The sequence below is a fragment of the Gossypium arboreum genome, chromosome 3 (assembly GCF_025698485.1).
Source record: "Gossypium arboreum isolate Shixiya-1 chromosome 3, ASM2569848v2, whole genome shotgun sequence".
Taxonomy (NCBI): domain Eukaryota; kingdom Viridiplantae; phylum Streptophyta; class Magnoliopsida; order Malvales; family Malvaceae; genus Gossypium; species Gossypium arboreum.
The window spans coordinates 134,531,827-134,820,184 of record NC_069072.1 but is presented as its reverse complement, the minus strand read 5'-3'; the positions used below and the strand labels follow the sequence as shown (position 1 = coordinate 134,820,184).

Sequence of the window (288,358 nt, the reverse complement as noted above, 5' to 3'; positions counted from 1 at the left end):
TTCTCCATGTTCTGTAATGTGACTCTATCAGGGGCCATGTCTGTCACGTGACTGTACTGCTTCATGAAAGCCTGTGCTAAATCCCTCCATGAACTGATATGGTTACGACTCAGTTGGTTGTACCACCTAGAAGCGGCCCCAACTAGACTTTCCTGGAAACAGTGGATCAATAGTTGGTCATTATTGACATAGCCTGCCATGCGTCTGCAGAACATAGTGATGTGAGCTTCGGGACAGCTAGTCCCGTTGTATTTCTCAAATTCTGGAGTTTTGAACTTGGGAGGGAGTACCAGGTCTGGAACCAAACTTAATTCCTTAGCGTCGATCCCACCACGATAGTCGGTGCTTTCCATTTCTTTAAATTTTTCTTCCAACCATTTACATCTTTCTTCAAGCTCTCTCGGGAATTCTACCCTTGTCTTTTCTGTTTCTATTACTTTATCGAGATTGAGGACCACAGGGTTGGTCGGATTATCCCCCGGATTAGAGCCCGAACCGGTCGATAATTCATACGTGCGAGAGACCGGCTTGAAATGGTTGAGGCGATTGTGATGATGGCCTTCTTGGGTACACATCAAAGTTGTTTCGAACGTCCATTGGGACAAACCCCGGAGGGTAGACGGGATCTTCGTTGTCATCTCCATTATTGGTTATGGGGCTTTTCATTTTTTCTAATCCACCAGCCAATAGACGCGTTAATTGATCCATCATACTTCTTTGGGACTCCAACATCGGTCCCTTACATCTTCTTTGGATTTTGGCCACCGTTCTTGCATACATGTTTGTAGTTGATCCTGCATCTCTTTTGCATTTGTTCCAATCTCTAACCTTTGATCCATTGCTTTTGTTTTCCTCTTGTACCGTAACGATGTTCCAGGTAAGCGCCATAATTTTAGGGTTTCTTGTGAGTTTTAGTGCGTATGATGCAATCTGATGCATGAATGCAATGAATGCGATGAATGCAAAAGACGTTGATTCAATTTGATTTCATTAGAGTAACTTTTCTAGAAAACAAGTTTCTTTACATAAAATAGATTACATATAAGGTTTGGCCACGATACTTAAGGCCTTGACTGTCTAAAGCCAAGCTAGCTTTTGGCCTCGGTCCGACTTTGACTCGTATTTTAAACTCAAAGACATCGGCTTGTATCGCTAACGTTTGCAAGTGGTCACCACTTCGTACTTAAGTCAAAGCCTCGCCCATGATGTAGTCCCTACTCGACTTGGTCTTGGGATTGATGAAGTTGCTCCTTCCATCGCTCGTTATTTACTTGAGGAGTTCTATCAAGTTCACGATTTTGTGTATTGTTTGAGTTCTTCTATATTCTTTTTTAATTTTTTGATTCTGTTCTGACTAGCTTTCAACTCGATTGCAGAGTTACGCGAGCGATACTGGTACAATAACCTCTCTAACTGTGATATCCGGATCTTTAACCCTTCTTTCTCATTCTGACTTTCTACCAAACTTCTTTTCAGAGCACCTTCTCGAGCTTGAGCATCGCGAAATTTTTCCTCCCACTGGTTGGCTTTGCTTTGTTCTTCTTTAACTTCACGTCGCCATTGTTCGGATGTTTTTCCTAACCCAGCGGTTCTCATTGATCTGCGCAGCTTCTTATAGTCCATTTTCAAACTGTCTAAGTCCTCTTCGGCCTTGTTTTTTCCTTTTCTGAGTCTTTCAGCTTCTAGTTTCTGGGCATCGACGTCTAACCCTAACTGCATCTTTTCTTCTTCCAAATGCTCGATCCTTTTTTCTAGCTCCAGACTCTTTTTCTCAAAATCTTGCCTGATAATTTCCAGCTCAAATGGGATTACTTTCAAGTGCTCTTCTATCGACTGAGGATTCCCTTGATCTGATGTAGGGATGTTGTCGTTAATCCTCTGATTCCACCATCGGTCGTACTCAGGAGTAGTCATGGGATTGGCAGCAAACTTCTTTATTTTACGAGTTTGGTTCCAGGCATTTAATATCTCGCGAACTTTCTTTTTGTAATTATTCCCTGTGAACGTGAACTCGCACTGGGCTAACCCGTATGTTGGTGGTGTAAACTGTCTGGATCTGTATTGTCGCAATGCAAGCAGAGGAGCGTATCCGACGGCTCCCCATACTCCTAACAAGGGAACCCAATCAAAATCTCCGCATCGATATAATATTTCATCAGGGACCATCCACGGGGCTCTCCATTCAACATCTTCTTCTTGCAGATTTTGGAGAACCGTCATCCAATTTTCTTCTGTTACATCATCTCGCCTCGGTGTAGCCACTAACTCTTTCAGCGGAGAGTAATTTCTAGAGAAGATACGATATGAGACCTTTTCCACTTTCTAAAAATGGCTGTGGAACCAGGATAGCAAGAGCTGTGCACATCCAATAAATCTCCCTTCACCTGCTCTTCTACAAGCATTTAATGATCTGAAAGTTTCCGCCAAGATTGCGGGTACAGGTGTGGTTCCTTTACCAAGCCTATCAAAAAGGTCAACAACAGCCTCGTCTACATGGCCCAGAGCCTTCGGGAAGATGACCAGTCCATAGATGTTCAAGGCGAAGACATCTACCCTTTTCTTCACATCGGGGTGCTATAAGATTAGATCCCTCAGGTTCCTCCATGGGATGCATTTACAATCTCCTTTTGTTTGATCCGGTTGTCACCCATTGCTCGCTCATCCCGTGATGTTCATCGCTTTTTTGAAAATCTTTGGGACATTGGCAGGTCTGGTATAAATTCTGTCTATCTGAATCTTTGGGCAACAGAGCAAGGTCGTGTATTCTTCTATAGTAGGTACCAAATCTACCTTCCGAAAGTGAAGCAGCGTAAGCGAATTCCAATATTGGGCAAGAGCTCAAACAGTGCTCGTCTACCTTGACATCAAGCGAGATAAGGTAAATCACCGTAATGACAATAGAATAACCGCTTGACCTCGTCGTCCCTTTGGTTCCATATTTCTTTCAACTCTTGGAGATTATTCGGGTTCTGTTGATCCGAGTGAAATTCCATAGCTCGACACATACCCTTGGTAAGATCATCACCTTTCTCTTGTTGTGTTGTCTCACCATATCCGGACAAAGCGTTGTCTTCTACTTTATCAAAAACCCTTTTCCATGATAAGCTATCTATTTAGGAACCGAACACGAATCAACACCTTTTATGATGAAAATGCCATGCAAATACAAATGAAAGTAAAACAAAGCAAGTCAGTAGTTTATGCACAGTTCAAAGCAAACGAAGAATAATAAATATAGCACTTGCTCAGGTAACCACTAGGGTTTTGGAGTGGCTCTACCTAGGGTGGGTTCTTAAGGCTCGCTACATGGGGTTTGATTCTAGAATAAGGGTACCTGAACCAGCAGATTCCTCAATCTTCACCCATTATAGGCTCATATGAGATCGAGTTCGATTCAGGGAATACATTTCCCTATGGTGCACGGAGATGAAAATCTCACGAAGACATAGGTACGGATGTATCCCGAAAGCAATCCACTATCCTGCACGGAGGTGAAAACCTCACGAAGGAATAGTTTCGCGCTCCTACTTAAGAGGGTGTGACCGCAACGGTCATACAATGTAATATGCAACACTATTTAAAGAATCGGACCAACGTAGCAGGTATTATTTAGACCACAAAAATAGCTGATGAAATGCAATGAAAGGATCGTATTTCAAAACTAAATTTTCAATTTTCGATAAGAAGACAAGAGTTAATCAACTTGTGGCTTGACTCTCTCATTCGTGTCCCCAGTGGAGTCGCCAAGCTGTCGTAACCATTTTTTTGGAAAACGGGAATCGACTTGGATTTTGAAAATGAACACAAAAAACGGGAGTCGCCACCAATCCTTTTGACTAGGTGTGATCGGGTCACCTCGTTAAAGTGGTTATTTTCAATAAATAACTTGATTTATTTAAACAACAATTTTGGTCTACGAAAATTAGAAAATGAGTTCGGGAGTCGGTTACGCATGAGGAAGGATTAGCAGCCTCGATACGCCCAAAATTGGCACCTAGTTGATTAATTAGTGTCTTAGTGTCGAAAATTTGAAAACTTGAAAGAATTTAAAATACGATCCCTCTTTGTAAAGAAAATGCTCAAATGTTAAGGACCTTCTCGTCTCACAATATAAAATGTCACATCCAATAAGTTAGGACACGACATCTTAAATTTTCGAGAGCGAGCTTGCCTTTTATATAAAAATTCGTGTATTTCAACCTCTTTAAAAGGATATTCGGTTAGTTAGGCGGACGAGGAAAATTGAAACCCAGTGAAGTTAGGCACGTTTCCTCAATTTCCGAACCTCGAACATTGCCTTTATTTGCAAAAGATCTTATTTCGAGATATCAAAATGTCATACCCGTAAGTTAGGGCACCACACCTCGAAGCTCCGAAAATGAGCATTTTTAGACTCGTATAGCAATTTAAAAGAGTATTCCGTTATTTAAAGTAAATGAGAAGAATCAAAACCCAGTAAGTTAGGGCACGATTATCTCGAATCACCAAATACGGAATATCACTTTTATGAAAGAATTATTTTAAAGTATTGAATAAAAACATAATGTGATTCATAGTGATATATAAAAAATAGATCATGATATTAATAATAACGTGTAATAATGAATGACAATAACAAGCAATTATAAAAAGATGACATAAAAGCCAGGTTAGTAATACGTAAATATAGACTAATGCGTGAGGGAAGTGAAATGGTCGAATACGCGAGCAAATAGATAAATAAATAAATAATGGCAAAATAAAATGACAATTATGGCGATGATAACGATATGAAAATATATACATATGTGTATTAGGGTGCATACATAATAATAGAAGTAATAAGAAACATATGAGAAAAGTATATATGTACATAAATATAATACAATATTAAAAATGCATATGCATGGCGTACATATAAAAACGATATCGTGATATAATAAAATATATAGTATATATATATACATGTTAGTAATAATAATAATGATGAAAGCAATAATGCAATAGTGACGACAATAAAAGATATAATAACGATAGTAACAATACAAAGATAATGATAATACTGAAAAAACATTACATAAACATATATTGAAAATAGATATACATATGACTAATAATACGAGCGATATATGCATACTATATATAAAGGGTATATGTACATGTATAAAATATAATAGGGGTGAGAATAGATATAACAATAATATGATATAAAGCATATATATTTATGTTATGATATTAAAAGACGATATATATATTAGGAATAATAATAATGATAATAATACTATATAGATATGGTAATGTATAACACAATTATTAAAAATATATACGTAATTATAGAAGAACGTAATATTAAAAGGATATATATATGATACACATATTAAATAATAATAATGTTAGAAAACAATTATTAAAGGTATTACCTAAAAATACATACGTATGTTAAAATAAAATAAATATATGGTAATATTAAAAGATATGTGCGAATATATATTTGGATATTATCGTAATATATAAAAGAATATATATATCTATATATATATATATATGGTATTAAAAGGAGAAATATGCATAATATATATATACAGATGTATAAAAATATAGACACAGTATAGTATTAACACATATATACATAACATGGAGCATAATACCTATATATTAAAAGAATACCTAGGTTATATACAAACATATTAGTAAGAATTATAGTATTAAAACTATTAATAATATCTTTATAACACATATTTATAAGTATCAAATAAAACGATAATAATGATCCATTAATAAATATACAACCATAATAAAATGCAATAAATAATATCACAATTAAATTAGCATAATGAGGAAAAAAGAAAGGACGAAATCGAACTAAAAAATGGAATCTTGAGGCTGATTTAAAATAAATGAAGAAAAAGGGGATTAATTTGGATACGCGAGCAAACAGGAGGGACCAAAGGGGAAAATATCCCTTCCCCCTAAAACACGACGTTTTATACAGGACTAAAATGAAATAGAAGTAAAGTTATAGGGGCAAAATTAAAGAAAAGGAAATAGCGAGACCCTATTGAACTAAGCCTCGAGGCGGAAGGACCGAGGCGCAAATAACCCTCACCCAAAAACACGCGGATCCCGGCATAGGTGGGTGGTGTTGGTCTTGGTCGAAACGACTCGTTTTGGCGCTCAAATCAAGGCCCAAAACGACGTCGTATTGTCCCTTTATAAATACCAAAATCTTGGCAAAAAAAATCATTTCTCCAGCCTCTTTTAAAAAAAATCTCTTCTCTCCCTCTGGGCTAAACCCAGAAACCGGCCAAGGAGGCCACCAACGGCCGGCCGTCGCGCCACCGTAGCTCCGCCGCTCCGGCCACCGTACACGGTGGCCGAAAATCGCCTTTGGGGTAATTTTTTCTCTTTTTCTTATTATTTTTTCTTATGTTTTTTATTTATATGTATAAATGAGGGAATGAGTCTAAGAACAAAATGAAAATGAAGCTAAATCACCTTGGATTCGCTACTTTCGTTCTCCGATCTCTGATATTGGGCTCTTTTCCTGCTTTTGATATTGCTAGTGTCTATATTCTGTTTTTTGTATATTTGAAAACTAATATTGCTTTTTATTTCACAAGTGCCGATCCCTTTACAAAGGTTTTGATTTTGCTCTTTTATAGCCATTTACATGCTTATCATCTACATATTTACCATTTTTTTCTTCTTTGTATGGCAGACAAACGGCGGTGGTAGTGCCACTAACATGAGGCAGTGGTTGGAGCCAGGAGACCCTAGGTGCGGCGCATCTAGGGTTTGAAACTTTTGTTATTTTGCTTTAAAGGTTTGGGCTGAGTTTGGGTCAAACGGGTTAGAGGGTTTTGGGCCCAAAAATTGGGCTTGTACACTAATATTTTCTTCAATCTGAATTAATTTGAATGTAAAAAAGTTGGAAATGCTGCAAACCGGTCCTCAAACAACTGAGCTTAATTAGATAATGCCTTTCGTTTAATGACTCCCGGTGTCATAAATCTTTCTTAGTCTTTGAGTGCTAATTACGTATCTTGTCTGCCCATATAAAAGAACTTATCTTATAGGTAAGAAAATATACAAAGGGAAGGCAAATCCTTTTCCTGCAACTTAAGTTCTAAGGGGAAGTAATATAAACAATCAATTAAAAAAAAAAAAAGACTGCATGTTGTTCCATAGTTATAGAAAAAATGTTGGTATATTACTTTGACCTGTCTGGTGTAGCTGCCAATCTTAGTCTCTCACCCCTGAGCTACTAGTCCTTTGCATCTGCAATTCCTCCTGGTGTTATCTGAAAGACGTACTTTTGTCAAGGTGATAACTGAAACAAAAGCGACAAAAGCTGTTGTACTCTGACACGAGGATTTAAATCGCGATCCTAAATGCATTTTTTTATTGTAATGGAGGACATAACGAATGCTAATATGAAAACTGAAACAACCCAAATTGTAAAATAATGGCTGCAACATCAAATTGCTGCCACTATTTAAATCCCTGCTATCATGATCTGACGACCGGGGATTAAGTGATTTGAGGCAATCAAAAAATTCTAAAATAAAAATAAAAATAGTGACAATGAAAGGATATTGCTTCAGCTTCTGGCAAATTTGGAGCATCAAACACCTTGCACACGCGCTGTTCACCTTTGCCTTTTCTGAACATCAACCTTATCGTGGCTGCATGTGCTAGCACATGCCCTCCGGCTGGTTTCTTTGGGTCTGATATAAACACTCCACCCCCAGGGTCGGCAATAACTGCAAGAAATTCGCTGTCTTAAAGATCCCTTGTTCCGCAGTTGTAATTCTGCCAATGGAAAATATAAGTAAATAGGTTAACGAGAGTGATTCGAGTACGTACCTTGGTTGGTCATGTAAACCGCAACATTGAATTCTTCAGCTATTTTTGTCAATCGGGAAAGCATCTGAGCCAATTTTTGCTGCGAATGAAAAAGGTTCATTTGATTAAAGAGGGTGTAATCTCAAACATACATATTTAAGTTGTAATAAGGTTTTTTCAAGATAATACCTGGCGCTCGGCAAGTTCTCCTCTCCCGGTGAAATCTACTCGAAAAAGAGCAATAACAGAATCCACAATCTGAAAATACGAGCGTAAAAGAACATCATTAAACAGATTCCATGGAATCAAGTATTATTGAATGATGTCGACAAAGCTCACCAGAAGTCTGAATGGTTCTTCAGACATTTTTGCTGCCAAACCCAGAAGCAGATTGTACTGATGCTCATATGTGTAGGCTCGAGCATAAACGATCTTTGACATAAATAGAAAACAAGGAATATGCTTAAAAATCTATTTATAAATTCAATTGATTATATATGGATATTGAAGCCTACATTGTCAAGAACAGCTCCTGGATCCATCCCAAATCTTTCTGCTATTGGTATAACTCGATCCGGCCGGCTACAAGTGTACGCAGTTAAAAGAGAACAAATAAAGTGAATTTAGTTGGATACTAAAAAAAATAGAGTAAACTACTTAATGATCACTCTAAAATAGGATTTGTCCTATTTTGGTGACTCTAAAATATTTTTTTAATTTAATCACTCTAAATAAAATAATTGTGCGAAGTAGTCACTATGTTAAATTTTTTGTTTTCTTTTAACGGATTACTAATACAATGCATTAGCACATTAAGTGACTGGCACGTGTTATTTTTTTGTTAATTTTTGACTAAAGTTTAGGGACCTCCCTATAATTAATCCAAAACTTTTTCCCCACAAACTTTTTAGAAAGTCCTAAACTTTAGTTAAAAATCAACAAAACAAAAATGCCACATGTCAATCACTCAACGGGCTAATGTGCCACATCAATAATCTATTTAAAAAACATAAAAATTTTAACAGAAGTGACTAATTCGAACCAAAATAGAACAAAGACTATTTTATAGTGACAATAGCTATAATTTATCTAAAATCTAGTTGGAAATACTTTGATAATATCCTATTCTTAGCCACTTCTCAAAGAAGAGAAACTAAAATGGGAAAAAAATATATAAAAGAAATCATCTTATTCCTTGATTTTTCAAAAATGTCGCCGCGGAACAAAACAATTATTCGTATATATGCGCATTTAGCATTGTCCTAAATAAGAACAAAAAGGATACAAAGTTCCTTCAGTATCAATGTAAGCAACTTTTCCACTCCCTCCACGCATGTTTGTAGGAAGCTGTAAAGGCAATAATATTCCAAGAGCCAATTTGAACAAATTAAAACCCCTTCAAATCAAACCCATTAATAAAAGACGCTTCGAGTATATTAAAAGCAGGTTAGCTCTATTACCTATTTTCTTTCTTTTATCCCCAGTTTCTAAGAATTAATAAAGGCTCACATTAAATCATGGATCACAAAGGTGAGATTAAAAACCTGTGTGGAAACGCATAGAGTATGTGCTAGCTGAGTTTTGCCGGACCTAAATCAACATTGTAGATTAGCATACAAGTTAATCATGCTTAGGGTAGGGATGAACCAGCAGGTAAATGATATCTATAAAGAAGAAAATGACAAACTATATGCTATTGTTCTTACCTAAATTCTCCAAAAGCTTCTGTAATAGCCGAAGTTTCTATCCCTCCTTTAAAAGTTAGTTATTAAAATCATTTAAAGAGAACTTTAATCAAAATATATGTACATGTATTAATATATAACTTGTCTCCCGTAAGAATAAAAGCACTTACCGCCTAACAGTTCATCAAGGGCTTGGCTTCCAGTTGTGATGCGAATCACAGATTTTCTCTACAAAACCAAAAACAAGAATGCCCAAAAAGCGTTGAGTTTTAACATAAACATGAACTAAAAACTTGAAATGAGAAAATAAAATTAAAACATGAAATTTGAACTTACTTTTAGTAGAGCATCGCTTCCAGTGATATAACCAAAGTTCTGAGTAAATAAAACATGAACAATAAAAGGAAATCAGAAAATTAACGAAAGGAAAAAAGGACCAAATCAATGAGATGAATTCAACTAACCACTATCTTCTCTGCTGCTTCACAGATCTTATCGACCTTAGCTTCAGATAAACCTTTGATTCCAGTCAAGTTCTGGAAAAAGAAAATGAATACAACAATTAAAAAAAACAGTTCCCGCCATAATACTAAAAAGTCCAAATGTGTTAATTAAATTTGAATTTACCTTCTTAGTATGCATCATCAATCCGTTACAAGTGTAGATCCCTGCATCTTGAAGCTTTTTCACGTCTCCGGCATTGATTCCTGCAGTTATCACTGCACCAAAAAAATTTATTGCAATTCAAATCTAATATACATAAAATTACTAAAAAACTATTTTCCCCGTTAGAAAATGAAATATCTGATGACGGAACAAAGAGAAATGTTCTAATTCATATATTTCCAGCGAACGATTTGCAAACGATATCAACGAACAAATGCTTATATATTGCAATTTACAACCGAGTTGAAACAGAGAATACCGCAGATCTGAATCTCAAAACAATGAAAATAAAACTTCTAGAATAGCATACTAGATCAAGCTAGTTCACTTAAAATCTAAAAATCTAGACATTGACAACTTAAAAATCTCGAAAAAGAGCAACAAGCGATCTACGTAGTCGTTCAAATCGCAAGCATAAGACTATAATGAAGATTTAAGAAAGCGTACAAGCTGATACGAGAAGATCGAGAAAGCATAAACAGCAGAAATTATTCAAAAATTTTCACAACAAATTAAATGCTAATTTCAAATAGGAATAGCAGATCAAGATGGAATCACAAACTTAAAACAGAAACAAAGAGACAATCTGGAGATTCAAAAATAGTTTACATTTGTCAATGGCTTCAAACAAATCCTCTTCATCGTCGATATCTTCTCGCTCCACCAGCTGCAGCTGACTCGCTTCTTCGGCTCTGCTTTACGTGCAAATTTCAACATACGATTTAAAAGAAAGGAAAATGTAAGAACTAGAATTTGGAAAAGGAAATGTTGAAATTGAACTTACTTTAGAGTACCGATCATCTTCGTTGCGGTAGAGAATATCTGTTCGTTTTTTCTTTTTTGGCGTGAGATTTGAAATGGGGATGTGAATTATCGAAGAACCTGAGAATTTTATAATAGGGCGGGAAGAGGGAGCGAGAAGAGTAAGACGGTTAAATTCCGTTAAACGACGCTTGAGATCCGCGTTTGGACGTGTAGGAGAGGGCTCAAGAGAGTAGGGAAGTTTAATCAATACGGTAGATAAATGAAGCGGGTATAATGTTGCCAGATCAGCATAGTAAATGGGGTCCACTTGAGAGGAAGAGAGTTCATTTTGTTTAATATGATTAATATTTACTATAATTAGAACTAAAATTTTAAATCTATTTTTTAGGCTCGAGCTTGGTCTAAAAAATAGTCTAAAATTTTATTCAAGTCCAACTCAAATAAAAAATGTTTAGAAAATATCTAAACAATAATAACAAAATAATAGTAATATAATAGTAAAATGCCAACAAAACAGTATCAGAGAAATTTAGGTAGATTCGGGCTAAGTCAAAAAACTCTTATCCAAGGTCTGATCCATTTAGAAAATATGTTTTTTTTTTTTTTGCCTAAGTTTATTTTTGGGCTTATATTTTATTCCAAACTCTTTCACTTTTTGGACGGGCCTTTAGGCTTGGACAGGTAGCTCGACTCATGACTAGATCTAACTATAATTACAATATTTACAATTATTTCTAAATGTAATTTTCTATAATATTAAAAATATTAATATTAAAAAATAATTTAACTACAATGAAATTACAATGTTTAAATACTTCATATAATAAGACATTCAAGTAATGTTGTAAAAATAATAGTGAATATTTAGTACTTTGGTAATGTATTTTTTTTATAAAGCTGCGTATTTTGTTTTTATAAACCGCTTTAAAATATTGACATGTAATCATTTATTATATCCTTATAAATACTTGTTAATCCCTAATCATGCTTGTGGAGTTCAAAACTCCAATAACAATGCACTAAATATTTTCTTTAAAATAAATTTTTTTCTTAATTTACTTTAATTTTATTAATATCATGTTAGCTTAAAAGTAATGATAAATATATAGTTTAAAAATATTTAAGATAATTTTATATATAAAATAAGTGTACATTTAAATTACTTTAAGTAAACCTTATTAAAAATTGTTGTTTTATTAATATTTAATAAATTAACATTGCTTTATACCATTATTATAAGTATAAGTTTTCTGAATTATATTTATATGTTAAGTTTTTAAATATTTATTAGTTTATTTTAAATTTTCAAATTTATGATACAAAATTCTAAAAATTCATACTAAAGTCAATAACAATACTTTAAATTTGATATATTTTAATCAATACGTCCAATAACTTAGAGATGCTCATAGATCGGTAGGGTCAGGGCCTAAGTATGATATTAACATATTTTATATTTACTCAAACCTGGTCCGACACGAAATATGAGCATAAAATTTTACCCAAACCCGCCCGACCATATTATATTTTAAATATTTTTAAATTTATATTTATATTACTTTATTTTAATATTAATAATTTTATTTTTTATTTATTGAAAATTTTATATAGTCATCTTAACATTATTTTAATGTTTACATTAGAGTAGTATTATATATTTAGTATATGTTTATTTTTTAATGCGTTATAAAGTATATAATATATAAAAATAATATAATATAAAGTATTATAAACTTAAACCGGGTTGAGTAGAGTCGTTCGGGTTTTGAATATTTAAGTTAAACCCGAACTATATTTTAAACGAGTTTAATTTTTGATTCAAAATCATTTTTCGAGATTATCTTTAAAAATAATTTACTTAATGATAAATAGTTTAGCTTAAAAGTGAAAGAAAAAATATAATAGTAAAAATTTAATAATTAAACTTTTTGGAGTTTGGTCGTTTGAAGAAACATTTTTTTGGTACACATAAAATGGAAATAAATATTTTTTATGAAATCTAAAAGTATACGACACTTTTTATTATGTGATTTATTTATTTATTTTACAAATTTTGTAATAATAATGAATTAGTATCACTATCACAAGATTCGGAAAATCAAATTTTATTAATATAATATATAATAGAAAACGACAATTATGGTTTTTTTTCGAAGCTTGACCAAAAAGAATTATTAATTACAAAAATGACCTAAATACAAAATATTGTACCAAAATGACCCGTTTCCTATAGTACATAATGGTTCTGCGATTCCCATTGGCTGCACCACCCCGTCATCATTGAGAAATCATTAGTTTTTCAAAAAAAAATTATGAGCTGTCAAATAAATTGACGACACTGAACTGAAGTGTGATTATTTAATATGTTTAGGGACCTGATGAAATAATTACCCCTTTTAGATTGTTTGAAAAAAAGGATGCAGCACCAAATTTAAAGGTGCTCATGGGTCGGGCCGGACCCAAAAAACGGGCTTAAAATTTTGCTCAAGCCCGACCCAAATAAAAATACTAAACTCGAGCTGGCCCAAATTTCAAATTTTACCAGATTTATTTTATATTATTTTATATAATTTATATATATAATACATCAAAAATACTAAAAATCAAAATAAGTATTCTCCAACAAATTAAAAATAAATTTTAAAAATATATAGACTTAAATGGCACAAGATAGATGCAACTTAACAAGCAAATACCTCTAAAATAATAACAAAATTAACAAATGCCTTTAAAATAATAACAAAATTATTAATAAAATAAGTTTTATACAATATCCAAACAATAACAACAAAACAGTAGTAACTAATAGTAATATGGTAGCAAAATAGAGAGAAAACAACAAGAAAATAACATTAAAAAACAACAAAAAAATAGGTTTTTTTGTCATTTAGTGAATTTGGGCCGAGTCTATTCGGGCCAAAAATACCTTACCCGACACCCGGCCCATTTTTTAAACGGGCCTTATTTTTTTGTCCAAGCCCATTTTTCGGGCTATATTTTTTCCCAAATCCTCCCTCATTTTAAGGCGGGCCTTGGGTGGCAAGGCAGTAACCAACCAGTGAGCGTGTCTAACCAAATTAAATGTTTTCTATTTTTTTATTTATTTGTATGTTAAGTTTGTCCCCTTTTGAAATTAAATTTAGATAGCTGTTAAAAACATAAAAATAACAAAAATAAACCCTCCTCATTTTTTTTATTTTTTTTAAAGTAAGCTTAAAAAACTATATAAAATTCTTATTTAATTATGAAAATAATCAAGATGCAAAATCTTGTACAAAAATAACTTGTTTCTTATAGTGCATGCTAGTGCTGCCATTCCCTATGGTGGCACCACCCCGTCATCATTGAGCAATCATTTAATTTTTTTAAAAAATAATTTTAGTGGTGTCGCTAGATAAATTGGCAGCACCAGACTGAAGTCTAATTATTTAAAACATCCAGGGACCTAATGAGGCAATTATCCTTTTTAGATTATCTGGAAAAAGGGCTGCCCCTTTTAAAATTAAAATTAAATAGCTTTTAAAAAGCTAAAATAAACCATTCTCGTTTTTTTTTTAATTTTAAAAGCAAGCTTAAAATTTATAAAATTCTTATTTAAATTACCCAAATATATTCCTAAATTTTTTTACTCAACTTTATCTAAATTCAGATATGCTAGGGAATGAATTGAAAATGTTTAAATTTAGATAAAATTCTAAAGTGTAATTGCTTCATCAAGTCCCTAAATATTTTATATAATCACATTTTAATTTGGCGCCTCCAATTTATCTAGCGACACCTTTAAAAATTATTTTTTTAAAAGAACTGATGATTGCTTAATGATGATTGAGTGGTGTCGCCAATGGAAATGGTGATATTGGCGTGCACTATGGGAAACATGTCATTTTCTTACAAAATTTTACACTTGGGTTATTTTCATAATTAATCAATTCTTTTGGGTTAATTTTGTAATTACAATAATATAATAGAAAACGACAATAATAGAAAAGAAGAAAAAATGGTATCGAACAAATATTCTGAATGTGGCAGAAAAAGAGGGAAAGTTCAATGCGGACAAAAGGTTCCATTAACACTTGCAATATAAAAACAATATTTTGAAAAAAGTGTTGTTTGCTGCATCTTTGAATTCAAATAAGGAAGATTCCCGGAAATTAGAAATGCAAAGCCTGCAGTCTAAAATTATTTAAATAATAAAAATATATTTTAAAAAAAGTTTTTTTGGTGAATAAATAAAATTAAAAATTTACAAGTATTTTTTAAAAATGTAATGTATTAAAAATATTAGTCTCACTAAATTATTAGTAAATTTACATTTTGGTCACTCGATTTTCAAAAGTTACAAAATAGTCATTGAATTATTTGAAAGTCTTTATTTAAGTCATTGAGTTGTTATTTAAAAACAAAAAGTCTGACTAGCAAGCTCCAAGCTACGGTTCGACAATCAGTATAATGAATCAGTATTCATCGACAAATAAAAGAATATAACTTAGATCCAAGTCGATCTGATGTTAATATCGAAGATTGGAGAATAAAGTTGTTAGGGTTAACAAATTCGTAATGTTCAAAGTTGTTTCATGAAAAAACTAATTTGTAGAAGAGAAGGGAATGAGAGCTTTTGATTGGTGTAGGCGGTGTGAATAGAGAATGCCATACAACATCAATTTTAACAATTTAATGACTTAAATGAAATCTTTCGAATAGTTCGATAACTATTTTGTAACGTTTTGAAATTGAGTGACTAAAACGTATACTTACTAATAATTTAATGACCTTAGGTGTAATTTACCCTTTAATATATATTGATTCGTTTTTTTATATTCACAAGCCAGATTATAAAACAATCACATATTTTTTATTTAGTTTAATTTCTTTTAGACTATAACAATAGTTACCCAATTATGCTTTAGTCATCTAGCTATTAATATTTTCGATTTAGTCCCATCCGTTTCTGTTAGATGGGTGATGGAAAGTTGACCTGGGTTTTTTTTTGGCTTAATAATAAGCTTGACCCTCTAATGTTTACACATTCTATCAATTTGATCCTAAATCTAAACAGTCAACAAATTTAACCCTTAATATTTACAAAATTTTTCATTTTAGTTCTAATTCTAAAAATTCAATAAATTTATCTCTCAAAATCTACAAAATTGTCAATTTAGTTCAAACTCTAAAAGTTTTAAAAAGTGAAATATTAAAAATAATAATTTTAGATAAAATATTATAAAATTTATTTAAAAATCTAAGAAGTATAAATAAGTTATAAATAGAAAACCAAAACATATGTATTAAATAATAAAAAATACAAAAAATGAAAAATATACCAAATGATTCAAAAGAAATGAACACAAAATAAATTTGATGAGTATTAAAGGAAGATGAAGTTCGACATCTCCATGAGACATGAAATCAACAAAGTTACCTTGATTCATTTTAACTCTTATTTTCAATTCCCAGACTACTAGGTTTCGTGGGATTTTGATTGTTTAACCGACGTACTTGGACCACTCAGTTTTGGAAGTTACTGATAACATGTCTAAATCGGGAAAAAAAAAACAAGGCAAAAAAAATGTTTTCAATGTTTTTCATTTCATAGAAAGATTTCACATTGCATTATTTTCACTATTCGAAGATTAAGTCTATGTATATTTTTAAAAAAGGAAAAAAACTCAAAATAATTGTTTTATACTAGTTTAAAAAGTTAACTTTTTTAGAGGAATTTAATTAAATAATAGGGTTAATATGTAGTTTGCCCTTGAGCTTATCCAAAAGTTTCTAGTTGGTATCTTAGCTTTTTTTTTTTTTGTACCTAGTTGGTACTTGAACTTATATTCCATCATCCAAGTTGGTGCATCCGCACTAACACTGTTAGTTTATGTTGATGTGGCAATGATAACCAATCATATAGTGACACGTGAACACCTCTTAGTATGACACGTGGCGAACATAAATAAAAAAAACTTAAAAAATATAAATTAATTTTAAGAAGTATAATTTTTTTTGACATTTGGACAAGTTCAAGTACCAACTAGGTACTTTTGAGGAAATGTGTGCGATAAAATACAAGTTTTGATATCAACTAGGTGCAAAAGAGCTCAAGTACCAACTACGTATTTTTCGATAAGTTGATCTGTCGTAATTTGGTATGTCAAACTAGACTCTCCATTACATTTAATGAACTTGTTTTCAATCAATTTTGAGGTATTTGTTGTGTTTTTGGTTAGTTTTAGTTCTTTGCATTAATAAGTGATTAGTGTGCGTTTTGTGCTATTTTGAGACCTGAGATTCCCAATTGGCATCTGGGGAATGTAACGAGGTTGGTGAGTGATATAGGGAGTCCACGGTAGCTCAAACGACACGAAAACATCACCTAGAAAGGGGTATTGCGATATTGAAGTATGGAAGTCGTGATTGTAATGGCCTAAATTCAAGGTTATCGGAACAATGGTTTCATAACCATAGATCCGATTTAAAGAGAAATTTATTTCAATATTTTTGCTTGAAAATTGATATAATAGGAAAATCGTATGAAAATATTGATAGAAAAATTTTACCAATTTAGTGATTAGATAGAAAAAGAAATTATTGAAGAAATTGGGTAAAAACAAAGTATCGAGACCTCTATCTCATAAAACCGAGTCAAAAATAATTTTATAAATATTTATGAAATGTTATTAATGTGGTATTAAAATTTCGTTAGGAAATTTTAATGTTTGGGTAGTCAATTAAATGAAAAGGACTAAATTGTAATAGGTGTAAAAGTTGCTAAAGTGATTAAATAGCTTAAGAGTCTAATGAGAAAGGATTTAAAAGGAAATTAGACCCAAAATTTATTTGGGCTGGACGGTAAGGTATGAAATCAGCAGAAAAATTGATAAATTAAGGGTAAAATTAGAATATTGCAAAATTAACTAAACAAAGCTAGGACTAAATAGGAAATATCTAGATTTCTCTTCATTTCTCTTCAATTCCAGCAGCTAAAAACGCCATAGGAGGGTTCTCTAAGCTGATATTTCATAATTTTTGCACCAAGTGAGTTAATCCTTGCCTTTTTCTTGTAATTTTTGTGTTTCTAAGACTTTTACAACTAGGTCCTACAATTAAATTCATTAGTTTTTGATTTCATGGATGAAATTGAAAGTCGCCATGGTTGAGTGCTGTAAGTTTATGATGAAATAGAATTAAATTAAAGCTTTAATTTGTTTATGAGATGATTTTATTAGGTAATTTCAATAGAAATTGATTTTTGGGACCTAATTGTGAAAATGCTTGGAATTAAAGTCTATTGTTGAAATTATGATTCCTAAAGGTTGTAAACTAGTTTAAGGTGACAGAATAAAATGTTAATTGAGAAAAATCAGCTCAATTGAGAGGCTAATTGAGTAGGGACGAAACTATCATTTATTAAAAGCTTAGGGGAAAAATGGTGATAAACAGTTTGCACAAAAACAGTTTGGACAGCAGCAGTAGGCTAACTTTGAAAAATCACCATAAATTGTAGAAATCGAATTAGAAGATGAAAAAAATATGTAATTAAAGCTTATTGAGTCTAGTTTCTTATAAAAGAAATAGTGTAAGCAATGGATTTGTAAATTTTGAGATATAATGAATTTTGTGAGACAAGGTTAGAATGAATTCGGGTTCCCCTATTCTGACTTTGAAAAAATCATAAAAAATTTAAGAAAAACAATTATGGGCTTAAATGTATATGTCTAGAATCCTTAATGAGTCTATTTTTAAGAGAAACAAACGAGAACATTATTTGAATTCTGTATCAAGAGATAATTAATTTTTAGTGAAGAAGGGTCAGAACTGTCGACAGCAGAACAGGGGTGATTTTAAAGAATAAACTGTACTTATTGGCTAAACAAAAAATTCTGAAAATTTTATGGTAAAAAGATATATGAGTCTAGTTTCAGGGAAAATTAATGGATCTTAATTTGGAGTTCCGTACTCAAGTTATAAATAATTTAGTGACTATGACTCAAGTAGACAGCTTTGAATGAACTATAAATAATAGTTGAATTATAGAGAATGTTGCATATGAACATGAAATGTATTAAATTGATAATTAAATTTATTTATTTAGATCCGAAAGATTCAAATCTGAAGCTAGATCGAGGAAAGGAAAAGTTCGGGATTAGTAGATTTTACTGTTTACAAACAATTATCAAGGTAAGTTCGTAACTTGAATTATATTCTTAAATGCTTGAAATGCATGTTTTGATATGAATATGATTTGAATGTTCATTATATGAAAATTTATGAAATATTGATAAATTTGATAAAAGGGAAGAAATCCGGTTGAATGAAAGGAAAATTCGATGGATCTCGAAAATGAATTGACGGTAAAAGGATCTAGCCGGACGGGTGATCCTATCTGATATAGCCCTCCGAAGAATATGTGTAAAATGGATTTAGCCTCGACGGGTAATCCGAATTAGGGTCTGAATGTAGCTCGGACTGGTAATTCGATCCAAGCTCATTAGAGTAATTATCGTTTGAGGATTTAGCTTTGACTGGTAATCCCGACAATACTCTATGAGTTTATATTGCAGGATTTAGCTCGACCTGGTAATCCCGCCGCAAGGTTGAGGTTTGCGGGAGTGTGCTCTCTGAAATGGAAATGTGCGCACATGAATATGAATTGACGGACCCGGAATTGTACATTAAAAGTGTACCTCTGAAAATCCATCGAAATTTCGATAAATTCAACAGGATAAATATGGAAAAATAACAAGGAAATGGAAATCATGGTATTGACGAGCTCATCAATCATGGTATATATATATTATTGATACATGGAAATTATTGTACTAACTTGAATGTTGAGTTTGTGCATGTTAAGGTAATAATGCATTGAATGGATATATGAATGTTTATTATATTGTATTGAAAATATTAGGTAAGTATAATTCTTGTTACATGAGCTTACTAAGCACAAAGTGCTTACCCCGTTTCCTTTTTCCCTGTTTTGTAGTGTTAAGAGCTTGGAGGTCGGATTTGGTGAGACACATCACATCGTTAACCTCGTGATTTCGGTATATAAAGAAACTTTATTTTGGAAATCAATGGCATGTATAAGCTAACAAAGTAAATGTTAACGTGAAATGAATGTAAAGTTAGCCATTAGTATGGTTAACAAACCTGGTTTTAGATATGTGATGACGTTATCTTATAAATATGCATGAATTTATCTTGAAAATATGTTGAATTGATTTGGTTGATGTGGATTGGTCTCGATTTAATATTGCAGGGAAGATTAGATATTTATAAAGGGGCTATATTGAATATAAAAAAAAAAATTAATTCGTAAACTTCGGTAATGCCTCGTACCCTATTCCGGCAATGAATACGGGTAGGGGTATTACAGTGATACCCTTAATAATGTTGAAAATAAAGAGGATTGAGCCATCAATAGTGGTATTGTGATATTTGCTATAGGGTATCACGAGACCCAAAACTCTCAAAGGGCACCCATTTTAAGACTATCAAGGATATCACAATACCAGACCATGTGTATCGCAATATCACTATTAAAGCGAGACAAAAAATGACCACATAGATAGACCTTGTCCACCATGTTCCGCAACTAAAATTAGACGATCAAGGGCAATTTGGTCACTATTTTTTGGGTCTGTAATTTGCTAAAAAAGGCCAAAAATTGATTGAACAAATATACACTAGACACTTGACTATTTTTCATGTTTTAGAATTTTTCTCTTCATTTTTTAAGGTTTTAGTTTTCTTCTCCATAACTTTAAGATTTAAGTTCATGTTTATTTTTTGTTTTACTTCGTTTTCATAGCTATTAGTTAAGTTAATTATTACTGTAGTTAGTGTTTATTTACTTGTTTAGTACTTAAAACTCTTTATATGTTTCAATTTGATCCTAGTTTCAATGCAACTCAGTTTCCTTTTAGTTTCAGTATTAAAAATATAATTTTTAAGTGTTCTTACATTTCCTTTGCTGCCATTGTTATTGTTTTCAAGCTTCTTTGAGAAAAACCTAAGTTTTTCTCATTTTTCTTGTGTTTTCTATTTATGCCTATTGTGTGTGATTATCTTGTTTTTGTTTGCTTAAGCATGAATATGGGTAACTAAATCTTAGGTGGTTGGTTAATGGAAAGGTTTAGGGACCAAATCACAAAATTTGGACCAAATCGAATATAATACAAAACTTAGGATTAATGCCTTTAAGGGAAAATTAAGATAAATGAGACCGAGAGGAGATATTATCGGACACCAATTTAATAATCTTGAGAGATAAGTCGAATTTCATGTCTTTGAAGAGCTTCTTCTAAAACTGATATTACAGAGACTTGTAAAATTGACTCTGATACCATTTTTAACCAAAATATCAAAGATACCATAAATTTTATTTTTTAAACTCAATTCTAAATTTCAATTCATTTAAATTACTTTTCAAAACTCAAATTGTGAAAACAAATTATATTTCAAGCCTTTTAATTATAATAAAAATAAATTTTCCTCATTTTCTTGCACTTTGCCTATTTTATTTAATTTTTGAATTTCTCTATGTATTTTTGGAACTTTTAGATTTTTAAAAAATCAACATTTTATTATTTTATATAAAATTAGGGTTAAATTGATAAAAATACAAAATTTAAGAACTAAATTATTATTATACAAACTAAAAAATATCATCATTAGCCACTTAATAGTTGGTTGATAAAAAACAATTTTGAAAAATGTTAGTCACTAAAATATAATTTTTTTAATTAAGAGATCAAAATAAAAATTTATGTATAATTGAGTGATTAGTTGTGTAAATTTACCCTAAATATTAAAGCATAGATAAGATGTAGATTCGTAATGGCTGATTGCACAAATGAGTGGCCAAATTTGACGCCCAAAACCTACAAAAGTAAAATTAAAATTCTAATTTAATGAAACAAACGAAGAAACCAAGCAAAAAAAACTGTCCAGGTTCATCCTCTCAAAAATAGCTTATAAATTCCAACATCGATGCCACATGTTTTCATATTCATAAAGAACACGACGCCTTTGTCTTGTCTCTCTCACGGTTCCTCGACCAAATCAAGCTACCGAAGGCCAGGCTATAAACAGTACACCCCGACGTTGAGTGTTTTATTTTTTGATTCACCGATCAAAGCTCTTAACAATGGCTTCCACCATCTTCATTCAAACTCCGTTTCAATCCAAATCTTTGAACAAATCCTTGAATACCCATTTTGTTCCTTCCTTTAAACTCCCTGTTTCCCTCTCTTTCAAACCCCGGACCGCTGCCTTCTCCAAACGCGTCCATATCCGAGCTGGTTTGATCGAACCGGACGGTGGGAAACTTGTCGACCTCCACGTGTCGAAACCGGAGCGGGAGTTGAATAAGCGGGAAGCGGCTTCGTTGCCCAAGGTGAAGCTTACTCCGATCGACGTGCAATGGGTTCACGTTTTGAGTGAAGGCTGGGCTAGCCCGTTAACCGGGTTTATGAGGGAATCTGAGTTCCTCCAAACTCTTCATTTTAACTCGCTCCGGCTCGACGATGGTTCCTTCGTCAATATGTCGGTCCCGATTGTATTGGCTATCGACGATTTGCAAAAAGCGAGTATCGGTGAGTCCAACAGAGTCGCTCTCCTTGACTCGGATGATAAACTCATCGCCATCCTCACCGAGTAAGTTGTTAAAAAAAACAGGGGCCAGAAAAAAATTAGACCAAAATGTAATTTCATAGATTCTATAGGGACTAATCCAGTAATTTTACCATTTTGTTGAACTTCCATTTATAACGTGATAAAATCCTTTGTGAATCCGCCATTTTGCATTATTGAGAAGCTTGTTTGAATGTGGGTCAATTTATGATCTTTGGTTGTTGCTTATGCTTTGGTTAAATTGATTGTTTTCAGCATTGAGATTTACAAGCACCCTAAGGAAGAAAGGATAGCAAGGACTTGGGGGACTACAGCCCCTGGTTTACCATACGTTGAAGAAACAATAACAAATGCTGGAAATTGGTTGATTGGAGGTGACTTGGAGGTTATAGCTCCGATCAAGTACAACGACGGTCTCGATCGGTTTCGGTTGTCTCCGGTGGAACTCCGTAAAGAGTTTGAAAGGCGCAATGCCGATGCCGTGTTTGCTTTCCAGCTTCGGAATCCTGTTCATAATGGTCACGCTTTGTTGATGACCGATACTCGTCGGCGGCTTCTCGAGATGGGTTATAAGAATCCCATTCTTTTGCTTCATCCATTGGGAGGTTACACTAAGGCAGATGATGTTCCTCTTAGTTGGCGAATGAAACAGCACGAGAAGGTAACTAATTCATCCTCTTGTTTGCCTTGTTTGGAGATGTCTTGAAACCCAAGCAACCTAAATTTTGAATGCAAATGCTTGATTGATGATAAATATTTTAATTTAGGTGCTTGAGGATGGTGTTCTTGATCCTGAAACAACTGTAGTATCTATATTCCCATCTCCAATGCACTATGCTGGTCCAACTGAAGTGCAGTGGCATGCTAAGGCTCGGATTAATGCGGGAGCCAATTTTTACATTGTCGGTAGAGATCCGGCTGGAATGGGTCATCCGGTTGAGAAGAGAGATTTATATGATGCTGATCATGGGAAGAAGGTCTTGAGCATGGCTCCTGGACTTGAGCGGCTGAACATCCTTCCTTTCAGGGTATAACAACAAGCATTCAATCTCATTGCTATTTTCTCATAAAATGTAATTACTTGTGGCTTAAGATTTGAGAACCCATTGCAGGTTGCTGCATATGATAATACCCAAGGTAAAATGGCGTTCTTCGATCCCTCGAGGGCTCAAGACTTCCTCTTCATATCAGGCACCAAGGTAAACTTTCTCACCATATGATTATTACCATAGACTCGGTTTCAACATCTGAACTTAATTCGAAAACGGGGTGCTTCCGGTTTTACAGATGCGGACATTAGCAAAGAACAAAGAGAACCCTCCTGCAGGATTTATGTGCCCTGGCGGCTGGGAAGTGTTGGTCGAGTATTATGCCAGCTTAACACCATCGGACAACGACAGAATACCGCAACCCGTTGCTGCTTAGATGAATTGAATTTGGAAGCAAACCTCGAAACACTATTTATCTCCATCGCGTAATCTGGACCTGGTGAAGTCTCTTGTGTCCAGATTTTTGTTCAATAAAAACCATGTGGAGATCCTGTTTCATAGTCATGAAACTTGCCTCCTTGTTACTAGGATGCCCATTAAGGCATCCACCATTTATTCCATTAAGCCATTTAAGCATAAGGCTAAATTGTACTATATATATAAATATATTACGTTATTGTCTTCTAATGAGTAACATGGATTGTTATTCTCGTATTTACTGCCAAAAAATCCAAGGTTGTTTTTTAAGCCATGCAAGAAAATTCTACTGCTAATATACTAAATGTGAACCAGAACAATTGTCTTGTCTGTAACAAAGCTGAGTTAGACTTCCACTAGTTGTTTTGGACTCTTTAAACTGCAAGGATCAGGGTTTAAACTAGACATAGTCCAGGACTTTGAAGCCTTGCATGATGTGAGCATTTCCCCTTAATTAGATTTCAAACCCAATTAATTTAAGTAATTCTGTTGGATCAAAAGAGTCTTAAGATCCCTAATAGTTTAGGACTTTTATTAAATTAGTCCATTTCTTGTCGGAACGGTACGTATCAGTCCTAAATCGGTACCAAATAATGTATGTTCCGTTCCGGTCTGTTTCAATCAATATCGACTTGTATCAATGGATACTAACCTATACTAGTTGGTATAAAATTTTGATATTTTAAACTAATTTTAAAATTTTTGTATCTTAACCATTTTAATTTTTTATAATTATATTTAAAATTAAAATTTATTAAATTAAATTGTTGAACCTAATTAATAATTTTAAAACTTATATTTATAAATAAATATATTTATATGGATGTAATTGAGATATATTGGTATGTATATACAATATGTAATTTATTTATTTTATCAAAATAATATATAATTTATTAAGAAACTAAAAATTAGACTATAAAAATATATATATGAAAAATATTTACATGTATATATAATTTATCAAGAAATTAAAATGGGACTACAAACATATGTGTGTATGAAAAATAATTAAAGACATCGATAAACCTAAAACAATACATCGAAACATGCCCGTATTAATATCTATCAATACGAAAAAAAATAATACACCCACCGATACGATACTAACTACCTTGATTTACAAATATAATTTATGTTAGATAAATTAAAATTAAAATCAAGTTAATAGAAAGCATTTAACAAAGAATCCACATGCGGAGATTGTATTTGGTCTACAAGCTAAGGCATCATTGGATAGTGGAGTTTAAAGACTCCATAAGTACGGGTAAGTGAGTGACACATACCTTTTAAGATATAGGAAAATCTTAATTGTGAAATTAAGATAAACTTAGCCTTAAACTTAATTACTTTCTCTGTCAACAAAATTTCTTAGTATAATTTTTTTCAAAATTAATAAAAGAAATTTTATTGAGGATAATTATTTGTTACAGAAGTGGTGAAAAGTTTTTATTCCACAAGCATATTGAGATTTTACATGTCTTTTTAAAAAAAAATTTAAATACAACTAAAGAACACATGACAAAATCTCGACCCATCGCTAGTGTATCAAATAATTATCCTATTATTAATGCAATAAAAGAGATTAAAATATAGTATAAAGTTTTATGTAATAAGGTTTATCGAACAAAAATGGTAGGGAACTTGATGTTTCTTACATAAGGTCAAGTCCAAGTCTTGTAAAAGAGAAAAAAAATGCTAAGAGAGTTTGCATTCTGGGTCAACTTTGTATTTAATTAGGGACCAATATAATTACCGGATATTGGAGGTTCTCGAAGGAAATTTTTTACTACTATATGCCTTTAGCATCAAGGTTTAAATTTCATCTTATGAAAATTATACGTGAGCTAGTTAATTAATTCGACTTAATTTAGTGCTTATAATAATTTGTTTTAATTAAATCTATTATACAAATAATTAATTCTAGCTTAAAAAATATTAAATTAAATGTGGAATAATTTTTACATAAAAAGGTTTCATGGAAGAAGATAAGCCTCTAGGATTGAATGGTTAATTGCATATAAACAATGTATTTTGCATCCAAGCCATTGTTGCAGTGCCAACTTAACTCACATTTTGATCCAATGATTACTTCACATTTCAATTCATTATGAACTTAAAATACCAATTTCAATATTTCCTCACAAAAAAACTAAACATTGGGTACCTATAATCAAAGCTTAAAAAGTTTCTTTAACATGATTTATTGATTCATTTGCCACCTCAAAAGCCCTTAATTTTTGTGCACAAAAAGCTTTTAACTAATTTAGTTTCATTAAAGGCAAATGGCAATGGCACCCCCTCAAATGGTGCAATCATTTTCAAAGTCTAAAGAAATGATTATGGTGGATATCCCCCACCCACCACCATTCCTACCATTTTTCTCTTCAATTAGAGAGAAAAAAGGGGTCCAATTAACTTAGCTTTTGAGCTTGTTCAAAGGAGAAAGATTTATAAAGCAATATATATATATATATAACACCGTTAAATTACATGTCTTTAGCCACCCCTTCATTAACAACAACAAACTTTAATACCAAGATATGTTTGAATTAGCAGTCCCACCTCTTCATGGCCTTATCACTACAATTATTCCATACCCATTACAGTGTTTAAAGAATTGTTAGATACCCAAAGCTGGCCAGTCCCAGTTATATATATATATATATGTTCATATGGACCATATAAAAGGGTTCCAAAGTTTGCTAGGATTTTTTTAGTTGTCTTCGGATTCTAATAATGTCCCTTTAGCCATCTTCTTTGATCATAAAGTTCAACTCTGTACAGCCATGTAGGTCCTTTCTCTTATGCTTTTATCAATGTTGAGACTAAAATCAGGCTTTTCTTATTACATTTTTTTCTTATCTGTCTAAGATCAGCCGACCTACAATCCAACTCATTTGCGTTTCCAACATGTTCCTGCTTGGCAAAAAAACATAAATTTTCCTTTTCCTAGTATCAAACTTAACTCGGTTATGGTCCAATACGCCATCTACACACCTCTAGTGTATATCTGCAGAACGTAAAGAAATGAGTGCCTAGACTAACCTATTTGTTTCTCTGAGAGTGCCTAGAGTTTGGAATAACCTAAAAACAACATAAATTTTATGTAAATTTAGAGTTTGCCGACAATGAACATTATTTAGGTACTATAAAGTCACTGAATGTCCATGTCTCACAAAAAGGAAAAAAAAGGATAATATATAAGGCTAAATGGTGAGCAACTTTAGTTAGATTTATATCAATTAGGCTGACAGGGGACCCTTTTTTTTTTTCTTAGGCTTATGCTTTAAGCAATGCCTCTGAAGTGTCACCATTTCCATCAACTGCTGTAAACACCCTGGCAGGTCTCAATGAAATCAGGCTTTTTACTGAAATGTTTATAGTTGTTTGCATGTGAATATCATCATCATCATCACAATGGTAAGGTTTTCCTTGGAGGTGTATATTTTTGGATTAGGCTCCCTTTAGTTTTTCAAATCCTGCAATTGGAAAGTGTTTTTTTTCTGGCTATCATAGTGGACTACCACAGGCATTTTGATCTTTCAGCTCCAATATATTCAGGGTTTGGTGAATTGAAACATGGGAAATGAAATGGGGAACAACAACACTTCTGGGTTTCAAGGTAAGTGTCTAGTGAGGTGTTTCGGAATTCGTGTTTAAGTTAATGCTTTTTCTAAAATGTACTACATGTTAAGCTACTTATGATGCTGATGTGCTGTTTCAGAAGAAAATAACACAGTTGACGATAAATCTGTACAAGAATTTGATCATGAAGATGGTTTGAAAGGACAAAATCAAGTAGTTCAAGCAATTCTAGATACTGATTCTCAAACAGCAAATAAAGGTGAGTGAGTTCAACATTTGATATGCTTAAAATATGTTAATTGTCATATATAAAGTTCAGATGGAATGATGCAGAAGAAGGCGAGAAAACTCAGGAAGATGCTGCTCGAACAGATTACGAAAAGGAACAAAATCATGAAGTTGTTGTATCTGAAGATGTATATGTAAATGGAAAAGATGAAAAAGGTTAGTCATATAGTATTTTCTTGCCATTATTGATTGTCTATTTACCAGGCACTTGCTAAAGCTTGTTTCTCCATATATGGTGATGATGATGATGATGATGACTGGTGTAGAAGAAGATAATAACATGATTCCAGTAGATAAGGAACATTCAATGATAGAATCTGGTTATGAAGAAGAGGCAAAAGGACAAGGTCATTTAGTACCTGCAGCTGAGGATAAAGATACTCGAAATGAGACGGAATCTGCTACTCTTCAACATGATGGCCTAGCATCTCCTTGTATAAAGGACGGGGAGCATGATGAGAAAGGTTAGTGTATATCTTGGTTGCTATTCATACTTGCTAAAAGACATTTTTCAACTTGTAACAATGATGGATCGATGCAGAACAAGATAGGAGCACAATTCTTGATGTTGAGGAAATACCCTTGAAAGAAGCTGCTAGTACAGAAGAAACAAAAGCAGAAGCTTGCCTAGTTCCTGCAGGTGGAGATGAAAGTACTTGTGGAACCAAGACAGGCCAGGTTTCCGGTGATCGTGGTGGAAAGGAATATCCAAGTGTTGACAAGCAGAAACCTGATGAGAAAGGTTAATAAATATAATATTTTGTTGCATATATGTGCAATTCCAATGAACAATTGCAGAAAACATGATGTTTTAGCATCAGCATTTCTAAATTATGTTTATATATACTACTGCATTGAATCGGTGCAGAAGAAGATATTACTGTAAATGATGAAACTGAGGAACAATCCTCACAAGAAGCTGCTAATACAGATGAAACAAATGCAGAAGCTTGCCTAGTTCCGGCAGGTGGAGATGAAAGTAATCGTGGAACTGAGACAGGCCAGGTTTCTGGTGATCGTGGTGGAATGGAATATCCAAGTATTGACAAGCAGACCCCTGATGAGAAAGGTTAATAAAATATGTTGCAATTCCAATGAACTAATGCAGAAACAACATATTTCAGCATCAGTATTTCTAAATTATGTTCATATATGCTACTGTATTGAACTCGTGCAGAAGAAGATATTACTGTAAATGATGAAACTGAGGAACAATCCTCACAAGAAGCTGCTAGCACAGATGTATTAGAGAGACAAGTTCAACTACATCCTGTAGTTGAAGATAAAGCTACTCATGGGAATCAAATAGGCTTTGTTACTATTGATCCCGAGAGAACCACAGATCTTAATGGTGACAATCCGAAAAAGCATGAGAAAGGTTAGTAAATGCAGTGTTTTATTAACCAATATTTGATTGTCTATTTACCAGGCACTTGCTAAATGAATTTGTTTCTCTGTATATGATGATGATGATTGGTGTAGAAGAAGATACTAACATGATTCAAGTAGATAAGGAAAATTCCATGAAAGAAGCTGGTTATGCAGATGATGCAGAAGGACAAGATCATTTAGTTCCAGCAGCTGAGGATAAAAATACTCGGGGAAATGAGACGGAATCAGTTTCTCTTGAACATGATGGCCTAGCATCTCCCCATATTGAGGACTCGGAGCACGAAGAGAAAGGTTAGTATATATCTTGATTGCTGATATCTAGTTGGATATTCAGGCTTACTAAGAGATATTTTTTCGACTTACAACGATGATGGATCCATGCAGAACAAGATACTAGCACAATTCTTGAAGTAGAGGAAATACCCCTGAAAGAAGCTGCTATTACAAATGAAACAAATGCAGAAGCTCGCCTAGCTCCTGCAGGTGGAGATGAGAGTACTCATGGAACTGAGACAGGGCTGGTTTTCGATGATCGTGATGGAACGGAATATCCATATATTAACAAGCAGAAACATGATGAGAAAGGTTAATAAATATAACGTTTCTGTGCCTATATGTCACAATTCCAATGAACTAATGCAGAAAACCATGTTTCAGCATCAGTGTTTCTAAATTATGTTTACATATCCGTACCATATTGAATTGGTGCAGAAGATATTACCATAAATGATGAAGCTGCAGAACGATCCTCAAAAGAAGCTGCTAACACAGATGTATTAGCTACAGTTGAAGATAAAGCTACTCATGGAAATGAAATAGGCTTGGATTCTAGTGATCCCGAGGGAACCGCGGATCTTCAGAGTGACAATCTGGAAGAGCATGAGACAGGTTAGTAAATGAAGTGTTTTGTTTGCAAATATATGGTTGTCTAATTACAATCCTGGTAAATGCAGAAATGAACACCACAAATGCTGAACCTCAAGAGAAACCTCTAGCAAAAGATGATATTGAAGAAAAAAATCCAACAATTCGTGCAGCTGAAGGTGAAGCTTATAATAAAACAGAGGCCGTATCGGCTTCTGGTGACCCTGTGGTAGTAGGAGATACTCTTGATAACAAGATATTGGAAGGGCAAGGTTAGTAAGTTCTCATTCTAACATACAGAAGTTGAACTTGAAAATGTCTTAATCAAGTTTCGGTATTCATCTTTTTGTCAAGCGATCTGTTTAAAACATCTTTGGTCCTTCGTTGTTTACAGAACAAGGAAAAACTGGACTTGATCCTCCAGCTGAATCTACAGAAGTTGATGCAAAACCAGGTGAAGTAGTTGAAGGCAGTGAAACCGAACCAACTTCTTCAACTAAGAACTTGGAAGATCAAGAGATGGAAAAAGAGTCAAATTTCGAGGAGAATCTGTCTGGAAGAAATCATGATGTTGAGAACCAGAATCCCATGAAGAAAGGTTAGTACACTTCAGTGATGAGTACTAAAAGATACTAATACATCATAAATATCAATTGACATTAAAAATTTTTTCATTTACATATGCAATGCACACAAGACATCCATCTTAGTCGTTTGGTGCTTATTTTGCAACAGAAGATGAGGAGGCAAGCAACTCACTATCTGGTGCAGCATCTTCACTCGAGCCTGATGAGCATGAGTTGGCTGAAATCTGCACTGAACAACTGGTACTAGAGTGTAATGGGCCAGTGAAGAGTGAGGATATGATCATACGATCTTTGACGTGCCAAGATCAGGAAAATGGTTTCATTTTAGATGATAGCGTATCAACTGATCCGGTCGAGACTGTTTCTCCTGATCTAAGTCCGGAGGCAGGAAAAGGAAGGGATGAGTTCTTGGTGGAAGAAATGGCAATTAAAGAAGTGAGCAGGGATGAGAAACTTGAACTTAAAGATGAGGATGATGAGGCTGGGAATGGATTAGGAACTATAACCACAGTAATGACAGATTTGCCAACAGGATTTGGAGCCAAATGCAATGGAGAGTTGCCAACCGACATGAACTCAGCTAAAAATGATTCCCTTGAATCAGAGGACATCCTGGTTAAAGCTTCCGATACCGAGCTCGAAGACAAAGGCATGGTTCTTAGCCAAAAAGGTGCACCGGTAGAGGAAGAATCTGAAAATGGAAATGCCAAGCAGTCTCATTGCCAGGTTCAATCTGCACAGGAGGCAACTGAAAAACCAAATGGCCAGGGGTCTGAAGAAGGATCAAAAGCTGATGATCAAAGCGCCTTGTTACCTCAGTTTATGATGAATGGCCGTCAGAATGAGAAAATAACATGTCTGCTCAATGCTGATTGTGATTCAAACAAGGACTGTCAATTTCTGCAGGCAAAGATTCTTGAGTATGGTCACATGGTTGATGCATCTATTAACCACCAGAAACAACAAAAGGACTCACAACAAGAAGTTCAGTTGGTCACTGATTCTTCAGACACCTTTTTCATGGATCAAATGAACAACGAAGAATCAGAAGAGAAGAAAATTATAGAAGAAAAGAAAGATTCAAATCCCATTGAAAATGGAAAGCAGTGTATATCTCAATCATATGATCCTATAGAACAGATGCAGGGAAGTGACATGGCAGAAGTAAAGCACGAACCTATATGGGATCTTTCAGAATATCCAAAACCAATTCCATTGGCAATGATTGACACTACACCTTCACCAAAACAGTGTAGTAAACAATGTGCAAATGGTGAAACACCTCAAGTTGTTGCCATTGTCAATGATGATTATAATAACCAAAAAGAAAGTGTGGGAAGGTTCAGCCTGGAATCCAATCCTGATACCATTAATTCTCAAATGAGAAAATCCCCAAGCTTTGATCTTGATCTCAGAATTCATGCAAGAGCTGAAGACTCAGATCAAACACCTTTGCTGTTTCAAGATAAGACCACCATTGAGAGCTTCTCGACCCAAGCTGAGGAGAAAGCCAACACTGAAAACGGTGAAAACCCATCACAGTACGAATCAATGGCTACTGAGGAGAAAGCTGTAACATTAGAAAGAAGTGATTCCGAGAAGTCAAGAACCCCATTCCTGGGATTCTTGAAAGAAGATGAAGAAGAAGCTGATGAACATAACATGTTAATGGAGAAGAACCCAAAGAAACAAGGCAACCAATCTGCAACAAACAAGACAACCACAAAGGTTTCAACATCTGTTACAACAAAAGGTAAAGTGAAACGCAAGCCTATAACTGCTTTCTTTGGCACCTGCATGTGTTGTGCAACTGTGACAAATTAATCAAATAAACACCATTGAAGACCCTTTTTTTTTTTTCCTTTTGTTTTTGCTTGGGTTAAGTTGGGTTGGTTTTATTATTATTATTATTATTATTATTATTATTATTATTTAATTGAAGCTTTGAAAAATGGAGTTTTGTGAGAGATGTTAATTGTAACTATGGCTGTATTTTTTTTTCTCCCTTTTTTTGGGTTTCTTATTGAATTTGTATAAAAGATGGAGGTTTGATGATGTAAAAGTAAAACTTGGGCAATATTTATTTTTGCTGCCTTTGATTGTAATATTTGCTAATTTTATATGAAAAAAGTTGAAGGGTTCTATTTATTTATTAATTAATTGATGAATTTAATTTTTTAATTAATTTTTGTGTAAATATTTATTTCATCCTATATGTAATGTTACATATGAACTTTGATTTTATGTAATTTTAAACTTTAAATTTTGATTTGATTCAAATTTTACAAACCAATAATAATGTTATCGAATTAGCATCGATCTACGTTGATATATTGCATACTAAAACAATTATATTGATCCAATATGAAAATAAATGTCTGTACTTATTTCTTTAAATATGCACAATTGAATCAAAATTTCATATATACATATGAACCACAATTTAAGTTTCATGTATATAATTCCACCAAGTCAAAGTTTATGTATCAAATTGCACTTGATTCGTTATTAATTAATAATGAATTTTATGGATGATATTAATCTCTCATATATCAAGGCTTTGTTGTTGGCTTACTTTGCTTTCGGTAATAGGTTATTGTAATGGTAGATACATTCGCGGTCAGGTTTGGTTCGAGCTAGGTTTCTGCATAATATTAATGTACTTTATATTTGAAATATTAGTTTAAAATTTTACTTAAAATCGTTTATATTTGATGGCTAACCTAAATCCATTTTAGATCTACTTATTATTTGTTTTTTAAATATTTTATAATTTGATACTTAATTTTTAAAAATTTCCATTTTATTTAAAATTTAAATTTAGACAACTTAACATATTTTTTTTTAATGTTTTCTTAGTATTATATCACTATATATTTAATTTTATTTGATATAAATGACATAATATATACAAATATATATTACAAAAGTATAAAACGAGCGGGATCAAACTTGGTTCAAGCCTTAAAAATTAAATTAGCTTAATTTTTTGTCTATACCTAATTTTTATGTCTCGTGCTTTTACTTAAACCTTCCCGTATTTCGAGCATGTATTCAAACTACTTCAACGTATTAGTGTGGTACAATTTGTATTAAACAATGATTTTTAATACTTTATTATTAATAACTATGGTGTTTCATTTTCCAAAATTCACAATTTTTTTACTTAAAAAATTAAAATTTCAACTAAAATACAAGAAAAAAAATGGGGAAATATATTGAACTTTAAGTTAAAAAAAAGGTCTAATTTAACTTTAGGCCCTTAATGGACATCAGAGTACAACAAATTAGAGCAATTACTTCTTTGGTAGATAGAAACAAAATGAATTTTGAATACAAATTAAAATTAAAATTAAAATTAATAAACTATAATAAGTTGATGAATCAAATGGTTGATGAAGCCCTAATAGTTGTTTTTTTAATCATCATCCAATGGTTGTCATCATTTTGACAAATTCATCATAGTTGACCTGACCATCACCGTCCAAATCAGCTTCTTTGATCATCTGCTCAACTTCCTCATCCGTTAATTTCTCACCAAGATTGATCATCACATGCCTCAGCTACACATAATCAAATCAACATTAATTAATTTTAAATTAATCAAATTAATTAAATTTAGATCCAAAACCCCAAATTCAATGTCCTGTAAAAATCATGGCTAACATTCATTGCATGCAAAAACAGACATTACAGCCTATCATATAAATGGGTGTCCACCAGAAGCTCAGTTGAACTATGGTGAAAACATGTGAATCACCCCATATAAATAATTTGATTTCCTTTATGTGCAAATCCCAATGTAAATCAATGTTGAAATAGGTTAAAATATTATAGGTTCGGATTATATTTATTTTTTTTGACACACTGTCTAAAATTATCTATAGCTCCAAAACCCATAAATAAGAAGATAATAAACTAAAGCGCACTCAAACTTACGTCCTTCAATAATGTCCATACCAATTGAATTAAAACTCAATTCCTAAATGGGTCAAAATCTTAAATAGAGTATGTAGTATGTAACTTAATGGTACTATCTAGTTAGGGGTTTTGGAAAATTTTTCCCTTTAGTCCCTCTAAAAATAAAAAATTTGTAATTTAAGCTTTTTTTAATATAATTTTTAGCTTTGATATTTCTAAAATAAATAATAAAATTGTGTATGATATTATTATTGGTATTTGGTCAAAATTTTCCAACTTTCTTCCCCTCTTTCTTCACTTTATTCCCTTGCATGTATAAAAGGTACTAGACAACTTTTATGGGTGGTCAAAATAGCCTAGTTGTGTATTTTTCATACTTTTGAATGTGAAAGGCAAGCTAAAAAGATGTAAGAATTTTTGTAATCCCAAAAAGGTTTTGGATTTGAATCTTTAAAGCAACAATTCTTTCATTGAATAAGGTTAGGAAAGGAAAAAAGAATTAATTGCATTAGAAGTCCTCAAACAATGATGAAAATTTTAAATTGATCATCAAACTTTAAAATATTCTAGTTATGAATATTTAAAACACGCTGGTCTTACTTAAGTTGCTCATGCACTAGGTTCACATGTGTTTAAAATTTGATCTATATGTTTTAAATATGCTCTCGTTAGATTCAAACCATCATTTAATGTCCAAGTTGATGGTTAGACTATAAAAAAAACTCAAATAGAATGCTTTGAAATTTGGGACCAATTTAAAATCTAGGTCACTGTTCAAGGACTTCTAGTAAAAATAACATAATTCTATTTTAGTATCTAAACTTTTTTTTCCACACTTTAGTACTTGAACTATTATGTTCATCTCAATTTACCCAAAAAATGAAAGTTTCCAATTAAACCATGACATGCGACACATTCTTATTTGATGTCGATACTTTTTTGGAATAAAATGGGATGAAATAAGACAAAATTTTACGTACTAAAGTGAAAAATATGTATAATTTAAGGGCTAAATTATAAATAAAACCTTTTTAAAAAAACACAATTTGACCAAAAATACAAGAAATAATGCATGAAAAATCAAACTTACCTCATTAGCTGATATATACCCATTTTGATCCTTGTCAAAAACCTTGAAAGCCTCTTTAAGTTCCTCCTCTGCATCAGTTTCCTGGTTTTTTTTTTTTTTGACACAGCAACAACTTCAATCAATCAATCATTCATACATACATACATACATACATAATTTGGGTTTGTTTTTGTACCTTCATTTTCTTGGCCATCAAGTTCAAGAACTCTGCAAATTCAATGGTTCCATTGCCATCAGCATCAACTTCAGTTATCATATCTTGAAGCTCTTCTTCAGTGGGATTTTGATCTAAGGATCTAATCACAGTTGCCAGTTCTTCCACAGTAATGCAACCTATAATGAAACAAAAATACCATTATATAATTTTGTGCTATACATTAAATTTAGCCACAAAAGGTATGAAGGAAATGAAAAATATGAACCATCTCCATCTTTGTCAAACAGACAAAAAGCTTCTTTGAACTCAACAATCTGTTCTTCACTCAGTATATCACCCATTCTTATTTGTTTGGTTGCCTAGAAAAAGAAGGAAAAAATATTCTCAAGAAAGTTGTTCTAGAGAGACAAAGAGATGATATAAGAGAAAGAGAAGAGAGGGGTATATGTTGTTTTTGAGTAAAGCTCAAGCTTAGCTGGGTTTATGTAGTATTCCAATGCAAGGAAGTGTAGCTATTTTTTTTTCTATTTAAAATTTTTAAAATTAGAAATAATATTTTTAATAAAAGGAAAATAGAAATAATTAAGTAAACCAACTTAATAATAAAAAGTCAAATCAAGGTTATGACTTAAGACTTAAGATTGCAATTAGGGATGTGGATTTTGGATGTAAGGAATGTAATCATAATAAATTTTTATGATCAATATTGATCATGAAAAAAAATCTAATGGATTTAGAAAAAAAATCAATTAGTGGTTAATTGAGTAATAAAATATTGATATTATATCAATCAAGTCCTTCTATCAGCATAATTATCAATTTAGGCATTAATAGCTAGTTCAAATAAAAATTGAAGCATATTATAAAATGCATGGACCAAATTGTAATTAAACCTAAAGCATTGGTCCTCAAACTTCAAAGCATTCTAATTGAATCTAAAGTATCGATATTATATCAATCAAGTCTTTCTATCATCCTAATTATCAATTTAGGCATTAATATAGCTAGTTTAGAAAAAAAGTGAAGCATATTATAGAATATATGGATCAAATAGTAATCGTGTGTGTACTTACAATACGAAAAACTCGGACTTGATGAGCTTTAAAAAATAGCATCAACAAGATTTAGGAGGATTATTTCTTTTACCATTGTAAGTCTAAGGTATCTATATATTAGGTGCACACGTGTTTACAAAATTGATTTATGTAATTTAAAGATGCTTTACATCACATTTTAGTTGTCATTTAACACTTAAGCTAATGGTAAAGCTAACGAAAAAGATCTAATTGATACGATACTGATACTTAAAAGACTCGATTAAAATGTATTGAAAATTGGAAACCAATTTTAAATTCAATCTGTAGTTTGAAGATGTCTGGTGAAATTAACCCTAATTAAAATGTTAACTTGCCTTATGTTTGTGTAAGGTCAAGTTATGGTTTGGGCCCCTCTACTATGCTCAAATTTGGGATTGAATCCTTATATTTTAATTTGAAATAATTTAATCCCTCTACTTTTATAATGTCATTAGTTCATCCAAATAGTTAACATTAATAGTTATTCCAATTAAAATGCTAACGTGATTTTTATTTAAAAAAAAAAAACCTTCCAAACATCAAAGTGATGCATTCATGTCAAAATTTTAGCCTAAACTATTTTTGGGTGGCCCGGAATCGAGTTATGTATTTTTACGAGAGTTCAAATGCAATCCCATCATTGTATTAGCTTATATCTTTATACTTTTTAAATGATTAAATTAACACTTTATCATTTTTGAAGGGTCAATGTGTAATTTAACTATTTATTAATTTATAATTTTACAAAATATAAAGGCTACCAACCCCATTAATGCCACTCTTGTGTTAACTATCTAGACTAGCTAATAACATTATAAAAATAGAAATTTGGAATTACATCGAAGTGAAATATAAGGACTAAATTATAAACTTAAGCATAATAAGAGGGACTAAAACCTTTTGGTGAAATGTGAAAAAGATATGGGGGAAATAAAATTTTGAAGACAGCTGTGAGGGTTAGAAGAAGAGGAGACAAAACTAAAAAAGCATTCAAAGCAAAAGAGTGATTAATATATAAGATTGGGGGACTGACTGACTACGGGGAGATGTGAACACTGCATATTCCATCCTTTGTGTTTTTTTATTTTATTTTATTTATTTTTCAAACCCCATAAAGCACGCTGCTTTGCTTGCACCACCCCATCCAATACTTTGTTAAATTTCACAATGATAATTAAAAGAAATATATAAAATATATATTTTTAAAAAAATTCGATAACAAAATTCGAACCATATGGTGGATTTCGAATCGTTTTGTTTTAAATAGAGTGACGCCCTTTTTTTAACGATAAAAATAGAATGTAAAAGCTTGTATGAAGTGATTCTGTTAATTATTTACTTCGATTCTTTACACCTCAATATATAAAATTGTTATTTTACATGCAAGAGGACGTAGATTGTTAAGCGTGTATTATCTTTCGATTTAAGGGTTTAGAGATTAAAAATAATAATAAGATGTTGTATGATAAAAAAAAATTTTAAATTGGGGTCTAATATTTATAGAGGTGGTAATGACTTTCAATATTACACATTCATAATGGCTAGGGCGAAACTAAAGAAGGTGAGCGGGATATTAATTCCCCTAAAATGGAAAGAAATTATACTTTGATCTTTTTAAAATTTTAAAAATTACAGGCTAACATATAATAAACTGTATTTCAATGATAAAATTATAAAGTTACAAGCTCGTAATGAAAAAATTGTAATTTACCTCTCATAAAAAGTTATAATTTAGTTTCAGTCTCTCTAAAAATAATTTCTAACTTCAACTTTTACGTAGTAGGATGAAGCGGGTAGCAAGGTAAATCATATAAACCTTAAAACGATGGTGGGTTTAACAATATTTATTCTTGCGCGTTCCATTGCCATCTTTAATAAAAATATTATTAAAAAATCCGAAAATAAATTTTTTTCTCTTAAAGCTATGGAATTATTTTTTCTGGTAATAAGATAAGTAAACCATTACATCAAACTAATGTAAAAAAAAAATATTCCTATCTGTATTGAACTCTAAAAGATATAAGAGCTCTCTAGGAACCTTCTCAAAAACTTGATAACTATCCTTCTTGTTTTAGAGGCCATTTTACTAGAGTGAATTCGTAATTTTATTTTCTTCTCTAAAATATATCGTATTTTTAAAATCTCAAATAATATATCATATTTATTAAATTTCGATAATTTGATTGAAAGGAAAATTTATAAATAATGGGATTTTGTCATCTTATAATTTAATTTAAATATTTAAAAAGAAAATGGGTACCTAAGTTAATAAATAAAGGAAAGAAAAAGAAAGCCATAAATGTGCATGGCTGTCCACGCGGTTTTATAACATTTTATAGGGATAGAGTACGGTTGTACTCTTTGAAAAATGGGGGCAAAGTTCAGTAATAAAATTAGGAAAATAAATAAATAAATCTTGGGATGTTTATAATAATAAAAATGGTAAATAAAAATAGTTGACTTAGCCACTCAAAGCAGTATTAACACGTAAGGGGGACACAAGAAAAGGAAAGCAGAGACCAAGTGAGGGAGACAAAGTCATATGGTCGACAGTTTAGACTTTGATTTGATTTCAACCTTCGAAAACCCCCCACAGGCTAGAAAATTTCACAAACATCCTGGAAAATGTCTGAAAATGGAAGATATCTTTTGACTCAGTCTTGGGCTACTTTTACTACAAGTAAGTCGGTTGGTAGGTTGGTGGGGATTGAATTGTGTGGTTGATTTTATGGTCTTCCCAAAGGTTTCATTCTAAACCCATTTCTTTTGGGGTTTAATTTTGAGAGTAACTATTATCGACTCATTCATCTGTTAGTTTGCTAGGTCTTGATTCGTACTTTCTATAAGTTTGTATATGTGTAGTGTTCATCTGCGTGATATAAGTTTGTCTATACATAGTATTTATTTTGTGAATGTAAACCCATTCTAAGTGTATACGTGTTAACCTTAAGATAAGGTATGTATCATCATGCATGAAAACTTATTTAATATGTCACATCTATGAATAATAATCCTATCGTATAAATATATAGAAGATACACAGAAAAACACTCAACAGATCTATAAAAGTTTAATTTTTTTAAAAATCAGAAAAATAGAAAATAGTAAGAAGATGTTGATTTGATGGTAAAGATTTGAGTTTAATTTTATTTTGATTTAAATTTAAATATATTTCAATTGTTAGTTTGATGTAGACTTGATCATGGGCTTAAAATGGATTTAAAATTCTGATCAAGCCTGACTCGGATTAAAAATATTAAACTTGAATTTGATTTGACCCGCCTTTTTAGAGTTTTTTATATAAAAATAAATTTTAAAAATATAATAAATTAAATACACTAAAAACAATTAAATAAATGTTTCCTAACAAATCGAAAGTATAGTAAAAAATCGTTATACCTAAATAACACTAATATAGTTACAATTTTGCAAACAAATACCTCGAAATTAGTAGTAACATTAACAATTGTACAAGAGTTATACAATATCCAATCAATAATAGCAAAATAGTTGCAATATAATAGCGAAATGACAACGAAACAAGAACAAAACATTAGCAAAAAAAAAAAGTTTAGGTTGATTCGAGCTAGACCTGAGCCAAAAAAATCTTATCCAAGGCTTGACCCTTTTAAAAAGCGAGTCTTATTTTTTGTTCAAACTTATTTTTGGGCCTATATTTTTATCCTAACTCTCCCATTTTTTGAATGGGTCTTTGTGTCTGATGAGTGGCTCGACTCATAATTACGTCTAATTTAATGTAGTGTTTTGTAATAATTAATTATGATAATTGTTATGTATGAATTATTTTATTTAAAGGTTGTTTATAAAACCCAAAAGTTTGATTTTTTTTTATTCAGTTTACACACCTATTCATGGGTTAGACTTACTATTTTTGGATTTTTCATTGAAATTAAAAATTTTAATTTTTTATGATTAAGATGTGTTGGATCAAATTATGGTTAATTGACTCATATTTTTATTTGTGCTATGGATTAGGAAATCATCTCTCTCGTGAAATGGACACCGTGCATCATAGCCAAGTCCTGTTTAGCATCTTGTTCATCTAAAATATTGACTGTTTTTCTCAATTCCTTCATCAATAAAAATCTTTAAGAATTTTTTATGAAAAAATTTTATTTAATGAAATCTAATATTTTAATTTTGTGATCAGAATCAACATCACACATTGATTCTTTATAGATGATAGATTTTAAATCTATAGATGATTTGTTCTTTTCTAAAATGAGCCTATAATAATCTATTGTGTTCTACTCAATCTTTAGAGGAGTCGTGTCTCTTAAATCTCTCTTTGTGCATCACATACCTTAAGTTTAAGTTCCAATACGAAGTAATTTTTTGTTTTTCATTTAGTCTAGACCCTTCCTTACTCCTCTCTCTCTTCTCTCTTATCACTCCCATTAGCCCTCAAGTTCATAAGAGGATTTACTATAGGTTATTGTTGATGTAAGGATCGAACAAGGATTAAATTAATTGACTTGATATGAAAATTTTAAATAAAATTAAGGGTAATGATTAGATAAGTTGTTAATCATCTCAATTGGGACTGATATTCAACAATTGGTATCATATATGGTGAATAGGTTGGACTCTTGTGTAACTTAGGTATGAGGAGGTTCAATGAGAGGAGTTTTGCTTGAGGAGTTTGTTGAGGAGCCTTCGCGATGAGCATTACTTTGTTCAGAATCCTAAGGAGCAATTCCCAATAGATCTTTTCCACGTGTGAGTTCTAATTTTCAAGGATTGTGTTCGAAAGGTCTTCTTAAAATGTGAACCTTAATTTCGGAGGAGTGGTGTATGAAAGGTTGAGAATATAACAATTACTAATAAAATGGCCAAAAAAAAAAGTTAAAGCAAAAATGAAGGAAGAAATTGGGGCAGAAGGTGCGCAACAAAAAAGAGAACAAGCCAAAACCATTAAGAAATAAACAAAAGAAGAGGGCTGCTGCAAAACAAAATAAATAGGTTCAAACCCTAAAAGAGACAAGGTTTGATCTGGAAAAGCGTGCTTTAAATATTTTTAATTGTTTATTTTATATAAATCATCCCAATAATTTTAGTCCAAAACCATTTTTAATTATTATTAATAAATTAAAATTAATTAAAAGTAATAATAATAAATTGTTTTGATAAATAAAATATTTTAAAATAAATTTATAAGGTAAAATATTTTAAAATAATATAATTTATATATTTTATATTCTTTTAAAATATGGATAAATCAAAAATATCTCAATACAGTACGTCACTTCAAGAAAACTCTTCCAACAAAAACTGCAGCTGACAGTAAAATAATTCTAGGGATAAGAATGCTACACTCAAACAATGAACTTGCTAATTTCCAATACCTCTAGATAATCCCCGAAAGGATATAGTACAATCTCACATACATATATGTGTATATATATCAAAATGTATATGATACAAACTACTAACTAACATAGTTTACATAAACATTAATTAAACACACTTATGGCATTAAAGAGGAGCAAAAACATGGCTAATTACAAAACCTTGTAAAGAGGAGCAGAAACATAGAACCAGTAATTCATTGTTCTGTAGTTGACTCATCTCATATAGGCTGGCCCTTTGGAACAATTTGATCTTTGAGCCACATGTAAATGGGAACCAATACAAAGTAAGTTGCTGCTATTGCCCCAATTATGAACCGAAAAAGGAAGACAAATGGATTAACAGGTTTCTTCACATCCTCCGCTTTAGGACCAAGCTGCAACAAAGGTTTATACCCCATTAGTACTAAAGAAAGAACTAGAAACCCAAGAACTATGTTACTTGGAGTCGGGTGCAAGTGTATGACACGAGTACTATATGATGTTAACTTCCACAAGAAACTCATTTATGCTACCTTCAATGGAGAGTCTCCTGACAAGGGCTTCACTCCAGTCACAGAACAACCCATGATCAAGCCATGTCTTCGAACACCACGATACCATTTTGGTCCGATCCTTTTGAGTTTCACATCTTTGAAACCAGCCTTTTCGAACCATTCTATGTACTCTTCCTCTTTCGGAAAAAGCATCCACATATCCGCGAAAAATCGAGACAACCAGAATGTTGGATATACAGGACCTATAACACAGGCTTTCCCTCCTATTTTCAGTACCCTGTAAGCCTCCTTGATCCCGCGCTGCGGGTCTGGCCAGTACTCGATACTGAAGAACACAACATGTAAATACCCCACTGTCAACCAAAGAACTTATGAACATACAACAAACAATATAAAATTGAACATCTAGAAAGCTTAACATATGAAAAGAATGGCACACGTCAATATATAATTATTATACAGATATATTACCTTCCCGCAGACACGTATCTGTCCGCGTAATCAGTAGGAAATGGGAGATCCTCAGCATCACCCTCAATTATTTTGCATTCCTTCAAAGGTTCTTTTTGCTTGGCCTTGGCAAGTTGGTGAGGTGACTGATCAAGAATTGTGACATTCTTAGCATCAACATGCTTCACTATACCAAGAGTCGTGAACCCGGTTCCGCCACCGACATCGACTACCGTCATATTCCTACTATAAAGATCGGCAGGCTCGAGCGCTTCATCTCGCATATCCTCGGTCCAATGACCAGGGTTTATGATATGATCATACACTATTGATAAAAACCTATAAAACCAAAATGCTTCTTTCTTGTGTTGTATGAACCTAGGCTGAGAAGCAGGCCTTGAGGATGATATACTGCATCTAGGTGCTAAGATTCTAGTCTTCTGATTCTTGGTATAACAAAGTAAACCCTTTTGTGACAAACCCTTAAAATGAAAATTTGACCCCAAAAAGCCTAACCCTGATGGGGTTACTCCATTAATGAGCTTCACATATTCAGTTCCATTAAGCATTGAAGAAGCCATGAAATGATGCATACGTGAAACACAGAAACACCAAAGCTAAAACACACTGCTATTTATCAGAAGTAAAGAGAATCAAAATGGTTTACAAATGGCAGTAACAGAGGCGTGGAGTTGGTGACTTCGAGAAAGATCTAAAAGCTACCAATGTGGGGATCGAATTGGAACAGCATGTTATGGTGGTTTGTCATATACTGATTTGCTGATAGTAAACGACACACTTGTTTGGCCTTTTTTGTTGTCATTTTCCTTCTTGACCTCAAAAAGGAAAATCCAATCCATTTCAAGGTTTAATCTAATTTTGCCCCTCCCCCCTTTTCCGGTGGCCCTCATTATGCCCAAGTATTTGTTCTTTTCCTTAGCCATCGGTCATTTTAGGAAGTGGATGATTATGTTCTGAGTGTATCATTTCAATTCATGCATCATGCTCAATTTCAATGTTGTGATGCAGTGACATAGCTGTCATTGCTAAGATAAGAGAGTATTGACTCGTTTCACTGTGATCTGCAGCTAACAATTTAGAAGTGGCTGCCTGGTTTTTTCTACACAAAGACGGGCCAACATGGCATCTCTCCGGTCATGTTGGCAACCAGATGGCCCCTTCTACCTCTTTCCAGAGGTGTCTGAACCTACAATGGGATCTGATCCCTTCCGTTTGAACTTCTCCAACAATATGGAAAGCAACCTTAACAAATGGAAAACGAAGAGCAATCCTGAGTCTGATCTTGCTCTCGACTACTGCCCATGTCGTCCTTGACATAAATGCCGGAATACACATAATGGTACATCTCACATTTTTTCCAGTTTAGGTGTATTACATGTTTGAGATGGGACATGCCAGCAAAATTCACAGTCCATCTACCAAAACCAGTATTTCCATGGTTAAATTATCGGTAAAGTTCAGTGAAGACAGTAAACAAACAAATCTTAAACCAACATGTTACCAATGAAAGAACATAAATTTCCATGCTAAGCAAGCAAAGCAACAGGTTTAGCTATAAAATTTTAATCAGTAATGGGGTACAAGCCAGACATAGTGTTTCCTTTAACAGAAACACGATACTTATTACAGCAATTTTACATAATGCAGTTTTCGTAGAGTAGTAATAGGTCAACTAATAGGTACGACCGGAAAAGCTACATAGATCACTTACAGCCCTAAAGAGCCTCAATGATTATTTTTCTTCCGAGCGAGCTCCCGGGCCATCTCTCTCAACTCCTCAGGTGATGGAGGTCTTGGTCCCTCCGGAGGATACACTACGTAGGATCGCTTCACAACAAAGGAAAAAGTAGGAATGATTTAGACTCTAATACATATATATATAGATATACATAAACATATATTACGACTTATATATACAGTTAATATTTTTCCATGAAATTAACTTACATAACATGGCCCCCCAACACTATGATTTTAAACTCATCATTTCAGTTATCTACAAATTCATGAATTAACTTCTATGTAATTCAAAGTCCGGTCTGAATGTCGGATATAGGCATTCATCTAACATGGATATATTCAATTCTTTCTAAGATTTTTCAGGGGCAATACTCATAGCTAGACATGAATCGCATATAGAGGCTGAACATGGGGAACATAAAGAAAAATGAAGAGTCGAAACAGCATACACGAATTTCATCCATGAGCTTAAATAACATAACTCCAAAACTATGCTGTTAATTTAATTCCATCATCTCACAAATCCATTGAAGAGTTTCACCCTTTTTTGTTTTTCAAATACCTAATTCAGAACCCAGATTACTAACATAAAAATAAAGATCATCAATCCCAAAGAAACAAAGGCCAATAACCAAACCACCAATAAAAGGAAGTTGCATAATTTAACAATACCTCATGTTCAAGAGCAATAAATAAATACCCAGATTTCAGGAAACTCAAACAAATATCAAACTTTGATCTAATTTCAAGCATATCTCTAATTCATAAGAATATCAAACTATATGCAAAGAAGAGAAGAGATAAAAGAGAGTATACATTTCCCATAAATTTCTGGAGATTCTTAGTGTTGTTGGCGAAAGTGTACATAAGAACGATGGGGATCGTAACATAAAGGCCAAATTTGGCGATTTCAAGAACACCCTTTGAAGTGCCTAATGAAGACATTTTGATTTTCCTGGGAAATTTGACGGAGAATTTGGAAGAAAGTTTGTAGTTAAAACCATGGAAGCGGCTGGACAAACCTTTGGATACGTCATATCCTTATCCAGTAAGAGATATGCTAATGGGCTCATCAAATGATGGCCTGGAAACATGGATCAGGCCCATTTTCCTTTTATAAGAGACAGAGAGGTGATTCAAGATTTTCATTTGGGTTATTCTTTCGATAATATTATCTTCGAAGTTTGAATTTATATTTTATTTTTTTCTCAAAGCATTTATTAAAATAATTATATTTTAGTGTAGAAATTCGCGTGATAATTCATGTAAATTTTATGCTACATGGCACTATTTATTTTATATATAAGTTTCTTTACGGGCTACAATGTTTAAAAATTTAACGTTTTAGTCAGTATTTTCATTTAAAAGAACAATTTAACTCTTTCTGAAATGTTGATAATCAAATTTAACTTTAAAAACTGACAAAAATGTAAATATTGACAATTAAATTTGACATTATGCCTTTTAACTAGAATTTTATTTTCTTTATATATATTTTTAATAAATATATTTATTACCTAATTTTTATGAATTTTTATATAATTTTCATATATAACAACCTCAACTTTTTATAAAAATAATATAAAAATTAAATTAATTACGTTAGTAGTATGGATCGAAGATTATTTATGAAAATAATATGTTTGCTACAGTAACTCACAGTGTCACGTTACTATGCCGACCAAGTTATTACAACAAAAGAAAATATTTGATATGGTGTTGCACCAAGCTAAAGTAACACCAAAATTTTATCGTATTTTCTCGTATTTTTTAAAACCATATATGGTAAAAACAAAGTGGTGTCGTTGGATAATACCACGACAATTTAGCATGTCGAGAATTGGGGAGAAACAATGGTTTATGAGAGAAGAAAAATAAGAAACAAAAAATTCAAGAAAAAATTATTAAAGTGACCCATGTGTGAGTGGTTACATCAGATGGTTGCCGATACTGGTTCCCAATGCCACCCCAACCATTGATGTGACTAATCACTAAGGGGTCATTTTAATTTTTTTTTCAAAATTTTCACTTTTTTTTTTTTTTCTTTCTCTCGTTAACCCTTGTTTCTCTCCAATTCTTCACAATTTCTCCTTCAATTTTAGACATTTTGTGGAAAATGGTGTCGCGTTACTGTGCAGCGACACTTCTTTATCATTTTGACCATATACGATTGAAAAATATTAGAAAATACAATATAATTCTTGTGTTACTTTAACTTAGTGCAACACTATATAAAATATGTTTATCTGTTAGCATAATTTAATCATGATTGCAGAGTTTTTCAAAGAGGTATCACAACACAATAACGCGACACCGTGAGTTATTATAACAAACATACCACTTTCACAAATAATCTTCGACTCATACTATTTACGTAATTAAATTATTTTTTATATCATTTAAAAAAAAAAACCAACAATCTCTAAAAACTTTATAATTCAAACTTAATATATATAAAGTTCAACTTTGGTCCTAAAAAATTCGGATTCAACATTGGTTGATAGTTATTCACCAAAACTATTTATGGTCTTAGAGTTATAGATTCCCCCGTTCTCGCCCAAATTAGTGGTTTGGTCTCAAGAATTTTGGAAAATTCTTCTGTATAATGCACTTGCATTTGCCAAACATGTGACCTTGCAATTTGCCCACTAATATATATTTTTATATGGGTAAAAGTATTATAAAAGAATTTATATTGTCAATAAAATAATAAAGTTGTATTTTAGTTTTGATAAAAAATATATATAATAATCTTATTTTACTTTGGTAAGAAATTTAACATTATTCAGATAAAATTTTATCGTCAATATAATAATAAAGGTTCAATTCTCGTCTTAAATATGGAGAATTTTAAAACTCGTGGCAATACCTACTCTTCATGAGCCTACAGAATACATATGATTCAATTAATGATGATTACTGCTGAAGATTTTACCAACAGATTTGAACCACAAGCTCAAAAGAAGAAAGTAGGATTCGGAGGGGACAGTCCTTGCTATAATAATGGCTCAGAAATGGCACATCAAAGGCACTGCTTATCGACAGGCTTGACCTCCATGTTCATGAATGTCAGTAAAATGGTGTACTGGCCGTCAATTTAGTTTGGCCTTTCGTACAAGCAAGAGACTATATTTCATACATTGAATACATTTTATCAACTTTGAATTTTATCCTTTCTATTTAGTAAAAACTGACAATTTAATTCATCATAAATTTGTGTAAAATTGAAAATTTATTTTTTCAATAGAAAAGAAACAACCCTTACACGAATATAATAGAAATTATACTTTAAACCGACATAGAAATATTATAATCTAACAACAGTAAATGTTGCATCGACTTAGGAGGATGTTCACATATTTGTAATTTTTGAGATATGCACCTTCCACCTCCTACATAGAAGGCCATAAATTAACCACAGTTCCACCATTCTGCTATTTGGCGCTTTGCTAGTCAAGAGTGTTTCAACTAGCAGTGCACTATCACACTCGAGTTCTACTTATCTAAAACTTGTTAAAAAAATAAAATACAATAGTAAAATAAGGAGATATGTGTAGGGCTTAAAGTCAAGGCTTTTTAACTTTTAAATAAATATAGTTAAAACTTCTCTTGTATCATTCGTTTTTCAACATTAGTGAATTTCTTCTCCTTTACCCGTGGTTTTTTCTTGAAAGGGTTTTCACATAAAATTTGTGTGTTCTTATTTTTCTTATTTTGCGATCATTCTATTGCCATTATCGACGTCTATTATAAAACTAGCCTTGATCTTAAAGATTATGACATTACCTAACAGTAGAGAATAACCACAACCATACAACACCCGAATCTCTGACTACCCCTCCAATAAAAGCACTGCTACTATTGGATGACATTGCTCCATCCGTATTAAGTTTAATCCAACCCCTCTCAGGTGGGGACCATTGGTCAACCGTTGTTTTTGCTAATTTATTGCATATAAAATGTTTAACCATTGATTTTTGTTAATTTCATGCATATAAATTGTTGAACTGTTGATTTTTTAAGTCAATAATTTAACAACAAAGTTTAGCAATGTTATCCTATTGAACCGACATCTCAATTTTTATAAGATACGATGACTAAATTTTAACAAATTAAAATAGATTGATTAACTTCATAAGTTTTAAACAAAAAAAATCTCAATTTTTGTAAAGTAGAAGCATCAAACTAATAATTAAACCGTCAACAATTTATATCATATAATTTTATGAGATTCATTTTTTTATTTATTTCGTATCCATATTACTTTTTCTTCTCTAATTCATGTCCAATTTTGTCAGTTGCTACCAATAAGAAAAAAGATTTATTTGTAATTCAAATTATTTATTTTATTGTTGATGTATTAAGGCAATGCTTGATAAGATTAAATTGTAAAAGTCAAAAAGTGAAAAGATTGAAAAAGTAAAACTTTTTTCTAATTCAAATAAAATAATAATTTTTTTAATTTTAATCTCGTTATAGGTTATTATTATATCTGCTATTATTGATACAATGTTTAGAATTGCTTATAGCCTTTCTCCAACTATTAAATAGGAGGATAATGCGCTTCAGCATACTTAAACCCACGTCCTCCTGCATCGGCAACAATGCCGATGCCAATCGAGTTAAGACTCAATCGGTGAAAAACAATTTTTTTAAAATCAATTACGCATTAGAGTTGAAAAATAAAATAAAAAATTTTCCAAAAAAACTTGATAATTTTTGCAATACTGAATTTCACTTGTATATTTCTCACTTTCTTCTTATCATTATAACCAATTACATGGTTAGAAAGGATAAGTAGAGATCTTGGCTCCCTTTAATTAAACGATGTAATATATATTTTAACTCCTCTTAAAATTAATATCAATTTAATCCCATTCAACCCCTTAAATAAGTGAAAAATTATACTTTTGGTTCATTTCAAAAATTAATAATTCAATTTAAGTCATTTAAACACAAATTTTAGCTTCCCCCCTCAAAAGATTTTTTTTAAGTGATAAGATAAATTAACTATCACATCAAACTAATATAAAACAAAAGCATTCCTATCTGTATCGAACTTCAAGAGATGTAAGAGCTCCTTAGGAATTTCCTCGAAAACCTAAACGCCATCCTTCTTGTTAGAGACCATTTTTGCTAGCGAATCTGTAACTCTATTCTCCTCCCTAGGAAAATGTCATATTCTCCAAAATCCAACAAGCTGTAACAGTTGAAAAATTCTTCTTACCAACGCTAAATTCGAATTTACTTTCTGTCTTTCTTGAATGATTTTAGCCACCTCTAAATTATCAGTTTGGATCATCGCTCTATCAAGACCCTGCCTTTGTAAGAGAGCAAAATCATCCAAAATCTCCCATAACTCAGTTTCAAACACTGAGCATATCCCCAAATAATGATTATATCAAAGAACTCACTCTTCATTTGATTTTCGCAACAACCCTAGTAGAAGTTATATTTGGATTCAATTTAACCGCCCCATCAATATTCAAGAGGCAACAATTACTTACTCGATATATACCTTAAAAAAAGAGAAAAGATTAAAAAGAAAATGTGAAAGTAATTATTCAATAGAGTAGGTTAAACTTAAATCTAGAGCATCAATTCCTTTTTGTTGATGGCATCAATACTCATTTCTTCCAATGCCCACAATTGTTTATCCTTTTCCTTCAAGGTTAAACTTGATAAAAGCTAATTAATTAATTGTTTATTAAATATTAAAACTATAAAATAGTAAATTTGTGGTGATAATGATATATTCGCCTCAAATACTCTCTATATAGAGGTCGAAGAGTTGATTGCCATCTAATTATGTATCTTTATTGGTCCACATGGATAATCCATCAAATCATGACAATTTAGGGTGTCAAACACTATGGTTTATTAGAGTATCAATGCTATAATTATAAAATTACGCACCCATCGTTTTAAACTAAAGCTACTTTGTTTCAGATATTCTCATGGTTGAAACATTGCTGTCAGCAAGTAAACTAATACATCCAACAGCATAAGTGCTATTAGTTTAATATCAATTATGGGATGCCATCTATAGCTACCTAATTGGCCACTAGCAAGTAAGGTATCAAATCACCCTTTTTTTTCTTTCTGTTTTTATGTCGACAGGTCAAGTTGAATCTTTAAATTGGAAGTAAACTTTTCCAATTCTATTTTTTATTTATAAGACTCGAAGCTCAATTCAATAATTTTCTTTTTCTATATATGTATTTTTATTTAAATTGATGTAATCTAAATACAACAAGAATAGTATTTAAATGTGTAAAGCCCTAAAAATTTAAGAGTTTAATTCTGAGAATCTACAGTAATTAAATTTTGTATCTTTAGTTATGTGCTCTGCTTTTGTGTTTAAGGTCTGAAGTTCAAACTGCGTTGCTAAAGTTTTGTTAGTTTAAAACAACCTTTATCCATGTGTTAGGTGATTAAGTATAATTCTGGGTAAATTAGTGTTAAGAATGAGCTTGCTGGTTCACTGGTTAAAAATTTGTTTGTATTTTGTCTAGTTCGAAGTTTGAATCCCATTGTACGCGTTATGAAATATATTTTTTGTAAATGCTGGAAGGGGTGGTGGTTAACTTAAAACATTCTATCGTTCTTTTCATTTTTCTTCTAAAACCTTGGTTCTTTGTTTCTCCTTTCTTCCCTTTTTTTTATTTTTCTTTTTGCGGCAATTGATTGTTATGTGAATTGTGAAGTCTGGTTGCCTGTGAGGTCGATTTTGCGTAAGTTTTATTGCGACTTTCTTTCATTTGTGATTTTCGTTCTATTAACATTTCTTTATCTAAACGTGTCTTTACTCGTTTACTTAAATTATGTTAAACCTTCAGTTGGTTACTTTGTTAAGTGAGGAGATTGCAAAAGACGTTAATTCGTCGTATTAGTTTGATTTCTTTTGTTTCATACGAGGTGAGTGTGCGAATTGCAATAGAATGGCGTTGAATCTTTCGACATGTTTTTAACGATAGGTTGATTTCGCTAAATGTTGAAATTGATTGTGTAATTGGTTGTGAAATGATTAATTAGGTTCCAAGTAGTCTCCGTATTTTTTCTCCGTCAAAATGAAATCAGGTGTGTACTGGAAACTCTAATTTTGCAAGTTTGGATCATCAAAAATAGAGTTTGTCAACTCCGCACGGCCAGGCACACGGGCATGTGTCTAGGCTATGTGAGCCACACGGGCATGTGGCAGGCCATGTGATCGGCCATGTAACTCACTGTTCATCAAATTAGGGCCACATTGGCTGGCACACGGGCGTATGTCCAAGCCACGTGTGGCCAAAATAGTGCAGGGTTCACACTGGTGTGTGTCTAGGCCGTGTAACTCACTATTTGTGACTTAGGACCACACGGGTAAGCATAGGGGCGTGTGCTCAGGTTGTGTGAGTCACATCGTCAAGGACACGGCGTATGTCCAAGCCGTGCAACTCTCTGTTTACAGGTTAGAATCATACGGGCAGAGGGCATGGGCGTGTGCCCAGTTCGTGTGAGCCATATGGGCAAGGACATGACCTTGTGTCCAGGCCGTGTGGCAGTATAAAAGAGGCCCAAAACCCATTTTTGAGGCCGTAAATGTGTTCTATGACTGATAATGATTTCTCTATTGTATGAATGGTCTGAACTTGATTGATTGAGAACTCTCTGATGCTCTATAACTGAAACCTAAATGTTATAATTGTAAGTGCGTTGTGAATATCTGTATACTGCATATGCATGAGTTGGGATGTTGTGAAGAAAGAAGTAACCTACTCTAAATTAGTGGTTAAGCCACAACGTGAATAATTCTGATTTTGGCACTTGACGCATTATGATCCAGCAGTTAAGCTACGTGACTGTAAACGTGTCAAATAGACATTTCGGGTGTGTAGGGATGGATGGGCATTGAATGTCCTTAATGGTGTATTGAGATGGTCGAAGAATGTGTGTAGCAGGTGGGGTTTAGGAATATCTGCATCTGAATCTGATCTGCGATATATATATGAAATTGCATATATATAAATATCTATCTGTGTACGACTGATTTGTCCTGAATCTGAATTGTAAATAGTCTTGTACCAAACCAAATCTTTGAATATAACTACTTTATAAATGAATACGAATTGAATAACTTAGGTTACGCACTGAGTTCACAACTCATTCTGTTTTTGGTTGGATTTCAGGTGATCCTTAGTCTTGATCTGGTTGGTGTCGTGGGAGCTCGGTCAACTTTTTATCTTTTCTTTTAAGCATTACCACTAGGGATTTACATTTTATGGAATTTATGAAGACTATATGTTTTAAATTGTTGTTATCATGAATGATACGTATGAATGGTTTCGTTCGATTGTGTTATGATAGTATGAATTTTAGAACGGGTGACGTAACTCTCCAAACTTGGTCTGGACGTCTAGAACAGGTCTAGGGTTGTTACAAAATGAACAACTTACAAAATACCACAATGAAACATTTCCTATAATTGAAAAACAAATTTTCTATATCAAAACTAAAATTCACCACCAAGCTTTAAACATGTCACCATGATTACTACTGTTACCGCCAACGTTGAAGCCATTTCATTACTTTTCTGATTTGCCATCAAGAATACTACACTACTCACTTGCTCAATTTTCCTTTTAATATCTGAAAACGTTGTTTATAACAACCACAGTTTCATATCCTTATTTAGACACAAATTGTACACTATTTTTGAACCAATTTCTCCTGCTGTATCAACCTTAAATTGTAATATTTCTATTATATATTTATACGAAAAAAATTGTAACATGGGTAAAAGCTGTGGGGTTGGATTTAATTATAAAAAAATTGAAACTCTACTTATTTTTAAAATTAAGAAAAATTATGTTTGGTTAATAATGAAGATGTGAAAACAAGTTTGGTACTTATTTTCCCATAATAGAATAATAAAAAGTTCCTACATTTTTTTAAAATAAATATTTTTATTTGTATATAAATTTAAATAAATGTCAATTCATCGATTAAAATTAAGATAGTCATATGTTACTATTTTTAAATTAATTTTAAATACTTTACAAATATAACTTATTCTACGTGTAAAATCTAAAATCTCCCATCTCCAGTGTGTATATTATTAATTTCAATTGCATGTCATAAATGCAACGTCAGTTACAAGTCAATTTGTAATTAGATTATTGTGCAATTTGCCATAGCGTATTTTTCTTACCATAAATATTAGACTTATTCTTCCACAACTTTTGAGTAAGTAACAATTAATTGGAATAGATGATATTGAATATTGATCAAATAAGAATTCCTTTAAAAACTTATGATGGTGTGATTGAATTTCCTTAATTAAAGAGATTTTGTTTCTAAAAGAAATTTATTCCTAGAATATCTCCGCATGTCATATTAATTGGAGTTTTACAAGCTATTAATGTTTATTTAAAGAAGGCGAAGGCTCGTTAATGTGATTTTATATAAGAGTAAGTGAGTGATTTTAGCTAATATATGAAAATGAGGTTGTAAATAATTAACGAGTGAATTGAACTTAAATAACATTTTGTTATGTAAATTGACTGTAGATTACTTTCTAAGTAAAATTCTGTGAACATAAAAAAGTCTTGAGAACTAAAAATATCCATAAGCCGGGCCAAATTGAAATTTGATTTAAAAAAATTTTAGATTTAGACTCAAGCCTGACCCAACCTGCACAAAAAGCCAATACTACTATTTAAAATAATAAAATATATAATTATATTAATATAATTTTTTATAATTAAATTTAAATAAAATATTTAATCTAGATTGAGGGGAGCCGAATTTAGTGAGTCTAAATGTGCCAATCAAGCCAGCGGCTCATCGACAAGTCTATCTACAATTGAGCGTAGAGCTTACACAAAAATTCAACGAATTCTCATATTTAAAATATTTTAATTCCTACATTCCTTATTATTAGTTTCTTTGACATTTTCATGAAGCTTGATTAAAAAATAACATCAAATAAGACGTAGTATTAATAATAAAATAAATTTAATAATTTTTTAAAGGAAAATTCATTAATTCATTCAATGAATAAGACTATATAATTCGGGGAATAACAAACACTCGTTGTAGATGGTGAAGGACAAGTTCCATCAATACAAAAAAGGTTTTAGGCTCAGCATCAATAGAACATTATGACGCATTGACAATTGGTTCTGTCACAACTCAAGTACAACATATTTGAAGTGATTGCAAACATTGAATACAATAAGTAAATTAGCCTCGGATGGTCCAAAGCGGTAGACATAAATTGATAAAAGAACCGAACATCTATCAAACTAGAGAGGACAAAGATAATACTAGACTTAAAATCACTAGCAAAAGCAAGACTGCATGCATAAGTAAGACTAAAAGGCATACTACAAGAATAGACAAAAACTTCTAAAAGTGAAGACTAATTAAACAATGGAAAAACAAACAAAAAACGTATAAAACTTAAGACAACACTGGTCCAAACCGACTCATGAAATCATTTATTATTCTGAAATACTCTCAAAACAGAAACATATTAAGAAGTCAATAAAGAGCCACCCACTTTCTAAAAGAAACTGTGGGTGGTATTTCAACGATAATAGGCATCGTCATTTGTCCATCACAACTTGTGAAGACAACAAAAATATTCACAAATTAGATCTGCAAACTGAAAAAAGAGAAGGCACATGAATGAAAAAAAGAAAGAAAGAAAAATTGATAGTAGGAGAAAAAGACGAGCAATAACTAACTCGAAAGATAACACCATCACCGGTCAAAACAAAAAATAAGAAAATAAGCAATAAATTGAATAATATTAAAATTTTGGCAAACAATTTTTAGAAAAAAAATTAGATTTGATAGTGACTCGATTCAATCCTAAACAAATCGGGACAAAAACTATGTTTCACTATCAAAGACAAAAACCAACAATTTATTACCAAATTATTAAGTTGCCATTAACAAAGAATTTGACCCAACCTAACATTTTGTGATTACAATTGTAAACTATTTAGTTTTTTCTATAAACGACAATCTATTTTCTTTAATATAAAAGACTAGACAAGCTTAAATGACTTGTTTATTGGTTCAATCCAAGTTATGATTGTTAAACTAGTTTTGATAGGGTAAACCATTGGTGAGTCAATTTTTGGCTAGTCACTTACATAAAAATAATTGTAATTTGATCATCGCCATTATAGAAAATTTTCATTTTAGGCACTTAAAAGTTAAATTCCTAACTGTGGTTAACTTTGCATGCCATATAGTGGTAGAGCTAAGGGATTGGTAGGGCACTGGCCCCTTTAAAATGAAAAATTTTCATTTCAGCCCTTTTATAATTTATAAAATTTTAAATTAGTAATAGTAAAATTGTACTTTGATCTCTCAAAAATGATAAAAATTTAATTTAATCCTTTAAAAATTATAAAGATACAGGCTATTAAAATGGTGAAATTATATTTTACTATTGTAGAAATTATATAGAATTTAATTCTATCGCTCCCTCTAAAATTTTCTAACTTCACCCTTGATGCCATATCATCATTTTTACCATTTTTTTAATTATGGTGACTAGAAGCAGGGAGCAAAGGAAAAAGAAGAATTGTGGAAGTGGGGGTGGCATGGAGGGGTAGAAGATGATGAACAATAGTGGGGGTGCGTGCATAGTCGGCCACCGTTAGGAATTTAACGTTTAGATAATTAAAATGAAAAATTTCTCTAACAACAGTGACCAAAATTGCAAATATTTTTATTTGGATGATCAAAATAAAAACATTCAAAAATTTAGACTATTAACTAAATATTTTACTTGTTAAAAGAGTAAATAATTATATTACTATAGACCAATAAATAAGTTTTAATTAATTAAATGATTTACCAACAAATTTGTTGTAAATAAAATTTTAATCAAACATATATAATTTAAATGAGGATTGAGATTTAACTTAGTTGACATTTTATTATTATGACAACTGGAAGAACATAATTATAATTTAAGTATGAATTAAAATTCATTTAATTTATATTAAGGATAAATCTCAAAATATACATGCATTATGGTTTAATGTGCAATTATATACATGAATTTTGATTTTGTGAAATTCTATAAATGAAATTTTGATTTGATCAAATTCTTATAATTTTATTAACATAATTATGGATATAATATCATTTTATGTTTATATATTGCATACATAAATAATTATATTTATCCAATATAAAAATAAATTAATGTATTTATTTCTTTAAATGTACATGATTAGATCAAAATTAAAGTTTTAAGTATACATTTGAACCACAAATAAAGCTTCACGTCTATAATTGCACCAAATTAAAGTTCATGTATACAATTACACGTTAAATCAAAGTTCATGTATAATTTTAAGGTTTATCCCTTTATCGAATTTACAACATATTTGGAAAAAGAAAACAAAATTAAGGATAAGAAGGTGGCATAAATGTTTGTAAAGACAAAAACAGGTTAATTGAGCAAATGGTAGAGTTTATCTTCTTTATGAAAGATCTCCATGATTTCTTGCTATAAAAAGAAGGGAATGCTTTTCTTTATTTTCTTAACAGTTAGCTAAAATAGGAAAAAATTAAAAAGGTCAATAAGCAAATAAAAATTGTGAATTTTCTTTGTACTAATCCATACTAATTAAGTTTTATCCATCCACAAATTGAACGGACCACACGAGAAAGGAGCGATTAAAAAGAAAATATTAAAATATATCATAAATCTTTATACTCTTTGAGAGTTTTAAATTCAAAATTTTAGTCTCTCAACTTTTAGATTCAATATTTTTTATTAAATTTAAATTAATTATAAAATTATTTTTAATTACATGATTACCAAATAAATTTTACATAAATTAAATTTTAAATTTTAAAAATAAAAATACAAAAACTAAATTTTAAATTTTCAAAATTACATAAACTTATCCATAATTTAACGTAAAGAAAAGGTAATTCCACGTCAATGAAACATATCGGGATGAGATCATAATGGAAGGCCGACATCATATCGCCAAAAACTTTTTAACTCATTAGTTCACATTTTTATGAAATTTTAGTCTGCATTCTAACATCCATTGAAGATTTATTTTTGAAATAATATAATTATATGTTCAGATTATATATGTTCTTTTTGACATAATATTTAGAATTATTCATAATTCCTCTCCAATTCATAAATAACAAGATAATATACTTCAGCACATTCAAGCTCACATCTTTTTGCATTGACGATAATGTACATATCAATCAAATTAAAATTCAAATTAGTGAAAAATGTTCTTAAAACTTTTAGAAAACGATTTCATGCAATTATTTAAAAACACTTAATTTTCTTTTAAAAAAGGACAAAAATATTATTAGTGTAACTCTAAATAAAGTTGATAGAGACTAGATATTGGATAATCACTTATCCAAGATTGCAAATTAAGTAGTGAATTTGATATTGGTGAATAGTCCCCACCTTAAGTTGAGCTTTAGAAAAAAAATTTCGGTTAGTCCAAATCTATTCGAATTGAATCGAAATTAAATAATTTTAAAATATTTTATTTAAATTTAATTGTAAAATTTTTTAATAGTAAATAAGTCATTCAAGGTAATTAAATTCAACTAGATCCTAATTATTTTTAGGATGAACTACATCCAAGATCATTAAACTATTAGTACGTTTATGTTTTGGTCACTCAACTGCAAAAAGTTACAAGATAGTCAGTAAACTATTTGAAAGATTTCATTTAAATCATTGAACTGTTATGTTTTTTATTTTTTTTATAATCTAGCTAATGAGCTTCAAGCAACAACTCGATAATGAGTGCTGTAGATCAATACCCATCAGCGAATATAAAAATATACTTTAATTCTAAGTTGATCTAACTATTAGTAACAAAAATTTATTAAGTCCAACAAGGCAATTTTTTAACATCAAATTGTATTATAGTTACTACTAAAAATTTGTATTATAGTGACCGAGTATTTTATTAATTACCTATGGTAAAGAAATTATTTATTATAAAAGATGGGGGATAAACATGGACTTACATTTTGTTGTTTTATATAAAATAAAATGAAAGTGACAAAGCACGTTTCTATATTTGCTGTAAAAATAATTGTAATAATTGCATGTTGGACTTCTTTTATATGAAAAAGTAGGTTTCACTTATCTCAAAAGTAAAGTCAAAATTCATTATTTTGGGAAATTAACTCATTGCCTTAAATTGTATGCAGCCGTTGATGTATATTTCATAAATAGTTGGATTTTGGGGTATTTTTAATATAAATTAAAATAAAATTTAATTTATTCAATTTATTTATATTAGTTTACATGGAATCTTAAATTATGGTTTATTGATAAGGTGTTTATATTCTCTCGGATCGTTGTGGTTTAAGATGGTTAATAAATTATTTATAAAATATTGTAATACAAGTAGTTTTGCATTTACCCATATCTTTTTGTGCAATTAATGTTTTATAAAAAATTAATGTTTTAATGATTCAACAATTAAATTTCATATTTTATTCATATAAAATATGCATGTCAAGTTGATGTACGCATTTGTTTTATGTAAAAATATTCAATTGTTGAATATATGTAGAGAGAGTATTTTAGAACGATATAATAGACATATTAGATATATTCGAAAATTTATATGCAACATAAATACAATTATCTCAATAAATTTAACGACTAAATCATCAAAATATTAATAAAAATACGAAAAAGGAATATAAAATTACTTTAATTTTATATAGATTTCATCCTAGTATCATAAAAAGCTAAAGGCTAAGTAGAATTAATTACTTTTAACTTTTCTTTATAATAAAGTAAAAGGAGGAAAATTAAAGTAAAAATGGGAAATGGAGAAGAATGCTAAAATAAGTGAAGCAAGAATTCATGGCTACTGAGATATTTTCTAAGTGCATGCTTTATACCCAAAAAAAAAATAAAAATAAAAATCGATTCAACTTTAAGTTATTAATGTCTAAATTTTAAATAACAAAGCTTCAAAATCAAATCGATAGTGAATCTAATTAGATTATTGATTTTCGATTTCATCAGTTTAAATAGTTTGTTTGACTTAATTAAATAAATTATTAAAAGTACAGATTAAAAGAAATAGAGAAAATTAGTTCAACTAGTCTGGTCGTGTAATGACTCAAAATTCACGGGCATTGGAAAAGTATATTATCGGACCTCTGTCTTAGCGAAATGGGTTCGTAAATGATTATTAGAAATATTTATGAGTCTAGTGATGTATTCAATTAAGTTTTGATTAGGTGAATTTAACTTAATTAAAAGTAATTAGTAAAAAGGACTAAAGTGAATAAAGGGTTAAAGTCTAATTATAGGTGAGGTGGCATATGTTTAAAAGATCTAAGATTTTTACATGATATTTATTAGATTAATTATATTATTATTAAATAAATTAAAATAAAGACAAATGTATGATGATAAAATTGTACATGTGTAATATATGTATTTGTACACTTTTAATATAATTGTATATTTTCTTAAATTTTAAGTAAAAGATATTTTATATATTAAATTATTATATTAATAAAATATTATATTAATTAGATAAAAGTATATCATAAATTATATTATATTATTATATTATATTATAAAATAAATTGAATTGTAACAAATTTATGGTAATAAAATATACATATGTAAAATTATATTTGTACAATTGTAATTTAAATACATAACTTACTTATAATATAAGTATAAAGATATTTTATAATTGTTAATTATTAATTAAATTAAATATAACATAAAGTAAATAAGATAAAAGAAAGGAAACAAATAAAGAAAAGAAGAAACAGAAAAGCCATTTCGAAACAGACCAGGGAATGGAGAAAAGAAAAGAAAGAAAAATAAAGGGAAAAACTAGGGTTCTAAGGTTTGAAGCTTTATTAGGTAAGTCAATTAAGCCCTTTTCTTTTAATTTTGATGTTTTAAAAGTTTTAGAATAAAGTTTTGTTGAATTTAAGTTGAAATTTTAGAAGTTCTTAGATTTTTGAACATGATTCATGTTGAACAAATTGTTGAATTAGGGTTTAATTGAATGAATTTTTAGTTAGAATTGATTAAAGGATTAAATTGTAAAAGAAGCTATTAGTTTTACATAGTAGGGACTAAATTGCAAGAATTTTGAAATTAGGATTTTATGATGAAATTTATATAGTTATGTCTAAGTTTGGTTGAAATTTTAATAGAAATAAAGTATGAATTGAGATAGAAAAGTAAGTGAATTTAGTTAAGACTAAATTGAAATTAAAGTAGAAAATTGAATAGAAATTCAATTAATTAGATATAAATTAATAGTGTATTAATGATTATGAAATTATCTTAATTTTTCGTAGCTAATATCGCACCTGAGGCATCCACGAAGAAAGGAAAAGAAAAAGTGGACGAGGAGTAGTAGACACGAGAATCACGGTTTGTACTACTATAATTTAAACTACTATTTATTAAATGTTATATTTAAATTTATTTGTATGGTAAGTAAAATTTTAAGGTAAGTATCAATATTGAAATGAATGAAATTGAGATAAAGTATGATTATGTATACATATTTGATAGTATATTGATTGGAAAGTGGAAAATTGTATTGAATTGAATTGTGATTATGAGAATGATTTGAATTGAAAATATGAAAAAGTGATTGAATTGAAATATGAAAATTGAATACCCTATTAACTAGTCGGGCTGAGTCGGATATAGTTGGCATGCCATAGGATTGAAATGATTTGGGGATTTTTCGGCTTGGCTGAGGAGACACTGATGTTACTATATTTCTTCGGGCTATCTGAAGAGGCACTTAGTGTTGTTCTGGTGTGTTTGGGTGGATTATTCTGGTGTGTTTGGGTGGATCATTCTGGTGTGTTTGGTTGGATTATTCTGGTGTGTTTGGTTGGATCCATGTATCCGCCAAGGTCCGAGTCTTGTTAATAGGGAAAATAAATGAAATGAGAAAATTGAATGAGTTTGATCGATTGATCTGCTGAACGTATGAGAAAGCGGAATTATGAATTGAAATGTGAATTGAAATTGAGATATGAGATTTGCAAGCAAGAACCTAAGGTTCATGAATTGATTGAAGATTCGAATTGTTGATATATGATATCAGTTGATGAATTATTATAAATGAAGTATGAATTTGAATGTAAATTAATTCTTATGATTTACATTGTTACATATTTGATGCTTATAGAACATTAATGTTATTTAGTTTGAATTATGGTAATACCACTGAGTATAGGCATACCCAGCATATGGTTGTTTCCGTGCGCAGGTTAGTAGAAGTCAAAGGTCCCGGTTCAGTATCCAGATCAATCCCGACTTCGGAGACAATTTGGTGATGTAATCTCTCTTTTGGTAAAAGTGGCATGTACTTAGGTATTGTATAAATTATATACTTAAGTCTTGAGACTTTGGTTGTAAAATGATGTCTAATATGGGCTATAAGTATGAAATGAATTAGTATGGCATATTTGGTAAAATGTGGCATGAAACTAAAATGAGAAATATGTATGAAATTATTAGTTCAATTAAAAAGTTATTTATGAGTGATCAAGTAGATAAATTGTTAAATTAATGTTGTTGGCATAATTAGGTATGTTTGAGTGTGGAAATGTATGGTTTGTTATATTGATTGCAAATTGGTTGCGGTTAGAAAATTTTAGGGAAGGTTAGATGTTTATAAAGGGGTTATATTGAGTTCAAAAAAAAAAATTTACCAAAAATTTTCGAAGTACTTGAACTAGTCCCGTTCCAGTTTTAATATGTGTTTTGGACCTCGAGGGTCCATTATAGGAATTTAATAATTAAATTATACTATGTATGTTATTGATTTGTGAATTATTAGTAAATTGTCCGGTATGTTTGGTAATGCTCTGTAACCCTGTTCTGGCGATAGTTTAGGGTTAGGGGGTGTTACAGGTCAGCTAACTCAATTAGTTCGCGTCAATTGATCCAACCTCTTATTTCAGACATGTATCTTGGCCTATTCTTGGACCAAGCGATTTGACCGGCTTGTCCAATCTGGTTTTGAAAACAATGCTAAATAAGGGTGAATCTAAGAGGCAAGCAAGGAAAGCTGTTCATGGGTTGAGTCAGGTCGCGTTGGGCTAAGGTTCGATTCCAAAAAATTCAAGTCTAAGCCTGTTTTCAGGTTGGTCCAACTTTAAAAATTAATAGAATATTAACAAATATATTTTTAATTAATGTTTTATAATTAAATTTAAATAATAAAATATTTTTATTATTTAAATTGAATTTGAGCTTGGTCAGACTGCCCGGCTCGACCTAATGTACAAAAATCATTATCCAAGTCCTGCTCAAGTCAGGTCAAGTGGGCTATCCGACCCTTGGACAAGTCTAGGTAGAAGCTTTGGTCCCTCCCTCAAAATGAAAAGAAAAATTGAAATTCAACCCCACTCATAAATGATTAAATTACGAGTTAATGCATAATAAAAATACACTTAAATCCCCTGAATGAAAAACAAATTGTTTAGTCCCTTAAAAAATATGATGAATCCTTAAATCAATACATAATAATATTATATTTAAATTTTTTTAAAAAATTATAATTCAATTCCAACTCCCCCTCAAATATTTTCAAGATTCACTCATCTCTCTTTATGAAAAAAAAAAAATAAGTATGAGTTTAGATGGACTGTGCGTTTACTTACGATTAATATAAAAATAACGGTGACTGTAAAATTAGATATTATAGTGATATTATAATATGAGACAAAAAATAAATTAAACGCACCGTACTATACCGTCCATCCAAACCCATACTAAAATACCGAACTAAATTAAAAAAAAAAAAACTAAATATCCACTGAAATAAAATGAATGAAAAGGAAATTGATCTAACCCACTGGCCTATGATAATGACATTGAGCATTTGTAAATTATAAGCTTCGTCGTCTTAACTAATAAGATACTTGCATAAGTTCTATTTATTTTAGTTAAAAACAAGGCCGATAACAAGAATGCTCGATACATGTTTGGTTATAATTATTTATTATTATTACATGACGTATGAAAATGTTCCTCAACATAGACAAAGTCAGAAAATTGTTTTAAGTGGATTAAAATAAATTATAAATTATTAGGAAAATAAAATACAATTTTATTATTAAACTAAAATATAACAAAAGTTTAAGCATTTAAATGATAAATCTGTTAATTTTTTTAAGAGGCCAAAGCAATCTTCGTCAATGGTCCTCAAAACCATAAGTCACCAGCATGTTTGATATATAATATTTAGTCATTTTATTATAAATGAATAAATAATATTTAATACATCAACATAATTATTATTACCCTTGAACATCGTTGCACTTATAAAATGTACTATCCTACCAATAAATATTAGGTGTAATGTTTAGGTGTCTTGTATTTTTATTCTTAAGGGAACTAAGTGTGGTTTTGGAAATTGTTTGAGAGTACAACTAGTGGCGAAGCTAGAATAATTTTTTAGGGGCCAATGAAATTTTAATTTTTTATAGTCTATATCTTTATAATTTTTAAAAGATTAAATCGAATTTTTATAATTTTAGGGGGCCAAAATATAATTTTACCTTTATTAATTTAAAATTTTTAAAAAAATTTGGAGGGCCTAAATAACAATTTTTCATTTTAGGGGGAGGAGCCCATGCCAGCCCCCTTCTAGATTCGCCTCTGAGTACAGCCGCCTAGGACTCAAAGCTAAAAGGGGTTAAAAATTTTGTTTCTAACTTTTATTGTGAGAAACTTTTTTTTAGACTAAAATAATTTAATTAAATGTATAGAGCTGCCAATTTTTCACCATGAATGCTTCATCTCCCAGGGCCCTAAAAACTTTCAACTTTTATTATATTAAAGGGGTCCCGATTTATTATTTCACTTAAGGCCCCCAAAAATGTCAAGAACAGGCCTGAAGAGAACACATGTTAAAACTTTGAAAACGACATTATTAAAAGAAGTAACCATGAATTTTGAATATAAACTGTAAAATGAATATGAAAATATAAAAAAAGAAGAAGAAGAAGAAGAAGAAATACACTATCCTAACCAAGTTACCAAATTATTTATTACCCAACGATTTAAAATTTTAGTTTATAATTTTAATATAAAATAATAAAGAATACAAACTATAAACAATACATAATTATATTTATGATAACATATATTCAAATTAAAAGTTTCAAAAATATTTATTTCTCCTTATATTTTTATATAATATTTACTTCTACTCATAATCCCGTTATAATCTTTAAAATAGAGGAAAAAACACTTAAAACGCATTTAAATCTATATCATTTTGATTATTACAATAGCAATGATGCCTACTTAGTTAAGGCTCAATCAACTAATTATCCTTGTATACTTTTTAATCTCGATTGATTTTAGGTTTAATTTTAAATAATACACAAGTTAGTTTATTAATATATGTTTTCCAAGTTTTCGCGTAAATATATATATATATATTTTAATTAAAAACTTATTTATTCTTGAAAATAATTGCAATATAAAATCTAAAAATAGTGAAAAGAAAATATTAAATTTTATAAGTTTGTTTTCTAAATAACGTAAACCATGCAAAAGCAAAGGCAAAGCATGCATGGCGGGCTAAGTTGTCGGTAGCCGTGTCACGGTGTACCTCTCGTGAGGCAATGATTCTTATAAATAACGTAATAAATATTAAACTATGACCTATTCACATGCCATTAAATAAAATATGTAAAAGATATATTTATAAGATATTTATTTAAAAATTAAGTGAAATTTTTATTAAAATGATGAAGTTTTTAAAAGTATAATATTAAAATATAAAAGAGACAAACATATTCGTAATAATATAATTTATTTTGTAAAAATAGTTTCGATTATTATCTAATTGAGTTAATGTCAAGTTGATTTGTAACATCAATCCAATAAAAGGTTTGATATATAGTATAAATTAAAAAATGAGCTAAAATAAGGACTCAATTTAATGGTAAGGTTTAGATTTTGTGAACTTTGTAATCTAGTTTTGAGTATCTCACCCATTGTGAATCATATGTGTGTGTTCATCCAGCTTTATTCTGATGTAAAATTGATTGTGTATTATAATGACTGGTCTTGATTAGGAGTGTCGCACTCTTTGTAAACCATATGTAAGTTTTATCTCGATTTATTCTGATCTAGGCTTAATTATGTATTGTAATGATTAATTCTGATTAAGAACAAATTCAATAATTTTGTTTAGAGAAACATGATAAAACTATAAAATTTGGAGAATCTAAAACTAAAAAAATTGTGTTAAAAAATATTAAAATGAATCCGTGTATTAAATCAGAAGAAATTTGTGTATAAACACGTTCGAATTTTTTTTCACTTAATTAAATTAGTCCTAACAGCAACACGATTAATGCAACTTAAACCTAAATTGCATTAGGAATGATAAATACATTAATCATAAAACCAATACACAAGGTTGAAATCACAAATAATTTTTAAAATAGTAGATAGGGACATAATTAATTAATTAAAAATGTGTATGGTAGTGACATTAAGGTCTTTAATTGTTAGTGGAAGTACTTTTCATTGGCATATCTTTCAATAATATCAATTGGCTTTGTTCACATATATTGTTTTGGAAGCACCAAAATAAAAGATGGTGTCTTTTTAATGAATTTGCGATTTGAAATTAAAGTAATCACTGTTAACTTTATTGATTCAACATCTTAATCTTTTCCATTGGTTGCTCTTTTTTACTTTTAATTTTCAATTTTTTTTGTCACTAAACATTCCATCCATTAAATCAAAGAAATATCTCTTTACATAATTAAGATATATATATTCTCCCAACTTTAAAGCACATCTAATTTGAACTACTTAAATTCATTTCTTCACATGTGATGTTTTCCACAATAATTCAATATTATGTAAAATTATATTTCTTTTCAAAATCAATCATGCATAATTATAACATGCATAAATTAATAAAAAAACAACCAGCTAGTAAAAGTGAAAAGAATGAATACAAATATTTTACATGGAAAATTCATTCAAAGAAAATAACAATCACGAGTAAAGGAGGCTTCGATTTTTCACTAAATGAGTAAACAAATGAGAGTACAATATGGAGAAAATAAACCTAAAAGTATATTTTCTCGATCCAAAGAAAAAGTCCTTATTGATTGACATATCAAAACAGAGATACAATAACCCCTTTAAATAGGTTAAGATTAAAGTTCTAATCATACTAAAATATTCATAAAATAATCAGGGTTCGACTGGAAAAAAAAGTTCTACGTAAAGAATACGTCGCATTGTCATGACGTCCTATATATGTTCGTCACACCACAGCTGCTGCCTTAAGTTGGGAGTTCATCGCGTCGTGACCTCCTATTCATCATAATACGAATAATTATATTACCAATTTTTAAATAATGTTGTGACTAAATAATTAATTGAGTAGAACCAAAAAAGTTATTTCTTAAAGAGCAAAATGATTATATTACCAATTTTTTATAATCATATGAATAGATAATTAATTGAGTAGAAAACATAAAGGTTCTCCCTCAGAAAACAAAAGGAATTTAAAAATAGAAGAAAAAGAGAGTCAAAAAGTATAAAGAAACGTACAATTTTATTATTCCACTTCATACGCTACCGTTGGACCTTTTAAAATCGGTAATTTTAAATTTTCAATTTAAACATCATAGTTCAAAAATTAGTACTTTTTAATCAAAATTTGTAATCAATACTTAAATTGTAAAATTATATAACAAATATATTTATTATAAAATTATATAAAAATCAATTGATGCTTTGGTTACAATAGTGTTGCTACCTTAAATTGTCTTTTTATTGGAAATGAACATTACAATGGAAGTGTTAGATTGCGGTGATTATTATGACTTGACATTGTGAAAAACTGTGCAAACAAAATAGAAATAACATAATGGTTTGTTTATGCATTGTAGTTTATCTACGTTTGTGGAGCTTAACTCAGTGAGTAATTCCACTATCTTTAAACCACAATACAACAAGCGATTCACACATTATCATTTTCCAAGTATAGAGATCTCAGCTTTATACCTAAAGATTAGAACGCTCACCTCCAAATCCTCCTCTTGAGAACTTGGGCAGTGAACACTTAACAATGTTTACAATTCAGTTTGCAATCTATCATAAAATTGTTCCTCAGTGAACATAATAGAATGCACTCAATAAGCTCTAATACAAAACCTATACAAGCCTCAAAACATATATTAATATCAACTTGCTAAGATAGAACCTAAGTGAATATAAAGTAACTCTTTGAAAATAGTTGTTACAATCTTCATAATCCAAGTACAATCAATCAAATATATGATTTCCAAAACAGCTACAAGGTCTTCATCGTCCTTCATGTTTCAAAGGTTGATTTGATTCACTCAAGTTCAATCCAATCTCTCAATACCAAGGATTGATTTTCCATAGATGGACCAAATATTTTCAATAATACAACATATAAATTATCCAAAGGTTTTCTTTATTAAATTGTCGAATCAAATAAGACAAATTTTTAATCACCTTAGTGGTAGTCTGCAATTGGCACTGTCGAGTGCCACTCAACCACTCTCAGCTCAATTTGCCTCAACAAATAGTAAAGTTATTTGTTTATCATATATAGTGTTTTGAGTTTATATCTTATTATGATCAAAATTTTATTGAATTATTATATAAAAAAGACAAAAATACCTTCAAATATATAACTTAAATTGTATAAGAGAGGATATTTTAGTAATTTCATAAATTAGTTGATGCTCAGTTGATTCTTGATCAATGACAAAATTAAAACTTTATTTTAGGAGGCTAGAAATAAATTATAAAATTTTAAAGGGATTAAAATACACTTTTTATCATTGTATATGCTTATTGTTTTAGAACTTTTTAAAGAGATTAAATTGAAAAATATTTTTGGTGAAAAATTAAATTGAAATTTAATCATCTTTAAACTCCAACAATCTCGTGGCCCAGTAGCCAGAATATTTGTATTATGGCACAAGAGCTTGAACTTAATCCTCAACAATTCCATACTTACCTCGAATTATCAGAAAAAAGATAAATGATATTTTGCTATTTGGGGCAGTTCCCTAGCTAACCTCTTTGACATCGTTTCTACTTTCTTTTATATTATTTCTACTCATAATACCGACTCAATTTTTACTTTTTTTTTTAATATCATTTTTACTGGTAATTCTAACTTAATAAGATATAAGGATGAAATCTCACTAAAATACAAACAGCTGTTAGATATTTTGAGTTTATTTTTCTAATTTAAGCATTATATAAACTAATATACCTTCAAAATAGTCCTTGTTGTGGCACTCTTCTTTTTCCTGCTTCTACCTTCTTTTATTCACTTTCCGTGTCGTTTCCACCACCATAAACAATGCCATCAGGGGCTCAACCACCACTGTCACCGCCAGCATCACCACCGTCTCTGCCGTCCCAACAAACTCCACCGGAACCACCACTGAAAATCACCCGTACCAAAACACCGACCGGCATACTTTTAGGCAAGTACCAATTGGGTCGCCTATTGGGTCGTGGGAGCTTTGCAAAAGTTCACGAAGCAACTTCACTCGACGATGACAACACCGTTGTGGCGGTCAAGATCATAGACAAGACAAAAACAGTCGATGCCGCCATGGAACCGAGGATAATCCGGGAAGTTTCAGCCATGCGCCGCCTACAACACCACCCAAACATCCTCAAAATCCACGAAGTCATGGCCACAAAGACCAAAATCTACCTTGTCATGGAACTAGCCTCAGGTGGTGAGCTTTTCACCAAGGTTTTACGCCGTGGCCGCTTGGATGAACCCGTCGCCCGTAGGTACTTTTCCCAACTTGTCTCCGCCCTCCATTTCTGCCACCAAAACGGTGTCGCTCACCGTGATGTAAAGCCGCAAAACCTCTTATTAGACCGAAATGGAAACCTAAAAGTTTCAGACTTTGGTCTCTCAGCTCTGCCCGAACAACTAAACGACGGGCTTTTACATACAGCTTGTGGAACGCCGGCTTATACAGCTCCCGAGGTTGTCCGGAGGAAAGGGTACGATGGTTCCAAGGCGGATGCTTGGTCTTGTGGGGTTATTTTATTTGTCTTGTTGGCTGGTTATTTACCCTTTGATGATAGTAACTTGGCGGCTATGTATAAAAAGATTCATCGTAGGGAATTTCTGTTTCCAGCTTGGGTATCAAAGCAAGCTAAAGGTATAATATGGCAGCTTTTAGACCCGAATCCGGAAACCCGAATGAGCATGGTGAAGCTAATGGAAACTTCATGGTTTAAGAGAACTGTAACGACATTAAGACCATCATTATCAGACAACCATTTGGAAAGCTTGATGCAAGACAAGAAGTTAAAACATGACATGAGCTGCAATGGGGTTAATGCTTTTGACATAATATCTATGTCGTCAGGGTTGGATCTGTCGGGGCTATTTGAAGGAGGGGTTAATAAGAGGAAGGAAAAAAGGTATACCACAACATCAATGGAGTTGGATGGGGTGATGGAGAGGGTTAGGGAAGTTGGGGAAAGATTGGGGTATAGGGTAGAGAAAGGGAAAAGAGGAGTTGTGGGGTTGGGGAAAGGGATGGTGGTGGTGGTGGTGGAAGTGATGGAGGTGGCAGAGTTGTTTGTTTTGGTGGAGGCGAAGGTGGTGGAAAGTGGTGGGGTTGAGTTTGAGGAAGGACAGTGGCTTGATTTGGAAGCTGGACTTGGAAAGATTTTTATTTCTTGGGACAATACAGCTCTAGGTTGATGATAGTTTTGTTTTGTAACATACATGAAAGTCTTTCTTGTTTTTGTTTTCCATGTTGTATTCATGTAAATGAATAAAATTTATATTGAGTGATTAAACTCAATAAAAACTCCTTTTGCCCAAAATTTGATTCAAAAAATAGATGTTGATGTTCACAAATAAGTGAAAATTTGATGCAATACAAAAGAATAAAACGAGCTAGATTTTTACTGCAGATTTGGTGGTAACCTCTGTATACAACTGGGTTGTTGAGTTCAATTTTCGTTCATAGAAAGAACGAAGTAATCTGAGTTCCGTATAACATAAAGCCCCAAAAGATGAGCGAGTTTCTCATCATTGCTTGAATCAGGTCTTCTCCCTGAATGGAAGCAAAGAAGAAGACCTAGGCACAGACGCAGCACACTTAGCCATCAGAGAAATGGATCATGATGAGGTGAGTTTATGAGCAATCCTTACCTCCGGCAGTAGATGCAAGCCTTGACCTAAAACCATTGCTGCATTGAGATCCTAGAAAACCAAGTTTCCGAGAGGATTCCGTAGATCAAAGTCACAACGACCTAGAGACTCGAGTGTCACAGCCAAAAACCAACATCAAAACACAGCACAAACCATGGGCCAAAAAGTTTTATTATTCCGACCTGAAGAGCTGGAATCTGGCATCAGGACAAAGCCATCGATGGAACGGGAGCGGTGGCCCGCTATTCCATGGCCAAAGAATCAATCACCGTTACAGCACCTAACCTAAAGAAGCGGTCAGGGCGAAGAAGCGGCAGGTTACAAAATTGAATGTTGTAATAGTAGGAGCGCCAAATAGAATCAAACGTAACACAAGAAAAGTAATACAAACACAATAAACTGTCAAAATATTGAAGTGTTATATTAGATGATGTTTGGAAGCTCAATGTTGATGGTGCATATAGTACAGGGACTTCGAGAGCTGCTGCAGGTGGTGTTATTCGAGAGCTATGATCTAGGTGCTGCAACACACCGTATAGCTGGCTCGTGACCGCGATAAACGCGAAGTGACCGAACCGTTGCTCTGCTTATCGCTCTTCCCTGTTGCTTGCAGCCTGTTTCACACATTTCATAAGAATTGATCCAAGTGACCTGAATGTGTACCTATCAACAAGTTAAATGCAAGCACTCAATCACTTGCTTAAAAATCCATACTGCTTTCACGGCATACAATATTTCTATTATACATCATTATAGTTTTTTCAAATTTGAATTCGAGTTAGAGATCGAGACCTGTAAGAATGGCAGTTCGTGCACCACTGCCTAAGACCAAACATCTCTATATTTCAAGCTGAGTTGAAAACAATTGGTGTAGAAGCATGCAGCAGGTTACAAAGTTGAATGTTGTAGGAACAGGACATAAAATCAAACGTAACACAGACCCACACACACAATACAATCACACTGTAAACTGTCAAGAAATATTAAAGTGTTATAATTTATATAAGTAATATATAACCAGTATATTAGGTTCTACTAACATACAAGAGTTCTTAGTCTTTGTTAAATTGAATAATGAGTTTAATGTGTTTTAAGTAAAATCTCAAATTTAAATCTTGTAGATAATGAAATTAGATGAAATTTCACGTTGCGCTTCAAAATTTTGGTATTCGTCATGATCCATAACCGTGTTGATCAAGTTGATAACTATATCTCTTATCGAAGTAACGCATTTCCTAACTCAGCTCAAGGGCGGCGCCAAAAATGCAGGTAGGCGCATTGGCCCCTCTTGACTTTGGTAAATTTTTTTTTTTTAATCCTTCAAATTTGTGAATTTCAATAAAAATATACTTTACTTTCAAAAGAAAAAAAAGTTATAATTCGATCCTGGCTCCACTAAAAAGTTTCTATCACTGTCCCTGTCTAACCTGTGAAATAGTACACAGAAGCAAACTGCTTTTGGCAACTCTTGGGCTATATTTTCAATTTTACCCATAGCCCCTGCTCAACCCATAAATAGGAGGATAATGAACTTCAGTACACTCGAACCCAATCTTCTTGCATTGACTATAATATTTGTGCCAATCGAATTAAAAATCAATCGGCATATATTTACTTTCTAATATTAGGTAATTAGAGTGATCATGGGTTTGCGGCCGGCCCTACCAAGGCCTTAGAAAAATGGGAGGGTTTGGGTAAAATATAGGCCGAAAAATGGGCTTGGGCAAAAACGAGGCCCGTTTAAAAACGGGCCGGGCCTCGGTAAGAGTTTTTGGCCCGAGCCCTGCCTGCCCGGCCCAATTATATATTAATATATAATTTTTTATTTTATTTTTAATTATTTTAAATTTTAATATAACTATTTTTATTATATTGTTAATTTGTGTATTGTTTTAAGAATTGTTTTAGTATTATTTTATTTATTTTAATATTTATTTTAATATTTTTAAATATATTTGATTTATTATATTTTTAAATTTTTTATTTAATAAAATAAGAAAAAAAATTAATATGGGCGGGCGGGCCGGGCTCGGGCTTAGTAATTTTATTCGGGCCGGGCTTGGGCAAAATTTTAGGCCCATATTTCGGGCCGAGCAGGGCCCGGGCCTAGTAGACGGGCCTAAAATTTTATTTGAGCCCGGCCCGGCCCGGCCCATGATCACCTTTATAGGTAATTAATAGATTTTTTTTTTTGTGAAAAGAAATGATAAATTACATCAAATCAATTTCATAAAAGCACCATTCTCTTGTCTTTTTGTAAAAGCTCTAATATTTCCTTGGGTGCCTCATCAAGGACCTATAGACTTGATTTTCACTTCAGATTAAGTTTAACAAGTTGATCCACAACTAAATTCTGTTCTCTAGACATGTATTTGATATTCCACTGCCCTTCAGTTCTCATAACACATTGGGTCCTTCTGAGTACAGTAATATTTAGATCCTCCAATCTCAAAATATTCAAGGCTTGAATTACATTAAGATTATCGGTAAGAATTGTTGATGACCATCCCCCCTCCAACTACTTAAAATGCTTTAATTTTCCAGTCTGAAAAATATTTAAATGGAACAATGATGTCATATCAGCAAATCAAGACACGTAAGAATAATTTTAAGATAATTAATTAATGATTTAGTTGATTTTAACTTAATTACGTGTTATGATTTTAATGAAATTGATATACATTAATTCTTGTGACTGTTTCGTACAATCATTTTTTTATCTATCACTCCACTTATGATAATCATCAATTTCAGTTGAGAAACTAATTACAACATGATTGGGAGGATGAGGGTTTAAGGTTCTCTAAAAATCTAACTCGAGTGATCTCAACGGAAGACTTGAAAGTTAAATTAAAAATTTATGGGGTTTTATTGAAGAGAAGAGTTGATCTAAGGGCAAAGTCAAAAAAAGAATTTGGGAGGGTGGAATTTAGTTCTATATTTTACAATAGTAAAAATATAATTTCACCATTTTAATAGTTTATATCTTTATAATTTGTAAAGGATTACATAATTTTTTTTTATTTTTAAATGCCAAAGTATAATTTTACAATTATTAATTTAAAAGTTTATAAATTATAAATGACTAAAAAGGATTTTTTTTTCACTTTAGGAGGGCCGAGACCTTGCCAACTCCAGACAAAGCTACAACTTAATATATCGGAGAAGATTCAAATCTAAAATATGCTCAAACTTAAAATAATCCGACCCTAAACTGAATTTAAAACAATCTAAATCTAAAAAGAAATGAATAAAAAAAAAAACCTAAACTCATCTAAATTAAACTCACAAAGAATAAATAGAGACAATATCATGAAGAGATGAAATAATGGATCCAAAGACATAAAAGAAAGAACGTATAAAGGTCGATTGAGTATTAGCTTGATTAGCATAGGCATTGTTACTAATGTAAGAATATGTGAGTTCGAGTGCGCTGATGCGCATTATCATCTTATTTATGGGTTGAGGAGAGATTTTAGATAATTTTAAACATTGTGTCAAAAAGAACAGATATGATGAGAATTTACAATGAAATTATTAAAAGAAAAATGTAAGCCGCATTTGAAAAACAAATCCCGTTCAAGAAAAACCTTTTTAACTGAAACTGCTTTGGTGTCCAAATCTCTCCCATATATTAGAGTGCATCACCTAATCAACCCATTGCTTGCCTGCCATATCCCTACCTATGGACTGTAAAATTCATCATCCATGGTGTGGTTGGGGTAATACCAACCAGGTCTTCTAAGAACATACAGATGAACAATTACCAAACATGCCATGTGCTCTGTTTTACACTTTGTCTTCCACCAGAAGAAAACAAATAATTGCCTGAAAGTTTTAGTCTGTTAACTGTCTAAGATACCCTTATTAATTAGCTGAAATTTTTGTATGCAGATTCCTGGGAAGAATCTGTTTCCTACTAAACAGATAAGAACAACCAAATATATCTAATATCAAGTGACTATAGTTTTACATATTTGTATTTCGAAAACAACTCTAAAAATAAAACTTTGGGGATCACTTGATTCAAATCATGGAATCTTGCCAGATCTTGTTTCTTTGATACCTTCTGCCATTATTGCTGTAACAAGGAGACTGATAGACAATGTTTATATTATAATACGAGTGAAACTGTCTGCGAACTAGAATCAAATTAATTATTTTACTATTAAATAGAGTTAACATTTTCCGATTAAAAAATGATATGAAAATAATTTTTTTTTCTATTTACAATTCAACTTCAAACAAAATATTTTGTGTTGCAAAATCATGAAAAACTTTTAAAATATAATTTTATTAAACAGTTATTTGACATTATTTTATCCTTTTAATAGTACAAGGATTAAATTAATTCATTTAATAGCAGATAGATTAATTTGATTTATCCCTATAAGTCCCTATAATAGAGGAAAATGAATTTATTTTAAGGTAAATTATAAAAATAGTCATTCTTGTTTGTTTTAGATTGCATTTTAGTCACTTGTGCTTGAAATGTTACGTTTTAGTCATTTATGTTATCGTCTTGTTACAAAGTGGTCGCTCTGCCGTTAAGCTCTGTTACCTCTTTAACGGCAATCTTATGTGGTAGTCCAAATGGGTTTTAAATGCCAAATTAGATGTCCAATTGACGAGAATAGGTTTTTAAGTAGATAATTTTAATTAATTGAAAATTTTAAATTAATTAGACCTTGAATTGGAAAAGAAAAATCATTCGTCTCCTTTTTCTTTTAGTTTTCTTTTCCATTTGACTGAAGAAACTATTCTCATCCCAGTTGGACATCCAAGTTGGCACTTAAAATCTATTTGAACTGCCACGTTGGATTGTCGTTAGGAAGGTAACGAAGTTTAACGGTAAAGTGACCACTTTGTGACAAAATGATAATGTAAGTGACTAAAACGTAACATTTAAAACATAAATGACTAAAATATAATATGAGACAAACAAAAGTGACTACTTTTATAGTTTACCCTTCATTTTATATTGTGTTATATAATATTGGTATAATTTGTTTTAATCCTCTATAATTATGACATTTGAAATTTAATCTTTTACTTTAAATTATTATAATTTAGTAATACTATTAGTTGCTTTTTAATGAAGCGATGACTTGAATCCATTGCCATAACTAATAATATTATCAATTTGAACTTACTAATAATCTGCGATCTCTTTCGTATTCCCAAACTTGAAAAAATTAGAAAGTATGAAAAAAGCATTAACTTTATTATATTAATCTTAGAGCAAATTAAACCAAGATTAAAAAAGTCAGCAATGGCGTGGGGCTCCCAACAAAAGTATACCCTTTTTGCTTAAAAGATAAAAAAACATTTGGTGCAAGAACAAATGTTTCACAAAGTCCCAAAAATTTTCTCATTGCTCGATAATATTTTCTTACCAAAAGGTATTATTAGTTTAATTATCTCACTAACCAATCAGCTCCTGGAAAATCTGGGTATAAATCCATTATTCTTGAGAAAAAGGACAAAACCAAGTGGATTTATTCCTTCCCATTTGTATAGATTATGTTAATGAATCCCCATCTATTTTATTATTATATATATTTTTCATATGTTGGTATAAGATAAAGTTTTTACATATTCTTTTTAGACCCTAAAGAGATTATATTAAATTAAATGCTTGCATATGAAGTTCACTGTCTTATAGAGAGGGAGATTAAAGTAATGGAAAGCAATAAAAAGATTCTGAGTATAAAATATTGCATTTATTATTTTTTTCTTCTCTGTGGGCATGTTCATTTCCTGGAATTCTCACTGTTCCCTATACAACTTTCAAGTTTCAACTATGGGTGGAGGGAAATATTTAGGTTTTTTTTTAATTTGAACAAAAGGAAAAAAAAAAAGTTACATGAATTTTTTTAGAGAAGATTACGAAATGTCATCCGTTTGGAGTTGAAATTCTTAATTTATTCCAGATTATTTGTTATGAAAAATTGTCTCTTGATATTGCCGCACATGAAGAAGTTATAGGTTTGTATTGTGAGAGCCTTTCATCATATGTTTGAATAGATAAATCATTGAAGAAATTGAAGAGTTTGCAATAAGTGGCAGCACACTTGTACTCATACCTTATTTAAGGCATTGTTCGCCTATTAGGCTTTTGATAAGAAGTTTTCATTCTACAAACTTTTCACCTCTTCAGGCGTCATAAAATGAAGAGACAAAACCCCTTACCAAAAATAATATTGCATGTGTTAAGAGATTTGTTGACTCATGACCAATGATGCTTCTTTGATTTCTTTTGAAAGAGTCGGAAATCCTAATTGCGGAATTAAACTAAGGTTATTATTTTATGTTTTCCTTTAGATAAATGTAGTCTTTTACTTGTGTTACTTTGCACTCAACGATGATCTGCCTTGGACATCAAGTAAAATAAAGTATGTGTTGAGTGAATTTATTGCAATTTATTTTATATGGGAAAGAATGTAATTTACAACAAAACCCCTTTTTTTATGACAAAATACATTTCATATATATGTAAATTAATTCCTACTACTTCACAAGTCAAAACACAAAGGGTTCCTTTCTCTTTGTAAATGCTTGAAGACTACATGATTAAAGCTTCACCGAGCCTTTAAACCATAGTGGACTTATTAACCCTAATCAAACCCCATTTTTATTCAATGGTTTTGAAAATATCCATTAATTTATTAAGACTCGAGTTTAAATTTATTGAACATCATCTTTTAAGGTTATTGTGTAACTTAAATTAAGTTTCACTTATTTGAATACGAAAACAAATTAATAATTGATGATATGAAAATGGAAAAAAAACACATCATTTTATTACCCATATAAGTTTTAATTGTACATACATAGATAAACAGCTGATATACAGTACAAATTTTGTTTCTTTGTTTTAACATTACGATAATCAAAACTTTGGGATAATCCACATCTATTTGCTGAATTTCTTCAATCAATTCTTTGCTTACAAATTTGCACTTTGAACCCTTCATATTATCTGGATTTCTTTAATAAGTCCTTCAAGAACTTTCCCAGTCCATTGAATCTCTGAGATGACTATCTATTGAAGCCAAAAAAATATCCTTCGAGAACCCAAGCTGATGATGATACCTCTCCGTGAAGGAGACATCAATGGAGATCTTCAGTGTTTTTCATGTTCTTAGGCAAAGTGTTTTTTTTCTCATACACCACAACCTAATCCTCTAGCTTCTGATCCTTTCATGATCCTTAATCTCTTACATGATGTGATGAACATTCTGTAACAAAAAAAAAAAACGTAAGACAACCTTGTAAGTTACATGCAATAGACGGCATAACCAGGAGAAATGTTGGCAAATATAGAGAGTGACTGTGACTTACTCCCATGGAACATCACCGACTAGCATCCAATCTCCATCTTTGTCTTCATAAGTAGGTGCATAATCTGATCCTTTATAGCCTTCTCTTTCAGAGTACTCACCTGAGACAAAAAAAAAAAAATTTGAATCCCCAAGGTCATTTTCACCAATCTTAACACCAAATAAAACCACATCATGTTATGTCATGTTCTTACCTATGGTGAACTTGAACATGTTCTCAATAGCCTGTAATAATTCAGGGTACCCAGAGTAAATTTTAAGGTCAATTTTTCTTAGATATGGTGCTCCATCCATGCTTACTTTCACATAAATCCCACCACCCTCCGACTCATTTTTCTTTGTCTGAATATTGTTCTTTCTATAAGAGCGGATCGGTGGCCAACCCACGATTTGTGCTCTGTAATACATAAAATGAATCCATTAGTGGAATGTCACAGTAAATAAAAAAAAAAAAGAAAAATAACCCTTTTTTTTTTTAAAGGACTTACTTTGGAGGAGGAGGAGCAGTTTCATTTTGATCATCAGATTTGCAGCCATTTACTCCACAATCATCATCAGCTACTTGTTGCAATGATCTCTTGTTGCTTCTAACAATGGAAACTGGTTCTGTTCCAGGCAACCCTAATCTAAGTTCAGTTGCCCTGAGATTCAGATCATTGTCATAACCCACACTGCCTTCCATTTTTTTTTCTTCAAATGCTATACCCAAAGTTGTAAGTTGCTGTAAGTTACAATATGGAATGGGGGGATGAAGCTAAGGGAGGTATTTTTATAGGGTGGTGATGAGGGTTGTTCTAATTATGATGATTTAATAAAGGGGTGATCCAAGGGGGTGGATTAAGGGGGGTAATGAAGGGGAAGGGCATTGTGATTCTTTATCTGAAAGCATGAATTATGGACAAAGGCAAGGTAAGTTGTCGGTAGCAATAGCAGCAACTTTGAGGCAAGATGGTCCCTGTCATTGGGGGACAAACTTGAGACAAGCTCAGCCGCCCATATGGAAAAGGATTTCAACCTTGAGCGCCATGGTCAAGCTTCCACTTTCATTTTACATTTATACACTGATAGTAAATTATGTGACGTTAACAAAGTTACTGTTGAATTTTGGACTCAATCTTATGGAAGGTCACATCGGTTTAGTTTTAAATTTTTAAATTTATTTCATAAATATTTCTAAAAAATAATATTTTTAAAAAAATTTAAATTACTTTCACTAATTTAAATATATATTATTTTCAGTCTACAGCAATTGTAATTTTTAAACTTGAATTCTATATAATGTTCAAACACATTGGGGTTGGTTTTCAGTTTTTCATACTCAATCCTAGCCTTTGCCTAAATACCACTCTAACTTAACTTAACTGTAAAATAGATGAAGACACTTGTAATTATACAAAATAAAAAGAGTTTAATTGTTTTTATCACTTTTAATGAGGTGTTAACGTATGATTCATTTATAAATATTTTAGTGAAATCAAAGTGTTTTTCATGTTCGTTTTATAATATTAATTATTTTTGGTTCGTGATTGCCCATTTATCTCCAAAACTCGTCAAATTTGAGTTCTCTCTTTAAAAATACAAGTAGGTGATACATTGATAACATACTTTTTAGGATGTTATATAGCATACTTTAGTTGAAATGATAAAGTTAAAATAATAATAAAAATATAGTATTTTGAGTTAAAATTTCATGATTTTCATTATATGTACGTATTTTTTTTTGATATATCAAAATATAAAAAGACATAACCTCAAAATAATATTGTAAAAGGCATGGGCTTGTGCAATTTCATAGCGAAGTTAGATCTAGTTGACGGGTGACATGAACTCAGTCAAACTTTTAATAATAGTATACATAAATACTTTCAAAATAACATTTATTGTTTTGTGAAGTGAATAAATTTTTAGTAATTTCATAATCGAGTTGGGATTTAATTGATAGATAACAACAACTCAATCAATCTCTTAATAATTATATAAATTTAGATATAAAACATGTATTTGATTTTAAATTTTATGTAGTATATTTAAATTTTTATTAAAAATACTCATATAATTTTTTTAGCAATGTTTTTTATTCTGGATGATTGGTCGAATCAGTTAAGTTATCAGTTTATTAATTCAATCATAACTGATTCATAACTACTTTTTAAAATGATTATTTGATTGATTCTCGATTCAATGTGTCCGACTAATAAATTTAGTCCAATTCAATCCGTACTACTTTTTTGAAATGATCACTTCCTTAAAAGAAAAAATAACACATTATTTATTATTTTTAATATTTCTAAAATTCTTTTCACCTACATAATTTTAATTTATATAAATTTTATATATTTATTTACATTATTTAAATATCTATATTATTTTTATATTTTATTTTAGGCATAACATGAGCATGTGAGGCTAGAATTTATAGGGCTTACTGAATTTGCTTAATAAATTGTGGGGTTCATTTCATGTGTAGGTGTCATATATATGTTTGCAGGTCACACTTAAATTATTCCAATTTTATGTTAAAATTTAAAGAAAGAAAGGAGTTTTATTTAAAAGCTTGATATTTTTAAAAATAATAATTATATTAAACTGTCATTTTATTTGATATTTAGTTAGTTTTAAAGTGTTCATTGGTAGGATCCGATTTTAAAAATTTTAAATAAAATTAAATATTAAAATTTATAATAATATTTATGTATTTTTAAAATTATATTTAAAATCAAGCTAAACCAAATTTACTCAAAGTAAAAAAAATTATCTAAATCAATAAGTGTTGGCACAATGGTAAGTCACGTAACATTATTAAAGGGAGACATAAGTTTGAACTATAGAAACAATATTGTTGGAAGGACTAGCTACAAACCACGAAACCCAAACATAAACCGTAAAGTGCTTGACTTTGATACACACTTTCTAAAAAATAGAAATTTCACAAGCATTCTTATAATGATGATAAGTGTCTTTTAAGTAGATTTTAGAATCTAAAAATTAAAAAAATTGGATGCTTGTCACTAATGTTTTAAAAAACTGGATTAGTGAATAAACTAGTTAAAATACTGATTTTTGGTTTACCATTTAACTATCCGTCCAACAATAATTAAATAAACAATTAAAGATTGAAAAAGTTTTTTTAAAAAGATTTCATTTTTTTATACTGAGAGATCGATTTAATCTTTTTATTTGAATCAGTATATTAATCAATTTTTGATCTAATCAATTCGATCTGATTTTAACGGCACTGCTTATCACCGTTATAACCCTTGTGAAAATTTCATGTTTTTCATCTTAATTTTTTTTCTACTACCAATTAATTTAACAAGACCATATTAGGGTTGAAGGATGAGAGTCCCTACATTGTCCTCTCCAATGAATAATGCTAAAATTGAAACTAAGATGAAAGGCATTCAAAACGATGAAATTAAGTGTCCATTTCACCCTCACCCGTGCACATTAAAAAGCTGTTTCCTCATTATTATCCTTGTCCTCCCATTCTCATACACATCCCATCCCATCCCATCCCATCCCATCCCATCCACAGCTAACCAATCTACATTTACATTCACAATAAACACAATGCCATCATAAAAAATAAGTTCACCATCGCAGTTTGAATGCATAGAAAGCAACAGGAGACTTAGTTGAAACGTGTGGCATCTGAGACGGGACCATGCATATATATGGCTTTTGCATTTTAATTGGTGGTGCTTGAGAAACACTTCAATTTTTTTGGTTGAGAGAGATAGTGATGCATAACAAATATTAGATCAAAGTTTAGAGCTCTATAATTATTTAAGTTTGGCAGAATTTGATCCAGGTTGGGATATGCATTGAAACATCACTCATCAAAGCTTGACTGTGTGTGTTTAATTTGTAATATGATATGGACCACTGGGCATTGCTATTACATGAAGGTTCTGATGCGTGTTTGGTTCTAACATTGGATACGTGTACCATTGTTGAACAGAATTTATTGTACAAAAGCATTGACATGGGTTTTATTGTAGATAGGTATCTAATTTGTGAGATATTATCTTTTATGGTCCTAAAATCTTATATATATATTTTTATAAAAGGTTTTTAGTTGGTATGGACTTAAATTTCTCAATTTTTTAATAAATAAAACTAATTTCATTTAAACCGGAAAATAAAGTGATATGACAAGGAGTATATACTAAATCCAAGCCAATAATCTTACCCAATATACCTTTTTCTAAGTCTCCTCGTTGTCACCTAGTTGTAGTGGAGACCCAGGGGGCATGACCCCCTAAAATAGTAATTTTTTAATTTAGACTTTTTATAATTTATAAAATTTTAAATTAATAATAGTAAAATTATACTTTAACCCCTCAAAAATAATAAAAATTTGATTTAATTCCTTAAAAATTATAAAGATATAGACTATTAAAATGATGAAATTATATTTTTACTATCGTAATAATAACCTCCCCCAAAAAAAATTCAGGCTCCACCACTGCCTGGTTGAACGAATTTATCAACATTAACAATATTAATGATAAAAGGACACTTTCAATAAAATTGTCCTAGTTAAAGCATGAACTGCTTTTATTAGCATCCCTACATGTCCAATGGACGAATAAAGATTGAAACCTAGAGATAATGTGTAAACAATCCACTAATAATTTTCTAGAGTAAAATACATCCAACGTATCAAAGAGAGATTTTGTTACAACCGTTGATTATTGATTTCAAAAATGATATCATCCATGCGAAGAAACTAAATATTGACTCAATTGAAATATATAAAAATAGAAAGATTAAACTCTAATTTCTAAATATATAGAAATACATAAACTTATATGTATATATATAATTTTAAAAGAGAATGAATTTCTTCCGTTATTGATGAAATTAAAAATTTTTAACATAAGATCTTAATAATCATATTAAATTTTAATTAAATTTAAAGTGAATTCAGATTGAATTTCTTACTCGGAGAACAAAAGTTCATGCATTGAAGTTTGTGATAAATTCCAGCTAAAGAAAAAACGCGTAATGGAAACTCAAGCCAAGACAAGAACACATTCTTTTGCCTGTACAATCAACAAACATGCAAAGCAATGTTACAAAAAAAAACAAAAAAGAGGCTTGGAATGACAATATTCTATCTTCCTACTTGCAAAGAAACTTCAAATAAAGTTGGAATATTTCAATTTGGACACCCAAAAATTAACAAAAAATAAAAATAAAATCATACATAAATATAATACAAAAACGTGTGAAAAATTATATTAGCTCGTTTAATCATATTATAACATTTTTGATTACTAGGTATCTATTCTTGTTGTCACCAACACAAACACTTTGGCCCCTCCTCACTTTTATTACAGCTTTATCAACTTTGTTTCTTTTTGACAGTCGGTGCTGAAATGTTCTTTGATGCCGCCATTTATTTTTCTCAAATTCGTTTTTCTTTTTTCACTTTATAGCTGAAGAACAAAAGGAAAACAAAAGGCAGTGATTTTTTAATTAAAAAGATTGCCGACATTGGAACAGGGCAGGACTAATTTGATGCAATAAAACTGAGGTTTCCCAAGCTGTATAAATGAAGAAATACAAGTTGGATGAGAATAAGTATCACCAAATAGGGTATGCTGTGCGAAGTTCGAAATTATGTAGTTGGAGGATCAAGGTAGAACTAATAAAAATGAATTTAGAGATAAATTTAAGGGTGATATCAATTCTGTTTAGACAATTTTTAAAATTTTTTTTTATTATAATATTTATAATTTTTATATTATTTTTAATTTAATTTAATTTAAAATTTAATTGAAATCTAGTATAATTGCGGGTGTGGACAGCCAACAGCTAGCTAGCCTTTGTGAAGACATAAATAGTTAGGGTGGGGGTTGCCAGAATTGGCTGGCCCCTTCCATTTGCATTTATTGGATGGCTTTCGAAAGGCAATTAGAGGGTCCACTATCTCTCTTCACGTTTTTCAATTATGCATGACATTTATATTTTGACCAAACCCTGTGTTTTCACAACCTATACTCTGTTCTATTGGAAATTTTGAATTTTGACCGGTCCAACTTCACTCAACTTATAATTTTGATGGTAAAATTAAATGTTTTTATTTAATTTCAATTTTATAAATATATATTCATTTTATTATTTTTAGTATAATAAATTATTTGAATTCTTTTTGAGTTTTAGCCAAATGAATTTAATTAAATAAAATTAGATCATAATTCGTCTCAATTCATAAATACTTGATTTCATTTACTTTTTATTTGAATTAAACACATTTATAAGAAATTGACATTTAATATATTTAAAATTTTAATCTCAATTAACAATCATATGTAATCTCTTTCTCCAAGTTCTTGTTTTGGTTAGGATGAAAGTAGGTATTTCTAATAATGTATCTATTGATTAGCTAATCGACTAAGGCGGAGAGGATGGTGAAGATAAATGATTTAATTAATTTTTTGGTTTAATTAATTAATCTTGTTTAAATCTTGCCAAATCTTTGACAGTCTTGCCAAATCTTTGTTACCAAATATTAATTTATATGTAATTGTCATTTAAGGACCAGATTTAGGTGAATCGGACCAAATCCGATCACAAGGAGCGCCAATCAAACCTGTGGTGAAAAGTGTGTGTCTTTTCCAAGTTAATCGGTGTCAAACCGTGTGTAGTGCGGGGTCACACGGTCTCCCACATTGGCATGTAAGCCACACGAGTGGACTACACAATCATATGCGATTGTTAATTTAGGGTACATTCATGAACCACACGACCATAACCCATTCACACGGCCGTGTCCTTAACGTAGGGAATTTTCTCGTTTCTCACATTGACACAGTAGTGTGACCCCTATTTTACAATTTTACCCAAAATTTTGTGATATGTTCAATTTAGTCCTTGTATAGTCCCTAAATTGTTTTTAGAGTTTTTATTCACTCAATTGAGTCTCTGATATTATGTATATTCTAGAGTTTGCGGTCTAATTGATTGAATTGTACTGTTATATTGTATGATATGTTAATGATACATGCCTATTGTCACTGTATATTCGATGATCTGTTTATGTTGCTACTACTTCTGTATTATTGATTACATGTTTAGCATGCCTACCGCTACTATTAAAATGATTGCATGATAAGCATGACTACTGTATCTATACTGTATTGCTACTAGCGTGCCATATTGCATAGCTTGGGGATTGGGACAATATGAAATGAGGAAGTACTCACAGTTCTAAATTTGCAAACATTGATTGTTTATCCACAATTTACTAGCAGTTTAACTGCAATCTTTTTATCTGAAATTTTATTGTGGTCTATCCATTATTTTTTGCTAGCGGTTTATCTACAATTATTGACGGTTTATCCACAATGCGGTGTATAGGGATGGATGAGTTTTGAGGAACTCTTATTGTGGTGCGTAGCAGAGTGTGGTTAGGAATTTTTTTTGTTAAACATGAATTGCATTGAAATGCATAAGCATGCTCAAATAAACTATCAGACTCTATATTGCTATACCGTTATGATTTTTCCGAGAACTGTTATTTTTTATGTCATGTCTAATGTTTTGTACTGATTTTTTTGTGTATAAACTCACACTGAGCTTCTTAAGCTCACCCCCTTAATTTCCTTCTTTACAAATAACCCACAAGGTTACGACATGGGCTTGGCATTTAGAGGGCTTGCCTTGGATAGTTTTTCCAATAAAAGTATTTTAGATGTAATATTTATAATTTATGTTATTTAAGAATTGTGCATGAGACTTAAATTTTGGGTTAATTTTGGCATGCATTGCATTTAAGTGGTTAGGTTATAGAATTTTGATATTGAATTAAAGACACATGAAATTTGGTTTTTAAATCAAAACTCTGTCGAATATCACTTTTCCACTACAATATTATGAATGAGTTTTTGAGTAATAAATAAATTAGAAAATAATTTTTGTGAAATTAACATTAAAATCAAACCATTTTTCTAAAAATTTGTATCATTTAATGAAAAAGAAATAACACGCTAAGTCTTTTATTCTTCAAAGGTAAGCAAATGTTTTAAAAGGACCTTTTTAAAATTCTGAATAATTGGACTGACCATTTTGGTGGCCAATGTAGTCTTTAGAATCCGTCCGTAGTGTCTAGGTTGACTTAAGGAGATTACGAGGAGTTGGTTCGAAGAGAATTCCCTATTGCCTAGTTGGTTTGGGCCTTATATACCGTTAATCCCATATTCTTAGGTATCAAGTCTTTCTGAAGAATTTATCTATATTGTTAGTAGATTTATTGTTCGATTCAAACAGTTAAAGTATAACAATACTAAAATTTTATAAATATAATTAAAAAATTAATTAATGAAATCTCAGACTTAAACGATTTGGATATCTAAAACGATGTACAATAAAACAAAAGTGATGAATGGCAAAACATATTCTCACTTTTATTATCTATTGAATCACTTAGTTGACTAAAAAAGTTATATTTTTAAAATAAATAGTATAAATTAATTGCTTCATGAACACTTAAAATGGGAACACAATGCAATTGGGATTTTATTACTACACGTGCATTAAAATTGTTTGAAATTTTAATAAACAATATATATATATATATATATATATATATATATAAAAGCAGCTATAGTGTTGATAAAGTTAAATGAATTGTCACTGTTTGGAGATTGTGCCAAATTAAAATCAATAGATGTAGTTATGGCAGCAGAGACAGTTGAGGATAAAATTTTCTAAAGTTTTGATCTAATCTTTGGTGAACTGAATTTGCACCACCATCTAACTGAAGAAACAATTGTGAAAAAAAATGGGTCTAGCTTCATTGTACCATCATCTAACTTGACAAACAACTAATATTTATTGTTATATATTATTTGCCTTAATCAAAGTTGATACATGAATTTAATCCAATGTTTAAGGTTTTTTTTTAATTACATGTAAAATTTGAATAATAAATGTGATTAACGTAATTCAAACTTAGGCTACATTTGAGACGGTGAATACCTTTAACTATTATGTCATCACATAGGGTTCTCTAATATTTAAGGTTTTATCATGTTGTCTTCCAACTTTCAAAATTTGGATTTTTGCTTTTGATTTGTGAGATTTAATTTCTGATTTATAAATTAAAGTTTAAATGATAACATAGTTAATCAACTTTCATTAAATTTAAATATGTGTTATTAATTACAATTTAACTTTTAAAATATTAAACTATCACATGTGTAAATTTAATGAAAATTCATTAATAGTATTATCAATTGAACTTTAATTTTAAAATATAAAATAGAAAGATTAATTTTTGAAATTAAAAGCAAATGGACTAAATTTCAAAAGTTTAAAGAGTATAAGGACAGTGGCCTAATTAAACCCAATCTTTAACATGGTATTGCATCTGCTGAGCAAAATCATACAATAGGCAACTAGTGTTGTTGGAAAGACTTATAGCTTCAAAAGAAGGTATTCGAAATGACCAAAGGACTAAGATTATGAACTTGTGACCTTATCTACCCCATTTTAAGCCATTTTCAATAAATTTAGCAATAATTTTATCCATTTCCCCATCTCCCACAAATACATGTCTTTCTTTACACATGTTGACAGATTTAGAAGCTGGGGCGAAGTTATAAATTGTTTATGGGTTGAAATTAAGTTATATATTTTTATAAGAGCTAAAATATAATTTCATCATTATATTAGCTTCTATTAGAGTCGTGTGACCCGAATCCTATTTGATCTAGTTTGAAAAGTTTGAGGTACAACTCACTTGTTAAAGAAATAAAATAAAAAGGTAAAATTGGGGAGCTTGCCTCACAAGTTAAATCAGTATAGGACTATACTTCTTCTATTAGACAGATTGTTTAACCCTTTAAAAACTGTGAATAGCCGCAAGCCTCTTGTATTGTTATTTTTTAGCATTAGTGAATTTTTCCTTCTCTATCTGTGGTTTTTTGTTCAATAAGAGTTTTCTATGTAAAATTTGTGTGTTCTTATTTTTCTTTTTTATTATTTTGCGATCATTTCTACTGCCATTATCGACTCATAGTATAACAACTTCTTTATCTTTATAGTTTTTAGAATGACTAAATCATTTTTTTTCATTTTCTAGAGGGACAAACTTCAATCTAATTATGTTTTAATATATAATTTTATAAATTTACAAAAAAATCTAAAGAAAAAAATTTTATTTTAGAGGAGTCAGTACCTCCTATCTAAATACACCCATCAAATTACCTATAAACTCGTATGCTAAAAACTAATCAATTTAACATTCCACTGAATCACACATAAAAGTGATATCAAAATTGAAATTGATTTTGTATAACTCCATAGGAACCATGAGAAAGAAACAACAATTGGGTCAAGTTGGGGTAGGTGATGATACAAGTGGACCCAATTGGTCGGACATTGTAACCACCACCACCACAACACAGCTTTGAAAACAAGAACCAGCCAGGATTTTTGATATGCCAATGCTGATTGAACCCACAAATAATACTAGCAACCAAGCAAGCTCCAGGAACCAGGAACTATCATCATCACCATCAACATATACACGTGTGGTGATCTGGTGCACCCTGATTAGTTCAAGTAGGGTCCCAACCCCCAAGGGGTCGGTCACATATTCTGATTCAGGGAATCAGAAAGAAAGCTGATCCTTTGTTTGTTTGTTTGGACTGTCAGGTTTTGACTGACATTGTTATTGAATAATTAGGGTTTTACAAAGACAAGAAAGAATGCAGTTGTTAGGGTTTGAATGATAAAAATGATTTAAATCAACTAGTTATATTTAGGTTAGTATATTATTTTCATTTAAGTTATTACATTGTTATATTGTTGATTGATTGAAGGTAAAATTATATTTTAATTTTTTAAAATAATAATAATTTAATTTAATTTTTAAATATTATAAAGATATAGAATTTTTTTTTCTCGAAATGTATCTTTTTAGCTTTGAGATCATTTGCTTTCGGAAAATAAAAATAATTATTATAATGGAAAAACTAAATGTATCCAAAAATACATAATACAAATATCTTTTTTGTAGAATTCAAAAGTTGAAAAAGTCTAAAAGAGAGATAGGTAGTGGTGAAGCCACGTCGATGCATAAGTGACCATTCATGGTTCAATCAAGGCGGCAAGGCGGCCCAGGAATACTGGGACCTGGTGAGTATGGGACATGATCTATAGTTATGGGACCCTTTTGTGCAATCATCTTCATCAGTCTTTGTCTTAGGTTTGAATTTCTTAGTCTTCTCTAATTTTCGATACGTTGAGATTTCGAGGAAAGAAAATAAATTATTAAACTTTGAATCTTTAACATCGAACATTTAAATTTGAACGAAACTTTAATAATGTTTGTAAAAGTTAAGGTTCCAAAATTTTAAGTGCCAAAGTTTAAGTTTTATCATATGTATTTATATATGTATAGATTCTTAATTCAATTTTTATTTTAGTTTAAGTCCCATCTGTTTGTGTATTATAATTGTTTGATTCTAGTGCAATTATAGGTATGTATTTATTGGAATTATAATTGTAATTGCAGGAAATTTTTGAACAATTAAGAAATTTTTTTGGTAATTAACATAGCAAACTCCCATTGAAAATGGGCTATCCTAAACCTCTTTCCCTTTCCCAAACTAAAAATTTCAGGGCACTCCTTGGAATTGGAAACAATCAATTAAAGGGTCCTCTGTGGCCCATTACAGTCTTGCAGCCCTATCCAACCAAATGGGCTATTGAAATTGATTATTTATGTTATGTTCAAAATTGTTGATTCCAATTTCCAAATCAGTCCTTTCAGTCCTTTATTATTTATTAAATTTTAACTATAAATGCCTATTTTATCATTTATAATTAATTAATAAAAGATAAAAAGGTGTTAATTGAGTCTTAACTTGGTTGATATTAATGTTGTTGCCAATTTAATAGAATATGAATTCAAGTGCGCTAAAGCGCATATTATGGAAGAATTATGGGTAAAAGAACGAAAGAAATGATACATTTTAATTGGGATAGTTTAGATTTAAAATTATTTCTAAATTATTTTTTCAAGTTATTTCATGTACTTAGAGTAAATCCAGGTTTCTCCTAATAAAATTTAACTTGAGATTAATCTTTACCTAAGCAACGAGTGCTTAAAGGTAATGCGCTTCGAATAAGTACGGTTTTCAATATTTGAAGGCGAGGCCACTAAAATCTCAATCAATAGCTTACTGGTATATCAACCATGTACTTTATGGAATATATTTTCAGACCTATGTCTCGAAATGCATCAAACATTCATACTTAAGCAACGAACGCTAAAGATAAAGCTCTTTGAATAAGTACGGTTTTCAATATTTCAAGGCGAGGCCACTAATATCTCAACCATGTACTTTATGGAATATATTTTCATACCCATGTCTCGATATGCATCAAACATTCATACTTGGACAAAAACAAAGAGTCGGACCAATAATTACGTCTCTTTTAAGAGACGGAAGAGCAATGTTCACCTGTATTCATATACGAAAAAATAGTTTGGTAATGAAAACTTAATGCTAATGAGTGTATGAAAACTACTTCCATTCAAGAATTCATATCAACCCTGCAGTGTGCCAGCCAGCAGGTAGCTAAGCTCAAATATATACATATAAATGTGAGACAGTGACAGCAATTAAACGGAGGAAGGGAGAGGACAATGTTGAGTGCCCCAACCAGCAGCATGCAGATGAGGCGCCTTCGGATGAGGCTTTTAAATGCTAACTGAGTCTAAATACTGATGGACCCCTTGATTATGCCTTTGCAACAATTCATCACCATTACTTTACAATAATCTTTTATTTCAGGGATTTTTAATGCCATTTTCATCATGCCAGGACTCGAATTTTAAATCTATACGTCATCGCAAGAATTGACCGAATTAAATTTCAAATCATAAATATATATATCTAATCTCGAGCATGTAATATTTGAACCCCATAAGTATCATAACTAAACAACTCATCTATGATATTCATTGAATAGTTTTTTTATGGGACATATAAATATAAAGTTGATGGGATTTTAGGGATATGTTTGATTCTTTCTTTTTCTTTCACCAAAGTGGAAAACAAAGAACCTATTTTAGAATTGAAGTCAAGGAGACAAGCAAGGTGCAGGTCAAAAAACACCCTCATTGACAGCCTAATTAATAAAATAGTTAATCCTCTCCACTACATAAACTAATTATATCATAGCTAGCTAGGGTTACCAAATCAACAATTGTTTAATGAACTAAACTTGGATCTTTTCTGATATAAGTAAGAAAGAACTCGATTCACGTAATCTCCTTTTAAAAAGAGAAGAGCTTTGATTATCCTTGTGTCACCCACTTAACTGATTCGATATCCTCTTTGGTTTCAATGAATTATTTAATTTACAATTAGAGCGGCGCATTTATATAGTACAACATTTTGATATATCATTAGTGTGCCATCTTTAATTTTGGATTTGGATTCTTCTCAATAATGTCATTTTTAATATTTAAACTTATATCTTCCTTTAAAAATATAATATATTTTATCATTACATTCGATACTTATTGATATGTTGCATCAAATATTATTCAATGTACATATATGAATATAATAATAACTCATTATCAACCTTAAAATGGAATCAATGACATGAATATCCTTTTTTATTGATCATAATTGATTGCAATATCATCCAAATGATATAACTTCAATAGCAATTCAAATGGGGAATTAATGCAGATTTAGAAAAGGGTAAAATCATGGATTAGTGCAAAACCGCGTTAGGCAAAGAAATAATGAAAGGAAAGGGGAAGAGTGGTGAGGGCATAATATAATTTAAGCTTTAGAGATGAAATATTCAAATGGAAATTAGTGTGTGGGTTAGGGCGGCAGCCCCTACCATGGCGAGTCCTGTCCCTGGCTCCACCAACATTTGGAATATTATTATTGTGAGGAGATTCTCCATATTGCATTTGTAGGACCAAATTTAATAAACTACATTAGTCATCATAATTAATATATTTTTTATACTTATCAACATGCTTTGGTCAGTAGGAACCTTTAAAAAATATGAAATTTTGGTTAATTTAATGATTAAAGTCTTTTTTTTGAACTTAACCATTAGAATAATGAGAGTTTCACCATTATCTTTTTTTATTATTTTAATATTACGAGAGTAAATAAAATATTGATGTTCATGCCGATTGAGTTTTAATTCAATTGGCATGGTATTATTGTCAATGCAGAAGGACTTGGATTCGAGTGCACTGAATTGCATTATCCTCCTATTTATGGGTTGGAGAGGGACTATGGGTAGTTCTAGACATTATGGCAAAAAGAACAGATATGACCAAAACCTATAATGAGAATGTTCAAATAAAATATTTGTGCCCACAAGTTATTTAGATTTGATTCAAAAAATTCAAATCCGACTCGACTATTGTTAAGTCTAATAGCTTGTGAGCACATTTTTAATTATTTTTGAAAATTTTCAATTGGAGTTCAAATTCTAGTATAAATTTAAAATCGGCCAACCATGATAATCATTACAAGTATTAAACTGAATAACTAATGTACCAAAATAAATCTAGATCAAAACTTACGCATGGTAGGGTTTAAAACTAGGATCTCGAATCTCCCAAGGCCTTTTCATTGTCAAGGGATGGAAAAATTAATAACCTAAATCTGACGGATTCTAACCTAATTCCATCTTATTGGTGTGCAATTTTTTTGAAAATCGAGTTTAGGATGTGTTCGGGGTTTTAATTGAAACTTTACATGCGCTTCATGCTGATGTATAAAGATCAATTTTTAACATTAAAATAAATATTTTTTTTAACAGAAGCTCTCGTTTACTCTTTGATTTAACATTCAATGACTAATTTACTCATTTTTTAAATAGAGGAAAAAAAACGCAATCCAACTCTTAATATAAATATCTCCATGATACGTTTATATATTTTATTTTTAATATACTGAAGCTTCTCGAAATGATTTATAAACCATTGAATAACCTCCAACGTTAATAGGAATAAATTGAGTAATGTTGCAAATAAGCAATGTTGTTATCTATTTAATTAATACCAAAAAGATACCAAACATAATACGCATACATTAATTGGATAATTGGGTATAGAGATAATAGAGGTAGGTTAGGGGGAAAAAATGAAAAATGGGGTATGAGGATGTTGACAAGGCAAGGGCACAACTTGGGTTAAGGGTTGTTTCCTTCTCTTAGGGGATGTGACTTGTCTCTAAGCCACCACCATTGCCTTCAAATTAAAAAGGCCTTTATAATGAGTGATGTTGATGTCAATTTGCTAGGAGATTTTGGTTACACAATATCATGCATTTGCCACCCCTTTTTCTTGTTTCTTTTAGTTTGACCTTAAAAATAGTCTAGCAGAAAAAAAAAAAGGTTAAATCACATTTTTGGTATTTTAACATGGTAATTTTTTCTATATTAGAATTTGAATTATTTTTGTTTAAATTAAACGTTGAACTTAACAATTGTTTCCACATAGGGTTTTAAACTTTTTTTACCCAAGTTAGGCCTAGAACTTGACAAATGTTCTTACATTGGGACTTCAAGTTTTTTTATTCAAGTTAGTCTTTTGAAAACCCTAAAGTTCAAGCCTTAATGTGGGAGCAATTGCTAAGCCTAGGCCCCAATATGAGAAAAGTTGTCAAGTCCAGGTCTCAATGTGGGAACAATTGCCAAATTTAGGACCAAACTTGGGTACAAAAAAAAATTCAAACCCCTAAATGATCGTTTTTTAATTGAAATCTCACCCCTAAATGATCGTTTGTTTTTTTCAAAATTTGTCAAGCTCACCTTCCTCTTTACTAGAGATGGTAATGGGGTTAGGCGGGCGGTTTGTTGCCTTCCTCAATCTCGACTTGGTATATCACAAGATTATTTGATCTCAATCCGATTCAAAGAACTTTAAGTTATAGTTTTTCCTTGAATTGATATATCGCAATTTTTAATTTTTATAATTTTATCAAGATAGAATAGTATTTTTTAATAATATTCTTAATCTCTATGTATAATTATGTTAGAGAAAATATTAGCATAAATTTTATTATCATTTATGTTAAACTAATATCATATATAAAGGTGTTTCGGTAATTATATTAGGATGAGGTGGATTATTCCTAAATTTGACTCGATTTAACTAATTGAAAAATTAAACCTACCTTAACTCATCTCGAAACTCGATTTCAAAAAATAATACGATCATATTAAATTGAATCAAATCTAAATTCATCTAATCAAGATTTTTTATTATCTCTAGAATTTACTATACAATATACGACCATAATGAATTGAATTAGTTTATTAAGTTAATTATTTTGTTTAGTATTTGTACTGGTTGATTCAATGATATTGTTGATATAGTTGTAATAAATTATTTAAAATATTTTATATTAATATTTAATAATTTTTATAATTAATTTTAAATAAAAATATAGAATTTATATAAAATTTTAGTTTAACTAAAAATTCAACTATGTGCCATTTATTGTCATCTGATGAGTAGGCAAGTGGCCAAGTGTCAAATCAAGAAAGTTGTCTTTAAGCTGCACTTGATCCAAATTTTTCTCTGGCCTTTTAGGAGTATCTTCCAGTAGAAAAAAAATAAATTATTTTTTATTAATTTTATTATAGATTCTGATAGTATTTATTTTTTAATATAATATTTACAATTATTTATAATCTATTTTAACTCATAAATAGAGAGATAATCATTCCAATACACTTAAACTTACATCCTCCTAAATTATCAACAATGTTCATACCAATCTAATTAAGACTTAATCGATATTATTTTTATTTATTTAATTTTATATATTGGTAGTAAAACTTTTATATCGCATTTAAAATTCTTAAATAAATTTATAGCATTTGATAAACTATGGACTAAATCACATGTACAATTATTAAAATTTATCTTCACATTTTCAATTAACATGTGTTTCAAATTTACTCTTTAGGTATGGAATGAATTCTTGGTTCATGCGAGATTGTGCATAAATGGAAGGCACTTAGAATATATATATATATATATATATATATATATATTATAAAATATGAAAAAATTTAAAATTTATACAATATAGTAGAGCTGATCATGGTTGGTCAAGCCTGCCCTACCAAGGCCTTAGAAAAATGGGAGGGTTTGGGTAAAAATATAGGCTCGAAAAATGGGCTTGGGCAAAAAACGAGGCCCGTTTAAAAATGGGCGAGCCTCGGTAAGAGTTTTTTGCCTAGGGCCCGGCCAGCCGGCCCAATTATATATTAATATATTTTTTTATTTTATTTTAATTATTTTAAATTTTAATATAACTATTTTTATTATATTGTTAATTTGTGTATTATTTTAAGAATTATTTTAATATTATTTTTATTTGTTTTAATATTTATTTTTATGTTTTTAAATATATTTGATTTATTATATTTTTAAATTTTTTATTTAATGAAATAAGAAAAAAATTAATATAAATGGGCTGGGCTCGGGCTTAGTAATTTTATTTCGGGCCGGGCTTGGGCAAAATTTTAGGCCCATATTTTAGGCCGGGCCGGGCCCGAGCCTAGTATACGAGCCTAAAATTTTATTTGGGCCTGGCCCGAACCCGGCCCGGCCCGGCCCATGATCACCTCTACAATATAGTAATAATTAATTGAATTGGGTATCTCACAATCATGTACTTCTCAAATGCATGTGATTCGTTGAACATATTGTGACTTCTCATTGTTCCTACAAGATGATAGTGTTCAATTTGAAAAGTGTTTTTAATAAATATTAATGAGAGAATATGATAGCATATCATCATTTTACTTTTAGATTATGTAATGATTTCAAATATAATTAATTATTACAAATATTGAATTATTATTTAACTCGCTTGGTATTGGTATTGTTGTCAATGTAAGAGGATGTGAATCGAGTGCGTTGATGCGTATCATCCTCTTATGTAAAAATTAAGGAGGAGTTATGGATAGTTCTTGACATTAAAACAAAAATTAAGAATCATGATGCTATACTCACATGAAAGAAAGTAAATTAAAGAAAAAATACTAATCAGAATAAAAACCCATTTTTATGTATGAGTGAATGTTGTTATAAAGAAGATTGACGGCAATGATTTTAGTTTTAAAAATTACAACTGTAGCAATAATTTCAATCAAAATCGATTAATACAAACACTAAACTGAATAAATTATTTCAGCAAATAACTACCAGTTTAGCACATGAATTAGACACCATAAAATTCAAATCAGGCACCTAAAGTTTCAAAACCTCGACTTTGTAAACACAATTAAATTTGAGAAAAGTACCATAAAGGCTTTTGTACTAAGAGTTGAATTTTATTTTATCCCGTCTACTTAAAAATTTGACAAATTAGTCCATGTATGTTAGATCAAAGAGCAAATTGGTCTTTCTGTTAAATATTTTATCGATTTCTGCTGTTAAAAACTAATCCATATATATCAGCATGAGGTGGGAGTAGCACGCCACTTGTAAGTATTTGATTATTTCATCGGCCACCTCAATTTTTAATAATAAAAATAAGTGAAATTTTTTATCAAAAAGAACTAATTTATTATTTTTAATTTAATATAAAAATTATTTTTTTAATTTTTTAATAAAAGAAGCAAAAATATAACGTGTTTATTAGTACTAAAATTTCTATAGTACTTTTACCGCCAAATTCTTATCCACAATCATAGTATAATGATTGAAAAATAAAAGGGCAAGTAATTAATTCCACTAGGGGCTACAAAAAAGTATAGTTTGTTTCACCACTTTCACCAATTTTCTTGCAATGTCATGGGTTAAAGATCCAACGTCCCATCTCTCTCCACGTGTTGACAAACCATGGATGATGATGCTGATGATGTGACATACACATCCAGCCATACAAACTCAACCCCCCCGCCCCCATAATTTTTGCCTTTTTATATCATTGAGGGTTTCCCTCTTTCTTACTTTCTTCTTTCTCTCTCACTCTCCTCTATTTCTTAACAAACATCAACTCCAAAGATCGCCAAACATGCTAGGAACTGAGCATGATTTGAACTTCAAAGAGACCGAGCTGTGTCTCGGCCTGCCTGGTGGAAGTGGTGGAGGAGGAGGAGCTGCCGCCGTCGGTGGTGGTGGTAAAAATGAAGTGGAAAGTTCCCCAAAGACCACCGGGAAAAGAGGCTACTCCGAGACTGTTGATTTGAAGCTCAATCTTCAGTCTAAAGAAGGTTGCATGGATCTGAATCAGAACCTAGAAAATGGTTCAAAAGAAAAGAATCATCTCCCTGCAAAACCACCAGCCAAGTATGTCAAAAAAAAAACTACCATTGAAACATATTATATTTGTTTTTTTTCTATATTTGTGTGTATATATTGATTTGTGGTTGGATTTTAAGGGCACAAGTATTGGGTTGGCCACCAGTTCGATCTTATAGGAAGAACATTATGGCTAACCAGAAGAACAACAGTGACGAAATTAGTGACAGAGCTAGCAGTGGCAGTGGGGGTGCAGCGTTTGTGAAGGTTTGCATGGATGGTGCACCATATTTGCGTAAAGTAGATTTGAAGATGTACAACAGCTACCAAAAGTTATCCGATGCCTTGGCTAAGATGTTCAGTTCCTTCACCATGGGTAAGTTTTACGGTTCGAACCTTAACATGCAGCTTAGGGTTGATACTTCATCATCATGGATAGATATAACATTTGTTTTTTAAGACAATGATATGATATTTTGAGGGTTGTAATAGTAAGAAATCTGAGTAACTTGGTGGGTTTTTTTTTTTTTTTTGAAGGGAGTTATGGATGTGAAGGAATGATAGACTTCATGAATGAGAGCAAGTTGATGGATCTTCTCAACAGTTCTGATTATGTGCCAACCTATGAAGATAAGGATGGCGACTGGATGCTCGTGGGCGATGTCCCATGGGAGTATGTTTCACATATTTTATATATATATATATATATGCATGCTAGTCTTCATTAGATATCTCCCCACAGTCATGCATGCACATCTTTTAGCAGCTCACCTCACCTACAAATTAATCTGCTTTCCTTTCGATATATATTCTAGTACACCCAGTTAGGTGAAAAAATTAACATTTCTAGTATATAATTGAGTTTTTATTAATTTATTAAACGTAAAATGATAAAAATATTTTCATAATTATATAACTTACTTTATACATAAAAGAATGTTTTAATAATTTCTCAGATTAAGTTAGTGTCCGATTGACACGTAACATTAACTCAATTATGAACTTAATATAATTATAAATATAGATAAAAGTTGATGTACTTATAGTACGTAATTCTATGCACTTAACATATCTACATCAAAAAATTTTAAATCTAAATCTACTTAACTTCATTTTTTAACAAAATCTCATCATTTTATTTCTTATTTTTTCACAGGATGTTTGTTGAATCATGTAAACGTTTGCGCATAATGAAAGGATCAGAGGCAATAGGGCTTGGTACGTTTGATTTTTTATTTATATACATACATGAATTCAATTCACAAATGTAAAGTTAATTTGTTGATATTAATTTCAGCTCCAAGAGCAATGGAGAAATGCAAGAGCAGAGTCTAAAACCATTCAAGATCATGGAATTAGAGCAAAGGGGGCAGTTGTCCCCTACAACTTTGTTGAGATGGTGTCATTGTATTGTATTAAATATTTCATGTATTTGGTATATATATATATATATATATATATAATAATTTTATTAAAAAAAGAAGAAGAAAGAAGAAGATTTGGGACATTTGTAATGGACAAGAAGCAAGAAACTTAACAGTATTGTCTGGCTTTGTTTATTACTAATGGGGGGGAGAATTGTTGAATGATCACATGTTTTTGCCATTGTCTGGTCGTCTTTTACTGTCATAGTTTCTTGTCTATGTGTTTTGTTCTTCCCCCCCTTAGTTTTTAATGCTAAAATTTTCCTTTCCACCCAATCAGAAAGATTCTTTATTCTCTGTAATTCCATCACTTTATTATCAAAGATAATATGCTGAAGAATAATTTTAATATAATATTATTAATTCTTATACATATTATTAGAGACATAAATAAATGCTTTGAAGTTTTTATTAAAATATCAGGACCCTACCAGAGATGGGGGAACATTACCATGTGCAGGCTGATGGTGGCATTCATTCATTGCCATTAATGCAGGTTTAATTTATATGTTTTTTATGATTTTTTTAATAATAAAAAACATAAAATAAATAACGGGAGTTAAATAAAATGATAAGGTTCTCTCTTATTTTAATTAGTGGTAGAAGGTTCGATTCTCGCTTTGGGTATAAAGCAGCTTTAAAAGTTGTGATAAATATCTACTGCTTTAACGAGCCAACAAAATTATTGTGGTTAGAATTTTCTATTCAAAATAGCATCGTAAATTTGTAATCATACAATGCAATTATTTTTATTAAAAAAATCGTCTATTATATTTTACGCTTATATTTAAACAATTAATAATTGTTTTAGAGGACTACAATTATAAATATAATGTAATTATAAGTATAAATATATTTTAGATGAATTGTAATGTAGAATTAAATCAATATAAAGTATAATTGATGAAGAATAGGAAATAACTATATCAACTCAGTTATGAAATTACTAAAATCCTCGCTATATACTAATTAATTTATATTTTTAGGAGGGTGTTTGTATCTTTTAATATAACAGTCAATAAAAATATTTGAATTGAACACTATGCGTGATAAATGATTAAATTTATCATTCTAATCAAAACATCAATTAATTTTTATGTGAATTTTAATAAATATATTTGTTATATAACTTTTTACTGTAAAAGACATTTCCAATTTCTCTCAATTTCGAAATTGAGCAAGTTAGTCCTCTTAAAAAAACTGGAGCAATTTAATCACTGTCAATTTTGAAAGTGAGTAATTAAGGACAATTAATCACAATATTAATGTATTTCATGAATTGTGCATAATTTTGATTGGTATAAAACAAATTTAGCCCTTGATGTTTACATATTTTGTTAATTTTGTCTTGATTCTAAAAATTTAACAAATTTAACCTTAATATTTACACATTTACAAAAATACGGTTAAATTTGCTGAATCATGAACAAATTGATAGAATATGTAAATTATGAGGGTAAATTTATCATTATACCAATAAATTTTATGTAAGATCAATAAAAATATTAACATCGTGATTAATTATCCTTAATTACTCACTTTCAAATTGATAAAGATTATATTAATCCAACCTTTTAAAAGAATCCAATTTACTTAATAACGAATTTTTTTTAATGTTTTTTACCTAAATAATGAGTAACATTTATGTCATTTATACGAAGTTGTTTCTTAAAATATATATTTTAATTTTTTTAATTGTTTATTGGATCTGACAGAAGCAGCAGTCTAATGTTCATTATGTTATATATAATAAGTGCAATTTGGTCATGTTATATATATACAACCGAATCATTGTGGGAGGCAGCAAAAATCTCTTTTAATATGCTGCTAACTACTTTATTAGCTTTTCTTCATATTTTGTCAAAGCAAAAGGGTCTTTGTGAGGGAAAAAGGTTTTACTGATATTAACCATGTTAACTTTATCATATTAAAATTTATGAATTAGATAATAAATTTAAAATATTATTAATATAATTATACAAAAATATGAGACAAATCAAAATTTAATATCGATAAGTTGAGGTGATAGTTAACTCGACGTTGTAAGATTAAGAATACAAATTCAAACCTCGAGAAAATTACTTATTGGGAGGGTTTTAACTTAAGCACTCATAATTAAAATAAAATATAATTTTAAGTCCAATGTAATTAAGCTCTTGAGACTGACTTTTCCATTGGAGCCCGATAAAATAATTTAAAAATTAATTAAGTCCATGATCGAATGTCACACTCAAATTGTGGTTTTATTTAAAAATTAGCAATTAATTAAGTCCTTAAAATTAGTTTTTCCATCGAAGCACCTTACATATGTTAAGTGATGACTTAATGACTTACATGGCAATTGATATTGAAAAAATATATAGTGTGACGGTTGAATATAAAATTAAAGATGAGACTTATTTTGTTTTATATGTCACGTTAATCAATATTTAAAAATTAAAAATGTTAAATATATATATTAAATATTCTGAAATTTTATCAAAATTCCTTAAAAATAGATTGGAAAATTTTAATCTATTTTTAAAAAAATTAAAACATATTCAATAAATTTATAAAAATTTAATCATCACATTTTAACTTACCCTTAAGGAAATTTCTTTGCACAACAAAGTACTCATTATGCAAAACTTGAATAAAATGATCACGATCAAACATCCCACCCGAAATTTAAAGTAGCTTAAACATGATTGTAGTTACATGAGATATAGTTATAATTTTGAGTTAATTGACATGTTTTATAATTTCTTAGTATTTTTCTTGAATTTTATTTTTTAAATATTTTTATAATTTTTAATGATATTATAATTTATTTTTATTTTTTTAAAAATATTTTATATAATTTTTAATCAAATTAATACTCAATCAATTCAATTAAATGCAATTTTCAATTAGAAACTAGATTAATTTTTAATTATTTTATCCCTTAACATTTAAGCCTCTAATGTAAGTAACAAAAGGGCCAGCCAGACGAAGCACCGACCCAAATGGATTAAAATTTGTACACATACATCGTACCAAGTTTCCAGATGAGCATTAATAAAAGTTATAATGGAGCATTGTAGGTCCAAAAATCTCCTTTTAATTTTCATATATGAAATTTCTTTTTAAGAAAAACCTATTTCAAATAATTATAAACATTCAAACAAACATAGAAATTGTAAGTTGATAAACTTAAACTCTTAAATATTGTTAGGATAAACTACACCAGTTGTCCCTAAACTTTGATTAACACTATATTTCGGTCCATGTTTTGAGCAATGAATTCAGAATTGAGCTCAAACAGCTTACTACTTTGGCTCAGACTCAACTTGATTTCAACACATCCCTGATCATCTCTCATTCATCATGTATGAGAAACAAAGACATGTCCCACTGGCTTTTAACATGCCTGTAGTAATAAATTCATGGTTTAAGCTTGAACTTATTGCTACATCTACTATGCAATATGGCCCCAACCTTGAGTTAGACTTTAATCACATTCTACTCGGATCAAACTTCTGATTTTCGGTTTGACCAAGTGAATTAACTTTTAAATAGTGTTTGAATGAAATTGACTACTGATTCCAAGTTCAATTGGTTCGACGGGCTGACCTTATTTTTTTTTATTCAACGGCATCCATCTTCATTTTCTGGGCTGCAAGTAGAAATATCAGGTTTAAAGAACAAGTCGAAAAGCTCAAAGACAAAGCCGTCTCCCAAAAGTGATGGCAAAGACAGAACAATGGACCAGTCTGGAACCAAAAGGGTCACTAAATTCAACTTTAATGGCAAGATCTTGACGAACTATAAAGCAATATGATCCTACTACTAGACATCAGGAATATTGTACTCACTCAGAAGGCAGTAAAGCTTATTGATTGAATCAATGAAAGCACTTCCCCTCAGATAATTTGCTGGATGCGTTAGATGTTAGTTTGTATGGTACAACGACAATACGTGTCGCTAGTTGTTATTGTCTAAGCTAAAAGGGAAGTTGGCTAATCACCAGGAACCATCTTATACTTTTCTAAGCTAAAAGGGAAGTAGGCTTAACAATAATGTTACATCAATATCAAAGCTATATACACTTCAATGTCTGAGACAAGATGACAAACATTGAGAGTAGACACCAAAGAGTTCGACTAGAAATTTGAGAGAACTTCTTGAAATAAAAGTAAAGAAATAAATCATATGGCAATCCTAGCATTTATCAGAGCACAAAAGTTAAATTAAATTGTTGTTTTTAGAAGGCCTGCAAAATGGCATGGATGAACATAACCATACTGCTCAGACGATTAGAAAGGACCAAATAGCAATACCTTCGTATTTACTGTATTTGATTTTGAGGCAGAGAAAAGAATTCCTTGGCATTATGTGCCACCTCGGCCTCCACTACTGCTTCCAACACAAGGTCTGATCCTTTTGCACTTTCTGCCATCAAGATTGACAGGTACTTATATGAGTATATATGTACTTTACATGCATCATGAAGAAGTACTAAAATCTCATCTTTGAAATGCTTGTGCATGCATATCAGGTGGCTCTAAAAAGAAGTACTAAAATCTTATCAGCTGGTGTACCACATAGAATATGGTTGCAAAAGCAATTAAACATGGAAATATTTTGATTCCATTGGTAAATGTACATTTTTTGCTGGAAAGGGAGTCCAAATGGAAGGACGGGGAAAGGGGCTGTTAGGGGTAATTATATCATGACTTCTTCACATCAACAGGAAGTTAACACTAGCATCACGAGTTAAAAAGAGAAATAATGCGATAAAAATATGATGCGGGAACCTGAGGTTTTCATCAAAATATACACATCCATGTAAAAACATCCCCAAATGAACATTTTATGTAAAAGCATGGTATGTTTAGTGATTTAGCAGCTCGAGACAATTTAGAAGAGCACCTACAATAATAAACCAAAGCAAAACAACATCTAATAAATGATTCTAGGAAATATTATGACCTTTCCGATCTGGAAGGAGTCCAGCACTTTCAGCTGAAATTGGAAGAACCGAGAAATCACCAATTTCATAATTAAGATTTTTGTCTTCTACACTGAATCTCCCTGAACCAGCTTTAACAGCTTCGGATTCGGCCAATCTTGCATAGGCAGTTGCTTTGCTATGCAAATCAGTTGAAGCCAAAGACTTTGGAGTATGATCCTGAGAAGGATGAATGTGAAAGAATAATGAATAAATCAAAACAAACAAATATAAAGTAAAAAAAAAGGGTATAGTCAATAGGTAACTAGATTACCTTCTTCACAGCATCAGCTGAATTCTTGTCTTCTTCACATTTCTCAGATGGAACTGTACCTACAAAAGAAAATGGTGGGGGAGGATGTTAACAAATGTGAAGTAGAATGAGATAGAATGCAACGGAATGCACATGACTAAACTAAAACTAATACCATTACTATCAGAAGCAAGCTCTGGAGGATTTTCCATCAGTCTTCTAGTCATAGGACCAGGATTCATAAGAGATAAACTCCGTATTTCATGCCGAATTGCATCTAGTTGTGCCATTGTATCTTGAAGCTCTTTGGTAACCTAAAATCGACAGATTCTCATAAGGTGAAATAGAAAACCTCCCTAAATTTGTCTTCACTACTATCTTCACAGTCAAAGCATGCTATAAACAATTCATTTTCTATAACCTATATAACATACAAGATGGTATAGAAATTCTTCTTCCAATGGACATTAAAGCACTTCCAAATTCTTGGCAGGAAGAAGAACAAGAACATAAAATTTAATTTGGTAAAGAGGGGTTTTCTTCAACTTTGTTATATTATTCAAAGAAAAAGAAGTACCTGACGAGCTTGAGATTGTTGCATAACATTATCGAACTGACCACGAGCTAATTGAACATATCCAATTGATCGACCTGCTAATCTTCCAGCTACTTTTGCAATTTTAGGCAGATCCTTCGGTCCTACAATCGATAATACAGTAAAACCCATTTCAGCTTTGGATTCAAAATGGAAGTATACCTTCAAATCCCATTGTCCCAATTAGCTCAAATACCTAAAAGATATAGAAATATAAAGCGAGAGAAGAATTACCAACTAGAGCAGCAGTGGCTCCGATCAAAAGGAAGAGCTCCCCGTATGAGATACCAAACATATCGAGATACTTCAAAGGAAAATGTGTTCTTTATTAGTATAAGCTTAGAGGTTGCAAGATTTGGTATTTACTGGTCTGGGTTGGAATACTAGTATCCATAACAAAACTGCAGCCCATGTGTTTGTTAGATTGTCCCAGAGAGTTCAAACCTAAAAAAGACTGTTTTCTCAATATGTACAGACCAGGGAGTTCCCAGATAATAGGATACTCGTATATTGTCAATAGGTATCTAAATTATATAACTTTTCTCATTTAAGTATTTAAAAATAAAAATTTTGTCAAAGTAATTACCTAAAATTTTATTCCTTACCACTTTAATATTTAACACCTTCAAATCAATCAAATTATAGCACTTAACATTTTAAGTAAAAATATTTAAAATTATGATTAAGTAAAATTTTAAATTAAATTAAAAAATATTTTTATTGAACATTAATTTTAAATATTTTTTTAATTTTTTAAAATAATTTCATTATAGTTTTTGATCATATCTGCTCTGTAATGATGGTTATATGACAAGTCCAACATGTTAACGTGATATTGCACGAGACCATCACCTATAAATATCTCCAAGAACAATGTAAAGGGGATCGACCCTTCAAGAATTCTAAGCTTATACTCTTTCAAGATTTTTGTAACACCCTTGCCCAGAATGAACAGATACGTTCCAAGCAAAAGATGTCACATTTGGACACTGAAGCTAATTTAACTCAAGCATCAATATTAAGACTTCACTTTAACATAATTTACCCATTTGAAGATATTTAAGTAATTTTTAAGTTTACTTAAAGTTTGGTTACAATTTGGGGTCGTTCGGGGTTTAGTCGGTGCAAAACAAGGTTAATGTCACAACACCGGGCTTTGGATATCGCGACGCCGAAAATAGAATGTTCCAATGACTCCAATTTTGTGACACTAAAAGTTGGGTGTTGCGACACTAGGCTTTGAATTTCGCAACACCGAAAACAGATTACTTAAAACATATTTGAATCATCTAAAAACATGTTCAAGCTATCATCAACCTTCCTATAAACACATCTAAACACTTTAGGAACTCAAAATATACTAGATTATCATTCAAAAACTTTACCTAACACATGAATATACTCATCTAAAGAAGTTCAATTCCAAAGCACAAAATGATAATTAACATCTATGGCATAGTTTTAGAACCACATGACAATTTATAATAAAAAATTATATGATTCTAACCCTAAGTACATGCCACTATAACTAATATTTAAGTTTCAAACTCTTCAATCCTTGCTTGATGATGAGATGAGGATGAGGAAAGCCACTTCAAAATCTACCTTCAAAACGATCTTTACCTATGTATTTTAAAACAACGTGTTAACCTTATGAAAACTTAGTAAGTACTAAAGAATTCAAACCTTACTATTGAGTTTAATTAACAATTTTAATAAATAAATAAACATTTTAACATGACCACAGTAATTAGTCTTAGTGAACAGCAACAAGGTCATTCTTTATTTTTCCGCTTACCATACTTTTATTATTTACACATTGATCATGTATCATTCAACTTCGCCCATTGTACACATAACTTCTCAACATTATACAATTTGGTCATTTTCTCTTCACTCTTAAATCAAATTCACAATATTCACATTCACTTACTACTTCCTTGAGTAGTTCATATATAAATTAAGTTAATAATACTAAATTGCATGAAAATAACATGTTCATTAATTTTATTATTTTCAAAAATCTAATTAGGTAAGGAAAATTCTAAAGTACTTACAAATTTTGCTAAACTAGACTTCCTTCAAGCTTTGTCTACTTGCTTCCCTTTGTCTACACCCCTTCTATCTTCTTCCTTCTCTTTCTCTTCGTTTCACATAAATATCATAAAATATGAAAAATCAATATTCATCCACAACACTTTCATGTTTAAATAATCAAAGTAGACATGAAACTATCACGAAAACATGAAGATATTACCTTAAAAGCTTAGTTCATCACATTATCTAGATTTTCTCTCTCCTCAAGTCTGAACACTTCATTTCTATTCAAAAATTTGAGCTTGTTAGGTTGTGGGTGACTTGATTTAGCTAAGGTTTTGAATGGTAATTTGATCATTTTTAGCTTGGAATGGCCATAATGGTGATGGAGGATGAAATTGAAGAGAAAAGAAAACCTTCTTCTCCCCAACAATAGTGGCAACGTGAGAAAGAAAAGAAAGATGGGGAACTTTCACCAATAATAAAAAAATAATTTAATACTATAATAATAGTAGTAATGATGATGAGTAAATAAATATTATTATAACTAAAAAAAATCTATCAATCATCATTTTCCATTAGATCTTGTTGAAATTGTTTTCCATGTCCTCACATATTCCACCGATAATTCAATTTAATCTTTTTTACTTTTAATTTCTTAATTTGACCTCAATATTTTGTAAAACCTTACAATTTAGTCTATACATCGGTGTAATATCTCCCACTACATCAGTATTTTAAATTTTCTCCAGTCATCTACTTCTTTCTCCATTAACGCTTATAAATTTTATTTTATTTTATTTATTTAGAATAAATTCGATTCATAATGACTCAAAATTATACTGTTACGATCAACGATTTTCGAGGATGTTACAATTTTCTCAGCCCTCAGCCTTCAAACTTTTTCAACTGTCATTCTTTATAGCCTTTAACTCTCAACCCCAGCTAGGTAAACTGACCTTCTTAGCAACCATTCTTCTCTCCTCTACATCTTTCCCTTGCTGAGTCTAGTATCAATAAAGTTAAATGCCTTGATTAAAATGAAAAAAATAATAATAAGAGGAGGGAAGGAAAAGTCTCCCATCTTCTTCATGCATTCAAGGGGAGAGAAGCCATAAGCCATACTTGTTATTCGAACACACAAAAAAAATTGTCTTAAGTTTTGGTTAAGTTAGAGAGAAAGAAAGAAGAATTTAATGAAACAATGGTTACTTATACTTACCACCTTCATCCTTCCATCGTTTGGCTTAGGAGAGGGAAGAACAATTCCAACCCATTCAAGGGTATGAAAGCCATCTCTTTTAAATTCTAATTGAATTTTAGTTGAAGCTCTTGTTTGAGATGAATCCATTACTCAATTTTTGTTATTCAATGAATTAGTGTAAGATGTATTTAAGGAGAACATGAAGTTTCTAAGCTTGAAAATATGAGATATATGGTAGTTTAAGCTTAATTTTGAAATAAAAATACATCTTGTTAAAGCTTTAAAGTTAATGTTGAAATTAGGTACCTATGTGTAAGGGATAAGAACTTTGGGGTTAAATTTCATTAATTGATAGCTCGAGGTCTTTAGAATATAATTATACAATATGATTTAGTTTCAATTGAGTAAATTATAAAATATGGAAATTCAAATATGAAGGCTAAAAGAGACCTAATTGAAAAGAATGTATAAAGGTTTAATTTGAAATTATTTCATTATTGACTAAATATTATAGCTTGTGGATATAATGTGTTAATACTAGTTTAACCATTATTATATTTGTTGTTGGATGTGTATAAGTAGCAAATATTGATTTGAATGTTAAACGTATGATGATATATTAGTGAATATGTACACTCGTAATATGATGTGAAAATGGGAGTGCAATTCATCGCGTAATTTGCCTAGAGCACTAGGTGTCCGTGGGAAATGTGTTACTAGCTCCAGAGAACTGGTGTCTGTGAACGAATGTTGATAAGTTCTCCAAAGCACTGGGTGTCCGTGAGAATATATTATTAGTTTCAGACTGAATGTCAATAAATGTAAATTAATATATTCAAGAGCATTGGGTGTCCATGAGCATATGTCGATCAATCGATCAATTAGTTAGTATCCCCATGTGTGTATGGGAAGTAATGTTAGTGCTAGAGTTTTGGGGGTCAGTGAGCATATATTGATATAATGATCCATGTATTCATTTGTGAAACTGGAATCAATAATAAAAGCTATTGGTATGAAAATTGTTATTAGTTATTAAAAGTATATTGATAACAGTACTCTAGAATTGAATAGTTATTAAAAAAATGTATTTGTGATTAGTAGTGATAAAATAGTGAAATTGAAACAACATAGTGAATATGTGTTATGATTCTTGAAATCAAGATGCACATACGTTAGAGTGCTTATTAATATGTGAAACAGGTAACAAGCCATAATCTTAATATAATGAGGTTGTCAAACATTTGTAAGGCATGATTACATTTGTGATTGATGATTACATTTGTGATTGATATTGGTTTAATTTTATGCCATGTAAATATGTTTAATTATTTCGTAATTGATTTGAATTAGTTTTAGTTGTTTCAACAACGTAATGTGACATCATGCATTTGGATTCGTGATCAAGTTGAGTGTGGGGTGTCACAATGGTGGTTAAGGTGGAGAGAGAGAGAGAGATCTCCTTTCATGGATAGGTTGATTGGTTTTATACCCTTAACACTGATCCTGAAGTGTCATGTGTTGTCTTTCTATTGATGGCTATGAAACAAGTTGGTCAAATAGTCTGTCACCGAAAATCTATGTAGGGTGACGATTAGATTGTCTAATCACTTCAGATAAGATGTGGTTGACTGGTGTTAGAGGTGGCGGGTAATATGCGGGACCCATATGGCCTTATGGTCAACGAGTATGGTAATGAGTTATTCTTAAGGATCTTTTCGAGAAGTATCCCCGAAGAGTGAGCTCTTGAGGGGTGCATCCATAGAGGAGAGATGTATCATATATAAATATATATAAATATGTGATAATTTAAGTATGAAATAAAAATATATATATACATTGAAAAAAATTATTATAGCACAAACATCCAGTTTATCTTTCATTGTCTAAAACAATTTTTGGCCCAAACCCAAACAGTGATGACTTGAATAATTAATTCAAAACCTAAAGGTCAACATCTTCATTTAATACCTACAATGAGATATTGGTGCTTGTAAGCTATTTGAGTCTCAATTGAAAAAAAAAACATAAACTCTATTCAGTAATTATCAAGACGAGCTCGAGCAACTTGAGATATCGATTGAGTCAAATTCAAGCTTAGTAATACTTGGCTTGAACTACTCATGAGTTTTTTTTTAATATAATTTTTTAATACTTTATATTATTAAATTACGTTATTACCTTTAATATATATTATTAATCCTAAGCTTAATTATCGTGCCAAGCTCGAGCACATATAAGCTTAATTTTGGGGTAAGATAAGGCAAGATCAAAGAAGTTATTTCATAATTGGATTGACATAAAAATTTTAAATACAATCATACTCAAAAGAGATCAAGGCGAGAAATATAAAAATCGAATCGAATCGAGGTGAACAAAAAATAATCTCGCCTTACCTGTTGTCCTACCTAATATTGTATCTCCCCACTTTAATACTTTTGAGATGTCTTTAAATTTTAAATCCTTTCAAAATATTAAAAAATAAACAAATAATCGATTGAATATATGTTTTTAATATTAATCTCGAGTTCAATTCCTAATCCTTCCGAGTAAATAAAGAATGGGTACATACAACAAGTTGTGGTGGGCTAACTAAGAGCTAAAAAAAAAAAACTCATGCCCAATTTCAACAAAAAGGTCCAAAACCCTAAGACCACTTGGGGTTACTATTTGAGTCAAAGACATTGACCTAGGACAAATCGCCTGCAACGAAGTGAAAGAAAAATCAACGCTTTGAACAATTTTCATTTTTGGTAACCAGTTTGAAAATATTTTTCAACTCAAGTAATATGGACTAAAGCCGTCATCATCATCCTATATAAACGTGTCAAGTTCAAATCGAAACTTCTTTAAGTTCCCCATAACCAAAAACAGGAAAGAAAGAAAGAAAACGAAAGCCCCACCATGGATGAGCTGATAAAACTACTATTAGGTGAACATGGAACAATATGGTACGAAACAACCCCTGTTCTTCAACCTGTTAGACCAAGCGCTTTTCAGCCATATCCAAAAACACCAAGAACCGAACCATGGTTGGAAGCCGATGGATGTAATAATGGAGTGAGATCAGGGAACATAAACAAGAGATTGATCGAGTTCTTGAGGAAAACAAATTGGGTTTCAGTCATATCCAAAGACGAAAAAAAACAGAGGTGTCTTAAGCACATGATGAAAGAGAGAATAAGAAGAGAAAAGCAGAAAAAATGCTACTTCGCCTTGTATTCAATGCTTCCTCTTGGAACAAAGGTGGGTTTTTTTTGTTTTTGTACGAGTGTTGATTATGTTTTTTTTTGAGCTTTTTGGTTGGTCATTAATGGCAGAACGATAAGAACTCGATAGTTCAAACGGCAACCATGAGAGTTCGAGAGCTGGAAATGGAGAGGGAGGAATTGCAGAGGAACAACAACGAATTGCTTGTAAATTTGGGTGGCAATGCCAATAATGAAGGAGCCAAGATTAGAGCAAGGATAGATGATCCAAGTTATGAGATTGATTACATGTTGGCGGTTTTGAAGTGCTTGAAGACATTGGATTCGAAACCCGGAATGATCCGAACAACGGTTTATAATCAAGAACTGGTTTTGGATCTTGCAACTAAGGTTTGCCCTCTTTTCTCTTTGCATCATTACAAATTGAGTTTACTAATTGCATCATTTGTTGTTTATTTTGATAGATGAAAGCTGCCGATGTAGAAAATGCTATAAATAGAACATTGCAAGAAGTGGAGAGGAAGCTTGAGGAACGTAGGAGCATATGATTTGATGTCAAATCAGAGACAAGGTTCAAAATTTCTAATCTTACACCACTGGATAAACAAAAGATTAGATCCCGAACACGATTTTGTTCTGATAATTAAATTCTGCTTGTAGTGATGACAATAAGATGAGATTTGATCTAATGAAATGTTGCATATTTACCAATAAAATTTTGGACATTCATTCCGCATTTTCATCATCATTTAAAACCCTAAATTTGTGTAATTGAAGATTTAATATCTTTTACTACTCCACCTATGGTTCAATCGAGAAAATAAACAAACTTCATCTTCATCACAAAATCTAAAGACATCTCCAGCTATCATAACTAATAGATGAAACAAAACACTCTTTAAAACATTGTCAAGTCTCATTATCTAAAGAAGCAACCAAAAGGGTGTGAAATTTTCATTACTAAGAGTGCAACAAACAAAATTTAACTCTCAAATAGTAAACCCCAAATTGAGGCTCCAAGCAGCATGAAAGGGCTTCACTTCAGAGGGATGAACCTTGAAGAATGAGTAGCACCGATACCGGGTCTACCGTGCTTAACTGGCTTGTACGAAATAGAGAACTCAGCAAGGTAATGGCTGATCATTTCGGGCTTGATCTCAACCTGATTGAATGTCTTGCCATTGTACACACCGATAATGCTACCAATCATTTCGGGTACGATGATCATATTTCGGAGGTGGGTTCTGACTGGTTCTGGCTTCTCACCTGGTGGAGCCTCCCTTTTCTGGGTTAAGACATCCGAACAAAGATTATGCTTTAAGTATAATGTTTAACTCAAATAGAACTATCAAACACTAATGAGATTTTATCAAGATAATATCCTGTAAAGCTGGATTTAGAACGAAAATTCTGCAACAAAAACGCTACACCAACAATGAATCACTCTAACATTATACAATTACCCCTAACCATCCAGCAATGATCAGAAGTAGAAAATTAAAAGGAAAATGAACTAGCAAAATGCAAAAATATGGAGAAGATAGTTGTCATAATTTATCATGTTCTATTATGCACATTCAAGGATTGGGATATAATTGAAAATATAAACAAATGAAATGCAACCAATTGAAGTACAAGCATTAACAAAAGGCTTCAGTTGCTAGAATTTGGCAGAAAACAAATTTCCAAATAAAAATGAATACATCCATCAAAAATGATAAATGAAAATGGAGAAATAGAGCAAGCCATGGAAAACAATCCTAACATAACTATGAATACTCAAAATTAAGTCAAAATTCTCAACTGTCACATCAAATTTTAGATCTAAGATAAATCCAAAATTGATAAACATAAGAAATGAAAAGAGGAAAGGGAAGAACAAATTACCGCCTTGCGAAGTTTCTTGATTAAAGCCATGGGCTTTCTCTTGAGACCCCTCTGGAACCTATAATAATAATAATAATAATAATAATAATAATAATAATAATAATAATAATAATAAGGAAAACCCATTTCATATTTTTCACTAATAGCAATTAAAAAAAAAACATATTTTGCAAAAAAAAAATGAAACTTGCTTCTGTTTTCTTATTACCTTCTGCGAGCACGGGCAGGAAAGAGCTTGACAAGCTCATCAGTGGACATATCAAGGAGAGCATCCAAATCAACACCTCTGAAGCTAAACTTCTTGAATGTTCTCTTCTTGGGCACTCCAGCCGCCGCTACCTCCGTCTCAACATCCGCCTGTCAGAAAAAAACCATTTTCCCCACCATAAGAGCAACAAAGAATAAGAAGAAAGATGAAGCAGAGGATAGAGATCACTTACCATGGTCGAAAGGCTTGAATTCTAGAGCTGTAGCCGTTAGGGTTTTGTTTGGGGGAGGTTAGTTTTGTATATAAAGGCTGAAACCCTAAAGTAAGCTTTTTAGAAATAGTGTAAGTGTTGGCTATTTGTTGGGCTGGGCCTGTAACATAAGTTTTTTAAAAAACTTATATCAAAGTATTTTTACACTTTTGGGTCGAGTTATTTATTCAGTTCTAAAAATTCGTCCGACGAATAGCGAGAAATAGTAAGAAGATTTAGATAAAAATATAGGCTCGAAAAAAGTCTTGAATAAAAAATAAGATTCGTTTTTTAAATGGATCAGGCTTTATGTAGATTTTTAACTCAAGCCTAACTCAAACAAATTATTTTATTACTATTTCACTATTATATTGCTATTATTTTATTATTATTGTTAAAATTTCAACTCAAGAACTTCGGTAATTTAGTAATTACGTGTTTTTAGCTTAAACTCAAATTTGAAACTTAACTCGAATTTAATTAATTTTTATTTTTAAACATTTAACTCAAATTGAAAAAAAAAGAATTTATAATTATTAAAATGAGCACGTGGCAGTTATTCATTGGACAGTATCCTTGTAATTTTCCTTTATAAAAAAAAAATCTCTTTCCAATCCCAAATCACATTTCACAGAAAGAAACTTTCTTCTTAACTGATTACCGACTTTTTCCCGCCATATTTTTCACAGAAGAATCGAAGAAACGAGTTGAATCAATGGAGTCGACTGTTGCAGAAGAAGTTTCAGAGAGCCCTATGGCCCAAGAAGAAGCCAAGAACGAAGCGACCATCATCGCCGGCGACGATGGCAACATGGAGAACGGCAAGAACCCAGTATTAGTCGCTGTAGTTGCCGCTGCCGAGGTTGCTTCCATCATTTCTCCTGCGAGAACTGTCGAGTCGCCACAAGAGATCGAGACTATGAAGAATGAAAAGAAGAAGAAGCAGAAGAAGGAGGTCCAAGTTTCCAATACCAAGAAACCCTTCATCTTCTATCTCAATCGTGCTAAGGTAAAAAAAAAAAAAAGAACATTGTTTCAATTTTGGGGTTAATGATTTTCTTGGAGTAGAAGTTGAGATTTGTTTCTTTTCACTGGTTTTCTATGCTTTTGCATCTTTTCCGAACTGGGTTTTAGTTTCTTCTTCTGTTTCTTGGTGCTCAAATTGGTTTCTGATGTTTTTTTTTTTCATATCATGGGATCTTTAATATTTTTTGGCTCTAATAATTCATTGGATAAGACTTGGTTTGTTTTAATGCATTTAGTTGAGTTCTGTTCATTGATTAAATTGCATATACACCTTCCTTCTTTATAACTTTATGGGGTTTTAGTTAATCTAATCTAATGCTTCCTTTGTTGCAGAGGTACATAAATGAGTTCAATGAAGTTGAGCTTTGCGGCTTAGGAATGGGTATAATTTTCTCTGATCTTTTTACTTGATTCTTCTTGTAATCAAATAGGATGATCAGTCTTGTTACAAAATCTTGGTCAAGTTCTTCTTCGAGTATTATTAGCCATATGTATGTATGTATGTATGTATGTATGTATGTATGTATGTATGTATGTGTGTTTAATGATTTGGACCATATGGTGTAGTTTGTCATTGGAACTTTTGCTGATACTTATAGTTATTTAACCGCAGCTATTCCAACTGTTGTCACTATAGCTGAGATCCTCAAGCGAAATGGATTCGCAATCCAAAAAGGTAATAGAAGCCTCAAGTTTTTCTTTCTTAAATTACGGCCACAAAATTTATCATGATAGCTAACATAATGAAATGCTATCACAAAACAGAGGGCATTAAATCCGCAAAATAACAGCCATAACATCATATTGTCATTGCTCTTTAACTACCTGCTTGGTATGTTGTCACTGATTCAGATTGTTTGGCAATGAAAACAGGGATAATGACATCAACTGTACTCAGCACCCAGGAGGATCGAAAGGGCCGTCAGATTGAGAAAGCTAAGGTTAGTTAGTTGCCTTGCTTGTATACCATCCTAATTGACAAGTCCTTGTTGTTCATATGTCTAATTCTCCGTTTGTGTTTGTCTTTGTTTTTTTGGAAGATTGAGATTGTGCTGGGAAAAGCTGAGAAATTTGGTGCCATGAATGCAGTTGTAACCCCAAAGAAAGCTGCTGATTAGAAGGCATAGATATTAAAGAAAAGCAATAGCATTGGGAATTAACTACTTGTATAGCATCATGGATGATTTTTCCATGAAGTAGGAGATAGTGGAACTACTTTTCTGTCTGTCTGTGTTTTTTTCTTCTTTTTTCAGTCTTTTATAATAGTTGAGTATCAATCTATTGTACAGTTTGTACAAAAAGTTTAAAAGAGGATGTATTTTGTGAATATCAGTTTGAGCACAGCTGCATTGTCATCTTAAGTCTCAATCCTACACTATGATCTCATCTGAATCGAATTCATAAAGAAGCAAGCTTTGCTATTCTCTTAGCACTTTCTATGTTAAGCAGAAAAGAGAGGAGTTATGGCAGATGATTGATATGTTCACATTGGTATTAATATTACAAGAAACAGCCTTTTTCAGATAACCTCTGGAAGGGACTCGAGAGCTGCACGACATTGTTCATCCTTCATGGCAAGGCGTAGCAGTAATGAAGTGACTCCTTCATCTGCTGAGAAATTCCTTCTGCGCATTTCTTCCAAAAGATTCATTGCTTTTTCAACCTCCTTTTCACGTAAGAGTCCATGAATAAGGGTATTAAATGAGATCGAGTCGGGTATGCAGCCTTTTTCTTCCATTTCCATGAGCAATTTATTGGCTTCCAGTGACATACTTTGCTTGCAGAGGCCGCTGAGCATTATGTTATATGTTACAACATCAAGAGACAACCCTTTCTCAGAAATTTCAGTAAACATTTTCCTAGCTTCTTCTGATTTTCCAGCTCTCCACATTCCATCAATTAGTATGCTGAAATGTTCAATGCTCGGTTTTTTATTGGTACTTTCAAGTGAATGAAAGAGATCAAAAGCCTCCTCAATGTGGCCATGCTTGCATAGCCCATCCAACATGACAGTATATGTAGATAACGCTGGAGACTGACCATAAACATGCATCTCATTAAACATCTTTTCTGCAGTGCTCACTTGCCCTTCTTGGAAAAGCATTCCTATGAGTGTGTTGTAAGTCACTATAGTCGGCTTAATTCCATTGTCATGCATCTTCTGAAAGAGTTCAAAAGCTTCATCCATCTTCCAACTCTTGCAATAGCCACTAATCATTATATTGTAGCTAAATGCGTCAAGCTTAAGACCTTGATCAACTATCAAACCAAAGAGTTTGGTTGCCTCATCTAAGTGACCGTTTGAACATAATCCACTCAAGAGTGAATTATAAGTTCGTATGTCTGGCTTCGCCCCCCGTCGAATCATCAAATCAAGTATCCTTTGAGCTTCTCCTGTCTTTCCTTCTTTGCCTAGAGAATCTATCAAAGTTGTGAAGGTTACCACATCCGGAGAAATTCCATTTTCAACCATCCGATTGAAAATTTTCACAGCTTCTCCCCACATTCCCACTTGGCAAAAACCATGAATCAAAGTGTTATACATGATCAAATCCGGAGTGAGTCCTCGACTAACCATTTCATCAAAAACATTAACAGCTTCTTTCAACCTACCTAGACGACAAAACCCATGGATCAAAGAACCATAAACAACAGCATCAGGACTAATTTGTTTCAAAACCATTTCAGAAAACACACTCGCTGCCTCATCAACCATCCCATCTTTACAAAAAGCATCAATAACCATACTAAACGTCAGCAAAGTCCCTTGACAGTTACTATTTTCCATCTTCCTATGCAATTCTAGAGCCATACCCGGATGACCAAAAGAACAAAGCCCGTTAATTAGAATCCCATATATAACACCGTCCCCTTGAAACCCTCTTTCACACATTTTATCAAATACTTGAACTGCATCTAAAACCTTACCATCCGCACACATACCCTTCAACAAAATGCTAACAGTAACCAAATCAGGCTCAAATCCCCTCTTTATAATCTCACCAAAAACACAAAACCCAGAGCTCATTTGTTTTAATTGACAGCAACTATTCATCAAAATGCTTAAAGTATACAAATTTGGTTTAATCCCTTCAACATTCAACTTCCTATACATTGAAAACACATTTGAATTGCATTTAAGCTTTGAAACTGAATCCAATACAATATTAAACGTTTGAATCAATGGAGAAGGTTCAGTTGTTACTAACTTGTCAAAGTAAGTAAGTGCATCGTGGAGGGTGATTTTACCTGATTTACATTGACGCCTGACGAAATACTCGAACTCGTTGGGACACAAAAGGAGGGGTTTTCGTGGGTTCTGGACTCTGGGTTTGGGTATCAATGAAGAGCTTTGAAGAGGGTCTTTGGTGAATAGAGAGGAGAGGGAGCTGAGTGCTTTGGTTGTTCCTTGAACTGCATGGTTAGAATAAGCTTTGCTCTTGAGCAACATGTGTATAACAAAACCAGGAAAGGAAAGAGACTTAACGACAGTTGAGCTGAAACCTGAAAGATGAAACGAACATCAAGGGAACTTATCAGTCAAGGTTTTCCCCCAACTTGAAAGGCTGAAATAGCATGGATTGCCCGAGGCTTCGAGTCCAGGGCTGGCCGCTAAAATGAATAGGGTTAAATTTGGCACCTGCTATTAAAATGGTCAAATTCTTATATTAGTTCGTGCATAAATAGTCTTTATATTTAATTTTGATTATTTTTAATATTGTGATTTTTCTAATTTTGAAATTTAAATAATAACCCATAAACCACATAGATTAAATTTATTAAGTTAAAAGTCTCTATTGTCAAAGTGAATAAAAAATAAAGTCGATTTTAAATTCTCAAATTATGTATTAATTTATAATTTCGATATACGTATGTTGAGATTTAATTAATGATGATAATGAGACATTTTAAGAAGAGACATGTTAGGACAACTTACTATTAATTACTTTGGGACTTCATGCGGTTCTCATATAGCCCTAGCAGAAGTGCTTAATTCTGAAGTTAATCAGGCTACGGTTTAGAAACTAACTATGAATCCATGGTATTATTGATTTTATTGAGAAACACGTGTCAAATTTTTATAGGTGCTCTATAAGATTCGACACATAGAATATAACGGAGATACAACTGCTTAGTAAGGAAAAAAAAAAGGAAGAAAGATGATCAGATTTCCATCCTCATGTATAAAAATAAATAATTCCAAATTATAATGATAATGGGAAAGAAAATAAGAGGGAGTTATAAGTTTATTCAAAATTATGTATTTTTAAAATACTAATTTTAACTCTTTCACGCAATAAATAAGAAAAAATTATTTTATCCTTTAATTTTTCTGTTCTTCTTACCAAACATATTAATTAAAAAAATTCTTTCTATTTTTCTACTCTTTTAGTTTTCATTTTTCTAATTTTCTTTTCACCCCACTGAACAAATATAATTGAAAAATTTTCAACAAAAATTTACTAAATTTTGAATTTTAAGAAACAAAACAGTAAAAAGGAAAAATTAAAATGACAAGATAAGTAAATAGTAAAACTAAATTTATAATTATTATGTTTTGTGTGTTACTGTCTACAATTCTATCAAATGAATCAAAGATGATTAAGTTGACACCGATATTATTGAAACATTTTTAGAAAATATAAATGTAATTTTTTAGAAAAAATGGATTCGAGTAAATTCTATGGTAAATTTCTATAAAAGGAAATAAAGATAAATTCTTGTGTTTGATTTGATAGTTAAGTGTTGAATATTCGAGTTCTGAAAGTAAACTTTTATTTGGATAGATATTTATGGTAGGCCTTTTATTTGAGTAACTCTTTTTAAGTGTGTCCCTTCCAATTGCTTTTTTGCTCATTAATTCATATTGTCATTTTCCTATCATGTTATAATGTTATTTTGTCGTATTTTAATCATTTTCTTTAATCGGGTCTCTAAGTCAATTATAAAATTATAAAATTACACCTTTTAACACTGTAGATAGCCCATTTCGCCTAGGCCCAAACCAATAATGAAAACAAGGTTTTAATGTCCTTTTCTTTTTGGTTTTAAAAAACAAATTAAATGGCTTCATTTAAGAAAAGGGCTCTGCCCATTAACCTGATCCATGCGCGCATTTTTACCCTAAATGGGTAAATTGCGCATCTGGTTCCTCACTTTTGCGTTATTATGTGATTGGGCCCTTTTTGCATGTCTTTTGTTTTTTAAATTTTCCCTACGATTTATGTGCTGTTACGGTTTGGTCCATGTTGAAATGTTGCGTTCAGGGACATGGGATAATTTCATTTTTTAGCCCCTATAAGTTTGCGCGCATTGTATTATACGAGCCTTAACCCCCTTAGTAGTAGGGTAACAGGCTAAAAATTGCAGATCTTATCTCCATGTGTCGGCTATGGAGCAGATAAAAAATGGCAATTCTTATCTCCATTTATCGGCTATGGAGCAGATTTAAGCCACCGGCCTTATCTCTCTGAAATAGTAAGAGAGCAAGTTGAAGATACGAGCCTTAACCCTCTAAGCAGTAGGGTAACAGGATGAAAATTGCAGATCTTATCTCCATGTATCGGTTATGGAACAGATCGAAAATGGCGAGTCTTATCTCCATGTATCGGCTATGGAGCAGATTTAAGCCACCGGCCTTATCTCTCTGAGGTAGCAAGAGAGCAGGTTGAAGATACAAGCCTTAACCCCCTAAGTAGTAGGGTAACGGGCTGAAAATTACAGATCTTATCTCCATGTACCAGCTATGGAGCAGATCAGAAATGGCGAGTCTTATCTCCATGTATCGGCTATGGAGTAGATTTTAGCCACCAGCCCTATCTCTCTAAGGTAGCAAGAGAGTGAGTTGAAGTTACAAACTTTCCTAAAGCTGGTGTAAGTCTACTTGAAGAAGATGAGCAACAAAGAAGTCAAGACTCAACAAGACCGGGCAGAATTGACCCATTTGGAGTCTTTGCTCTATTCTCGTTACACGATAATGAGCAAAGAGGGGCAGTTGTGGATGGCCCATTTCGCCTGGGCCCAAACCAATACTAAAATTAAAACAAAATACCCTCAGACCCAATTCAATCAAGCCCAATACAAACCCAATCCTAAAACCCATTTACAATGTGGCCCAATTGGCCCAAAGCTTAAACAACTTCAGAAAAAAAAAACCCTAAGCAGACCACCCTTGCTTGCAGCATGAAGAAATAGCGCCTCTCCCACATCGTCAGCGTTTAGGTCCTTGTCATACGCCTCAGAATTCACTAATTTTCAGTGGTATTGGAAATGGTGATTTGAGATCACTAAATCCGACAAATAAGATTGAACAAGAAAGTAATTTAATATTTATGAGTCAAGTAAGAATTTAGAAGAATTTGTGAAATGGTGAAATTAGTGAATTAAAAGAATTTATTAGGTCAAACGGGTCAAAAACGAGGTATCGAGACCTCGAATTTGAAAATCAAGCTATAAATATTTTTATAAATATTTATGAAGTTTCATTTAGCTAGTATTAAAGTTTGGTTGAGAAATTTTAACGATTAGGTAGTCAATTAAATAAAAAGGATTAAATTGTAATAAAAATAAATTTTGCTAAAACGATTAAATAGCTCAAGTGTTAAAAGAAGGAAGATTTAAAGGGAAATTAAGCCTAAAAGTGAATAGGCTGGACGGCAAAGGCAAGAAAATCAGCAGAAAAATAAGGGAAATAAGGGCAAAATTGGAAATTTTACAACTTTAACATATAAAATAAGAATAAAATTGAAGAATCTAGGGATCTCTTCATATTTTATCAGCCAAAACGCCGTAGAAGGTCTGGAGAAAGCTGGTTTTTCATACTTTACATCATGTAAGTTTAATTCTTGCTTTTTCTTGATAATTTTTATGTTTTTATGACTTTTACAATTAGGTCCACTTGTAGAATTCATTAGTTTTTGATTTTATGGGTGAAATTGGAAGTTACCCTGGATGGATAAGGTAATTTTATGATGAATTATTATGAAATTTAAGTTCTAATTTCATATTAAGGTGGTTTTGGTAAGTGATTTTGATAGGAAATGATATTTAGGACCTAATTGTGAAAAAGTTGTGAATTGAAGGTTTCTGTTGAAATTCAGAATATAAAAGGTTTTGAAATAGTTTATAATGATAAAATAAAGTGTTAATTGAGAAAAATTAGTTCAATTGATGGGTGAATTGAGCAGGGACTAAATTGTGAAAATTGTAAATTTTGGGGTAAAAGTGCAATTTCAAAATTTGAACAGCATAAATTGTGAAGTGAAATAGAGTTGAAATGGATGCTAATGAAGGAATGATTTTATTATTATAGATCAAGAAAACGAACTGAATCGTGGAAAGGAGAAAATTCAAGAATAGTCCCTGAATTTCTACGACTTTTGCAAATTAGTCCAGGTAAGTTCATATGGCAAAGTTCAATGTTTTGATATGAAAATCTTATGATTGTTAAAGTATTTTATTGTTGATGAATACTATCAATTCGCATTAACTAATAAATAATGTGTAACTAAAAGTACAAATTAGTAGGAACAATGGATTTGAGTGCTTCTATTCTGTGACCCTGATGAATTGACGAAAAATATGTGATAAGTGCGCCCGTTTAAGACCATAGCTGGGCTATGGCATCGGTGCAATATGATAATGTGACTCCGTATAAGACCATAGCTGGGCTATGGCATCGGTATAATGTGATAATGTGATTCCGTATAAGACCATGTGCAGGATATGGCTTCGGTATGATATGTGAACCGTGTAAGACCATGGCAAGGCTATGGCTTCGGTGTGTGATGCATAACAATGTGAAAGTCCATAGTTTACTATGGCAATGTGATAATGAAGCACTCAATTCCCTTATTGTTCCCTAATTTGACAATGAAGTAAATGAGAAATGGGCCTAAGGGAGTTAAATTGTGAGTAGCCATATGGAAATTATTCCAATGAGTTATTAATGAAATTGTGGTTTGGAGGATGAAATAGTTAAACTAATAGATATATGATTGTGTACGATATTTGATATGATTTGTGTTTTTATGCCTATGAGCTTACTAAGCTTCAATAAGCTTACTTGTGTGTGTTTAATATTTTTATGTAGATTGACTTGAAGTGAAGTGGGTAGATCGGATCAACACAACAGGGCACACTATTCAGATCAATTCTGGTAGTTTTTGTTTTATGTTTAAAGATTTATATGGCATGTATAGAGTTTGAATGAATTGAAGTAAAGATGTTATAAACTAGTTAACAATATTTGTACTAAAACAGTTTTTGGTAAGTAGCAGTAGTTTGACTTTGAAAATTCACCATAAATTGTGGAAATTGAGTTAAGGGCTGGGAAAAAAATGAGATTAAAGCTTAATGAGTCTAGTTTCATATAGAGGAAACGGTGCATGAAATTGGATTTTATGTTATGAGATATTTAAATTGTGGTGAGATAGAGTCTGAATGACTTTGAGTTCCACTGTTCTGATTTTAGAAAATCATTAAAAATTGCACAAAAATAATTATGAGTCATACTGTATATGTATGGATTCCTCATTGGGTCTATTTTTAAGAGAAACAAATATCATGGTTATTTGAATTTTTTACAGAGAGAAATTTGGTTCGTAGTGCACAGGGGTCAAAGTAGCCAAACCCTGAAATAGGGGAGGATTTAACTAATAAACTGTACTAATTGGACCAACCAAAAATTATATAAAAAAATTGGTAAGTATATATATGAGTATAAATTTGGGGAAAATTTACGGATTTGGATTTCGAGTTTTATAACTCGAGATATGAATTATTTAGCAACTATGACGCAGTTGGACAGCTTGTCTGAAAAGTATGATATAAATTATCTGAATTTGGTTAAGTGCTCAAATAAGTTTAGTAGTGCCTTATGCTCGAATCCGACAACGGTCTCGGGTAAGGGGCGTTACACGCTCCTCCACCAAGCCACGTCAGAGACGTGCTCGATTACGCACCTGCAATAGTTGAAAACAGTTATAAAAATCGGCTATAAGACTGAATCAAATCGAATGTAAATGGATTTTTTTTTCAAAGAAAATATTACGAATACAAAGGAAATACAGAGGAAAAGGAAAAACTTCAGATCTAAAATATTTCGAAGGTGATTTTTTTATTTTGGTTCTCTATTGTTTCATTTCATCCTTTTTTGTGTTGTTCTTTTTATTTTTTTATACAAACGAAAATAAAAAGGGAAGGAAAAAGACTTTACCTGAACCCCCAATCGCAGAGCCGAAAAGTGGTTGAAATTTGGCTCAAAAGTGGCGGTCGAACTTCTTCTCTTTGACCTGTAAAAGAAGAGCAAGAGGAAAGGGGGGAGTTTAAAAAGGGATAATCTCTTGTTTTTAAGCAGTAATGAAAACAAGGTTTTAATGTCCTTTTCTTTTTGGTTTTAAAAAACAAATTAAATGGCTTCATTTAAGAAAAGGGATCTGCCCATTGATCTAATCCACGAGCGCGTTTTTATCCTAAATGGGTAAATTCCACATCTGGTTCCTCACTTTTGTGTTATTATGTGATTGGGCCCTTTTTGCGTGTCTTTTATTTTTTAAAATTTTCCCTGAGATTTATGTGCTATTATGATTTGGTCCATGTTGAAATGCTGCGTTCAGGGGCATGGGATAATTTCATTTTTATTCCCTATAAGTTTGGGCGCATTGTATTATAGTCCTCAGTGCTGTAAATTAACCTTTTGATTTTATTTTCTTTTAAATCGGTCCTTTTTTTTTTGTTTCTTTTTTATTCATTTCAATTGATTTTTTATTTATTTATAAATTCATTATCTATTTTAATATATATTATTGGAATTATATTAAATGTATTATGATTGCATTATTTAGTTGTATATATGTATATGTTTATATTTGCACTTACTTTCAAATCTATTTATATCTAATATTTTTTTAAAATCCTATTTTACTACTTTTTTATAACTTTTAAGCATTCTCATCTATTATTATTTTACATATATGTATTATTTATATTAGGTTTTTCACTTTATATATTATCAATGGTTGATGGATAATTTTTAAAAAAAAATATTTTGTGAAATCATTGACTTCATACTATGTAGATTGTTATTCATATATATTCTTTTGTATATTTTTATACGATTATATGTATATAATTTATGTTAAAATCTTTGTTATATGTACATAATTGTTTTATGAGCATACATTATTACGTTGACGTAAATTTTGGTTTATAGCACTATTTTTAAAAATCTTTTCTATAGTATTTGTCTTGAACTTATATGTTAGACTTATATTTTATGTATTATTTAATCTCATCGTTATTCATTTATGATTAATTTCAAAGTTTTGCATGTATTATACGTCTACATGCATATAGTTTATTTTATGTATTATTCGTTTGTTTATAATCCGTTTTTGGTGTGCTTTTTATATATTTGCACCTTTGTAATATGATTGATAAATGGTAATATATTAACTATGTACATGTCGTTAGTTACCTTGCTTTTGTATTTCCGTATATTGACATATGATCGACCTTGCTTGCTATTTCGCCGTAAATTGTTCGTTTCATTTTTTTCAGCGAATAAATGTACTCCACCGTTTCTATAATTACTCATGCTGCTTTTTTTTTTTAAAAAATCCTTCAACATAAAGAAATATTTTGTGTTTGGAAGTTTGAGAGATCGTGCCTAATCTTGCTGGGTTTCGATTTTTCATTCGACTAAAATACAGAATATCCTTTTGAAATTTCATCCATGTTTTCTTAAATTAAAATGAGACAATATTTCGTATGTGAAAATTCGATAAACCGTGCCCAATCATGCTGGGTTTCGATTTACCGTTTTGCCAAATAGTCAAATATCCTTTTAAAATTTCAAATGCATGAGTTTTGAAACTTATGAGATGATCTTGTATCGAGGGTTTAAAATGTTGTATCCTATCATGTTGGGTATGATATTTTATTCCTTCTGAGCGAGAGAATCTTAATATCCGATTCAAGATATCTAAACGTTTTTTAAGGAACTGTGTTTTAAATTTTTTTTTTCCAAATTTTCAACATTAGCACATTAATTGATCAATACAGTACCAATTTTGGGCGCTGCGAGGGCGCTAATCCTTCCTCACGCATAACCGACTCCTGAATCCATTTTCTAGTTTTTTGTAAACAAAAAAAATATCATTTTAATAAACCAAAATGTTTTATTAAAATGATCGATCACAAAGTGATCCGATCACATCTAAACAAAAAGGAATAGTGGCGACTCAATTTTCATTTTAAAAGTCACCCCCCATTTTTCCAAATAAAAATGATTTCAACAAACACCTTTAAATTACTAAGACTAATTTGCTATAAATAATAAAATATATGATTTGAAATTTATTAATACAATAATTTAATATGGTATTGTCATTAATTTTGAGTCGATGTTAATTAAATTATGACTATAATGATGTAAGTAAATAAATTTATTTTATATTAAAACAATATATTTCTAAAAATATATAATAAATTATTATTAGTGGGTGGCAAGAGTTTTTATATGAATTTGATGATTTTATGTTCAAATCTCAAATAATGAAATTATTATTTTATTTAAAAATCATATAAAAGTGTAAAAGATAAAATTACCTTATAATAATATTAATTTTAATTTAAAATAATAATATTTTAACAATTTCATAACTGAATTGATTTTGAGTTAATTTGTGATACTAATTTAATCAATCATTTTATATATGGTATAAATATATATAATGAATATATTAAAATGTACATAATAAAATTAAAATATATTAAAAATTTAAAATTAAACAATATAATTAACATGAGTTTAAGAACTTAAATAGTAATATAAATAATCAATATTATCATGATAATGGTTTAGTTTTTTCATAATTTTATATAAAAATATTAAAAATTAAAAATATAAAAATCAAACAATACAAATTTGTTATCATTCAACTTAGATTCATCATTTAATAATTTTTTAAAAAATATATAAAAATTTTGTTTTAATATAAAATATTTGATTTTAAAAGATAAATTTCTCTAATTAAATTAATATCTAATTATCTGGACTCAAATTTAAAATTATAAAATTAGTAAAGGTAGAAGCAAATGTAAATTGATAAAATTAGAGAATGAAGAATTAAGAAAAATATAGAGCTGTGCTAGACTGCATTCCAACGAAAATGCTCTCCACTTCGTAGAGATTCAAAAGCCGCAACGCGATGTGCACACGTGCTCACCATTGTTGCGGAGAATCAAGATCTGAACGAAATAAAATAAAATAAATAACTTGCATCAGCAGCTGTTTTCATTTCCATGGCCTGAACCCAGTTTTCTTCAAGAAACGAAGAGGAAAACAAATTCGATGATCCAAACCATCTGTTTGGACAGAGTAACACGATTGATTTAAACGAAACCTGTTTTGCTAAACAGAATTAAGAGTATTTAATCGACCGTGATTACTCTGTCCAAGCAAATGGACCGGATCTGAAACTTCAGGTTCTTCAATGGCTATAGATCGAAAAGAAAAAGGAAAATAATGAAGAAATTTGGCAGAGAGATCTAGGGTTTAAGGTGGGTAGGGGAGAGGTTTACGTGTTGTTTATATATAGTGGAGGGGATGGTGAATAAGAGGGCCTATATATCCAATGAGAAAACCCTATCTTTTTGAAGGGAAATGATCTGACGGATGAAAATGATCTTTTCCCTTTTTCAAGAAATTGGGTTTACGTTATTCCTGACCGTTGGATTCACTGCATAAGCAAAAAGTATAAAGATTAAAATATAAAGGGTAAACTATTTTACCAATCACTAAACTTTTCACCTGTTTTTGTTTTGGTCATTTAATTACAAAAATTTTCAATTTAATCACTAAACTATTTGAATTTGATTTTTTAATGATTGTATCGTTAGTTATATAATTAACATTGTTATGATATAAAACCCAATTTCCACCATTTTTTTTTTGATTGGTTTATGGAGAGTTGGCTCGGTCAACTCAACCATTTATCCTCACGTTCTATCGTTAATCTATATTGGGTTATTATAACTAGACCTATTCATAAGTTAAGTTATTAACCTGAAATTTAATAGGGCTTGAGTAAAATATTAAACTTAAAAATAAGCTTGTACTTGAACATTCAAGGTCGACCTATTTTTAAGTTTATAATATTTTATATTATGCTATCTTTATATTTTATGAAATTTATAGCACATTAAAAAAATCTATATTAAATATAAAATACTACTCCAATATAAATATTAAAATAATTTTATGATGACTATATAAAATTTTCAATAAATAAAAATATTAAATTGTTAAATATTAAATTAAAATATTAGTTTTAAATATTTAAAAATAATATGAGAGGATTTAAGTAAAATTTTAGATTCATATTTCGGATCGAGCTGAACTTAGACAAAAATAAAATATATGAGTTTTGTAGGCTCAACTCCTCAAGGCACCATTTTAATGATTTGAACAACTAGACAGAGGAGGGAGACCAAGAGAGTAACATATCCTAGACTAGCAGCAATCCAAGGGCATACAACGATGAAAAGGTAATCCACCTATATAAAACATTCAAGCAATTTCACTATTTAAATTCTCTCGAGCAACAAGGTTTAACGATTGTTCTAAAGGGCATTTTCTTTTTTTAGAAATTAAACTATGCTCTTGAAATGAGGTTGTGTTTGGCCCAAAGGAAGATGGTAGTGTTTGAGAACTAGGTCATTAAAAAAAATAAAACCGTAACTCATTCAAAGCATAAACAAAATAAAAAATTAAACTTACTTTCAATTGCTTCAAACTTCCATATTTGTTTTAACTTTGAAAGTAGGAAAATGGAAATAAGGAAAGCAAACAAAAAGTTGAAATTGAAATCTTAAAAATGGGATCGTGCAGAAAATGAAAGCTTCTCAAATAAGCTATTTTAAATCAATCTACAAATAGCCAAGACAGGCCTTGAACTGCTTCAAAATTATCTGAGGAAAAAAAAAACATTTTATCTCATTTAAGAAAACCCTCAGCCTTTCATGAAAAATAAGAAGGGAAAAAATCTAAAACTCTACTTTTCCTTTCACTCTCAACAGGGGTTTTTCAATCCGGTGCCACCATCCATCATCACCGTGTTGGAATTGTGTTTGTTTTTAGACACCCGTTTCAGGACCATGTTTAATTTTTATTTTTATTTTTTTACATATTTTGGTGTGTCCGACGAGTGTCGGTGTCGGAGACATGCACGACACTGATATGAGGAGGGATAAGCCGTGTCCGTGCTTCCTAGATCAAAAGTTTTTATTTCGAGAGGTTTTGGGAATTGTGGTTATTGTTTTCAGAAAACTACTTGCATAGTTTAAAAAAAGATAAAAAGGGGAGCATTTTGGCTACAAGTTTAGTCAAAGGCAACATTGGACGATAGGGGAGTAAGGTGATGACTATTAGGGTTGCTAGAAGCAAAGAAAAAAAGAAAGAGAAAAAAAAAAAGAGAAAAAAAAAGTAAAGGAGGAAGGAAAGAAATGAGAAAAATAAGAAAAAAAATATGATGGAGAAATTATTTATGGACGCTTTACATCACATCATTTATGGTCCATTTTCAATTATTTAATGACATTTTATAAAAATTTTCTAAGTCATTGATACACAATTTTGACAACTTTTTTACCCTAAACCTCGAACCTTGAACCTAGAATACAGAACATGAAGAACCTCGAACTCAAACCCAAACCTTGAACCCAGAACCCCAAACTCAAACTCAAACCTAGAACCCTAAAGTTTAAGGTTTAGAGGTCAAGTTTGAGGTTTAGGATTTTAAAGTAAAAAAAATTATCAAAATTATGTATCAATGACATGGAAAAAGTTGTTGAAATATCATTAAATAATTGGAAAGGGACTATGGTCGCAGGGGCGTAGCCAGGGGGGCTGGCATGGGCTCCGCCCCCCCCTAAAATGGAAAATTTCATTTTAGGCTCTTGAAATTTTTTCAAAATTTTAAATTAGTAAAGGTAAAATTGTACTTGGCCCCCTCTAAAATTATAAAAATTCAATTTAATCCTTTACAAATTATAAAAATATAAACTATAAAAAATTAAAATTTCATCCGGCCCCCCTAAAAAAATTTTCTGGCTTCGCCCCTGTATGGTTGATGTGGTGGGAAGAGTTCATAAAATGATTTCTCAATATGATGAGGCCTATTGCTTTAAATAACTTTTTACAAAAAATCCGCATCATCCAATCGTTTATACTTTTAAGACACCGTGACTAAAAACGAATTCGGATAGTTTGGTGGTTAAATTTTCATAAGAAATTTAGCAACTATTAAAGTAGTTTACTCAATATTAAAAGTGTCTTCAACTATTTTAGTTTTAGGAAAGGCTTAATGAATAATTTAGTATATAAGTTTGGCATTTTTTTTCTTATGTGGTATTTATGTTATTTTTGAGTTAATGTGGTACTTTTTGATAAAAGTTATACATTTTGGTACGTGAAGATAACAATGTCAACTTTTAGTGCTTAATTCATGTTTTAGAGTTGATTTGATAAAATTTCATAATTAACTAATAATATTAGCACTTAACTTTTATCAAATCAACTCTAAAACCATAATTAAATCATATTCATTAGACTATATTTGACAAATTAAACGCAAAATTAAACAAATTCACAATTAATACTAAATTTATTTTATTAAAAATCATGAAAAATTCAAACTTAATAATATTAGTAATTAAATTTTATCAAAACTTAAAACTCACATTAAACACTAAAAATTAACACTCACCTTTAAGTACTAAAAATATATAATTTTATCAAATATAAATATTAAATTAAAAAAATTAATACAGACAACACATTAGAAAAAATGTCAATATAAAATGCGAAAGGTATATTAAGCCTTAAAGAAAGCTAGAATTTATCAATAAATTGGACCAAAATATTTTTTCCTTTAAATCATAATTATATTCTAAAGGAAAATTGGTTTATTATTTAGAGTTAGTTATTTTAAATAAAAACATTTAAATGAATTTTACACTAGTATAGTTCCTATCATGGGTAAATTATATTTTGGGGCAAAATAATAAAATAAATATTTGAAGATTAAATTATACTTCAAGTTTTTATATTCTTTGTACATTTGAAATTTAATTTCTATATTTTTATTTTAGGAATTTGGTACCTTTATTTTTCAAATTAAAAATTCAATCCAATTGTTAACATCATTAAATTTTTTGTTAAATCCGTTGGTGTGATATTTTAAATAAAAAAAACAGTTATTTGGTAATCATATAACAAAAATGGCATTGCGAATGACTTGAATTTAATAAATAAATTTAATGGTATTAACAACTCTTAAAATTTACATATACATTTTGATCAAAATAAAGTGTTTGAGCTAATAAATGACATTGCAAGAGTTGAGATCCAAATTATATCAAAAAGTTGAAGTATAAAGATTAAATCTCAAATTCGAGTCTAACACAATGATTAAAATTGAAATTTGATAATATTCTTATATAATGCAAAATAAAAGAGAGAGTGCCGCATGTGTTTAATATAGAAATGCCTCAAAGAGCAAAAATTTAAAAGGTTGCAATATGCTCTAAATTTTTGTACTCTCTTTATATTTCGAATTTAGTCATCATGCTTTTATTTTTAAAAATCTAGTTCCTTTACTTTTCAAATTGTGTCTTGATGCATTGAATGTTACGCTTTGATGTAGCTTGATTGTGTTTATAGGTGTTCAAATAATGTTTTGTATTCGTGAAATGTTTGAGTATATTTTAGGTACCATTAGAGATGGTTTATATGCTTGAAAACGGTGCATTTTTGGTTATTTACCATTTAGTATCGAGATATGAAGAACATGTCTCGAGACCTTAAGAATAACTTTTTTCATTTGAGACATTGTTTTAGACTTGGTCTCGAGACAATTTAGCTTAAGTCTCGAGACATGAACACATCGAAGTTAAATTCATTTTGTCCTGTTTCAGGTCTCAAGACAAGGACCCTATATCTCAAGAATCCAAACATCAAAACAGAAATAGTAAAATAGAGGAAGTCTGTCTTGAAATCTAGTCTCCGGACATAAGGAGCCTTGTCTTAAGACATGGATTTCAATGTCCCAATACATGATAACATCAAAGTAAAATTTATAAAAATATAAAATAGCCTGTCACGAGACATCATGCTGAAATTTGATGAATAGTATTTGGTTTCAAATCCTAACTCTGTTTTTAAATTGACATTGAATCATCATGTTTCTGTTGATAATGGTGATTGTTTGGTGATTATTATGAATTATTGTCAAATTTTTTTATTAAATTATGTGAAATAGTTTGAGTTGCTTCAATAATCTAACGTAACATCACGCATTCAAATCCGACTATTATAGGCCAATTTTGGCCCATTTACATTAAACCCCATGACCCATTTACATTTTTACAAACCCAACAAATTGAACCCAAATTCAGCCAACCCTTACCCACTAACCTTACAAAACCATTAACCCACTTAAACCTCAGGCCATTTACATTATAACCCAAAACCCAATTACACCCTAACCCATTAACATCAGCCCAATACCAAATACAAAACAAATCAGAAAAAAACTTAGCCGACTCAGCCACTTGCCCACCTGCCCTCTGACACTAGCCACCAGCACCATCCCCTGGCGCCACCAGCTTTGCTCCACCACCACAATACCTGTAAACAGTAAAACGAAGGGACAGAAACAATAAAAAATGAATGTAAAAGGGTTATAAAACCCGAATGAAATGTTGTAAAAAGAAGATTAGGGGATAAATAAAAAAACAGCAGATTCAACCATTTGGGAACATCAATACTAGCAAAGAGATTTAAACAGCATACAACATAAATCAAATAGAAAAAACAAAAGAAAAACACAAAAGAAAACAACAAACGAAAACAGAAACCAGAAGGTAATTTGTTCATTTTTCTTTTCCTTTCTTTTTTTTTTCTTTTTTAACATACATATACATACATATTGTAAAATGTAAAAAAAGATATAAAACAAAAAAAATATAAAATTTTTACCTTCTCACGGTGGCCGGTGTCGGCGCCGGTGACTGACTAACGGCTGGACGGTGGCCGGGCTCCCCACTGGAAATCGCCCCAGCTCTCCCTCTCTCTCTTTTTTTTTTCTTTTTCGCTAATAATTTATTACGACGCGAAGAAGGAGCTGGTGAAACCAAAAGTGATAATCGAGGTACCATCTCTTTTCCCCTACAAGGACAACCATGGAAATACGACGTCAATATCATCACACCTGAAGATGAAAAACCCAAAGCCATGACTAGAAGCGTTAGGAAAGTAAGTCATTTCACTCGTAGTGGAATATGTTATTCGAAAGAGGTAGAACCAGCGAAGAAAAATAATGACTGGAAGCAAAAAGGGAAGGCAGTGATGTACGAGGCCGAAGTCGAGCAGGAAGTTCCACCCGTGCAAGAAACTAAAAAGCCTGTGGATGAGGAGGAAGCACAGAGTTCTTGAAATTTATCAAGCACAGTGAATACAATGTGGTGGAACAATTGAATAAGCAACCAGCACGAATCTCGGTTTTATCTCTACTACTAAATTCAGAACCATACCGAAATGCTTTGTTGAAGGTGTTAAATCAAGCTTACGTAGCAAACAACATATCTGTTGAGAAGTTTGATAGGTGGGTGAATAATCTGAACGCGGACAATTTCATCTCTTTTAGTGATGATGAGATATCGCCAAACGGTAGAGGCTCAGTGAAAGTACTGCATATTACGACTCACTGTAAGGGCTACATAATACTGAATGTGCTTATCGATAATGGGTCAGCACTCAACGTCATACCTTTGGCCACGCTTTCCAGAATTTCGATAGATCTGTCCTATTTAAGGCCCTGTCATTCCACGGTAAGGGCATTCGATGGGACAAGGCATGAAGTCATGGGAAAGATTGAGATCCCTCTGGAAGTGGGCCCTTATATATACAATGTTGAATTTCAAGTCATGGACATTACACCATCATACAATTGCCTTTTGGGAAGACCCTAGATCCATTCTGCTGGAGCGGTCCCATCATCCCTCCATCAAAAGGTGAAATTTATCATGAATGGCTGTTTGGTCATTGTCGAGGGAGAAGAAGACATTGTAGCATCTATTTCTACCGACGCACCATACATTGAAGTGAGTAAAGATGATATAGAGTGTTCCTTCCGATCCCTTGAATTTGTTAATGCCACTTTCGTTGCTGAGGGAAACAGAATTCCCGTGCCAAAACTGTCGAGAAATACCAGGATGGGTATCAAGCTGACTGTGGGGAGAGGAGCCCAAGCGAGGAAAGGTTTGGGAAAATTTCAACAAGAAATAGTCAGGGCTCTAAAGCCAGTACACCACAAGGCCCGATACGGTTTGGGGTTCCAGCCGGATATGCGTCAAAGAAGAAAACAATGGAAGAAAGATCAAGAAAGAAGGATCGCAAGAACCTTAGGCCGAGAAATAAAGTGAGAGCCCATAACTTACCCTCCTTTGTCAAAAACATTTACATCTGCAGGGATGATATACCCCGGACAGGATAATACACAAAGCGTGCTGTTATTAATTGAAAGGAGTCTTCAGAATGTCAGTATAAATGTCATTGACAAAGGAAGTGAGACAAGTAAAGATGTTTCAACGATACGCCCTTGTCCTTCTGGTTTCATGTTGAACAATTGGACTACCGAGGACCTTCTTGTAGTTTATAAGTCTTCAGAGTAATGCTCAAACATTAACCCACTATTGTGTCCTTAGATATAATAGAATTCTTTTGTAAGAGCTTGCATTCGCTCTTTATCATTTAAATGAATATCAATGAAGATGCATTTTGTCACGATCTTTCGCATTATCACTAATTTCATAATCATTTTCTCATTTCATAGCCTATCCTTACATTTGCCTCATACCATACCATAACATTTCGTTTGCTGGTTCCAATACTTGGATGTCCCTCTATAGTTTCCTTTTCCATTCAACTTTCAAGTGCTCAGATATCAACAGCATGAACAAACCCGTTACGAGTCCTGAAATTTATTTTGAGAAGGCTGTTTGTTTAGGAGAATTCAAAGTCGAAGAAAATGCTGAAGACTATGTCTCATCTCCTGACTTGCTAAGAGTGGTGGAACAAGAGGATAAACAGATTTTGCCTCATCAAGAATCTGTTGAAACAATAAATTTGGGAACTGAAGAAATGAAGCAAGAAGTGAAGATTGGGACCTTTATTAAAGGGGACACCAGGCATAATTTGATTACCTTGCTCCGCGAATACAAAGATGTATTTGCATGGTCATATCAGGACATGCCAGGATTGGATGAAGATGTAGTGGTCCATAAGCTCCCATTAAAGCCAGAATGCAAACCCATTCAACAAAAGTTAAGACGGATGAGACCCGATATGTTGTTGAAAATAAAAGAGGAAGTCAAGAAGCAATTTGATGCTGGCTTCCTACAAGCCTCCAAATATCCAGAATGGGTGGCTAACATAGTCCCGGTACCAAAAAAAGACGACAAAGTACGAATGTGCATGGATTATCGTGACCTGAATCAAGCAAGTCCTAAAGATAATTTTCCCTTACCATACATTGATACGTTGGTGGATAACACAGCAAAACATTCATTGTTTTCCTTCATGGATGGATTCTCGGGGCATAATCAGATCAAGATGGCCCCTGAGGATATGGAGAAAACTACTTTCGTAACAATATGGGGAAGATTCTGCCATAAAGTGATGCCATTTGGGTTAAAGAATACTGGGGCAACATATTAGAGGGCTATGGTGACGTTATTCCATGACATGATGCATAAAGAAATAGAAGTCTACGTCGACGATATGATTGCTAAATCCCGAGGGGAAGAAGAGCATGTAGTGAACCTCAAGAAGTTGTTCAGAAGGCTGAGAAAGTTTCAGCTAAAGCTTAATCTAGCCAAATGTACGTTTGGGGTTACCTCGGGAAAGTTGCTAGGCTTCATTGTCAGCAAAATAGGTATCGAGGTTGATCTAGATAAAATAAAAGCCATTCAAGAGTTATCACCTCCGTGCACGCAAAAGGAAGTCAGAGGATTTTTAGGGAGGTTAAACTACATTGCTCGGTTCATTGCTTAACTGACCAACCAGTGCGACCCAATTTTTTGACTCCTTTGAAAACATAATCCCAGAGAATGGAATGAGGAGTGCCAATAGGCTTTTGACAAGATAAAACAGTATTTGTCTAGTCCCCCGGTGCTAGTACCGCCAACTCTAGGAAGGCCATTAATATTGTATTTGACTGTGTTCGAAAATTCAATGGGTTGCGTACTGGGGCAACATGATGAGTCAGGGAAAAAAGAAAATGTGATTTACTATCTTAGCAAAAAGTTCACAGAGTATGAGGCAAAGTATTCGTCAATTGAAAAATATTGTTGCGCTCTGGTTTAGGTAGCTCGGAGACTCAGGCAATATATGTTGTATCATACGACATGGTTAATTTCAAAGATGGATCCAATAAAGTACATGATGGAATCACCTGCACTCTCAGGAAGAATGGCATGATGGCAGATCTTACTATCGGAATACGACATTGCCTATGTAAGTCAAAAGTCGATAAAAGGAAGCACAATAGCTGACTTCTTAGCAACTCGAACAACGGATGAATACGAGCTATTGAGATTTGATTTCCCGGATTAAGACTTGATGTGCATTACAGAAAAAGAGTGCGTGTCATCAAAAGAAAAGTCATGGAAAATGAGTTTTGATGGCGCATCGAATGCCTTGGGGCATGGGATTGGAGCAGTTTTGGTATCACCAGAAAGGAACCATTATCTGTTCACTGCCAGGCTGAATTTTTTCTATACCAACAACATAGCGGAATATGAGGCCTGTATCATGGGACTTCGTGTAGCTATTGAACGAAAAATTGAAATCTTAGAGGTGTACGGGGACTCAACGTTGGTGATATACCAAATCCATGGAGATTGAGAAGTGAGAGATTCGAAATTAGTCAAATACAACAATCTAGTGGCAGGGCTGATTAAAGAATTCAAAGAAATAACTTTTAATTACTTCCCACAAGAAGACAACCAATTGGCTGATGCCCTGGCCACCTTGGCCTCAATGTTCAAAGTGAACAGAGAAGCAGAAATAATGCCTCTTCAAATGAGTATATATGAAGTCCTGCACATTGCTTCAGCATTGAGAAAGAGCCAGATGGACGACCATGGTTCCATGATATGCTAGAATATGTCAAGAATCAAAGGTATCCTGAACAACCAAATGACAACGACAAAAGAACAATCAGAAGAATGGCATTAGGATTTGTTCTTAATAGGGACATTCTGTACAAAAAAGGAAAAGATCAGGTGCTTTTAAGATGCGTAGATGCTGTTGAAGCAAGAAAAATACTTGAAGATGTCCATGAGGGAATCTGTGGGACACATGCCAATGGTTTCACTATGGCCAGGAATATTATGAGACTCGGTTATTACTGGTTGACGATGGAAAGCGACTGCATTAGTTTTGCAAGAAAATGCCACAAATGTCAAATCTATGGCGATAAGATTCATGTAGCCCCTTCGCCCCTTCATGTCATGACCTCTCCGTGGCCTTTTTCTATGTGGGGCATGGATGTTATAGGGCCAATTTCCCCAAAAGCTTCTAATGGAGACCGGTTTACTTTTGTGGTTATTGATTACTTCACAAAATGGATAGAAGCCGCTTCGTTTGCCAATGTGACGAAGACTGCAGTTTGCAGGTTTTTAAAAAAGGAAATCATTTGTCGATATAGTTTGCCTGAAAGAATTATTTCAGATAACGCCATGAATCTGAACAATAAGATGATAAAGGAGGTGTGTGAACAATTTCAAATAAAGTATCATAACTCATCTCCTTATCGCCCGAAAATGAACGGAGCTATTGAAGCGGCCAACAAGAATATTAAGAAGATTATTGGGAAAATGACCGAGACATATAAAGACTGGCACGAGAAGCTACCGTTTGCTTTGTATGCATATCGCACATCTGTACGGACATCTACGGGGGCAACTCCTTTCTCTCTGGTCTATGGAATGGAACCTGTGCTACCTATCGAAGTTGAGATCCCTTCTCTACGAGTCTTAATAGAGTCGAAATTAGAGGAAGCAGAATAGGTTCGAGCTCGACATGACCAGTTAAACCTCATCGAAGAAAAACGTCTAAAGGCAATTTGTCACGGACAGATGTACTAGAAGAGAATGATCGCGGCCCATGACGAGAAAGTACGGCTAAGAGAATTCCACGAAGTAGAACTCGTGTTGAGAAAGATTCTCCCAATACAAAAAGACCTGTGAGGAAAATGGGCACCAAATTGGGAAGGACCATACGTCGTAAATAAGGCTTTCTCTGGTGGAGCTTTGATTCTCACTGAGATAGATGGGAAGGAGTTACTTAATCCAGTGAATTCAGATGCTATAAAGAAATATTATGCCTGAAAAAATAAAATCAAGATGAAAACCCGAAAAGGGCATCTTAAAAAAAAAAAGGGATCAAGGTGAAAACTCGAAAAGGGCATCTTGATTAACATAAATGATTAGGATAAAAACCCGAAAGGGCGTTCTAATGAAGCAAACCCGGGCTTAAAAAGCAAGGCGTTTTGAACGGTGGGTTAAACAGAGAGATTACAGTATTTGAAGCATTTTTGAAAGCTCGAAATCTTCTACGCAAGAAGCCGGGCTCGAAAAGATTTTTGATTGAAGAACGTGGAAAAGTTCATGCGTTGAATATCTAGAACATTTGTATCCGTTGAATGCGATTCCTTTTTCTCTTTATGACACTTTTTCACTATCATTGGTAAACTTTCTTGGTTTGCTACATTTGAAATAAATAAATGTGAGGTATCCTTCTGTTCCTACCTGACCATCTTCATGCATCTCATTAGGTGGTTTATTTACATGATAAATAGTGAAATGACATACTCTAAACAAAAGAAATGTTAAACATTACCCGGATAAGAATTTGATAAGTACAAGAGATTCAAAACAAAGACAAAGTTCAACCAGGGGCAAAAGAGTGATATTTGAGAAACACAGATTACTCGTGAAACTTGGAGACGGGTACAACGCCTAAAGAGAAAGTCAAGAGTCAAAGCAATGAACGCAGATCCTCAAAAATCGTGACGAAAAAGGACATATGACAAACATGCCTAAGGCGCATAGCATAATCATGTAGGCATAAAGGCATTTAAGATAAACATGTGCATATCATGATAACATCATGCATGACATATACAGGTACTCTAGTAGAGCAAGAGGATGTGATGATAGCTGTATTGAATCAAAGGAAAAGACACCTGAGTTCCACCAGATGATAGGTTTTGGTATTTTGATGTTTTATTTTTGTTTTCAAAAATCAACTCATATTACGAGAGGTGAGTTGAGCCTCAAGACACGTTGAGGTATTTTCAATTTCTATCTTTCAAAAAAATCAACTCATATTGCGAGAAGTGAGTTGAGCCTCAGGACACACTGAAGTAATTTCAATTTCTGTTTGTCAAAAATCAACTCATATTGCGAGAGGTAAGTTGAGCCTCAGGACACACTGAGGTATTTTCAAATTCTGTTTTTCAATTTCTATCTTTCAAAAAAATCAACTCATATTGCGAGAGGTGAGTTGAGCCTCAGGACACGCTGAGATAATTTCAACTTCTGTTTGTCAAAAATCAACTCATATTGCGAGAGGTGAGTTGAGCCTCAGGGCACACTGAGGTATTTTCAATTTTCGTTTTCCAACTTATGCTTTTCAAAAAAAATTGACTCATATTGCGAGAAGTGAGTTGAGCCTCGGGTCGCACGCTGAGGTATTGTTAGTTTATATTTTTCAAAAAAATCAACTCATTTTGCGAGAGGTGAGTTGAGCCTCAGAGCACACTGAGGTATTTTCAATTTCTTCTTTTTAATTTTTGTTTTTCAAGAAAATCAACCCATATTGCGAGAGGTGAGTTGAGCCTTGGCTCACGTGCTGAGCTATTTTCAATTTCTGTTTTTAATGTCTGTTTTTAAAGAGTCAATTCATATTGCGAGAAATGAGTTGAGCTCAAGATCACATGCCGAGTAAGAATAAAGATTGAAGCTGATGGAAGACACCAGATTTGGCCTCCCTGAAGTTGCAGTGGAGCAGGTTAAAAGTTGCAAGTCTTGTCTCCCTGAAGTTGCAGTGGAGCTGATCAAGGATATCAAATCTTGCCTTTCTAAAGTTACAGAAGAGAAGACCACAAACCTTATCTCACTAAAACGATAGAAGACCAGATCGAAGCCACAAGTCCTATATAATTGAAGCTACATTGAAGTAGAGTGAAGCTACGAGGAATATATCAAAAGATGCAGTGGATTGAGCCAAAGCTACAAGATGCGATGGACTGGAAAGAGACTACTTGAACAAGAAGAGCACTAATAAAGTCAAGACTCGGCAAGACGGGGCAAAATTGGCCTTTCATTATATCCTTGCTCTATTCCCATTACACGACAATGAGCAAAGAGGGGCAGCTGTTATAGGCCAATTTTGGCCCATTTACATTAAACCCCATGACCCATTTACATTTTTACAAACCCAACAAATTGAACCCAAACTAAACCTACCCAATACACATCAGCCAACCCTTACCCACTAACCTTACAAAACCATAAACCCACTTAAACAGCAGCCCATTTACATTATAACCCAAAACCCAATTACACCCTAACCCACTAACATCAGCCCAACACCAAATACAAAACAAATCAGAAAAAAACCCTAGCCGACTCAGCCACTTGCCCACCTGCCCTCTGACACCAGCCACCAGCACTATCCCCTGGCGCCACCAGCTCTGCTCCACCGCCACAATACCTGCAAACAGTAAAACGAAAGGACAGAAACAATAAAAAATGAATGTAAAAGGGTTATAAAACCCGAATGAAATGTTGTAAAAAGAAGATTGGGGGATAAATAAAAAATAGCAGATTCAACCATTTGGGAACATCAATACCAGCAAAGAGATTTAAACAACATATAGCATAAATCAAATAGAAAAAACAGAGGAAAAACATAAAAGAAAACAACGGACGAAAACAGAAACCGGAAGGTAATTTGTTCGTTTTTCTTTTCCTTTTTTTTTTTTCTTTTTTAACATACACATACATACATATTGTAAAATGTAAAAAAATATATATAAAACAAAAAAATATATAAAATTTTTACCTTCTCAAGGTGGCCGGCGCCGGGGCCGGCGACGGACCGATGGCCGGACGGTGGCCGAGCTCCCCACCGGAAATCGCCCCAGCTCTCCCTCTTCCTCTTTTTTTTTTTCTTTCCTAGCTCCAAATGAATTTTTTTTCTGATTTTTAGGCTATTTATAGCCTTTAAAAACAGTGCCGTTTTGGCATTAAATTTCAGGGCACAAAATTACGTCGTTTTGCCCTGGATTGGGTCGACCCGACCCTACCCGCTAGGATCCGCGTGTTTTTGTAGCGGAAGGGCTAATTACGCTTTTGGCCATTCCGCATTTTTATTGTTCTTCAATCAAGTTTATTTTAATTTTTAATTTGACTTTGCAATTTGTTATACTTTTCAATTGAGTCCCTCTTACTGCGCAGCGTTTTAATAACTGGGAATATTGCGCTCTTGGTCCCTCTAAGTCATGCGCGGGTTGCAATTTGGCCCTGTGTCCTATTTTATTTCTAATTTCGCCCCAAAATTCTATTTTGATCTCAATTTCGTCCTTTTTGTCGTTTTTGCTCTCAAATAAAATTTGTAATATTAATTTTGCTATTATTATTATTATATTATTGTTACTTATTATTATTATTTTATATATTAGTGTATATTTTCATTACATATGCATACGTATATACTTATTTATAGTGTTTTTTTAGTTACTTTAATTTCATGTTATTATTATTAGTATTATAATATTATATTTATTATTAATGTTAGTATATATTTTAGTATATGTGTATGTATATATACTTTTCATACAGTATTATCATTTCTATTATTATTATATCTATTATTTTCACTATTATTATTATTTTTATCATCATTATACATGTATATATATATAGATATTTTTTAGTACTTATTATAATATTTTCTTATTATTATGTATATTATTTTTACTCATTTCTTCACTATTTTTATTTATATTTTAATACTCTTATATTCTTATATTATGTATATTATTATTTTTATTATACATATCACGTATACATTTTTAAATATCATATTATTCATGTATTTCATTATATATGTATATATCTTTAATATATATATAGGTGTATCTTTATGTAATATTAGTATTGTTCTTAATATTAGCATGTTTTTTTAACATTATAATTATGTGTGTATATATATTATGTAAATGTTTTAATATTATATTCTATATACATTTTTATATATTACGAATATATATGTCTTTTAAACCTTGTATTTATGTATATATCATGTATATATTATTATTATATTTATTTTATTCCTATTATACTTATTATTAATATTAGTACATATATTTTATTATACGTGTATATATATTTATATATATAGCATTATTTTCATATATTATTATGCTCATTAATATACTTGTTATTTTCATATTGCCACTTATTATATTGTTAGGTGTTATTTGGTGTACATATATCTTTCTAATATTACTATTATTATTATTGTTATTAGTATGTGTTTATTATATATGTACATTGTATATGTTCATTTTAAATATGTTATGTATATATATATATATATATATATATTATGAACCTATATTTAGTATTATTATGTAAACATTTTTCATTCCTATATTACGTACATACTCTTAGTATCATCATTATATATATGCATTCATTGTTTCTATTTCGTGTTCAATTCTAGTATTACGTTTAATATCGCATATACCTTTATTATTTTTAATTGTCACACTTATATTTGCTTCAATATATTTCTAGCTTTGTCATTCATTTATTTTATCAATTTGCTTTGGACTATTTCGAAAATCTTATTATTGTTTTCCTAATTAACTTCAATACATGAGGCAACGTATTGGTTTAATACTAAGTCGCCGATTTCATTGCTATCTTGGGTGAACATCAATCGACTCGTGTTAAAACGGTATGTCCTTCTCAAAAATCAAAAGAATTGAATATTCTCGTGTTTCAACCAGATCACGACTAAATGTTACATTGAAATCGTATTTTTGAAAATCAAGACAACACGTATTTTACAATATACCAATTTTGGGCGTCGCGAGGGTGCTAATACCTTCCTCGCACGTAACCGACTCCCGAACCCTAATTTTTCTCTGGCTTTTTGACGTAGACCTAAACTCGGCCTTCTTTTTGTTTTAAAAAGAAAGAAATCTAATAGGTGTCCGATCACACCTAAAAAAAAGGATCGGTGGCGACTCCCTTTTTATTTCAAAATCAAACTTTAGTTTTCAAGTTTTCACTAAATCGCCATAATTAGCGACCAAGCGAAAATTTTACGTCGCTACACTGACGATCAGATCAAATGTGAGGTATTACACAAAACCATCATTTGGATACTGAAGATGAACTTGAACATTCGCTTCATCTCCTAAAACAAGGTGATTTGAATTCTCAAAGTCATCACCAACAACAATGGGGTTTCTATAAAGAGGACAAGTGGAGTGTGATTGAAACCATATATGAATACAAACAACGTGGAAACCATGGTTATATTTTGGAAGCAGCCTAGCTTTCTCTCCTTCTACAAGCTCAGACAAACAAATCTCACATTCAAGCCTTTCTTTGAACTCGTCTTGACAGAAAATTAACACTGGAGAGTGAAGCGAGACTTGTTGATTCGAGACCTTTGGTTGCATGTTGAGGGTGAGCAGTGTCTTGCCCTAGAGCAAACACAAAACATGTCAACCTTCCCAATTCCTTCCTCTTCATTGCTGCGTTAGAAACTCACACAAGAGACCCAATTAATGCAAATGTCTCGAAATATTTTGAGTTACTTCATTTTTGAATTAAATTAAAAATGTCATGTTAAAATTTCATTTAATATTTTAATGCGAGAGATTAAAATAAACTAATTATATAGCGTAAATATTTAAATTATATATATTTTTATTTTAAATACTTCAATAGTTTTTTTTATTTATAATTGAATGATTATCTGTATAATTTATTTAATGGGGTATAATTTATTTAATGGGGTAAAACGGAATGATTGAGGACATCCACTCTTAATCCCTAGTATAGAGAAATAAAAAGTATGGCAAATGGGTGTTTGGTTCACATCCACCTCCAAACCCAATCGGCTATCGACGATACCACCTTAGTAAAATTGTGAACACCCATCCTTTCAACTTTCCATTTGTATAGCCGAATCCATCCCACCCAAGGCCGACAAGAACCCTCTCCATCTCACTTCCACCTTGAAGGGAACCTTCAGTAGAGGTGATTAGTTTAGCTGGATCGAACTATTCATTATAATTTAATCTCGTCCTCATTTTTTTTCATTTTTGTTTCTTGGTCCTCGGTTTTCCACAAACAAATTAACTCTTGAGTTAGATATATGCAATTTAAAAATAAAACTTCAAACTTTATGTGATGGCTTGATGATCAAAAGTGTTAATTGCCTAAAGTGTTAATTGCCTAAAGTGTAACTTAAGTTTGAGTCATACTAGTCGCGTTTATTTGTTCAGACTTTGTCAATAGATATCTAAATAATAATTAAAACAAATGAAGTTGCCTTGAAATATTTCTAAAATTTTAATTTGTATTATTCCTACTTGATTTTAGTTATTATTTATACATTAAATAAAAGAAAAACCCAGACTAAGCAAACTATGTACGTAGTGAACAGGGAAACGTTTTCACCAATCAAAATCGTGCGCAAATCTTAGTACGCGACGCGAGTAGGGGTAAATAACGCACCGTCCACCAACCGAAAGAATCACCAGCCAACTTTAATGGTGAAGACGAGATTTTGAAAAGTCTAAAATTTCTTGCACAGCATAAACTCTGTCGAAAATCACCGACAATTTTAAAAGTATTAAAAAGATTTTCTTATTGGCATCTTTACCTTTATATATATAGACAAAGAGGGTATGATTTTGTTGCAAGTGACAATATGATCTGACTTGTTTGAATTAAATTTTAATTTCTCCAATCAATTTAATATTAGTCGTGTTGGTTATTTGGGTTTTATCATGTTATTATAATTTATTAAAAAAGTTAAAGTTAAAAATTAAATATTATTTTCAAAACTTTATATTATCATTAGACTAATACTTCATTACTAGTTGGTATAATTTTTTTTTAATAATCTCATTATAAGTTCTGATTATATCTGTTCTTTTTGACACAATATCTAACACTACCCATAACTTCTTCTCACCTCATAAATAAGAGAACAATACATTTCAGCTCACTCGAACTTATGTCCCCTACGTTGATAACAATACCTTTATTTATCCATATTGTATCCTTATAAATAAAAAGAAACATGAAGCTGTATATAATCTTTTAACATTATTATTGTTATCCCACCTTCATCTCACACGTTATCTTTTATATAAAACCAAAAAGAGTTTACAATTAATTAATAGCCTAATTATTAAATATGGTTGTGTCTGGCTTTTCAAGTGACATCAACCATTATAGCAAAGGAGTGTGTTGATAGTAGTAGTAGAAGAAGAAAACCTTCTGTTTTAGATGTTCTGATTTGACAAATTGTTTTGGTCACGATTTGTCAATAATTAGCATACAATAAGAATCAGTCGCTTTGCATTCCATTTCAATTTGAATTTCTTGATTATAAGTTGATATTTCCTAGAAAAATTGAGATTTTGGGAATTTTAAGATTTTATATTCAATTTCGTCTTAAGAAATGACGGGTATCGTTTCTAATATTATATAAAGGAGTCTTAATATTATAAGATAATTTTATTTATCTCTTGAATTGAAAAAAAACCGAATATTTTAATTAAAAAGATTAAGTAGAATATTGAATCTCACAATTCAAATACCAAAATTTGATCGATGTTTAGCTAGATAATAATTTTAATCTTGGTTTAATTAGAAAGAAAGAGTAACACATGACAGTATGTCGGCACATAATTAAACTTTTGGTCTATTTACATGTTAAGTCTATCCCATTTTGAAATTAAATTTAAACAGTAAAAAGATATAAGAATAATAAAATAAACTCTTCTCATTTAAAAATTAAAATATATAAAATTCTCATTTAAATTACCCAATATAGTTTTTTAAGTTTATTGGCTAATTTAAATAAGAATTTTATATAGTTTTTAAGTTAATTATTTTTAAAAAAAATGAGAAGAGTTTATTTTGTTATTCTTATATCTTTAAAGGTTATTTAAAATTAGTTTCAAAAGTTCAATTAGGTGCCACCATACTTTCACGAGGCATATTTTTTCAGCCAATCTGAAAAAGATAATTATTTCATCGGGTCCCTGAACGTTTCGCCTCTATATGCTTCAGTTTTATGCCGCCAATTTATTAAGTGGCAACAAAAAAATTGTTTTTATGGACGAGATTTTAGGGTAGTGTTGCCTGAGAAAATGGCAACATCCAACTACTATAGAAATCAAATCATTCCCATAATTAATGATTTTCATAATTTTTTAAAGAATCATATTCCTAAAAAAAGCATATATCCTTTAACATCATGCTCTCTCTCTCTATGTATATATGTCAAACAAAAATTCCTAAAAAAGCATATAACCTTTAATATCATGCTCTCTCTCTATCTATGCATGTATGTCAAACAAAAATGAGGAGTTTGACAATGAATCTATGTATATATGCAGCTTTCCCATAAAGATGTGTATGACTTTTCAAGTCACATAAATGATAGCAAAGGCAGCAAAAGGACAAGAAAAAGAGTGTTGGTAGAATAATAGAAAAACAATTGCTGGTTTTGTAAGTTGTCAATAAGTAGTATGGTACAAGAAGCAAAGTACACTAGACAAAGAGAATCTGTTCACTTTCAATTCTACGTCTATAAATAGCACACTTTGTGCTCTCCTATATCCCAGATAGTTGATTGTTTTCTTGTCCAAACATTAATTAAACTTGCTTTCTTTCTAATAAAAATGGAGGGCAGAAAATTTGTTAGGATTGTTGTAGTTATAATGATGGTGGTAATGGTGGTTTTCAGTGGAATTTTGACTACAAACCCGATGATGATGGCACTAGCAAGGCGGTTGAATGAAGAGGTGGTGGCCGTAGGTGGTGTTGTGCCGGATGACCATTCGCCTATTCCCCCGATCAGGTCATCTTGCAAAACCCATATTCCGAGTCCCACATGCCCTCCCTATTCTTCAAAGCATAGGTGAGTCCTCTATCTATATAAAAATGTATAAATAACTATTAATATGATATAATTTCGATTTAATTTTTATATATCACTAACATTATAGTACCATTATATATATAATTTATTTGTTTCTTGGTTGGACGCAGGTAAAATGGCAAATTGGGATAGCAGAAAAGATGAAAAGAAAATTAAAGTAAAAAAGGTTGATGCAGAGGTGTGATAGAATCAGCTTGTTTGTTGATTATGTTTAAAGTTGAACATGTAGTCAAAGGATTAATGTTTGTTTGGCTGATGCTTACGAATAGTTGTAATTGTAGGGACTACGTTGTTATAAAAACACTTGATTTAAGAAAATAAATGAAAGGATTATTGTGTAAATTAAATTAAATTAAATTATTATATTATTTTGTTTCTTTAAATTTTTGTCAAAAGGAATTATGTTTGTTATATAAGATATATTTAACCCGAAAGCACGTTATATATATATATCTGATTCGATATCCGACCCTTCATTTGTTCTCCAGTTTTTCTATTAAAGATGTGTGTGCTCGTCACTCACCCCAGCCCGTGAGGTATAGTCCAACTAATTATGGTCTTGCTCGTCCCCATTCGTCGATATCTTTTGCAGAGTATTTGAGGGCATGTGTAACTTTTAGAGAAGTAACTTATCACCTTATATGACGCTTAATTATTTTTAACACGTTACGTCAATAAATCGTGCCTTATATATATATATATATATATATATATATATATATGAAGATGAGTCTCTCTTAGGGGAGATAAAAAGAAATAAAAACAATGTTAATTAATTAGGGTAGATGGTTTAGGGTAGGTGGTTTAGAAGGACTTAATTCTCTTTATGAATGTGGTTTATGTTTTGCTTTTTTCTTTTGATCTTTTGTCTTTTAAAGAGAAGATGCGCCCTTTACCTTTTTTAATATATTTTATGAAGACGATATGCCCTTTACGCTTTTTAATGAAATGGGGTTGATGCTATTTATTTTGTGTATATTATGTATATTTTGGATTTAATTCTTATGTTATAATTTAATATATTTAGTTTTTTATTGTTTGATATTGAAATTTCAATTTTAATCAAAATAATTAATAGCATTTAAATTATTGGGTCAAATTTTGTTTAGTCTCGTACTATGTAAGTTGTGGATTTAGTCTTTATTTTTTGAATTTTGAAATTTCAATCCATTAGTCGTTAGATCATTAACTGAAATGATACAGATTTTTATGAATATTATGTGGAAATAGCAAACTAAAGTGACATTACATGTATGATAATATGTTTGCTGCATAAGATTTTAGAGATAGCAAAATTTAACAACTACGATTTAAGACAATACTGAAATTTCAAAATTTGAAAAGTAGATTAAAATAACCAAATTCAAGTATAAGGACTAAATCCAAAATTTTCACATATAGTACAAATATTAAAAACAAATTTTTACCCATATATTTTGAGTGGAAAATAAAAAGCCAAATTTTATAGAAGGTTTATGTAACCTTTTTTTAAAATTCTTTTATTATAATTTATTTTTAAGTGCTATTTGATAAACTAAAAAATTAGGAGTTAAAAATTAATACTAAATTCAATAAGTATTAGATTTTAATTATAACAATTTCTTGATATATATTGAAATTTAAATATTGAATATAAATATATTGTTTGATAAAGATAAATTTCAAAATTTGAAAATAAAACATATAAAAAATTTAAATATTAAATAACAAATCATAAAAATAAAAATAAAAATTAGCAAAATCCAAACTAATAATCTTAATTTAAATTATTATGATTTAATTTTTTATTTTAAAGAATAATATAATGTTAAGATAAAAAATTAATGATTAATTGAATGCATTCTCTAATCTCTAAGTAATTCTCATAATCTATTTATCTTAATATTATAAGAATCAAATCAATTAAGTTGTCAATTATCAATTTAATCAGTACAAAGAATTGAATTTCAAATTAAATAGAAATTATAATAAAACCCAACGACAAGAAAATCAAGGAAAATACAATAGATAATACATTGACATATAAAGGAATGCGACCCTTATCCTTCCTTAATACCATCCCTTCAATTACTACATAATTCATGACAATAATGTAAAACGATAGCATAATTCGAGACTTGTTGAATCGAGACCTTTAGTTGCATGTTGAGGGTGAGCAGTGTCTTGACCTAGAGCAAACACGAAACATGTCAACCTTCCCAATTCCTTCCTCTTCGTTGCTGCGTTTGAAACTCACACAAGAGGCCCAAAAAATGCAAACGTCTCAAAATATTTTGGGTTACTTTATTAAATTAAATTAAAAGTTTTGGCGACTAAAATGATAAATTTTTTAACGGATTATAATGGTATAGATAAAATGAAAATTACGTAGAAAATTAAGATTAAAAATGAAAATGTTATGACAGATTTTAATTTGATATTTTAAGCGTGAGTGTTCAAAATGAATTAATTATATAATGTGAATGTTTAAATTATAAATTTTTTTTATTTTGATTATTTTAAATTAAAAAAATTATAATTGAATGAATATATATGTAATTTACTTAGACGGATAAAACGAAATGATTGAAGAGAACCACTCTTAATCCTTAGTATGGAGAAATAAGAAGTATGGCAAATGGGTGTTTGGTTCACATCCATCTCCAAACCCATGGGCTATCAACGGTACCCCCTTCGTTAGTAAAATTGTGAACACCCATCCTTTCAACGTTCCATTAGTATAGCCGAATCCATCCAACCCAAGGACGACAAGAACCCTATCCATCTCACTTCCACCTTGAAGGGAACCTTCAGTAGAGGTGATTAGTTTAGTTGGATCGAACTATTCATTATAATTTAATCTGGTCCTCAAGTTTTTCATTATTGTTTCTTGGTCCTCGGTTTTCCACAAACAAATTAGCCCTTGAGTTAGATATAAACAATTTCAAAAAAAACTTGAAACTCTATGTGATGGCTTGATGGTCAAGGGTGTTCACCACCTTAGGTATAGACTGGATTCGATTCATGCTAGTCGTGTTTGTTTATTCGGGCTTTGCCCCGTTATTGTAATTTACCAAAAAAAAACTTGAATTCAAATCGATAATATCGTGGATAAAATTAAAATCAGTTCAAATAATAGATATGTAAATATTGACATCACATTCATTATTTAGAATGTTAGTTTACCCTAGTAAAGGAAAGAGATTGTATGAAACAAAAATGTCACAATTATTTAATGCTATTTAGGTATTCTTTTTTTTCATATCATTGACACATTATTTTGGTAATTTTTTTAACTTAAACCCCAAATCCTAGACCCTAGACCTTGCACCTTGGACATAAGGTTCAGGATCGAGAGTTTAGGTTAAAAAAATAATTAAAATAATGTGTCAATAATATAAAAAAGGAGATTGAAATAATATTAAATAATTAGTAAGAGATACGGGATGATGTTGCGTTTTTATTTTATATAATCCTTTCCCCTAGTAAAATATAACTTACATAACTAAGCTTTTTAAGTTAAATGCTCTTAGAAACGAGTCAATTCTAGTGGGTAAGCTGAATTTATTCAAATGATTAACTTGGACTATTATGTATGCCTTGATCACATATTTTTGTGCACACGTTGTGACACAAACGCCTTTTGAATATATACTAATTACATGTTATGGTAGTGATTATAATTATATTTATAATTATTCAAAAATATTTATTGTAATTGTAATTATAGATGGATGATAACAAGGGTGAGGGGCCAAAGGCCACAATTTTAAAAGAATCATACGTTGTGATGACTGAAGCAGATTAAAAAGATGTTCTTATCGGCACCTTTACCTTTTTTATAGATATTCTTATGAATTTGTTGCAAGTGACTGGATTTCATCAACAATTATATGACCTAACCTGTTTGAATCAAATGCTAATTTCTCCAACTAGTTTTAACATTAGTGCATGGCAAGGCAATTATAGTCACTAGTCCAATCGCAAATATTACAAATTTGATTAACTATAATTAGAAATAACTTAATAATTTATTGTTATCCCACCGCCTCACACGTTATCTTTTATATAAAACCAAAAAGAGTTTACAATTAATTAATGGCCTAAAGCTGTGCCTGGCTTCTCAAGTCACATCAATCACTATAGCAAAGAAGAGTGTTGGTAGAATAATAATAATAATAAAACCTTCTGATTTGACAAATCCCTTTTGGTCACGATTTGTCAATACTTAGCATGGTACGAGAAGCAAAATACACCAGACAAGAAGAATCATTCGACTCTGCATTCCATTCCAATTTGAATTTCTTTAAGGTTTTGTTATTATTATTCGCACTTTGTTAGTAGTAACTTGTTCTCCTATACCTAAAAGATGACTCTATATTTTCACTTGTTGTTCATACTTTAGAATTTTACTCTACCTACATAAATTTAAGTAATAAACACTAACATTAGTAGTGTCGTGCCCGAAAATTTATCGAAATAAAATATATAAATATGTTAATTTAGTATGCTATCAAATTTTCTTTACTTAATTCATGCTTGTCTTCAAACATATTCCATCATTCAGTTCATTCATATTTTTCTTAAAAAGATTATAATTTACTATCTCACACAAATCAAATAAACATATAAAAATTGAAATATTTTGAAAAAAATTGAAACATTAAATTTATTCATTAAATTTGTTAGAAAAATAAATAAAAAAAATAAAGGTTGATAGTAAAAAAATTCAAGAATATAATTAAGACCATTTTGATAAAATATATAAATATTAATGATCAAATTTATCATTAAATCTTTTTAATTTTATAGGTGAGATTCCTTAAAACTATCATATAATCTTTAACTTCATGCCCTCTATCTCTATCTCTGTATCTACGGAGTCTGACAATTAATCTGTGTCTACATATGACTTTTAAAGTCATAAATGACAACAAATGCTGCTAAAGGACAAGAAATAAATGTGTTAGTAGAATAATAAAAAGGTTAAGTTATAAAAATAGTCACTTTTATTTATTTTAAATTATATTTTAGTTATTTATGTTTGAAATATTATGTTTTAATAACTTACATTATCATTTTGCTATGATGTAGTCACTTTTCGTTAAGTTCCATTGCCTCCTTAACGGCAATCCTATGTGGTAGTCTAAATGAGTTATAAATGCCAATTTAGATGTCCAAATGAGATGAGAATAGTTTTTCAGTCAAAATGAAAAAAAAAAAAACTAAAAGAAAGATGAGGCGAACGGTTGTTCTTTTTCAGTTTAAGGTGTAATTAATTTAAATTTTTTAATTAATTAAATTTATTTAATTAAAAACATATTCTTGTCCCAATTGGACATCGAAGTTGGCATTTAAAACCCATTTGGATTGCCACGTAGGTTGTCGATAGGAACGTAACGGAGTTTAATTAAAATATAATATGAAGCAAACAAAAGTGACTATTTTTATAATTTAATCTATTAGAAAAATAATTGTTGGATTTTGTGGGTTGTGAGTAAATAGTATCGTAAAAGAAGAAAAGTACACCAGACACAGAGAATCTTTTCACTTTAAATTCTTAGTCACCAAGATGGCTAGCTATCTCCCATATGTCTATAAATAACACCACTTTGTGCTCTCTATATCCCATATAGTCGAAAAGAAATTTCCAATATAGTTGATTGTTTTCTTGTCCAAACATTAATTAAACTTGTTTTCTTTCTAATAAAAATGGAGGGCAGAAAATTTGTTAGGATTGTTGAAGTTATAATGATGGTGATGATGGTGGTTTTGAGTGGAATTTTGACTACAAATCCGATGATGATAGCACTGGCAAGACGATTGAATGAAGAGATGGTAGTCGTAGGTGGTGTTGTGCGGGATGACCATTCGTCTATTCCCCCGATCAGGTCATCTTGCAAATCCCATATTCCGAGTCCCACATGCCCTCCCTATTCTTCAATGCATAGGTGAGTCCTCTATCAATATTAAAGTATATAAACAACTATAAATGTTTAATATGATATACAATATACTTGAGAATTTGATTTCAATTTTATTTTCATATATATATATATATATAAATAATTTGTTTGTTTCATGGTTGGGGCGCGCAGGAAAAATGGCAAATTGGGATAGCAGAAAAGATCAAAAGATAACTAAAGTACAAAAAGGTTAATGCAAAGTTGTGATAGAAACAGCTTGTTTCTTGATTATGTTTAAAGTTGAACATGTAGTCAAAGGATTAATGTTTGTTTGTCTGATGCTTTCGATCGAATCGTTGTAATTGTAGTGACGACGATTAGTTGAAGTAAAAACCCTTGATTTAAGAAAATAAATGAAAGGATAGTTGTGTAAATTAAATTAAATTAAATTATTATTATTATTATTATTATTATTATTATTATTTTGCCAAAAGAAATTATGTTTGTTATATAAAGAATATAGAGCACGTCACATAGCTAATCCGAAAGCATGCCATATATATTTAACTCGATATTCGACTTCTCACCCGTTCTCTAGCTTTTCTATCAAGGATGCTTGTGTTCGCTGTAGTAGCCAATTTTGGCCCAGACCAACAAACAAAAATAAAACCCAAAATAAAATAATCAATCAAAAGTCCAAGTTTTTTTTGGTCCATTTACGATATATGTGTGGCCCAACAATTAAAACCCATAAAACCTAAACTACCCAGGCCCATTTCTAACCCTAACCCAACAACATTTTCAAAAAACAAGAAACCCTAGCCCTTTCCAAGCTTCAGCCGCCCCATGCCTTGGCCACCACACCCCTGGTCGGCGCCTCTTACACGCGTCACGCGACGCCTGCAACAAAATCAATTAGTACAGCAAAGGAGGCACGCGAATGACAGAGAAGTAAATAGCAAAAGAACAAAAACCATGAAACCAACAGTTGGTAGATTGGCTTTAAAAGCCAAAATCTATTCTTTGTAACTGGTTACAGACATTTACAAAACAAGATTAGTGAATACTTTGTTTGGTTTCAGTTCTGATTTTTGTATTTTATTTTGTTTCTTTTTTTACTCATTATTTACGAAATAATAATAAGAGGAAAGTAATAAAACGTACCTCCGATTCACTGTTTGGGGAAGCTCCGGCGTTCCCTCGCCGATTTGAAGGTCGTTGAACCCCTGGGGGTTTAGCCAAGGGCCGTGGAAGGGAACGACGAACAGAAAGGGGCCTTCCCTTTTCTCTTCTATCGTGGTGGGCTGTGAAGGCTCCGTCTTCGACCCCGTTCGGAGGAGGACCAAAACGATCCGTTTCGCCCAATACTGACCGCCGTTCGTGGCGTGGGCACGGACAATCGCCGAGGATTCCATGGTTGGCCATGGGGGAGGCTAAGAGAAGAGGGGAGGGAGAGAAAGCAAACAGCTTTCTGTTTTTTTAAAAAAGGGGGCTGGAAATGAAAATAAAAAAAAGTTTTTGTTTAAATGATGATGATGAAACGGTGCCGTTTCATGAACTCCCCCCCACGCCCTAAAATGGCGTCGTTTAGGGGAGGGAGAACCCGCGACCCGACCCGATTAATCGGGGGATCCTCGTTTTTATATCCCAAATGGGATATTTTCTGTTGTGGCCCCTCCACGTTTTCGCGTCTTTTAATTAAGTCCAACCCTTACTTTTATGTTTTTTAAATTAAACATATAGTTTCTGTTGCAGTTCATTTTAGTCCCCTTGAAATGCAGCGTACAGTGGGGTCTGGGGAATTTGCTATTTCGCCCCCCTTTCGTTTTCAGTTCACTGCGATTTGGCCCTCTGTTTCATTTTAGTTATTTCAAATCTATACCTTGAATTTTGGTTTATTTTCAATCACGTCCTAAGTCCTTTTAATTTATTTGTTTATTTTAAAACGTTTTATTATATGATTATTTTAAATGTCTTATAGGTTATTTATGTTCTAAGTACTTTAACTTATTTTAATATGCTGTTTATTCAAATGTTTATTATCTATTTTATGGTATTTTATATTTTATATTCTTTACTCATTATGTATATGTATATACATAGTTTATTTTAAGCATACATAGTTTATTTTAAGCCTTTTATATGTTTATTATTCTTTTAAAACTGCTTTATTATATATATTTATTTCAAATTATTTTGTATTGTTTATTCTTAAGATATTGTATATTATGTATCTCAAATAACTCTTTTATGTTACTTTTGAACTATTATTATTATAAAATATATTTATATTATCTATTTTAATTCTTTTACATATTGTATATTTTAAACTGTTATATATTATTTTAAATTGACTTATATATTGTTTATTCTAAAATTGTTTTACATACTTTATTTTGAACCCTATTTATTTATTTTGAGATGTTTTGTTATTATTATTGACTTTAATTTTTCATACATTGTTTCATATTATTGTATACATATATATTATCTATTTTAAAAGTTCTTCATATGTATGTATCATTCTTTAAAAAAAAAAGTTTTGTATATTGTCGATTTTAACCCTTTTTACATTATTTATTTTAAAATCATTCATGGTCATTTAAAATTCATCTTGCAATTGTTATTTTAGTTTACTTTTAACTATTTATTTATTTATTGTATATATATTTTTCTTTTTCTTTTTTTAAAATTGTATTATTTAATTTATTTGTTCTTGATTATTAATGATTAGTTTTTAAAGAGTGCATATTGTGAGATTACTGCTATTGCATGTATATTAATTTGCTTACTCGTGTTCATATTATTGCCATACGCTTGTGGAATATTTTATGCATGAATCATTGTTCCATGTCGCACTATACTTTTATTTCATATCATTGCCCCATGAATCAAGCCTTTTATCCAATAAATTATTTTATTTTAACCTAAACAAATAATGTACGTCGTTTAAATATTGCACTCGCTATTATTCAAAAGCAAAAATTTTAAAATAAGGCAGTGTTTCGTGTTTTGGAACATCGAGGAATTGTGCCCTAACTTACGGGGTTTTGGTTCTCTCGTTGATTCTAAATAGACAAATATCCTTTTGAGTTTTAAAATACATGGATTTTCAATTAAAATTAAAGACAAACTTGCGCTTGGGAGTTCATGGTATTGTGTCCTAACTTACGGGATGTGATACTCTGATATCTCGAGACGAGGAAATCTTTACCAATCTTGTTGATCTAATTCAAGCATTTTTTTTAAATTGACATTAATAAAAAAGGATCGTATTTTAAATCCATTTCTCGATTTTTAACTTTCGACTTTAGGACGATAACTAATCAATTTGGTACCAATTTTGGGCGTGACGAGGGTGCTCATCCTTCCTCGCACGTAACTGACTCCCGAACCAATTCTCTCGAGTTTTGTAGACCAAAAACACTGTTTTAATAAACTAAAAAGTTTTATTAAAGCAAAGGTGATCCGATCACACCTAATAAAGATCGGTGGCGGCTCTCGTTTTAATTTTCATTTTCAAATAAAGTCGATTCCCGTTTTCAAAAAAACGGTTTCGACATTCGCCACTCACCCCAGCCCGTGAGATATAGTCTAGCTAGTCATGGTCTTGCTCGTCCTCGTTTGTCCATATTCTCTGGAGAGTGTTTGAAGACACATGTAATCTCTAGGGAAGTAACGTGTCGCCATGCATGGCGCCTAATTACCCTTAGCACGTTAAGTCAATGGATCGTAACTTATATATATATATATTAAGATGAGCCTCTTTTAGAAATAAACACCCAACAATGTTAATTAATTAGGGTAGGAAGTTTAGAAGGGCTGAATTCTCTTTATGAATGTGGTTTATATATGTATATATGCATGTGTAACAGTCCGTTTTCAGTGATGTCGGAAATAGTGGTTTCAATACCATAATTTTGACTAGTAAATTATTATTTTAAGGTCTTCGAGATTACATTAAGGTCATAATAAGATTTCGTTAAGAAAATTTAATGTTTAAATCCCTAATTAAGTAAAAAGGACTGAATCGTAAAAAGTGAAAAAATTGAGTTCTATTAGCTAAAAGGGTTAAATGAATTTGGAAATGAAAGTTAATGGACTTGAATGGTAATTATACAATATTTGTTGATAGTGGATGTACATGGATAGGCCTTAATGTAATTATGATAGTATTTAAAGGTTAATTTAGTAATTTGGTAATTAAAAGAAAATTTAATAACAAAAGATGAACCAAATATTGTCATCTTCATCTTTTTGTTGTTTAGAACCCTAAAATAGCCATTGAAAAAGAAGAACATTCGGTCAAGCTTAGTGTTGTTGCATCGTGAGTTTTCAAGCCCCGTTTTTAATGATTTTTATGTTTTTGAATCCGTTTTAGCTTAATCTAGCTAGTGCGAGGGTTAATTTGTAAAATTGTTAAAGGTTGAGGATTATACCATGAATGCTTTTGAATTTTTTTTTATGTTAATTGATAGATTATGAATTTTTGTTGAAAAATAAACAAGTTTTGTTAAGTGATTTTTTTATGAATATTGGAATTAGGGACTAAATTGTTAAAGGTGTAACTCTATAGGTTTTATTATGAAATGATGGTAATTATGAGCTGTATCAAGGTCCCTTGCCTCTATGGTTAACATGGATTTAGGTTAAAATGGTTAAATTTTAAGTTATGAGCTTAAGGATTAAATTGTAAAAAGTTAAAATGTTAGGGGTAAATTGGTAATTTTTTATAAATATGAAATATGGAATAAATTGAATTCTAGATGTACTTAATTAACTGAAATTATCTATTCAGGTCAAGATAAACCACGTTCGAATTTAGATCGAGGAAAAACTAAAGTTTCAGACTAGTTCGATTAAACTACTACGCCCTGATTATAGAGGCAAGTTCGTATGAACTAAAATAGTTTCAATGTTGTTTAAATTGAATGTTAATTATGTTTTTTTAATTTAAATTAATCAATATACAATGTATCAATACTATGATGAATTGACAAAAATCAAGTCTCGGTTGAACCTTATGAATTCTTCGGATACAAATGATATGTCATTAGGGATTTCATGTTTCAGGAGCTGGTCTTGAATGTCTTACCGATGGTTGAGTTCTTGCATTTGTTGTGGATTCTCCACAGCTCGTGTGAGCAGTATCGTGTAGCTTACATTTCGACCTACAACTTGCGTGAGCAGGCTCATTTCATAGTTCGTGTGAGCATTGATGTAAAGGAAATGTTATAGTTATATGTAAATGCACACTTCGTGTGAACTTCCTGAGTATCTTATGTAATTCTAGATGGTTCAACGGGCAAGAAAATGGAACAAAATCATAAGTATGAAATTGCAATGAATCATGACATTATGGTAACACTGATGATGCAAAATGTTATGTTTATACATGGTAAACCACATATCTTATGGTTGATTTCATATATATATCATGAACAAGGATACTAACTTGTGAGTTTTATGATGTTGCATAAGCTCAAATTAAGCTTATCGCAATGGTGTTGAGTTATGTTTAATCTATGAATCGCTTAATAGAAATGGCAAGTTGTGTTTAAGTTTATATGAGCTTACTAAGCCCTCGTTGCTTACGCTGTTTTCTTTCCTTTATTTTATAAATCATCAAAAGCTCGATTTGGTTGGAAGCTCATCAGAGACCTATCCAGAAATCTATTTGGTAGTTTTTGAACATTCTGGTCAAGGTTATTAATGGCATGTATAGGTCATTTTGAAATGGTACTTAATGGATGTGTTAATGTAAGTTTTGGTATGTATATGTATGAGATTATGATGATTTGGTGCATTTCAATGCTTACCAAGATATGCCATTTTGGTCACTTCTATATGATTGTGTATAAGGCTCCTTTATGGTATGTTTTGAATGGTTGAAATTGGTTATATATGTATCTTTTAGCACCTATTTGACTTAGGTTTATATGCATGAAATGAAACATTATTGACATGTTTTGATAGTTGTTGGTGCCTTTGAAGGGCATATTGGTTAGTTGAAATAAGATCTTGAAATGGCATTTTAATGTGTGTTTAGGTGATGTTTAAGTCTCTTTAAAGTATGCATGAATGGTTGAACAGTTATGCATGGAATGGTTTTGGGATGGCTTGATTATAGGAAATTTTAGGTTCACACGGCCTAAGACACGGGCGCGTGACTCAGTCGTGTGAGGCACATGGGCTGGCGACACGGTCGTGCATCATCTGATAGTTTTTAAGTATTCAAGTCAATAAGTTACATGGCCTAACACATGACCTAGCACATGGATGTGTGGGACAACTCAAAGAGTTACATGGCCTAGTATAAGGGCGTGTGACACGACCATGTAACCCTACTTAGAGAGTTACACGGGTGAGGACATGGGCTAGGACACAACCATGTGTCCCTTGTTCGAATGTTACACGACCTGGGGTGATTCCGCAAGGCTTGGGCACATAGCCGTGTGTCCCCTTAGTTCAAATTTTGCTACTTTTTCCTAAACTTTCTGTTTTGTTTCAAATTAGTCTCGAATTGTTTCTAAGTTATTTTTAGGACCTTGAAGGCTCAATTTAGAGACGAAATATATGTGATTGAATGGTTTATAATATATTTAAGTTATTTAATGTTATGATGTTATATGATTTTTGGTTGATTGGTAATACTCCGTAACCCTAATTCGACAACGGATATGGGTTAAGGGTGTTATAGCATGCCTAAAGAAATGCTTAAATAAGAGTCGGCTTTGCCCAACACTATGCCGACACTTTTGGGCCGACACTTTCTTAAGTGTTGGGATAGACTTTTCGATATGCGCTTTGGCCAACTCTTTGTATAAGGGTTGGGATATTCATGCCTAAGGCAACACTGAAATAAGAATCAACTTTGTCTGACACTTTTGGGTCGACACTTTCCTAAGTGTTGGGATAGACTTGTCAACATACGCTTTGACCAACTCTTTGTTTAAGGTTGGGATATGCATGCCTAAGGCAACACTTAAATAAGAGTCGACTTTGTTCAACATTATGCCGACACTTTGGGCCGACATTTTCCTAAGTGTTGGGATAAACTTGTCGTCATACGCTTTGGCCAAATCTTTGTATAAGGGTTGGGATATGCCTGCCTAAGGCAACACTTAAATAATAATTGACTTTGTCCAACACTATGTTGACACTTTCCTAAGTAATGGGATAAACTTATCAACAGACACTTTGGTCAACTCTTTATATAAGAGTTGGGATATGCATGCATAAGGCAACACTTAAATAAGAGTCTGCTTTGTCGAACATTGTGCCGAATTTGTTATACCTTTCCCAATTGTATAAAAGCATCGTCATATGAAAAGCCTAAGTCGACTTTTTTTGGCATACACAGACCCTTTTTTGTGTCGTTTAAATTTGTACATTTAAGCAACTTTTTTGGGTGTTAGCAAAATCTAATCATATCGTAACTTTTTAGAAAGAGTTGGGAAAATGTTAATCTATCAAACTTTTATTTTTAATTGGAAAATATTTTATCCAACCTAACCTTTTTTGTGTTGCCTTTGTCTGCTCATGATTTATCCCAACATTTTTTTTTGTCGGCAACTATTTGCCTTAGCTCAACCTTTTTTGTGTTGTCTTTATCTACTTTCAATCTTCAGCATCATGTTGTTGTTTTGCTATTGTAAGTTGTCATACTCATATTATTTATTATCGTTTTGCTATTATTTATGGACATTATCAAAAGAGCGGTCGACTTTTATGTCTCGTGAGTGTCTCTCTCATCCTCTTTCCTAATTCTCAATTTTCATAGGCACCATAAAGAGAACCAAAAATGTAACACCCCTAACTCGTATCCGCTGCCAGAACAGGGTTTCGGAGCATTACTACCATTTGCAGATCACTAAAAAAAAAATTAAAATACTTACCGATTCAATGCATCATATAAAATAAATATATTACCATTCAATCAACAGTTTGGCACTTGTATAAGCATCAAACAACAACATTGTTAGTATACTTGCACATATCTCATATAAATTCAACATTGATATATCTATTTTCTCGACATGTCGCACTTGAGTTTAATAATAGTCTCAATTACATAATTTCCTTGTATCAACATATCAAAGATAATCATATATGTACATGTCATGAAACATATCATGCTCTTACCGTTCCTTCACAAGCATATATCATTCATTTCATTATATCAATATTTTATGCTTCATCATTTCCATATATTTTATGTATATTTATTCTGGTAATAGCTTATATCAAACTTAACATAAATTATATTCCATGTACTTATACTTATTTCGTTTATCCATTTTCATAATTATTTCATACAACGCTTTTGTACATATATTTTCATATGACCAGTTCTTGTAAACATTTCATACAACCATTTCATATAACCATTCGTCATCTGATACATTTTACCTGAATATCGATTGTTCAACAGATGTTATAGCGTCTCCCATCCACGGTCTTATTTATCTTTGACGTGATGCCATAGTGTCTTTCAACTATGGTCTTACTCATTTTCTGTCATGTTGCCATGGTATCTTTCAACCATGGTCTTATTCTTTTCATGTCACGTTGCCATGGTATCTTTCAACCATGGTCTTACACATCTCATATCAGGTTGCCATGGTATCTTTCAACCATGGTCTAACACATTTCATATCAGGTTGCCATGGTATCTTTCAACCATGGTCTTACACACAGGTTGCCATGGTATCTTTCAACCATGGTCTTACACACAGGTTGCCATGGTATCTTTCAACCATGGTCTTACACATTTCATATCAGAGAGCACACTCCCGCGAACCTCATCCTTACAGTGGGATTACCAGTCCAGGCTAAATCCCCTGTAATATAAACTCATAGAGTATTGTCGGGATTACCAGTCCAGGCTAAATCCTCTGCAACGACAATTATTCTAATGAGCTTGGATTTGAATTACCAGTCCAAGCTAAATTCAGACCCTAATTCGGATTACCATCCGGGCTAAATCCATTTTACACATATTCTTCGGGAGGGCTATATCAGGATAGGATCACCTGTCCGGGCTAGATCCTTTTTACCGTCAATTCCTTTTTAGAGATCCATCGAATTTTCCTTTCATTCAACCGAGATTTCTTCCCCTTTTATCAAATATATCAATGTTCCATTAATTTTCATACAATGAACATTCAAATCATATTCACATAAATAACATACAATCTCAAGCATTTAAGAATATAATTCAAGTCACACGAACTTACCTCATTGCTTGTTTGTGTTTATAATTTCATTAATCTGATATCTTTTCTTTTCCACGATCAAGTCTCATATTTGAGTCGTCCGGATCTTTATAAATAAATTTGATCATCATTTTCATTCATTTCATATTCTAATGCATTTAATTAATGCTCTAGGCAAAATTACCATTTTGCCCCTAAACTTTTAATTAATGACGATTTCATCCTTAAGGTCAGGAAAATAAAATTCTTGCAATTTAATCCTTATTTCCAGCTATTATTCTCATATATATTGATAACAATCCATGAATTCTATAAAATATCAGAATTTTTCGTAATTTCAACACTTTTCAATTTAATCCCTAAAACATGTTTTCCCCCGATCTTGAACTAAATTAATAATTTCATTCAATTTTGTAATTTAAATAATAAAATAATCCATTTCATGCAATTTGGTCATTTTTGACATGTTTACAAAATGCCCATAAAGTTTTACTTTTATTCAATTTAGTCCCTGAGCCTAAAATATGGAAATTATCCATGCTAGATGAATATTCATACATATTTTTCCTCCTCCTCCTCTCCATTCCACATCCTTAATGTAGATAACACACTTGTAAGTAACATTATCCATAATTTTTATTATTTACTTTTATGAATATTCAAGTGTCTATCTCGCATCATAGTTACTAAATTATTTATATCTGGATCTATAGAACTCCAAATTAATATCCAATAATTTTCCTGAATCTAGACTCATATATATTCTTACCATAAAATTTAAAATTTTTGGTTTAGCCAATAAGTACAGTTTATTCTTTAAAGTTATCCCCCTGCTCATTGTCTGACAGCTTCGACCCTCTTCACCAAAAATTAATTATCTCCTCATACAGGATTCAAATGATGTTCTTGTTTATTTCTCTTAAAAATAGACTAATTCAGGATTTTATAAATATAAATTTAAGTCCCTAATTATTTTTATTCAATTTTTTATGATTTTTCAAATTCAGAACAGGGGAACCTGAATTCATTCTGACCTTGTCTCACAAAATTCATTATATCTAAAAATTTACAAATCCATTGCTTACACTATTTCTTCTATGAGAAACTATAATCAATAATATTTAATTCCATATTTTTTCATCTTATAATTCGATTTATACAATTTATGGTGATTTTTCAAAGTTAGTCTACTGCTTCATCCAAACTGTTTTTGTGCAAGCTATTAATTACCATGTTATAACACCCTTATTTTCTTTTTCTACACCATTTCTCATCACTTTCTCTTATTTTCTCTTCACTAACATATCAAAAACATAGGACCTTATGTAAGAAAACTCTACTATACCATTATTTCCATGCTTTGTCAATAATAACAAACTTAAAAACATATTAAAATCTTGATATACTTACCTTGTTCTATTGATACTAATCTTTAACTTAATTTTCTCTCTCCTCCAGCTTCTATTTCTTGAATCCAACTTGATATTCTAACTCCCCATGCTCTCCTTAACATTTTTGTCTCTTGGTAGCTATGGAAATTCATTTGATTTTTGGGTGAAAATGGTGAATTTTTGGTAAAAAGACCAAATTGTAAAGAAAGCAAAACTTTCTTTCTTCCTCTCTTTCTCTCACGTTAGTGCATGGGAAAATATGGATGAGAATTTCTCATCTTTCTTTCTTTATATACTAATAAAATAATAATAAAATATCTTATTAAAGTATTAATAAAATAATATTTATCTAATTAAATAATTATAAAATATCAAAATATCTCTAGCATCATTATTACTTTCTAGATTTCTCTCTCTTCCAATTGACCATTTTGCCCTTCATTATCTTTTAAAATTCCATCCTTGAGTCATCATTTAATTTGGTAAAATTACAATTTAGTCCCTCATAGTTCTTCATCTATTCAATTTGGTCCTAATTCATCCATTTTCCTTAGTTTCTAGATCATTCCACTCTTAAATTATTTACACTATTGGTCCTTTAAATTTTTCATATTTACACTTTAACCCCTCAAATTATGAATATTTACTCTTGTGCAACAAAAATTTTCTCAATTTTACAATTTAGTCCTTTCTTGAATTAATATATCATAATATACTTCTCAATATTGACATAACTCAAAATTTCTCTTTTTGTCACTTTATTTCCTTATTTTACTATATCAAGGATAATATCTTACTGTAAAAATTTTCAGGGTATTACATTTCTCTGCCCCTTAAATAAATTTCGTCCTCGAAATTTCGTTGTTCTATTTTGATCATGAATTTCATTATTTCTATAGTTCTATAGTTTCTTTCTGTACATATTTACCCAGTTTATCATTTATATCCATTCTCTATCCTTTCGTTTCACAATTTATTTTTAATACAATATTTCACATTTGCCTTTCAGAGCTTCTATCAACAGAAATAGAAAATAATATCATATGAATCTTATTATCAAGTGTTCTATCACATATATTGGCTTGGAAAACCAAAGAAAGATAGAGTAGTACCACTTGTGAATTAATCAGACTTCCGATAATTTCTGTCTATTAGCATATTTATCCAACCTTTCCATATATTGATTATAGCATCCAAACATGAACAGTTCCATATGCCTCTAAAATATCAGTATATATATAAGATACCCATATAAAATCCCAAAAAAAATTTACTATAATATACCCAGTTATAATGGCTATATTCAAATATTTTTGCAATTTATTCACCAATCTATTGACTAGTATAGTCATCAATAATTTCACATTATTTACTTCACTCAAAAAAAAACTAATTCGGAAGAAATTTTCAGTTAACTATTCTGTAAATACCATATTTAAATAAATCGATTTTTCCATAAATAACTTCTTTCTTTAACAGTGATATTGTATATCTCAACTAGTTTAAGAAAAATCTGATATCTCTATTCAGAACCCATCTTTACTTATTAACTCATTCTCAGTTCCGACTGCGTTATCAATTGTTCAACCATTGAGCTTTTCACTTTCCACTTCTGAACTTAATCAATATAAATCTCATGAATTTCATTGCATATAACTGTATTAGTAAAGGGGTATAGATCGTAAAGCCTCATAATTTAATTGTCATGTATTTACTCATATAATATTTATCATTCTCAAGTACTATAAAACATTTATCTGTACTTTTACGAGTTCTGCTTCATCATAATTAACATTTTTACTCAGAGATAATCCTTTTCCTCATAACGAAAATTGTTTACTTTTTACTTAGTAGAGGCCCAATAGACTAGATAGAACACTTCGGATATACGGGACTTATACAGAGGTGCGTTATTATGCACTATTAAATAGAGAATACTGAAGTGCTATACAGAGAGTACGAATGTGCTGAATGTGCTAATAATCAGAGAGCACTAACGTGCTAGTAATCAGAGAGCATGTTGAGGTCTCTTAATTTCCTAGTAGTTCTAATCTTGTCTACTTGGGCAAATTATTTCATGCACGCATATCACTTTTACACCTTTCGCATAATGCTTTTACATGCTTTACAATTTAATCCTTGTACCAATAATCCGTTTATTTATGTCTTCTCTACCTTTTATACATGTAATATTTTTCAAAATTCACTATTCATCCATAATTTACTAATAATCCTTGTACCAATAAGTTAATTTTTTTTTAAAAAAATCATTTCACTTTTTTTTTTAAAAAAAAAAAACTTCTCAAAAACTCTCTCACTCTCTTCCTCTCCTCCAAGTTCTACGAACTTGATTCGTTATCTCGACGCCGTTTATGATGGCGGAAAAAAATCCCATTTTTTTTGGTTTTTCGACTTCCCAGGCTCATTTTCGAGCCATCTTTCCTTGGAAATGGTCACCTCAGCCACCCACAGCAGCTCAAATACGAGAAAGGTGAGATCCCCTTATCCTTTTTTTTTGTTTTAAAAAAATAAAAATAAAATGCAAAAAAAATAAAAAATGCAGAATAAAAAAGTGACCTTTGCAAAATTTTGCTTTCGATTCTCTATTGTCTGTAAAAAAAATACATTGGTTCTTCATGGCTTTTATAGCCGAAAAAGAAAGAAAAAAGAAAAATACAAAATTTTTGCTATTGTTTTTTTTGCTTGCTATATCTTCTTGTTGTCATTTTTTTGTCCTTTTTTAGAGGTGGAGGAGGCCAGCTGTGTACGGAGGCTGACGTGGAGGTGGAGGCGGCTAGCAGTAGCTAGGGTTTCTTTTGTTCATTTGCTGAAAATTTAGCTTAGTTTTGGGCCATTTGGGCTTGTATTTTTTGGGTTAAGGTTTTTGCATTTTGGGTTATATTGGGTTCGTAAATTGGACTTATAAATGGACTTTGATAATTTGGACTTATTTAATTTATTTGGATTTGGTTTTTTTTTTTGGTTTCTGTATGGTTTGGGCCCCGGGCAAATTGGACTTTCTACAGCTGCCCCTCTTTGCTCGTTGTCGTGTAACGAGAATGGAGCAAAGACTTTTAATAAAGACCAATCTTGCCTAGTCTCGCCGAGCTTCGATTTGTCTAGTACTCCTTTTTTCAAGTAGCCTCATTCCAGTCTATTGTATCTAGTTGCTTTGATCCACTCCACCGCCCCTTTAGAGAGGTAGGACTTTGTAGTTCCAATCTACTACAACTTCAGAGGTATAGGATTCGTTGTTTTAATCCGCTTCACTGCAACTTCAGGGAGATAGGATTAGTAGCTTCAGTCTACTCTACTGCGATTTCAGGGGGATGGGATTTGCTGTCTTAGTTTGCTCCGCTGAAAGGAGATGAAGTTGGTGGCTTCAATTTGCTCCACTATAACTTCAGGAAGATAAGATTCGCCATAGTTTATAACTTTAATATGTTCCACTGCAACGTCAGGGAAATAAGAATTGCTGCCTTCAGTCTATTCCACTGCAACTTTAGGGAGATAAGGCTGGTGGCTTCAATTTGCTCCACTGCAACTTCAGGAAGATAAGATTCACCATAATTTGTAGCTTCAATCTGTTCCATTGCAACTTCAAGGAAATAAGATTAGCTGTCTTCAATCTGCTCTGCTACAACTTCAGGAAGATAAGGCTGGTGGCTTCAATCTGCTCCACTGTAACTTCAGGAAGATGCCATAATTTGTAGCTTCAATCTGTTCCACTGCAACTTCAGGGAAATAAAATTTGCTGTCTTCGATCTACTCCACTACAACTTCAAGAAGATTTACAACTTCAATCTGCTCCACTGCTATTTCAGGGAGATGAGATTTGTGGATTCACCGATCTTGCTATACCGTCCTCTGCTGGACATGACCAGTAGAATCGATTTCATAGGCATATACTTATATCAAATGATTGGGATGTCATGATTAGGGAGAATCAAATGCTCATAATTGATGTGTATGAATGATATTTACATAAATGCAGAATGTCATTTTGCGAGAATGATCCTTTTTTAATACTAAGGTAGTCATTGCTCGTTGTTTATCAAGATTGTATTACTGACGCAATGTCCTGTCTTCTTATTTAGCTGATATCTTTGACAGAAAATCTGAAGAAATAGACACACTTTAAATTAGTCTTTCTCAAATATTTCCAACCCTTAGGCTTGGTGAGTTCTAAATAACAGTCCTATTTCAGGTTCTTGTACTATTTAGAAGCTTCCAGAGTAATGTGCAGAACTCCTTTTGTGAAAGTATTATTAGTCCATTAATCATTGTTTTAATGCAAAATGTTTGAAAAAGATCATAATGATGACAAGAAGAAAATTGATTCAGAGCATAGCTCGAGACGAATAAGTTAATCAAAGATGGCAAATAAGATAAGAAATAAATTGATTGAGAGCATAGCTTGAAACGAATAAATTAATCAAAGATAGAAAACTTTGCTAAAATTCAAAAATGAGTAAGATGAAAATAGGTGCCCCAAATATCACAGCATGAGCTTCTCTGCACAAACTTCTTGAGGACCATTTTGGGCTTGAGATGTTTCTAGGAGACCTAGAGTACTTTGTTGATGCCCCAAGATCTGAAGTTCCTCCTCCTTGTTAATTCTGAGAGGATAAGACTACCACATGCCCCATCTTCGATCAAAATTTGAGTTGCTCTTTTCCGTATTTTCAACTTAAAACACTTTTGGTCTCAAGGTGCCCTTTGCGGGTTTTCGCCCTGGCCTCTCCAATTTTTCTCTTTCCTCTTTTTTTTTTAAGGTGAAATACCTATTTACTGAATGCCCATTCTTTGGTCAAAATTTGAGTTACCCCTTTTGGGTTTTCAACTCAAAACTCCTCTAGTCTCAAGACGCCCTTTGCAGGTTTTCGCCTTGGCCTCTCATTTTTCTTTTTTTTTTTCCTTTTCTTTTTCCTTTTCTTTTTGTTTTTTTATATTTTTTTAAAAAGAGAAGTATTTCTTGATTGAATTAGAATTCACAGGATTAGGCAGGTTCTTGCCATCCATTTTGGTTAACATCGACGCTCCTCTAGAGAAGGCCTCTTTACCACATAAGGTCGCTATCAGTTTGACATCCACTTTCCTCTGAAGTCCTTTTGTACAGGAGGGATCTTCTTCAATACCAAGTCCCTCTCATAGAATTTTCTAGAGCGAGCCTTCTTGTTGTAAGCTTGCATCATTTGTTTTTGGTACATTTGACCATGATGGATACCTTTCAACCTTTCCTCTTAACTCAAATTTGGCTGATCATATCGGCATTAGATCTATTTAGCTTCACCTAACTTCAGCTCTGACAAAACTCGAAGGAAGACATCTAGATTTCAATGGAAAAAACCACCTCCATTCCATAAATTAATGAGAAAGGCGTTGCCTCGGTAGAGGACCAGACAGACGTAAAATTGGCATAGATGGTAAATGATAACTTCTTATGCTAATATTTATAATTTTTAGTCATTTTCTCCATGATCTTTTTTTTTGTTTTTTTTACTACACTTTCATTTTGGGGCGACATGATATTTAATCTTAAACAGAATGTAAACTTCTGATATCGTGTTGTTGTTCAAATTTAGTACATTTTCAGATATGATCCTCTTTGGCTTTCCATACCGACATATGATTTCTTCTTTTCTCTTCTTTGTTTTTTTGAATTTGATGACTGCCGACTTTATGACATTAGCATCTGAAGCAACTTCTATAACACCCCTCACCCGTATCCAACGTCGGGACAGGGTTCAAGGCGTTAACGAACTTAAACATTCACAACAACACGTAACATATTACCAACCATGCATGGCAAACAAGCATATGCACATTACCAATATCAAACATAACATAAATAGCTAGATTTATAAGACAGAATCATTAGCTTACTAAAGACCAATATATTTGGACAAATTATAATACCACATGTTATAAAACTAGGTCCCTATACATGTCACCCACTTGATAATTCTAGCATATGTGTTTATACTGTCAAGGTGTTGGCTTGATAGTGTGATGCTACCTCCGACGATCTCCAACCCTGAGCTAACCTGACAACACTAAAAGAAATGTAAAGGAGGTGGTAAGCTTTACGCTTAGTAAGCTCGTATGAAATAATAATAAGCAATTTACTAACATGCTTTCCATAGTAAAACTAACCCAATTGTACATTTACACATGTTCTGGTTAAGCTACTTTCTTGAGTCACAGTCACTACATCATTTATATTGGGAGTTAAGAAACTCAAAATTAAGATCTTTAAATTTTCCTAGAAACTAGACTCATATATCTTTCCACCATAAAATTTTCAGAATTTTTGGTCCATCCAATAAGTACAGTTTATTATTCAAAGTCTCCCCTGTTTTGCTGTTTGACAGCTTCAACCTTTCTTCACTAAAATTTATTTATCTCATAGTACAAGACTCGGATAATGTTCCTGTTTGTTTCTATTAAAAGTAGACTCATCAAATATTCTAGGAATATAAATTATAACCCATAATTATTTTTATACAATTTTTAAAAAAATTTTCAAGTTAGAATAGGGGATCTCGAATTCATTCTGAAACTGTCTGACAAAAATTAGAATATCACATAATATAAAACTCTTTTTCTCCCCTTATTTCTTTTATATGAAAATAGACTCATTGAGCTTTAATTATATAATTTATTTGAAATTTAATTCAACTTACAAAATTTTTAGTAAATTTTCAAAGTCACACAACTGCTGCTGTCCAACACTATTTTACTACTAAAATTCACTCTTACATAATTTCACTTAATCCATTTTGTCTTATCGAAGTTCACTCAAATATCGAACATATTGCTCAAAATTTTATTAAACATATACCTGCACTTATTCATCATATAATCATGTTCATATGTATTTTTGCTTAATCGATTTTCCCATTGAACTCTTCGGAATAATAACTGATACTCAGTTGCCTGCACATATTTTCACACTTGTAGCCAAAGCTATTTGGTACGCATAGTAGCCTGCACTTAGTACTACATATATGACCAATTATCCAGTACACGTAGTAGCCTACACTTAGTACTACACACGTGACCTAACCATTTGATACACGTAGTAGCCTGCACTTAGTACTACACACGTGATCGAAGTTATCGGGTACGGATAGTAGCCTGCACTTAGTACTACACATGTGACCAATAATCCGGTACACGTAGTAGCCTGCACTTAGTACTACACACGTGACCTCACAATAGATCATTCGTATCGTTTCTATTCCGAAGGTTCAACTGGGAAATTCCTCACTTTCCAACATGTTACAATTTATTCATAGTCATTTTTCAATTTGCAATTTACAACAAATAATCATTCTATAGGCAGCCACATTTCATATGATAACAAAATATAATAAAATAAAAAGAATCGATAAATTATGTACGTACAAACTTACCTCAGATCCAAAAATGACAATTTATCATTCTAGTCTATAACATTGTATTTTCCCTATTTAACCCCAAATCTCGATTTCCTTGATCTATAATATCATATTTAGCCTACCAATTAGTCACACTATTCATATGGGTCTAAAAATCATATTTTTAAAAATTTTTATTTTGACCCCTAAACTTTTGCATATTTTCACTTTTTCCCCAAGGTTTGGAAATTAAACTTCTTTCGATTTTCCTATGTTTTATGACATGCTGATAATTTTTCCCTTCTATGGAAACATCAAATTCTCACTCTAACATGTACTTATGAACATTAGGTATTTTTACCGATTATACCATTTTACTCGTTTTCACGTAAAATCGCTTAACAAAAGTTGTTTAACACAATTTCAAGCTTTATATTCTACCATTAAACATCAAAATACAGGCATATCATTCATGGGTAAATTTTTAAACATAAATCCTAGCTCAAAATAATGGTAGAAATGAGCAGATCATGTTACTAGGATTTCAAAAATACATAGAACATTAAAAACGGAGCTCGGAATCACTTACTATTAAGCTTGGAAGCTTGGCCAAACCCTAACCATAGTTTCTATTGGTACATTCTGCTGTAGCAAGAAGAAAGGGACACATTTGGAGTTTAAAATTTGTCTTTTAATTCAATTTACCCCTAAATGACCAAAATGCCCTTTTTACTATTCTCTCAAATTTTACCCAATCAAGGCCATTTTTGTCCAACAAGTTATACAATGGTTTAATTATCATTTAAGGACCTCCCATTTAAAATTTCATAACAATTTGATACCTCTAACATGTAGAACTCAACTTTTGCACTTTTTACAATTCAGTTCTTTTTACTAAATTGAGTGCCCAAATGTCGAAATTTTCAAAGAAATTTTCATTTCGTGAAATCGTAGAGCATAAAAATATAATAAAAATGAAATTTTCCTCATCGGATTTGTGGTCCCGAAACCACTGTTCCAACTAAGCCCAAAATCAGGATGTTACATTTCTCCCCCCCTTTGGGGATTTTCGTCCCCGAAAATATTACCAGAAAAGTGGTTTTGGTTTTTCACTTGGATTCCTCAATCCTATAATCGATGTCAAAGAACTTTCACTTAGGCTAAACTTTTACTACCTGTCTCTTTAAATTTTACATACAAAAATCATAAGTGGTATTCACTTTACAATACTTTTTCTGAAACTTAATCTCTACTAAAAAGCTCATGTACTCAAAAGTCCGATCCATACCATCATGTTACATATACATTCGCACCCAAATCTTTTCAGATTCGAATAGTAAAACTAGTTAGTTCATCTCAACCTCATACTCTTTATAATTTCATACAGTCCAATTATTTGTCAATTCAACCCTCAGCTACTTTTTATTTCAAGCCTCTTCTGGCTTTCCAAAGAAATCATGATATGAAACTCGGATCTCAATCCGATTATTGGAGATTAAAATTCCATGATATCCAAAATTCATAAAGACACGAAATTCTATGAATCTGGTGGGCACACATTCGGGTATACCAGCATAATTTACACATCTCATAACGTTTAACAATGCTACATATCACTTTCCTCTTTCAAAGACAGGAATAATCCAGACAAGAAAATCGATATTAACATTTTCTATTTCCATTCTAATTCCGAAACGGCAAAATAATTCTGATGATTCTTACTATACATATTTAAACTTTCAACATTTCAAGAATTTGTACTCAAAGATAAACAATGATCGTTTCAGCATTTTTTTAATACCTAAATTATCTTCACATTATCAATATCAGATCTTCTTATTGTATACGGTTCTTCTAGGAAACATACACTTCTTAATTAGAGTATTCGTCTTTTTACCCGTGAAAAAATAAAACCTTATTCTCAAGTATGCACATCTCATTAAATTCTAGACATATATTCCATACAGATTGAACAATCAAGTCGACCTTATTCATCCGTAATTGATATTTCAAGAAATTCTGTCTTCTAGTCAACAGAACGATTCAACATGCATCATTCCAAATTCACTCATCATACTAATCGAATACCTTAACAAATGCATTAACATAAGTAATACTGATACCTCAACTGAATACATTAACTCTGATTAACTTTTTTGAGAAAGGAAATCCACCATACACAATTTCTCATCGATTCTCAATAGGCAGAATATAACAAAATACCAGAGAAAAACAGAACCATGCAGATCATAACCCAATCAGTATGAAAATATATTCATCTAACGTTAAGATCAAGAAACATTTTCATAATATAAGAATTCATCAGGGATTAGATAGCCCCAATAATATTTCTAGTATCAAGTAATCTCATACAATATCTCAATAGAGACAGTCACAATCTGTTCACTATAATTACCATGCTTGAACATTTCATATTTCGAACATTATTCCTTTAACTATTTATGTCGTCCCAAATTCCATAATATTCCCTTTACTAAGAAAACCAGTTCAGGAGGGAATTTCAATCAATCCATTTCTCGACATCATACCAGGATAGATCGTTTTACCAAAATTAACCTTTTTTCGATAACTGCGATGTTGCGAAAATTAAACAATCTTTCAGTCAATCTAATATCTTTCTAGCTCATGTCTGTACTTATCAACCTGTTCTCAATCTCTAATCATGCTTATAACCATTCCATCATTGAACTCTTTGGTTTCTCAACTGGAAACTTATTCAACATAAATCTCAGGAATTTCCCTTAAAAAACACCACTTTGGTAAGGGGAAGGGGGTCGTAGGGCCTCTGACTCAACTCTCATATACATGTAACACAGTTTTCATCATAGCAATCATATTTCAATCATGTCATTCATTTCGAGTAACTAACATTCATATTGATTTTACACTCACTTTCTAGTTATCTCATTTAAACAAGTGTACTTATACATGTATTTCAATGTTTCCTAGATAATATTACTTATCCATTCATTAAATCAGACAAGTCAAGCACATAATATCATATATGGGCCAAACAAACATGGATAAGTATATCACAGTCTAAACTTTCATCTTACACATCATCATATACATATCATTACAATCATATATATCAGTCCAAGCAATTTAATACATTTACTCAAGTTATACGAGCTTACCAATCATAATCATCCCAACCAATATACATGAATATTCATTTTATCAATATTTTTTATAAGTTACTCAAACACATGCATTTGTTCAAATAAATTGATCATATACATCATGGAATTATCTATTAATCATAGATAAGCTCATTTCACCATGTACACATTTCATGAATCCTCATTCGTACCTTTTCAAGTTTCAGTTCGTCATGACTATACTTTACTCGAATATTTAGCATCACATTCAACATGGTCAATATAGCTCGGTTGGAAAGTACATTTGTCTAAACAAAGTGGCTTTCATACGCATCGGGAGACATCACACTATCACGGATCGGTGACATGTATAGTTGGACTTTTACACATGTTAGATTAGTCCGAGAAGTGATTAAACCATAGCTCTGATACCACTAAATGTAACACCCCTCACCCATATCCAACGTTAGAACAGGGTTCGAGGCGTTAACGGACTTAAACATTCACAACAACACATAACATATTACCAACCATGCATGGCAAACAAGCATATGCACATCACCAATATCAAACATAACATAAATAGCTAGATTTATAAGACAGAATCATTAACTCACTAAAAACCAATATATTTAGACAAATTATAATAACACATGTTATAAAACTAGGTCCCCATACAAGTCACTCACTTGATAATTCTAGCATATGTGTTTATACTGTCAAGGTGTTGGCTTGATAGTGTGATGCTGCATCCGACGATCTCCAACCTTGAGCTAACTTGACAACACTAAAAGAAATGTAAAGGAGGGGGTAAGCTTTACGCTTAGTAAGCTCGCATGAAATAATAATAAGCAATTTACTAACATGCTTTTCATAATAAAACTAACCCAATTGTACATTTACACATGTTCTGGTTAAGCTGTTTTCTTGAGTCATAGTCACTAAATCATTTATATCGGGAGTTACAGAACTCCAAATTAAGATCTGTAAATTTTCCCAGAAACTAGACTCATATATCTTTCGACCATAAAATTTTAAGAATTTTGGTCCAGCCAATAAGTACAGTTTATTATTCAAAGTCTCCCTTGTTTTTCTGTTTGACAGCTTCGACCTTTCTTCACTAAAATTTATTTATATCATAGTACGAGACTTGGATAATGTTCATGTTTGTTTCTTTTAAAAAGATTCTAAGCATATAAATTATAACCTATAATTAGTTTTCTACAATTTTTAACAATTTTTCCAAGTCAGAACAGGGGATCTCGAATTCATTCTGAAACTGTCTTACAAAAATAAGAATATCACATAATATAAAATTCTTTTCTCCCCCTGTTTCTTTTATATGAAAATAAACTCATTAAGATTTAATTTCATAATTTATTTGAAATTTAATTCAACTTAAAAAATTTTTGGTGAATTTTCAAAGTCACACAACTGCTGCTGTCCAACACTATTTTACTACTAAAATTCACTCTTGCATAATTTCACTTAATCTATTTTGTCTTATTGAAGTTCACTCAAATATCGAGCATATTGCTCAAAATTTTCTTAAACATATACCTGCACTTATTCATCATATAATCATGTTCATATGTATTTTTACTTAATCGATTTTCTCGTTGAACTCTTCGGAATAATAACTGATACTCAGTTGTCTGCACATATTTTCACACTTGTAGCCAAAGCTATCTGGTACGCATAGTAGCCTGCACTTAGTACTACACATGCGACCAATTATCCGGTACACGTAGTAGCCTGCACTTAGTACTACACACGTGACCTAACCATCTGATACACGTAGTAGCCTGCACTTAGTACTACACACGTGATCGAAGTTATCGGGTACGGATAGTAGCCTGCACTAAGTACTACACATGTGACCAATAATCCGGTACACGTAGTAGCCTGCACTTAGTACTACACACGTTACCTCACAATAGATCATTCGTATCGTTTCTGTTCCGAAGGCTCAACCGGGAAATTCTTCACTTTCCAACATGTTACAATTTATTCATAGTCATTTTTCAATTTGCAATTTACAACAAATAATCAGTCTATAGGCAACCACAATTCATATGATAACAAAATATAATAAAATAAAAAGAATCGATAAATTATTTACATACAAACTTACATCGGATCCAGAAATGACAATTTATCATTCTAGTCCATAACCTTGTATTTTCTCGATTTAACCCTAAATCTCTATTTCCTTGATCTATAATATCACATTTAGCCTACTAATTAGTCACACTATTCATATGGGTCTAAAAATCATATTTTTAAAAATTTTCATTTTGACCCCTAAACTTTTGCTTATTTGCACTTTTGCCCCAATGTTCAGAAATTAAACTTCATCCTATTTTCCTATGTTTTATGACATGCTAATCATTTTTCCCTTATATGGAAACATCAAATTCTCACTCTAACATGTACTTATGAACATTAGGTATTTTTACCGATTATACCATTTTACTCGTTTTCACGTAAAATCGCTTAGCAAAAGTTGTTTAACACAATTTCAAGCTTCATATTCTACCATTAAACATCAAAATACATGCATATCATTCATGGGTAAATTTTTAAACATAAATCCTAACTCAAAATAATGGTAGAAATGAGTAGATCATGTTACTAGGATTTCAAAAATACATAGAACATTAAAAACGGAGCTTGGAATCACTTACTATTAAGCTTGGAAGCTTGGAAAAACCCTAACCATGGCTGCTCTTGGTACATTCTGTTGTAGGAAGAAGAAAGGGACACATTTGGAGTTTAAAATTTGTCTTTTAATTCATTTTACCCTTAAATGACCAAAATGCTCTTTTTACTATTCTTTCAAATTTTACCCAATTAAGGCCATTTTTGTCCTAAAATTTATACAATGGTTTAATTATCATTTAAGGAGCTCCCATTTAAAATTTCATAACAATTTGATACCTTTTACTTGTAGAACTCAACTTTTGCACTTTTTACAATTTAGTCTTTTTTACTAAATTGAGTGCCCAAACGTCGAAATTTTCAAACGAAATTTTCATGTAATCATTTCGTGAAATATTAGACCATAAAAATATAATAAAAATGAAATTCGTGAAATCGTAGACCATAAAAATATAATAAAAATGAAATTTTTCTCATTGGATTTGTGGTCCTGAAACCACTGTTCCGACTAAGCCCAAAATCAAGATGTTACAACTTCCACCCACTTAGTGAAGTAATTGATGACCATAAAGATGAATCGATACTTGCTAGGAATTTTTGGCTAGATCAGCCCACTGACGTCCATGCTCCACATAGAAAAAGTCAATGGAGAAATCATGACATGAAGGAGGCATATGAATCTTGTCTCCATAAATTTAGCACTTATGGTGTTTCTTGGCATAACTGATGCAATCCCCTTCCATGGTGGACCAGTCGTACACGAATCTCATGATTTACCTAGCCATTGTAAAATCATTAGCATATGTTCCTCAGACGCCCTTATGAACTTTTTCCAGGAGTTTCTTAGCCTCAACAGTGTCCACACATCTTAGTAGCCCAAACATATCTTGATACGAAGACATCTTTGAATTCTTAAAGTAACTTAATGAGGTCTCGCTTTGTCTCTACGACAATGTAAGCTCTAACTTTCACTTCTTTTCCTTCTTCTAAGATCACAATCTCTACTATCTCTTTGTGAGGTAGAATCTGTTTCTCTTCTTGTTCTACCATCCTTAACAAATCCAGAGCAGTCTCTGTCATCTTTAAAGTCTTGAGATCCCTCTAGACACATGTCTTACTCAAAAGAAGATTCTGGGTTAGTAGCAGCGTCGCTCATGTCGTTGATATCTGGAGACCTGTTGTAGGCACGAAGGAATATCCAAAGAATAAATGAATCTAAGAACAATTATTTATGTGGTATGAATATGAATGAAAGGAATATTTGCTCAAAGTGAGACACAAAAATGTATTTTTTTATTGAAATAAAGATGTTGGACATGAGTCTATTTCATAAAAGGATTCTTATTGCTTCTAGGCTTAAAGCAACAAATGTGTTTTGAACATTACTCTGAATCAACTCTAAAAACTATAGGAATCTCTTCCGCAGTCCAATTGTTTAGAACACTTCCAGGCTCATAAGGGTAAATGCCTGATAAATTTTCTCTTTGATAAACCATAAATATAACATGTTTTAAATCTCATGCTTAGTGTGATTTTGGATGATATATTATATAATTTAGTGAATTTGATGCTCCTAATCCTTTAATTTCATGTTCTATACTTAGGAGAGCACAAGGGAACAAAAGTAGCGGAAAACGGGCCAAAAATAGACAAAACGGGCTGATTTAAAGATCCACACAGCCAAGACCATTTCCACATGGGACAGCCACACCCCCATGTGGCAGCCCGTGTCGATATCTCTCCCTGTTTCCCAAACACGCGAAAAAACCAATTTTTAGGGTTTTTGAGCATTCTAAAGTCTATATAAATACACTAGAAGTAAGCCTAAGGGGACACAGAGAGTAGAAAGCAAAAATTACTCGAAGAACGCTAACAGATTCATCTCAGAAGCAAGATCTCCTTCAAGACTAAAGATCTCCCCTCAATTTCTCTCAAAGTTTTTGGGTTTCTTTATATTTTTTTGTTTTGCTATTTTTGAGATGTTTTTCCTTAAAATTATGAACTAAACTCCCTAAATACCTAAGGAAGATGATACCTAAGATAGATCTTATTATTTAATTTTCTAAATTTAATGATAAATACTTATTCTTGTTCTTAATTATGTGTTATTAATTCTTGCCTTAATATTTTCAGGATATTAATTCAAGTTTGATGTGTTTATTCAGTGGAGCAAAAGTCCCTGTTTAAGAGTAGATCTAGCATAATTAAGTGGAGTTGATTGCAATCCTAGAAATAGGACGACATAAATCTACCGGATTAGAGTCAAATCTAATAAAGGAATCCATAAATCGAGTTAATGTGACAATAGGAATCCATAAAAAGAGATATTAACATAATTTAGGGATTTCTACGGATCAAGACAAGTGAATAAATCGTTTAATTCAGAGTAAGAATAATAAGTGAAGTCTAGGTGGATCTTCCTTAGGTATTGTCCTTATCATTGGTTTATTCGATTATTTCCTTAACTCTGTTTCGCGTTCATTAGTTAATTAGTTTAGTTAATTTTAGATTAAAACAAATCCCTTTTATTTTAGGCTAAATAATAGAAAGATAGCTAATACTAGTACTTTTAGTCTTTGTGGATACGATATTCTGGACTCACCATAGCTATACTACCATTCGATAGGTGTGATTGCCTCTATTGTGATCGTAGTCTAATTTAGTGAACCATAAAACGATCATCAAGTTTTTAGCGTCGTTGCCGGGGACTAAGATATTAGGAACACTTGATTTTTATTACTTTAGCCATTTTTTTTATTTATTTTTTATTTAGTTTAATTTACTAACTTTTTCTCGTATTTACTTCTAGCAGGTTCTTTCAATTTATGACTAGAAGAAACTCGTCAGGACCTCTATTATTTGATAGTGAAATTGAAAGCGCAACTCGCAGAAATAGTAGAGAGATAAGGCAGAGTCTACAGTATATAGAGGAAGAGCACGAGAACGATACCAATATTACCGAGGAGATGGCTGATACCAATATTACCGAGGAGATGGCTGAAAATCAGAATAATCCGCCACCTTTTGTGGTTGCCGCGAATCCTGTAAATCAGAATCCTGCACCTCGTACTATGTACGACTATGCCAAGCCTAATTTAATGGGGGCCGAATCAAGTATTGTGAGACCTGCTATTGTTGCAAATAACTTCAAACTGAAGTCGAACACCATTTAGATGATCCAACAGTTTATTCAGTTCGATGGTTTGCAAGATAAGGATCCGAATACTTATTTGGTTAACTTTTTGTAGTATTGTGATACTTTCAAAATTAATAGCATTTTTGATGATGTCATTCGCCTTCAGTTATTTCCCTTCTCATTGAGGAATAAAGTGAAACAGTGGTTGAACTCTCTACCACGATGGTCCATCACTACATGGGAGCAAATGAGAGAAAAGTTTCTGTTGAAATACTTTTCGCCAGCCAAGTCAGCAAAGTTGAGCAATGATATCTCTTTCTTTGTGCAAATAGACTTAGAGACCCTATACGATGCATGGGAGAGATATAAGGATTTATTGAGAAAGTACCCTCACCATGGGTTACCCTTATGGTTATAGGTTCAAACTTTCTACAGTGATTTGAACCCCTCAACTAGATAACCAATTGATGCTGCCGCCGGCGATACCCTAAATAAAAAAACACATGAGGAGGCTTATGAGTTTATTGAAGAGATGCCACTGAATAATTATCAGTGGCAAGTCATGAGGACAAAGCAGACAAAAGCCACTGGTGTTTTCAACCTCAACATAATCACCATGTTATCAAACTAGGCAGAGCACTTAAATAAAAAGATTGATACTTTATATGTTTCTATGTAGGTACATCCGATGATGCAATGTGACACAAGTGGAGGAATGAATAATCCAGAATGCCTAGCTTACGACCCTAACACTATGAACGAATAAGTCAACTATATAGGTAACAATTCTAGACCTTAGAATAACCCTTATAGTAATACTTATAATGCACGTTGGAGGAACCATCCCAACTTCTCTTGGGGTGGTCAAGGTAATCAAAGACCACAACCCCCTCCAGGGTATTAACAACCACCTTACCAGTAGGAAAAGAAGCCAAACCTTGAGGAGATGCTAACGAAATTAATCTTGGTGTCAGAAACATGTTTCCAAGACACCGAAACAATGTTTAAAAATCAATAAGCATCGATTCATGGGCTCAAGAATCAAATAGGTCAGCTTGCTAAGCTAATCTCAGAAAGACCATAAGGTAGCTTGCCTAGTAACACCGAAACTAACCCAAGAGAGCAACTCCTTGCGATTACTATTTGAGATGAAGAAGGGAAAGTTGAGTCCAAACCAGAACTAAGGCAAGAAAGCTTAGTAAGCAAATGTAAGGTTGATGCAAGCCAAAGTAAACAAAAATCGATGAGTAAAAATTATACACCTCATGTGCCATTCCCCAACGTGATAAAGAAAGACAGCACAGATGAACAATTCGGTAAATCTCTTAACCTTTTGAAAAAGTTGCATATTAACTTACCGTTTATTAAAGCTCTTTTCCAGGTGGCCAACTTAGTAAATTTTTTAAATGAGCTTCTGAAAAATAAACAGAAGTTAGATGATTTGTCACACGTGGAGTTTAATGCAGTTTGCTCGGCCATTTTTATGAATAAACTACCCAGCAAATTAAAAGATCTAGGGAGTTTTACTATTCCTTGTTTAATTGGTAGTCTAGCTGTTAATAATGCTTTGGCTGACTTAGGGGCAAGTATTAATGTCATGCCCTATAAAATGTTTAAACAATTAGGTCTTGGAAACCCAAACAAACTAGGATGAGTATTCAATTAGCGGATAAAACTATTAGATTTCCTAGGGGTATCATTGAAGATGTACTTATAAAAATTGATAAATTCAATTTCCCAGTAGACTTTGTTGTTTTAGACATGGAAAAGGATGGTAACGTCCCTTTAATCTTAGGACGACCCTTTTTAGCGACTGCCAGGACTATTATTGATGTTGGTATAGGTGAACTCACACTTCATGCAGGTGATGAAATGATTACTCTTCAGACTCGTGTTTCGATTGAGATATCAAGTAATGAAAATGACTGTAAATCCGGTTAGTAAGACTAATCATGTGGTTCGACCCTCTTTGCAGGAAACACTTTCAAGAAGCAAAAATGAGCCACGTTCTAGTTCATGCGACAACATTAGAATAGTCAATGAAGAAAGAATGCTGTAGATTGATGAACTGGACGAATGGCGGACCTATGTCAAAGAGAAACAAAAAATACACTATACAAACCTGAAGCAATACCATGACGAGCCTAAGGAGAGAACGAGTCAATTTAATGTTAGAGATCAAGTACTTTTCGATAAAACTAATCTTCCAGTTGTCACTTCAAAGTCTAATGCAAATAGAGCAACCCCCTTCACCGTACTAAAAGTCTACCCATATGGAACAATCGAGGTAACACATACTGAATTCGACACTTTTAAGGTAAATAGTACTCGACTTAAACCTTATTTTAATGGTAGAACTGATAGCAGGAGAAAGGAGTTTCAACTCCTCGAACCATCGTGACAGTGCAAATACGAGGTAAGTCGAGCTTAGACATTAAATAAGCGCTTCTCCGGAGGCAACCCAAGTACTAACAGTGGTAATTTTCTCATTTTTACTTTATATTATTTCTTTAAAAACTTAGCTAAACAGTACTCTGCAGGTTTTTGATCCACACGGCATGGACACACGGGTATGTCCTAGGCCGTGAGACTTAACATGGGGGTGATAATGAGTTACACGGCCGTGCGATATGGCCATGTGACCCACATGGCCTGGACACACGGGCATGTCCTTAGCTGTATGGACCTTGGGATTTAGTTTTTATTTTAAAAAAAAAGGAAATCGACAGAGAGTTACACTGCCAGACGACACGATCGTATAACCCACATGGCCAGGACACACGGGCGTGCCCTCGGTCGTGTGAGCCCTAAAGCTTAAATCCCCAAAAATCGATAGAGACACAGGCTAAAAGAGGCCACACAAGCGTGAGACACGGTCGTGTGAGCCACACGGCTTGGACGCACGTGCGTGTCCTAAGCCGTGTGAAAACTGGAGCTCAATTTTTAATTCTTAAACAAGTCAGAGAGCTACACGGGTGAGGCACACAACCGTGTGTTCGGACACACGGACGTGTGAGAGGCCACACGGGCGTGAGAGAAGTGAACAACGTTGCACATGGTCGTGCGATACGGCCGTGTGAACCACACGGCTTGGACACACGGGCGTGTCCAAGGCCATATGAAGATTGGGCTTAGATATTTAATTGTACATGGGCAATACAGAGGCCACACAAGCATGTGACACGGCCGTGTGGTCGAACACGAACCGTTACACGACCGTGTCACCAATAAAACCCCCAATCCCTAATTTTCTTTGTACTTTTGTTTTCTTCCCCAACTCCCCCATCCCTAGCAGCTGCACCCCCCTTAACCTCTCTTTTCGGCCACCGTCGACCCTCACTTCTCACCTTCCGTCGACCGACCACCACAGCTTCTCCATCTCCCTTCTCCCCTTTCCCCTCTTCCTCCTTCTTTCTCTTTCCTTTCTTCTCCTTTTCCCCTTTTGGTTCCTCTCCATTCAACACCCACCACTCTGACCATCACCTCTTCCCACTTTGCCACCGCACCTCTTCTCCTCTCCCGTTGCACAGCCTTCCCCGCTTCAACCACCATGTTCCTATCGTTTCTTCAAGCCCCGGTCACTACCATCGGTTTCTTTTTTTCCCCTATTTTTAGTTATTTATTTTATTTTTTATTATTACTATTTGTTATTGGTCCATATTATTATTATTATTATTATTATTATTATTATTATTATTATTATTATTATTATTATTATTTCTTCATCATTTCTTTATTATTATTGTGTTTTGTTCTTATTTTCATTAGTTCTATTATTAATTTATGCTTATCAGTCATTACTGCTTATTTGACTTATTCACCCTTGTATGTGAATTTGAGTTTACTGTTGAAATTTGGATGGTTCTTGATTTCGTTATTGCCCTAGTTGATGCTCGATACTAACTATATTATCTTATTCAGCAGGATTTTACATTTACTTTAGTTGACTCCATTATGGATTCCTCTCTTGTTAGTATTTAATTATTCATTTTACATTCTTTATTCCTACCAGTTTAATTATTAATACTACACTCTTGTTTGGTGTTTAGCTTGCTATGTTCATAATCACTTTCTTTCTTCACCCACTTGATGCGATTTAATTAAAATTAATATTTCTTATCAGTTTATGCCTATTACATGGTTCACCAAATTGACTTATTTAAGCGCTTTATTGCATACTCATTATGACGAACACTTGAGGCAAGTCTAAGGTAGCCGTCCCCGCTTCAAAAAAGGGGAAGGGCCTCGCAGCAACCTTCTCCTCGAGCGCATCTATAAAGGCTCGCCACCTCTACCTCTGATTTGTAGCAGGGCCCTAGGAGGATCTGTACCAGCTACTTCGACAGCGACCACTCGACTTAGGTCGCTGCATTGATTGGGCCGCATTGGAGCAGGTGCGTTTGGATGATGATATGCACACGATTATTGTTACAACCCCATGGGATAGATTTTCACCATCATCGAGCACCCACTCGGAGCTCACCTTAGAGTTCGGCATCAGATTTTCAGTCTAACAGGTCATGTCAGTCCATGACGAGCCAGGCACCATCACCTTTCGCCTTGGTAGATTGGTGCGACATATGAGCGTCCCAGAGTTCGGTACTACTCTGGGACTATATACATAGGAGTTCATGAGTGGCGAGGACTTTCATCAGCTTTATAAGCATATTCATCACTCACCTTCGCGCTGTTAGACTGAACTCACGGGCAGCCTAACAAACTATGACGCGAGTCACTCAAAGGCAACACATCTCTCTCTAGCCTTACGGTGTCTTCACGCCCTCCTAGTCGTTAGTACCTATGATGCCTACTTTTTATGGAGCATGGCTACAGGGCATTTTTTTATTTGGCGTACTTCATCACGCTATCTTTCCGCCATCAGACTGAATGCTATAAGAAGGGCCTCATTTGTCTAGGCCCTTACGTGACTCGACTCACTCAACACTTCGGTCTTCTCGACATACCGAAGCAGTCCTTGACACTTACACTTGTTGTCCAGAAGTCCCCTTAGGGCATCTCGAGCATGATCCATATAAGGATGATCGAGCGGTGACGTAGAGTGGACCCTCTCAGTATAGACTATTTCAGTCTAACGTTTAGCATAACCCAGAAGACTTCACTGATGATGTTACTCCCTACCACGATGATCCACATCTACCACCACCTTTGAGTCACCGCCCTAGTTATTATGCTGCTACCCTTGCAGACTTCTCGTAGCGATTTACTCGATTCGAGCAGTATTGCTTTTAGAGGTTCGACAACATCGATGCCACTCTGCAGCAGATATGTCGGCACCTGTATATTTCATCTTCAGCACCGTTGAGTCACAATGCTGACTTCTCTGGTAATGAGGACTGTTGAGTCCATTTCTCTTTATATTTATATTTATATTTATTTTAATTTTAATTTTTATCTTTATTGTAATTTTTCTTTTTATGTTTATTTTTTCTTTCTATTTTGGACTATTTTAATTATTATGGTTGACTCTAATCGAGTAACCCTTTTTAATCTTCTTCAGTATTGTGTTTATCCTCTTATTAGTTGCTTAGAATTTTGCACTACCTCTACATTTATCTACAATTCCATTTTTCATTATTTTGGGAATTTCATCTAACAGTTAGCAGTTTCAATTCTCCCCCTCTCTTATGATATCCTGTTTATATTATGATTATATTTATTTGTACATTGAGGATAGTGTACATATTTAGTGTGAGGAGGTTATTAATATGATTATTTGAAAATTCCTGAATTATGCCTTGTGTTTTTAAGTAATTTTCTCATATCATTATTAGCATGAACTTTTCTTCGATTTATGATTCTTATTGATATGTTTTAGATTAAATTCATAGGTATTTTTTCATTGATGTTTTAAACTTTAAAACACTAAAGAATCAAGCATGATAAGTCTATTTTCAGAATTAAAAAAAAGTTAGGTTGTTTCCCTAAATTGAGGTATTACCTTAAAGTTTGAAATTTGCAAGATTGACATCAAAAGTCATAATTTTTGTAAGATTTTGAGCCTTTAAAGCATACATTTCTTATTGCTCACTTTATTATTGGTTATGGGTGTGTCAATACTGATTGGTTATTCTAGAACTTGCTTCGATTATACATGTCGAGACCACACCTTTGATTTGATATACTGAGATGATAAATGCAGCTACGTTTTAACCCACTTATTCTATCAAAAGTCTACCTTCATAATTAACCCTTAGTGAACCCTTTGATGCTTAATAAATCGTTTCTTGATTTACCCATTAATATTAACCTATAACTCATTTTTGATTGGTTGAGAATTTTTCCTATTTTATTGACTCCATTTTTGTCGAGATTGATTTGGTTAGTTGCCTAACTATGCTTTTCAGTTGTTTAATTTTATTTTATTATTCAAAAAAAAAATAAAGAAAAAGGAGATATATAAATATATGTTGATTATTATTACTCCTTTGTTTTGAGCTTAAGTAGTTAATTTCATATTCTGAGAAAAGCTCGTGTTATTCTTTAATAATTCCAATTGATGTAATTATTCAGTATTAGTTTATTTTTCTAGTTAGGTAATTTATCAATTTGATTTAGATTCTAACCTTTTTTTTCAGCCTTTATCCACACCTTTAGCCCAAGCCCCGTTACAACCCTTTAAAGACCTTTTGATTTGTGTATCTTATCATTTTATAGTGGTGGAGATTTGATTTTCATGCAAGCCTATGGTAATGACTTTTCATAATTGATTTTTGAGTGCTTAATTTTTGAACCTTAAACACTTTGAGTGATTTGAGTGAATCTTTAGTGAGGATGTAAAATCTTGTCGATTTTGAATTAAAGGTAATTACTTAGATAAGGGGAAATACCTATATTTTCATATCTAAAAAAAGAAAGTGAAACTTAGATTTTTTGAATATTTAATGCTTTTTTAGTTGAATTATCAATGTGTAATTATTTGTGAATTATGATAAAATATTATTAATGAGAATTATGAATTGAGAAAGTTTACTTTTAATTGTGAGTTGAGGATTTTACTTGAGGACAAACAAACGTGTAAGTGTGGGGATATTTGATAAACCATAAATATAACATGTTTTAAATCTCATGGTTAGTGTGTTTTTGGATGATTTATTATATAATTTAGTGAATTTGATGCTCCTAATCATTTGATTTCATATTTTATACTTAGAAGAGCATAGGAGAACAAAAGGAGCGGAAAACGGGTCGAAAACGGACAAAACAGGCTGATTTAAAGATCCACACGGCCAAAACCATTTCCACACAGGCTGAGCACACGCCCGTATGAGCTATACGGGCCAGCCACATGCCTATGTGGCAGCCCGTGTCGATATCACTCTCTGTTTCCCAAACACGCAATTTTTAGGGTTTTTTAGCATTCTAAAGTCTATATAAACACACTAGAAGTAAACCTAAGGGGACACAGAGAGAAGAAAGTAGAAATTACTTGAAGAACGCCAACAGATTCATCTCTGAAGCAAGATCTCCTTCAAGACTGAAGATCTCCCCTTAATTTCTCTCGAAGTTTTTGGGTTTCTTTATGTTTTGTTGTTTTCCTATTTTTGAGATGTTTTTCCCTAAAATTATGAACTAAACTCCCTAAATACCTAGGGAAGATGAAACTTAAGACAAATCTTATTATTTAATTTTTTGAATTTAATGATAAATACTTGTTCTTGTTCTTAATTATGTGTTATTAATTCTTGCCTTAATATTTTCAGGATATTAATTCAAGTTTGATGTTATTCAGTGGAGCAAAAGTCCCTGTTTAAGAGTAGATCTAGCATAATTAAGCGGAGTTGATTGCAATCCTAGAAATAGGACAGCATAAATCTACTAGATTAGAGTCAAATCTAATAAAAGAATTCATAGCTCGAGTTAATGCGACAGTAGGGGTTTTAATTAGAAAGAGATTTCAATTAATCAACCTAGAGTCAGTTGTTTTTAGTCTCGAAAGAGATATTAACATAATTTATGGATTTCTACGGATCAAGACAAGTGAATAAATCGTTTAATTTAGAGTTAGAATAATAAGTGAAGTTTAGGAGGATTCTTCCTTGGGTATTGTAATTATCATTGGTTTATTCGATTATTTCCTTCACTCTCTATCGCATTCATTAGTTAATTAGTTTAGTTAATTTTAGATTAAAATAAATTCCTTTTATTTTAGGCTAAATAATAGAAAGATAGTTAATACTAGTACTTTTAATCCTTGTGGATACGATATTCTGGACTCACCATAGCTATACTACCATTTGATAAGCGCGCTTGCATTTTTCGTGATCGTAGTCTAGTTTAGTGAACCATAAAATGATCATCACTCTTCCAATTCGTTATTTAGATATAGCATTGAGGTTCCAATTTTCATACATTCTTTCCGGGCCTTCGGTATATTCAAATAATTCTAGTTCCTTATTATCCATCAGGTCTTGCACCAAGGCTCTGAATTTACTTCACTTTTGAATCTCGTGACCCTCTTCATCATGGAACTCACAGTAGTTTCTTGCTTTTTTGAGTTTCTCCCTTAAATCCTATGTGATTAATCCTCCTTCTACTATTTTTTTCCAGACCTCCCTCAGCGGGGTTTTTACTTCTGCTACATCTGTCTTGATTTTCTTCCCTACACTCTTGATTATCGCGTTTGCCCCTTTGTCAGAATGGTTGGGTAACGAATTTTCTGCACCAAATGGATCATCGAATTTTACAATACCAATTTTGATGAGTCTTTCGATTATCTTTTTGAAAGTGGTGCAGTTCTCGATCGAGTATCCTGTGATCCCTGCGTGGTACTCACATTAGGCGTTCGCGTCGTACCATTTGGGGTATGGGGGCTGCATAGGTTTTAGGTAGAAAGGGAATACTATATGTACATCAAACAAACTTTGGTACAACTCCCTATACTTGATTGGTATGGACGTGAATTGGAGTTTTTCTGAGTTCAGTCTTAGATTGGGTCCTTCCCTTGGGGGAATCTGATGGCTAGTAGTTGCTGTCCTTGGCTGGCTTACGGTGATTGGCTTTGAACAGCCATTATTATACATACTCGCATTATTCACCTTATTTTTTCTCTTTTTCGGGGCGTTTAAAGTATTAATTTGGGGGCTCCACTTTTGCCTTTTTCGTTTGCAACGAACTTCAAATTGCTTTGGGATCTCCACATTCGCCTTTTTTTTTGTTTTTGCTAGATCATCCAGATCAAGGACAAAAGGATTAATTGGATTATCCCTCGGACTAGAGCCTGAACCCGTCGGGAAGTTCAACGGTGGTGCGCTACCAGTCTGATATTAGGGTCTAATGTTAACGGCCACCTTTTGTGGATACAAGTTTGGTTGTGCTTGGGTGTTTGTTGAGGTAAAGCCTGAGTGATAAGCAGGGTCCTCGTGTTCGTCCCCGGAATTGACCATAGGACTCTTTCCTTTTTCTAACCCTCCAGCTAGCAATTGGGTTAATTGGCTCATCATGTTTCTTTGGAATTCTAGTATCTGATCCCTCATATCTTGTTGAATTCTGGTCAATTGCTCTTGTATCTACATTTGTGTTTGCTCTAATCTCTTCAACCTTTGGTCTATTGTTTCAGTTTTTCCTCGCGTACTGTAACGATGTTCCAGGGTAACTGCCATGATTTTAGGGTCTTTTGTAAGTTTTATTTCATATGATGCAATGCAATGCAAATGTATATGATGAATGCAAAAAGAGGCATCGACTTTGATTCAATTCTATTTAGAATAACTTCACTGGAAAACAAAAATCTTTACACAAAACGGATTACATATACGGCCTTGCCCTAATATTCAAAGTGAAAACATCGATCCTTTTCTTCATATCTGTATGTTAAGATTAAATCTTGCGAATTTTCCAATGGGTGCCTCTACTACCTCATTTTTGCTTGACCTGAGCAACGACCCATTGCTCACTTATCCCCGTGATGTTTGTTAGCTTCGTTAACGACTCTCGAATATTCTTCATCGACTTGAATCTTTTAAGCAAAGTCGTGTACTCCTCCGTCAAACTATTACCATTCTCTCGTTGTGTTTACTCAGACCATATTTGGACGGTCGCATTATCTTCCACTTTATCAAGAAATTCATTTTCCATTACAAGCTCTCTATTTAAAAACTGAACGTGAATTGAAACCTCTTTTCTATGATGAAAATGCAATGCAATCATAACCAAAACAAAAGAAAACATGTCAATACAAAAATATAAATAGCAAATAGAGAACCTATTTGGATGACCTCTAGGAGTTTGGTGTGGTACTACCTAGGGTAGTCTCTTAGGGCTCACTATATGTGGTTCAGTTCTAAAGGAAAGGTACCTGAACCGACAGATTCCTCGATCTTCACCCATTACAGGCTCATACAGACCGAGTTCAGTTCAGAGGAATACATTTCCCTATGGCTATATGGAGATGAAAATCTAACGAAGATATAGGTACGGATGTATCCCGACAACAGTCTACTATCTTATACAGAGGTGAAGACCTCATGAAGGACTAACTTCTCACTCCCACTTGAAAAGGTAAGATCGAACGGACATGAAATGTAATATACGAAAGTAATCCAAGACTCGAACCAATAAAGCAAAGATCACAAAAATGACGGATGAAATGCAATGAAAGAATCATAATTTTAATTGAATTATCAATTTTCGACCAATAAGACAAGAATTAATCAAATCGCGACTTCACTCTCTTATTTGTCCCAAGTGGAGTCACCAAACTGTCGAAACTATTTTTTTGAAAAGGGTCGACTTTGATTTTAAAAACGAAAACTAACAGGGGCGTCGTCACCAATCCCTTTTTTTAAGAGGTGTGATCAAATCACCTTGTAATTTGATCGTTTTAATAAAACATTTTGAACAACAATTTTGATCTACGAAATTCGAGAAAATAAATTTGGGAGTCGATTAAGTACGAGGAAGGATTAGCACCCTCGTAACGCCCAAAATTGGTACCTAATTGATTAATCAATGTCATAACGTCGAAAGTTGAAAATCCGAAAGGAATTTTAAAATACAATCCCTTTTTTATTCATGTTGATTAAAAGGCTTGAAATAGATTGAAACGAGCAATAAAAGCCTTCTCGTCTCGAGATAACCAAATGTCACATCCCATAAGTTAGGACACAACATTTGAACCCTCGAAAATAAGCTTGCCTTTTAATTTTAAAAGTTGTACATTGATCTTTAAAAGGATATTCGGTTGTTTAGATCCAACGAGAAAAATCGAAACCCCGTAAGTTAGGGTACGACCTTTCTCAGGTTTCCAAGCGCAAAATATTGCCTTTATTTTTATATAAAATTCACGTATTTTGTAAATTTGAAGGGATATCTGGCTATTTAGGTTTGACGAAAAAATTGAAACCCTGTAAGTTAGGGTACGATTTTCTCGAACTTCCTAAGTGCGTAATAATAATACCGTTTTTTTTAAGTTTTCCCTTTTTTATGAGCTTGTGTGAAAGTCAATGCAATTTTTAATAATAATGTACGATAGATGATAAAAACACTATAATGATAATGGTGTAATTGCAAAGACGAATACAGGATTAATATTCGAATCGAAATAATAGAAATAACAATAATAAAAGCAAAAAAAGGGAAAAATAAAACGAACTAGTCATAAAAATTAAGTAAATAAACAAATAAAAGCTAAAAAAATAAATAAAGAAATATTAAATAAGACAATAATAATAATAATAATAATAATAATAATAATAATAATAATAATAATAATAAAAGGACACATAAAAAAGGGACGATTAAAAAATAGGTAAATAAATAAATAAAACTAATAGAAGTTTTATTAGAAATAAACAAATTAAATAAAAAATTAAATAAAACATTTTTAGAAACAAAAAATACAAATGAATAAATAAATTAAACGGACTAGGGACGAAATTGAATTTGAAATGAAATTCAGGGTACAGATTGTAAAATAATTAACAAGTTAATAAGGATTAAAATAAAATGCGCTGTAGCTAATGAGGACTAAATAATAAATTACCCCATCCCCAGGACACGTGTCCTTTCCTCTGTGGACCCACGAACTTGAGGATTAAATTGAAACACAAAAATAATTGGTGGTCGAAATTAAAAAAAATAAAAAGGTGAAAAAGGACTAAACTAAAACAGACTGAAAATGCGGAAGGGCCAGGGGCGCAAATAGCCCATTAATAAAAAATACGCGGATCCTTTCAATGGGTCGGGTCAATACGCGAGTCAGGGGAAAAACGACGCCATTTCGGTGCCTAGGGAAATAGGCCAAAACGACGTCGTTTTGAAACCCTTATATAAGTCAATTTTTAAAAAAAAAAAATCATTTCACTTCTTCTTCTTTTTTTTTTTAAAAAGAAACTTCTCAAAAACTCTCTCTCACTCTCTCCCTCCCCTCCAAGTTCGGTCGAACTCCGGCGCCGGACCACCATGGTGGCCTCTGTCCTCGGTGGCCAGAAAACAAAAAAAATTCTTTTTTTTTGGGTTTTTCGACTTCCCGACCTCATTTTTGCACCATCTTTCCTCGGAGATGGTCACCTCGGCCACCTATAGCAGCTCAAACGCGAGAAAGGTGAGATCCCCTTATCCTTTTTTGTGTTTTAAAAAAATGAAAATAAAATGGACAAAAAAATAAAAAAATGCAGAATAAAAAAGTGACCTTTGCAAAATTTTGTTTTCAATTCTCTATTGTCTGTAAAAAAAATACATTGGTTCTTCATGGCTTTTATAGCCGAAAAAAGAAAGAAAAATGAAAAATGCAAAATTTTTGCTGTTGTTTTTTTTGCTTGCTATATCTTGTTGTTGTCTTTTTTTTGTCCTTTTTTGTAGGTGGAGGCCAGCTGTGTACGGTGGCCGATGTGGAGGCGGAGTGTAATATCCTGATTTTGGGCCTAGTCGGAATAGTGGTTTCGTGACCACAAAATCCGAGATAGAAATAATTATTTTATGATTATTTTAAGGTCTATGATATGATTGCATGATTGTGTGAAAATTTCGTGAAGAAATTTTATGCATAAAGTGCCTAATTTGAAATTTGGGACTATATTGAATAAATTGCAAAACTTGTGTTCTAGAAGTATTTTGCATAAAATTGAATTAGATTATTAATTAGAGGTCCTTAAAGAGAATTTTACCAATTTCTAAGTCTATGGACAAAAATTGGACATGGATGGAATTTTTGGAAAGTTTAGTAGTAAGGGCATTTTGGTCATTTAGGGGTAAAATGAATTAAAATACAAAATTAAAAGCCAATTTTGCTCATCTTCAACCCCATGGCCGAATATAGCAAGGAGAAACCATGGCTAGGGTTTTTCAAGCTTCCAAGCTCGATTGTAAGTCCGTTCTAGCCTCGTTTTTAATGATTTTTACGTTTTGGAGTCCCGTAGCTCGATTTAGCTTATGCTAGCAATAATTTAACCTAGGGTTTATATTTGGAAAAATACCCATAGGTTAAATTTGTGTATTTTGGTGTTTTATGATAGAATGTGAGGTTTTAAATTATGTTAGACAACTTGTGCTACTCGGTTTTAAGTGAAAACGAGCAAAAGGGCTTAATCGGTAAAAATACCTAATAGTCATAAGTACATGTTAGAGTGAGAATTTGATGTTGCCATAGAAGGAAAAATGATCAGCATGTCATAAAACATAAGAAAATAGGCTGAATTTTAATTTACGAGCTTTGGGGCAAAAGTGTAAATATGCAAAAGTTTAGGGCAAAATTGTAATTTTTCCAAAATATGATTTTGGGTCAATTTGAATAATGTGAGTCCTAATTAGACTATATTTTAAATGATAGAGCAAGGAAAACTGAAATTGAGGCTAAAATGGGAAAATACCAAGTTGTGGACGAAATGGTAAAATAGTCATTTTCGCACACGAGGTAAGTTCATATGTAAATGTTGGTAACATAGTTATTATTTTAAATGTTTTAATGTTTTTAAATGATATGATGATTATTATGAAATATTATACTTGTGATAATTGTTTGATAATATGTCAAATTATGTGATATACTTGGAAAATGTGAAATACTACCGAGTATCATATCGGTATTCCGTAGAAGATGGTTGAGACACATGATTGGGAAAAAGGTCCGTTGAATCTCAGGAATGGATTAGGATACAAGTGACATGTCACTGGGATATTTGGGCATCCGAACTCGTTGAGTTGAGTCCGAGTTCACTTATGGATGCGAGCGTCCAATTCGTTGAGTTGAGTCCGAGTTCGTGAGATGTAACTAGGCATCCGAACTCGTTGAGTTGAGTCCGAGTTCACTTATGGATGCGAACGCCCGAGCTCGTTGAGTTGAGTCCGAGTTCACTTATGGGCGGGTTACATGGTAGCATGGCTACATATGTGGCACTTATGTGCAAACTTTCCATGTATCCGAATTATATTCGATGTGTTCAACGGGTAAAGTTCTACTCAAATGGAGGAATACTCAAGATGAAAGGGACGTATTGGTAAGTGTTGTGAAATGGATAATTTGAACAGGTATGTACTTAACCCTCGGGTTGAAAACTCGATATAACAACAATATGGTAAGATGATAAATGAAAATGTGATATGAATGTCTTGGTGATGATTATGCAAATGATGTTTTATGTTTGCTTATATGGTTATGTTACTTGCTATTTGCATGTGAGCTTACTAAGCATTTATGCTTACTCCTCCTTTTCATTCCTTGTAGTGTTGACAAGCCAGCTCGAAATCGGAACGGTCGGAGGCACACTCACACTATCCGTATACCATCTTGGCATAATGGCTTGTATATTTTGAGTATGGCATGTATAGCATTATAATCATTTTGTATATATGGTCTTATGATATGGTTATTGAGTTGTATGGAAATAGAAATGCTTGGTAATGATTAGCCATTGGAATGGCTAATCATGATCATATTTGGTATTATGTATGTCAAATTGCTAGCTAATCCATGAAAACCATGAAATAGGTAAAATTTACCATAAAATAGATTCAGACAGCAGCAGTGACGTGAGTTTAAAAAATCACTAAAAATAGTAGAAATGGAACTAAATAATGAATAAGTTATGGAATCGAAGCTTGATGAGTCTATTTTCATATGAAATAAGCGAAACAGGTATATGAGCTATATTTTATGAGATGTTTAAATTTTTGTGAAACAGGGCCAGAGCGATTTCTGGATCCCCTGTTCTGAATTTGGAAATTCACCATAAATTTTACAAAGATAATTAGAAGTCATGCTTTATATGTACAGATTCCTTATTGAGTCTAGTTTTATTAGAGACAAACGGTATAGTCATTGAAGCTCTGTACAGGGAGATATCTGATTCGTAATACACAGAGGTCAGAGTAGTTGAACCCTGAAACAGGGGAGACTTTAACTAATAAACTGTACTAATTGGCCCAACCAAAATTCTAGAAAAAATTAGTAGATATATATATGAGTCTAGTTTCAGAAAAATTTACGGAATTGGATTTCGAGTTTTGTAACTCGAGATATGATTTTTAAAGCGACTGTGATGCAGTTAGCCAGCTTGTCTGGAAATTTTAAAATGAATTGTATGAGCTGTTTAATTAATGAGTTAAGTCCGTTAACACCTTGTGTTCGACTCCGACAATGGTCTCGGGTACGGGGTGTTACACGGAGGCAGCGGCTAGCAAAAACTAGCGTTTCTTTTGTTCATTTGCTGACAATTTAGCTTAGTTTTGGGCAATTCGGGCTTGTATTTTTTGGGTTAGGGTTTTTGCATTTTGGGCTATATTAGGTTTGTAAATTGGACTTATAAATGGACTTTGATAATATGGACTTATTTAATTTATTTGGATTTGGTTTTATTTTTGTTTTTGGTTTCTGTATGGTTTGGGCCTCGGGCAAATTGGTCTTTTTACACATCAAATCAAAAATCAAAAGCCCTAAATCAAATCTTCCATCTTTGTTCAGTTCTTCTTCATTAGTTTCTCTTTTCAGTTGTCTTCATAATCAACCTTATTCACAGTAAAACTTTCAAACTTTTATATTACTCTCAATTTCCATTAAAACTCTCAAACTTAATTAAACTTCTTTCCTTCAGAAAACATCTACTGAAGCTGCTCCAAGATTAAAGAAGCTTCAATTTATAATACCCTGCCCCTTAAACTAGCAAGTCTAATCTGCTACATAATTGTCTAAAGAAAAATTTATAGGGATAAGTAAGTTGTTGTGTTGGTAGCTTCTCTTTGTTTGTTGTGGAACCCTTTTTTTACCTCATTTTTGTAGCCTGTGAGGTGTTCAATGGCGAATCAATTTAGGGATTTTACCTTCTTTTTCTTCAATTGATGATCTTCGTAGGGTAACTGCTGATTTTTGCAGAAGGTAACCATTTCATCTTAACCTTTTCATTTAAAAAAAATCCTAAAAAAAATTTAGCATCTGAGTGTGAGTTTTTAATTTTAACTTCTTTTTTTATTGTACATATTACCTAAACTTGATATTTAAATTTTTTTTCTAGTTTTACATCCATTTTGTTCTTATTTTTATAAAGCATTTCAGCTAAAATAGGTTTTTTATTGACTATAAGTGTGGGTAGTGCTTGGGTAATAAAGGGTGATTGAATTTCTAGGTTTTAGAATGAGGGTTTGGAGCTGTGTTTTTTTAGATGTACTAAGTTGAAGAACTAGAATTTGAATTTGGGGGATGTTATATTTTCTGTTTGAGATTGAAGCTTATGATTTGTTTGATGGTGGTGGTGTAGTTAGGTCAAAGTTGAACCAGTACCAAAATACTTCTTTGATCCAAATTCAGGGAATTAAACCAAGGAGGAAGTAGCTTGGTATGCATTCATTTCAACATTAATGACTTACACTAGCCCTTATTGTAGTGATTTTAAATACCTTTGATAGCTGCATTCCTTGTTGAATGAATGCAATACCCTTTTATATATATTTTGTTCTTTTTTAAAGGATTCTTGCTTTGAGTTTGATAATCTGTTGTTGTTTAGCCTTTCAATGGCTGCTTTTGTTGAGGCGTTGAAGAAGCTTTGTATTTGTTTGATTCTTTGTGTATCATCCAAAAAATCGGTTTAGAAGAAATTGATTTTTGAAACCAAAAGCAGTCATCACTCGATTTGAGTTTAGATTTTGGAAATTTTTTACAAGTAAATTGGTTTGGTTTAATGGTCAAGCGTTCTGGATATGTATGTGAGGTTTTGGGTTCGAATATTGTTTCTGGAAATTTTGTCATTTTGCTTAAACCCTTACCTTTGAATGTTGGTTAATAAGTTAAACTCAATCAGTTGATGTTAAGAATGAGTCTGTTGGTTCACTAGTTAAGCTTCTGTATTTTGTTTGGTCTTGTGTTCGAATCCCAACCTATGCATTAGGGAATGTTTTATTTTGCATTTTGGCGAGTGGTAGTTAGTCGGTTAGTTATTTAAAACCTTCTAGAAACCTCTGGTGAAGTTTCTGCACCTTTTTTCTCTTTTTTTCCTACCATATTTCTTCTGTCATTCATTCCCGATACTTAGTCCTTCGTTTTGGTTTCTTCCTTTCAAAGTGATAGTTCTTTTTGTTACGTTACGTTGTGCTAATTCTGTACGAGATTTGACTTATCTTTCCAGTTTAATTTGTTGGCCAGTAAGTTCTATTTAAAGTTTTAGTGTTGAAAGTTTTTTTATATAACTTTGAATGTGGAATGTTAGTTTTAGCGATTTGGCTGTGAGTTAACCATTTGTTGGGAAATTGCTTGTCATTTAGGGACGAGAATTCATATTGGTTGTTCCTGAATTGAACCTATATTAGGTGGGTGCCGAAACCCCTCTTTTTCTGCTTTTTTAGTCGTAAAAAAATGGGATTGTCTACGCCATACGGCCAGGGACATGGGCGTGTGCCTAGGCTATGTGAGCCACACGGGCAAAGACATGACGTGTGTCTAAGTCGTGTAACTCACTGTTTATGCTTTAGAACCACATGGCCAGAGACATGGGCGTGTGCCCAGGCCGTGTGAGCCACATAGGTAAGGACATGGACGTGTGTCCAGGCTGTGTAACTCGTTGTTTACACTTTAGAACCACACGACCAGGGACATGTGCGTGTGCCCAAGCTGTGTGAGCCACACGGGCATGGGAAGCAATATTTGAAATTTTTCTCTGATGCCACAAACGTCATCTGAAACAAGCGCAGGCCTACTATAAGATTCGTACAGTCTGAGTTGGGCTATATAACTTGATATTTGATGATAAACAACTTGTGGTATGTACGTATATATGTTATGTTTGAACCTAAGTGAGTAAGATCCGTCAAAACGTAATGTGCTATTGTCTATGTATGCGAACTATCAGGTACGATTTGTATTTTGTTAAGTTTGTTTGTACACCTCTATGTTGCTTTATCGATGAAGAATATGCGATATCTGAACATGTTAGACTGCTTGTTATTGATTCTATTTTATAACCGTGCATGTGAATTCATGACAAATCTGATATGATATGTTATGTTTCGAAAAGTCTGTTTTATAAAACATGGATTCTCATGGTTACTAATTCTGTTATCGAAAGATAGCATGTCTTGCATGCTCAGTACTCTGATTCTGCATATGCATGGACTTGGATTGATGTTAAAGGAGGAAGATTTTGTACTGGTAGTTAATGATCTGTGTAATTAGTGGTTTGACCACATATATTTGATTGGCAATTTAACTGTATATTGATAAGCCACTGTTGCCGGGCAACCCGGGTGGCGGGTCGTCGTTGTCGAGCAACCCGGGATGACTTTATTAGTGTGTTTTTGATAGATGAGTTTAGAGGAGAACTCTATTTTGGTGTGTAATGGAGTTTGGGAAGTCTGTTTCTAATAAATCTACATTCTGATTTGTTTAAAAAAAAATACTACATCTATATAAACATACATGCTCTGTTTTGCTCTTCTCGCTCGCTCGCTCGCTCGCTCATTGTCGCTCTGCTTTTTACCATTCGATTTTGTTCTTCTCTATTCTGTTTTGCTTTGTTCGATTGTACTACCTTTGATTAAATCTCCGTGAGACTCTAGATTTGTCCATACTGGTTATACAACTGCTCTTAAGTTTTTTGCGTTACTTCGATTTATGTAGTATGCTCTGCTTATATATATTAAGTCTGGTTATATGCGATGATTGGTAACTCACCCTTTATTTTACCTTCATCTGTTCAGGAAAACATCGAATTTAGGATTGAACAGCGTACGGGAGCTTGGATTGTCTTGCATTGTAATAATTGTGATTTGATCTTTTGGGTTCGTAAATGGCTTTTGGATTTGCCTTGCTTTCCTTTTGATAATCTCGTTTGTATTAGTCAATTTCTAACACGAAACTATAAAATAACCTAAACCGAAAAAAACAAATTTCTTGTTTTCAAAGTTAAAATTCTGAAAAAAAAATCAATTTTCAATGCGTTGGTGTAACTCGTCCAAGTTCGGTTTCAACTTCCAGGCCGAATTTTGGGTGTAACACTTTGGCTCAATAGTCTCCCTTTTCTTCAAGGTCTTGATCCTTTTTCCGCTTCTCTCAGCTCTTGTATATATATACTTGTTTCTTCTGGTCTTGTATGTTGGGTATATAGTATATAGAATTTATCTTTATTCTTGTAGGATCAATAATAGTTCTCTCTTTTAGAATCTGAAAATCATCTTATTTGGATCTGTTTTAGTTTGAATAAATTTGGGTTTTTGATTAATTGGTTCATGATGTACCATTGCATCTCATTTTTCTTTACCTTATTTTTGGATCATAGATAGTTGATTGAATTAACTTAAGAATATATTGGAAAAACTGGCAACTGTTGCAGGTGGTTGAGACTGATTTTGATGATATGCATGCTTCTGATGCGAACTGATTGTTGATTTAAAGCTGGTTTTAGATTGTGTAATATTGTATGACTAGTAGTTTTTGCATTAATTTTTTGGCCTAAGGGATTTAACAAATGGTTTTGCGATATGAATTGAGGGGGGTTGTATGAATTTATTTTTATTGCTTAGCTTTGTCTGTGTGTTTTAGCTTATACAAGTTAATATGCACCTATATATACTGTTAGAACGACTGGATGACTTTCACTTTCCAATATTTAATTTCTTTTAGTGCTCCTTTTACCCTTTCTGGGTTTTTTTTTTCGTTATAGAAATATTTAAATTTTTTTGGTTATGCAAAAGGTTAACTGTTGGGTTTTGGTGTTTTACTAAGGATATAATCTGCTTAATTGCTAGGTTTCTTGGTTTGCTCCTAGTGCTTTAGTTTAGAGTGTATTTCCATCAATAACATTTTTATAGTATACCATCATTTGCTAATAATTTATTAAATATATTCGCATTTTTATAATCTCTTCTTGTCTCTGCTTGTTTTATCTGAAATGACTCTTCTTTTTGCGCTTGTCTTCAGTTCTTCTAAGCCAAGGGAACTGATAATGAAGACATTAAACAAAATAGAAGGGAAAGGTAGTGCAATTTCATTGCCTGTTGTAGCAACGTTGACTGTTGTTTTCATCTCCATGGTATACGATGCGAAAGGGATATGGACAAAAGATGCTGTTCTTAATGCTGCCGATGAGGTTCTTATGGTGAATCTAGTTTTAAAAGCATCCCTAATGGGTAATTTACATCCTCAACTTAGTCTATCGGTTCTTGAAACTTCAGGTTTTAATTATACATATAGATATAGATATCAAGCTTAGGATGTAACTTATAGTTTTGATACTAAAATATTATCTATATATTTCAGGGTTTGCATTATACCTTGCACTGCTAAAGACAAGAAATCTATATAAAGCTTCGTATAGTTAGGATTTTGTATATAAACTCATAATTGCATTATTTAGTAGTAATTTTGTATTAATATGATCAATTTATGTTAATTAACTATTCAATTTGTAAGAATTTTAAACCGATTAAATAACGAATAAAAAATAACATAATAAATTGAGAAATTAAACACACAAATTTAACATGAAAAACCCTCCAAAGAGAATAAAAAATCACGGAGAAAAATAATTTTACTATAATGGCAAAAGAAAGAAAAATACAAAAGATAGAAATAAAAATTAAACCCTGAAAACAAAAAACCCACAAAACGTAAACACAAAATTCTCTAAATGTGTTATGAGTTTTAATCTTTTCTAAGGTTGTAAAAGAGCTATTTATATGTTAAATTTATAAATCAAATAATAATAAAATAATCTAAACTAATCAATGTTTGATTGAAACAAATAAATAGAATTTAACTAAAAATTATTTTTTAAATTTGACTGAAAATAGGATTCATATTTAACACAATTAATATCAATCTCAAGCTTGTCCAAATCCAACACATTCAAAGTTGTTCATATTTCAACAAAATAGGCTCTTCAAAAATCGGAAAAAAGTGATTCAAATCATCTAACTCCTTTAGATAGTTTAAAACAAAATCTGCTACCTGAGATCCCGATCTAGATTCCCCTTCATGTAGAAACCTGTTTCTGTTGGCCCAAATCGCCCATAATGCGCAAGTAATCATCCTACACTTGGAAATAGAATGAGATTCAAACATTGTTATTAGCACTTCTAGAAAGTCATAATTTGCAACAGAACTAGGCCAACAAATATTTAATTTCTCCCACATTTCCTTTGCAACAGGGCAGTCTCTGAACAAGTGCTCTCTCGTTTCCGCTCCCGTATGGCATCTTCTGCAAGTGGCAAGCCCCATCAACCGTTTATAGTGTAGATTACTATAGTTAGGCAGATAGTTACGAGAGCATCGCCAAATTGTAATTTTAATTTTAGAAGGCAGCTCTAGATTCCATAGGCGCTTGTAAAATTGTTTGTAATTAATCTGTAATTGATTCTGGCCTTCATGTAGATACTTGTATCCACTCCGAACCGAGTACTCACCAGTCGACTCTCCTCTCCAAATAGATGGGAAGCTCCGGTTGGATCGAGAGTCAAAATAAACTTTGATGCCGCTTTCAATAGAAACAGAAGAGAATCGTGCTTGGGATTAGTAGTCAGAAATGAAAAGGCGGAAGTTATTTGCTCAGGTACAATTTTAAATGCGAACATACCGTCGGCTTTTGCGGCTGAAGCGATGGCGTGTCTCCAGGCTCTTGAACTGGGCATTCATCTTGGGCTGAGTGAAGTGGAAGTTGAGGGAGACTCTAGGACGGTGATTCATAAACTGCATGAGGAAAAAGATGACAGATCTAAAATCGCAGCATTTATCAAAGACTCTAAGCACAGGAGTTTAAGCTTCAACTACTGTGCTTTTCATTTTATCAACAGAGAATCCAACAAAGTGGCTTACGCCATAGCTACCGAAGGAATTAAAAAGGGAGTCTCTACTTATCTGATGTATAGGGTTCCTTCTGGAATTGGGACCATGGTGGAGGAGAAGTGACAGTGGGCGGAACATCTAAGGGAGAGAAGGCGTCGGATTACTGAGGAAGAAATGGGAGGAGTTTTTGATGAAGAGTAACGTTTGGAATTTCAAGAGGGAAAGTTGATTTTAGGGAGTAGGTGATTTCTGAATTTTGCTGATGGATGGAAAAGACATTTGATATCTTTGATTTGTGCTTTCCCAGACGGTGGTGTTAACTTCTAGAGGGAGTTTTTTGATGGATAACAGCTAGGACGCATGACCTTCGAGCTCCCCGTCTACTTTCTATTGGACATTATTGGAGTGGGTTGATTTCTTTGGTCTTTGTTTTGTTTTTTGCTTCTTTTAGGTTGGTTTTGGACTTTTTTTTTTGACTTGTTTGGGCTTGTTTTTATTTGTTTTGTTTTGTTTTGTTTCGGGTCTGAGGTTAATAAAGATCCAAAAAAAAAATGGGGAAAAAAAGTTGTAAAAAACATGAGACCTGAGTCAACTATTTAAGGTGTAGGTACAAACAAAATCTATTCCAACCTTTTGTCTTAAATTAGTTTTTCCAACTTTTTTTTAAAAATCACTTTAGATAAAGTTTATCCCAAGCTTTTTAAGGTTACTTTAGACGGGTTTATCCTAACTTTTTTTAAAGGTCGGTCTTGACTAGATCTTTGCCAACCTTTCAATAAAGGTTGCCTTATGTTGACTTATGTCAGCGCTTTTTCAAAAGTATTGCGGCACCTATGTCAATTGTATTAAAAACAACCTTTTCAAAAGTGTTGGGACACGTATGCTAACTTTTTTTGCGTCGTTTTAGGTAAATGCTGCAGTAGGCCTATTTTGTTGTAGTGGACCTATTTATCTTGATATTATAAAAATTGATTCGATTATTGAATCAATTAAGTTATCAATTATCAGTTTAATCAGTACAAAGAATTGAATTTCAAATATGATAAATAACATTAAATAGAAATTATAATAGACCCCAATGACAAGAAAATCAAGGAAAATACAATAGATAATACATTGACATATAAAGGAATGCGACCCTTATCTTTCCTTAATACCATCCCTTCAATTACTACATAATTCATGAGGATAATGTAAAACGATAGCAAAACTTGCCCAAACATTTTTCTCCAATCGGCTCCCATGAACATGATTCTATAAACTCCACCAACAATGGATGCCAAATTCACTAACATTACTGTAACCAACGGTGCAACGAAAATGGTCGATGCCCGGAAATCGAATTTACCTTCCCGGTATAGCTTGAATTGTTCGTCATCAGCGACTTTATTGGTGGTCAAGAAACTTGCTTTCCTCAGGTCAAATTTTTTCAATATAGCATCCAAGCTTCCATATAAATGGCATGTAACTGATTTTATCATCCATATCCTTTGTTCATTCATCCATTTGCGAATTGGCCTTCCGGTTACGACAACCTCATGTAAATGCTTAGATAGGGATGATAGGAAAATGAACAAGAATACACTAAAATATGGATCTGAAACCTGTACGAATATATAAATGTGTCAAAATTTATATAAAACAAATTGTTTATGAAAAAGACATGAATGGTCTGTTATTCTCACCTCGGGATATAAAGGGATGCCATTAAGGAGATAAAGAGGAGGGATGGTGGCAAAGCACCAAAGAGGGAGGCAATAAAGAAGAGGGAACAATGAAAGCTCCGCAAAGCCCATGCTGTGAAGGAAAGATGTCCTCGATGATCCATAAAAGAGTGGGCTAAACCTTGAGAGTGCTACATCGACCAACCCTGAACCCCATCTTATTCCTTGTGTCAATAGGTCATTTAAATTGGTAGTTGAAGTTCCTAAGAATTGGGGCCTTGATGAAGATGATGGAGCAACATAGGCTGATATCCAGCCTTTGCATTGCATGACGAACCCTGTAAGGAAATCTTCGGCTACTGAATCGTACAGAAAACCTACCTGATATCATACAAATTTTTACCCCATGTCATTTTCATTGTTGCAAGATTCAAAGAGTTTGAGATAATGAAGGGGGTTGCAGATTGTGACACCTGATTTTATATTAGGGAACTCAAATTGATCCAAAAAAATAACTACTCAAATCCGTTCAATTCAGATTGGAATTAACTCAATCAGAACAATCCGAACCTTTAACAACCCAAACTCAAAATAATTCCACTTAAAAAACCCCAGCTTCAAACCTAAATGAACTGAAGCCAAAACAATATGAACTTGAAATGACACATACAAATTTGTCCCGCTCTAAATGATATGAAAATTTTAGACCCTGAATTGACCCAAAATTAACTTCACAGTTCACACATCCCATTCTACTAGTAAGATGTTTTTTAGAAGAAAAACTGGAAAACATTTCAGAGGTTGGATGCGAGACTCCACTCAACTGTTGGGATTCGAATCTTGAACTTGTTGAATTTTGTGTCAGAAATATTTTTTCTTTGCTTGTGATCTATAAAGCAAAATATATAAACTTACCTCTTTACCCCATTTTGTATGATCTTCGTACGAACAAGAAGCCAAAACTTTGGCCTCTTCCAGCAACATGTTTGAAGCTTCTCCATTATCATTTAAATTAGGCTTCTTATAGTCTTGACGAAGGGAGTTGATGAACTCGTTGGATGGGCCGAAAGAATCCTTAAGTTCTCTGAGGTCAATATCTGTTAATTTTGCCCCCCAAAAAAGAACAATTTAATTAAATGGTCCATGAAGGATGTAAAAACAATGGATACCTTAAGTATAAAGGGTGAGCAAAGTGACCTTTTCTAATAGAATGGCAGCACAAGGCCTCCCTTTTAATATAGAAATTAGTACCAGAAAGTACTGGTCCTTTCAATCCATCCAAGCCAGGCCATAAAATCTGCAATATGCATTAAACGTTTTAATTTCATCATCATTTTAAGTTGAATCTAGATTTTGTGAACATCCGAGATTTTCGACATCCGTACCGTGTATGCTGATCGAACTTCACTGTCGTAGATATCGTTTTCGCGTATGTCACGGAATGCCTGAGGGAACTGCACAAATGCAAGGGAGGGAGACATCTCAGGATCAAAGTGGAAGCACATTGCTTGCCTAGCTGAGGTTGGGTCATTGCAGTACATATCACAATCAAGCATTAGAATGTAAGGAGAGTTGCTCAACATTGCTGAGACCCGAAGCTGCATGTTAAGAAACAAGTCATTCGTCTACTCGTACTATGTTGCTCCGATTTTAATGCATATATGACCCTCCAAATATATGCAAAAACATCCATATCAACACAAGTGCATAATGACACTCATGCTCAAGTCCAAACATTATAAATAGAGAGATAGAGAGTGAATAGTACAAGGACATTGACGGCTCCAGCCTTGAAGTGGTGGAATTGAGAAGTCCTTTTCTCACGAGAAACATAGACAAGGAGAGGCATCTCAATTATTTGATCTTCCAGCAATCCCTCTTTGGAATTTTCTTCCATTACCTGGAAAAATAACATTGACAACATTTCATATAATTTTAAAATTTATATTTTCTCGGCCAATATAGTATTATTATATTAAAACTCATAACTCAAAATATTACGGGACCAAACATTAAGTAAAAACACTCCTCGTAGAATCCAAATCTTAATCCTCAATTAAGCAATTCAAGCCACAAACGTTTGAGAACTCAAATTTTATATTATCTTGGTATTATGATTGTTTTACTTTCGTCATTACTAAAATTTACATTTATAAGTTAAATTTAACTAAAAAAAAATAAGGTTCGAATCCTAACATTTATATTCCTTTTATTATCTCGAACTGTGACTTATTTTGTACTAAAAATAATCTACATTTCTAAACTTGATTTTTGAAATCACCTTTCTCAAATTGTGACTTCCTTTGTACAAAAAAAAAGTCTACGTCCGTAAGTTTATTTGAAACATAGTCAAGCAAAAAGCCATCCCTATAACTTGAGGTGGTCAATGAACCACTTGGGCAGCCCCCATTGGGTTAGCATAACGTCGAGGTGCAATAAATTGCAGCCACAACTGTCTATAAATACCGGTTTCCTTATCTAGAGAGATTGAATCAATGTCTTTTTCATTCTTTGCATAAAGTCTTACAATGTTCAATCATTAAACTCGATCATGCCATATATTTTATGTACTGTACACATGCGGGATCAAATATACCTCAATGCAAGAAGGGTGATCGCTTGCAGTGTAAACACCTTTGTCCTTGAATTTACTTTCTTCTCCAGCTCTCCTCACACGTTCCTTGAACAACACGTATTGTTCCTACAATATTATTTTATCGTCATTGATTATAATAACATCTATTACATCAACAAAAAATTAAAGATATTCGATTGTCAACATACCTTGATTTTTTCCCTTTCTACCATGAAATTATGGGGATTTTCCGAGTCAGAATCACGATTCTCGGTTCTCGAAAAATAAGCCTCGGGACACCTAGTCTTGATACCAAACCTCCTACAAAATGGAAGCCACCACCTTGCAAAACTCCAGGATTCCCTCATGGCATGCAAAGTTATAGCATAACCACCATCATCAGAAAGATAAACATGGAGCTTATCTGGTGGATAATCAAGCGCCATAGCTGATAATAAAGTGTTCATAACACCAATCGTAGGCTCCTTATCAGGTCCCGTTGTACAAATGAAAACATCGATGGCTGGAAGTTTGTCATCATTTGGCAACCTCTCCGGAAACACGGTCCGATAAACAGGACGCCAAATGTAAGCTCTTCCGAGAAACCATATGAAAGAAAGAATCAATTCAGACGTAAAAAGTAGAAGCCAAGGGATAATTATGGGTGTGGGTTGATGGAACAAGAAAGAAGTCCTATAGTAAATCAAGAAAGATATGGCGATTGAATGGAGGACTGCATGTGACCTGTTGATGATCGTGGTGAGCTTGTTGCCATGGCAGATATGGAGTGGAAGAGAGGTTGAGCTTGAGCTTGCCATGGGTTCTCAGCTCTTCTAAGTTGACTAGATAAAGAAAGGAGGGTAAATCAAAGCCGGCTGCTAAGACATTGAAGCGTTAGAAACAAGAGTGGGAGAGGTATTGAACCTATAAGCCAGAGGGAACAAAGATGCCCCAGACGAATCTTAGTAATCATCTTTTTGCTTTGAATGAAACTTTTGTATGGAAAAAATTAGTATGAGAATAAAAGGTTTTACTGGTTTTTATTTCTTTTTATTTATAATTATTTTAATGCTCGCCTTTCAAATTTTAGTTAAATTATTTTTTTACACAAAAATTAATTGAACTGTCCAAATTTTAATGATATTAACATGATAAGGTTAATAATTTTTTTCTATATCTTTATATGAAATTTGTTGAATTTTTAAATATTTTTAATAATTTTTTATGAATTATACATGAGTTGTTAAGCGATTGACCGAATCAATGCTGTTAAAATTTTAATAATTTAGTCAATTTTTTATAGACTTAAACTATTACAGCCGCCGCAATGATGAAAAATTAAAATTGATTTGGACTAAAACTCACATGTGCAAAATGGCATGATGAAAGACACACATATGCAATTATGTATAAAGGTAAACTACACAATTATTAAAATTTTTCATTTTAGACACCTAAAATAAAAAGTTTGTAATTTAAGTACATAAGTTATATAGTTTGATTATTTTGGTCACTCTCATTAAAATCACAAACGCCAAGTTAATGTGGCGTTAAAAATCGATATAATAATAAATTTAGCCCTTAAATTTTACATATTATATCAATCTAGTCTTAATTTTAAAATTAACCCTTCAAATTTACAAACGTCTCAATTTGATCCTAATTCTAAAAAATTCAAAAATTATATAAAAATAAATAAATATTTTCAAAAAATATAATAATAAATTTAAATATAATATTAATATTAAATAAATGTTAAATTACACCAACAATCACTTAACTTTGAGGGAGCTGACAAAACAGTTACTCATGTTTTAATTCAGTCACTCAACTTTTTAAAAATAACAAAATAGTCACTACTAACAATTTTCAGTTACAGACTAAACGGAGCTACCATTTTTTGTTACAAACTTAACGGAGTTGCCCTTCTACATCCCCCTATCACTGCTCTCTTATCCCTCTCCCTCTTCTATCCAACAACGTCTCAAGAGTCTATAAGTGATACTCATTAGGGAACACCTGAACTACACAATCCATCAAATAATATTGGGCAAGATCATCTTTGCAATTGACAACCTGTAAAAGAACCAGTAAAATCCTTTAATACTACAGACCTTTCAATTTTATATTAAGGAGAGAAGAAAAAAACAGAGGAAAAAGAAGTAAAATTACCTGCTCTAAGACTCTTGGAAGAACTGTTTCTTTGTAAATCTCAAGGTCCACTCCTTCTATCTAATGAGAAAGTTATCTAATGAGAAAGTTCAATACAGAAGCATGAATTCCCCTTGAATGTGCATCAAGTACACTGATGTAGAGTTTATCCAATTGAAAATTTTAGATTATTGATATTACAAGTTCTTGCATAACAGAAATTGGAATTGAAGTCTTCAACTCAGGATGACCAAAGAGTATGAATGAATCACAAGCACCATGACACCTGCATGGCCAAAATTTATGCTCTCATGATATATTTTCACTTTTAGGCATGCATGTACCTTGGTGCATTGGATATTTGAAAAAATCTTGATAACAGACATTCAACAAACCTTGCATTCGCACCCAAAGTTTATTCATTTCGGTGAAATTTTCTAGTATAAATTCCACAACATTCATCACAATGTCAGCTTCCATTAATGGGGGAAGGGGAACGGGACAGAGGGAAAGGGTTAGTAAAGGGACGGTAAGGGAGAGGGAAAGAATTAGAGTAGGAGAAGAGATGGTGGGGACGAAAGGGAAAGGGGGAGAAAATCAGGGGAGGTGGAGGTGGGGAAGAGGGAAAGGGATGGGAGAGCAGGGGATGAAAAATGGCAGCTCCGTTAAGTCTGTAACAGAAAATGGTTAGTGGTGATTGTTTTGCTATTTTTTGAAAGTTGAGTGACTGAATTGAACATGAATGATTGTTTTGTCAACTACACTAAAGTTAAGTGATTGTTGTGGAATTTACCCTTACATAAAATAAAAGTCCCCAAACCCTATCCCTCTTCCCCTCCCCACAACCGTCACTCTCCCTTGTAATGATCGGAGCTGACTATTGTATAGCCTTTTCGGGACCACTTTTGGCCAAAAAATAATACCCTGGAACTCAATATCCATTGAAATAAAAGGGTATTCATCGATCACTTGAGTGATTAACTCGGACTCTGATTCCAAATTATTTGATCACACTTCTCTTATCATTACAAGTTTCTAATCTAAATTTTTAAAATTTAAATTTATTATTATATTTTTCAAAATATTTATTTTGTATATATATTTTAAATTTTTAGAATTAAGATCAAATTGACACTATTTTTTAATTTTAAGCGTTAATTTTCAAATTATGACTAAATTGATATAATATGTAAAGTTGAAGGTTAAATTTGTTATTATACTGATTTTTTAATTGTCACGTCAACTTGTGGTTTGTGATTTTAATATGAATAACCAAAATGAGCAAACTATGTAACGTAAATGCTCAAATTGTATTTTTTATTTTAAATGCCTAAAATGAAAAATTTTAATAGTTCATTGCTATCTATATAGTTTACCCTTAAGCATAATAAGACTCAAACTTGAATACTAAATACCCAAAGCCTCGACTTATGAATAAATATTAAGATTTTATTTAAATATAATTAAAAATTAATTTAATTTTATTTATTTACACTCAAATTCCTTTTGTCTGAATTTTTATTTATTAATATTTTCATTCAAACTTCATTATTGAAATGCTTTTCTAGATTTCGCCCTGTTTTGTCTCGAAATTTTAAATAAAATTTTTATAATATATTAGTTTTATATAAGTAATCTAAATACATAATTATAAAATTTAATAAAAGTAAGAAACTATAACAAAATGTATAAAATATTTAAAAATTAAAATACATGCCACAAATTATTGTAAAATTAAGAAATTATAATTAAAAAAGATATATATATATTTTATAATTGAGGGAAGGGAATAGAATTAGAGTAGAATGAATATCATCTAAACCTCACTCCATCCAACCTGAAAATCTTATTAAAAAAAATTGACTTGTCTCACCTCAAAACTTAAATTTTAAGAAAAAGATTCTTATAAAATTGGGATGTATGGGGTATGAGGAATTCAGCATTTCTCACCGCCCATAATTTTATTCCACCGTCACCATTATTTTTTCATTGAAACTAAATCTATCTATAATCCAACCAAAGTCACACCTCATACCAAGAACTATTTTTCATATGGATGAAACCGAGCCCACAAGAATTATTGAAAATCTTGACCAAGTAACATGTGCCAAAACTTTAGGCTTTAGCTTTTCTGCAGTGTGACTCAAGACAACAAAGCATTACATGCATTACAAAACCTCTAAGCACTCGACGAAAGCATAGAAATGACAAGAATTTAAATTGCAATCTCAAATGTGTTTAGACTTTAGAGTCTCATTTCATTTATCATAACTACAAACTTATCAAATGTTAAGTACACAGTTGAAACCATTCACCAACAACAGGTGGTTAGAAGAAGTAAAAATAGATTTCTTCTCTAGGTATTTGGACTATGTTCGAATCTTGGTGTTAACATTATTAAAAGGGTTTTACATGAATACCATCTCAACCTGAACAAGATTAGATTCAGATCATATCTGTTATTTAAATCCCATGTTACACAATATATAATAATAATATCAGTGTTCACGAAATTACAACCATGTTTCAACCATAGCAATCCAAAGTTCTCTAGGTTAAATTTGTACAAATTTTGATGGATTTAAAAGCACCCTTAGGTTTTGGTAAAGGTTTCATTTAGAACTAATATCCCAGAATTGAAGTTGCAATGAAGTTTTGATTAGCAAATTTGCAGGTTGAATATAAAGCAGTTACCAGAATCGTCTAGTCATTAGCTCTATGAACTTGGTCCGATGGAAGAACTCTGAGACGATTTTATCGGAGCCAATCTTCCAAAAATCAGGAACAGAGCTACAAATAACAATTACAAGAACTCTCAATAAAAGCAACAAAAAGAACTTGTGAGATGATAAGACTAAGAACAAAAAGGAATGACAAAGATTTTCATCCAACAGGATATGGAATTCAAGTTACTAAGACGAGACATTGTTGTCATAGTGGAAAGCTGATGAAGACTTAAAGTTTCTGACATTTAGAAATGCAAGCAGCATAAGCATAAACACTAAAGATCATACCAAAAATACATATCAGCAACAAGATTCAAACTACAGTTAAACAATTGATCACATGGTCACTAAAATCAACACATGACAAAGTGCTTGATACCTACCTCTAAGTCTAACCCACAGCAGCTTTACCCTTTTTCTTCTGCTCCACCATATACTCTTGAACCTTCTCAGCTTTCTTCCTCATATCTTCAATCATCTCCTCTGTTGCCTCGAGTATCTGCTTGGGCAAATGAACCTCCAAGTAATCAAACCACTGCCTTAGTGTCATCTTCTCCAAATCCACTTCTACCCTTTCATCACAACTTTCCCTAACTTCATTCTCCATTTCATCACAGCTCTCCTTAACCCTAATCTTAGAATGTTCTACGTTCTCTTCATTGTTTCTTACTTGAATTTCTTCGTTTTGCAATGGATTCAGCACTTCCTCCTCCTTATCCACTTCTTCTTTTATGATAAGAGTGTCATCGTTCTCTGTCAATTTTGTTTCTTTTTCCTCTAATATTTCTTCCTGCTCGTTCTTTTTCCTCCCACCACGGCGGCCTTTTCCTCGTTTCGCCGCAGCTTCCTGATTTTCAGGAACCTTTGGAATATCTAACCTGCAATTCTGGGAATCCTCATTCTTCCTACTCCTAGTAACCCTAACATTTTCCTTCTTTTCTAACTCTAAATTCTCTAATTCTTTATTAGAACTCCCTGTTTCGTTCTTCGCAGCCTTACCTCTCCTCGGCGGATTCTTCCTCCGGCTCTCGACTACCACCGCCACCTCCTCTCCGCTACCTCCACTGCCTTCGATTTTGATCAAGATCGACGTAGTCTCTCCCAGCTTCACCGTATCGCCGTCGTGGAGATCAAATGCAGTGTCCGCGGGGAGCACATTGGAATTAAGAGTAGTGCCGTTAGAGGATCCGAGATCTCGAAGGATCCATTTACCGGATACGGATTCGATCGATAGGTGCTTAGAAGAAATGCCGGCGTCTTTGATAGGGAGGTTGTTGCCACGCATTACCCGGCCGATTCGGATGGCGGAACCGGGTTGGAATACGAAAGTTTCGTCTTTTCGTGGGCCCTGAACCATCAGTAAAGTAATCGGCGGTGGATCCATTTTTGAGGCTCCGGCCAGAGAAAGAGAGTGAGAAGTGGAATAAATTTGAATTGGGTTGAGGCGGTCTAATTTTTTGAATTTCCCTTTTTATCTATCCTCTCTACTTGTTATCCGGTTAGATGTGAACCCGGTTGAGATATCGATTTAAAGTATTTTATAAAGAAAAAAAGAAGACGAATCAAATTTGGACACTTGTATTTATCATGATATTCGAGTTTTAATAAACAATATTTTTAAAGAACAAATAAAAAATTATTTTATAAATATATATATATATATCTATTTATCATTTTTCAATCAAACATCTCCTTCTTTCAACTCTCACCTCCCATCATCGCTACAACTAGATTTGCTTATGATTTCAGCCACCCGCTAAAGCTTGATGGTTTATCCGAAAAATAAAAGGATTTATACAAAAATACGAAATCCGAAAAATGAGTTTAAGTAAAATTTAAAGCCTATTTCTTATATGAATTGGGCCTTAGGTAAGAAAATTTTTTACTAGAGCTTGACTCGGCTTGAATATATTATATTATAAAATAATTATATTAATTATATATGTTAAATAATAATTATATATATTTATATTAAATTATTAACCCAATAACAATTAAACCCAATAACAATTAAACCCATTAATCAAAACATAAAAATAACCTTATCCAACTAAATAATTCAACAAAAATATAAATTTTAAAAATTATACTTAATAAAATAAAACATTTATCATATTTATAATAGTGTTTTTAATATAAATATCTTTTAATATACTAGAAAATTTTTATTTTAGTGCTTTTAGTATATCATATTTAAAAATATATTTTTAAATAAAAATAATATAAAAATTAAATATAAGTCAAACTCGAGTTTATTTTTTTTAAATAGGGTGGAGCTTGGCACATTTTTCGCAACCTGATGTACTACACAATTCTCTTCCCGCAGTATGTGTCGAAACTATGACCTCCCAAGTCCGCCGAATACCAATCTGAATGAGCCGCACCAGCGAATACTGCGCTCCTAGCAGCGACATTAGTAACAAGCTCGACCACCTCTCTGCAGTAACTCTTTATGATAACTTTCTTATAGCTGCCACGCCAAGCCTCCTCAATACCATCTGCAATTGCCTAGAGTTCACAAAGCAGTACCAAATCTCGCCCAATCCACTTGCTGAAACCAAGCAACCACCTCCCTTGTGAGTCCCGAATAACACCACCTAGTGCCGCAACACTCGTGGCCCCGTCCACAGCCGTATCAACATTAATTTTGACCACCCTAGAGGTGGTAACTGCCAGGTAAAGTCCCTTTCCAACTACAACCATCACCATACTTCAAGGTTGCAACATCTTCTTTTGCCCAGCTCCTGCAGTGAGCGACCATGGCAGCCGTGTTACAACTCGACTGTAGCAAAACAATTGATTCCTCTGCTTCCATATTTTCCAACATACAATACCAAACAAAGATGACCACGACCCGTCATTTACGCGCAATCATAAACATTCGAAACATTACTAATAATCCACTCTTGCAAGCTACCTGAATAAAACCAAGTACGATGCACGAGGGGGACTAGCCTCAACCAGCATGCTCTCGTCAAGGAGCAATCACGCAACACATGCAACACCGACTCCACCAGGCTCCCACAAACACAACAATTAGGATCGTCAGTCATCTGCCGCTTACACCGCTCCTCATTCGTTAATAACTTACCATGAAGCACCAGCCATAGAAAGTAGAAATTGTATCACCCTTTTTGGGGCCTGCAACTTCCATACAAGCGGCCAAAACCCTTGTCGTGAGTCCTAACCCTAACCAACAGTCAGCTTGTAAGCTCTTGCAACAGAAAGGCTGCTCGATGCATTACCACGCCTTATGTACGTATCAGGCCCAAGATTCGCATTCGGCACCAGCGTTGCAGCAAGATGGTCCAGCATCACCGGGAACAACCGCCAATCAAGCTCATCCCGTTGCTCGTCCTCATTCACCATCTCAACAACTGTAACATGCTCATAATTAGCCAGGAGGTTAGCACAATACATCAGAAGGGGTCCAATACCAGGCAGGTAGGCGCTCATTCATCATACCAAAACTTTGTTGCTCGTCCGTCACCAATTGACCATACCAGCAGGCTCCCGAACTCACTCCATATTCTAGTCAAACAGCGCCATAGATAGGAGACTTCAACTCGGCCAATGGTCATCGGAAAAAGGCTCACACAACTTGTACTTCGCCCATAGGATCTGCAGCCAGTAAGCCTTCGGTCGAGAAATTAAACCGAAGGCAACCTTGAAGAGAAAGGCCTTATTCTGACTAGCCAACACCCTAAATCCAAGCCCCCCATTTCCTTTAGGTTCGTAGCAAGGTTCCCATTTCACAAGTGTCACCCTGCGGTATCCTCCAATCGCCCCCCAAATAAATCCGCGGGCCATTTTCTCGATCTTCCGGTACACTCCAGTAGACATAATCATAGTTTGCGTAAAAAAAAGTTAAGGATAGCCATCAAATCAGACTTAGCTAGCGTGACCCTTCCCGCTAGGGAGAGCAAATGCACATTATAGTCGTTCAATTTCTTTGGAACCTTATCGAGCACAAATTGACAAGTAGACCGAGTAACTGAACTATGTAGAAGAGGCATGCCCAAGTAAGTGCCTAGGTCATCTACCTGCTGAAACCCCAAAGTAGTAGCAATCGAGTCACATGCGACATATTCGCTAAGGAAACGACTTTTGTCTTCTGAGCATTGACCTTATGCCCAGAAAACACACTAAATTGCTCAAGAATCCCTTTGACATCCTCCCCCAATTGGCATTAGCCTCACAAAATAACACAAGGTCATCGAACAAAAAGAGATGAGAGATGCAAGGACTATCCCTACCTAAGTCCATTTGATTCTTACAACAATGGATGACAGTAATATGATTTTAAGATAAAAAGAAACTATCAAAATTTTATAACTGAGATATTTTAAATGTATAAAATGAGGAAAGAAATATAGTGTTATTTATAGCATAAGAGGCATGCATAGAAACGTAAACTACCCTATAACTATGCATAGCGAGGTTAAGATCAACATAATCAATATCTTATCACTCAACCTATCATTTTAGTTTTGGTATTTATGAGAAAGGATTGTATGAAACTGTGATTTCACGTCATCCCTATTATTTGAGGAAACATATCAATTGGTAGAACTGTTGATAAAAGAAAGGGATGCTCTATATGAATCACTCACATATTCTTCTGAATTATATGTATCCGCAGGATTATTTTTGAAAACCAGTAAAGATATGCAAGAACAAACAATTTTAATTGGAAAAATTCCTTTAATGAACTCCCTCGGAATTTCTATAGTAAATAGAATATACAGAATTGTGATCAATCAAATATTGTAAAGCCCAGGTATCTATTATCTATCAGAATTGGATCATAACGAAATTTCGGTCTTTACTGGTACCATAATATCATATTGGGGAGGGAGGTTAGAATTAAAGGTTGATAGAAAAGCAAGGATATGGGCTCGTGTAAGTAGGAAACAAAAAATATCTATTCTAGTTCTATCATCAGCTACGGGTTCAAATCTAAGAGAAATTCTAGAGAATGTGTGCTACCCTGAGATTTTCTTATCTTTCCTGACTGATAAGGAAAAAAAATTGGGTCAAAAGAAAATGTCATTTTGGAGTTTTATCAATAATTTTCTTTTGTAGGCTGGGATCTGATATTTTCTAAATCATTGTGTAACGAATTACAAAAGAAATTCTTTCAGCAAAGATGTGAATTAGGAAGGATTGGTCGACAAAATATGAACCAAAGATTGAATCTTAATATACCTCAAAACAATACATTTTTTTTACCACGAGATATATTGGCAGCTACGGATCGTTTGATTGGAATGAAATTTGGAATGGGTACACTTGATGATATGAATCATTTGAAAAACAAGCGTATTTGTTTTGTAGCGGATCTCTTACAAGATCAATTCGGATTGGCTCTGGTTTGTTAGAAAATGTAGTTAGAGGAACTATATGCGGAGCAATTAGGCATAAATTGATATCGACTCCTCAGAATTTGGTAACTTTGACTCCATTAACAACCACTTATAAATCCTTTTTCAGATTACACTCATTGTCTCAAGTTTTGGATCGAACAAATCCATTGACACAAATAGTGCATGGGAGAAATTTGAGTTTTTTGGGCCCTTGAGGATTGACCGGGCGAGCTGCTAATTTTCGGATACGAGGTATCCATCCTAGTCACTATGGACACATTTTCCCAATTGACACGTCTTAAGGGATCAATGTTGGACTTATTGGATCTTAGCAATATTCATGCCAAGATTGGTCATTGGGGGTCTCTAGAAAGTCCATTTTATAAAATCTTTTAGAGAAAAAAAAATCACAGATGCTTTATTTATCCCCAAATCGAGATGAATATTATATGGTAGCGGTTGGAAATTCTTTGGCCTTGAATCAAGGTATTTAGGAAGAACAGGTTGTTCCGACTCTATACCGCCAAGAATTCCTGACTATTGCATGGAAACAGATGACGTGGAATCACAGTTTCATACATTCCTTTCTCTAGTATTGATATGTATTATTATAGTTGTATTTTGATTATTGATATTTTTAAATATATATTTATAGTTTAAATTTTAATTTCTTAATAAATTATATATATCCTTGTAAATACATTCTAATTACTCCATATAAATATATTTGTATGCAAATATAAGTAGGGGTGAAGCCATAATTTTTTTGGAGAGACCAAATTTGAATTATAATTTTTGAGAGAGCTAAAATGTAATTTCGTCATTATATTAACATAAAATTTACACTTTTAAGGGATTAAACTATAAAATATTCATTTTAGAGAGGTCATAATTAAATTTTAAATTTTAGAAGTGTCCGAAAACTAATTTACATTAAATTAACTCAAAACTCTACAATTTCTTGAGAGGCCTACCCCTCTAGCTTCACCCTTTAATATAAGTTTTAAAATTATTAGAGTTAATTACACGTACATCCCCAAATTATAAATTTTATTTTAAATTGGTCCCCAAACATTGAAACATTTTAATTACATCTCCAAATCATTGATGTTATATCAATAAAATCCTTCTATTATTAAAACCATTAATTTAACTATTAAATGAAATATCGATCTCATTTGACATAACTTAAAATAAAAAGTTTAAAGAAAAAGTAAAATTACTAATTAATTAAGTCGGTATACATTGATACAAACCGCTATTGATCAAAATGGACCGCAACATATTGGAATGACTAAAACATCCAAATCTTAACCGATATGGTCAGTATCAATACGGTACCAAATATTATAGTTAAGATACTAATTAAACTGTGATAAGTTGAATCAATATCGGAGGATGATCATCAACTCAATTTAATTAAGCCTTGAACTTTGATTAGAAGAGAATTGGTACATATCAAAGGCATGATCTCGCCATGCACATGATGAGGTCAGGTTAAAAAGAAAATTCTAACCTCGTAATGGCTAGGTCACCTTGAATTATCACTCCACCCTTAAGTGAGCTGCCATACAAGCATTCTGATGAGGTATGAGTGCCAATACTTACAACATTTTCCTTAGAAGGAATAGAAGTAACCCAATTGCTATTTTAACTTTCCTCGTCAAAACATCGTGTTATAAAAGAATCATTCATGAAAATTTCAATCATGACAATAGTACAGCTCCTAAGTTGATAATCATTGGTGGTATAATTCTATCATGGGTGGCATCAATATCTTAAAAGTGGCAGCTACACAACGTGAAATGGTGCAACGAAAAAGATGAAACACTTTTTTTGGGATGACATTGTTAGAGTTGTATAGCCTATATTCGGTTTGATCCGATTTGAAAAGTTTGAGGTGCAACTCGCTTGTTAAAGAAATAAAATAGAGAGGCAAAATTGAGAATCTTTAGCTCAGTTGTGTGAATTTCGTATAAGACTATACTTCTTCTATTATACATTAATTTTATATATAAAAAAAAGGTTGTTTAACCCTTAAAACGTGTGTAGTCGAAAACCTTTTATATTGTTATTTTTCAACATTAGTGAATTTCTCCTCTCCTGCCCGTGATTTTTTTCCGATAAAGATTTTTCACGTAAAATTTGCGTGTTCTTATTTTTCTTATTTTTCATTTTTTATTACCTTACGATAAATTCTATTATCATCGTTGACGTATGATATAACATATAAAATATCAAAGAGTAACTTGGTTTGTACATTATTACATAATCAACTTTAGATCATTACTTTAATATATGTGTGTTTGTGTTTCAATTATCTTTGTTCCTTGTATAAAAAAATAGTGAGTGGTGAGATTAGTACATATATCAAAATCAATCTATTTGATAAATAATTATGGAGTGTCATATTTTAAAACCTAAAAAGTTTTTGATATATTAACTAATTTGTTTTGGTAGTGGGTAAGATATATCATGTAATAAAATACTTTATTTTTATTTTTAATGTTTTGTCACATTGATTTTATTTTATTTCATAAGAGTCATATTAGTTGAATAATAAAATTACATAGTTAATGGGTTTTGGTTTAAAGGTAAGATTGTTATTTTAAAATTTTAATGTTCAAGGTTTAAGTTTCATCATATGTAAATATGTATATTCGATTAGTTAAACTGCAGAATCATTTATAAGAATCATGAACAATAGATATAAATATATGATATATAGTACAAACAATAAATCAGGCACTACAAACTAATGCATAAATGTCATTGCCTACAAATAAGCCCCAATTGATGCACAAATGCTATTGTCTACAAAATAAACTCAATAGAGTAGATAGACAAATTGATGGTAACCATATCACTAAATTTTTTTGAAATAAAATATAAATGCATTATCTTATTTAAATCGACGAAACTTGCATCTTAGTCCACCATCATTAGAAATTAATTTAATAACGAACTTCGAACAACCAAAAAATCATGATTAGAGGATCTAAGAGACCCATCACAACAGTAATGTATAAAATACTAAGTCTCAAATGAATTGTTCTCCTCATTATTTAGAAGTTTCTCAATGAATATGGCGACACTTTTATCTCAACAAATTCCCTATATTAATCAAAATACGATTAAAAGTAAAAGAACTAAAATTAAAATCACCTATACTTTTAGAGGTAAGAGATGGAGTAAGATTTTTTTTAAAAGAACCAGAACATTTTTAAAGAAAAAGAGTGAAAAAAAAGTTATATGATATTTTTAATTATAGGTTATGTAGAAATATATAATCAATGTAGTTTATGTAAACTATATCTGTTCATGGGCTGAGCTAAGGCTCATCTGAAAAATGAGAGGATTTAGATAAAAATATAGGTTTAAAAAATAGGCTTGGGCAAAAAAATAAGACCTATTTAGAAAACGGGTCGGACCTCATTTGGCCATGGATGCTTAGCGGGGATCTTCGTAGATGGTGAATAACCAAATTCCAATTGAAATGAAATCTTTAGGATAAATCAATGCAATTTAGGAAGAATCAATGAGAGGACATCAATTAAAATCCAGGATTTTCTAATTGAGAGAGATATTGAGAGAGATTAAAAATTCTCACTGTTTCTTAGATTCATGGACCCAATTTAATTTAGTAGGATCTTTCGTCTAGCCAGACCCAAATATGCAAAAAAAAACTGTTATTTTTCTTGTTGTTTATTTACTCTTTTTTTGTTGCTATTTTATTGTTATTTTTCATTATTATGTTGTTACTATTTGTTATTATTGTTTAGATATTGTGTAACTCTTGTTTTTTTTAGTATTTTTGACGTATTATATATATTTTAAAATTTATATAATAAATAATATAAAAAATTAATACAGGTGAGCTGAGCTCAAATTTTAACATTTTTATCTAGACAAAAAATATACAAAATATTAAATTTATTTTTTCAGACTAAATCAGACCCAAACCTGAAAACCAACCTAAAATTTTATTTGTACCTAACTCAAACCTGGCCTAACTCAATCCTTCAACAACTCTAATATTAATAACCTTTCATTTTTTTCATGATTCACCTTTAAAAAGAAAAAAGAAAAAAAAAAACTCTTTTCTCTATCATGCTGTTTGCTCTTTTTTCTGCTTTCTTTTTCTCTATCAGTAGAGTTGTCATACCCTCTATTTGAACCGAAATAAACATCTCTATTGATTTTTCCATTTTTAGGTTCGTTTTCACCATTCTATCTTTACATGACGTCCGAGTCATTTTGAATTTTCTTTTATTTGTGTAGTTTTCAATCCATTGATCTTTGATTTCTATTTAGGGGGTTAATTGGGTCTTATTTGGATGATTTATTAATTTGGGTCGTATGAGTTGATTCATAAGATTCTGTTTGGTTCGTTTTTTAGCTAAGATTATTGATTTTATTAAGATTTTTAATTAGTCTTTTTGTTGATTTTGTATTTTAATTTGATTGATTGTAGTCGTTGATTCTGTCTAATTTTAATTTTGTATTTTAAATATACATTTTTTTTGAAATTTGAAGAACTGTCAGTTGGTTTTCCAGTAATTTTGGTGATTTTAATTGTAAACGGACGTAAGAATTTGATATAATTGTAGTTTTAATTTTGGGTTTTAGGGTGCTTTGGTGAAAAAAATGGGTAGGGGGCATTTGATGCCTAAATGGAAATGGTGTTTCTAATGATTTTATATTTGAAAGTGAGATTTGAGACTTACTAATTTTCAGTGGTTTCTTATCTCGGTTTTGGATTGTGTAGCAAGTGGCATTCAAGGAGTGTGCGAATTAGTTTTAATGTACCAAAATGGCTGGGGTTTCAACTGAGGAGTTTGGAGTGGGAAGGTCTGTGGAGGGGGTATCAAGATCAGGGGAAGCTTTGGTAGAGTGGCGGTCTTCCGAGCAGGTTGAAAATGGAACACCTTCAACCTCACCCCCTTTCTGGGACTCTGATGATGACGAAGATGGTGGTGTGCTTTTGAATCCCTTTCATGTTCGGTTCAATGCTCTTTATTCCTTTGAATATGAGTTTGTATGTTGTATGTTTATTCTCTGCCGTTATAAAGTCTATCCATGTCTTACATCGAAACTTGTAACCTTTATATATAAACCTAGAGATTAAAAATCTTGGACTTGCATGGTTAAAAAATTGGCTTGCATTCAATTTTAGGTAATCCATTGCATCCTTTTGTCTAGATATAGGGACCGGACTGAGGATTCTCCAGTGTTTATAAATTACTTAGTATCATAATTTCAATTGGTGGATTAGGTTTGTTGAAACATGTACGTAATTTTATAAAAGAGAGGTGAATATACTAACTTGGATGATGCTTGCTCAAGACTTTTTGAGTTTTTTAAAAGCACAGATTAAACTGAGCTAGCAGTTACTTCAAGAAGTACTTTTAGCCATTAGTTTTTTGTATTGTCAATTTAAGTATAAACTGTTTCTTATTTTCTAAACTTCTAAAGGTGAGTTTAATTCTATTATAGGGCTGAAACCTTCTGAATTATATGGAAAGTATACATGGAAGATAGAGAATTTTTCACAAATTAACAAACGAGAACTTCGCAGTAATGCGTTTGAAGTTGGCAGCTACAAGTGGTATGGGGTTTCAAATCATTTTGGTTGTTATGTTTCTATTTTGCTTGGTCAAATCCATAGTTGTCATTCTAGAATTCTTATTCTTTTATATCATATTGGAATGTTATGTGGTTTATATGTTCTCGCGCACACAAATAGATAAATCTTTTAACTTTATATTGTTGGTAGAAAGAAACATGTCTTTTTAGCATGGCAAATTCACTAGTTTCTTTTTATCCATTTACCATGGTTTACAGGTACATTTTAATTTATCCACAAGGCTGTGATGTTTGCAACCATCTCTCGCTGTTTCTCTGTGTTGCTAATCATGACAAACTTCTTCCGGGTTTGATATTATCTGTAAACTAGAAATTGGGTTTATCATCATTTATCTTTTATTTAGTTGTTGTACTTATAGGGATCTTCACTTCTATTCTAAGACAGGTTGGGGTCATTTTGCGCAGTTTACGATAGCTGTCGTGAATAAAGATCCAAAGAAATCAAAATATTCAGGTTTGTTGGCTCAAAATTTTTTAATGGTGCTAATACAGATTGTGAACCGTGTGTAACTTGTTGTTGGATTGCAGATACTTTACATCGATTCTGGAAGAAAGAGCATGATTGGGGATGGAAAAAGTTTATGGAGCTGTCAAAAGTTTATGATGGATTCATAGAATCTGACACACTTATCATAAAAGCTCAAGTTCAAGTTATCAAGTAATCAGTAATTAATGACTATATTGCTCCAACTCTTCATTTGTCTTGACATGCCTGTATCAGGCACTAGTATTTGACATATATTTGGACATGGATATAGGGATATGAGTCTCCAAGAGCCGTCCAAATGCATGGAAAACTTAAAAAAAAATTAAACATATCCGTATTAGACACATACTTGTATCCGACACTCATACCTAAGTCTGAGTAACATAGATTTATGGTAAGCAAACTTTTGCCTGTAGTGATTCATACAATGCTTTCATGACTATTCCTTTCATACTGTTATTAGATAGCCTTTATGGTTTATCACTAAGTCCTACCAATTATCTATCAAACAAAAAAAAAAAAGAAAAAAAAAAAAAGAAGAAGCTATCTTTGGCTCTTTATGATAAAGTTGGCTTAGTAATGATGTCATTATGATTAGAGAAGGTTCCTTGCATAGAGTTGTTTCTTTATTTTGGAATTATGTCATTATGGTATGTTGCAGTCAAGTTGATGCATTGTGTTAATTTTGTACACCTGATTTAGGTTTTTTCTTTCATCTTGATAAGCAAATTTAATATTTTGTTTTGGATTTGTAGGGAGAAAGCAGACCACCCTTTCCGTTGCCTTGATTGTCGGTATAGAAGAGAACTTGTTAGAGTATATTTGACAAATGTAGAGCAAATTTGTCGCCGTTTTTTGGATGAGAGACGACAAATGCTAGGGAGGTTGATAGAGGACAAAGCTAGGTGGTTAAGGTAAATGCATTGCACGGTGCTTTAATGACACATTACACATGTACAACACTGGATAGGAGTTTTAATTTTGTGCCACATTTGTTTTTGAAAGGTATGTTTGAATGTGCATTTTTTTTACAGGGCTTTCTTATGAATTGGTTTCTTTCTATTACCATTGCCTGGTTTTCTGCTTAAACTGTCATCTTTGTTCTTTTAGCTTCAAATTCCTTCATACGTTATCAAAGGTGGCCCTGATAATATTTGACTTAGTGAATTTTTGTTTAGGCTCTTCATGTGTTAATGGCATATATTTGGTGATTTTGCTTCTCGTCATCACCTTATGTCCTTTTGTTGCCTGTTTTCTCCAACCAATTGTTTGCAACTGTTGCAGCTTCCGTGCCTTCTGGTTGGGGATTGACCAAAATACCAGGCATGGAATGTCCAAGGAGAAAACAGATGTGATTTTGAAAGTAGTTGTGAAGCACTTTTTTACAGAGAAAGAAGTGACATCTACATTGGTAATGGATTCACTTTATAGTGGATTGAAGGCTCTAAAAGGCCAGAGCAAGAGCAAGAAAGTGAAGTCAAAAGTATTTGATGCTGAAGAAATGCTGGCTCCAATTGTTCATATTAAAAAAGATATGTTTTTGTTAGTGGATGATGTGCTACTACTCCTAGAGCGAGCTACTTTGGAACCACTACCTCCAAAAGATGAGAAAGGTCCTCAGAACCGAACAAAGGTAAGCTTCTGAATATTGATGATAGGGTATAATGAGTAAGAACATTACATGGGTTCCATTTTAAGTCTGTTTTAGATTATTGAAAACATATTTAGTGGAATTTTTTACTTCTATTCGCGCACATGATTTCTTTCTTAGTTTCAATGAGAATTGATTCTTTCTCTTCCCTATAGGCTAATGACGTTCCCGTGTGCTTCTCTGGGGAAGATGAAAGTTTTTGTTTTTTACATCAATAAACAAAGCATTCCCTGTATATTAATTTGATCTTTTTGAGGGTATGAAAATAGCGTTTTATTCAGTCTTTTCATTTATGTAGGATGGAAATTCTGAAGAGGATCTCAACAAGGATTCAATTGAACGTGATGAAAGGCGTCTTACAGAATTAGGTCGCAGGACAGTGGAAATATTTGTTCTAGCTCATATTTTCAGGTGCCATATTTTTATGACTTTGCATTCAACTAATACTGGCATCTGTCCTTGTTACTAGGATTTCCCACTATATATATACACGTAATGCATGCACATGGATTTAATGTTTTTTTGTTTCTCTTATCAAATAATGGACTCTAGGGAGTGTTATGTATTATTATCTGCTGAATAAGTTGCTCCATTTGGTTTGTGGCAATCATAAGAGAAAGAGAAAAATGTTTTTTATGCGCTTGAAAGTTTTTTGAATGTACAGTAAAATTTATTTCTGTGGACGCTGGACAGTTTTAAAGTAGCAAAAGGAGGGCAAATATTTGATAAGATCTGCTGTATAACTTCGATGGATCTTTTTCCTTCTACTTTTTCCAAGACATTTTCTTATTCATAGAATTGCAAATTTTAAATTATTGTTTTTTAATTATAGAAGGGTTAATATGTAAACTGGCCCTTGAAGTATACCCCTTTTCATGATTTGGTACCTAAAGGAAAAATTACAATTAGGTACTTGAATCTGTGTTCCATCAGCTAAATTACCCATTGTCTTACATAAATGCTGACATGGACTGATCGATCAATATTGTCCAGTGTCAAAGTTAATTCCACATTAGCAATTTGTTTCTAATCTTTAAAATAAAATATAAAATAGAATTTTAATTGGAAATAAATAATCTGGAAAGAGAAGGAAGAGAAGAGGAAGAGAAAGGAAGGATTACCTGGCTGTTGAGCTACCTTGGCTGGCTAGATCAGTGGCAGGGTGAGAAAGTACAAAAGAAGGGAAATCTGGAAAATGAGAAATGAGGAAGAATGGAAAGGGTGGAGTGGAAGAAGGGCTGGTCAGTTGCTGGTGGCTCCCTCTCACTTCTCTCTCTCCATTTTTTTGAAAATAAAATATTTTAAATCCAAAAAAGGATATTATTTTTTTTAAGGTTTAGGGTTTAAATTTCTAAAGTATTGATCTGTAGAAGTTACCATGTGTCGTGTTTTTATTGGTAAAAGAATGACATTCCATTAAACCATAAGTGTTGGACTAATGTGGTTTATAGAAGTATAGTTTCAATACCTAATCTTACACTACTTATTTTTTCTATAGGTACCAAGTCTTGGAAAGTGGAATAGTCAGGGGACAATTTATATATTAACCCTTAATAGGAATCACCTTGTTGTAAATTTGGTTTGAGCAGTTACTGATGTTCTACTTAGGATTTTCTTAATGCTGACAAAAAATCATTATGGTTCCTTATTATATATTTGTCAGCTATTGCTTTAGAATTTAGTTTACCATGCAGTTCTCTTATGTAATCAATGTTGTAACTTTTTCATTGGGACTTGGGATTTTACATTCTATCACAAGTCATCTCTATATCTGCATGATGTGTTTGGTCACCTGATAACGCTATCCAGGATACTCAGTGCTTTAGTACCACTGTATATTCTCTTTCAGTGGGAAAGGGCAATATATTATCTTATAAAATTACTGGTTAGAATAGCTCTCTCTAGAAATAGGGCATTATTTTATTTTCTGATGGTTTATGTGCACAAAGTTAGGTGGTGGTGTAGTTGGTCATGATTTTATTACCTTTTTATGTCAGCTTATTGGAAAGTTCGTATTTTTAATTTTCAGTGATTAGAACTTCTGTTTTGCAATCTCCAAGGAATATTAATGGATGATACTTGGTACTTCCTCATCTGTACCCGTATATGCCCTAAATTTTTTTTTCTTACATACAGCAACAAAATAGAAGTTGCCTATCAGGAGGCTATTGCTTTGAGAAGGCAAGAAGAACTCATCCGTGAAGAAGCTGCATTGCTGGCTGAAAGTGAGCAGCAGGCTAAACAAGGAGCATCTGAGAAGGAGAAAAAGTCAAAGAAAAAACAGGTATAAATCCTTTTGCTCTTTTTCATTTTTTTTAATGGTTGAAGCAGATATCAGAATAAACACTCTCCTTTGACCACTTGAGCCAAACAAAATTTTTCGAATTCTATTTTTTTTCTGGTGCTTATCAGAACAATCCTTTGATTTACGTTTGGAAGCAATTTCAAGCATGTAAATGTATGTATATATGCACATATATATATACATTTTACTTAGGGTGGACAATAAATTTGTAAAGTTTTTCTTCATGCTCTGAATGCATCACATTTTCCTCTGTTTCATACTGCAGGCTAAGCAAAAGCGGAATAATCGGAAAAGCAAAGATAAGGGGAGGGAAGAGAAGGCTATTGTGGCAATTCAGGAAAAGCACCAAGAAGGCCAGCCTGAGGATGGGAAGGAAGCCTCTATGATGGTGGACCAACAACCAGTGTGTGAAAAGGGTGATGTTCTGGGTGATGTTTCTGATGTCTCTGACTCAGTTGATGGCGCCATTGAAGTTTTTCTGCGCGACTCAGTAGACAAAGAGGCTAGTCCTGTCAATTGTGATACAGATACTTTAGAAATTCATCCTCCCATAGAATCCAGTAGCAGTGGCATAAGTGGACTATCTTGTGTACAAAATGGAGTAGCTGATAAGAAAAGCCCATCTATATTGGAAGATAGTTCATCAATGTGTTTAACAGACTCATTATCATCAGCAGTTATGAACGGGCCCTATAAAGGGAAATCATTTTCAAACAACCACAACAAAAAATCACCAAGCAGGTAAAGTGTTGCATAGCTTTCTTTCCATGCTTAAAAAATAATAAGACAAGGTATTTATCTCATCTGGCACTTCAAATTTGTAGGGGAAAGAACCATCAAAGTAAAACATCAAGTGATGGCAATATTTTGATTAAAGAATTTGGTAATCCTTCTTCTTGTCCTGCACTAGAGGCTGGGGACCGAAATGATGTTTCTCAAAGTAGTAAGGCTGGCGAAACCGTGTCTGAGGCTACCATTCCATCATTATCAGTTCAAAGAAAGTGGGTTGAGCGGAATGCTGTTAGGAAGGTGGTGTATTTTTATATTTATGTTCTCATTAAGCTTTTAACTTTTGTGTTACTTTACAATTGTACTGCTTTCTAGCTTTATCAACTACATGGTTGATATTTATCTTGTCAATGTAATAGGAAGAAGTTTTGCTACAAAAGAAGCCAATCATTCAAGATCCAGTTGATTTGGAAAGACCTAAAGAGAAGACGACTGCTATACCATCCTCTCCAAGAATCCCTCCCAGAAGTCCGCCACCTACTGCTCAGTTCAGGTCAGAATACAGGAGTACTGGCAGTGTAGGTTCTATACCAGTTGGGAAGACATCATCAAATGGCCTACAACGGAGTGATCAACCTGCACCTTCTAGCACATCATTCCAAATAAATAGTTTATTGAAGTCCGAGACTCAGAAGCCTGCAACTTTGAAACCTACTGAAAAAGCTACGACCCCACAAGAATCTATGGTGTCTAGGCCATCCAGTGCTCCTCTAGTTCCTGCTCCCAGGCCAACTGCTCCTGTTGTTTCTTTGGTTCAAGCAACTCCTTTGATTGCTCACACAACTAGTACATCTGGCTGTTTAGGTCCCGACTCATCCGCAGCTACTAGTTGTGTTCCTCAATCTTATAGAAATGCCATAATGGGTAATCATGTTGCTTCTAGTTCATCTGATTTTACTCATCCTAACTCCCCTAGCTCAGGGGTCAACCCATTGCCAGTATACTCGCAAACACCTCCCTCGGTATCTACACCAGTGTATATACCTCAGAGCTCCGATAGGATAGAGCCAAATTCTGTTCAATCAGACTTTCCTTTTGGCATGGTAGATAGGAATATCATGCCGAATGCATCCCAGTGGATGGACAAATCTCAAAGGGATGGCACTAGAAGTATGCACTTGGATCATTCTTCATCGCTTAGTGAGAGCCAAAATCTTAACTTGTATAAGTCTGTGTATAATGGATCCCGAGAACACTTCTCAAATGAGTTTCCATCCTGTACATCTGGACGTCAGAGCCAATGTGTCTTGGCAGACGAGTTTCCACATCTTGATATCATCAATGACTTGCTTGATGAGGAACACAACGTTGGGAGCATAGATAGGACTGGAGGCTTCCATGCTCTTAGCAATGGGTCACATTTATTAAGCAGCCATTTTTCTTTTCCATCCAATTTGGGCATGTCAGGTGAGATGGGATCGTCATGTGGCTCATGCAGGTTTGAACAAGCACGGAGCTATGATGATGATGGGCTCCAGCACAGTTTTAAGAGCTCATCAGGCAACCATATTGATACACCGAGGGAATCTACTCCCCAAACAAACCTCCAACCTTACGCCAACGGACAAATCGATGGACTTGTTCAGACTCAATGGCCGATGGCCTCATCCGATTTATCTTTACTTCGGATGAGAAACACAAATGGTGACAGTTACCCGTACTACAATGCCGAGTATCCTAATCTGGCATGTGGTTTCAACGGGTATGCAACAGTATTCCGACCTTCAAATGGACAATGAAAAAGGTAAAATACGGAGTTCGCCCACAAATTCGATTGTTACCTATTTCATGTAAAAACGTGTTTGTTGGGTCTTAGATTTGGAGTGATTTTGTAATCTTCGCATAGGGAAAAAGAACATATTGTAAAGAGTGTTATTGCTCTCTTTGCATCAAGCATTTCTAGTTTTTATTAGAAAAGAAGCTTTGGCTCAGATTTTATGGTTTCGGTTTCCCATTCCAACTCAGCATCAACTGAATGTTAAAATGATTTGACAGTGTTTTTATATGCAGTGCTTTTCCAGATAAGATTTTCTCAGATTCTTCCATACAAAAGTAAAAATAAGAACCCTAGAATTCGGAGCTTAGTTCAGTGGTTTATGTTCTTTTAAGAGAGAATTTTCCATAGCCATAGTCGACAATTTTTATTTGATCAAAGAATACATGGACCGAAAGCATTAGTGAACCAGAAGATTGAAGATTAAATCTTCTGTTTGGGTTGTGATCTATCTTTGCAACTACTGATTACTTTCATTTGTTAGTGGAATATATATATATATGAAGCTTGTGTTGTTTCTTACGGGATAAATTTTCGTTTAGGGTTAATTTTATAGTACATCCTCAAATTATAATCTAGATTTTAAATTGGTCTCTAAATTTTGAAGTGTTTCATGAAGTCCTCAAAGTATATGTATTATATCCAGTTAAGCCTTACCATCAACCTATTAGCTTAGATGAATGTTAATTCATGTCGAGTATATTTAAAACATGCAAATCAAATTATAAATACATATGTGCTTATTACATGGACAGTTTGGATTTGATGTGTTAAAACATAGTCTTAAAAATTGTTGGTGTTGTATGTTTTTTTAATACATTATCTCAAAATTGTTCATGCGGTAGGTACATAAGTATTTATTATTTGGTTTGTGTGTATGCTTTTTTTTTAATATGCACAATATTAGATCAAAAACGACATTTAACGCTTGAATTGACGGTTGTGTTGATGGAAAGATATGATTAATACAATACTTTATACATGGACAAATCAATTAAAACGATTTGAAGTTTAGAGTTCATGTTACGGAGATAACTTGAAAACTTTTGTGGAATTAACCTTTTAGTTTATTTAACTACATTTTTTAAGAAAAAAATTATTTGGTTTTCTTAAGGTGTAATGACAAATTTAGCCTTTAACGTTTTTATCATTTATCAATTTAATTATTATATTTTTCAGTTAAATTTATCTATTAACTTTTATAAAAAATTCAAATTTAACTATCGATCTTTCAAAGAATTAAATTATTGTTTTTAATAAAAATATTAAAATATTAAATATGATAAACTTACATGTCAATTTATACTGACTTCATACAAATTAATGGGTGAAAACTACAAAAGACGTAAATGTTGTAAAGAAACCAAATGCTATTAATTTCAAGACTTAGTTTTTATTTTAAAAATAATTTTATATTTTAATTTTAATTAATATATACTTTTTAACATTGACTATGAGTACCATTGAATATCTTTTACTTATCAAATAATCCCAACTTCAGTTATTTCAACTACATGACATCATCTTTCAAATTGCCTTGCCCCCCTTTGGTTAACTAGGAAAAAAAAGTTCTCTTTAGCTCCTTTAAAAAATTGAATCATTCAATTTAATCCTTTTCGCTATTGAATGAATGGAAAATTTCCATTTTTAGCCCCTCCAAAAAAATTAATAATATAATTCAAAACTTTTTTAACACAACTTCCAAAATTTCATAATTTTATCTCGACCCCTTAAAAAAATTATTGATTTTGTCCCTATCCGAGACAAGAATGCATGAAAGCAAAATCCTTGGTATTTAAGTCTAAGCAGCCACCTCTGCCTTTTCTTTCTTATGACCCATTCAAAAGAATAATTTTTATTTTTATTTTGAAAAAATTCAATTAATAGAAAACCATGAATTAAGTAGTCCAAATCTTTCGACAGGTAAATATGAAAACAATTTTTCTCATAAGAAAAAGAAATAAAATTAAAATTTCAAATGTTGGAAAAGTAGATGAACTAAAAGCATTGTTAAGCCTTTTGGAAACCAAAAGCATTGAAGAATTAATCTTCTTTATTATTTGTTTGGGTTTTGGTCTATCTTTGCAACTATTGATTATTTTCATTTCTTATTGTTTAAAAAATATATATGAAGCTCGTGTTGTTTCTTATGTGATAAAATTTTCTTTGGTTTTTATCAGCAGCAGCCCAAAGAAAGAGATGATGATATATGTGGGATGCAGTTTAGGGTTAATCTCATCATACATCCCCAAATTATAATCTAGATTTTAAAATATTTTATCCAATCTGTGAAGTATCAGTATCATATTCAATTAAATCCTTTCACCAATTTAACTGTTAGCTAAATGTCAATTCAAATATGATGTTTAACATCTTCAAAACACGTAAATTAAATTGTAAATATGTGTATACCTCTTACAAGGATAGTCTAAATTTAATGTGTTAAAACATAAATATACTTTTTAACGTGTTAATCAAAGTAGTTAATATGGTAAGTACATAAATGTTTATAATTTGGTTAATGTGTGTGTGTGTGATTTTTTAATATGCTCAATGTCAAATCGTAACTGACATTTAACACTTAAATTGATGATTTAATTAACCTAAAAATTTAATTGATAGAATATTAATGCTTTAAAAACTTAATTAAAACGTTTTAAAATTTAGAAACTAATTTTTGATATGACTAATGTTGGGCTAGGCAATTTTTGAATGTATGTATGACTATGATGTTTAGTAGGTGCATTGGAACTCAGGTTCAATCTTTGTCAGGTATTTGTGTTTTCTTACATATTGATGGGGTAGTGAATGTGAGCATAAGATACGCATTCGCTGGTGGTGTAGTGTAAGATTAGGTTGGAGATTAGATTGTCAGGTTTAATCTTAATTTAGGTGTTTGTTCGGTCTTTGATGTTGAACTTTGGAGTATTTAGAATAGTTCACTCTTGTTATAAGAAAAGTGGTATGTTAAAGCTTTAATTTAGACAGATTGCTTGGAGGCTGTTAGTGCTATTCAAGATGTCTATTTGGGGTATCAAATTCGGCCTTGATTCGACAAATTAAACATATATTCCAGTACAAAAAACATTGGATAATTAGGCATGTCCCTAGGGAGAGAAATCAAGTTGTTGATTGTTTAACTAAAATATTTTCTGATGGGATTGATGGTATGCAGAGAATAACAGGTGTAATTAGAGAGTTGATTGATTTTTTTTAAACATGATAAAGCTGCGGATGCTTTTGTTCATTTATCTCATTTTTTTATTCAACAAAAAAAAATTAGAAACCAATTTACAAGTTACAAGGTTAATGTGAAAGCTTTTGGTGGGATTAACCCTTTAGTAAAATGCAATTAATTTCTGCATTCCCATGAAACTTCCTAAACCCGTGACATGAAAGTCTGTTTGACTAAACGAATTGGTGAAAACTACTAAAAAATATTTCAAGACTTTTTCTTTAAAAAAAAATTATGTTTTAATTAATATATACTTTTAACATTGACTGTGAATTCCATTGAATAACCTTTTCAAATAATTTCGAAATTCCATTATTTCAACTCCATAACATCAATTTTTCAACATTTAACCCTTTTCAAAAATTACATTATTCAATTTGATCTTTTTAGCTTTTGAATGAATGAAAATTAAAATTCACTTTTGACCCTTTCAAAAAATTAATAATGACACAAAATTTTTAACTTTAAAATTTTACAATTTTATATTGACTCCTTAAAATAAAATTTCCTCCCTTCATTTCTGTCCCATAATTAATTAGACAAATGCATGAAAGCAAAATCCTTGCTGTTCAAGTCTAGGCAGCCACCTTTCCCTTTTCCTTTCTTATGACCCATTCAAAAAATTAATTTTTTTTATTTGGAAAGATTCAATTAATAAAAAACCATGAATTCGACAGTCAAAATCTTTCAAAAGATAAATACGAAAACAAATTTTCTTTGGCCTTATATCCATATCCTATAAGCCTAGAATTCTACTATAAATACCCATCACACCTACATGAAATGTTTCATAGTTTATAGCTTTGTAAATTATATACGCACCCCAAAAAAAGCAATGAGAGTTCTCATTATTGCTTTGGCATCTCTTTTTCTTCTTGTTTTACAATTTCATGCAATTAGTGGCACTAGATTATTGCATGAAGAAACTATGTTAGTGAACAGGAAACTTGATTTACAGTCTCTTCAAAAGGGCCCGGTTCCTCCATCAGAGAGATCCTCTTGCACCAATATTCCCGGTAGAGGTGGACCACCGTGTCAATTGAACGAAATGCAGTACGCTGCTACCTTACCTCGTCCCACAGCTTATCCGCTTCCGACGCTTCAATTCGGTGTTGCCACTAATCAGAAATGAAGCTATTGGAACCGAACAAAAATTCTTATGTCACGATTCAGCTCTCTCCATGATTAATATTTCGTGATAAGCATTCGTTTCATCTACAACCTTGATAAATGCTGCTCGATTGAATGCTTTATTGGGATCAAAAACTTGAAGCTAGGGTTTTATTTGCCAATTGAATTCTAGAGAACGATGATTTTGGACCAAAAAATTTTCAAGTCCTGAAAATTATAGCTTTATTACTATTTATAACATTCTTTATTTCAATTGAATTTGGATTTAATATGTATAGTAATGTTTGTTTATTGGAATGCAATGGATTCAATTTGTTTTGTACATCTTCAAAGGGTTATAAAGCAATAAAATTTTCATTTTTAAAGAATAAAAAAGGGTTCTCTCTCGAAAATTAATGCTCTCGTGTTCTTGTTCAATGACTAAAGTTTGTGTTTGTTTACCAAGAAAGTGGAAGAAAACCAATAAAATAGAATATAATAATATTTATTTGTTAATGGCTGAGGTTGTGGATTGTGGGTCACATGCACATGCATGCTTCCTTATAAGAGTGGAATCTGACTAAGATGAGAGCTAATAGTTTCGATTTGGATTAATTAAAATTGTGAGCTGAAAATATTCATGAATTAGGGGATTTTTAATTTTGTGTTTGAACTTTTTGAGTCTTGCCTTATTTTGTGGGCTGTTTTTCTTTGACTGCAATGCTTGTCAACTTAAATTCATTTTTTATTCTTAAATTGGTTCAATTTTTTAAATAATTAAAATTGTGTTAAATAGGTGTTTAACAACAGCTTTAATCACCACGTCATACAATTACACTTCAACACGTTTAAATTTATATTTTCTTAGACTAGTAACGGTGTTGGTACTAATTGCTCATTTGACTTTTTCCTGAAATATTAGATATAAATTAATTGACTCAATTCAAATTACTTACAAAATTTGCACTCAATAAAATAATTTGAATTACTCCCCCAAAACATACCATTAACCTAAACAAATGAAGTTTTCAATTATCCTCATAATAAGTGGGATTTTCTTAATTAATATCAATCTGTTTTAAGATTTGATCTTTTAAATAAAGCAACTTGAATTGAAGTGAAGGTCTTTGATTTCATCCTTATTTTATGTGATTGTTGCAATTTGACTTCAATAACAAACTGGTAATAATCCTCAAAATAAATCCACACAAATTTGATAAAAAAATGACAAAACATTTTTTTTTGAAAAGTATAAGAAGAATTTATAAATAAAGAAAACAAAGTGTCCCTACATTATTTTATTTTTTATCATTGAGCACTTAAAAAGATCAACAAGTGTCAAATGCATTGGTAAGGTATGTTCATTATTAAGAGGGATAATCACTACAAAACCTAAATATAAATCATAAAATAGATATAGAGAATAAAAAATAAATTAAGCACCCAATTTTGCCCAACGGTAGTGTCAGCCTTTGAGCTGGCTATCACCCGCATTTTTTGTTGTCGTCCTCTCTAGTTTGCTGAATGCTCAATTCTTTTGTCGATTTTCGTTCGTCGCTTTGTACCATCTGAGGCTGATTTCCTTATCGTATTAGGTGCTTGCAATCACTCCAGATATGTCAAGCTTGAGTTGTGATAAAGTTAATTATTAACGTATCATAATGTTCTTGATACTAAAGTTAAAGCTTTTATGGTGCTGATGGAGCTTGTCTTTTACCATTTATAATGAGTGTTTATTATTATTTTCCCTAAATTGAATAGTTACATTCATGAATTAATGAATTTATCTTTAAAAAAAATTTCAACTACCCAAAAGGAGATTAGCTTCTCACCCCCGGAATCATAAAAGAAGAGGAAGAGACCGCTTCTACTAAGTCCACTCTCAGCCAAATTGTCAATTTCCCCATTTGATTCCACAACATTAAATTTAAAGAAGTTTTCACCTATTGTCAAATTTTTTTTAATCAAAACTAAACTAATAAATTTGACAGATAAATGTAGTCTTTAATGCTAATTTTTTAATTTAGTAATTATTAATATTTAGTTAAATTTGACCTTTAATCTTTTAAAAAAGTAGAATATTTTTTTAATAAAATCTTGATTAAAACATTAATTTATAACGATGTTGAAATTGCAACCTACTTAGCCATCTATGTATACTCCATGCTGGCATGACATTATTTCTCTTATATGCCACGTCAACAAAAAATTTAAAATAAGAAAATATTCAAAATAAAAATATATAAATAATTCATAAAAATTCAAAAATTAACATGAAGTACATGTAGATTGCCATGCAAGTTATCATGTTTAAAAACTTAATGTTTTGGCTAGTATTTCAATTAAAAACAACAATTCAACTCTTTTGAAAGGTTAATGGTCAAATCGACTCTTTTAATAATTTGAGGGTTAAATTTAGCATAAAAAAGAATGAGAGCCAAATTAACTAAATATGTAAACATTAAGGGCTAAATTTATCATTATGCCTATAAATTTTAAAGAGTCGAAATATAATTTTATTATATTATTAATTCATAATTTTATAGTTTCTAAAAATACTAAACCACAAATTTACCGAGGCTAAAAATTGGTAAAAAGAATATGTTGAAATTGAATTTTGGTTTTGATTGAATATTATTTCAACTATCAATGTTATGGACGTAATACTATATATATATAGAGTAGTTTCAAAGAAGTTTCATGTGAATGAACTTAAATCCTAGGTCCTCGGTTGTTTGGTAAAACAATGAAAAAAAAGTCTAATCTTATTTTGGTTAAAATATGTCATAAGTCCCTGTATTTTTAAAAATTAAAATTTAATCTTTATATTTTTATTTCTAGGAATTTAGTCCTTCTACTTTTTAAATTTTAAAATTCAGATCCAATTGTTAATATTATTTTTTGTTAATTTTAAGTTCATTACAATGTCATTTTTTAAATATGGCTATTAAGTGAGTATTTTTTTATTTAAAAGATCACACCAAAAGTTTAATAAAAAACTTAACAATATTAACAGTAGAGTTTAAATTTTGAAATCTAAAAATAAATGAATTATGTTCCTAAAATAAAAATACATAGACTAAATTTCAAACTTTTGAAAACTACAGGACTTATATCATATTTTAATTCAACGGATATCAAGCAAAATCTTCATCCTAATCATATCGTACGCCATCAACTACATTCAACATTCTTCATAAAAAGTTTAAAAAGGAAAAAAAAAAAAAGTTCAACATTCAAGTCTTGTTTCCTATATATAGGGTTGAAGTCAAATTTCATAGTTTGAGAATTCGTAACTTTTAATTTGAAAAATGTGTACTAATTTATTGGTTTAATTTGACTCCAGTCCCCATACTTTTTGAACTTTCGAAAGTTAGTCCATCTGCTTTTAATCCTATGAATTTAGTTTATGTTCTTGTCTGATTTTTTTTGTAAATGGTATCCAGTTGATAATACTAATAACCTCGTTCTGTTAAATATGAATATGTGTTATTAATTAAATTTTAAATTTTTAATAAGATATTTGTTGTAGGCCAATTTTGGCCCAAATACAACCAAATACCCACCCCAATTTCATCAGCCCAACATCATCAAACCCAATCTAAACCAACAGCCCACCTAAACTCACCCACTAACCCTAGCCCACCATCACCAAACATTTTCCAGCAAAGAAAAAAAAAAAAACAGCACACCCCTCAACCTTGGCCAACACTCTCCCATGCTGTCTGCCACCAGCACCACTCCCACTCTCCTATGTTGTCTGCCACCAGCACCATCACACACCCCACCGTCCATGCCCATGCCCTGCAAACAAGCAAAACAGAAGCAATAATAGAAAATAATAATAAAGTATGTAAAAATTAGGCTATATAAAGCCATCCAAACAACAAACGTAAAAGGGGGGGAAGGATGTACAAAAAAAAATTGGTATCAAAAACAAAAGAAAAAAGAAAAGCTTAGAAGGTGAACTTCAATTTTTTTCCTCTGTTATCTCAATCTTTCTATTTATCTTTGCTTTGTTTTATTTTTTATTTCATTAACTTACTTTAAAACAAAAAAGAATCAAGGAAGAAAAGAGTCTTACCGGATCTACCCCGTGGCCGCTCCCCTCTCCGTTCGGCACGGTGAACTGCCGGCGATGATGGGTGTTGAAACCTTAGCTGAAGAAATGAGGAAGAGATAAAAAAAGGGGGGTTTGAGAGCAGTTTTCCAGAAAAAATATATAAAGGTTAAAATGGTTTTAAATAAAAAATTGAAAAGTCAAAAGGAAACGGCGCCACTAACATTTGTATGTTTCTGCTTTTAGGGATATTTGTTCCCCTAGTCCCTCAACCTCTCCAGTGCGCTGCAATTTAGTGCTTTAGTTACCTTTTTCCTATGATTTTGCAATTTGGCCACCTAATTCTCTGAGGTTTTCAATTTAGCCCCGTACCAAGTACTGCGTCTTAATGATTGGGGATATTTCTGTTTTCGGTCCTCCCATGTTGCGCGCATATTGCAATCTGGCCCTCTCCTCCTTATTTTCTTGTCAAATCTGCCCCATAACTTTTTTTTTTGTTTAATTTTAGTCCTGTTTTCGTTTTTTTTTCGTTTTTTATCTAAATATCCTTGTTATTTTCATATTATTGATATTATTATTATTATTATTATTTATTATTATTATTATTATTATTATTATTATTATTATTATTATTATGTGCTTTTGTTATATGCGTATATATATATGTATTTGTATTAGGTTTTTTATTTATTTTAATATTTTTAATGCTATACTTGCCTTTATATTTCAACATTATTATTATTATTATTATCACCAATGTTTATATATGTTTTACGTATATATGTATATATATATTTACGTATAGGCTTATTTTTTACTTTACTTCAATATCTTTATTGTTTTTGTTTTTGTGTTTCAATATTGTTATTATATTTATTATTATTATCATTATAATAGTGTATATTTCTATTTAAGTACATAGATTTATATATATAGTATTTTTGTTATGTTACATTGTTGTTTTTTTGTATTTTAATACCATTACTATTATAATCATTAACCGTAGTATATGTTTTGTTATATACGTATATATTTTATATATTATGTATATTATTATTTTATTATACATATTACGTATATATTAAATATCGTACTATTCATGTATTATATCATATATGCACATATCTTTAATATATATATATATAAGTATATCTTTATGTAATATTAGTATTATTATTAATATTAATATGTTTTTAACATCATAATTATATGTGTATATATTATGTAAAATGTTTTAATATTATATTATATATATGCTTTATATATATTATGAATATGTATTTTCAATATTATTAGTTAAATTTTGTATATATTACCCTATGTACATATTTTAATAATACAAGTTACATATACCTATTTACTATCTTATGTATATACTTCAAACACTATATATAGTATATTTCTAACACTATTACTATTTATATATACATATATATATATATTTTTTACATATATACTCTTAATTATCTTTATATGTATATTCATCGTGTTCTCATTGTGTTCTCGTATTTCATACTATTGTTACATTTAATATCGCGTGCATTGTCATTGTTTAATATTATTGTAGTATGTATTATGTGCCTTGATGTATTTCCAACTATTATTTTTCGTTTCCCGCCTATTTTTATATATTACCCCTTTGTTCACTATTTTAAAATATTTATTCGTGTTTTTATTTAATTCAATAAGTAAGGCAACGTACCGATTTTAAACACTATGCCATCGATTTCATCGCTATGTTGGGTGAATATCAATCGACTTGTGTTAAAACGGTATATCCTTCTCAATAGAGAACGAAACTTGAAATTTCTCGTGTTTTGATCGGATCACGATTCAATGTTACTTTGGACTAGCAATTTTAAAATTAAGACAACACTTGTTTATAAGATACCAATTTTGGGCGTCGCGTGGGTGCTAATACCTTCCTCGCAGAATCGACTCGAACTCAAATTTTTTCTCAGTACTTTAACGTAGACCTAAACTCGGCCTTCTTTCGTTTTAAAATAAATTTATTAGGTGTCCGATCACACCTATAAAAAGGATCGGTGGCGACTCCCTTTATAAATAAAATCGAAAGTTGGTTTTCAAATGTTTAATGAATCATCACAATTAGCGACCAACCGAAAGCTAAGCCAAAGCGAAACAAATTTTTTACGTCGCTACAATATTTAAAAACTAAAATTCAACATACTCAGATTAAATAAAAATCCTAACACATTCATCAATTAAACTTTGCTTTTCAAATAAAATAAGTAGACTAATTTTTGAAATAAAGAAAAGAGACTAAATTTCAAAAATTTAAAAGTAAAATGATTAAGAGAATAATTAAACTTAATTAATTCGCTTTAATTGAACACCTTTTGATTACTACTACAGATTCTTTTTCTATTTAATTTAAAAATTCTAAACCATATTAATTTTGGACTAGTCTCATTTAAACAAAATCAATGTTGAAATTTGACAATGATTTTTTAACAATATTATTGTAGATTCTAATTATTTTTTACAAAATACTTAAAATGGACGGATTCAGATTTTACTCCAAATAAGATAAAATTTCTAAATCTGAACAACCTTTTTCTTTTAACATAAAAAAGTGTCGGTTATTCTTGAATATTTTTTATTATTAAATAAGTCAATTTAATATTTTTAAAAAGTATAAACAATTTAATTGTAAAAAAATTAAAAGAAAAAATCACACTATATAAAATTAAATATTTCTTTCCAATAAGCAAAAAGAATAGCTAATACTATACTAAAAATTTCATAAATATCATTATAATTCCAAAATTAAATTATAAAAACTTGGCCTTAGTCCTATTTCTCTGTATTTCTTTCCAGTTTACCGAGAGGTCTTTTGCGTAAGAAGTCGAGAGGAAGATAATTTGTATTTTTTTATCTGTGCTCTCAGTCTCAGCATTAAACTCATTTTTTTCTCTCTCAACAATGTTGGCACCTTACTAGAGGAAGATAATTCCTTAGTAAGACATACAAATTAAAATACACGAAAGTCACTAACTTAATATGTAAGCGTATGAACCAAATCAATTAATTATGGAATTTGGCTTTAAAGTCCATATTGAACTCTAAGTTTAGTCTTTCAAAACTCATCATATATTAATATTTGATTATTATTATTAAAATTATATAATTAAAAACTGAAAAATACTTTGTTAATATAAAGTATAGCCTTATAGCTTAAGGGGACGAATTATATATAATATGGACACCAAATCTAAAATACATGATCATTTATATATGAAATTCAAAAATTTGAAAATTTCAAGGGGGCAACTCATAAATAAAAGGATAATGTATTTCACCACATTTAAACCCACGTCCTCCTGTATTGACAATAATATCCATGATAATCGAGTTAAGACTCAATTGACAATTTAATTGAATTGAAAGCAATTATTAGATATAACAAATTCAATAAGTGCAGCATTTGGTTAGCAAAATTCAAATTAATTTCTTTTCTAATTATTTCAGCAGTCAAAGAAAATGGGTGCTGCCATTGTTGATGTCTTGGTTAGATAATAGCAATGACTGCATCTAATTAAAAGGAAAAAGAAATTGAATATGAGATTAATTAGAAATTATTAAGCAAAGACAGTGGCTGGCGCCAGGAAAGAAATTAAATAATATAAAAAAAAACTAGAAGCTAAATTATTCGGATTTTCTTATGTTTCTGAAAAAACGTTCATATTGTTTGTGTTTAACATGTGTTAAATTAACCAAACAGCTGTGATTAGGGTTTCTTTCTGATACTTAAATAATACGAGTTTAAGTATTATTATCTTCTTTTTCCTTTTTAAATAAAGGGTTAATTATACTAGCGGTTTTCAAAATATAATTGAATTTTAAATTGGTTTCAAATTTGATAACATTTTAATTGAGATTTCAACATATCAATATATATTAGTTAAATATATGTTTATAATTTGATTTAAATATTTTAAATATACTCTACATCAAATTTAAATTGATATTTAAAGTCTAATTTATGGTTAAATAAATTAAAAAATTTCATTAAAATATTTTGATTTTTAGGGTTTTTCAACTAATTTAAAATCTAACACGAAATGAAAGGAAAAAGAATTCAAGACATTATGGTATAATCAAGGTTTGTAGTTACAGTTTCGAGCATTTCAATGAAACACTGCTGCTTTACAAAAGAAAAATGAAGAACCTGGCTTTGCTCTTTGCTGCCATTATTTCTCCATGGAACCTGTAGAGGATGGGTTGGCTCGTTCGAGAGAAATTTTCGAAGTGTCGTTCGTTGAGCAGTCGGTCGAGTCCCTAACAGCCGAAGGTAAGTTGATCAATAATTATTCACACGCGCAATATTAATCTCTCCTGAGTCTTGCAGGTACACCAATCAAGGCGTTCCTCTCCGTGAATTGTACACGACTTTCCGCGAAGGCTGGAGACAATTTGATACAAGGATAATACTTTTAGTTGTTGGAGGTTTGGTTGGTTGTCTAGTGGATTATATGCCCTTAAGTTGGTGGTTCGAGTCGCCCCACGCTTAGGTTACTCAATAATTATTCATACGCATAACACGAGTCTTGCATGTAACAATCAACCGAGGCGCCCTCTTCGTGTATCTTATATAGCTCTCCATGGGATTGGGGACAAAACCTTAACATGGGGACACTTCGATTGTTGGGGTTCAGTCAGCTGTCAGGTGGACGACAATTTTAAAATTTCTCCCAAAGGAGCCGACCCCTCAACAGAAACAACACCAGCAAACTTCATAACGTCAATGGGAAAGGTCGGCGGCGAACGAAAGAGGCGCCGGCTGCGTTGATTTCTTTGACGGTGCAAAGGCCCGCGCCGCCTGGGATGTTGGTGCAAGGCGAACCAGCAGATGGTGGAACAGGCCCCCTCGGCAAGGACTCGAAATTAGGCACCATTTTCTTGAATAATTGCTCCGTTAATCCCCGAGGCCTTATTGCAGCACCAAATTCTGCAGTAAACGAAAGGAACAAGATGGTAAATACAAGCACTGCTGCTGATCTTCTTCCTTTCAGGAACCCCATTTTCAATAATTCAAGCAGTATTTGTTTGGGGTTTGTATGCTTGCTTTGGGGTTGGTGTATACATACATATACATACATATATATAGTTGCAGAATTATGGAAGTTAAATAAGTCAAATTCACTATTTGACTTTGGCGGCGTTTGATTAACGATATATATTAATGGATTCTTCTCTTGACCTGCCTTTACCGCAAGAATTTTCAATGTAAACAATATAGGTTAAATTTCACTATCAGTCCCTTTGTTATCTGTATATTGTTGATTTAATTTATATACTTTAAATTTATCAATTTAGAGTAGATTTGAATGGGCGGTGATTAGCTCTAGTGAAATTAAAATCAACAACAGTGATGAAATTAAATATTGTGACGGTGAAATTAAAATCAATAATTGAATATATGTTTGAATTCAAACGCTGTTATGATGATAAAGTGGGAGGTAGAAAGTAACCATGAAAAACACTAGAATAAATTTTGTAAATTAAGCATATTTGGATTATTTATTGTTTTTCCAAATTACATTTTATTAATAAAATATTTAGCTAATAATATTCAAAATTTTAACTTTTTAAGATTCAACTACTATACTGTATTTTAAAATTGGAAATAAAAATTTTAAAATAAAAATAAAATTTATCAATAAAAAGAAGAATGTCCCATAATTATTATTTTATTTGTGGAAGATCGAGAATATTTTATTCAACATGAAAATGATCCCAACGATTTAACGATTATTCCTATTATCTAAAGGTTGGTCGGTGTCCTGTGTTTATTATGATTTTAGGGTTTAAATGTCCTTTTAATAATATATAATTTTTAATAATTTTCTATATTAAGTTTTTATGAATTTTATAAGTTTTTAAACATGTTATTATATGTTTTGTTAATTTTATAAAAAACTATAATTTATTAAAATTTATTAGAATGTATTATATATTTTTATAATATTTCTAAGTTTTATATATATTTTTTATAATTTTCTATAAGTTTGATAAGTTTATATAAAATTTCAAGATTTTAATATATTTTTAAATACTTTTAATAAATTTTTTATAATTTTATGTGAAAATATAAGATTAAATCATATAAGTGTCGGTGTCACCATATGTTTTGTCCATTAATTTATTTTCACAATTAACATGATCAAAGATGGAAATCGTTAATAGAGGGATTCAATTAATTTTTTTGATTAGTGGGGGCTAAACTGGGTACGAATAGTGTAGGGGCTCAATACTTTACTATATTTTAAAAATTGGAGATAAAATTTGAAAAATAATTTATCAATAAAAAGAGAATGTCTTGTAATTATCGTTTTATTTGTGAAAGATCGAGAATATTTTATTCAACATGAGAATAATCCTAATAATTTGACTAACTATTCCTATTATCTAAAAGTTGGTTCAAGTGTCGTGTGCTCATTATAATTTTAGGGTTTAAATATCCTTTTCAATAATTTATAATTTTTTTATAATTTTCTATATTATTTATAAGTTTTCATCAATTTTATAAGCTTTTAAATATGTTTTATTAATTGTATAAAAATATATTTATTAAAATTTATTAGAACTAATATATTTTTATAATATTTATAAGTTTTTTGGTTTTTTTATAATTTTCTATAACTTTTTAAGTTTATATAAAATTTTAAGATTTTGTATTTTAAATATTTGTAAGAATTTTTTATAATCTTTATGTGAAAATTAAGATTAAATCAAAAGTTGTCATGTGCTATCATTGGATTGCTTTGTCTATTTATTTTAACGGAAAACGTGATTAAAGATAGAAACCATTAATGAAAAGACTTAATTGATTTTTTAGCTAGCGACGGGACTAAACTAGGTGCGAATAGTGCATCATACTGTAATATATTTTAAAAACTGGAAATAAAAATTATAAAAATAAAAATAATAATTTACCAATAAAAGGAGAATATCTCATAATTACCGTTTTATTTATGGAAAATAAAAAACATTTTATTTAATTTGAAAATGACCTTAATAGTTTGATGGCTATTTCTAATATCAAATAGTTGGTCTGGTGTTGTGTGTTTAGTATGATTTTAGGAGTTTAAATATCTTTTCAATAATTTATAATTTTTTAATTTTCTATATTATTTATAAGTTTTTATGAATTTTTATAAGCCTTATACATGTTTTATTAATTTTTTTAAAATTATATATTTTATAATATTTTTAATATTATTTTTAAGTATTTCTAATAATTTTTATAATTTTTATGTGAAAAATATAAAATTAAATCAAAAGTTGTATCTATTATTTTTTATTAGCTCGACAATCTTCTTTAACTATTAACATGATCAAAGACAAAATTGTCAATGAAAAACTTAATTAAATTTTTTATTAACCGCGAGACTGAATTGATTTTTATTTTTATTTCTTTTTAAGGGTTTTATGTACATATATTTATTTAAACATTTTAATTAATGAAGTAATTAATAAACACTGATTGATGCGACATTAAAGATTAATAAATCTAGCCGTCGCCTGTTTTTCTTCCAAATCTAACCCTGTCTCTTTTTCTTTATTACTGTTTTATGAGTATAACAAAATGTTTCCACAAAACTGAAAATTGCGGCTCTTTTTAATTTATTTGCAACGGCGTTATTTTATAAATTAAAACTGGAAATTTAAATATTAAAATTTAGGGTTAAATATTAAAATTACACATTAACTTTGATTTATTATGCAATTTGATACATGAAACTTTGATTGTGGTTTAAAATATACCTTTAAAGAAATAAATACATTTTATATTAGATGCATATAATTATTTGTGTGTGCAATATATAAATATAAAATAATGTTATATCAATAATTGCGTTAATAATTTATGAGAATTTGTTCAAATTAAAATTTCATGTATAAAATTACACGTTAAATCAGAGTTGATGTTTAATTTTGAGTTTTATCCTAAAATTTATAATTTTTAAATTTATATTATAAAATTATTTGACAATAGTAAATATTGATTTTATAATAAATTTTTTATATTATCTTATGTAGTTTTTAAAAGAAAGTAAAATAGTTGCAAATTTTGTAATAATTAAAAAATTTAAGAGTTATAAAATATATTTAAACAAATAAGATATGAAAAATTTTCCTTTTATGCTTTTATCAAACACACCTTTAAGCTTTAATTGCAATTAAACCATTTCGAAAAATACATAAAAAATAATTAATGTAAAATGACGACTTAGGTAAAAGATGGAAAATAGTGTCAAGTATTTGCTCTTTCTTAATTCCTGCACATAAAAAATAACATAGAAATGATAAAAGTTGTAAACAAGGGAGTCCAAGTGAATAAATTGACCCTTACTAGTTGCTCAAACACATCACATTGCTGTTTCCCAATGGGTGAAACTTAATATAAAAAATTGTGAAACACATTGTAATGAAGATTTTGTGTAATTTTATTTTTGAATTTTAAAATTTTAGTTATAAATAACAGTTAAATTCGTCAGTTTAGCATTAATTTCGATATTCATTCCTTATTATGATTATAGTCTCTATATCTTTTGAATATTGAAAATTCAATCCATATATTAATTAAAATGACCTGACTATTTTATAAATATTATATACGATAATATATATGTCGTGGTCAGAATTAAAATTTTAAAATTAAAATATATAGACTAAAACTGCAAATTATAGGTAGTAGCAAACCTAATAGCAAAATTTGACCGATAGTATATGAGCTAGCAAACTTGTTGGGCATACACTTTATTCATTTATTAATTTATTTTAGTGATTTTATAAAATGCAGGCTGGTTGAAAAACGTAGTTTCTTATTTAATTTGAAAATCAAGTTATCCACGAGTAAAGTGTTTTACTTTTATTTCTTTCTTTTTCCATCAACGAGAATAATGCAGATAATATAATATTCAATTTTAAAATTAGCAAGTTTCATCTCTTCAATATTATTAAATAATTCAACTCATGTTGAACTTTAAAATTTTAAAATATTTAATTTCAATGACCCATTTTAACATCTTTAATTATATATTGGTAAAACTTTAGTATATGATGAGTTTAGTGATGAATTTTTGCATTTAATAAGGTCTTGACTTGCATTTTTCAAGTACTTGCTTACGTGCCTAATAGAAAATATCTTTTGACCTATGGATTAAAATTTTTGGGGTTTTGGATTCCACGGCAAGAAAAGGAAAAAAGAAACACACAATGTGAAGAATGAAGATGTAAAATATTGCTTAATTAAACTTTTTAATTATGATTTTCTATCGATTTAGACGTTGTTATTATTGTAGCAATAAGGAAGATATGGGTTTAAGTATGTTACTGTAAATGTTTAGCTCTTAATGTTTGACCGATTATATATATATATATATGTATGTTTGAGTATGTTTGACCAGGAAGGAATGAATGAATGAATGAATAGAAATTAATGAAAAGAAGGAAAAGGAAAAATGGAAAGAGAAAATAATTAAAATGTGTTGTTTTTATTTTCATTTACATATTTGTATATATTAATTTATTATATGTTTATGATATTCATATTATTTTTTATTTTATGTATTTTTGTGTTGTATTATAAAAATATTTAAATAAATTTTCTCAAGAAAAATAATTTTATCATTTTATTACTTCATTTTTAAATGATATGTTTAAATTGTTGTTCCCCATTTACGAAGTAATTTAGAATTTATTTTATGATAAAATTATATATTTTAATAATATATTTATAATGATTGATTTAGATGTTAACTCATTAATTAATTTAAAATCTGCAACTAATCATAAATAAATAATAATTTAAAGCTTGTAATTCAGACAAGTTTAGGGAATTTTAATTTATTGAAATGCATTTTAAAATTAAATTTTAAAATTATATTAAAAAATTGAGAAATCATAGGTGCGAGATGATACAAATATATATAAAAAGAACTCTTGAATGAATTAAATGTGATTTTATACGTGATGTTTGCCAAGAATATATATCATTTTCTATTGTGCAAAAGGAGCAAAATTAATTTATAATGATGACGTGTGTTGCCCATAACTTAATTAAGGAAAGATGCATCATTTCTTAGTTTTAGTGATGTATTTAGTTTGGTGATTCGATCTGATTTATTCGATTTTAAATAGAAATTAAATTCATTCGTTTGATTCAATTTCTTACTTTTAAATTTGGAATCAAAACCATATAAGTTAAAAATCATAATATTTTTCAATTCTTATATTTAATTTCAAGACAATTATAATACATTCTTCGAATTTATTTACATAGAAGATAATTAAATAATTAAATCAACCTCACCATCATTCATCAATCATTTTATGTTAAACTTATGAGTTTATAAAACATTCAAAGTTATTAATGGTAAGATAAATAATTAAGTGAGGAAAACTATAAAAATAATCACTTTTGTTTGTCTCAGATTACATTTTAGTCACTTATGTTTGAAATGTTACATTTTAGTTACTTATGTTATTATTTTGTTACGAATGAGAAACTCTACCGTTAAGCTCCGTTACCTCCCTAATAGCGGTCCTACTTGGCAGTTCAAAACATCCAAGTTGGCATTTAAAACCCATTTGGATTGCCACGTAGGATTGTCATTAGGGAGGTAATGGAGATTAACAGTAGAGTGACCACTTCGTAACAAAACGATCATTTAAGTGACTAAAATGTTACGTTACAAATATAAGTGACTAAAATATAATTTAAAGCAAACAAAAGTGACTATTTTTATAGTTTATCTTTAAATCATTTATATACATATATTTAACCATTCTAGTGTTCCATAACATATGAACATCACTAATAATTTACACTAATAACTAATTTCAAAAAAGTAATTTCGTTCAACCTTAAATCCTTGAAACCTATTACAAGTCAACAAAAAGAAATACAAGTAAAAAACCAATGAGATAATTATAAGTCAAAATATGTTTACAAGTGTGAATATATCACTAATGTTGAAACCATTTTGAAATCGACTTTGTCTTTTTTTTTAAAACAAAAATGGAGTCGCGACTAATCCTTTTTATGAGGTGTGATCGAATCATCTGGTAATTTGATTGTTTTAATAAAATGTTTGATTTACTAAAACAACAAATTTTTTTTTGTCTACAAAATTTAGAAAATGGGTTTGGGAGTCGGTTATGCACGAGAAAGGATTAGCACCCTCATAACGCCCAAAATTGGTACCTAGTTGATTAATTAATTTCTTAGTGTCGAAAGTTAAAAACTCGAAAAGAATTTAAAATACGATCCCTCTTTATACTAAGGCGCTATCTAACTAAAATAAATTTCATGGAAATAGTTTATTTCAAGTTATTCAAGAAGGAAAGATCATGTCCCGTAAGTTAGGAAACAATGCCTTAAATCCCCGAAAATGAGAATAAACGCTAAAATTTTTTTTATTTTAAAATATATTTGATTATCTCGATTTTAGAAAGAAGGCATATTCCGTAAGTTAGGAACACGACTTTTCTAATTCCAAAAATAAATAATGTCGTTTCGATTTAAAAATTTTCTTTTTATTCATCGTGCAAAAAAAATGAATATGATACTTAAAGTGATACGCATTTAATTTATTCGGCGTGGTATGAAAATGAAAAGTATGTTAAAGGTCATCTTATCTCGAGGTAACAAAAGATCACATCCCGTAAGTTAGGATACGATACCTTGAAATCTTGAAAAATAAGCTCGTTTTTTTTATTATTTTATTTAAATCTCATGTATTTTAATTTTAAAAGGATATTTGGTCATTTAGGTTCAATGAGAAAATCGAAACCCCGTAAGTTAGGGTATGACTTCTCGAATCTCTAAATACGAAACATTGCCTATTTTAAATTTTCCTTCTTTTTGGATAAAAACAAATGTAATACTTAAAATGATGTGTATTTAAAATGATAAAATAACTTAAAATAAACGAAAAAATACATGATTAAATAGACACGATTTGAAAAATGCCAAAAATAGTAAAAGGAATAATAAAATAACAAAAGAAAGATAATAACGACAATAAAACAATATGTACAAATATGAACAATATGAATTTTAAAATAAAAAGTAAGACAATAATAAATAAATAAATAAGTAAGTAAATAATAGTAAAATAAAAAAATGCATGAAAGGCTGAAATTGCAATAATAAATAAATAAGTAAATAATAATAAATTTCATGAAAGGCTAAGATTAAATAAATAAGGGACTGAATCGAAATTTAAATAAAATTCTAAGTATAAATCATAATGAAACAAATAAATTAAATAGTAAAACAAAATAAAGGACCAAAGTGAAATGGGCGAAAAGGAGGAAGGACTAACTAGAAAATTACCCCTTTATCCTCTAAACACACAATTCTAGGGGACTAAAATAAAAAAAAATAAAATTAAGTGATAAAAAAATAGAACAGTATTAAATTTAAGCGGGCCGCAAAAGCGGAAGGACTAAAAGGGTAAATAGACCCTTAGTAAAAAAACACGCCGATCCTCTAGGCGGATCGGATCGGGCGTGGGTCAAGGCTAAAATGACGCCGTTTTGGGCTATTAGAATCAGCTCTTAAACGACGTCGTTTTACAAGGCCTATAAAAGTTAAAAAAAATTTAAAAAATTCATTCCGCACCATGTTTTAGAAAAAAAAATTCATTCTCTCTGTTTCTTTTTAAGCAAAACCCAAAATTTGGCCAAGGAGTCCGGTGAGTCCCATGACGGCCATTGGTCGCCGGCAATGGGCTCTACCGTCTCTGGCGGCCGGAAAGTACCAAAGACCCCCATTTTGAACGCTTTGGCTCCTAGAACTTGGATTTGGGGGCAGTTTTCCTCAAAACTCAACAAAAAATAGCGAAATTTGAAAGGAATCTCTTTGGTTTCTCCGTCATCTCATCAAAAAAATTCATCCATCACCGAGGACGGCATCCTCCTCCACTCGCAGTGATGGGGTCTGAAACGATTCGGTAAGGTTTGGTTTTTTTATTTTATGTTTTATTTTAAAAAAATAAATTTGTACGAAAATAAAACAAAAGGAAGAAAAAAAAAAAGAAGAAAAAATCACCTTTAGAAATTTTTATTCTATTTCTTGATTAATCTTGTGTCTGAAAAAATTATAAAGTTTCCGCTGTGGCTTTTATAACCAGAGTACAATATTCTTTTTTGTTTTTTTTGCTTTTGTTTTCTACTGCTCTTTTGTTTTTTCTTTGTTGTTCTTTGTTGCTTGTCTGTTCATCCTTCTTTGTAGGTGGCGGTGGTAGAGGTGTCAGACGCATGGGAAGTGGTGGCTGGCGTGTAGCGACGGCTAGGGTTTTCTCCTTCTTTATTTTTTGCTGAAAATAGTTAAGGTCGTGGGCTTGGGTATTGGGTTTTAGGATTAGGTTAATTTTGGGTCATTGGATTTTGGGCCTGTTATTTTGTTTTGTAATTTGGATTGTTTTATATGTACTTTTAATGTTATTATTTTGGTTTTGTATTTTTGGTTTTTTGGTGGGCTGGGCAAAAATGGGCCATTACAGCTGCCCCTCTTTGCTCGTGGTCGTGTAACGAGAATGGAGCAAAGACTTTTAAGAAGGACCAAATTCGTCCATTCTTGCTGAATCTCGACCTCCTTGGTGCTTCTTTTCTTCAAGTAGCCTCATTCCATCCCACTCCATCTTCAGGGGGATAGGAATTAGTGCTATGATCTACTCCATTGTAACTTCAGGAAGATTAGGCTTGTAGCTTTAATCTACTCCATTGAAACTTCAAGGAGATGAGACTCGTATCTTCAATCTTCTTCACTGCAACTTCAGGAAGATAAGATTTGTGGTTTGTAGCTTTAATCTGTTCTACTGCAACTTTAAGGAGATAAGATTTGCCACGATGACTTCAATCTATCCCATTGTAATTTCAGGGGAGATAAGACTTGTAACTTCAATCTGCTCCACTATAACTTCAGAGAGATCAGATTTGTAATTTGTAGCTTTAATCTATTCCACTGCAACTTCAGGGAAATAAGATTCCCTATCTTCAGTCTACTCTACTGCAACTTCAGGGAGGTAAGGCTTGTGGGTTTAATCTGCTCCACTGTAACTTTAGGGAGATAAGATTCGCCACAATGACTTCAATCCATCCCACTATAACTTCAGGGGTATACAATTTGTAACTTTAATATGCTCTACTGCAACTTTAGAGAGATCAGATTTGTAATTTGTAGCCTTAATCTATTCCACTGCAACTTCAAGGAAATAAGATTAGCTATCTTCAGTCCGCTCCACTGCAACTTCAGTGAGATAAGACTTATGGCTTTAATCTGCTCCATTGCAACATCAGGGAGATAAGATTGACCACGGTGACTTCAATCCATCCCACTGTAACTTCAGAGGTATAGGATTTGTGGTTTCACTGATCTGTTACACCATTCTTTAGGGAACATGACCTGTAGAATCCATTTTATGGGCCTATATTTATGCTAAGCGAGTAGGATGTTATGATCAGGAGGAATCAAATGCTCCTAACTAGATGTATATGAATGATGTTTACATGAATGCAGAATGTCATTTTTCAAAAATGATCCCCTTTTAATGCTTAGGTTGACATTGCTCATTGTTCATCAAGATTCTATTACTGATGCATTACCCTGCCTTCTTGTTCAATTGGTATCTTTGGCAGAAAACCTGAAGAAATAATCATAATTTAAATTATTCGTTCCTAAACCTTTCCAACTCTTAAATTTGGTTAGTTCTGACTAGTGGTCCTGTTTCAGGTCCTTGTACTATTTAGAAAACTTTCAGAGCAATATGCAAGAAATCCTTTTACTTGAATATTATTAGTCCACTAATCGTTATTTTAATGAAAAATGTTTGAAAAGGATTGTAATAATGGACAAGGTTAAAATCTATTGGGAACAAAACTCGAAATGAATAGGTTAATTAAAATAGCAAACACTGCTAAAATATAAAATGAATAAGATGAAACTAGGTGCCCCAGATATCGTAGCATGAGCTTCTCCGCACTAACTTCTCGAGGACCATTTTGATATGTGTTTAGAAGACCTAGAGTACTTTGTTGATGCCCCAAGATATAATATCCCTCCTTCTTGCTAATTTGAAGAGGACAAGACTACCACATGCTCCATCTTCAATCAAAATTTGAGTTGCCCTTTCTTGGGTTTTCAACTCAAAACCCCTTTGGTCTTAAAGCGCCATTTTCGGGTTTTCAAATTGGCCTCTCCTTTTTTTTTAGGTAAAGTATTTCTTAAATGAATCTGAATTCACAGGATTAGGCAAGTTTTTGCTATCCATCTCGGTCAAAATTAGTGTTTCTCCAGAAAAGGCCTTCTTTACCACATAATGTCTTTCCCAATTTGGCATCCATTTCCCTCTGAAATCTTTTTGTATGGGCATAATATTTTTCAATACTAGGCCCTCCTCATGGAATTCTCTAGGGTGAACCTTTTTTTCATAAGCTCGTATCATTCTCTTTTGGTACATCTGACCATGGCGGATAGCTTTCAGCCTCTTCTCTTCAACAAGTTTAGTTGATCATATTGAGACTGAATCCATTCTACTTTATTTAACTTTAGTTCTGACAAAACTCAGAGAGAATTTATCTCAACCTCAACAGGCAAAACTGCCTCTATTCCATAAACCAAAGAGAAATGCATTGCCCCAGTAGAGGTCCTGACAGACGTTCGATAAGCATAGAGCGCAAATTGTAACTTCCCATGCCAATTTTTATAAGTCTCAGTCATTTCACCCCCGATCTTCTTGATGTTTTTATTGACTGCCTCTACTGCACCATTCATTTTTGGGCGATACGGTGACGAATTATGGTGTTTGATCTTGAATTGACTACAGACCTCCGCTATCGTACTATTGTTCAAGCTTAATATGTTGTCAGATATGATTCTTTCTGGCATTCCATACTAACATATGATCTCTTTCTTCAAGAATTTGCTGACTGCTAACTTTGTGACATTGGCATATAAAGTGGCTTCTACCCACTTGGTAAAGTAATCAATAACCATGAAGATTAATCGATGCCCATTAGAAGCTTTTGGCTAGATCCCCTAATGACATCCATGCCCCACATAGAGAAAGGGCATGGAGAAGTCATGACATGAAAATGTGAAGGAAGTACATGAATTTTGTCTCTAGAAATTTGGACTTATGACATCTCTTGGCGTAACTGATACAATCTCTTTCCATGGTGGACCAATAATACCCGAATCTCATGATTTGCCTGGCCATTGTAAAACCATTAGCGTGTGTTATGAAAATGACTTTATAGATTTCTTCCAAGATTTTCTTAGCCTCAACAGCATCCACATATCTTAGTAGTACCTGATCCTTTCTTCTTTTGTATAGGATCTCCTCATATAAGACATAGTCACTGGCCAGTCTTCTCAATGTCCTTTGATCATTCTCAGTTGTTTGGTCAGGGTATTCACGATTCTTCACATATCGTAGTATATCGTGGTACCAAGGGTAATAATCCTTTTCTTCTTCCTCAATGTTGTAACAATGAGTCAGAGCCTCATAAATACTCATCGAGATAGGTTTTACTTCCTCTTATTTGTTCACTTTGATCATAGAAGTTAAAGTAGGCAAGGCATCAGCCATCTGGTTTTCATCTCGGAGGAGATGGCAGAACATGATATCATCAAACTCCTCAATTAATTCAAGAACCAGCCTTCGATAATTGATTAATTTGGGGTCTCTCGTCTCCCATTCACCTTTGAGTTGATAGATCACTAATGTAGAATCCCCATATACCTCTAGTACTTTAATCTTGCGTTCTATGGTTGCACAGATGCCCATAATGCATGCTTCATAGTCTACCATGTTGTTTGTGGAATCAAAATCCAATTTACTAGTAAAAGGATAATGATTTCCGTTTGGGGATACCAAGACTACCCCGATTCTTTTACCCATAGCATTGGAGGCCCTATCGAAGTTTAGTTTCCAGGGATGTTCTTCTTGAGCACCTTCTTCAATGGTTGCAACATACATCAGATCTTTATTTGGGAAATCAAAATTCAAAGGCTCGTTGTCGAAACCATTTTTTTGAAGAACGGGGAATCGACTAGGGTTTTAAAACGAAAATGGAAAAACGAGAGTCGCCACCAATCTTTTTTTACTGAGGTGTGATCGAGTCACTTCGAAATGTGGTCGTTTTTAATAAACAGTTTAATTTATCCAAATAACTATTTTGGTCTACGAAATCCACAAAATGGGTTCGAAAGTTAGTTACGCACGAGGAAGGATTAGCACCCTCGATACGCCCAAAATTGGTACCTAGTTGGTTAATTAGTGTCTTTGTGTCGAATGTTTGAAAATTTGGAAGAATTTTAAAATACAATCCCTTTTTATTTAAAAGGCTTGAATAAATTGAAATGAAGTGTTGAAAGCTACTCCTGTCTCGAAGCAATAAAATGTCACGTCCAGTAAGTTAGGATATGACATCTAGAACCTTTAAGAACGAGCATGCTTTTAATTTAAAATTCAAAAGGATATTCGATTACTTAGAGTAAATGAGAAAAATCGAAACCCAGTAAGTTAGGATACGATTTCTCGAATTTTCAAATACTGAATATTGCCTTTGTTTACAAAAATCTTATCTCGCAGTAACAAAATGTCATGTCCAGTAACCTAGGGCACAACACCTCGAATCTCTGAGAATACGCGTTTCGTTCAAAACTCATATTAATTTTACAAGAGTATTCCATCGTTTAGGTTAAATGAGAAAAATCGAAACCCAATAAGTTAGGGCACGATTCTCTCAAATCCCTAAATACGAAATATCGAATATTTTAAAAAACAAACTTAGTATGTCGAGTAAAAATTTATTCGAACTTGTAAAATGTAAAAGAACTAATGACATGTGCTAATATGCTCAACAAGATTATAATAAAATACAATGATATAAATGACAATAATATGAACAAAGATATCAAAGTAAAAAAGAACAAACTAATTAGAAAAGTATAAGTAAAATAAACAAATATAAGTTTTAAATAAAAGATTTGAAAATAACAAAAACAATATTAGAAAGAATATGAAAAATAAACAAATAAATAAGATACATAATACAATATTAAATTTGATGATTATAAAAGTAAAAGAAATAATAGATTAATAAAGAATAAGTATAAAATTTCAGTATAAAAAAAGGGAAAGAATAATAAACAGTAGGTACAAAAGATAAAAATATAGTAAAAGCGATAATAATAATGATACTAAATAATAGTTGTAATAAAATAATAATAACAAATATAACAATAAAATGTAATAATATTGAAAATACTAATAGTAATAACATATTAATAATAATAATAATATACAATAATAATATGTAAATAATAATAGTAAATGGTAAAAAGAAAGTACAATAAAATAAAAATAAGTATAATAATAATAATAAGACAAATAATATAAAATAAATAATAGAACAATTCTAAACAAACAATACTTAAAGAAAAACAAGTTTAAAATAGATGCTATAAAAGCAATCTAAGTAAATGATATAAATTAATTTAAAATAATTATTATGCAACAAATGAGTAAATAAATAAATAAAGAAATATACCTAAAATATATAATAAAAAAGACAAGTTAAAGTAATATATACAAAGTTTAAGATATAATATTTAAAAAATTTAAAAAAGATTTGAAGATGAATGGTATAAAAGGATAATATGTATATATATACGTTAAAATGAATAGTGTATATATAAAAACTTGAAAAAATATAAAACAATTTTTAAAAGGGAATATATATATATATATACATGTATAAATAAATAATATAACCAATTTTAAAATACCATGTGATATAATTTAAATTAAATAATATATAAAATCTAAAATAGATAATAAATAAAACAACATATTAATATATAAACATTTTAAAATAAAAGGGGTCAAGAGTTCAATTGAAATCAAAATAAAAATATGGGGTATTAATCCTCAATAACAAAAAGCCAACAAGAACCCACAAGAAACGCGCTTAAACAGGCAGGGGTTCATAGGGAAAATATCCCACACCACTAAGCGGACAAGTCTCTTTGACGAACCAAAAGACCGAATTGAATAGGAAATAAAGTTAAGGGGTCAAATTTTAAAAAAATAAAGAACTAAATTAAATGATCTAAGAAACATGGAAGGGCCAGGGGGTAAATATCCCATTTAATGGAAATGCACAGGCCCCCTCCTTCCCAAACGCCGTTTACTTGCTTTTATAAATAAATTTTGCTTATTTTTTACTTCACCCTTTCCTTTTTCTTTTAAAAATTTACTGAGCCCACCTCCCCATTTTTTCTTCTTTTCCTCTGCTAGGTTTTCAAAGCCTAGCTTATTGAAATAAAAAGAAGCAAAATAGGTTTTCAATCTTTCTCTGCTAGGGCAAAAGAGTTAGCCCATCCTTGCAATTTGCTCACAGCGCACACCAATGATGGCGTAGGAAAAAAATCAACAGTAAGGGTATTCCTCCTTTTTCTTTTGATTTTCGAATGTAATAATAAAAGGAAAAAAAGATGAAAAGTAAATTGAAACCAAACTAAGAGCAAAAGATAACCTTTTGAAAATTTCATTTTGATTGATTTTAGTATATTTTTGAATCCCCATCTTTTTACATCCGCTTTTCAGTGGCTTTATAGCCAAAAATAACAATACAATATTATTCCTCGTTCTTGTTTATGTCTAGGTTCGCTCTCAGTATACTCTTGTCCTTGCTATTGTTCTATCACCGTTTCACCTCTGTTATGGCTGCTACTTTCGTTCTTTTTGCTCTCTTTGCGTGCTTTGAAGAAGGTGATGGGATGGAGCAGAGAGTCAAGCCTCGGGGGAAGCGTGGGTGGTGCGCTTGAGGAGGAGCAATGGCGACTCTTAGGCTAGGGTTTCATTTTTTTCTTGCTGAAAGTTAAAGTTATGGGCTTTTGGGCTAGGTTTAGTTTGGGTTTAGGTGATTTTTAAGATTGGGTTCAATTTCATCAATTGGGCCGGGCAAATTTGGGCCTATACACTCGTAATCTTCTCGAGCTCTACTGGCTAGAAAATTTACTATTCCACTCCCTTTTATCGCCTTCTGGTTCACATAGACTATATCGAACTCAGAAAGTAGAATTTGCCATCGGGTCATTCTTCCATTCAAAGCAATTGACTCCATCATGTACTTTAGAGGGTCCAATTTTGAAATAAGCCAAGTTGTGTGGTACAACATGTATTGTCTCAGTCTACGGGTTGCCCAAATTAAGGTGCAACACAACTTCTCAATTGGTGAATATCTTACCTCACATTCAATGAACTTCTTACTGAAATAGTATATCGCTCTTTGTTTTATCACTGATTACAAACTCTAGCAATTTCTCTGACTTAGCCCCGAAGGTACATTTTGCTGGATTGAGCTTTAGCTGAAATTTTCTCAAACTTAAGAAAAATTTTCTCAGGACTTGTATATGCTCCTTTTCTGTTCGGAACTTTACAATTATATTGTCTACATAAACCTCGATTTCCTTGTGCATCATATCATGAAACAAAGTTACCATGGCTCTTTGATATGTCACTCCCACAATTTTCAGTCCAAATGGCATAACTTTATAGCAAAATGTTCCCCACATGGTTACAATTTCGTCTTTTCCATATCTTTAGGATGCATCTTAATCTGGTTGTATCCGGAGAAACCATTCATGAAGGAGAACAGTGTGTAACATGTCGTGTTGTCCACTAAGGTGTCGATATGAGGTAATGAAAAATTATCTTTTGAGCTGGCTTTGTTTAAATCCCTGTAGTCTATGCATATTCGTACTTTCCTATATTTTTTAGGGGAGGGGACAATATTGGCTACCCTTTCTAAGTATTTAACCACTTGTAAGAAACCAGTATTAAATTGCTTCTTGACCTCTTCTTTTATTTTCAGCAAGACATTAGGTCTCATCCTTCGGAGCTTCTGTTGAACTGGCTTACATTCTTCATTTATGGGGAGCCAATGTACCACAATATCAGTACTTAGCCCGAGCATGTCTTGATATGATCATGAGAAGATATCCTTGAATTCTTGGAGTAACTCAATGAGGTCTCACTTTGTCTCTACGGTAATGCAAGTTTCAATCTTCACCTCTTTTTCCTTTCCTAAGCTCACAATTTCCACTGACTCTTTGTAATGTAGGATTTGTTTCTCATCTTGTTCCACCATCTTCAACAAATCAGGAGATAGTCTACAGTTTCGATCATCTTCAAAAGGAGACTCTGAGTCAGTAGTAGTGTCACTCATATCATTTATATCTAGAAACCTGTTATAGGGATGAGTGAAGATCCAAAGAATAAAAGAATCTAAGAATAATTATATGTATAGTATGATTATGAATGAAATAGAAAGAATAAAAGAATATTTGCTCAAGATGATACGTAAAGATGTATTTTATTGAAATAAAGATGTTTGGACATAAGCCTATTTCACAAAAAGATGTTGAAGTTCAAATTTCCCAACATTTATTCTGCGGTTTCTTTTCTTGACATCTTTCATTCAAAGTGAAAAGTTCCTCCTGACATGAAAGTTCTAGATATCTGGGGAAAAGTCGTCGGTTCCCATTTAACCTCTCCACCGCTTAATTATGCTCTTCTCCTTTCTTGCTTCTTCTCTAACTTTTTCTTCTTTTGCCTCGTATCTGGCTTAAATCCTAAGCCAAAGAGGTCTCGTTTGTCCCTCAACATTGATGCTTCGACTTTCCCCTAGAGAAATTTTTTGAGTCCTCTTTCCAGAAAGGCTCTTTTCCCAACCGTCAGTTGCAGGCCCATCCTTGTAGTTTTAAAGATTTTGAGCATCGGGATCTTGTTTCCTTTGACAATGAAGGTTGCATTCACAAATTCTAGTGATCGAAAAGAACATTCTATCGCTTCTTCATTTGCCCCTATGTATGACGCTTCATTGGTTACGAATGCAATAATATATTCTTCCACGATTATCGTTACTAGTCGACCCTCCATTACCAACCTTAGCTTTTGGTGCAGTGATGACGGCGATGTCCCTGCTGAGTGAATCCAAGGCCTTCCCCAACAAGAAATTATAAGAAGGCTTGATGTCCATCACCAAAAAATCTACTTCGTACGCGTTTGGACCAATCAAAAGGGGTATTTCAATACTGCCCGTCACCCTCCTTTCAGTACCATCGAATGCTCTCACTATATTTTGGCATGTCTTTATATAAGAGCTATCCAAAGGCAACCTATTCAGTGTGGATAAGGGCAAGACATTCAGTGCAGATCTATTATCAATTAACTCCCCTGACAATGTATATCATTTACAATGGGTGGTGATGTGCAGAGCCTTTGTAGATCCTATGCCCCCTGAAGGTATTTCATCATAATTGAAAAAAAATAAAGTTTTCAACACTTATATTGTTAACCGGGTAGTCCAGCTTGTCCACAGAGATATCATTAGTGACATAAGTTTCATTCAGCACCTTTATCAACGCGCTACAATAAGTCTTTGAGCTCAAGAGTAAGGCTAGTACTGATATGTGAGTTGGTTGTTTCTGTAGCTGTTCTACAACACTATACTAACTATGCTTTAAAAAATTTAGGAATTCCTTAGCCTCATTCTCAGTTATCCGCTTATTAACAAGTGATTCAAGTCTGGCCGTCTTTTCTTTCTTTTGTTCAATCGCCAAGGCTCTTCCTTTTACGGGCTCAGCTCTTGCATTTGATGGATCATAGCTCCTCCCATTGTGCATGTAGAAACCCACATCCTGACCCTCTTCTGAAGTGCTAACCGGATTCTCTTCTCCCAGGATCATCACGTTGCAGTTATAATTCTATGGAACCCTTTTGTTGTCCTTGTAGGGAAAAGCTACGGGTTTTTGAATTATAACCCTTGGTGCCATTTGTACTCCTACTTCATTGCTTCTTGGTCGTGAAATAATCACAACCGAGTGATTGATCTTGTGGATTTTCTCCATTGATCCTTCCTCTGAAGCATAAACATCTCTTCATTCTAAACCTTTGACATCCTTATAAAATTCAATTTTTTTATCATCCATCAGATTTTGCACCAGAGCCCTAAATTCAATGCACTCTTGTATCTTATGACCCTCCTCATCATGGAACTTACAGTAGTTTCTCACTCCTCTGAGTCTCTTCTCTAAATCTTGCATGGTTAATCCTCTATCTACTATTTGTTTCAAAACCCATTTCAATGAGGTTTTTACTTCCACAACATTAGTTTTAGTTCTCCTTCTCCCACCCTCAATTATCATGTTTACCCTTTGTTCTGAATGACTGGGTAACAGATTTCTTGCCACATTAGGTCCTGATGGGTCGTCGAACTTTACAATTCCCATCTTAATGAACCTTTCAATTAGCTTTTTAAATACGGTGCAGTTCTCAATTGAGTGTCCCGTTATTCCCGCATGGTACTCGTATTAAGTGTTTGCATCATACCACTTTGGGAACGAAAGTTGCATGGGTTTCAAGTAGAATGGAGATACTACATGTGCATTGAACAAACTCTGATAGGAGCTCTCTATATGTTATCGGGATAGGTGTGAACTAGAGTCTTTCTGTGTTTGGCCTCGAGTTAAATTCTTACCTTGGAGGCCTTGATGACTGGCAATTATGGCTTTTGGCTAGCTTACAGTGACCGGTTTGGAATTTCCTTTATTATATAAGCCCACGTTATTCACTTCATGCTTCTTCTTCCTTGGGGTTGATCTTTTGGCATTTTTCCCCGTATCTATCTTCCCACTTCTCACTGCATTTTCAATCATTTCGCCAAACATTACTATATCTGAGATGCTCTTGGTAGCGCTTCCCAACATATAGTTAATGAACGGGGCTTTTAGAGTATTGATGAAAAACATTGTCATTTCTTTCTCTAGAAGAGATGGTTGGACTTGCGTTGCCACTTCTCTCCATCTTTAGGCATATTGCCTGAAGCTTTCACTTTGCTTCTTTTCCATATTTTGCAACATAATTCTATCGGGTGTTATATCAGTCACATGACTGCATTGTTTCATGAATGCCTATGCAAAATCTTTCCATGAGCTGATTTTAGCACGGTTAACTGTTATACCACTTAGTAGCCGACCCAACCAAACTATCCTAGAAGTAGTGAATTAACAGTTAGTCATTATTGACATATCTCGTCATCCTTCGGCAGAACATAATGATGTGGGCCTCAGGACAACTAGTCCCATTATACTTTTCAAACTCTAGAGTTTTGAATTTTGGTGGGAGTACTAGATCGAGGACCAAACTCAAATCCTTAGCGTCAATCCCACAATGGTAATTATCATTTTCCATTGCTCTTAAATTTTCTTTTAACCTCCTGCATTGATCTTCAAGTTGTCATGGTAGTTTTGCCTTTACTTTTTCCATTTCTGCTATATCGTCTAGGTCAGGAACAATGGGGTTGGTTGGATTATCCCCCAAATTGGAGCCTGAGCCTGTTGGGTAGTTCGTTGGTGTTGAGGTACCAACTTGATACTGTTAGGGTTTGATGGTGATGGGTACCCTTCGTGGGTACGCATCTGGTTGGTCCTGGATATTTATTAGGGTAAAACTTGAGGGATAGGAAGGGTCTTCATTATTATCCCCTGAGTTGACCACAATGCTCTTCCCTTTTTCAAGTTCTTGTATTTGATCCCTCATGTCTTGTTGTATTTTAGCTAACTACTCTTGCTGCTGTGCTTGTAACTGATCTTGCAAGTCTTTCTGAATTTGTTCTAGCTTTTCTGATCTTTGATTTATTACTTTGGTTTTGCCGCGAGTATCGTAACGATGTTCAGTTGGTAGGTTCTTGTTGGTTTCCAGGGTAACTGTCATAAATTTAATTAATTAGGGTCTTTTTATGAAACTTAATGCATATGATGAAATGTAATGCAGATGAATGAAATGAATGCAAAAATGAAATCAATGCAAAAAGAGGCAGTGATTCTAATTCAGTTCTATTAGAACAACTTTACTAGAAAAAAATTCTTTACATAAAACGGATTAGATATACGACTTTGCCCTAATACTCAAAGCCTTGACTTTTCTAAGAAACCAAGTTAATTCTCGGCCCCAATCCGATTCTGATTCATATTTTAAGCTTAGCATGTCGGCTTGAGCTGCTAGGGTTTGCAAATGATTAGCCACTTCCCATACTTGAGCCACAACTTCGCCCATGATGTAGTCTCTATCCCTAACTTGACCTTGAGAACGTTAGAGCTGCTCTTTCCAGTGTTCATTATTCGTTTCAAAAAACTCAACTCGAAGTTTACAATTTTGCAGTGCGGTCTCGAGCTCTCCTATCTTTCCCTTCAACTCCTCGACCTTACTTAGGCTTGCCTTTAACTCAATTTCAGAGTTGTGACTACGATACTGATAAAGTGATTTTTCTAATTCTGCTACTCAGGTTTTTAATCCAATCTTTTCATTTCGGCTTTCTGACAGACCCCTTTCTAGAGCATCTTCTTGAACTCGAGCATCTTGGAATTTCTTTTCCCACTGATCGGCTCTAATCCTTTCCTCTTTGATATCTTGTCGGCATTGCTCCGATGTTTTATTGAAACCAGCAATTCTTATTGACAAACGCAGCTTTTTATAATTCATTTTTAGACTGTCAAAATCTTCCTCGGCTTTGTTCTTTTCTTTTCTCAATTTATCGGCCTCTAGCTTTTGGATGTCGACATCTAATCCTAGCTGCATTTTTTCTTCTTCCAACTGTTCTATCTTCCTTCCCAACTCCAAACTCCTTTTTTCAAAGTCTTGCTTGATAATCTCTAGCTCAGACGGGATCACTTGTAGGTGCTCTTCTATTGGTCGAGTGTTTTCTTGACTTGGCATAGTGATATTGTCATTGACTCTTTTACCCCACCACCAATCATGTTCGTAGGTCGTCAAGGGATTTGTAGAAAATATTTTCATTTTGTGGGTTTAGTTCCAAGTGATAGATATCTCTCGAACCTTTTTCTTGTAATTATCACCATTGTATGAAAACTCATACTAAGCCAACCTTTGCTTCGCTGGTATGAACTGCCTCGATCTATACTGTCTCAATACAAGCAAATGAGCATATACAATAGCTCCCCAAATCCCAAGTAGAGGAACCCAGTCGAAATCTCTACACCGGTACAAAATTTCATCAGGGATCATCCAATGAGTCCTCCATTCAACATCTTCATCTTGGAGATTCTAGAGAATCGCCATCTATTTTTCTTCTGAAATATCATCTTACCTCGATGTAGCCACTAATTCTTTCAAAGGAAAGTAGTTCTCAGAGAATACTCGATAAGAAACTTTTTTTACCTTCCAAAAGTGGCTACGAAACCATGCTAACAAGAGTTGCGCCCACTCAATGAACCTTCCTTCACCCACTCTTCGGCATGCACTCAAAGATCTAAAGGTTTTGACTAAGATTGCCGGGACAGGCATGACTCTTTTGTCAAACTGGTCAAATAAATCAGAAAATGTCTGATCTATATGCCCTAGTTCTTTGGGGAAGATTACTAACCTGTAGATACTCAAGGGGAAGACATCGACCCTTTTCTTCGTGTCCAGATATGCTAAAATCAAATCTCGCAAACTTCTCCAAGGGATACATTTACTATCTCTTTTTTGCCTGATCCCGGCCGCGGATACTTATTAGCTTTTTTAAAAAAGTTGGGACATTGGTGGCTCTAGAGTAAGCTTTGTCGACTTGAATCCTCGGGCATCGAAGCAAAGTTGTATACTTGATGCGTATTATTCGTAACAGGTTTTAAAAATTTATAAATGAATCATTCTTGAGACTAACTTATTATCACGATTAAGGCAAGTGTACCTATCGAATAGTAGAATAGTTCAGCAAAACCGGATTGTCGAACCTAAAGGAACTACGAGTACTAGTATTTACTTCCTTTTTATTATCTAGCCTAAAAATTAAAAGGTTTGGTTATCTAAACTAATTACTAAGTAAGAATGCACAGAAAGAAAATTTGGGAAAATAATTTTGGGAAAATTCGATGGATTAAGACAATACCTAAGGAAAAATCCACGTAGACTTCACTTGTTATTTGACTCTAAATCAGACGATTTATTCATTTGACTTGATCCGTAAAAATCCTTAAGTTATATTATTATCTCTCTCGAGACTAATAACGTCTAACCCTAGGTTGAGTAATTGAAATCTCTTTCTAATTAACACCCTAGAATTGCATTAACTCTATCTATGGGTTCCCTTATTAGGTTTCACCCTAATCCGGCAAAATCTTATCACCCTATCTCTAGGCGTACAATCAACTCCGCTTAATTATAACAAATTTACTCTTAGACAGGGTTTATTCCTCCTCTGAATAAGAGTTTAACTTGAATCAATATTCTGAAATATCAAAACAAGAATTAAGAACACATAATTAAGAACAAGTCAAATATTTGTCATACAATTCATATAATAATAACAAGATCCGTCTTAGGTTTTATTCCCCTTAGGTATTTAGGGGGTTTAGTTCATACTTATGAAAGAAAACATCTCAAAGCATAAAGATAACAAAACATAAGAAAACGCAAAACTCCTGAAGGAACTTGAAAGGAGATCTTCAGTCTTGATGATGAATCCGGCTTCTGAGATGGATCAATGGCTTTCCTTAAGTAATTCCCTACTTCCTACTCTGCGTCCTCCCCCCCCTTAAGTGCCTCATTAGCTGTTTAAATAGGCTTTTGGATGCCTAAGAGCCCTAAAAATTGGCCTTTTCCGAATAGGACTATACTTGGGCTAGGTAGGGACACGCCCGTGTGACACGCCCATGTGCGATTGCTCCAACTCGTGGTCAAGGCTATTGAATAGGCATGGGCGTGTAGTCTACTCGTGTAAGTCGTGCTTCAATTCTGCCAAATGGACACGGCCGTGTGACACGCTCGTGTGAGGAAGTTCAGGCTGTGTTGATTTCTTACGTGGGTCTATTTTCTCCGTTTTTAGCCTGTTTCTCGTTCTTTTTACTTTTCTATGCTCACTTAAGTATAAAACATGAAATTAAAGGATTAGGAGCATCGAATTCACAAATTATAAGGAGAAACCATCCATAAATGTGCTAAGCATGGGATAAAAATATGTATAAATTATGATTTATCAATACTCCTCCACAGAAGGTACCAAATCTACCTTTCCAAAGGTAAAGCAGCTATAGGTGGGATTCCAAAATTGAGCCAGAGCTCAAAACAAATGCTTATCCACCTTTACATTGAGTAAATAAGGTAGATCACCATAGTTACAGTAGAATAGCTGCTTGATTTCGTCGTCCCATTGGTCTCATATCTCTTTCAACTCTTGGAGATTGTTCTGAGTCACACTGATGCGAGTGAAGTCCCATAATTCTAACATGTACCCCTCTGTCAGGCTATCACTCTTCTCTAGTTGTGTTTTCTCGGACCATATTTGGATAGCCGTATTATCTTCCACTTTATCAAGAAATCTCTTTTCCATGGCAAGCTCTCTATTTAGTAACTGAATGTGAATCAACACCTTTTTTATGATGAAAATGCCATGTAATCACAGTCAAAACAAAACAAAACAAGTCAGTACATTTCATACCAAGCTAGAATTCAAAGCAAGCAAGAAATAATAAAGCATCTATTCGGGTATCCACTAGGGTTCGGTGTAATTCTACCTAGGATAGGTTCTTAGGGCGCTTTATATGTGGTTCAGTTCTAAAGAAAGGATACTTGAATCGGTAGATTCCTCGATCCTCACCCATTATAGGCTCATACAGACTGATTTTAGTTCAGGGGAATACATTTCCCGATGGCTATACAAAGATGAAAACCTTACGAAGACATAGGTATGAATGTATCCCAAAAGCAATCCACTATCCTATATGAAGGTGAAGACCTTATGAAGGAATAGTTTTTCACTCCCACTTAAAAAGGGTAAAATCGACCGATTATACGATGCAATATTTGGAGATTAACCAAAAAACTCGCACCAATAAAGCAAACATATCATTATGTAACAAAATGATGAATACCACAAAAATGACTGATGAAATGTAATGAAAGGATCATAAATTTAAATCAAATTATCAATTTTCGACAAAAAGTTAATAAGTAATCAACTCGTGGCTTGACTCTCTTATTTTGTCCCCAGCGAAGTCGCCAAGCTGTCGAAACCATTTTAAAATAGACTTTTTTTCTTTTTTTAAACGAAAATGGAGTCGCCACCAATCCTTTTTATGAGGTGTGATCGGATCACCTCATAATTTGATTGTTTTAATAAAAGGTTTGATTTACTAAAACAACGAATTTTTTTTATCTACAAAATTTAGAAAATCAGTTCGGGAGTCGGCTACGCACGAGGAAGGATTAGCACCCTTGTAATGCCCAAAATTGGTACCTAGTTGATTAATTAATATCTTAGTGTCGAAATTTGAAAACTCGAAAAGAATTTAAAATACGATCCCTCTTTATATTAAGGCGCTATCTAACTAAAACAATTTTCATGAAAATAGTTTATTTCAAGTTATTCGAGAAGGAAGGATCATGTATCGTAAGTTAGGATACAATACCTTAAATCCCTGGAAACAAGAATAAATGCTAAAAAATTTATTTATTTTAAAATATATTCGATTATCTCAGTTTTAGAAAGAAGACGTATTCCATAAGTTAGGAACAAGACTTTTCTAATTCCAAAAATAATGAATGTCGTTTCGATCTAAAAATTTTATTTTCATTCATCGTGCAAAAAAACGAACATGATACTTAAAGTGATGCATTTAATTTATTCGGCGTGGTATGAAAATGAAAAGTATGTTAAAGGTCATCTTATCTCGAGGTAACAAAAAATCACATCCCGTAAGTTAGGATACGACACCTTGAAATCTCAAAAAATAAGCTCGTTTTTTATTATTTTATTTAAATCTCATGTATTTTAATTTTAAAAGGATATTCGGTCATTTAGGTTCAAAGAAAAAATCGAAACGCATAAGTTAGGGTACGACTTCTCGAATCTCTAAATACAAAACATTGCCTATTTTAAATTTTCCTTCTTTTGGATAATAACAAATGTAATATTTAAAATGATGTATATTTAAAACAATAAAATAACTTAAAATAAACAAAAATACATGATTGAATAGACATGATTTGAAAAATGCCAAAAATAGTAAAAGAATAATAAAATAACAAAAGAAAGATAATAATGACAATATAACAATATGTATAAATATGAACAATATGAAATTTAAAATAAAAAGTAAGACAATAATAAATAAGTAAAAAATAGTAAAATATAAAAACCATGAAAGGTGAAATTGCAATAATAAATAAATAAGTAAATAATAATAATAAATTTTATGAAAGGCTAAGATTAAATAAATAAGGGATTGAATCAAGTTTAAATAAAATTACAAGTATATATCATAATGAAACAAATAAATTAAATAGTAAAACAAAATAAAGGACCAAAGTGAAATGAGCGAAAAGGAGGAGGGACTAACTAGAAAATTACCCCCTTATCTTCTAAACACACAATTCTAGGGGACTAAAATAAAAAAATAAAATTAAGTGATAAAATTAAAAAAAATAGAACAATACTAAATTGAAATAGGCCGCAAAAGTAGAAGGACTAAAAGGGTAAACAGACCTTTAGTCTAAAAACACGTGGATCCTCTGGGCGAATCAGGTCGGGCATAGGTTAAGGCCAAAATGACACCATTTTGGGCTATTGGAATTAGCCCTTAAACGACGTCGTTTTACAGGGAATTTAAAAAAAATTCATTCTGCACCATGTTTTAGAAAAAAAAAGTTCGTTATCTCTGTTCCAAGGAGTCCGGTGAGTCCCATGACAGCCACCGGTCACCATCGATGGGCTTCGCTATCTCCGATGGCTGGAAAACACCAAAGACCCCCATTTTGAATGCTTTGGCTCCTAAAACCCAAATTTGGTGGCGGTTTTCCTCAAAACTCAACCAAAAATAGTGAAATCTTAAAAGAATCCCTTCGGTTTCTCCTTCATCTCACCGAAGAAAGCCATCCATCATCGGGGACAGCGTCCTCTTCCACTCGCAGCGGTGGGGTCCGAAATGACTTCGTAAGCTTTGATTTTTTTATTTTATGTTTTATTTTAAAATAAATAAATTCATACGAAAATAAAATAAAAGGAAGAAAAAAAAATCACCTTTGGAAACTGTTATTCTGTTTTTTGATTAATCTTGTGTCCGAAAAATTACAAAGTTTCTGCTGTGGCTTTTATAGTCGGAGTACAAGATTATTTTTTGTTTTTTTGCCTTTGTTTTCTATTGCTCTTTTGTTTTTTCTTTGCTGTTCTCTACTGCTTGCGTGTTTTTTTACTATTGCGTGTTCGTCCTTCTTTGCAGGTGGCAGTGGCAGAGGTGTCAAACGCATGCGAGGCAGCGCTTGGCATGCGGCGGTGGCCGGCGTGAGGCGGCTGCTAGGGTTTTCTGCCTCTTTTTTTTTGTTGAAAATAGTTAAGGTCGTGGGCTTGGATATTGGGTTTTAGGATTAGGTTAATTTTGGGTCATTGGGTTTTGAGCCTGTTATTTTGTTTTGTAATTTGGATTGTTTTATATAGACTTTTAATGTTATTGTTTTGGTTTTGTATTTTTTGTTTTTTGGTGGGTCGGGCGAAAATGGGCTATTACAACTAATTTACCACTCTCGATACTTTTCATATCCTCAATTTTCTCTTCAATCTGAATCGATATAGGTGAAGACCTAATTCAATTTTGTGCACAAATGAGACAGTCTACACTTTTTGGAGTTAAAGAACTACGAAATGGATCAAGAACTCAACCTCTAGTGCTGAATGCGGATTCTGAAGCTACTGTTGACACGAGAATGGTTAAAATATATTGAGTCATTAAAGAAAGTATAGGATAAGTCTTCTATTCTTCCACCAATCTAGTACATCAAAGTTTTTTTTCCATCAGTTTCTGTTTTGTCCTCTAAAAACCTTTCTTGTTTATATCAGCTCCCTTCCTTTTATATTTTGACCTGGAATAAGCAACCAAATCAACAGGCTCATCACTATCTACTCTAGAGACATTAGATTCAGGACAAACAATTGATTCATCTTGAGGTATACTGGTAAACAAACTATAATGATCAAATAATTCATTTAAAGTTTGTTTCACTACTTCACACAATTGTTTAGCTTTTTTACCATCATAAACCTCCCCAATCACAAAGACTGCACAATCCATCTTATATCTAGGATCTAAAATCACATGAAGGAATAAGAATGGATTAAGATTTTTAATGTTTCCCCAATATTTGTGATACTTCTCCCTTATATTCGTAACCATCAAATTTATACTCGAGTTTAGATAATTTACCTTGTCATCCATCTTCATTCCAATGCCAAAAACAATATGAAAATAATGATTGCCAGTCACATATGAAGAACTGGGTAACTTTAAAATAGAGTAATAAAATGCTTTCAAAAAGGGCAATAAAGCATGTGCATGCTCCGAATCTAAATAATAGGCACTCCCTTCATTTTTGCACTGTGAAGCTCATCCCTGTACTTGGAATCTTGCGATCGATTAAACGATCTTTCTCGATTTCTCATCTAAACTTTTGATAATCTTGATGAATCTTTAAATCTGTTATTAATTCTTATGTAAATGTCATTTGGAGGACTTTTTTTATGTACCTCAGATCAAATTTGAACGTAAAGAACATCGCTCGAGATCTCAGTGACAGGTGTGTGTTCTTTTACAAGTGAATCGAGGCAAACCGTGCCTCAAATTAGGGCCATACGAGTGTGTGGACCACACGACCACTTCACACGGCCATGTCACCCTAAAACTTAGGATATTCGATTCTCACATGGCCTAGAACCCTTCACACGGCTTGACCATACGACTGTGTCTCCTTTGTACCTTGATTTTGTAATTTCCACATGGTCTCAATCTGTTACACGGCCTAACCGCACAAACATGTAACACATCTGCATGGTCTATTGCATCCCACACGTCCTTACCACGCGGCCGTGTGCCTCTATTTTTCAGATTTTATAGTTTTACCTAGAATTTATATTTTTTTTCAATTTAGTCCCTAAATGATTCCCAGACTATTTTTAATGTTTTATTTTATTCAATTGAGTCCCTGATGATATGAATAATGTTAGAATCCATACTCTGATTGATTGAATTATTAATACATACATGCATGAACTGTGATTAATGTATATACATGCCTATTGTATCTGTATTTGTGACTATATGTACAACATGTCTTATTCTTACATTTAATTAGAATCAATGATAATCATGTTTTACGACTGTAGTGATTAAATGAGAGCATAGCTATTACTGCCACATTGATCTATTGAAAGCATATCACTTGTTTATGCTTTATCTATTATAAGCATGCCATATTGCATTGCATGTAAAGGGCCATCTTGAAAATAAAGAAGTTTTGTAGATCGATAATTTGCAACTTTAGTAGTTTACCCACAACTATCCAACAACTTTTATCTGTAATCATGTTGTGTACTCATAACTGTTCGGCAGCGTATTAACCTGCAACACTATTACCCTGCAAATATGTTGTGCATTCACAACCATCTAACAATGTATTAACCTACAACTTATGTGGTTTATCCACAATCCGGTATGTAGGGATTGATGAGTTTTGGGGAACTCTTACTATAGTGTGTAGCAGTGGGGTAAGATCTTTTCTATTAAATCTGAAATTGTGTTGAATTTACAAAGTATGTGCAAACGATTTTGATATTTCTAATATGGTATATATGCATATGTGTATTGTGTTGATCTGATTCTGAAATTGCTATTGCGAATTATTCTAGGTGATATGATTTTGTATGTTAGTCGATTGCACTGGTTTTCTTGTGATGAAACTCATATTGAGCTTCATAGCTCATTCCTTTTTAATTTTCATCCTTATCAATAACCCACCAGGTTAGGACAAAGACACGACATCTGGAGGGTCTCGGCTCAGTTTTTAATTATAGAATTATTTTAGGCTCAGTATTTGATATATTTTATTATTTGAGGACTGTAATATTTTATTTTGAACTATGGCATGAGACTTAGGATTTAGGTTTTATTTTACTGCCTGCATGACATTTAATTTGATTTTAAGATATCAGAAAATGAATATTAACTAATTATGCTTGAACTTCGATTTTTATTAAAAATATAAACTATTATTACTTTACCATTGCTAAATTATAATTAAGAATTTTGAATAATAAATAAATCGATAATTATTTAAGTTTTCTACTAAAATAATCAAATGTTTTAATATGATTGCTTTAAAAACTCAGATAGCTTACTCGACCATTTCAATGGCTAATGTAATCTTATGAATTCGGGCCTAACGTCTAGGCCGGGTCGGGGAGGTTACATTTGGTGGTATCATAGTACTGATTTTCTAAAATCCAATTGTGGAAATTTGAATGAGTTTGATTGTATGCATTAAAGGGGTATTTTGGGAAAAACTATATCATAAGATTTTTGATAATTGATTTTTTGCAGGAAATTAAACCCAAGACTTCGAACTTTGACAATTTGGCCAAATATTCAACTAGGTTCTTCTCCAAACTTCGTATTGGACTTTTGGACATCCCAATGAGCAGATTTTGAAGAACTTGGATTGTGATCCTTTTGCCCCCGAAATTGGCTCATTCAAGTTGTAAATGTGATCCATCGGGCACCAGCTTCAAGAACTGGTTTCTTGGACCAAGAATTTCAAGATTTGAAATCTTGATTTTCTTGATTCTTGAAATCATCCATAACAGTAAAATTGGACCAATATATAATTTCTTATATCTCTTGAAAATAAGAAAGTGAATCTTGATTTTCTTTTTTCCTCGTATGTGCTTTTAAGGCCTCTGTAACGAAGTTTTGCATAGCTCTGTTCAATCTTGCTTTGGTTTTCTTTACCTTTGGCCTCAAGGTAGCGTAAGCACATCACATTCATGGACTTGAAATTGGGTCTTGAGATTCGTATCAATTACATACAAGTATATGTGAAGGGGATTTGGTTCGACTTTAATCCTAATATTATCAATGATTTCCTTGATTCTTATGGAGTAGATGATGAGTATGATAAGAACATGGATAACATTGTTGTTGAATTAACTAAAGGATTGATCAAAAAGTGGCTTGAGCTAATTATTTCTTTTCTAGAGATTAAAGTTGTAGATATGCTATCTTTTACAAGGTAGCTTTCCGAATTTGTTTGCCAACCACTCACAATTCTATTATGCATAATAAACTTGCACGATTGTTGTTTAAATTAGGAACAATTGTGCCATTCAATTTCGAAGAATCGATCTTCAAACTTATAGTGAAGAATGCTGAGCCAAAGACTGATCATGAATTTCTCCCATTTGATTCTCTTATCTCTCAAATTCTCAAAAAGCAAAAGAAAGTGAAGAAGAAAGAGACTTTCAAAAGTAAACATAAGCTACTCATAATTAGCAAGAAGCAGCTCTATGGGAGGCATGTTAATGATATTTTTCTTATTGAGAATTCAGAAGTTCCTGACACATCTAATGTTGCAACAATAGATACAACACCATCTAGCCAACCATGGGTAGCAATTCAAGGACAAGGTAATTGATCTCCTTAAGGCTGAAATTAATTTCATCAATCAAGACATTCAAAGGTTGCTGTAGAAGAAGCCCAGGATGGTTGACCATGTATACGATCTACAAAATAACACTCGGAGAGTCATTTGGCATCATTTACAAAGAGGGGAAGAAAGCTATGTAGACATCAACAAGGAGTTATTTTGATGAACATTTGAAAATTGTAGAACTTGTGTTTTGTAATAAGTAGGATGCTTGATGACTTCCAGCACAATTATGCTTTTGATTATGATTATTTGATGACTTTTGCATATTTAGTATTTAAAATTATGTTGCTGTATGCCTTGAAGATGCATGCTATATACTTATCTAGTTCTTATTTATTCACTAATGTATTGGTTGGGAGATTGATGGAGCATTGATTGTTGCAGAACTTTGTTGCATTTAATGTTGCAACATGAGATGCAAAAGCAAAAATGCAATAAACAATATACATCTCTTTTTGTAAATAAAGAACTACATAAAAGTATACGTAGTCATTGACAAATTGGTAACAAATTTAGAAAGACTTTAAAGAGTTTGAGACATACAAAGACTTTTCTAATCCAAAGTGATCAATTGACCAACAAGGGGAGTTCTAAAAGCCTTATCACATTTTCAATTCAAAGGATTGGTTGCATGTAATTCAAACTATAATGATTAGCTGAAGGTAATTCAAAGTTTAAAACTCAAACCTCATGATAAAGGCAGTCGAATAGCTTAGTTTTGTACGAGTTTGAGTGTGCTTATTAGTTAATCTTGGGAACATATAGTGGGTATACTTATAGGTTTTATGGGAGAGTAAAAGTTTACTTGTATGTGAGATTATTTAGAGATGAGTGAGTGGAAATAAATGTATACTATGAGGTTACTTTTATTTAAATTTTTATTTAAAATTTTAAGTAATTTTGAGTTTCGAATATCTAAATTTACTTTTAGAAAACGACCTTAGTCTCTTAAAAATGTTTAAAATTTAAATTTTTTTAAAAACATGCATGGTATGATTTAAAATTTATTCAACACCTAAAATACTGTGGAGACTTTCTTCTTGAAGTTTTAGAGGAAGTGAAAGAGTTATTAAAATTAGGGTTTAGCTATAGGACACTATTTGTATGTGTACTCAATTAAGTATGATATGATTGCAAATAATCTCATTGATTTTACATTATAAATAATTTAATTGATGTTTTAAAATTATAATTACAATCAAATCAAATATTATAATCAGAATGAATCATTATAAGCATACAAAGTTAAAGTTTCAAAACGTCAACATTACGATTAATCCAATTTTGATTGGAAAATTGAAAATTTTTAATTAAAAACTAAACTTCTACATGAGAATATAAAATGAATTGGAAAATATGATTTTGGAATTATATTATAATTCTTTCCATATTCTGTATTCACATGTTTCTTTGGAGAATATATTTTCACATGTTATATGGTTGGCCTTCCCTTTTGACATTATTGCAAAAGAGGGGAAGAATGTTCTTAAAATTATTATTGCATATTTGACCATGAGATGACTTTTGCATATTTAGTTTTTGAAATTATTAATGCAGTATTTGCTTACCATTTTAGTACAATTTTTTTTTATCAGTTTGGTACTTCAAATTTTCAACTGTCTATCAATTTATCCCAACCGTTAACATCTCAGATGCTCAACTTGTATCATCTTTTGAATAAATTCAAAACGAAAATAGGAAAAATAAAAAAATAACAAAATTGAATTAAAAATCTCAAAAATTTTAAAGTTTAAGAAAATATAAAATGTTCTAGAAAATTTAAAATATCTTTTATTTTTAAATATATATATATATATAAAAATAAAAAGAAACACAAAAAATCCCTCAAAAAAGCAAAAGATAAAAAAATGTCTCAAGTTTTTTTAAATCAGAAAAATATAAAATTTCTAGATATTTTTAAAATATCTTTTCCTTTTTAATACATATGATTTCCTTTTTTAATATATAATACAAAAAGGAGCAAAATTTCAGAAAAATCTCAAAAATCTAAAAAAATCAGAAACATATCTATAGTACACAAAAGTGAATGTAGATTTAAAAAATTCGCAGTTTTGGGAATAAAAAAAAAGAAAAATAAAAACCAAAAAAGTAAAAACAAAAAGTTTATGGTCATGAAAAACATTTTTACTTAAGTGTATATAACATATTATACATGTGTATGTATACTATAAATGTAAATATATTTTTCCCTTTTCTTTAATGTTCATTCATTTTTTTGTATTTTATATATTTGAAAAAACAAAAAGTACAATTTTAAATTTTTGGATTTTGTTTATATTTTTCCGTCTTATTAATTTTTTTTAAAGATTTCTCTGAAGTTTTTTTTTAATGTTTTTGTATTATATATTTAAAATGAAAGTATATATATATTTAAAAGGAAAATATATTTTTTAATTTTCTGGAAATTTTCTGTATTTTTCTTATTTTTTAATAAAGATTGAGATTTTTCTGACTTTTTGCTCTCTCTTTTTTTTGGATTTTTGTGTTTCCTTTGTATTTTATATAATTTTAAAAAGAAAGTATATTTTAAAATATTTGGAACATTTTATATTTTCCTGATCTTTTGAGATTTTTCAGCATTTTTGCTATTTTTATTTTTGAATTTATTCAAAAGAAAATACAAACTAGGTGACGTGGCACACTCATCATCTTTTTAATCTGTTAACAACTAAGGTAAATTGATAGATTTGTTGGAAACTTTAGTTATCAAATTAATAAAAAAAAATTTAGATACTAAAGTGATAATTAGATGCAACTTTGGGGGAAGCAAATAGTGCATTAACCCTTTTTCAAATTACATTGCTTTATACCTTGAATATTGATTTGCCGTAATTTGATATGGTAAATTAGACTTTCCCGGTATATTTGAGGAGCTCATTTTTAAGCATAGTAGCATCTTTTCTATAGTTTTTCGTAGTTTTTAGGTTTTGACTTAATAAGTATTAATGTCTCATTTTTACTTATTTTGAGACCCAAATTGGCCAATAATGCCATTGCAGCCGTAACATATTATTGAATGTTATAGGGATGTGTTAGAGGCCGGAATCAAGTGTGAACATCACCAAAGGAGAGGGTATTGCAATATCCTACGTACCCTTGGAATTGTGATACCTCCAACAGGCCCCAAGGATGGAGATCACCCACAGTGATATCGCGATATCCACTCTAAGGTATCGCAATATCCACATGCTTTAGCAACCCCCATTTCAAGATTTTCGGCGATGTCACGATAGCCACATCGTGAGGGGACAAAATCAAGAATGTATTTTCTCTGGTTAAGAAAAATGCTAGTAGAACTGTAAGTCACTTCAATTCCCAAGAAATAACTCAACTTTCCTAAGTCTTTGAAGGAAAATTGAGAGTCCAAGGATTAAACAAAGCTGTCCAAATATTGTTGGTCATTCCCAGTGACAATGATGTCATCCACATACGCCAAGACATAAAGAAGAATATGATCTGTCTTTTTAATGAAAAGAGAAGCATTTGACCTTGACACAAAAAAATTAGCAACTAACAGGTACTCTTTAAGCTTGTGGAACCATGCTCGAGGGGCTGAACCCATATAGTGCATTTTTCATCTTGCAGACCAATTGCTAATTGCCCTTGTGCTACTCAAAACCTAATGGTTGTAACATATAAATCTCCTCTGTTAGATCTCCATTCAAAAAGCATTATTGATGTCTACTAGCTTGAGTTTCCAGCTAAAGGTGACAACCAAGGTGAGAACAACTCTAATGATTATTGGTTTGACTATAGGACTAAAGTCTTTTGGAAGTCAATGCTTACTTCTTACAAATAGCCCTTGACCACCAATTTGCCTTTGTACCTTGCTATAGAGCCATCCGCATTTCTTTTCAATTTAAAAAGCCATTTACATACCACAACCTTTTTGTTTACAGAAAGAGGAACTAAGTCCCAAGTCCGGTTTTTGAGTAGTGCATCAAATTCCTATTGTGTAACTTTGGTCAATTCTTTATTGGCGAAGGCCTCTTTAATGGTTACTGGTTCGCTATCATACACTTCTGTTGAGAACACTTTAGGTTTGAAAATCCCACTTTTAGGACAAGTTTGCATAAGATGGTTGTTGGATCAAACAAGTAGTATAGGAAGACTGAGCATAAGAGTTGCATATTGGGTACTTGATTCAGCTGGACCACCAGAACTAGAATCTGCTGAAGGCAAGACAGTTAAAGGAGAATGTAACACCCCCTACCCGTATCCGTCGCCGGAACAAAGTACGAGGCATTACCGAGGAGTACAAAACACTTACAGATAATTTAAATATATTTTCATAACAACTTGTCTCGATTTCATACTATTTCATATTTAAGCTTTACTCACTAAAGTATTTGAAATATCATCTTTATGCAAATAGCACACATGAGGTACATAATTCCATAATTAAGAATGAACACATTTATCAAACATATTCCACATTCATATATCAATGTCTCACGTTTCCATATATCAATAATCGCCATTTTTCTTGTTTTTCAGATAATTATGTGTAACATTGATAAGTATGCAATTCACTGTTTCTTCCTGTCAATCACAATTTCAAATGAGAAATTCGTGTGAATCAGCTCAACCTCATTAGGTGTTTAAATTCTGTCACTTTGATTCACATACTCATAATTTACTAACATATCCTGTCAAACACAATCTCTAAATGATAAAATCACATAATTGAGCTCAATAATAATAATGATAACATTACTTACATTTCTTTTTCCACATGTTACATTTATGACTTACCAACTTGTCCATTCAAGGAACAGCTTACGGATTTGAGTACATCGTGATCTGAAGCCCGAAATCTAGCTAAAGCACATAAGTGCTAAACGGAAGCCCGAAGGCTAACTGAAGCACATAAATGCTAAACGGAAGCCCGAAGGCTAACTGAAGCTCATCAGAGTTGAACTGAAACCCCAAAAGGGTTAACTGAAACTCATATGAGTTAATGGAAGCTCGTAAGAGCTAAACGGAAAGCAAACACTAGAATTCGCAACAAATGCTGAATCTTGGTTTACTTGGGTAATTTACCGTCAATTCATCTTTTTCACTGAAAGATTGTACTCATTTCCTGCGTTCCGTTCCTCCGAAATTCTCAGTTCAATTTCATAACTTTTGTACATAATTTACTTATTTTCAACAATTAACATACATAAATATTAATCATCATTCATAAAATAATATTGAAATATAATAATATTAAAAAATGGTCACTAAATTTAGTTATATAAACTCACAAGTTTGATTTTTGTATTATAGCGATAATCATAATTTCATAATAAATATTCCAAATAAAACATTATATCGTTTCTAATTCAACACTTATCGATTATAATCGGGCATTCATATATTTTTGTATATTTTCCTCCTCCTCCTCTCCATCCACATCCTTAGAATAAACAACACACTTTTAGGTAACATTATCCATAATTTTCACTATCTACTTATGTGAATATTCAAGCTGTCCATCCGTGTCATAGCCACTAAATTATTTTTATCTTGAGTTACAGAACTCCAAATTAAGATCCATAAATTTTCCTAGAAACTAGATTCACATATCTTCTTACCATAAAATTTTCATAATTTTTGGTTGGGCCAATTAATACAGTTTATTCATTGAAGTCTCCCCTGTTCTGCTGTCTAACAGTTCCGACCCTTCTTCACTAAAAACTAATTATCTCCTCGTACAGGAGAATGATGTTCCCATTTGTTTCTTTTGAAAATTGACTCATTCAGGATTCTAAACATATAAATTTAAGCCCCTAATTATTTTTATCCAATTTTTGATGATTTTACAAAGTTAGAACAGGGGAACCCGAAATCATTATGACCTTGTCTCACAAAATTTATCATATCTCATGATTTACAATTCCATTGCTTACATTATTTCTTCTATAAGAAACTAAACTCAATAATCTTTAATTTCATATTTTATTCATCCTCTAATTCCATTTCTACAATTTTTGGTGATTTTTCAAAGTTAGACTACTGCTGCTGTCCAAAACAGTTTTAGTGCAAAATGTTAATTTCCATTTTGCCCCAAATTTCACAATTCATACAATTCAGTCCTTGCTCAATTAACCCCCCAATTAAGATAATTTTATCAATTAATACTTTTCCTAAACATTATAAGTTATTTCATAACTGTTGAATTTCAGAATTTCCACATAAAACTCTAACTTCAAAATCTTTTAAAATTAGGTCCCAAACATTCACTTTCTATTCAATTCTTACAATAAAATCAACATATAAACAATTTAAAGCTCTAATTCCATGCCAAATCATCATATACTTCCAGCACATATGTATAGAAACTTTTAATTTCTTTCATAGAATAAAAAACTAATGAATTTAACAATAGGACCTAGTTGTAAAAGTCACAAAAACACAAAAATTTCAAGAAATAATCAAGAATTGAACTTACTTGAAGTAAAAATATGAAAAAACAGCTTAATAGAACTCTTCCATGGAATTTTTCTGATGAGAATGCAGAAAAATAAAGAGAAATCTAGATAATTTCACTTTAGTCCTAGCTTTATTAAGTAAATTTTGTAAACTTTCCAATTTTTCCCTTAATTCTCCTTATTTTCTTGCTGATTTCATGCCCTTGCAGTCCAGCCCAAATAGACCTTGGGTCTATTTTCCTTTTAAACCCTCTTTCTTTTATCAATTAAGCTATTTAATCATTTCCCACAATTTTGCATTTGATACAATTTAGTCCTTTTTGTTCAATTAACTATCAGAACTTTAAAATTTCTTTACGAAACTTTAATAATAACATATTAACACTCCATAAATATTTATAAAAATATTTTTGGCTCGATTTAAAATTCTCGAGGTCTCGATACCTCGTTTTCGATTCTAATTATTTTAATATTTATTTTTAGTACACTATTCACTATTTCAAAATTTTTCCTAACTTCACATTTAATTTATGCTCACTAAATTAATAATATTTCCTACTCATTTGTCGAATTTAGTGATCTCGAATCACTGTTCCGAGACCACTGAAAATTAGGCTGTTACAGAGAAGCACTAGAAATAGGTGATTGTGCTGAAGGAGAGGGACTGGCATCATAGCATCCCTCAAGAATAATTGACTAATGAGAAGGACTAGGTTGTTGGGAGGACATCTGAGGCACATAAGACTACTAATGGACTTGAGTTAAGTTGAGAAGGGTCCTAGCTTGTTGAGGGTAGTGAAGGGACAACAAATCACATCAAACACTACATGTCTGGAAACAAAGATTTTACCAGTGTCATCAGAGACACTTATAACCCTTATAATGTGAATTGTAACCAAGAAATGTGTACTATTTGGGTCTGAACTGCAACTTTTGATGATTGTATAGCTTGAGATAGGGAAAATAGGAGCAGCCAAACACCTTGAAGTGCAGATACTTAGGTTTGAATTTATAGAGCTTCTCATGAGGAGTTTGACCTTGCAACACACTAATGGGAAGTCTATTGATCAAGTGCACAACATGAAGGAAAGCATAAGACCAAAAATGAAAAGTTAAGAAAGCTTAGGCCAGGAGAGTAAGACCAATCTCTACAATGTGCTTGTGTTTCTTTTTAGCCACACCATTTTTCTCTGAAGTGTGATGGCAAGTAAGTCTATGCTGGATGCCCTTCCTAGACAGCCTCCTTGTGAAAGTCTGAAATTCTCTTCCCTAGTCACTTTGAAACATCTTAATGATACAACCAAATTGAACTTCAACATACTTTTGAGAATGTAAGAAACAATTTTTAACTTGTGCTTGAAAAGATACAACCAAGTGTACCTGTTGTAAATATCTACAAAGTAAATGTAGTACAAGTAACCATTTGAAGTCGTATGTGTTGGCCCCCACAAATCTAAAAGTACTAACTCAAAAGGAGAGGAGTACATTGTTTGAGAAGTAGGGAGGGGTAATTTATAACCCTAATTGACATTGAGGCCGAGTGTGATAAAATTGACCTTCATGACCTTTGACATGGTAAGAGCTTCTACCACCTCCTCTAGGATGATGTTTATAACTATAACACCCTTAGCCCATATCCGTCACCAGATTAGGGCAACGGAGTATTACCTGAGCACAACATTATATAATGAGTGTTTTATCATCACAAACAAATCACAACAATATCATATAAAATCATACATACAATCCTTTTAACTAGCCTTCGAGGCCCTAAAATAACATTAGAAACGAATTGGGACTAAATCATAAACATATGGAATTTTTTAGAAAAAGAAAAAAATTTTCAAACTGCAGGTGTCACACGGCCAAGAGACAAGCCCGTGTCTTTGGCCATGTGGGCATTTGAAATAGGGACACACAACTGTATCCCAGCTCGTGTCCGTACATGGGTAACTCACTGACTTGGGTCACAGGGCCAAGCCACACGCCCCGTGTGCCAGGCCGTATACCCTTCGAAATAATCCCACATGTCCGTGTGCCAGGTCGTGTGCTAGGCCATGTAACAGCCTGACTTGCAACCCTTTTAAAGCTACAGGAGACACACAGCCGTGTCGCCTAGCTGTGTGTCATACACGGTAGAGACGCACGCCTGTGTCTCTGGCCTTCTGGACAAAAATATGCCATTTTCAAGCCATTTTTCTCCCCCAATTTCCTACCACTTGTTTAAGCCACATACACATATAATCAAGCATTCAAAACTCACTCAACATATACAATTTCAAACCTAAACATTATAGGAATAAAACATTCAACCAATAAGCCAAAATGGCACCTCAATTTCAACAATTACACTTGCCTAACCACCAATCAAAATCATTCATCATTCAAACTATTAATTTGAACAATTTCAATATCATATTTACCATAATGTTCAAATACCAAATATAAGCATAACAAACACCATTTTGGGCCATTTTCACATCCATCATACACTTACCAATTTGACTTAAAGCCAACCACACTCAAGCCATCAAATTTAGACATTAGCCACATAATGTACTACCTCAATCCATACTAACCAACAATTCATAAAAGACTATAATAAACCTCATCTCATTTCCATCATTTTAAATACCACCACATCAAGATAACTATCACACAAAATACCAAATATTCATAACATTATACCAACTAGATCAACAACCAAAAGGTCATACATACAAGTCACACATAATGGCTAAATTTATTAAACGAGACACCTACACATGCCATTATGAACATGACTCAAAATCATCAAAATCTACCAATTTAGCCGATGGATAGTATGATGGATCTCCGACAAACTTCCAACTCGAACGAGCTTCCGATTATCTAGAAACATAAAGGAAATAACACGAAGTAAGCATAAAATGCTTAGTAAGTTAGTAGTTCATAAACAAAGCTTACCATTTCAATATATAAGCATAAAAACAATTTGAGATAATCTAACATGACTTAGCATTAGCCTAAGCAACAACAACCTCTCAAGTTAGATAACAATATAGCTTAGCAAATCATCTCAAAACATCATAGCTTTTGTGCGCACTACTTATAAGCATTCATACTTTCATGCATATGGCTAAGCATATTTAGAACATCATCAACTCGTACCTTTTCATACTTTCATAGCATCACTTATCGAAGCATTTGTCGAACCTTCCCTTTTTCATAATCGTTGAACCACTAGAATAATATTGGATACTCGAGAATCACGCACACTATGTGCCAACATGTGGTCGAAACCACCACTATCTCATATCTCATATAAATGCTCTCTCTCGAGTCGTAAATGGGTCTACTCACACAAGCTGTTAGTCAAGACGTAGCTACACGATGTTGCCCACACAGGCTGTCAAGTAACTGCAACACATGCCAAAAACTCAGCCACCAGTAGGACGTACAGGACCAGCACCCAAAACACAGTAACCCCTAATGACATGTCATTTGTATCTTATATATTTCAATGGGATCCGAAAGTCACCAAAATTTCATTGGATATTACCGTAGAGTCGTAATATCAATATATATAACATGGAATCATTTAATTTGAACATGATTCAATGCTATTTAAATTAACAAACTTACCTCAAACACGAACGGAGAAATACTATCGATTAATCCAACATTTTTTCTTTTCCCCGATCTAAATTCGTACGTTGCTTTTCTTGATCTCTATAATCAAATTTAGCTCATTCAAATTTCTTTCTATTCAATTTAATCCAAAATCATATTTTGGAAAAATTATGCTTTTGCCCCTAAAATTTTGAATTCATTACAATTTAGTCCCTAGCTCATAAAAATGAAAATTCATGCAATTTAATACCAATCCATGCTAGTCGAATATATTACGTCCATTCCATTTATTTCACATTTTTACCTTGAATTTTTTCTATTTTTCAATTAAATCCCTAAATGACAAATTCATAAAAAATTCCTTTACAAAAGTTGCTCAACTATCATCAAACATTCATTTTCATCCATCAAACATAAAAAAAAACTAATATAAATTCATGGTGAAACCTTATAATTTTAAAAAATTTTCAAATTAGTCCCCAGGCTAGCTAGATTAAGCTACAATAACTCCAAAAACATAGAAATCATTCGAGCAAAAATACACTTACATGCACTAATGAGTATTGTCCGAGTGCTTGGATGCTTAAAAATGGTGATTTCCTTAGGTTAAAATTTGGATAAGGAAGAAAAAAGGATGATAACCTTATTTTTTTTTTATCATTTTTACTAACTTAATTTATTAAATTACTAATATAACTTTTACTAAATACATTAATGGTGTCCATAATTTTCCACTATTTAAATTAATAGTTTAATTACCATTTAAGGCCACTCATGTTTTAATTTCATAGCAAATTGACACCTTCTTCTAATAGAACACAAGTTTCACACTTTATGCGATTTAGTCCTTTTCATCAAATTAAGCATGCAAACGATAAAATTTCTTCACGAAATTTCTATACGATGCTACTATCATGTTGCATACCTTAAAATAATAATAAAATAAATTTTTTGATGTCAGATTTGTGGTCCCAAAACCACTATTTTGATTTCACTGAAAACGAGTTATTACAATAACCCTAACTGTAGGTCCTATTATAGCCATTCAAAGCAAACTGCTTAGACTGAGTGTCACCATTGCCTTTCTACTGACTCACCAAATTGTCTTGGAAAGGGAAATATGAGATCAATGGATACTCAAGTTGTTGATGCCACAACTCGTACTGACTCATATTCAACTGAAAGACTTGCCAAGATAATGCTGACTTTCTCTTGCTCAGATATCATACTGCCAGTTGCAATTAAGTTATCACACTTATTTTTAATCTTGAAGAGATATTCTTTGACAATGAAGTGACCCTTCTTTTGAGAATACAAAGCATGATTTAGATTAGAAATCTTGACACTAGACTTAGCGACAAATCTTCTCTGAATGGTTGCCCAAAAATCAAAGCTAGTATGCACACTAGTTAGATACAAAAACACTTCATCACTCATAGTGGATAACAATTAGAAAGACAGAAGCTTGTCTTGCTGTCTATGCATTAAAAAATCTGGATTCTTAACCAAATAACCATCTTTACCTACCAAGAATTGAGGAGTAGTAATAGTGCCCAAAACATACCCTTGAAGATCATATCCTTTAAGTATTAAGAGAATTTGATGTTTCCATAAAAGAAAATTATTGTCACCAAGTTTGACAGTATCATGTTTTGGAAAATGTTGAATTTTCCTAATGCTGGTAAAAGAAACTGACCTTGGGTCAGTTTGATGAGGATTCACTCTCCTCATTTCCAGGAATTACCTCTAGAGCCATGACAAAACTAGCAAACTTTTAGCAACTCTAAAAAAATCATATCTCGCAGTAAGAAACCATAGCTCTTGATACCATGTCAGAATAGAGAACCAACAACCAAAGATTAAAGGGTCTATTCATTTCATTGATAAAGACTCTAATAATCCAATAAGGACCGAGTCTGCTCTTTATACAACATTAAGCTGACAAGAAGTTGAGATTAGTACTAATAACTCTCCCTACTGATCTTCAACTACTTATCAGCTAGAAACATAAACAGTTACAATAGTTAACATACTTAATTGACTAACTGACATTAACTAACTTTTAACTACAATAACTAACTACATTGCAGTAGCATTAATAGCTAGTAGACTTACCTAAGTACATTCCTTAACAAGTGTGTTTATTAGTAGTTCATCTTAGAAACATATAAGTTGTACATACCCAATTTTGCCAACCCATTTCTAAATACTAACCCAAACCCCAAATGTTAATAACCCATTAAGCCCAACTAATACATTAGCCAACCTAAAATTTAAACCCCATTTACAACCAACCCAAACCCCAAACAATACCCAAAACCCAAATAGCCCACTAAACCTAGCCCAACAGCCATCACCCTAACCCTTATCAGCCTCCACTTGCCTTCTGTTGCCCACTTGCGCCACTAACCCTGCAGCACCGGCCACCTGCCCTCTGCACCCCCATGCCACTGTCACGTCCACCGTTCAACTGCTCCTGTAAGACAAGAAAAGAGACAAGACAGGAAATATTAAATAAAAGTGTTGTAAAGGCTATAAAAGCCAATTTAGATTTCTGTAAAAAGGGGGGTTCGACAAGTTCAATCAAAAATACAAAAACCCATTCGATTTTTTTGAGCAAATATCACTTCCATCAGCATTTAAATAAAATAATATCATCAAATCAAAGAAATATATCAGAGATTGAAGAAACAAAAGGGTGATAAAACCAAAGGTAAAATTTTTTTTTATTTTCGTTACTGTTTTGGGCTTGTTTTTCACACACAAATATTAAAAGAATATTACAAATCCATAAAAATAATATATAAAAAATAAAAAGAAAAAAATTAAAAAATTTTACCTTCTCCGGCCACCGTGCATGATGGCCAGCGCCGGCGACGGATGGCAGCCGGTGAGGGTCCTGTGACCAGCCCCCTGGCAGGGATTCCCTCTCCATTTCCTCTTCTCTCCCTTTTTTTTCTCTTCTGCCCTCTCAAATGATTTTTTTTTAAAATTTCTATCTTTTATAGGGGACCAAAACGGTGCTTTTTGGTCCCCCCTTTTAAACAAAAACAACGTCGGTTTGACCCCGGGGCGGGTCGACCCGACCCGCTCCAGGCCAGGATCCGCGTGTTTTTGAGCGGAAGGGCTGTAACACCCTAATTTTCGGGAATTCTGTGAATGTTGGCAAAATTTCATGCTTTAATTTTGTCATTTGTGAGTGTAATTATGAAATAGGACCTATGTGAAAATGTTTGAAAATGCTATAGGCTAAATTGAAGTGGCCAAATAAATAGGAGTGCAAAATAGGAGGATTTGCATGACAAACCTCCCATTTTACATGAAGTGGCCAGCCATCATGTTGTTGTAGACAAAATGTGCACTTGATATCCATAATTTATGGTACAAATTGATACAAATTGATAATGGGTTAGGTAAATGTTCCATAATAATGGGTTAGGTAAATGTTTCATGATAATGGGTTAGGTAAATGTTCCATGATAATGGGTTAGGTAAATGTTCCATGATTGGAATTTCATGTCTTTTGTATTAAAGAATTAAATGGATGAAATATGAAATTTTATTAAAAGAAAAAGGGGTGAAAAGAACAAAGTTTTGTCCATCTTTGTTCATCATAGCCTAAAGTTAGAGAAGAGAAAAGAGAGGAGAAAGCTCTTGAATGTTCGGTCACTTGGGGAAGAAAATTAAAGGTAAGTTCATGGTAGTTTGCTTCTATCTTGGTGTTCATGAGTTCTTCTTGATTCTACCTTAACTCTTGAAGCATATTTTGGTTTTTGGTTGTGTTGTGAGCATTTGGTCATGAATTAAAATGAAGGAAATGGTTGTTGTTTCATGTTCTTTTGATGAAAAATGGAAGATAGGTGAAGTTGAGCCAAACAAATGAGCATGCATGTGCCTTAGATGCTAAGGAAAAAAATCGGCTAATATGTTGTGCTTTAAAATGATGAAATGGAGATTATACTTAAGTAAAATCATAGATATGTGATGATTGATTGGTGATATACATGTTTAAAAAAAAACATGCATGCAAGTTATGTGTGAAAGAGTGATTTGGTAATAAATCTGCTTGGGACAGCAGCAGTAACGTGATTTTGGAAAATCACCATAAATTGTGGGAGATGAGTTAAAAGCTGCATAAATTATGTAATTAACGATCAATGAGTCTAGTTTCAAATGGAATAAACTAGAACATATTTTGAATTCGGTACAATGAGAAATTTGATTCGTAATGAAGAGTGGTCAGATTAGTCAAACAGTGAAACATGCGACATTTTGAGAAAAATCTGGCATTGATTGGCCAAACCAAAAATTCTGAAAATTTTATGGATATAAGATATATGAGTCTATTTTCAGGAAAAATTAACGGCACTTGATTTGGAGTTTTGTAGCTCCAGTTATAAATGATTTGGTGACTGTTGCTCAGGAAGACAGCTTGCAGTGAAATTATGATTATGTGGTAAACATTGACAAAAATTTGTTAATGAGTTGCTTTATTTCTTATAAGCTTACTATGATCTGTAGGTGTGGTTGGCCGAATATTGTAAGGGGTTAATACGTAGTTTGTATTTGAATAGTTAGATTAGCGTGTTAGTAATCCAATTGTAGGCGGTTCGTGTGTAGATCTCATCAGCATATCGTCGCAAACAGGTGTGTAACTAACACCCTCTTTCTTAGTCTGGATCGGCAAAAGTCAAAAACCCGAAATGCCGAAAACTGGTATTTTGTAGATTTGCGAGTGTACGAATGCTCGTGAGGTAAATCGATTAATGTTTTTGGTAAACTGCAAAATTTGGACTGCAAAGTGCATGATTTCTGTGCCCTCGATATTTTTAGGCTTAATGGACCAA

General features: G+C 32.0%; 19 protein-coding genes, 7 long non-coding RNA genes and 1 other non-coding gene across 55 annotated transcripts in view; 11 read left to right on the top strand and 16 right to left on the bottom strand.

The window, feature by feature from the left end:
• Window positions 1–7,243: 7,243 nt before the first annotated feature.
• Window positions 7,244–11,034, bottom strand: LOC108475796 (meiotic recombination protein DMC1 homolog). 2 transcript variants are annotated; one of them, XM_017777774.2, is made up of 15 exons: window positions 10,960–11,034; window positions 10,785–10,867; window positions 10,137–10,228; window positions 9,974–10,045; window positions 9,846–9,884; window positions 9,680–9,737; window positions 9,531–9,576; window positions 9,369–9,414; window positions 9,110–9,171; window positions 8,340–8,406; window positions 8,164–8,256; window positions 8,014–8,082; window positions 7,846–7,924; window positions 7,576–7,742; window positions 7,244–7,288 (listed from the first exon to the last, which is right to left on the bottom strand). In XM_017777774.2, the coding sequence occupies exons 1-15, from the start codon at window positions 10,974–10,976 to the stop codon at window positions 7,244–7,246; spliced, it is 1,035 nt and encodes a 344-aa protein (XP_017633263.1). In that variant the 5' UTR covers window positions 10,977–11,034. The 2 variants fall into 2 exon arrangements, with proteins under 2 accessions (XP_017633263.1, XP_052882353.1); XM_053026393.1 differs by lacking the exon at window positions 7,244–7,288 and adding an exon at window positions 7,295–7,296 and having other exon boundaries at window positions 7,557–7,742.
• A 10,803-nt stretch (window positions 11,035–21,837) lies between these two features.
• Window positions 21,838–24,373, top strand: LOC108474573 (ATP sulfurylase 1, chloroplastic). The gene is made up of 5 exons (XM_017776541.2): window positions 21,838–22,592; window positions 22,824–23,229; window positions 23,336–23,596; window positions 23,681–23,767; window positions 23,856–24,373. The coding sequence occupies exons 1-5, from the start codon at window positions 22,084–22,086 to the stop codon at window positions 23,991–23,993; spliced, it is 1,401 nt and encodes a 466-aa protein (XP_017632030.1). The 5' UTR covers window positions 21,838–22,083; the 3' UTR covers window positions 23,994–24,373.
• Window positions 24,374–26,881: 2,508 nt separating this feature from the next.
• On the top strand, window positions 26,882–32,913 carry LOC108474693 (uncharacterized). Of its 7 annotated transcripts, none has more exons than XM_017776692.2 (14): window positions 26,882–27,457; window positions 27,599–27,659; window positions 27,762–27,881; window positions 27,956–28,066; window positions 28,177–28,374; window positions 28,452–28,652; window positions 28,779–28,979; window positions 29,088–29,288; window positions 29,393–29,593; window positions 29,687–29,887; window positions 30,014–30,190; window positions 30,256–30,438; window positions 30,561–30,764; window positions 30,902–32,913. In XM_017776692.2, exons 2-14 carry the CDS (start codon window positions 27,617–27,619, stop codon window positions 32,575–32,577), a joined length of 3,717 nt encoding a protein of 1,238 aa, XP_017632181.1. In that variant the 5' UTR covers window positions 26,882–27,457; window positions 27,599–27,616; the 3' UTR covers window positions 32,578–32,913. The 7 variants fall into 7 exon arrangements, with proteins under 7 accessions (XP_017632181.1, XP_017632182.1, XP_052881961.1 ...); XM_017776693.2 differs by having other exon boundaries at window positions 26,922–27,457; window positions 27,765–27,881; XM_053026001.1 differs by having other exon boundaries at window positions 26,927–27,659; window positions 27,765–27,881; window positions 27,959–28,066.
• Window positions 32,914–33,969: 1,056 nt separating this feature from the next.
• Window positions 33,970–36,409, bottom strand: LOC108475533 (calmodulin-like protein 8). Its single transcript, XM_017777503.2, has 4 exons — window positions 36,187–36,409; window positions 35,940–36,097; window positions 35,765–35,845; window positions 33,970–34,316 (listed from the first exon to the last, which is right to left on the bottom strand). Exons 1-4 carry the CDS (start codon window positions 36,260–36,262, stop codon window positions 34,179–34,181), a joined length of 453 nt encoding a protein of 150 aa, XP_017632992.1. The 5' UTR covers window positions 36,263–36,409; the 3' UTR covers window positions 33,970–34,178.
• A 5,919-nt stretch (window positions 36,410–42,328) lies between these two features.
• On the bottom strand, window positions 42,329–44,066 carry LOC108475431 (2-methyl-6-phytyl-1,4-hydroquinone methyltransferase, chloroplastic-like). The gene is made up of 3 exons (XM_017777392.2): window positions 43,335–44,066; window positions 42,882–43,188; window positions 42,329–42,743 (listed from the first exon to the last, which is right to left on the bottom strand). The coding sequence occupies exons 1-3, from the start codon at window positions 43,904–43,906 to the stop codon at window positions 42,588–42,590; spliced, it is 1,035 nt and encodes a 344-aa protein (XP_017632881.1). The 5' UTR covers window positions 43,907–44,066; the 3' UTR covers window positions 42,329–42,587.
• A 786-nt stretch (window positions 44,067–44,852) lies between these two features.
• On the bottom strand, window positions 44,853–46,122 carry LOC108474819 (uncharacterized). Its single transcript, XM_017776844.2, has 2 exons — window positions 45,891–46,122; window positions 44,853–45,161 (listed from the first exon to the last, which is right to left on the bottom strand). The coding sequence occupies exons 1-2, from the start codon at window positions 46,017–46,019 to the stop codon at window positions 45,060–45,062; spliced, it is 231 nt and encodes a 76-aa protein (XP_017632333.1). The 5' UTR covers window positions 46,020–46,122; the 3' UTR covers window positions 44,853–45,059.
• Window positions 46,123–60,861: 14,739 nt separating this feature from the next.
• LOC128290365 (uncharacterized) lies at window positions 60,862–62,647 on the top strand. The gene is made up of 3 exons (XR_008280134.1): window positions 60,862–60,984; window positions 61,431–61,506; window positions 62,363–62,647. It is a non-coding gene; the product is annotated as an uncharacterized LOC128290365 (long non-coding RNA).
• Window positions 62,648–69,342: 6,695 nt separating this feature from the next.
• Window positions 69,343–70,973, top strand: LOC108474712 (CBL-interacting serine/threonine-protein kinase 7-like). Its single transcript, XM_017776713.2, has one exon. It carries the CDS (start codon window positions 69,488–69,490, stop codon window positions 70,862–70,864), a length of 1,377 nt encoding a protein of 458 aa, XP_017632202.1. The 5' UTR covers window positions 69,343–69,487; the 3' UTR covers window positions 70,865–70,973.
• Window positions 70,974–70,977: 4 nt separating this feature from the next.
• Window positions 70,978–72,016, bottom strand: LOC128290439 (uncharacterized). The gene is made up of 2 exons (XR_008280289.1): window positions 71,321–72,016; window positions 70,978–71,246 (listed from the first exon to the last, which is right to left on the bottom strand). It is a non-coding gene; the product is annotated as an uncharacterized LOC128290439 (long non-coding RNA).
• A 6,085-nt stretch (window positions 72,017–78,101) lies between these two features.
• On the bottom strand, window positions 78,102–79,685 carry LOC108474788 (auxin-responsive protein IAA4). Its single transcript, XM_017776802.2, has 4 exons — window positions 79,152–79,685; window positions 78,858–79,060; window positions 78,665–78,764; window positions 78,102–78,561 (listed from the first exon to the last, which is right to left on the bottom strand). The coding sequence occupies exons 1-4, from the start codon at window positions 79,343–79,345 to the stop codon at window positions 78,486–78,488; spliced, it is 573 nt and encodes a 190-aa protein (XP_017632291.1). The 5' UTR covers window positions 79,346–79,685; the 3' UTR covers window positions 78,102–78,485.
• Window positions 79,686–97,591: 17,906 nt separating this feature from the next.
• On the top strand, window positions 97,592–99,640 carry LOC108474864 (auxin-responsive protein IAA14-like). Its single transcript, XM_017776893.2, has 5 exons — window positions 97,592–97,981; window positions 98,074–98,309; window positions 98,471–98,606; window positions 99,090–99,151; window positions 99,231–99,640. The coding sequence occupies exons 1-5, from the start codon at window positions 97,707–97,709 to the stop codon at window positions 99,266–99,268; spliced, it is 747 nt and encodes a 248-aa protein (XP_017632382.1). The 5' UTR covers window positions 97,592–97,706; the 3' UTR covers window positions 99,269–99,640.
• Window positions 99,641–102,413: 2,773 nt separating this feature from the next.
• LOC108474811 (uncharacterized) lies at window positions 102,414–105,713 on the bottom strand. 2 transcript variants are annotated; one of them, XM_017776833.2, is made up of 7 exons: window positions 105,409–105,713; window positions 105,157–105,278; window positions 104,755–104,893; window positions 104,601–104,659; window positions 104,308–104,506; window positions 103,656–103,767; window positions 102,414–102,991 (listed from the first exon to the last, which is right to left on the bottom strand). In XM_017776833.2, the coding sequence occupies exons 1-6, from the start codon at window positions 105,467–105,469 to the stop codon at window positions 103,664–103,666; spliced, it is 684 nt and encodes a 227-aa protein (XP_017632322.1). In that variant the 5' UTR covers window positions 105,470–105,713; the 3' UTR covers window positions 102,414–102,991; window positions 103,656–103,663. The 2 variants fall into 2 exon arrangements, with proteins under 2 accessions (XP_017632322.1, XP_052881957.1); XM_053025997.1 differs by having other exon boundaries at window positions 102,414–103,767; window positions 105,409–105,712.
• An 856-nt stretch (window positions 105,714–106,569) lies between these two features.
• LOC128290262 (uncharacterized) lies at window positions 106,570–107,673 on the bottom strand. Its single transcript, XR_008279947.1, has 3 exons — window positions 107,432–107,673; window positions 107,232–107,317; window positions 106,570–106,797 (listed from the first exon to the last, which is right to left on the bottom strand). It is a non-coding gene; the product is annotated as an uncharacterized LOC128290262 (long non-coding RNA).
• A 3,404-nt stretch (window positions 107,674–111,077) lies between these two features.
• On the top strand, window positions 111,078–112,837 carry LOC128290436 (transcription factor bHLH92-like). Its single transcript, XM_053025974.1, has 3 exons — window positions 111,078–111,658; window positions 111,733–112,011; window positions 112,086–112,837. Exons 1-3 carry the CDS (start codon window positions 111,317–111,319, stop codon window positions 112,167–112,169), a joined length of 705 nt encoding a protein of 234 aa, XP_052881934.1. The 5' UTR covers window positions 111,078–111,316; the 3' UTR covers window positions 112,170–112,837.
• Window positions 112,458–208,527, bottom strand: LOC108474497 (40S ribosomal protein S15-4). 16 transcript variants are annotated; one of them, XM_053025990.1, is made up of 5 exons: window positions 208,518–208,527; window positions 113,949–113,986; window positions 113,717–113,865; window positions 113,509–113,566; window positions 112,458–112,906 (listed from the first exon to the last, which is right to left on the bottom strand). In XM_053025990.1, exons 2-5 carry the CDS (start codon window positions 113,949–113,951, stop codon window positions 112,658–112,660), a joined length of 459 nt encoding a protein of 152 aa, XP_052881950.1. In that variant the 5' UTR covers window positions 113,952–113,986; window positions 208,518–208,527; the 3' UTR covers window positions 112,458–112,657. The 16 variants fall into 16 exon arrangements, with proteins under 16 accessions (XP_052881950.1, XP_052881949.1, XP_052881946.1 ...); XM_053025989.1 differs by lacking the exon at window positions 208,518–208,527 and adding an exon at window positions 185,760–185,769; XM_053025986.1 differs by lacking the exon at window positions 208,518–208,527 and adding an exon at window positions 183,426–183,435.
• On the top strand, window positions 114,591–116,301 carry LOC108474499 (uncharacterized protein At2g34160-like). 2 transcript variants are annotated; one of them, XM_017776444.2, is made up of 5 exons: window positions 114,591–114,975; window positions 115,326–115,374; window positions 115,606–115,668; window positions 115,866–115,933; window positions 116,033–116,301. In XM_017776444.2, exons 1-5 carry the CDS (start codon window positions 114,682–114,684, stop codon window positions 116,108–116,110), a joined length of 552 nt encoding a protein of 183 aa, XP_017631933.1. In that variant the 5' UTR covers window positions 114,591–114,681; the 3' UTR covers window positions 116,111–116,301. The 2 variants fall into 2 exon arrangements, with proteins under 2 accessions (XP_017631933.1, XP_052881938.1); XM_053025978.1 differs by having other exon boundaries at window positions 115,845–115,933.
• On the bottom strand, window positions 116,282–118,443 carry LOC108474498 (pentatricopeptide repeat-containing protein At1g63330-like). The gene has a single exon (XM_017776439.2). The coding sequence runs from the start codon at window positions 118,441–118,443 to the stop codon at window positions 116,512–116,514; it is 1,932 nt and encodes a 643-aa protein (XP_017631928.1). The 3' UTR covers window positions 116,282–116,511.
• On the top strand, window positions 122,268–123,251 carry LOC128290438 (uncharacterized). Its single transcript, XR_008280288.1, has 2 exons — window positions 122,268–122,387; window positions 123,085–123,251. It is a non-coding gene; the product is annotated as an uncharacterized LOC128290438 (long non-coding RNA).
• On the top strand, window positions 147,015–147,713 carry LOC128290437 (uncharacterized). The gene is made up of 2 exons (XR_008280287.1): window positions 147,015–147,309; window positions 147,441–147,713. It is a non-coding gene; the product is annotated as an uncharacterized LOC128290437 (long non-coding RNA).
• LOC128291061 (small nucleolar RNA R71) lies at window positions 180,421–180,527 on the bottom strand. Its single transcript, XR_008280838.1, has one exon. It is a non-coding gene; the product is annotated as a small nucleolar RNA R71 (small nucleolar RNA).
• LOC108474552 (uncharacterized) lies at window positions 201,327–202,774 on the bottom strand. Of its 3 annotated transcripts, none has more exons than XM_053025977.1 (4): window positions 202,136–202,774; window positions 201,966–202,036; window positions 201,695–201,760; window positions 201,327–201,592 (listed from the first exon to the last, which is right to left on the bottom strand). In XM_053025977.1, exons 1-4 carry the CDS (start codon window positions 202,188–202,190, stop codon window positions 201,536–201,538), a joined length of 249 nt encoding a protein of 82 aa, XP_052881937.1. In that variant the 5' UTR covers window positions 202,191–202,774; the 3' UTR covers window positions 201,327–201,535. The 3 variants fall into 3 exon arrangements, with proteins under 3 accessions (XP_052881937.1, XP_052881936.1, XP_052881935.1); XM_053025976.1 differs by having other exon boundaries at window positions 201,327–201,597; window positions 202,136–202,772; XM_053025975.1 differs by having other exon boundaries at window positions 201,695–202,036; window positions 202,136–202,770.
• Window positions 203,292–207,631, bottom strand: LOC108475068 (cellulose synthase-like protein G2). Its single transcript, XM_053025972.1, has 8 exons — window positions 206,793–207,631; window positions 206,605–206,709; window positions 205,777–205,908; window positions 205,394–205,606; window positions 205,206–205,305; window positions 204,924–205,105; window positions 204,030–204,389; window positions 203,292–203,948 (listed from the first exon to the last, which is right to left on the bottom strand). The coding sequence occupies exons 1-8, from the start codon at window positions 207,399–207,401 to the stop codon at window positions 203,397–203,399; spliced, it is 2,253 nt and encodes a 750-aa protein (XP_052881932.1). The 5' UTR covers window positions 207,402–207,631; the 3' UTR covers window positions 203,292–203,396.
• Window positions 208,528–211,106: 2,579 nt separating the features above from the next.
• Window positions 211,107–212,971, bottom strand: LOC108474863 (FHA domain-containing protein At4g14490-like). Its single transcript, XM_017776892.2, has 2 exons — window positions 211,844–212,971; window positions 211,107–211,524 (listed from the first exon to the last, which is right to left on the bottom strand). Exon 1 carries the CDS (start codon window positions 212,842–212,844, stop codon window positions 211,852–211,854), a length of 993 nt encoding a protein of 330 aa, XP_017632381.1. The 5' UTR covers window positions 212,845–212,971; the 3' UTR covers window positions 211,107–211,524; window positions 211,844–211,851.
• A 7,844-nt stretch (window positions 212,972–220,815) lies between these two features.
• Window positions 220,816–229,729, top strand: LOC108476149 (TNF receptor-associated factor homolog 1b-like). 3 transcript variants are annotated; one of them, XM_053025970.1, is made up of 13 exons: window positions 220,816–221,040; window positions 221,595–221,799; window positions 222,323–222,434; window positions 222,671–222,759; window positions 222,858–222,926; window positions 223,001–223,130; window positions 223,715–223,873; window positions 224,244–224,592; window positions 224,909–225,021; window positions 226,747–226,894; window positions 227,181–227,656; window positions 227,740–227,944; window positions 228,064–229,729. In XM_053025970.1, exons 2-13 carry the CDS (start codon window positions 221,640–221,642, stop codon window positions 229,441–229,443), a joined length of 3,390 nt encoding a protein of 1,129 aa, XP_052881930.1. In that variant the 5' UTR covers window positions 220,816–221,040; window positions 221,595–221,639; the 3' UTR covers window positions 229,444–229,729. The 3 variants fall into 3 exon arrangements, with proteins under 3 accessions (XP_052881930.1, XP_017633754.1, XP_052881931.1); XM_017778265.2 differs by having other exon boundaries at window positions 220,817–221,040; window positions 221,595–221,802; XM_053025971.1 differs by lacking the exon at window positions 220,816–221,040 and having other exon boundaries at window positions 221,698–221,825.
• Window positions 229,730–237,290: 7,561 nt separating this feature from the next.
• Window positions 237,291–238,043, bottom strand: LOC128290660 (uncharacterized). The gene is made up of 2 exons (XR_008280445.1): window positions 237,908–238,043; window positions 237,291–237,627 (listed from the first exon to the last, which is right to left on the bottom strand). It is a non-coding gene; the product is annotated as an uncharacterized LOC128290660 (long non-coding RNA).
• Window positions 238,044–263,274: 25,231 nt separating this feature from the next.
• LOC108475066 (uncharacterized) lies at window positions 263,275–263,709 on the bottom strand. Its single transcript, XM_017777072.1, has one exon. It carries the CDS (start codon window positions 263,707–263,709, stop codon window positions 263,275–263,277), a length of 435 nt encoding a protein of 144 aa, XP_017632561.1.
• A 23,350-nt stretch (window positions 263,710–287,059) lies between these two features.
• LOC128290434 (uncharacterized) overlaps window positions 287,060–288,358 on the top strand; it is a 2,411-nt gene continuing 1,112 nt past the window's right edge. Inside the window, exon 1 of the long non-coding RNA XR_008280283.1 lies at window positions 287,060–287,200. This is a non-coding gene — a long non-coding RNA (uncharacterized LOC128290434). The remainder of the gene's footprint in view (window positions 287,201–288,358) is intronic.

What these genes read in the sequence shown, in the direction of transcription:
- LOC108475066 (XM_017777072.1), bottom strand. Translation starts at nt 263,709, where the DNA reads ATGCCAAGTCAAGAAAACACTCGACCAATAGAAGAGCACCTACAAGTG.
- LOC108474497 (XM_053025990.1), bottom strand. An exon ending in CCTGCCCGTGCTCGCAGAAG is followed by an intron (nt 113,567 to 113,716) that starts GTAATAAGAAAA and finishes TTATTATTATAG; the next exon opens with GTTCCAGAGGGGTCTCAAGA. An exon ending in TCAAGAAACTTCGCAAGGCG is followed by an intron (nt 112,907 to 113,508) that starts GTAATTTGTTCT and finishes GTCTTAACCCAG; the next exon opens with AAAAGGGAGGCTCCACCAGG.
- LOC108474573 (XM_017776541.2), top strand. Translation starts at nt 22,084, where the DNA reads ATGGCTTCCACCATCTTCATTCAAACTCCGTTTCAATCCAAATCTTTG. An exon ending in TGAACATCCTTCCTTTCAGG is followed by an intron (nt 23,597 to 23,680) that starts GTATAACAACAA and finishes AACCCATTGCAG; the next exon opens with GTTGCTGCATATGATAATAC. An exon ending in TCTTCATATCAGGCACCAAG is followed by an intron (nt 23,768 to 23,855) that starts GTAAACTTTCTC and finishes CCGGTTTTACAG; the next exon opens with ATGCGGACATTAGCAAAGAA.
- LOC108474552 (XM_053025975.1), bottom strand. Translation starts at nt 202,254, where the DNA reads ATGCAGTTTATGAATCACCGTCCTAGAGTCTCCCTCAACTTCCACTTC. An exon ending in TTCAGCCGCAAAAGCCGACG is followed by an intron (nt 202,037 to 202,135) that starts GTATGTTCGCAT and finishes TTCTATTGAAAG; the next exon opens with CGGCATCAAAGTTTATTTTG. An exon ending in TGCCCTGTTGCAAAGGAAAT is followed by an intron (nt 201,593 to 201,694) that starts GTGGGAGAAATT and finishes TTCCAAGTGTAG; the next exon opens with GATGATTACTTGCGCATTAT.
- LOC108474819 (XM_017776844.2), bottom strand. Translation starts at nt 46,019, where the DNA reads ATGTCTTCATTAGGCACTTCAAAGGGTGTTCTTGAAATCGCCAAATTT. An exon ending in TCCAGAAATTTATGGGAAAT is followed by an intron (nt 45,162 to 45,890) that starts GTATACTCTCTT and finishes TTTGTTGTGAAG; the next exon opens with CGATCCTACGTAGTGTATCC.
- LOC108474498 (XM_017776439.2), bottom strand. Translation starts at nt 118,443, where the DNA reads ATGTTGCTCAAGAGCAAAGCTTATTCTAACCATGCAGTTCAAGGAACA.
- LOC108475533 (XM_017777503.2), bottom strand. Translation starts at nt 36,262, where the DNA reads ATGGGTGATATACTGAGTGAAGAACAGATTGTTGAGTTCAAAGAAGCT. An exon ending in TGATGGCCAAGAAAATGAAG is followed by an intron (nt 35,846 to 35,939) that starts GTACAAAAACAA and finishes AAAAAAAACCAG; the next exon opens with GAAACTGATGCAGAGGAGGA. An exon ending in GGTATATATCAGCTAATGAG is followed by an intron (nt 34,317 to 35,764) that starts GTAAGTTTGATT and finishes GATTATGTGTAG; the next exon opens with CTGAGGCATGTGATGATCAA.
- LOC108476149 (XM_017778265.2), top strand. Translation starts at nt 221,640, where the DNA reads ATGGCTGGGGTTTCAACTGAGGAGTTTGGAGTGGGAAGGTCTGTGGAG. An exon ending in GCTCAAGTTCAAGTTATCAA is followed by an intron (nt 223,131 to 223,714) that starts GTAATCAGTAAT and finishes TTGGATTTGTAG; the next exon opens with GGAGAAAGCAGACCACCCTT. An exon ending in GTCCTCAGAACCGAACAAAG is followed by an intron (nt 224,593 to 224,908) that starts GTAAGCTTCTGA and finishes TCATTTATGTAG; the next exon opens with GATGGAAATTCTGAAGAGGA.
- LOC108474693 (XM_017776692.2), top strand. Translation starts at nt 27,617, where the DNA reads ATGGGAAATGAAATGGGGAACAACAACACTTCTGGGTTTCAAG. An exon ending in CAACACTTCTGGGTTTCAAG is followed by an intron (nt 27,660 to 27,761) that starts GTAAGTGTCTAG and finishes GTGCTGTTTCAG; the next exon opens with AAGAAAATAACACAGTTGAC. An exon ending in GCAGACCCCTGATGAGAAAG is followed by an intron (nt 28,980 to 29,087) that starts GTTAATAAAATA and finishes GAACTCGTGCAG; the next exon opens with AAGAAGATATTACTGTAAAT.
- LOC108474499 (XM_053025978.1), top strand. Translation starts at nt 114,682, where the DNA reads ATGGAGTCGACTGTTGCAGAAGAAGTTTCAGAGAGCCCTATGGCCCAA. An exon ending in TCTATCTCAATCGTGCTAAG is followed by an intron (nt 114,976 to 115,325) that starts GTAAAAAAAAAA and finishes CCTTTGTTGCAG; the next exon opens with AGGTACATAAATGAGTTCAA. An exon ending in TGGATTCGCAATCCAAAAAG is followed by an intron (nt 115,669 to 115,844) that starts GTAATAGAAGCC and finishes TCACTGATTCAG; the next exon opens with ATTGTTTGGCAATGAAAACA.
- LOC108474788 (XM_017776802.2), bottom strand. Translation starts at nt 79,345, where the DNA reads ATGGAAGGCAGTGTGGGTTATGACAATGATCTGAATCTCAGGGCAACT. An exon ending in ACTGCTCCTCCTCCTCCAAA is followed by an intron (nt 79,061 to 79,151) that starts GTAAGTCCTTTA and finishes TATGTATTACAG; the next exon opens with AGCACAAATCGTGGGTTGGC. An exon ending in CATGTTCAAGTTCACCATAG is followed by an intron (nt 78,765 to 78,857) that starts GTAAGAACATGA and finishes TTTTTGTCTCAG; the next exon opens with GTGAGTACTCTGAAAGAGAA.
- LOC108474864 (XM_017776893.2), top strand. Translation starts at nt 97,707, where the DNA reads ATGCTAGGAACTGAGCATGATTTGAACTTCAAAGAGACCGAGCTGTGT. An exon ending in CCTGCAAAACCACCAGCCAA is followed by an intron (nt 97,982 to 98,073) that starts GTATGTCAAAAA and finishes TTGGATTTTAAG; the next exon opens with GGCACAAGTATTGGGTTGGC. An exon ending in GTTCAGTTCCTTCACCATGG is followed by an intron (nt 98,310 to 98,470) that starts GTAAGTTTTACG and finishes TTTTTTTTGAAG; the next exon opens with GGAGTTATGGATGTGAAGGA.
- LOC128290436 (XM_053025974.1), top strand. Translation starts at nt 111,317, where the DNA reads ATGGATGAGCTGATAAAACTACTATTAGGTGAACATGGAACAATATGG. An exon ending in TGCTTCCTCTTGGAACAAAG is followed by an intron (nt 111,659 to 111,732) that starts GTGGGTTTTTTT and finishes CATTAATGGCAG; the next exon opens with AACGATAAGAACTCGATAGT. An exon ending in TTTTGGATCTTGCAACTAAG is followed by an intron (nt 112,012 to 112,085) that starts GTTTGCCCTCTT and finishes TTATTTTGATAG; the next exon opens with ATGAAAGCTGCCGATGTAGA.
- LOC108474811 (XM_017776833.2), bottom strand. Translation starts at nt 105,469, where the DNA reads ATGTTTGGTATCTCATACGGGGAGCTCTTCCTTTTGATCGGAGCCACT. An exon ending in AGCCACTGCTGCTCTAGTTG is followed by an intron (nt 105,279 to 105,408) that starts GTAATTCTTCTC and finishes TATCGATTGTAG; the next exon opens with GACCGAAGGATCTGCCTAAA. An exon ending in AACAATCTCAAGCTCGTCAG is followed by an intron (nt 104,894 to 105,156) that starts GTACTTCTTTTT and finishes TGTCGATTTTAG; the next exon opens with GTTACCAAAGAGCTTCAAGA.
- LOC108475796 (XM_017777774.2), bottom strand. An exon ending in GAAGCGATGCTCTACTAAAA is followed by an intron (nt 9,738 to 9,845) that starts GTAAGTTCAAAT and finishes TTGGTTTTGTAG; the next exon opens with AGAAAATCTGTGATTCGCAT. An exon ending in ATTGATACTGAAGGAACTTT is followed by an intron (nt 8,407 to 9,109) that starts GTATCCTTTTTG and finishes GTACACTTGTAG; the next exon opens with CCGGCCGGATCGAGTTATAC.
- LOC108474712 (XM_017776713.2), top strand. Translation starts at nt 69,488, where the DNA reads ATGCCATCAGGGGCTCAACCACCACTGTCACCGCCAGCATCACCACCG.
- LOC108474863 (XM_017776892.2), bottom strand. Translation starts at nt 212,844, where the DNA reads ATGGATCCACCGCCGATTACTTTACTGATGGTTCAGGGCCCACGAAAA.
- LOC108475431 (XM_017777392.2), bottom strand. Translation starts at nt 43,906, where the DNA reads ATGCATCATTTCATGGCTTCTTCAATGCTTAATGGAACTGAATATGTG. An exon ending in AGATACGTGTCTGCGGGAAG is followed by an intron (nt 43,189 to 43,334) that starts GTAATATATCTG and finishes TGTGTTCTTCAG; the next exon opens with TATCGAGTACTGGCCAGACC. An exon ending in CAGGAGACTCTCCATTGAAG is followed by an intron (nt 42,744 to 42,881) that starts GTAGCATAAATG and finishes CCTTTGTTGCAG; the next exon opens with CTTGGTCCTAAAGCGGAGGA.
- LOC108475068 (XM_053025972.1), bottom strand. Translation starts at nt 207,401, where the DNA reads ATGGCAAGCTCAAGCTCAACCTCTCTTCCACTCCATATCTGCCATGGC. An exon ending in CTGCCATTCTATTAGAAAAG is followed by an intron (nt 205,106 to 205,205) that starts GTCACTTTGCTC and finishes CAAAATTAACAG; the next exon opens with ATATTGACCTCAGAGAACTT. An exon ending in GCATCCCTTTATATCCCGAG is followed by an intron (nt 203,949 to 204,029) that starts GTGAGAATAACA and finishes ATATTCGTACAG; the next exon opens with GTTTCAGATCCATATTTTAG.